A 251,084-nucleotide genomic window follows, 5' to 3' on the forward strand; every position below is an offset into this window, starting at 1 on the left:
ACAGATATACATATGAATGCAAAGACTGATAGCACACATAGGACCTGCTGGGGTTCAAGCCAGAAGAGCCCTAACCAAGAATCTCTTTGCAATGGATACCTGCTGGGAACGAGAACATCAGTTTCTTTCGCGGAGTGTCACTGGTGTCAGCCAAATGCAGGGGCCGACTCCATGTCCAGGAGTAGCTGGCCAATACAAAATTTATTCCATGTTTTTGTGTGCGGCCTTTCAGTTTCATTTTGCATTGTCTTGGCTTTTTATTTATTCAGCATTACTGGTTTCTTGTTTCTTTTTTTTTGAGAGAGAGAAAGAGAACGTGAAGTTCAGTGGATAAGGAGGTCGGACCTGAGAGGAGCTGGGGTAGGGTAAAAACGATAAAATATTGTGCGAAAAATATTTAATAATAAAACAATAATAAAGCCTCTTCCACCCCACTAAATTAGTATCATCTTCTTTTTTTCTTTTGTTTTTTTTTCGACACAGGGTTTCTCTGTGTAACTTTGCGCCTTTCCTGGAACTCACTTTGTAGACCAGGCTGGCCTCGAACTCACAGAGATCCGCCTGCCTCTGCCTCCGCAGTGCTGGGATCAAAGGCGTGCACCACCACCGCTTTCTTAAGCTCCAAAAAGTCTATGCTACATTTACCATCCAAGACGGCATCTAAGGGTCAGCGCTCAGTGCTGCCTGGCGCGTGGCTGACCCAAGCTATAGAATAAAGAACTAAAGAAGTCTTCACTAGCTGTCAGCCAACAGCGCTAAGACCCTCCCTCCACCCTTACTTTCCCTTTCAGTAGCGTCTCCCCAGCCCCGCCCCACTTCCGCTCCGGTGACGTCATTTCCGCGGAGCAATCCCGCCCCGTCGCCCCTGTGGTCACCTTTTCCCTTAAGAGCTGCAGTAAGAGTACCAGAGTTTGGCGCCAACTGGGCTTTTTTTTTTTCCGCCTTTAATGGCGGGAACTGGCTGTGTGCGCCGAGACGTGCTTTGCGTCTTATCCGATTGGTTGTCGGTGCTCGGTCCCGCCCTGGCGTCCTAACTGCGGGCTGGGATTGGTGGAGTCAGCGGAGCGCCTGGCGTCCTGAAAGCGGCCGCTGTGCGGGGCTGGCCGGCCGGGTGAGTTCCTGGGTTCCTGTCGCGGGCCTGCGGGGAGAGGCTGCCGGTCGCCGTTTGGGACGGCTGGGGTTGTGGGCAAAGGGCCGGGCCTCGGGGCACCGGCTGCCGTCCTCGGGGACCGCCCTTCCGAGCGTCCAGGAGGGAGGCTGCTGGGGCGAGCACACGGAGCATCGCCGGGTCTCCGGGCGCTCCTCCCCTCCCCCTCGCGTGTCTCCCTGGTCTCTACTCCCGAGCTTTCGGTGAGTGTGGAGAAAGGGCTGGCCCGAGTGTCAGCCGCTCCCTGACCTGGGCTGTTGTCCAAGCTGGTGCCTTGAGAGAAGTTGTCTATGTTGGTCTCTGCAGCGCCCAGAACCGTCCCTGACATGGTAGCGAGGGTGTGGATGTAGGATTTGCAGGAACCGCAGCATTTATGCTTCAGGGACAATTTGGCTTTGACTCCGACTCTTGGACTTCTCGGTCTGCTCTGCTGTGTTCTCTCCACAGCACCAACATCAAACGTTTTGCCTAAGGCCTTTCCTCCGTGAGCCTCAGCTCCTCTTTGGAAGTGAACAGGCCATTAGGCAAGACCTTTTTTTTTTTTTTCCATAGTATTCCCTGCCGTCTTACAGGAAATGCCCAGAGATTTGTATTGTTAGGAGTGGACTTGATTTTTTTGTCATCTTGAATCCCAGCTCTCCACTTTATAGCTGTTGGTCATGGCAGATTTCCTCATCAGCTGTCAGTTTCCAAATCTATTTACATGGGATAAGGAACAATACAATAATGTAGGAACTTAGGGTGATTGAAAGTCAGTCAATACTTGGGCATTTAGATCAATACATGGCTCATAGTAAAGGTGCAGTATATGTTGCTTTTCATATTTATCTTTCTCATCCTCAGAATCTAGAACTAGACTTACCTCGACTTTAGCTTTTGCATATTTCCCCCCCTTTACAAATATATGGTTTTTTTTTTTTCTCCATTGAAAAAGTTTGAACTTCCTTCAGACTGCTTTTTAAGATATTGACCTTTCAGAAAAGACCAGATGACCTCTGTCTCTATGCCTTTGCTTATGAATCTGTTGGAGCTGTCTCTCCAGATACGTGGGAGTCAGCCTGGAACTTAAAGAAACTTTTTTTGATGCTAAGGACTGGCATATTCAAAGCCTGTGAGTGTGCCAACTGCACACTACTGAGCAACATTCCAGCCCAGCAGCTGTTGCTACTCATTAGCTTCTCATCTACATTTTTCAAAGATGTCCTGTTCCTCTCAGTAGTAACTCACTGTGTATCTTCCAGTGGGAGCTTTCTCCAGGAAGTGGAGAAAGCCCTCTTTTCTTCTACTTCTCCCTCCTTTTTTCCTAAGGAGACTCACTGACTTTTGTTATTTTTTAATATACCTGTCACCATGACTCTGATGAATCCCAAATCATTATACCTATCTTGGTAACTCTGGTTTTTTTTTTTTTTTCTTTGTTTTTTCCGAGACAGGGTTTCTCTGTGTAGCTTTGGAACCTGTCCTGGAACTCGCTTTGTAGCCCAGGCTGGCCTCACAGAGATCCGCCTGCCTCTGCCTCCCCGAGTGCTGGGATTAAAGGTGTGTGTCACTACTCCAGGCTTCTGTCTTTTGAGAAAAGACTGTTAGGTATCTAAGTCTATTTCCAATCCTGTTAGACGTCTTCATCTGATTGCTGCACAAGTGATTCACCGAACCTTTGTTTCTCCATTGCCATTAAAAGCATGGCTTCCTCCTTGACAGGCAGAAACTTGAGAATCATCTTTAACTAATTTGGAATTTCATTAGCTCAACAAGTTATTATTTTATTACTTATCAGTATGCCAGGCTGTGCTAAGAGCTGAGAATGCTGGCGAACAGAACAGAGATGATCCTTATCCACAGGGGACATTTCTTCCAGAATCCCACAGAAATGGAGAGGTGTGGAAAGAAGTCATGTAGGGAAAGGACACAGCAGTAGAAGTATATATAACAGTGTCAGGTGAGGTGGCACATGCCCTTAATACCCGTGCTCAGGAGGCAGAGGCTAGTGGATCTCTGAGTTTGAAGACTGTGTGGTCTATAGATGAAATTCCTGGACCGCCAGGGCTACACAGAAAGACCCTGTCTCAACACCCTTGCCCCTATGCCCCTAAAACAAGAATGTATCAGAGGTCCTGACCTAGTGGAGAGAGAGAGAGACAGTGCCTAGGGGACATTACTTAAACCAAAATATCACATTTAAATGATGGTAGAGTATTGAGCAGACAGCACTTTCCAGAGTCACTGACTGGGAGAGAACAAGAAGCATGTTCATAGAATTGAGGAAAAGCCAGTATAATGAGAGCATGGACTGCTGGGGAATGGAGAAAAGTCACACAAAATAACTCCGAGTCAGTGGTTCAGGCCTGGTCACGCAGGACCTCAGCAGAGTTGTTAGTGAAATGTGTTCATTGTCCTAAGATCAGCAAGAAGCACCCGAAGGTTGTTAAGAGCAAGAGCCTGATCAGATTGGTTTTTGAAGACACCTCAGGGGCAGGTGAGAGCCCAGCCAGTAGAGATGTCTGATGTCACCTGATCACCTGACTGAGGTCAACATACATGGTAGAAGGAGAGAACAAATTCCCACAAGTTTTCCTCTGACCTCCATTTGTGTGCAAACACACACAATCAATAAATACAAATATATATATGTATATATACATATACATTTAGAATATATACATATATATTCTAAAGATAGCTCAGGTTATGGTGTAAAGAAAATTTCAAACAGGAAAGAGTTGGACATTGGAATAGATTGTACATGAAACTGATTTACCCCAGAAATCTCTCAGATTTATACTTTGTCTTTATTTTGTTACGTTCTTGACTCCTCATTTGTTTTGCACACTTTTGTTCTGCTCTTTTTTGAGACAGGCTTTCCCAGAGGTGCCTGTCTCAGCTTTCCAGCTGCTGGACTAGAGGTGTGTGCCACTCTTGCATGCTTTGGATGATCTTTTCTGTCTAGCTCGGGGCCACTAGTATCTGAAATGTGAACTCAATTATGTTAGCCTCTGCTTTAGGATTTCAGTGATACTTCCCTCCGTCCTTATTGGAAAGAGCACAAATATCTTGATCACATAAACTACTTGGTTCTCTAAAACGTCACATTCTAATGTTGTGTTCACACATTTTAAACTGAACTTGCTTGTGAACTCATAGATAGACTTGGTGGTAGAGAATAGATCTGGTGAGATGGTGTCAGGAAATCTGCTTGCAAACAGGATCCTAATATAATCAGACTTCAGAATTTCAGACTTTTGGAAATAGTAAATAATAAAGGTGGCTAGAAAGGTACCAGTGTAAATCAAAGTAAGGAGTTAGGGCAAAATTCCCTAGATGTTAAGTGATGGGAAGGTTTTGAGCAAGAAGTGATACAGGCAGTGCTTCTGTAGAAGTAATCACTATTGTTTGTAGCATGTACTTGCAGGAGCAAAGTAAGGAGCAGCAGTATAGCTAAGGCACTTTGAGATGGCAATGAATACATGGAAATATGTTGCAGAGGTGACATCAGTAGGCTAGTGTTAGTACCTCATAAAAATAAAGATGTCAGATTGTGGTCAGACACTGATATGTTTGTTCTGGATGTGGTGAGTGTACACTTTCAGTGGAATATATTTGTTTTATTTTGCATCTTATTACTGACTTGCTTTATAAAAATACGAGCAATTTACCAATTCTCAAGTGTTCCGGGGAGGTGATAGGGCAGTCTGTTACCCTTACCCACCCTTTTCCTCTGTGTCCTATGCTCCTCATCCCCATCAGTAGTTAATCCAAGGAGATAATTTGTGTTAGTGGAATTAGTTAAAGATAAGATATTAATGTCTAAGTTCATAACCTTTGGAAATTACTCATACAGTTTTGTAAGTACATTTATGATTTTGTTACTGACTTTGTAATAGTCATATTCTATGAAATTCTTTAGATGGGACTTTTTCATGGTAGGTAAGACTAAGTAGGTTTTGAGTGAGACCAATGGAGTCGTCATAAAAGTAAACTATGAACCTAAAATATATTCTGGCTCCTTTAGTCTTTTTTTGTGTGGGGGAAGGACAGTGATTGCCTTGTTTTTTTAGTAAATACTTGCATTCATACGTTATATATTAAGTATATGAAACACAATCCTTACTTTCAGGTCATTTGTGGTCTAACTGGTATCTGCTGGTCACGTTATTTAGATTATTTAAAATGTAAAAACCAGTTCATTAATGGTCCTGAAAGATGGCTGTCTTTATACCTATCTGTAAATATATAAGCATATATGACAAAAGAGACTTTAGAGTTATGATTAAGGATTTTGTTTGCTTTGAGGTAGAGTCTCGTATTCAGGCTGGCCTTGAACTAGCTGAGCCTCTGCCTCTGAGTGCTGGGGTTTTAGGTAGGCTTTGTGCATGATAGGCAAACATTCTACTGACTAGGCTACATCCCCACTCATGACTAGGATTTTGAAGTGGGGAGAATTATCCTACATTCCAAGTGATTGTAGATTCTGCCACACAGGTTCTGATGAGAAGGAGTAGGAATGTCCTTGTGATGACTGGGGCCTAGAGAAAGCACAGGAGGCTAGCATGCAAATGTAGTTCTGGAAGCAGAGGTTGGAGAAGAAAGAAGATGGTAGGCCCATGACTCTGAAGGTGGAGAAAGGAGGCTTCAGTTCAGGAATGCAGGTGCTTTTAGAAAGAGTGAACAGCCTTTCTCAACCCCCATAGAAAATGAAAATGAAGCCCTGACCACACCCGATTTTAGACCAGATTTTTTTTTTTTAACCTCCAGAGCTATAACATAATAATTTGTGTTATCCAAGTTGGGTATAACTTGTAAAAACATCAATAGAGAACTAATATATACAGTCTCATTGTTAATATTTTCATGTATCAATAGCTACATGTGCTTAATAGCTATTCTATTGGAGAATATAAAACATTTTTACTGTCAGGGGAAGCTCGGTTTGACAACACTGGTGTAAAGTATTTTTATTATTTTGAAACTGTGTGTGTGTGTGTGTGTGTGTGTGTGTGTGTGTGTGTGTTGGAGGGAGGTATGCATATGTGAGTGTCCATGCCCAAGGAGTCCAGAAGAGGGTGTCAGATCCCTTGTAACTGGAGTTATAGGTGCTTGTGTGCCACTTGATGTAGGTGCTGGTCCTCTGCAAGAGCAGCAAGTACTCTTAGCCATTGAGTGTCCCAACAACACTGGTTTGAAAATAGTCTAAGCATCCAAAATAAGAATATCAGTTCTAAGCCTCGAATTATTAAATCACCCCCCCCCCCTTTTTTTTGGAGCTGAGGACCAAACCCAGGGCTTTGTGCTTGCTAGGCAAGCATTCTACCACTGAGCTAAGTCCCCAACCCCTAAATCAAACCCTTTGACAAGGGGACATCTATCAGATAGTCTTGTACTTTAGTTCTTCCAGGTGTTTATTATGTAAGCTATCATCTAAGAGAACAAATTAGGTGTCTGGGGGTAGTTTAGTTGATAAATTGTGTGCTGATAAGCATGAGGATGAAAGTTCAGATCCCTAGAACCTGTGTGAACAGCCAGGCAGCACATACCTATGATGTGAGTGTTGGCAAGGCAGAGACAAGTGGATACCTGGAACTTGGTGGCCAAATCAGTGAGCAATACAGAGATCCTGTCTAAAGAAATAGGGTGAAGAGAGATTAAGAAAGACACCCCTCAGGGTGGTGGCACACGCCTTTAATCCCAGCACTTGGGAGGCAGAGGCAGGCTAATCTCTGTGAGTTCGAGGCCAGCCTGATCTACAGAGCAAGATCCAAGACAGGCACCAAAGCTACACAGAGAAACCCTGTCTTGAAAAACCAAAAAGAAAAAAGAAAAAGAAAAAAAAGAAAGACACCCAACATGTGCATACATGCATGTACCATCCACACATGTACACTATAGCAAATTATTGTAGTAGCTGTTGCTGAATACAGTAAGTTCAGTGTGTTGATGGATAAGGGGATGAGGCTTAGCTATCTGTACACCAAGGTCTTTTCTTCTGTGATTGCTCTGTTTGGGAAGACAATCGCTGTTCTGGGAGGAAACAGAATGATCACAGTAAGACACTGTGGATTTAAGTAGTACTTTATTTAGATCATGAGACTGACATGCTGACTACTGCATAAGGGACAGCAGAAAGTACTGTAGAGATTGTGTATACAGCCATTTCTGCTCCAATGTGATGTGTGTAAGTTCTCTTCATTTTTGTTTGGTTTTTGGTGCTAAGAATTGAGACCAAGATGGGCGGTGGTGGCGCACGCCTGTAATCCCAGCACTCGGGAGGCAGAGCCAGGTGGATCTCTGAGTTCGAAGCCAGTCTGGTTTACAGAGCTAGTCTGGGACAGGCTCCAAAGCTACAGAGAAACCCTGTCTTCAAAAATAAAAACAAAACAAAACAAAAGAATTGAGACCAGAACATTGTGTTTGCAGAGTATATATTGTACTAATGAGCCATCTTCTCCATCCCCTGATACACACACACACACACACACACACACACACTCAGTACATATACAACTTTTTTTAAACTTAAATTTGTAGTTAGTTGAATTTCTGGATTCCTATTTAAGGTTTAGAGAAGACAAAGTGTACTTTTGGCGATATTTATTAGGAATTCTAACATGTCTTTAAAATTATTTTTATTATTTTATGTGTATGTCTGTGCACTGCATGCATGTCTTGTGCCCACAGAGGCCAGAAGAAGGTATCAGATCCTCTGAAACTGGAGTTACAGATGGTTGTGAGCCACCATATGGATAGATTTTATCTTGACTGATTTAATGGCTCTGGCTTGTTTTATGTTTGTTTGTTTGTTTGTTTAATTTTTCACAGACTGTGAAGAAAACCAGGCTAAAGCCCTTGTGATACAAAGTCTGACTGTATTGAGATGAGAGGTAGAATAGAGAAAGAAAGATGTACATGCAAGCTCAGATCCATTCTTAGGGTTGCTGCTGTGCTTTGGGCAGTACCATTTTGGTACAGATTATTCTTGTAGTGCTGTTGAACCCAGAACCTTGCTCACACCAGGCGAGTTAGTGCTCTGTCACTGAGCTGTATCTCCAGTGGTGCAGAATTTTAACCTGAGAAGATTTAACTAGACATCAGCATCTGTAAGTTTGACAAAAGCCACTAGACTTTTGTCTCAGGTGAGGAGGGTGAGGAAGAAGCTGGCCATCTTGGAAATTTGCCACCTTTATTACTTAGCTGTGGCCCCATTCTCTGTTTGCCTACCAAGGAGTCTGTTGTCTTAGTTAAGGTTTCTGTGAAGAGACACCATGGCCATAGCAACTTTTATAAAGGAAAACATTTAATTGTGGGTAGCTTACAATTTTAGAGATTTACTTCATTATCATCATGGCTGGACATGGCAGTATGCTGGAATTGCTTACAGTTAATACGTTTTGATCTGCAGGCAACAGGAAGTGGTCTGAGACATTGGACGTGGCTTGAACATACATGAGACCTCAAAACCTATCCCTACAGTGACACTTCCTCCGATAAGGCCACACCTTCTAATAGTGCCACTCCTTATGAGCTTATGGGAGCCAGTTACATTCAGACTACCACATCTATCTAACTCCTGATCTCATTCCCCCTCAGAGATGACCCTGACTGCTGTTAGGGAGTTTGGGGGGCAATGACCGGTCTTAGCTGCTTCACATTGACAAAGGATCTACAGAGCTAGGCAGCTGTCAGAGTGCCTCGGGAGGGTCTGTCTAAGGGACCAGAATAAAGCCTAATCAGTGGCAATGATGCAGAGCTTAAAAGCAGCCATTTGGTGATGCTGTGTATCTTTGGGGCTTGTCATATATGGAAAGTAGCATCTGTAACATATAAAAATGGAGACTGTTAGTAGTACTGTAATTCCTACTGAGAGTGTAGTTAGAAATATAACAGAGGCAGTTTTGCCTTTATTAGAGGAAGAGAACAGGCAAGAAAATGATCCAAAGGCTCCTCAGCAGGCTTTGTTACAGATCTCAGTGAGATTGATGATATCTCTAACACCATTGTCTACCATAAAATATACATTGTTTGAGACTGGTGTTTGGTTCAAGAGTTTAAGGAATCTTTCATCAGCCAATTTAAGCTAAGAAGTTGACCATTGAGTTGCTTTTACTCTAACCTCATAGAGAACATTAAGAAAAAAGGTTGATGAGGAAAATTTGATGTCATGGTTGACCTAAGTTTTAGTTCATAAGGTGAGGCATAATTTTGTCGCTGGTTGGACTGTGTACCAGAAACCTTTTTAACCAGGATCCTATAGAGGCAGTTCCTTACCAGCAAGAGATTCCTCTGCCCATGTATCAGCTGTAATGTCCAATGGAGGTGGGCAGTATGGGCCAAACCTGAATGAAATCAAGGTTTCATTTGTTGAAAGGCACAACTAGTCATCAGCATCTTTTAAGTCGGACAGCAGGGTATCTGGCCATCTCTCCTTTAATCAGGGAACGTGATTGGTTAGGACACAGAATTACATATTATAGCTCTTCCAGATACAGTGTTATCAGGAAAAGAGTTATTAGTGGGAAATGGTTGTCCAAACAATATCTCATGGTTAACTATAACATCTGAGGACTGTTAAAAAGACATGTGTATTGATTATATTCCTGGTTATGCTTTTCCTTTTGGGTGTTTAAGACCATGTACTGGCCAAAATTAGTCACTTTTTGCTGTCAAAGCCAGTTAGATCTGGTCCTCTGCTTGGGCAGAGCCTCTGATTCCTAGTCTGTCTTGTCAGCTAACCCATCTGTGTGAGGATACATTAAAGGCCTTGCTGCACCACTGTTTCATTTGAAAGTGTGGAAGACTTTTTCCTCTTTATTGACCCTTCTCTTTGCAGACTGGACACTGGTTAGAGTTCATTCAGTATCATTTCCACGACCTTCCTGAACAAGAACAGGTGACTTTCCACAGTTACAGGACACTTAGAGCTATCCTACAGTTCCCTGGGACTTAGTTGACCTTGGAGGACAAGGGGGAAAATAGTCTCCCTTTTGATTCCTCTGACTATGTAAGTGTTGACCTCCATATAATGGTTCTTGAACATCCAGAGGGTCAGTTGTACCCGTTTATTATTTTTAATTAGTCTTTAATGTTTAGGTGAAGCATGAGCAAAAATTAAGCACTTTTAAAATAAACTTGATTAGACACATTTTAGTCTACTACACACCTAAGTCTCCTACAGCTAGAGTCTGTGGGTCCATCCTGTAGTTTTTTTTAGTAAGATCTAGATCAGTGGTTCTCATAAAGCTGAGACCCTCCTCATGTTGTGGTGTCCCCAAACCATAGAATTACTTTCATTGCTATTTCATAACTAATCTTCCTACTGTTATGAATAGTAATGTAAATATATGTGCTTTCCAGTGGTCTTAGGTGACCTCTGCCAAAGGGTTGAGACCCGTAGGTTGAGAGCCGCTGATCTAGGTGTTCCTACAGGTAAAACAAGTTAGACACAGGGAATTTTAAAGGACTTTTTTTCTTGTTTATAGAATAACTCTAACTGGAGTATGGTATTATAATTAAGAGTTCCTCCAGGGCTACTTTTTTTTTTTTTTTTTTTCTCTAGAAGATATTTAGGCCATGCATGGATCAGGAAAAAGACTAAGGCTCTCCTCCTAAGCATTTGACTGTCTAGCTCACTCCACTTGTCCAGTACGCAAGCTAATGGGGAAGTTGAAGGAATCTTGAAGGATTTCATCCCTATCTGTAAAGTGAAAAAAAGATCAGAAGAGACTGATGGAGGTTTGCCTAATCTTCCTCCTGTCTTTACCCAGCATCCAGAGAGGACATCTCCTAGCCAGTTGAAGGGGTGATCAGCAGGGCCCAGACACCCTGAGTTCCAGTGTGGGACTGATTAATGCTTCCCATGCCTTCAGTTCCAGTTCTCACCAGTTATTACTTCTACTCCAGGTGTCATTGAGGGACAGACCCTAGCTTCCTCCAATCCTCCTGTAGGACAGACCCAGGTGAAGAACATGCTAGTTGAATTCCACCTCAGCCTTGACAGAATGACTGATATAGGGTCTGGTGAGATGACTCAGGCAGTGGCCTTGCCCCACAATCTTGACAGCCAAGTTTGAATACTCAGAACTCACATGGATACAGAGCTGAGTGGTGGTGGTACACACCTTTAATCCCAGCACTTGGGAGGCAGAGGCAGGCAGAACTCTGAGTTTGAGCTTGATCTACAGAGTTCAAGAACAGCTAGAACTACACAGAGAAATTTCTTGAGGCCCCCCCCCCCCAAAAAAAAAAAACACAAAAAAACAAAAAACCTAGATGCAGTGGTACAAGCATCTATATTTCCAGTACCCACTATGGGAAGTAAAAACAGAAGAACCTCAAGTTTGTGGGTAGTGATCTTGGCTTAACAGCAGCAAAGGAACTATCTAAGGTAGAAAGGTAATGGTAGACATATGGATGTTGTCTTCTGACTGCCACAGGTGTACTGTTGCATATACCCATGTCTGTATACATGAAATGTACACCCATGTGTCACATACAAAATGAAATTTAAAAAAAAGAAAAGTTTGATTGTCAAGGAAGAATAGAATCAGGAACCCTTACACATTGCTGGTAGAAATGTAACTAGTGTAGCTACAATGGAAATCAATGTGGAGAGTCCCCCTCAAACTAAAAACTACCATATGATTCAGCTATGTCATGACTGGGTATAGACCCTGTCTTAGAGTTTTTATTGCTGTGAAGAGACACCATGACCATGGCAACTCTTACAGAGAAAACATTTAATTTGGGTGGCTTACTTACAGTTCAGAGATTCAGTCCGTTACATCATGGTAGGGAGCATGGCAGATGTGGTACTGGAATGGCAGCTGAGAGTTACATATTACAGGCAACAGGAAATGGACTGAGACACTAGGTGGTATCCTGAGCATAGGAAATCTCAAAGCCTGCCCCACAGTGACACACTCCCTCTAACAAGGCCATGCCCACTCCAACAAAGCCATATATCCTAATAGTACCACCCCCTATCAGTTTATAGGGGCCAATTACATTCAAACTACCACAGACCCAAAGGAGTCAAAGTATGTTTGCTGTAGTACTGTTCACAGTAGCCAAGATAGGAAACCAGCTTAGATACCCATCAGTAGGTGAATGGATTAAAAAAATATATAGCTTGGCTAGATATCTTAGTCTTCTAATACCAGCTACTAAAGAGGCTGAGGTAGGAGATCACAAGTTTAAGGCTTCCTTGGGTTACAGAATGAGTTGGGGGTAGTCTAAGTATCAGTAAAGTATGATATACGTGTATGAAAATGTTGTAATGAAACCCTAAGTAAAGAAAAGAGTGAAGCAATGGAGTATTACTTAGCAGTAAAAAACAATGACATCATAAAATTTATAGGCAAATGGATGGAACTAGAAAATATCCTGAGTAAAGTAACTCAGACTCAGAAAGACAAACTGTGTACTCACTTATAAGTGGATACTAGCTGTAAAGCAAAGGGTAATCAGACTACAATCCACAGCTCCAGAGAAGCTAAGAAACAAGAAGGACCCTAAGAGGGACCTACTTTTTATCTGTTCTGCGTGGTAGAAGCCTTCCTGAAACCCTAAGGTGTCCATCTTTCTCCCTCTCTCCCTCCCCTCTCAAGTAGGCTCCCACTGTGTAGCCTTGGCTGGCCTGTAACTGACAAAGAGCCACCTGCCTCTGCCTTCAAGCCTGGCTGCCAGTACTTCCCTAGACACACAGCACCTCTTTAATTCATTTGCTTTTCACCACTGAACTTAAACTTTTAAAAACAATTTCAAAAGTGTATTTATTACTGAGTGGTGGTAGTGCATGCCTTTAATCCTAGCACTCAGGAGGCAGAGGCAGGCTGATGACTGAGGCCAGCCTCGTCTATAGAGTGAGTTCCAGGACAGCCAGGACTACACAGAGAAACCCTGTCTCAGAAAAACAAAACAAAACTACAACAACAAAATATTTATTTATTTATTTTGAGGTAGTCTTGCCGTGTTGCCCAGACTAACCTGAGACTGTCTATGTGCACCAGAATGGCTTCAAAGTTTCAGCCTCCACAGTGCTCAAATTGCAGGTTCATGACACCATGCCTAGCTCTAAACACAGTACATACACATATGTATCGTGGAGTTGATTTTTTCTTTGCACCATGTGGGTCCTGGGGAGTTAAGTGCAGGTCATCAGGATTGGCAGCAAGCATCTTTACTAACTGAGCCAATTCACTAGCCCTCTAAAAGCAATTAAAAAAGAAAAAAGTCTGGGTTTTTATGTTGCCAAACCTAATGACTGGAGTTCACCCTTGTAGGACCCACATGATGGAAAGAGAGAATAGAATAGATAGGCCTGTGAACATTGTCCTCTGACTTCCGTGCACCATGGCACATATGCACAACCCTCTAATTAATAGATAAAGATTTTTTAAAAATGCCTTTTACCGATTTTTCTGATGATTAAAGTTTTTCACATGCATATGTACATGTGCATTTGTGTCTTTTTTATAAAATCATGTATATATACATATATTGTGTGTGTGTGAGAGAGAGAGAGTGTGTGTGTGTGATGTGAGTGCAAGCATGTGTGTGCCATGTTAATTAGAGCACATACAGGGCAGAGAACTTGGTAGAGTTGGTTCTCTTACCTTTACATGGGTTCCTGGGATTGAATTTGAATCAGCAGGCTTGCACAAGTGCTTTGCTTGCTGAGTGTCTATTTATTTGTTTTTGTGTTACTAACATTATAGAGTCTAGGGCTTCATACATGCTTGCAAATGCTCCACTGTTGAGCCATACCTCAGCTTGCATGCTTTTTTATTTTTCAATGTTTTATTTATTATTGTTGCATTTGTATGTATGGTGTTTGTGTGAGGGCAGACATGTGCGCTCATGGAAGTGAGAGGGTAGCTTGCCAAAGTTGGTTCTCTCTTTCCACCATGGGTTCTGAGGATTGATAGTCTCCCCCTCTGTCGTACCCCCCACCCCCCCAGCAACCCAGGGCCTTGTGCTGGCTAGGCAAGCTCTCTACCACTGAGCTAAGTCCCCATCCCCAAGGTTGATCTTAAATTGTCAGGCTTTTCCCCGTGGAGTCAGTGGTGATAGTGTTTGTATTTCTTGTTATGTGTGTATGTATTTGTAGTGCAAAAGTTAATTTGTATTTTGAGATCGTTTCCCCCCCCTATAATGATAGGGATCAATTTCAGGGTCTTATACATACTAGTGTATTTTGGCCTATTACATGGAATTATTATAATTTACTTTGTGCATGGCTTATTTATACTACAAATTTGAGTTTCATTTTAAATTTTTATTTATTTATTTATGTGTTTTTTTTTTTTTTTTTTTTTTTTTAAAGGTAGAGTGCTCTGCATGCATGCCAAAGAAAGCTTCAGTCCCATGTGGTTGCTGGGAATTGAACTCAGGACCTTGGGAAAAGCAGCCATTGCTCTTATCTGCTAAGCCATCTATCAGCCCTGAGTTTCTTTTTTTTTTTTTTCTAGACAGGGTTTCTCTGTGTAGCTTTGCTCCTAGAACTCACTCTGTAGTCCAGGCTGGCCTCGAACTCACAGAGATCCTCCAGGCTCTGCCTCCCAAGTGCTGGGATTAAAGGCGTGCGCCACCAACGCCCAGCCCAAGTTTCATTTTTTAGTTTAGACTTTTGTCCACAATATGTTAAGCGTTGTTTTTTATGTATAGGTTTGTTTTTTAGAGAGAATGAAGTTATTCAGTGTTCAAATTTGAAAGTTGAGCCGGGTGGTGGTGGTGGTGCATGCCTTTAATCCCAGCACTAGGGAGGCAGAGCCAGGCGAATCTCTGTGAGTTTGAGGCCAGCCTGGGCTACCAAGTGAGTTCCAGGAAAGGCGCAAAGCTACACAGGGAAACCCTGTCTCAAAGAAAAAGAAAGTTGCTTTGTAAGTTGAAGCTATTCTAATGTGGGAATCTTTATGCTTAATACCATAGATGGCGCCTATGAAAAGGACATAGGACCATGGCAGCAGATGATGACAGTGGAGATGGAACTGGTTTATTTGATGTCTGCCCTGGTAAGAACTCTTGTTGTCTTTCACAATTTACTTTACTCTTTGTTTCTTTCTAAATTCTGGTACTGGGAGTTTAAGAAACAGGGCCTTTCAGATGCTAGGTACATACTCTGTCACAGTAATAGCCCTAACCTCACTTGATCTCAATTATAAAATCACTTATTCTTAGGGGAAATGGACCAACTTTTTCTCTCTGTATATAAGTGAATTAACGTAGCAAAATACCAGGAACATAGAGAGTACTTAGTAAATAAGAACTTTTTGGGTTTTGTTGTCTTGTTTTTGTAGTGCCAAAAAGCAAACACGGGGCCATATACTTGGCTACACAGCACACTGCTCCTTAGCTATATTTGTGCCGTTTTTTTGTACAGGGACAGGGAGCTCTCACTATGCTTTGAGATTGGACTGGGACTATCGGTGTATATCACTGAACCTGGCTCCCCTCCCCTCCCCTCCCCTCCCCTCCCTTTCTGTTCTCTTCCCTTTTCCTTTCTCTTTCCCTTTTCCTTTCCTTTTCTTTTTCTCTCTCTCTCCCTCACCCCTTTCTCTTTTAAGATATTTTAAATTTATTTTTACTTTATAAGTGTTTTTGCCTGCATGGATGTATATGCGTCATGTGTATGCCTGGTGACCAAGAGACTCAAGGGCGTTGGATCCCCTGGAACTGGAGTTACAGATGTTGTGATCCAACATGTGGGTGTTGTGAACTAAACCTGGATCTTCTGCATGAGCAGCAAGCCCTCTTAACCACTGAGCTGTCTCTCCAGCCCCTGGCTGATATTTCTTAATCTGTGCTTTTAAGTCTCTAAATGCAATCAAGGTAGCAATTGTGCTCATGTGAATGGCCATATTATCTATTGTCATATCCCAAATAGATATTTGTTACTTTTGAAGTAAGTTTTTGTTGATTTTTTTTTTTATTTGTTTTGGTTTGGTTTTGAGACAAGATTTCTCTGCGTAGCCTTGGCTGTCCTGGAACTCGCTCTGTAGACCAGGCTGGCCTCAAACTCAAGAGATCCTCCTGCCTCTGTTTCCTGAGTGCTGGGATTTAAAAGCATGCACTGCTGCCGCCAGCACCACCTCCACCATCTGGCACAAGACATGGTAATAAAATAAGCTCATAAAATATAGTTCTGTTTTGCAGGGGGTTAGGGGTAAGGGGAATCCAGGGCCTCATGCATTCTAGGCAGACACTGCCAAATGAGCTATATCCCCAACCCTAAATAGAAATATCTTACATATATCAAATGTAGTGATGTAGGTTTGTAACCCCTGTGCTGTATTTACATCATTTACACAGACATGCACACACATACCCTGCTAAGTCGGTTTAGTATTGCTCAGATGTGTGTGTTTAGAGCTGACAACTTGGGATTAGATAATCTGTCATAGGCTTTGTCTCTAGAAAAGACTTGATTCTCCTGTTCTCAGCAATCATTGATTTCGTAAAGCTCTCTTCATCTAGGAGTTGGGTCTTGTGAGAGTTCCCCATCCATGTTGGCATGTCAAAGGTGTTGTCAATTTTCGGGTCTTATTTAAGCAACCATATTTTGAGATTTCATGGGTATAGCTTCCTTGCAGTACATGGGAGACAGTTTTAAGCAGCTGTCATGGTTATCCACTCCCTTCTCTACAGTGTCCCCTGAGTCTTGAATGTAAGGGTTGCATTGCAGGTGTACCACTTGGAGTTGAGGATCAGTTTATTTTTACTTAAAATGTGTTTTCAAAAGTTAATGTTGGTAGATATGGAGAGGCTTCTGTCTGACCAGCATCCCAAGGACTCTGGATGGAGTAGTTGTAGTTGTTACTTGTTTTTGCTAGTGTAGTTTCAACTTGTTACATTGCTATTATTGTTGTATTGTAGGTTATATACTTTTAGTCTCAGTATTCAGGAGGCAGAGGTAGGTGAATTTCTGAGTTGGAGGCCAGCCTGGTCTACAGAGTAAGTTCTAGGACAGCCAGGGATACACAGAGAAACCCTATATTGAAAAACCAAGGGGGGGGGGAATTAAATCAACAGAAAAATTCAAAATACCTTCATATTTTTTTAATCTAAATTCACAAATGTCTAAATTTTTGAATAAAACTTTTTAGGTTGTGTGTGTGTGTGTGTGTGTGTGTGTGTGTGTATGTATCTGAGTGTTTTGTTTACATATACCTGTGCATCTTGGACATACCTGGTGCCCTTGAGGCCAGAAGAGGGGGTCAAGTTCCCCTAGAACTGGAATTATGGATGGTTATAAGCCAGATATGGGTCCTGGGACCTGAATCGTAGTCCTATACAAGAGCAAGAAGTATTCTTTTTTTTTTTTTTTTTTTTTTTTTTGGTTTTTCGAGACAGGGTTTCTCTGTGTAGCTTTGTGCCTTTCCTGGATCTTGCTGGGTAGACCAGGCTGGGCTCGAACTCACAGAGATCCGCCTGGCTCTGCCTCCCCAGTGCTGGGATTAAAGGCATGCGCCACCACCGCCTGGCACAAGAAGTATTCTTCACTGCTGAACTGTCTCCAACTCCTCACAAATGTTTATCACACTAATTCTATTAGTTTTAAAGGACAAAAACGGCATTATTCGTTTACTGGGTATAGCTGTCATTTTTTTCCATCACTCTCAAGTCTGTGCACATACCTACCTTTTTCTTACTTTTTATTTTTGTGGTATTGGGAATTGAACTCTGGGTCTTGTACTTGCTGGCAAGTGCTCCACCACTGACCTAGCCCGCTTGTTTAAATATGGAAGACCTGGCATACATTCTTTGCCTGTGCTTTTGAATCCATTTTAATCTTCATTTTATGTGTGCTTTTAGACTACACCTCTTTGCATTATTATTGGTGGTTGTTCAAGGAATTGTAATCTTTCAGGTATGGTTACATTTGTCCTCTGTCTTGGTCTTTGTTATGAGTGTTGTGTATGACAGTCCAAATATGATGTCTATATAATTAACCCAACAATATAATGCTTTAATTTTTACTTTCACAGTCTTTTTTGAGGCAGGGTTTCTCCATGTAGTTTTGGTGCCTGTCCTATATTTCACTCTGTGGACCAGGCTGGCCTCGAAATCTGGCTCTGCCCCCTGAGTGCTGGGATTAAAGGCTACGCCACTGCTGCCCGGCCCTCAACTGTCTTATCTTAAACAAAATAAAAGCATTTAGGAGGATAACTTACCATTGCTAGTCTTCCTTTAGTATTACCATGGTATCATTTTCCCTTTATCTTTTGTTTCTAGACTTCAGTTATATCTTGTATGAGATTTTGAGATTATTCTGTAGAACTCACTAAATATTTTATTAAAATTTAGTCACTTTATTTTATGTGTGTTTTACCTGCATGTGTGTATGTGCACTACATGTGTGTTTGGTGTCTACAGAGGTCAGAAGAGTACTAAAGATCCCCTGGAACTTGTAATACAGATGATTGTGAACCGCTGTGTGGTTTTTGGGAGTTGAACCTAGATTATCTGGAAGAGGAGCCAGTGTTCTTAGCTACTGAGCCATCTCTCCAGTCCTTTATGGGATTTTAAAGGCTTTTCTCCTCCCTCTTTCTCTCTGTTTTACAGATTTGGTTTAAAAAATTTGGGTAATTTATACTAATCAGTAGCACAGAGTCAAGCATATCCAGTGATGATGATGACACTATAATTATTATTTCTATTTTAGAATTTTCAGTTGGTTCTTCTTTGTTTCTGTTGTTGTTTTAGGTCTTATTTGTTTGCATGGTTGGTTTGTTTTTCAAGAGAGGGATTTCCCTATGTATCCCTGGCATTCCTGGAACTCACCTTGTAGACTAGGCTGGCCTTGAACTCACATAGGTTCCCCTGTTTTGTTCCTTAAGATAAGGTCTTTGTAAGCCTGGCTGCTGGGATTAAAGGTGTGCGACACCACCACTTGGCCCCTTGTCTGTTTCTTTGAAGCAGAAATAATGTATTTCTTTCCTTGTCCTTCTAAGTAGGAATGGAAAAACCCTCAGCCCATAAGCCAGTTTTAACTAGTCTTTGCCATTTTTGCAGCCTCTCCTCTTAAAAATAATGATGAAGGCTCATTGGACATTTATGCTGGGTTGGACAGTGCTGCTTCTGGTATGTAAATTTCATAAAACAGTCCCATTTTGTTTGGTTGGTTTACTCTGCTTGTTTTATTGTTATTGGCTCTTAGTAACTTTACAGCTCTGAAATAATACACCCTTTCTTTGAGATGATTACACTGAGGTAATTTCTTTCTGGCCTAAAGCTTGATCAGAACATATTAGCACACAGATTTGTTCCTCTAGGATTCAGGTTTAATTGGTCTTTGCAAAAATATTTCATACCATTGAAATGGCAACTGGTGCTGTTGACTATGCATCCCTGCCTATGCTGTGACAGAGGATACTGTTGCTGTGAGTGCTTCAAATGCATCAGAAGAACGGTAATGGAGTGTCTGGCCACCTGTCCAATTAGAACTTTTCCACAGTCAGATCTTTCAGTGTTTGTTCGGTTTTTTGTTGTTGTTATTGGGTTTTTTGTTTTTGTTTTTGATTTTTCGAGATAAGGTTTCTTTGTGAGACAGTTCTGGCTGTCCTAGAACTCACCCTGTACACCAGGCTGGCCTTGAACTCACAGAGATCCGCCTGCCTCTGCCTCCCAAGTGCTGGGATTAAAGGCGTGCGCCACCACCGCCCATCTTCTTTCAGTGTTTTATAATAGAGATAATTACAACACTGGATTCTTTGAAACAGCCATTTTTATATAATGTGGCATTCCTGCCATCATCTATGAAATCAGTATAGGTTGTATGAAATACAGGTGAGGAGAAATGTAACCCTTTGAAGTAGGTGCAACATTAAGAATCATAACACAAAAAATAATGGTATACATGTATAAAATATAAAACAATAAACCATTCTTTATGTTCACCAAAATGTTTTGATAAAACTAATTCACAAAAGAACCCTAACAAATATTTTAATAGAAGTTTTGTTTGTTTTCAGACAGTACTGCTAGATCCTGTGTGTCATTCAGAAACTGTTTAGATTTGTATGAAGAGATCCTGACTGAAGAAGGAACCGCAAAGGAAGCAACATACAATGACGTATGAGTAGTCACTGTTATTAAGAAGTTAGTTGTATAGCCCCTAAAGAGAAGGCTGTAACTTACCATTGAACAAATATTCTGGGTGTAGAGATTAGTTTTTTTTTTTTTTTTTCAATTTTTAGTGATTTATCTTTATTTTATGTACATTAGTGTTTCTCCTGTGTTTGTGTCGGGGGGGGGGGGGGTCAGATCCCCTGAAACTGGAGTTACAGACAGTTGTGACTGCTAGGAATTGAACCTAGGTCCTCTAGAAGAGCAGCCAGTGCTCTTAACCATTGAGCGTTCTCTTCTCCAGCCCCAGAAAGTAGTTCTTAAATTAACAGTATTTAAGGTAGTTTCTGCCTCTGACTTGTTTTTCCAAGAAATGCTATCTGAATATGTAAACTTTAGTAAACCATTACTGTAATAGAACAATTTATTTTTTCATTATTTATATTAAAGTTGTGTTACATAATTTGTCCTGAGGCTTATATGAAACAAATTTCTTTTAACTGTATACTTGAATATTAAGGTTCAAAAGTATAATATGAAGCTTATGTACTATCAATGGGCTGAACTTAAAAAACTGACAATCTAGGCAGGCATGGTGGCACTTGCCTATAATCTAAGTGCTTGGGTGGCTGAGGCAGGAGGATCAAGAGTGAAGCAACCTGGCCTACGTCTAGAACCTGAGAAACAACTAATGACAACCCAAATAAAAGCATATGTAATCTGTCTAAATAGCCTAGAAATACATCATAGCTAAGGAAGTACAATAATCCTTTTGTGTTTTACAGTTGCAGACAGAATATGGAAAATGTCAGCAGCAAATGAAAGAGTTGATGAAAAGGTTTAAGGAAATACAGACACAGGTATCATGGTTATTTCTTCCTGGTTAACATTTATGTTTGAGTGTGTGTGTGCACATGAGTGAATGGGTGTGAGTGCACTTGTTTGCACATGCACGTGGAAGCCAGAGATCATCCTTGGGTGTTGTTCCTCAGGCACCGTCTGCCTTGTCTTTTGAGACAGGGTTTCTCACTGGCCTGCATCTCACCTGGTAGCTAGGCTGCCTGCCTGCCCCAGGGATCCAACTCTTTCCACCTTTCCGGTGCTGAGATTATAAGCATATACAACTCAAAATAACTTTATGTGAGTTCTGAGGAATCAAATTTACACCCTCATGCCAGTATGCCTAGCTCTTTACTAACTGAGCTTTCTTCCCAGGCAGCCTTTTGTTAATGTTTTATTGAAGAACGTAGAAACCTGGGATTGATCCCCAGGACAAACAGACATACAGTCATACATGCATGATTGAATGTAGTCCTAGCTGCTTAGACTGGAGTGGGAGGACCGTTTAACCTTGGGGTTGAGGGCCAGCCTGGGCAACATAGTGAGACTGTCTCCTTTTAAAAGAACTAAAGTTAAGTAAGGGGTTGGGGATTTAGCCAAGTGCAAGGCCCTGGGTTCAGTCCTCAGCTCTGTCCCCCCCCCCCCCAAAAAAAAAACCCTAAAGTTAAAATGTTGTCAGTTCATAAAAAGCTTCTTAAAAGCTTAATACCAAGGCTGGATATATGGCTCAGAGGTTAAGAGCACAGGCTACTCTTCTGTAGGACCCTAGTTTAATTCCCAGCAACCACATGGCAGCTCTCAATTGTCTGTAACTCCAATTCCAGGGGATCTAGCATGCTCACACAGACATACATGCAAGCAAAACATCAATACATATAAAAAATAAAAAGGGAAAAAAAAGATTAATACCCAGGTTTTGTGTATGTGAGGCAAGTGCTCTACCACTGAAGCTTGCTCCCAGCCCTATTTTCTTGGACATTAGCAATTAAGGTAATAAAGTATTGGCAGCTTATAAAGTTTTTTCTTTCTATTTGTTAGAGATTGAACCCAAGGCCTGGATCTCTATCATGTGAGCTAAATATTCAGCATCTGACATTATTTCTTTGTGTGTGTGTGTGTGTGTGTGTGTGTGTGTGTGTGTGTGTGTGTGTGTTTATGTGTTAAAAATTACATTTATTCTTTGACAATTTCATACATGTATACAATATACCTTGATCATATCCATCCCTCTCCACTTCGAAAAATATTTTTTATGGATTTGCTATTTAATTATTTGATTAATGAAAGAGTTATAGGAAAACTTACTCAAAGTTAAATGACATTGACATACATGCTCTGGATGAATTAATAATTGAGTGGTAATTTTAGAAGTGCCTGGATTAAAAGAGGATAGTTCTCTTTTGTTTGAGATGGTCTTACTGTGTAGCCCTGGTTGACCTGGAACTTCCTATGCAGATCAGTCTGTCCCTGAATTCAGAAATCTGCCTGCTTTTGCCTCCCAAGTGCTTGCACTAAAAGTATGTAACACCATACTCAGCTAAAAGAGAATAGTTTTGAGGAACAAAGGAACAAAGATTAGAATTTTTTTTTTTTTTTTTTTTTTTTTTGGTAGAAAAAAATGGGGATTCACTGTTGTCAGATAGTCCGTTTTGTGATTGTCCTGCAAAAATAAAGAATGTGACAGTGGTCTGTCTACTTTTTTGTAAACTTGTTTGTCTTGATTCTCCTTTCCCTGAAAGAACCAGCTCTAGATTCTCTTTTCATTTATTTGAAAACTAACACATCTTTGCATGTTTAGCTTGTTAAATAGGGTAATTCTTAGCATTTCTTAGTGGGTTTTTGTTTGTTTGTTTGTTTGTTTTAAGACATGGTCTCACAATGTACCCTGGCTGGCCTGGAGCTTGCTATGTGGACCAGGCTGGCTTTCAACTTGCAGAGAATCTTCTTGCCTCTGCCTTCTGAGTGCTGGAAGTAAAGGTGTGCACCACCACACCTAGCATGTTTTAGTTATAAAAACTAAGTAGTTACTAAAACTAAACTTCAATCTAATTGTCCATGCAGAACTTGCTGTCCTGTGTTAACTGCTTTTACAGTCTGATGCTTGTCTGAAGTATTTCCTATCAGGTGGGCCTTTTCTGGTGTTGATTATCATCTCAGAATCTCAGCTTCTGCATCCAAGCAATAGGAAACCTGAGATAAAATGTATAATGCCTAACATTAGTTAGTATTCAACAATTAGTAGAAAGCCAAACACCATGACATATACCAGTAATCTACCCCCACACATTGGAGGCTGAGGCAGGAGGATCACGAGAGTTCAAGGTTATCATGATCTGTACAGGCAAGCTTTATCTTTAAAAACCCCACCCCAACTAGTGATTATAAGTAGCACTATTGACAATTCTATATATTTTTGTCTGTTAATAGATCTTATTAATCTGTGTCTTAGAACTTGAACTTAAAAAATGAAAACCAGTCTCTTAAGAAGAATATCTCCGCACTGATCAAAACTGCCAGAGTGGAGATAAACCGTAAGGATGAAGAGATAAATCATCTTCACCAAAGGTACCACCATGGGTGTCATCTGTCACCTTTCACATGAAGTAGAGTTTTATTTTCAGTCAAAGGAGGAAATATGTATTTCATTAAATAGTTACAGTTCTAATGTAAATGGCAACTACTCTGCTAATTGTTTATAATGATAACTATGGTTACTGATGGAACATTGCCACACACTTCCAAATACATAGGTTTCTAAATCACTGGGATCTTGCTCTAGTACTGCTTAGCACAGAAAGTCACTGTGTGTTTCCTGAATTCTGCTGGTCACACCTGATAACTGAGACATCAGGAGAGCAGGGCTCTATGCTTCAGAACACCTAGGAGGAAGAGCTGAGCAAGTGAAGGCACTTAGGTCCAAGGCACTTGAGCCGAGCCTTGGACCTAAGACCAACCCGTAAATGCAGATGCTAGGAGAGAACCAATCCCGAAAGTGTACTGTGACCTTCACACGTGTGCTATGTCAAGCTTGGGCCCCCCTCTTCCCCAAATAAGTAAACAAATTAATGCAAATTTTAAAATGACAAAAAAGAGGAGAAATATACATTTAACCTTTTGTTAGTAAATAATTCCTCTTAATTGGTTTGTTAATTTTTCTTACTCTCTATGTGCCTACCCCATTTCCCCATAGACAGAATTGAAAGAATTGCTTAACTTGCTGCTGCCATTTCTTCCCTTTCTGTTGTGTTTTGTTTTGTATTTAAGGATAGGGTGTTACCACATAATTAAGGCTGGCTTTGAATTTGTTGTTCATCCCCCTGTCTCATCCTCCTGAGGCATGAATTACCACACCATGCTTCAAATTCTGCTTCTGTAATATGGGTTTGCTGTTGTTGCTTTGATTTTGGGTGGTGTGGAAAGTTGAACCCAGGGTATTGTGGACTATGCAAGTTTTGGCTTTACCACTTTTTTAAAAAAATCTCGTGTGTGTGTGTGTGTGTGTGTGTGTGTGTGTGTGTGTGTGTGTGTACACAAAAGCTTTCCTTCTATCATGTTGGGTTCCAAACATTAAATTCAGGTTAACAAGTACCATTACCCACCGAGCCATCTTGCCAGCCCTTTGTATTTATTGAGCCCAGTCCTATTTTGCTTCCACTGGTCTACCAAAGCAGTTGTCATTTTGATCATCAGTCACTTCCACTAAGTCCATCAAACAGTTTCTGACTGTTGATTTAACTGTCTTCATGTGTGTTGTTTAACTCTGTTACCCTCCTGCTTTGCAGCAGCAGTTTCTCCCTATAATTACATTAGTAATGTGATGATTTTTAATTACCTCCCTGGGTTCATTTTTCTGTCTTGGCTGTTAGTTTGGGCCTCTCAAATATCAAGCCTTTGTCCTTTTTTTCTCTCTTTTTAAAATTTATTTTATTTGTATGTGTGCTTGCTGGTGTCTGGAAGGAACATTAGATCCCCTTGGAGCTGGAGTTTCAGACGTTTGTGAGCTACCCAGTCTTGGTACTAAGATTTGAACTTGAGCAGTAATGTGTTCTTAACAAATGAGCTATCTCTCCTGTCTACCTGCTGTGTTCTTTTCTTTTTCAATTTCTTCATAAGAACAATCTCATGCATCCTAGGCCAATTTAATTTGTGTGTGTATACTTTATATCTACATGAGTCTTTAAAGGGCTTTCAAAATTTATCCAAAAAGTTTGTTACGAAGCTTATTCTGTTATTTTCTAGCTTAGTAGAAAACAATGTCATTTATTCAGTTAGTGTAAGCCAGACTTGTAGGAAGTGGGTGGCATTTAACTTACTACTGACATTAGTGTCCTTGAGAGAGGTTGCTGTTAACACCAGACTGGCCAACTAGAACACATCATCACTCTGCCTATGATGCTTCACTCTCAGCCACTCCTCAAAGCCACCACTTGATGCTTATGTTCCGTGGTCTGGCATTGTGTTTATTTCCCTTCATTTATTCAGATGCTGTAGCCTACCCACTCCCATGCAAACCAGTAGTACTATCAGTGGCTTTTGACTGTCCTTGGGATAAAAGGTCAAATATCTTAACTTGACCTCCAGTCCCTCACAGTATAGGCCCAACTACTTCTCAGGCCTGCTTTGCTTACCTCTGCATGAGTACCACGGCTCTAGTATTCTTTCAGGTCCATCAGGTACCCCAAGGTCTGCCTTTGTGTGTGTCCTTTGTCTGCTGTGTGGAATGGCTTGTCCCTTTGTCCTCTGGTTTTGGCATATCCATCTTGTTTTTATTGTTTGTTTGTTTTTAATTTTATGTGTATGGGTGTTTTGTCTGTCTGTATATATGTATACCATGTGCGTGCCTGGCGCCTGTAGAGGCGAGAAGAGAGTGTCAGATCACTGGGACAGGAGTTACAGATGGTTGTGATCACTGTCCTCAATCTAGAGGAATTGAGCCCAGATCCTCTGGAAGAGTAGCTAGTGCTCTTAACCACTAAGCCCCCTCTCCAGCCTCTAATTAACCATCTTTCTGGCTGAATTGTCTTAGTCAGATTTCCTTTGTAGGTTTATTTATACCTGCAGTTCTTCAAATTATGAGTGAGATTCCTTGGCTTCTATTTTCCCAGTTACTCTCATGGTATCTGGCATAAAGACTGCCATTGTTTGGACCATTTTGCCTTATTTAGGTCCTTAGAAAGTAAAGGCAGATGTTTATGTATTTATTGACCTAAGTCATTCCCAGTGTACCTTATATTGACATTGGTTCCTGAATTGTTGAAGTTGTTTGGGTTTTTGTTGTTGTTGTTGTTGTTGGTGGTTTGCTTGTATTTAGCATTGATTTGGAACTCTGTTACAGACCAGGTCATCCTAGAATTCATAAGAGACCCTTCTGCCTCTAACTCTCAAGGGCTGGGATTAAAGAAAGATGTGTGCCACCACACCCAGCTTGAAAAGGTGTGTGTGTGTGTAAAACCTTAATAATTGTTTTTTGTGGCTATGTATTATTTAATAAACATTCTACCAATTATTTGCACTGTGAGCTAACTAGTATTATAATAGTAACTAGTTAGTATGTAGTAGAAATTTAACATTTACTGAAGCAAAATTGAAATATTAACATGGCTAAAATAAACAGAAAAATTAAACATGTGAATACTGAAACATGTACAATGTTAAAGTATATTTAAAGGTAAAACTTTGAGGGCTTTTAAAATGACTCATCTGATAAAGGTGCTGTCAGCCAAGCCAGATGTCATGAAGTTCATCCCTGAAATCTTCATGGTGCAGAGAACCAACACGAACCTGTTTTACCTTTGACTTATGTGTATGTGTGTGTGTGTACGTGCGCACGCACACTCGTGCATACATACATACACCCAGGAATAAACACACAAAAACAAGTAAATGTGATAAATTAAATTTTTTTTTTTTTTTCTGGAGCTGAGGACCAAACCCAGGGCCTTGCGCTTGCCAGGCAAGCACTTTACCACTGAGCTAAGTTCCCAACCCCAAATTAAAACTTTGAATGGTAGTACTCTACAGTCTGTACCAGAAGTTGGGACCTGGCACTGTCTTTTAGGAGTTTGTGGTTTGATAAGTGGTGGGGTACATTACACATATACAGCATGTGTTGTATTGGAAAAGTCTCCAGTTCTGTGACTTGTCTATTGCTCTTTTACTTGTATCTTTTGCGAAACAGAAGTTCTATCTCTTAGCAAAATTGAGTTCTAAAGTTTTTCCCTTTCATGGTTGCTGCTTATTATCACACTTCCCCAGTTGTCTCAGGTATCTTCTAGTAATTGATTATTTTTCTGATGCCAGGGATTGAACCAGGGTCTCTCACATGTTAGGCAGAAGCTGTACCATCAAGTTACTCCTGTTTTGACTGTCAACCCCTAATTGACTGAGTTGAGATCTGATTGGTTTTCTAATTTATTGTGTCCAAGTAAGGTTATATTCTTCGATGCTGTGCATCAAGACCTCAGCATGTAAACTTCCTGAAGGTAAATAGTACAATTCCAAGATAACAGCATTCTATAAGGTGTACATATTGCTGAGGGTTGTGGGTCTCCTAAGACTTTTTCCTTAGGACACGCTCCTTTTATTTCTGAGGCTCTATTGTGGGTTTTTCTATACAGTGAGTACTGATTAGGAACAGCATTTTGAAAAGTCAGTGATGTTGAAGTTCATTAAGGTGAACTTATTACATAAAGATAATATAAGATACCTCCGTTTTAAAGTTTTAAGAATTCTTGACAGTTTCATATGTGTATATAATGAATTTCATTCTCATTCCCATTACCCCATCTCTTTCCTCTGCCTCTCCTGCGAAAACTCTTCTTCCAAGAAGTCTTCCTACTTTTATGTCCTGTTCTGTGTGTGAGCAACTCGAGTTAAATTAAGGTTGCCTGCACGAGCATGGCTGGGAGGCTAAGCATAGGCAACTTCTCAGTAGCTATACTACTGGATAAAGTAACATTTTCTCCCCAAACAGCACTGTCCATGGTCCCTCAGAGAGGGACTACAGATGATGAAAAATGTTGATGAGCTAAATCGGTGCAGACCTTTCTGCTGGTAACCACAGTTGAAAATAAAATCTATATTTTATTTTATTTTTTAAAAATTTAAATTCCACGTGTGGGCAGGCCAACTTGTGGCTTTTGGCCCTCTCCCTCCAATTAGGTGGAGCTTGGGATTGGAGTCCTTGGTTACCAATCCCCAAGGCAAGCTCTTCTACCAACTGTCATGCTGGCTCATATATTTTATCACTAAGAAAAACACCAATCCAAGCCATAACAATTGGCCTTTTGTCACCCTACTAAGGAAAGAACTATAGTTCCGTATGTCCTCTGCCACCTGATAATGATCTGCCTTACTGTGGAGTTTTATATAAAACAGAAAAGTACAATTGGGAATTCTGTCGAGTTTAATCATGTTTCATCTAGGAAGACTTTGTCTTTATTCAGTCAGGTTATTGAAGGGAAGAAAGTAAGCTCATTTGTCCTCAACGAAGTGTGCTATGCTGACTTGGGAGTTGTGCACCTGTGCCGAGTCCAAAGAGAACTGGCAGTGATGGGATAGAGTTTCTTTAAGCAAAAGCAAACGAGAGAGTTCCTTGTATTGAGAATGGACCCACTTAGTTGGAAACTGATAAATTCTTTGTTTTTAATCCAATGTTTTCTTGCATGCAAATGCTTTGTCACTGAGGTACGCCCCCAGCCCAAATTGCTTGCTCATACTAGTTTTGCCAGTATATAGGCCCTTAAATTTGTCATATGTGACTAAAATCTAGAATCCTATTAAGTATCATTTAACTTTGCTTTTTTGTTAATTCCTGTTTCTTAATAGATTGTCTGAGTTTCCACATTTTCGGAATAACCATAAAACTGCAAGAACAAAAGATTCAAGATCCAGATCTCCCCATTTGGATGATTGTTCAAAGACTGACCCCAGAGTTAAAAGTGATGTTCATAAAGATGTGCATCCTAACACTTCACAGCCAAACCTGGAAGAAGGAGGGAAATCACATTCTGAAGCACAGAATCCTTTGCACTTGCCTACGGGTATTGAGAAACATTGTGCCAACAATGTCTGGTCACGTTCTCATTACCAGGTGGGTGAAGGTAACTCAAATGAGGACAGTAGAAGAGGAAAGAATGGCATTAGACGTGGCCAATGTAGCAGAGGAACTGACAGACCACAGAAAGACTTGACCAGCAGCTGTACTGATGGAGAGCCAAGAGACAAAGAGGCTAATGCCAGACTCCAAGGGAACCCCGAGAGGCGTGGAAGCGGTGAGACAAAGCCTGAGGGCAAAGGCGCAGAGAGCAAGAGCAGCACTGGTTTGGGACATAAGAGTGAGCGCAGCGCCTCCTCTTGGGAGAAAGAGACCTCGAGAGAACGGCCACACACTCGAGTGGAGCCTCAAAATGACAAAAATCCAGAGAGACAAAATGAAAGATTACAAAATCTGCACAGGAAAGAGCTTCATCCTCAGGACAAAGCAGAAAGAAAAGGCGACGTGAAGTTTAAACCAGCAGGAGAGGACCAGGGCCACCGGGGAAGAGTGGATCGGGTGTTGCCTCCTCATTCCAAGAGTGACATGAAATACGGCTTCAGTAAATACCACCCGGAAGAGAGGAGGGGACGGGAAGATGGCAGAAGAGACAGAGGGGTGAGCAGTCACGGCTTTCAAGACAGAAGACGATCATCTTCTCTTTCGAGCAGCAGAAACAGCAAGTACTCACACTCCAAGGATGTCAGTGTTGCACACCAGTGGGAAAATACACCTTTCAAATCAGAAAGACACAGGACTGAGGACAGGAGGAAAAGAGAGCGAGAAAACAAAGAAGAAAGTAGACACGTGAAAAGTGACAAAAAATCGCCTACTCAGTATTTGCAAAGGACGAATAAAGAAGCTAAGAAAAGCACTACTGATGTAAAGAGACAGACTGAGCCCAAAAATGGGAAATGTGAAGTCTCTAATGATGCGGTTTCTAGAGGAACAGGTAATAAAGAATGTGCAATGAAAGTTGAGAATGGACCAAATGAAGGAAAAAGCAAAGACTTAAAGTTAAGCTTCATGGAAAAATTGAACTTAACTCTTTCTCCTGCTAAAAAGCAGCCTGTTTGTCAAGATAACCAGCATCAAATGACGGGTGTGCCCAAGCCCAGTGGCAAGTGTAACTCACAGTCCTTGGAGAAGACTGAAACAGTGGCGTGTCTTCCTTCTGTCAGTGAACCTAGTACAGAGGAAACCAAGTCAGGGTTACCAGAGCCAAAGGAGGCTCTTCCAGCAGCATCTCAACTCAGGATCAGCAGTGCAGAAAACAAAACCAAGGAAGAAAATGGATTGTTAGTTAAATCTGTTGAGAATCCTATGCCTTGTGAAATACTTGTTTGTGGCACAGAAATTCCCTTGCCAGCACATGCAGAGTTAGAGCAGACAAGACCCTTGCTTCCTTCAGTGGAAGTGGAAGAGACGTGTGGTGGTAGGAGGGCCACAGCTTCTGTGGTTATGGATGTTGTACCAGGACATGCTTCTGAAGACTTGGACCGAGAATTGGACACCAAAGGACATGATTTGAATTGTGGTGATATTTCTGAAGGTGTAAAAATGAAGGTGGCTCTTTCACCAAAAGCAGCTGTGGCCAGTGAGAGCCTTCTGCAGCCTTTGGTTGAAGAGCCTGGCATTTCACTATTAAACAGTTTGGGAGACAATAATCCTAAACTTGAATCTTCTCTTGAAGATATACCTGTGGTTGAGAATAAATCGTGTCCTTTGGATCCTTATTTACCTAAAGAGACTTTTGTACCTTCACCACAGAAGACTGAGTTGATTGACCACAAAATAGAAACTGGAGACTCAAACTCTGTATATCAAGATGATGATAACTCAGTTTTGAGCATTGACTTTAGTCATCTGAGACCTATTCCAGAAGCCATCAGCCCTTTAAATAGTCCGGTGAGACCTGTAGCAAAAGTTCTTAGCATGGAGAGCCCTTGTGTAATTCCCCAGTATGAAAACCGTCATAAAGGTAATAGTTTATATTATCTTATGTAAGTTGTCCTTTTGTCACAGTGTAGACTAAATATGGGGATTTACAAAAACTATTCATTTCTATTGTGTGATTGTGTGTATGTGTAAGAGGTTTGTATGTGCCAAGGAATGCTTGTGGAGATCAGAGGACAATCATGGAGTTGGTACTCTAGTGCACCTTTACATGGGGTCTAGGGATTGAACTAAGACCACTAAGGTTGTGTGGCAAGCACCTTTATTCTAGTCTCCTCCAATTTTTAGATTTTGTGTATGTATAAATGCCTGCATGTGTGTATGTACACCAACCAAGTATGTGCCTGGAGCCTGTGGAGGCCAGAAGAGGGCACTGGATCTCCTGGAACTGGAGTTAGAGGCAGCTGCGAGTTGCCATATAGGGGCTAAGAAGTAAATCCTGGTCCTCTTCAAGAGCATTAAGTTCCCTTAACTACTGAGCCACTTCTCCAGCTCCTGAGCCATCTTTTCTGATTATTCAAATATTAATTAGAAGTGCACACTGAGGGGCTGGAAAGATGGCTCTGCTGTTAAGAGTATTGGTTGTTCTTGCAGAGGACCTAGGTTCAATTCCCAGCACCCACATGATGGCACCTCACAAGTGTCTGTAACTCCAGTTCCAGGAGATCCAAGATTCACACAGACAAAACACCAATACAGGCAAAACACCAATGCACATAAAATAAAAATAAGTTTTTTAATTGTTATTATTAATTAATTAATCTATTTATTTATTTTAAGCATAAATATTGATTTGTAACAAAGGAGTTTGTGTACAGTGCTGAAAATCTACAACTTCTTGTTAAATTCACATTTGCACTTCACCTTTTTTAACAAACATTTATAATCATTTTTTGTACAGATATAATTATGTAAATACAACATCAAGTTCAGTGGTCCTTTAGTAAAAAATAAGTAAGTTTAAGTGAATAAATTAAAAATAGAAGTGTACACTGAGCCTTTAATATAAATTTAAACAACTTAATTTTTGTTGTTGTTGTTGAGACAAGGTTTCTATGTGTAGTTTTGGCTGTCCTGAAACTTACTTTGTAGACCAATCTGGCCTCAAACGCACAGTTTGCCTCTGCTTCCTAAGTGCTGGGATTAAAGGTGTGTGCCACCACCATCAGCCAAAACAACCTAATTTTTTTTTTTTTTTAATTTAATTTTATTTTTTTTTTGAGCTGAGGATCGAACCCAGGGCCTTGTGCTTGCTAGGCAAGTGCTCCACCACTGAGCTTAATCCCCAACTTCAACCTAAATTTTTTATGCACTGTATTTTGGTCCTGTTTTCCCTGCCCCAACTCCTCAGATCTTTCTCACTTCACCCATCCAACTTTATATTTTTCTGTTTCAAAAAAATTTCACAAAATTGCAAAAACACAAATTAAAACAAAACAGTAAGTTAAAAAAACAAGCCGGGCAGTGGTGGCACACGCCTGTAATCTCAGCACTCGGGAGGCAGAGGCAGGCAGATCTCTGTGAGTTTGAGGCCAGCCTGGGCTACCAAGTAAGTTCCAGGAAAGGTGCAGAGCTACACAGAGAAACCCTATTTCGGGGAAACACACACACACACACACACACACACACACACACACACACACACACACAACAAAAAAACCCAAAATGAACCATAAAGCACCCCCACACACAAAAGAAACCAAAGACCAAATAGTTTGTTTTGTGTAGGCCAACTACTCCTGGGGGTGGTCCCTGTCCTGGAGTATGGTTGATAAACCAGTAGCACTTCGTTAAAGAAACTGGTTTTCCCTTTGCCCATGGGTCAATTACAAATGGCTTGATGGATGACTCCATCTTTCAGATAGAATTTAGACAACTCTTAATTCTTCTTTCTCCCTCTGCTGCTGGGAATTGAGCCCAGGGCCTCTTGTGTTAGACATGCACTCCTGCCAAGCTCTACCCCAGCTCTGCAGTGCTTGAAGGTTTTAGTGTGTGTGTGTGGTGTGTGGTGTGTGGTGTGTGTGTGTGGTGTGTGGTGTGTGTGTGTGTGTGTGTGTGTGTGTGTGTGTGTGTGTGTGTAGTGTCCAAGTGTATACATGGTATACATGTTCATGTGTGTATACACTAGTGTGGAGGCCAGAGGTTGATGTGGGATGTCTTTTTCAATCACTCTCTCCTTTAATGTATCTCCTTGAACCCAGAGCTCACTAATTTGACTAGTCTAGCTAAGTGAATTGCCAGAGGTCAATCTCTGCCTCCCAGACCCTGGGGTTGCAGGTGGGCTACCACACCTGTGAAGCTTTGATGTGGGTGCTGGGGAGCCAAACTCCAGTCCTCACATTTGAGTGATAAGCACTTTAGTCACTAAGCCGTTTCTCTACCGTCATCTTTTTTTTTTTTTTTTTTTTTTGAGGCAAGTTCTTCCTATATAGCCCAGACTGGTCTTGAACTGGTGATCCTCCCACCTTATTTTCCTAGGTGTTAAAATTGTAGTTGTATACGGCAATGCTCAGTTTTAACTTTTTATTAAAAAGGGGAATGACTGGACGAATTGTTTCAATTGTCTTCACACATACATCCATACATAATCCTGTTATTTTGTAGTGGATTATTAGGCCTAGGGCCTTGACTATTCAAAGCCTGTGCTCCACTGCTACTGAGGTATAGTCTTAGATTTCAGGTATACTTCTGTTGTTCAGAAGCCATCATCACATAACACAGAGGAAGTAATGCTGATCACTTGGAACACAAAGTGTCCAGGTGACACACTTGTTAGTTAACTGACCTTCTGGGACTTTTCCCCAGTGCTAGAAATCAAATCCAGGACTTCAGTGCATGCTGGGCAAATGCTGTACCACTAAGTCACAACCCTAGCACTTTTTGAGTTCAATGGAAATGATTATTGAGCATTAACATTTTGCCTTAAAGGGGAAAATTTTATTAAAATAATACTTTGTTATGTTTAAGATGCAAATGTCAAATGACTAAGACTTAGTGGTCATGTGATTTTAATATATTTTTCTCCACAGATGAATTTCCACCCAATTCAATTCATTCTGCCTTCAAGAATCAGTCTGGTCTAAATAAAGAAAATAAAAAACCAGTTCCCAGATTTGACAAATGTTCAGAAGCAGACTCTTGTAAGAATTTGTCTCTAGATGACTTAGAAGAAGGAGAAATTAGAAGTGATGATGAAAAGTCTGTAGCACAGAAACACCTGGAAAAGAGTGCAAGACCCAGAGCTGCTGCTGACATGCAGACGGGTAAAAGCAGCCCAGGGAACAGGAGGAGTACTGCGCATGTGCATAAGGACCACAAGCAGACTGTTACAAAACCCCCTCAGGACAGCATCACATCTAGTAAAAGACCAAATGAATCTAGGTCCTCAGGCCCTGAAAGGAAAAGTCAAACAATGAGCATCTCCTGCTTGGAGAAAATCCTTCCACTTACTCTTGCACCCTCTTCTGTAGTGGAGGTTATGCACATGTTACGGACGCTAGGACAACATGTAAGGAAAAATTACATGAAATTCAAGATGAAATTTTCATTGATACAATTTCATAGAATTATTGAATCGGCAATTTTGAGTTTCACGTCACTAATTAAATACCTTGACTTGTCTAAGATCTGTAAGTCAGTCAGTAGTTTACAGAAGAGCCTTTGTGAAGTTATAGAATCTAACCTTAAACAAGTGAAGAAGAATGGCATAGTTGACCGCCTATTTGAACAACAACAACCAGATATGAAAAGAAAATTGTGGAAGTTTGTAGACGAACAACTTGATTATTTGTTTGAAAAGCTTAAAAAAATCTTAGTAAAGTTTTGTGGTTCTGTAAACTTTGGAAGTGATAACGGTGAAGGAAAACTTGAAAAACAATGTAAGGAGAGAACCCAACATTCAAATTGTCAGAAGGGGAATATGAACAATGACAAAGAGACACAAAGAGAAAAAGTGCTAAAATCAGAAAATACTGTGAATTTTAAATCTTCACTGGGTTTTGAAAATTTTGAAAAAAAACATCAAAACCAAAATAACAGCAGTAGTAGCACAGTAAAGCATGATGTAAAAAGAAATTTTAGCACTTGTCCTGATAATACAAAGAACTCTGAATGTAAAGAACAGTTTCTGGACATGAACTGCCCAAGCACCCCTAAGCCAGGAAAGAATGAAGGAAATGCCATGGAAGAGGCACATGTGTTGCAGCATGCAGGTGCTAAGCCAGAGCGGAGCTTTGAGATCCTTACTGAGCAGCAGGCATCCAGCCTTACTTTTAACTTAGTGAGTGATGCACAGATGGGTGAAATATTTAAAAGTTTGCTGCAGGGTTCTGATCTGTTGGACACCGGTGTTAATGGTACTGAAAAGACAGAGTGGGAATTAAAGACTCCAGAGAAACAGCTGATAGAGAGTCTCAAGTGTGACTCTGCACCGGCTTGCACAACAGAAGAGCTAGCTTCAGAGGGGGCTTCTCCATGCCCCAAAGTGATCAGTGATGATAACTGGTCTTTATTATCATCTGAAAAGGGTCCATCTCTATCTTCAGGGCTTTCACTGCCAGTTCATCCCGATGTATTAGATGAAAATTGTATGTTTGAAGTATCTTCTAACCTTGCTTTAAGTAAAGATAATGTATACAGCTCAGAAAAGAGTAAACCTTGCATCTCTTCCATACTCTTAGAAGATCTTGCAGTCTCTTTAACAGTACCATCACCTCTGAAGTCAGATGGCCATTTGAGTTTCTTAAAGCCTGAAGTTCTGTCAACTTCAACTCCTGAAGAAGTTATTAGTGCACATTTTAGTGAAGATGCTTTGCTTGAGGAAGAGGATGCCTCTGAACAGGACATTCATCTAGCTCTGGAGTCTGATAACTCAAGCAGTAAGTCAAGCTGTTCATCATGGACAAGCCGATCTGTTGCTCCAGGCTTTCAGTACCACCCTAATCTGCCTATGCATGCTGTCATAATGGAGAAATCCAATGATCATTTTATTGTGAAAATACGGCGTGCAGCACCATCTACCTCACCTAGCCTTAAACATGGTATGTTAGCTGAGGAGTCATTGACATCTTTGCCTAGAGCTGGAAAAGAAGCTGATGTGACAGCAGAGAAAGAACCTACTCCATTTCAGAGTACAGTTTTTAAGTCTGCCGAAGACTTGGAGAATTCTGACAAAAATGTTGATAATAGCAAAATAATTCATGAAGAACAGAACTCTATAGTACAAACACAGGTTCCAGATATATATGAATTTCTTAAAGATGCCTCAAGTAAGGTAGAGCATTGTGATCAAGTGGTTGATGATTGTTTCAAGTTGCATCAAGTATGGGAACCAAAAGTTTCTGAGAACCTTCAAGAATTGCCTTCAACAGAAAAAATCCCACACTCTGTCGGTGATCATCTTCCTAATACACACATAGACCTAACAAAAGATCCAGCCCCTGAGACTAAAAACCTGGGAGAACTCATGGAAGTAACAGTTTTAAATATTGACCACTTGGAATGTTCTGGAACCAACTTAGATCAAGATGCACAGATAATTGGTAGTTCTTTACAGCCTGATACTATAGATGCTTTTATTGATTTGACACATGATACTTCAAATGAGGGTAAAAATGAAGGTAGTGAACCTGTGTTAGCTGTTGAAGGCTTGGAATGCCAGGTAATATGTATTGATGAGGATAACAAAGAAGCAAAGATGGGAAAGGCAGGCAGTCCTTTAGAATGCTTTGTTGAAGAAACTTGTATTGATTTGACCCCAGAGTCTCCTGGCTCATGTGAAATAAAGAGACATGCTTTAAAATCAGAACCACCATCAAACTTGGATTGTTTAGAGTTGCCTGGGACTCTGAGTAATGTTCACAAGAAGAGAAAAACCAGTCCTGGTCTAACTCATTCTTCTCAGAAAAAACAAAGAAAGGAAATGGACTTAAGTAATGAAAAGACCAAGAGGCTTACTCAGAATTCTGATAGAAATGGTGATGCTCACAGAAAGCAAGCCAGCAAGAAAAGGGAACCTGCAGTGAATGACAGTGCGTCCTTGTCATCAGAGGCTAGCCCCGGGGTGAAGGGTTCAGCAACAGCACTTGCTACTTTTCCAACAAGCCTTTCTGCAAAGAATGTTATCAAAAAGAAGGGAGAAGTGATAGTTTCATGGACAAGGTAAGACTTTCCTGAAATGTTTGAAATCATTAGGAGATTTTGAGAGGCTGGCAGTCTAATCTGTCATTTCCTCAGAATTCTATTGCATCCTCAATAGGGACATGATGGGTTAATTACTTTAGAAGGGGCTGGAGGGATGGCTCACTGGTTAAGAACTCTTGCTCTTGCATAGGACTTGACTTTGGTTCCCAGAACCCACATTAATTAGGTGGCTCACAACTCCAGTTCCAGTCGAACCAATGTCTCTGGCTTCTGAGAACATCTGAACTTGCATGCAGACACACACACACACACACACACACACACACACACACACACACACATAATTTTAAAAAAAGAATAGCTGGCCAAAATTAGTTGACAGTGTATTTTGGTACAATCTAGCTATGGTGTAAAACAATCTAAATAACAGTTTTTATCCAGAGGTGTAAATGACCCCTCTTAATAGAGCTATTTATTGTGGGATTTGTTTGTTTTGTTTGGGAGGTGGGTTGTTTTGGTTTTGAGATATAAACTCACTCTGTAACCCTGAGTGATCTGGCACTCATATCCACCTGCCTCTTTTTCTAAGTGCTGTGATTAAAGGTATGAGCTACCACATGCTGGCTGGTTTGCTTTTGGATTAGGCCTCACTATAACACATGCTGGCCTTAAACTTAGGATCTTCTAAGTATCCACACTGGGTTTCATTGCATTTGTTTGTTTGTTTGTTTGGTTGGTTGGTTGGTTTTTCGAGACAGGGTTTTTCTGTGTAGTTTTGATGCCTGTCCTGGATCTCACTCTGTAGACCAGGCTGGCCTTGAACTCACAGAGATCCACCTGCCTCTGCCCTCTGAGTGCTGGGATTAAAGGCGTGTACCACCACCGCCTGGGCTTTTTTTTTTTTAAACTAATTTTATTTATTTATTACATTTTTTATTTTATATAAGAGATTTTCTAGTCATGTTATGTATCAGCCACAGAATCCTCCATCCTCCCTCCTCCTCCCACCTCCCAGCCTCTCCCAACCCACCCCCTATTCCCACCTCCTCTAAGGCAATGTCTCCCCTGGGGAGTCAGCAGAGTGCACCAGTATTTTGCCTGCATATATGTCTGTATATGATCCTTTGAACTGGAGTTACAGTTATAAACTGCCCTGTAGTTGCTAGGAATTAACCTGGGTCCTCTGGAAGAGCAACCACACTTAACCACTAAGTGATCGATCTCTCCAACACTGGTTTCATTACTTTCAACTTCCCTTTTTCTATTAAAAGATTTTCCTTCGTTTGGAAGGAAATTCTTTTTTTTTTTTTTTTTTTCAAATTAAGAGAATTTATTTAAAATGAAGCACCCCAAAATTAAAAAAACAAAGAAACAAAAATATTAGAATTCAAACCCTGGTTTAGGTCTTGAAATGATTTTAGATTAATGGAACAGTTTTAATCTTAGTACAGAAAACTCCTCTATGTCTTTAACGTAGCTTCCATTAAGACTAGAGAAATTAACCAGATCTGTAGCAGATCTAAACTGTTCAGGAGTGCCTTGCCCTAGTTATTAGAATACTATACTTAGAAAGACTGTGTGGTACCAGATTTCACTTTTACTACTGAGCTATAGCTGGTTTTAGGACTTGGTCGCACACCTAGAAGATAAATGCATGTGTGCTAAAGCATGCATACACACCACCATATTCATTTAGCTCATGTACTGAGAATGTCTATATACGTTTGCTGAGAGAATAGCTCATTCTGATACCTGGGGAAGAGCCTGGAAGGAAATTCTTACAAACGCAGTTTAGAAAGGAGTGACAGATCATCGAAAGCTGTGAAACAAAGTAGGGTTGTACATGATTGATGTTTCTACGCTGTTTCATAGGTAGAATGTGCTTTGAGTTTTATGTGAACTCTTGGGTTTTGGCATACATACACTTTTTACTATAGAGTTTACTGAAAGTGATGTTCCTGTTGAAAGCTCTGAAGGCAGTGGAACTTATGACCTTTCTGTGTCAACATAAAAAGCTAAATAACAACTTTTCCTCCTCAGAAATGATGACCGAGAAATTTTACTGGAGTGTCAGAAAAGAATGCCGTCCCTGAAAACATTTACACATTTAGCTGTTAAGCTGAATAAAAATCCAAACCAGGTAATCACTCAGTGTCTATATCTTTATTAGATCAGAGATGTTGCTCTTGGACTTACTTAGATTTATTAATTTACTTAACTTTCTTAGTTTTGTGCTGGGGATTGAACCCAGCCACATGCATGGTGGGCAAGAACTCTACTGTTGATCTATATTCCCAGCTCCAAATTTAATTTTTAACCTATCAAAACACAAAGATATTTATTGGCTAACTTGCTTAAAAATATTGCTTCCTGTAGTACTGTTAAGTTTGGTGATTGTATAAGAAATGGCAGATATGACCTGGATCCTCCCTTCATCTACATATATTTTTTTTCAAGGAAATAGATAGTAATGTTTGAGAATAATTGAGAATTAAAGCAAAAGGTGTGTGAGTGAGTGAGTGAGAGACAGAGACAGAGACAGAGACAGAGACTGACTCTGACTGGGAGCCTTGACTAGCCCAGGCTTGTCTTAAATTTACTGTGGAGCCAAGGATGACCCTGAATTTTAGATCCTCCTGCCTCCACCTCAAGATTCCAGGGATTATAGGCATGTGCCACCATGCCTAGTCTGTGTAGTGCTGAGGATTGAACTCCAGTCTTGTACATGCTAGGCAGCATTCTCTGTCCTCAGGCCTGAAGATGTTCTATTTTTCTAAACATTATTTATCTATTTATGATAATTTCACTGTTTGTATATGTTTTATGAAAGTATTCATTAGAGCTTTAAAAAGTGAATATATTTGAAATTATTTTTAATTTTTCAGGTTTTAGAGAGGTTCCAGCAGCTGAAGAAGCTCTTTGAGAAGTCAAAATGCAGGTAGTAGTAGGTCCATCACGGGAAGTTAACGCTGTAAGTGCTGGATCTTGTCCTTGTGCATGTCACAGCCTTAGTCACTGGAGATCTGAGTAGTGGGTGTGGAAACGATTAATGTCTCCTCACTTGCAGGCTCTTGTAGTATCACCAGTGAAGGCCAGAGCAGTATGGCTGGTTCCTTAGCTTAGTGGTTGCGGATAAGTCATTAATTGCTGAAATCCATTAACAAAATTGTTTTAATTAATAAGTTATCAGTATTGCTGGGAATGAAACTCAATGCCTTGTGCTTACCAGGCAACTATTCTACCACTAAGCTACACCCCAGCCTAAAACATTTTCCTGTAGATGAAGAATAAGAAACATACAGCAGTGTTTCATAACCACTGAATGTATTATGTAATCTGGTTTCTTCCTCTCTGTCTGTCTGTCTAAGACAGGGTCTTGACTATGTAGGGCCATCTACCCTGGGTCTAGATGTGCAGATCAGTCTGGCCTTGAGCACAAAGATCTGCCTGCCTGCCTGCCTCTGCCCCTGAGTTGGGGATTAAAGGTGTATGCCACTATGCCTGGCCTCACTTTTTTCTTTTTAATGTATTTGGGTATTTTGCCTGCATGTATGTATGTGTATCAAGTGTGTGCCTGGTGCCTCAGGAGGCCAGAAGAGAGTGTTAGGTCCTCTGGAGTTGTGGGCTACCATCTGGAAAATGTGTTCATACATATAAATCTGTTGTCATCTAAATACATGACAAGATTGACTTTAGTAAATATTTTACTGTTTGAAGTCATGTTTCCTCAATTTCTTCTTCTTTTTTTTTTTTTTTTTTTTTGTTTTGTTTTGTTTTGTTTTTTCGAGACAGGGTTTCTCTATGTAGCTTTGCGCCTTTCCTGGAACTCACTTGGTAGCCCAGGCTGGCCTCGAGCTCACAAAGATCCACCTGGCTCTTCCTCCTAAGTGCTGGGATTAAAGGCGTACACCATCACCGCCTGGCCCCTCAGTTTCTTTAGTTTAAGCAATGTTATATGGGTTGATAAAAGCAATATTTAAATTATCCACAAATTTTTTTCTGCAACACCTTAGCCAATTAAGTATTTTGTGTTTTATCTTTAATTATGTGTATGCTTGTGTGTCTGTGTTTGTGTTTGTATATGAGTGCCAATGTCCTTGGAGGCCAGAAGTGTCATAATCCCCTGGAGTTGGAGTTATAGGTGGTTGGTTGTAAGCCACCCAGTGTGTGCTAGGAAATAAACCTGAGTCCTCTGTAAGAGCAGTAAATACTCTTAACTGGTGAGCCATCTCTAGTTCCTGTATTTTGGATTTTTATGAAAGGAAAAAATATTATGGTATTTAATGTATCTTTTTTTTTTCAGTTTGCTTCTCATCAAAATTAATTGAATGCAAACATCAAATTTTAAAGCTAGACATGGTGGTACATCCCTGTGATTCTAGCACTTGGGAAGCTGAGATAGGAAGATAGTTCAAGTTTGAGGCCACCTAGCTACATAGTAAGTTCAAGGGCAGCTTGGGCTACAGTGTAAGACGGTCTCAAAAGCACCGCAAACAAAATCCAATTTTGAATTAAGCTTGAATTAAATCTAAATGGAAATCATATTGGGTGCTGTTAAGAGGTCTCATTAGGTAAAGGCCCTTGCTGCCAAGCCTGATGACCAGAGCTTGATATGTGTGCTATGGAACACATGCCCCACCTCCTCCTCCTGCACAATAAAAAATGTAAACATTTTAAGAAAGAAGCCGTATTTGAATACAGATCTTATGTGAAGGGCTTAAATATTTTTGAGTTATCAGTCTATTTCTAGCCCATTATTTTTGAGTTTGAATCCTTAGTTTCTAGTCCCTACTGTGCCTCATCTTCTAATATTCATGTTCTTGGAAAGCAGTTGATCTGCTAGTGAGATCTTCTAAAGAAACTTAATAGTTTATTATGAAATTAAATTTCTGTTTGTATAGTTTAGAATACAGGACTTAATAACAGACAATTTGGAGGACTAACTTATTCTAAAGAACTTTTAAACTGTAGTATAAGGTATGCAATGGCATTGCTGTCTTTAAGAAATTAACCTCAGCTGGGCATGTAACACACATCTTTAATGACAGCACTCAGGATCTTTTGAGTTCCAGGCCAGCCAGAATTGCATGAGACACTATCTAAAAAATTAATTAATTTTAAAAAAGGAGAAAAGAATCTCATCTGGTAGCACATGCCTGCAGTCCCAACACTTAGGGAAGTAAGATACAGGAAGATTAGGGGTTCAAGGATAGATATACCAAGTTTGAGGCCAACCTGTCTCCAAAAAAGTTAAAAAAAAAAAAAAAGAGCCTGTTTAATATTCTTTGAAAATATGATTCCAGTTCTCTGTGGAGAGAATGTAAATTTGTGGAATGATTAGCTTCAGGGGACAGGCAGGCAGGTCTAATACTCCAGCACTCAGAAGTTAGAGGCAGCAGGATTGCTACAAGTTTGAGCCCAGCCTAGTTTATGTGGTGAGTTCCAGGCCAGAATCTGTCTCAAAAAGGAAAAAATTTAGTTCCTCCCTGACCAGCATAACAGCACAGGTTGTGGGTCATTTCATTTTATTTTAGCTGTCTTAACTGATTTCCCTCTGCACTCTACTCTTACAACCCGTTAGATTCTTGGGAGCAAAAATCACTATATTAGTAATTAGCAAATTGACTATGTATAAACTTTTTTTTTTTTCCTCAACATTTATTATGAAAATGGGCATATCAGGGCTAGAGAGAAGGCTCAGCAGTTAAGAGCGCTGGCTGCCCTTCCAGAGGACCCAGGTTCAATTCCCAGCACACACATGACAGCTCACAACTATCTACAACAGCAGTTTCCAGGGATCTGACACCTTCACACACCAATGCATATAAAATAACGTTAAAATAAATTATTTAAGAAAATGGGCATATCAGAAACCCCCTGTGCATAGTGATGCATTCCTTTAATCCCAGCAATTGAAGGCAGAGGCAGGTATATATCTCTGTGAGTGTGAAGCCAGTCTGGTCTACAGAGCGAGTTCCAGGACAGCCAGGGCTACACAGAGAAAACCAGTTTTGCAAAACAAAATAACCCAATTATAATGTCAGTATTTTCTTCCATTACAGATGAGTTGCTGGATTTCACGGCGTTTCATTGATATTTCTTCTACACAGAAGCTTTGATTCCTTGTGTTTTAAATGAGGAACTAGGTGAAGGTTTTGTCTCAATTTTGATGACTAGATGATCATCTACATTTTTTTACTTACCTGGTCATCGTGATTGGGCTTATTCAGATCAGCAGTCTGATTCACTTACCTATTACTGGTCAAAATATTTATTTTTAATCATTTAAAGTTGTTATCCAAATGAAAGAATAAAAGCAACAGGGATATAATACTGAAACCTTAATTTTGATATTGGATGAAATAACTCCTTCAGATTTTAAAACATAATTTTGTAGCATTTTAAATGTAATGACTATTCACCTTTCTATTCATTTTTGTTTTTATAATTGCCTCTTATTTTGGAAAATTGTGAAATAATTTATATAGTATATTTGTATATATGTATAATTATTATGTTGTAAAATAATACTATGAGTGTATGTGTCTGTGTGTATGTATGCACATAAATGGCTTTGCTAGCCAAGGATTTTTTTATCTGTATAAAACACTTTGTATAAACTTTGCTTTCAGTAACAGTCATATATAATAAAAACATGTAAAGTCTTGTTTTATTTTTTATTAGAATGCTTCTTTTATTGTGTTTAGATAATTCCTAAATAGATAATACTCCAAGGGAGATGGGGAACTATATGAAGTGTTTTAGGAAGAGTGTAGCAGGCTCATTAAATTTTGTTGCCATTGCCTGCCTTCTGGAATTATGTATTGATGCAGTTAACCGTGCCTCTCCTGCAGATGTCTTCACAAATACAATTCAGTCAACACAAAAAGTGTCGATTTAGAAAAACTGTTGTAAGGATTGTTTCATCCTGGATGCCTCCTTCTATTCTCATCAAAGTGGTGGGTAATAGTCCCTAGACTCCAAATTGGTGCCTTTCCCATTGCTCTTCCTGCTAAAATGTCCAAAGGGGGGAGTCCTAACTTAAAAGATTGCTTGGTAGATAAGAAACTTGAGGAATGACTGGTTTTTGTAGCATGAGAGCTTGGCCCCTTCTCTGACTATCCAACATAAATTAGAGGTGGTTGCAGGTCATCCTCCAATGCTTGCCATCCCCTACCACCAGCCAGGGAAATGAACTCAAAGGAAAATGATGACAAACAGATGGTACTGGTTCAAAAGGAAGTAACAAAGCAGACTGAAGACCTTTGGAATTTAAATGGCTAATAAATATTAAAAGAAGAGACTTTGAGGTAAGAAGGATAAACAGGATAATGCTACATTTAAAATATTTTTAAAAATGGGGGCTGGAGAGATGATTTGAGGGTTAAACGCATGTACTTACTTGTCTTAGGGTTACTATTATATTGATCAAACACTATGACCAGAGCAAATTGGGGAGGAAAGGGTTATTTCAATAACTTCCATGGAACTGCTCATCATCAAAAGCAGTTAGGGCAGGAATTCAAACTGTAGGCAGGAGCTGATGCAGGGCCATGAAGGCTATTTACTGGCTTGCTCATGTCTCGCTCAGTCTGCTTTGGGCTGGGACTACCATAATAGGCAGGGCCCTCCAATATCAATCACTCACTAAAAAATGCACTACAGGTTTACTGACAGCTGATCATAATAGAGGTAAGGTCACAATTGAGATCCCTTCCTCTCAGATACTTTATCATATTTCAAATCAGGACACTGTTCTAGTAGAGGACACAGTTATGGGTTCTAGCACTTATATAGCTGCTCATGAGCTGGGTGGTGGTGCATATTTTTAATCCCAGAACTCAGGAGGCAGAGGCAGACAGGTCTCTGAGTTCAAGGCCAGTCTGGTCCACAGAGCTAGTTTCAGGACAACCAAGGCTAGACAAACTCTTATCTTGAAGAAAACAAAATGATATGGCTGCTCAAGACTACCTGTAATTTCAGTTCCAGGGGACTCAGGCCCTTTTCTGGCCCCTACGGGCTTCTGTGTACATGTGGTACACCTAAACTCAGGCAGGTTCATACACTTACATTGTGGTGATGGACACCTTTAATACTAGCATTTGGGAGGCAGAGGTAGGTGGATCTCTAAATTTGAGCCCAGTCTGGTGTATATATCAAGTGCCAGGATACCTAGGGATATATACTAAGTTCCTGTCTCGGAAAAACAAAAAAGAACAAAGGGGTTCCAGGCATGGTTCAGTGGTCAAAAGTACTTTGTGATCCCTGTGTGCTGAAAGGAACTTGGATCCTCTGAAATAGCAGCAAATGCTTTTTACCATTGATTAGTTTCTCAGCCCCCAAAATAAATTTTAAAAAAAGTAAAAATAGATTTCTAAAGAATGAGTATGTGAGCCGGGCTGTGGTGGTGCATACCTTTAATCCCAGCACTCAGGAGACAGAAGCAGGCGGATCTCTGTGAGTTTGAGGCCAGGACAGGCTCCAAAGCTACACAGAGAAACCCTGTTTCGAAAAACAAAACAAAAAAACAAACTCCCTCAAGAAAGCCAAATGAAAAAGAAAAGCATATTTAACTATTACAGAGGACAGAAGTAGACAGGCTGATACTGAAATAGACAAAAACGCTTAAATAGAAATAGACTTATGCCGGGCAGTGGTGGTGCATGTCTTTGATCCCAGCACTTGGGAGGCAGAGGCAGGCAGATCTCTGTGAGTTTGAGGCCAGCCAGAGCTGCAGAGTGAGTTCCAGGAAAGGCTCCAAAGCCACACAAAGAAACTGTCTCAAAAAAAAAAAAAAGAAAGAAAGAAATAGACTTACATGCTACCAAATGAGAGATAGAATATATCTAGACAGATGCTGAAACTTGTGAATATCAAGACTGTAGGAAATATCTATTTTTCAAGACAAGGTTTCTCTGTGTAACAGCCCTGGCTACCCTGGAACTAGCTTTGTAGACCAGACTGCCCTTGAATTCATAAAAATCCACCTGCCTCTGCTTGGAGAGTGCTGGAATTAAAGGCATGTGCCACCACTACCCTGCTAAAAAAATTTTAAAGTACTAGAAAAATTTGCATCTATTTAAGTTCTTTGTGTGGGTTTCAGAAATTGAAATTAGGTTGTCAGAATTGGGGAAAAGCACCTTTTATCTGCTGAGCCATCCTAAAAGTTCTACCTGCCTTTAAAAAAAAAAAAAAAAGCCAGGCATTGGTGGTCCACACCTTTAATCCTACCATTCAGGCAGAAATAAGGCATTGGTGGTCCACGCCTTTAATCCCACCATTAAGGCAGAGACAGGGGAGACTCAATGCCAGCCTGTTCTAAAGAGTGAGTTCCAAGACAGCCAGGGATACACAGAGAAACTGTCTCGAAAACTCTGTGTGTGTGTGTGTGTGTGTGTGTGTGTGTGTGCGCGTGCGTGCGCGCGTGTGCGCGCGCGCCATATGTGTATATGTGGCCAGAAGAGGTCATTGGATTCCCTGGAGGAGTTACAGATGGCTGTAAGCAAACCAATGTTGGGGCTGGGCTTCTTTACTTTTAAAAATGCTTTCTTGAGATGACATTTTGTTTGACATCATTATTTGTTTAGCTTGTTCATGACATTAATATTAATAGTTAAATTCTGTGTACTCTACATGATTTGTTCCTGAATCATCATTACTATGGTGTGAAGGCCCACATATGCCATGGCACACAAGTGGAAGTCACATTTCAACTCTGTGGAGTTGGTTCTTCCACTGTGACTTGGGTTCGGTAGATCAATCAAACACAGTCATCAGTCACAAGAGCTGTTGCCCACTAAAGCCATCCCTCTGGCTCTCTTCCTCGCCCCCCACCCCCCCCCCCCCCCCCCGGCCGCCCTTGATTTTTTTCGAGACAGGGTTTCTCTATGTAACAGCCCTGGCTGTCCTAGAATTCACTGTAGACCAGGCTGACCTCGAACTTAGAGATCCGCCTGCTTCTGCTTCCCGAGTGCTGCGATCAAAGGCATGCAACACAACGGCCAGCTATTTCCAGTATTTGTAAGAATGCAGCTGAGCGGGGGTGGTGCACTCCTTTAATTTCAGCATTTAGGAGAAGGAGACGGGCAGATTTCTGTGGGTTCGAGGCAGCCTGACCTACAGAGCGGATTCCAGGACACAGAGAAACCCTGTCTCGAAAAATAAAAAACAACAAAAAAGGACTGCATCACGGGCTGTTCTCTCACAATAAGGCAATTTTCTGTGGGCGACAATCTTGGACAACGAATCTGCTTATCGTTCACATCTGATCTGTGCTGATACAGAGTAAGTCACCGTGCGCTTAGGTCTCACGCACCTGCAGCTCCTCCCTTGGTAAAATCTGTTTCGGTCGGGTCACGCACTGAAAAATCACGTCTATCCGTTATCCTGCCAGCCTAAAAGCAACTTCCGCCTCCCTCCCTACTAGCCGTGGCGCGGCAGTGACGCATTTCCGCCGAGGTGGGCGTGGCCGTAGTAGCGCCGCCGCAGTGGCCGCCGCTGGTTGATGACGTTAGTGGAGTCCTTCACCACGTGTGCGTCCGCTACCCGGCTTTAAGTGGATTTCCTTGCCTTGGTACATATTCGGCGGCGACCCCGCGGCCCCGTGGACGCGGCCAGAGACCATGGAGCACCTCTCCGTGGAGCTGGTGGCCGGGCCGCTGAGGCTAATCGCCAACAAGAACGAGAAGAGCCGCGGAGAGCTGAGCAGGTTCCTCACCAAACCGGTGAGCATGGGTGAAGGGAGGCGGGCCCGGGCCGGTGAGCTCTGAGTCCCGAGAAAGGGCCTTTGTTTTTCGGGGTCAGCTTCCATTCCCTCGCCCCCTGCCCGGCGCTCAGACTGTGATGGAGAGCTTGCCCTTCCGAAAGGAGATAGTTAGTTTTTCTGCGAGGCTGCTTCTGTGGCCCCCAGACATGTGCATCGCCTAAGCCGCCCCTTACCTTTCCCCATCCCTGGTTTGCTTGCAGGCATGTTTTTCTTTTTGACTTGTCCCTTCTGTTTGGTACCTTGTCGGGCATCGGTAGCCTTTCTTCGGGGCACAAGTCTCTGTAGTGTCGAGACAGATAAATCTGGTCTCAGCATCAAGGGAGTTTGCATCTGCTTCGGAGACAGTTCATAAGCACACAAACAACTGAAGGTCAAAACAGAACAGCTAACTTTGGGAAGTGGAAGGTGAAAAGAATTCCCCAAATGGGTCTTGGGTTTCCGCCTTGCCTTCTTGACTACTGCCTGAGTTGAGCATCCTTACCAGGCAACTCTTCACTTGTTATGTTACCCTAGCTGCTCTGTGTGTAAGCTTGAGGCTAGAAAAATGCTTTTGATTTTGTAAAACTCATTCGGTTGCGATTGCATTAGGTACAACATACACACTCCGCTGTTTAGTAATCAGCAGCACTAGATCGGATCCAGTGCTTCTCTCCTGTGGGTCTCGACCCCTGTCACAGGGTCATTTGAATTTCATTTCACAGGCCATTGGATAACACAGATATTTACATTACGATTCATAATAATAGCAAAATTACAGTTATGAAGTAGCAATGAAAATAATTTTATGGTTGAGGGTCACCACAACGTGAGAAATTGTATTAAAGGGTTGCAGCATTAGGAAGGTTGAGAAGGTTGAGAACCACTGGCTTAAGACTAAAGAACCTGAATCATTCAGAGCAGAATAGAATTCCCCTGAGGAAATTCTGAGCATTTTTCTGGAGAGGTTGAATCAATGTTCTACTACTGAATTATACCCTTAACTAAAAGGCATTTTGTTTGTTTTATTTTTTCTTTAGAGACAGGGTCTCTTATGTAGCTCTGGCTGTCCTGGCACTCTGTGTGTAAACCAGACTGGCCTTGAAACTCACTCCATAGAGTGCTGGGATTCCAGACATGCACCATCAGCCAGTATCAAAAGGCATTTCTGATAATGGGTGTGAAAAACCCAACTTAGTGGCATCTGTCTCTGGGTTTCTGGCCTGTGGTTTTCCTAGCAGAATTGCTGCTGGAGGACTCAGCGTGAGTAGGCGGTCTAGAGGAAAATGTAGTTTTGGGTGGGTTGAGTAAAAAGAGAAAATTGGTTTAGATGAGCTGACCTTGTAGAAGGCTCTAGTGTTATGTCTTGTATTTGGAGTGTACATTCTGGATCTAGAGGTCTTACAGTGGGAGAGCATTTGCTTAGCATCCTGGAGACCCTGGAGTCAGTTCTTCGCACCTAAGGGGATTCATGCTTATGTTTCGGGAGTGAGGTTGGAAATAATTTGTATTCTTTTTTTGGCTAAGATTTTTGGTAAGACAATATATATAATATATAAGAATCACTCAAAGTAAATTCTGAAAATAATACAGTAATACCACAAAAGTTCCCTGGATTTAAGTAAGGAGTTTGGGATAAAATTGCTGATCTCTTCTCTCTGATTTATCTTTTGAATTCTAGCCAGTCTCAGGAATCTTTCAGATTTGTTCCTTTCTGTTTTGGATAATGGCTTAAATATTTTCATTGAGGGTTGGTTCTATTCCTATTTCAATTCTTTTTGTTTTAAATTTGAGGCTGAATCTTCCTATGTAGGTTTGATAGCCTCAATGCTGACAATACAAGTGCATACTATCATGTTCATATATACCCCTAGTTTGGAAACAAAAACACTTCATTAGACAGTAATAAAGATGTGAAAATTCTGATTCACAATGGAATTTGAGAACTGAACAAATTATTAAAAGATTGTTTTCTTTTTTAAAATCCCTCTTAGCTGGGCAATGGTGGCGTACGCCTTTAATCCCGGCACTTGGGAGGCAGAGCAGGCAGAGGCAAGCAGATCTCTGTGAGTTCGAGGCCAGCCTGGTCTACAGATAGCCTGGTCTACAGAGTGAGATCCAGGAAAGGTGCAAAGCTACACAGAGAAACCCTGTCTTGAAAAACCAAAAAAACAAAAACTAAAACCAAAAAACAACATCATCAAAAAAAAAATCCCTCTTAACTGGTGAATGTATCCTAATTCCAAGAACTAGGTGCCAACTGTTGGTGGGTGGGGTCATTCTGGGGACTGAATACAGGGCCTCACACTGTACCACTGAGTCCACCTCCCACCCTCACCCTCATTTTTTTTTTTTTTTTTTTTTGTTGTTGTTGTTGTTGTTTTGAGATAAGGTTTCTCTGTGTAGCTTTGCGCCTTTCCTGGAACTCACTTGGTAGCCCAGGCTGGCCTCGAACTCACAAAGATCCGCCTGCCTCTGCCTCCCGAGTGCTGGGATTAAAGGTGTGCGCCACCACCCCAGCATCCACCCTCATTCTATATATATGCGAATATCTGTTTTGTTTGTCTTTTGAGACAGCATCTCATGCTGGGCCTATAACTTTGTATATAGACTACCCTAGTCTGGATCTCACAGATATAACTGTCTCTGGCTACTTAGTCCTAGGATTACAGGTATGTGCCACCCTGCCTGGCCTTGGTATTATTTTTGAGACAAGTTTCAGAAACTTAGAAGTCTAGGCTGGCCTCCAGCTTGCTACGTATCTGATGATGGCCTTGAGTTCCTTGTTCTTCTGCCTCCTGTCGCCAAACACTGATCACAGGTGTGTGTTGTTATGGCTGGCTTATTTTCAGGCTCTGTACTTGTTTTTCCACTGCAACTGTGACTCCTCCTCCACTTTGACCTCTGTCTGTATAGACATTCATGGAGAGCAGAGTGTTTAACACCAAGCATGGGCACTCACTGGGCATAGCATAGCTGAAGGTTTATTTGTTTATTCATTCACTTACTCATCAATCTGATTATTTATTTGTTTGTTTTAGGGGGGCAGAGTTACTCTGTGTAACATCCCAGGCTGACTTTGAACTCACAGAAATCTGCTTCTGCCTCCTTTAATCCCTGAGTGCTGGAATTAAAATTAATGTGGGCCACCACCAGCTGGCTTTGCCTGGCTATTTTTATTAATTTTTAAAAGTGTGGGTGTGTGTGTGTGTGAGACCATGCATGTGTGTATCTGCCTGCCTGATAATTGCAGGTAAACATGGAGGTAAGAAGAGGGAGGGCATCTGGGCCAGGCGGTGGTGGCGCACACCTGTAATCCCAGCACTCGAGAGGCAGAGGCAGGTGGATCTCTGTGAGTTCGAGGCCGGCCTGGTCTACAGAGCTAGTCCAGGACAGACTCCAAAGCTACAGAGAAACCCTATCTCCAAAAACAAAAAAAAAAAAAAAAAGCAAGAAAAGAAAGAAAGCACAGGTATTTACTCTGTGATTCATAACAGTAGCAAAATAACAGTTACGAATTAGCAACAAAAATAATTTTATGGTTGGGGGTCACCACAACATGAAGAACTGTATTAACGGGTGGAAGCATTAGGAAGGTTGAGAACCACTGCTCTAGAGCCCTTATTACAGGTAGGTGATTGTGAGCTGCCTGATGTGGGAACTGGGGCCCAAACCTTGGTCCTCTGGAAGGGCAGTGTATGACTTAACTGCTGAACCAGCTCTCCACATTATTTCTCTCTCTCTCTCTCTCTCTCTCTCTCTCTCTCTCTCTCTCTCTGTGTGTGTGTGTGTGTGTGTGTGTGTGTGTGTGTGTGTGTGTGTAATGTGTCTTATTTTATGCTCGTTAGTGCATGTGTGTACATCATGTGCTTGCCTGGTGCCTGCAGATCTCAAAGAGGGCATTGGATCCCCTGGAAATGGAGTTAGAGGTGGTTGAGAGCTGCCCTGTGGGTGCTAGGAATGGAAGCTGGGTCCTCTGCAAGAACAAGTGCTCTTAACTGCTGAGCTAGCTCTCTAGCCCTCTCCATTTTCTTTAATTGCATTTGTACTCCTCTGCAAGTTACTTAACGTCAATCTCTATTTCTTGATGAAATATGTATGGTGGCTTTAAAATAGAATAGTTGTAGGCAGTAATTGTAGAGCGAGGACTCTGGACTGGTGATGTAGGTGAGTGAGTCTGTCCCTGCCTCGTAGGTATCAGGGTTGATCTCCAGTACTTAGCGCCACAGCAAAACACCACCACCTTCAGCAGTGTCAGTAACCCCTCAGGCCCGTGCTCAGTGATGGCACTTTTCTCAGCTTCTGCCACCTTTGTCAGCCTTAGCTTTTGTTTATTTTTGGAGACTTGGTCTCAACTTTGTAGTCTAGACTGGCCTCAAACTTTTTCTTTTCTTCAGTTTCTAATCTGTAAAATGGGGATGATAGTCTGCAGTTTATGGGCTGCTATGAGGAAAATACCGGAGAATTATAAATGCCATGGATAATGTTTGTTGTGGTAACTGCTATACATAAGGCTGCTCTGATGACTAGAAAATACAGGTGAGGAATTTTACCCGAAGTGCCTGGCACTGAGTGCTGAACAAACAACTGTAATAATAATTATTTTAATATTTAATTTAACATTTATATTAAATTATTAATATAAATTATTTAAGATTTTGGGCAACCTCTCTGCCATTGAACTACTCTAGCCCTAATTTATTACTATCCTTATTTGCAGTAATAATAGTTTTTAGACATCCTGCTGTGTTTTCCAGACTAGAGTGGACACTAACCACACCCACCCCGGTCCTCAGATTCCGTAGTACCTGTGGCTACAAACTCATTTCACCGAATTTGTCTATATTTTTCATTTTATTGTTTGTTCACTTAATTTTTTTTGATGCCGCAGTAGAATACAGAATGTTGCACATGTTGGGCAGTTTGCTGTATGATCACAGGTTGACAGACTCCAGTCCCCTGGTGCTATCACTGTATCATCCCTTCTTGCATTTATTGTAGAATGCTTGTCTTTCCTCTATTTTGCTGTGGTTAGTGTGGCAAAAGCTAAAACTTGGAGCTTATGGAAGAGAAGAGAAATGCACACAGAGATACACAGACTGGGTTCTAGAGCTTTAGAGGTCATAAGGGCTCAGAGCCACCTAATGAACGTACTTTCCCAGAAGACACACCTGAAGGTGGTTTTCCTTCTGGCTGTCAGGTTGCCCTGCTTGTGAGCATGTGGAATGTGAATGCCAAGGGAAGAAGTAACCAAGTCACTGGCCTGCCTCTGAAAACTTACAGGCCTGAATGGCTACACTCTTTCAGTTGACTTCTGTTTATTCTGGAAGACTGTTTTTTTGCAGTTGTCTTCACTAGGAGCTCTAGGAAGGGTTGTTTCCTTTTGATCACTTCCTCTTTGAGAACATCTTTAGAAGGACCAGCTTGTAGATGGAGTGGGCAAGGAGCACCAGCACGCAAAAAACAACATGGAGACTTACTGTTAATTATGAAAGCTCAGCCTTTCATAATTATGAAAAGCTTAGGCTTATCTCACTAGCTCTTAGAACTTCAATTAACCCATTTATATTAATCTATGTTGTGCTTCATTTCGTTTTACATCTCTTCCATCTTTTTTTAAAATTATTTCTTTATTTCCATGTAGATTGATGTGACTGCATGTGTGTCTATGTGAAGGTGTCAGAACCCCTGGATCTGGAGTTACAGATAGTTATGAACTATCATATGGGTGCTGGGAATTGAACTTGGGTCCTCTGGAAGAGCAACCAGTGCTCCCAACCTTGAGCCATCTCTCCAGCCCCTCTTCTCTTCCATCTTGCACCTCCTGTTTCCTCTCTGTCCTCTGGTATTAGGATAATGATCAAGTCCTGGCTAGAATGGTCTGTAAGGCTGGACCATCTCACCTAGCAGCCTTGAAGCTGTTCTGGATGCAGAACTCTGAGGAAACTGCAGCAGACACTCTGAGAGTCTGAGTTACCCGGGCCACCTGTTTTTATTGGTGTCTGGTCCCCTTGCTCTGAAAACATAGAAACTTTCAAAGGTAACATACATATCTGAATTAACACATGTGTGGACTGTATGTTGTACACAAGCCAGCCAAAGATGATTTTTGTTTTATGTTTGAGCAGGTAAAATATTTGTCACTTGGGCCTGGCGTTGGTGGCACACGCCTTTAATCCCAGCACTCAGGAGGCAGAGGCAGGCGGATATCTGTGAGTTCGAGGCCAGCCTGGTCTACAGAGCGAGATCCAGGAAAGGCACAAAGCTACACAGAGAAACCTTGTCTTGAAAAAAAAATATATATATACTACCTGTCTTGTAGTTTTTCTAGGTTTATTTTCTTTATGTCTGTAGCCAGGATTTTCAGGAGGTCTATTCTGATCAAACCTGATCTCTATCAACCTTGAATGAATCCACAGCCTTTCATTTTCTATGGAAACAAAAGAGTAACCTCTTCTCCAGAGCAATCAATTTTTTTACTTCCATTTTAAAGTTAAGGCATTCCTAAAGTATCTAGGCTGATTTAATTCCCCAGTTCCTCTTACAATCACGTCTCTCAGCAGCTGTTATTTGCTCATCAGCATTCAAAAAATTCAAAGCCAACAAGACACCATACAAGATCCAGACTCCCTGTGTATTTTCCATATTTACATGGTTTATGCTGTTTATTTTATTCTCCCTTTAAAGACTATTATTTATAAACTTTTTTTCTATGACTGTCTATACCCATTTTCTTACCTTTTTTTTCTAAGCCTACACACATTTTATTAAACACATTGTAACCTGTTTAGAAATTTTTTGTTTTTTGTTTTCCCTGTCTGGATCTGCCTTTATTGAGCACCTGCAGCATTCAATCTGCATGTCAGCCGCTGCTGTTCAGCTTAGCACATGGCACTGGTGGCTGGCTCTAACTGCCTGTGCCTTTGTATGTCACCTCTGTACACCAAACACCGGTCCTCCTGAGAGACTTCGGGACTGGAAAGCCACATCCAGCTCCTTGTCCCGACTTTTCTTAGCTTTCTCAGGCCCTGGGCTTGGAGACTCAAGCCCCGCATTGGATGCCATATGTAAATGGCAGAGACTTACTAATTATGAAAGCTCAGCTTATAGCTTAGGATTGTCCCACTAGCTCTTATAACTTAAATTAACCCATTTATATTAATCTATGTTTTGCCTCGTTCCTTTTTACCTCTGCTGTCTTGTACCTTCTGTTTCCTCTCTGCCCTCCAGCATCTCTCCCACACCTAGATTAATCTCCTCCTCTCCTCTCTTGCTCAGAAGTCCTACCTAACTTCTTCCTGCTTAGCTGTTGGCCATTCAGCTCTTTATTAAACCCATCAGAACGCATCTTGGCAAAGATACATTTTCATAGTGTACAAAAAGATTATTCCACAGCAGTAGCTCTTGTGTTCAGTACCATGTCTTGCATGAGGCATGTGATAACTACAGAGTGAGCAGATTAAATTGTGATATTCAAACAGTTTCTTTGTAGAACACAGTTTTGAAAAACTTTCTGTGCTTCAAGCATAGGATGATACTTTCAGGCTGTTTCTAATTCAGCTTCTTTGTAATAGTAACAGTTTCTAGTGTACATGTGGAAAGAGAATTTTTTTTTAAAAAGGCAAGGTAGCCCTGACTGGCCTGGAACCAACTATGTAGACCAGGCTGACCTTGAACTCAGAGATCTGCCTGCCTCTGCTGCTCAAGTGCCTCTTGAATATTTCACCATGTTCAGCTTTTTTTCCCCCTTAATACTTCAGGTTTATAGGGTATGTTAGAGTTCTTTTGCTCAACATACTTATTTGATAAATGAAATTATAAGTAATTTAATTGGGATAAAAAAAATCACAAAGGAAGTTTACACACTTAACTCAGCTTTGAGAAGAGGTGAGTTCAAACAGTGTACTAGTTTCATTTTTATCTCAGTTCAATAAATAGGCAAACCCACAAATATGAAAAATGTTTCCCCTTTTTCCTGGGCTCCTTTTGGGAACTTGGATAAATCTGAATAATTGTGTTAATTGAATGGAAAAAAAGTATGGAGAGCATTTTTATTGTAGAGATAAGGGGGAAAGCAGGCAGAGGGAAGAGTCCCAGCTCAATGTGGCCGGCAGACTAAACTGGACCATGAGAAGAGAGGGGAGGGAGAGCAAGAGAGGTGGCCCGGGTGAGCCGACTGCATGCCGGCAGACTAGCATGGCACAAATAGCCGAGTTATATAGATAGGGTCCGGCTGGGGAAGAGAAGGGTAGGGCAGGTGCTGGGAGGAGCCCAGGAACTAAGTGAGACTTGTCCTAGGTTTGAGACTTAACACTAGTCCTTATAGCAAAGGAACTGAATTGGTTGCTAGATTTTGCTTTTTTTCTTTGTTTTTTCAAGACAGGGTTTCTCTGTTTGGCCCTGACAGGCCTAGAACTTACCCTGTAGACCCAGCTAGCCTTGAATTCAGAGATTTACCTGCCTCTGCCTCCAGTGCTGGGATTACAGTGTGCCACCACGACCAACTGGTTACTAAATTTTGGTAAGAGAGCATCTGAACCACCTTAAAAATGCCTTTTCTTCTATTTGATTATTTAATCTTACATTTAATGTGCGTGGACAATCTGTAGGGTGTTCTCTTCTCTTCCCATGTGGGTTTTAGAGACTGAACTCAAGTTGGCCACCTTAGTGGCCATCACCTTTACCTGATGAACCATCTCACTGGCCCAGTATTTGGAAGTTAACCAGCGTCTTGAGCATCCCTCAGACTAGTGTGTCTCTGAACCATTTAAGTAAAGCCCACTTAGGCTTTGTAACAGAAAAGTAAGAAAGCAGGAAGAGGTAGCCATGAGGCTGCCCCAGGGGCTCTCACTTACAGAGACAGTTTCCCAAGAATGCACTTACCTGGGTGTTGTGGTAGACTTGGGTTTGGAGAGTAAAACCTTGAACATTCACTGCTTCATTGTCCCAGCAGCCAGGAACAGGCTGGTGCAGAAAAAGAGAAAGTTCGTTATATGATTGTCCCGTGTTCCTACCCGTACACACTTGCACTTACTCTAGCTGTCCCCTCTTTTCAGTTCTTGCATTTACACATTCATAGGTTTTAATAAAAACATTTTATTTTAGAAATCTATTTATTGATTGAATGTTGTGTAACCTAGAATGATCTTGAACTTTTGATCTTCCTGGCTTGCCTCCCAAATGCCAGAGTTACAGACGTGAACCATCTTCCCTTATTAGATGAGCGAATACCCCAGGGCTTCATGAATGCTAGATCAGTACTCTATCGGCCAAGCTAGTCGCCAGTCCTCAGTTTTGTTGTTTTGAGACTTACTATGTTGTCCATTCTGGCCTAGAGCTTCTGGGCTCAGGCCATCCTCCCACCTTAGTCTTGTGAGCAGCAGTAACTGTAAGCATGTTGCTTAGCTTTCCATTTCCTTCTAGTGTTCCTACTCTAACCCCCAACTCCACACACCCTACTATGTAGCCCAGGAAGATTTGAACCTGCAGCCCTCACGCCACAGCTCCCCAGCTGTTGGGGATTACATGCATGAACCATTATGCTTGCCTTCATTACTTGAAATCTCATTAAGTAGTTTTATTTGTGGTAGGGAATCGAGAAAACTGAGGACAGCACCGGTTTAATGTTTCAGTGTGTCTACCAAAGCTGGGGATGTGGCTCTGTAGTCAGGCTTTGATTCACAGCACTGTAAAACAAAACTTGAATCCACCAAAAATAATGGGGAAGTCCTGACCTCTCATTCATCCTTGTGATGTCATTTGGAAATGGAGCCTTGGTGCCGTAATGAAATCATCCTACTTCCTTTCCTGTTGCTGTGATGCCCTGACAAAAGTGACAAGCACAATGGGGCAACAACCCCGGCTCACAGTGAAAGTGCACAGTGCGTTGTGACTAGTGACTCAAGGCAGCAGGAGCGTGAAGCTGCTGGTCAGTGTCCACAGTCGGGGCCGGAGGAGGGATGCTGCTGCTTGGTCGCTCCATTTCCACAGTCCACATCTGCCCAGGGGTGATCCCTCCCCACTTAGTGACTCTTCCCACACCAGCTAACATAACCGGGGACCCCTCGCTGACACTGAGAGGCTAACCTTATAGAGGATCCCTCACAGATGTGTCCAAGGATGGTTCTAGGTGTTCTTAGGTGAGTCTAGATTTGGTCAGTTTGACCATACTAACCATCCAGCCATGCATCACAAAAGTGAAAATAGATCCAAGGGCAGAGAGATGACCTTGGTGATTCTGACAGAGGCTGAGAGTGGAGTGATGTAGCTGAAGCTAACAGAAGGATTGATAGCCACTGCCAGAAGCCACGGAGTGTCAAGGAAGGCTGATGCTCCTGTAAATGTTTCAGAGGGAACGTGTCTCTGCCAACACCTTGACTTCAGACTCCAGAAATAATTGCAGCAGTACTGTTTGTTACTTTAAGCCAACCGTTTATAATAGTGTTTTGGTAGTGCTAGAAGATTGGTTTAAATTTTTTATTTATGAAAGTCTTTCTAAGGGGCTAGAGAGATGGTTCAGTGATTAATAAGTACATTTATTTCTGCAAAGACCCACATGTCAGCCAAGAACTGTCTATAACTCTAGTTCCAGAGAATCTGACCCTCTACTGGCCTTGGTGGGTACCAGGCACATACAAGGTGTGCATATATATGTTCAGGCAGAGTACTCATATACTTTAAATAAATATAAATAAATAAATATGAAATTATTAGTGTTTTCTTTTTTAAGTCCCTCCAAGATCACCAGCACACACTCCTTGGCTTACAATGGGATATATCTGAAAATAGTCAAAATAAAATTATATACCTAACCTGCTAGATATCCTAGTTTACCCTAAACATGCTCGAAGCATTTATGTGTGTTGGTGTTTTTAATCTATATATCTGTGTGAGGGTGTTGGATCCCCTGGAACTGGGTTTACAGGTAGTTGTGAGTTGCCATATGGGTGCTGGGAATTGAACTCAGGTCATCTGGAAGAGCAACAGGTGCTCCTAACCACTAAGCCATCTCTCCAGAGCATTTATTAGCTTATAGTTGGGCGAAATTATCCAGTATAAATCCTGTTTTATAATGGACTGGAAACTTGTTAGTCACACATTGCAACTTTTTTTTTTTTTTTTTTTTTTTTTTGGTTTTTCGAGATAGGGTTTCTCTGTAGCTTTGGAGCCTGCTCTGTAGACTAGGCTGACCTCGAACTCACAGAGATCCACCTTCCTCTGCCTCCCGAGTGCTGGGATTACAGGCGTGCGCTGCTGCCACCACCACCCGGCTCCATTGCAACTTTTATATCCTTTTTTATACTCCTTGTACCTAGGATGAAAATAAATATGATTTGTTTGTTTCTGGTACTGGGTATTAAGCCCACCCTTGTACATGATAGGCCAAGTGTCTACTGCCGCTGAGTATACTGTAGGTCTCTAAATATATAGCCTTTTAATGCTGTAAGATAAGAAAATTACATATCTATCTTATTTAGAAAACTGTAACCTCAGTGGACTGGGTAACAAACTCTAATTTCTTACTGTAACAGACCCATAATTTTATTATGAACTCACTTAAGAAATTTGGAAATTAGTGTTTTGATTCTAACTAGATCTCTGATCCTTCCAGTACTAAAGAATATTGTTTACATAGACATTTGTCTTGCTTTTCACTCAGGTGTGGACACCTCAAGATCGCCAGTGTATCCTGAATTCCTTGGCACAGTTGCTCCTGGATAAGGACTATACCCTTTTGCTTGGTCGTCAGTTGCGCCCTATCCTTTTAGATTTGCTGGAAAGAAATGCTGAAGCCATTAAAACTGGAGGCCAAGTTAACCATGATCTACATGAACGCCTCAGTGTGTCAATGAGCAGACTCATTGGTAACCATCCTGACGTTCTTCCGTGAGTAGCAGTTTGATTCACATTTCTCTGTGAGGTGATTACCTTCTCTCCAGTCTGGTGGGATGGCCTTGCTGTAACCAAAGCACTTGGGAGGTTGAGGTAAGAGGCTTGTGAGTTTGGGGCCAGCCTCCACTATAGAGCAATACCCCTGTGGGTTTGGTTCGTTTTTTAATCCTGTAGAGGGTGGCACTGAGGACAGATTAGGGTCAGTTCTCTCCTGCCATGTGTTTCCTAGGAGTTGAATTCATGTGTTCAGGCTTGGTGGCATCAGCCATCTTCTCAGGAGTCTTTACTGAGCATCCCAGCCTAGCCTCAATCCTGGGGTCCTCTCTCAGTCTGCCAAGTGCTGAGAGTACAGGTGTGCATCCATACTTCTGGCTTAGCTGTCATTACAAGTGGAGGAAACCGCCATGATGTCCCCAGTTATCTCAGACTTTGGCAAGATGTACTTATGAGGTAGATGTGAAGTTGTATGAGAATTTTTTCTTGATTCATTAAAAGGAGAATTGGCTTTCTGGGGGCTGGAGCAGTGATTCGGGGATTAAGAGTTCTTGCTGCTCTTTCAGAGGACTAGAGTGGTTCCCAGCACCAACATCAGCTGTTGACACTTCAGGGGATCTGACAAACTCTCTGGCCTCCACGGGCACCCAAATTCACATGCATACAGACACACACAGACACATACATAATAAAATCTCATAGGGGAAAGCAGCTTCAGACCAGGAGTGTCCCTCAACTTGACACCATCATGTAAAGCCTGGTGTTCAGTCCCCAGTACCACTCCCACCACCCCAAAATAATCAGACTAACAGCTGTGTTAGAACTGGATTCTAATGTGTTTATTGATTGCATTTGTAGTAAGTTGTGCTTCATGTGGATTTTTAAGTTGAGAAGACTAAGGGCTTTCCTTCTAAACAGTATATTGCTTGACATGGTTTTCATTTGGTCCTCACATAAGAAAAAATGAAGGGCTGGCCAGTGGTGGCACACAAGTTTAATTCCAGCACTTGGGAGGCAGAGGCAGGCAGATATCTGAGTTTGAGGCCAGCCTGGTCTACAAAGTGAGTTCCAGGACAGCCAGAAGAAGAAGAAGAAGGAGAAGGAGAAGGAGAAGGAAGGAGAAGGAAGAAGAAGAAGAAGAAATGAAGGGGCTGTGTTTCTTGGAGAAGCAGAGAGAAGTAGCTTTAGAATTGAACTGTGTGGTAGAAGTGCCATTTCTAGTGAGCTTTCATGGTAGAGTGTGTCAGGACTACGTTAGAGATTCCTTAAGCTTATGAATTAGCCGCCCGTTTCTCCACTGGTATCCAATTTTATGTTCTTTTGTTGTTTGGTTTTGGCCTAAACCTCACAGAGATCCACCTGCCCCTGCTTTGTGAGTGTTGGAATTAAAAGTGTGTGATACCACGCCCAGCTAAATTTTATGTTCTGAAATGAATGTTAGACAAATGCTTGCCTTTTCATTTTTCCAAGGCAGTATATTTCATTTTTGTTTCTGCCATGTTCCAAAAATAATACAGCTTATAAAAGGCACTGTGCTACAGTAAATTTAAAATGTACAGAGAGTTTTAAGAATGTGACTCAGTGATAGGTTACTAATCTAGCATGTGCAAGGCCCTGGGCTTGATTCCCAGCACTGTAATAAAAGAAAACATAAAAAACATTGTGTGTAAATGACGGTTCCATGTATGGTTAAAATGAACTATATGAGATTTTGATTTTTAGGGTGTATGTGTTTATTTTGATAGGGTCTTACTACGTATCCCTGTCTGACCTGGGACTCAGACATCTACCAGCCTCTACCTCCCTAGTGGTAGTACTAAAGGCTAAAGGCATGTGCCACCCAACTCTCTTCAGACACCCCCACCCCAACCCCATCCCCTGCCAGCATATCCCTCTCTGCTTTATGTCCTTTTTTTGTGTTTGTAATCCATTGAGTTCAGTTAGTGCAGCCTGTTGGAATGCTGACTGATCTTTTGGCTTGGTGCTGCACAGGTGAATTCATGACTGCAGTGACCAGAAGACAGCATTTCACAGCTCCCCTCCCTGTCCTCTGGGTCAAAGAAGAGGGTCTATTGGAGGGGGGTTCAAGACAGGGTTTCTCTGTGTAACAGCCCTGGCTATCTTAGAACTCACCCTGTAGACCAGGCTGGCCTCAAACTGAGAGATCCACCAGCCTCTGCCTCCCGAGTGCTGGGAGTAAAGGTGTGCACCACCACCACCCAGCAAGCAAAGGTTCCTAAGCATGATTATCTGACATGTGAAAATTTCTGCCATGGGTGCTTACTTGTATTAATGCTTATTGCTTTTCTTTCAGTCACAGGAATAGTTCAGCAATTTCTGTATCAGTCCAGCATTAGAGAGCACATAGCATCCCAAATCCTTCAAGATTCTAGAATGGGCAAAAAGAGCATGTTGTAACAGTATAGTAGGGACTTGGGGTTCATGGGGGGAATGGCCTGAGTCCCTTTGCCAAAGGAGGAAGTGTCTTCAGAACTAAGATTCTGTAAATTATGGTGCTGCTTCAGCCAAGAAGCGAAGATGAGCAAATACCCCGTCATCACCACTCTGGCCTCTGACTCAAACTGTAAATTAATTCATTTGATCTTACCAATCTCTGTCTCAGGTTTTTGATGAACAACAAACCTCAAACCTCTGGTAACATTTTCTCACGTGTTTATCTTGTGCACATATTGGAGATTGTACAATTTAAAAATGACTGCATAGCTCATACACAGGAAAGAGCAACTCATTGTCTCTTTTTGTATATTCATGTTATGTGCAACCATCAACCCAGTCATTTTTAGAATATTTATGTAGTTTTCCCCCTTGCTTTTTGTTGCCCTGTGCATGCTAGGTACATGTTCTACCATGCAGCTACAACTCTAGTCCTTTATACATATCTATAAAATAAAATTTTTTTTTTTGTTTTTCAAGACAGAGTTTCTCTGTGTAGCCCTGGCTGTCCTGGATCTCATTCTGTAGACCAGGCTGGCCTTGAACACACAGAGATCTGCCTGGCTCTGCCTCCCAAGTGCTAGGATTAAAGGCATGTGTCACCACCGCCCAGCTAAAATAAAACTCTTAATTTCATTAAGAACCTATTAATAATATAGTTGTTATTTATATTTTTAAGACAAGTTTTTTAGGCCTTTTTTTTTTTTTTTTTTTCTTGAGACAGGGTTTCTTTGTAGCTTTGGAGGCTGTCCTGGAACTCGCTTTGTAGACCAGGCTGGCCTCGAACTCAGAGGTTCACCTGCCTCTGTCTCCCGAGTGCTGGGATTACAGGCGTGTGCCACTGCTGCCCGGCTGGGCTGTTTTATGTTCATACATAATTGAGAAGAAGTTAAAGAACTTCTCCACCTGTCACATACTGTTTCTCTTGGTGATGTGTTCTTGAACTTTGTGTTTCATCTGCAGTTAATGATTATTATTATTTGAGTGTGTTCTCATAAAGATCTCTGAATGCCCTTTTTTGTTTGTTTTTTGTTTTCGAGACTCTGAAACAGTCCTGGCTGTTCTGGAACTAACTCTGTAGACCAGGCTGACTTGAACTTATAGAGAGTCACCTGCTCTGCCTCCTGAGTACTGGGATTAAAGGCGTGCGCCACCACTGCCCAACTTTTCCTCTGTATGCTTTAAGATGTATCCTAAGCACTTGGTTTTGCCTCCCTAATGCAGTTGAACATTTCTGTTTTCATTCCTCCTCTGTTTCTGTAAGTGGCTCTTCCTTACTCAGCAGCATGTGAAGAAGAGTTAGAGCATGGATTTTCCTATCTCTAGATAGTAACAGAGTAGTGAGAATTCAGTAAGTGTTCTATGAGTGCAGTCAGTAATTATCACTCAGGATGGCTCTGCTTTTGTGGGTAAAGTCTTGGTGATTGCTGCTTCCGATCTGGTGTCTCATGCCAGGGCCTGTTCCTGAACCTGAATGGTTCCAGTCTTTAGGACTGTGTGGCTTCAGCATGATTCTCCCCACCATTCTGAGGTACCAAGAGTTCTGTCAAGATCCGCAGTTCTGTCTGTCAGTATGGATGGGCACTTGGCTGCTTCTCTAGGGAATGAAGATAGTCATTTCCCCAGTCCTGTCCCTGAGGACAGATGGGCACTTGGCTGCTTGTACCAGTGAATGACCATACCTACCATCTTCCCTCCTGAAGGTTTGCCCTGCGCTATTTCAAGGACACCTACCCAGTGTTTCAGAGACTCTTCCTTGAGACTTCCGATGCTAACCCCGTACGCTATGGACGCAGGCGGATGAAGCTCCGGGACCTAATGGAAGCTGCCCACACCTTTCTGCAGCAGAAGCAGCTTGTTTTCCGGGAGCTCTGGGACTGGAGTGTGTGTGTGCCTCTCCTCAGGAGTCATGATGCTTTGGTGCGCTGGTATGTGGTTTAGTCTATGCTTCTGACTTGGGTGGCGGTGGAGAAGGACAAAGAAAAACCCTTTAGATGTGCTTTTCCTTTTTATTTTTTGTCTCTGTGTAGCCTTGGCTGTCCTGGAACTCACTCTATAGACCAGGCTGACCTTGAGTTCACAGCGATTTCCTGTTTCTGCCTCCCAAATGCTGGGATAAAAGGCGTGTGCCATCATCACCTGGCTAGATGTGGTTTTCTTAAATTATTTATTTTATGTGTATAGGTGTTGTCTATAGGTTTGTTCTTGTAATTGCTGATTCATTTCTCCAGCCCCTGATCATTTTGTTACTGTGAATTTTTAGTTCTTACTCCCTTCCTAATCACCCAGTGTTGCTTCAGAAAAAGATGATATACATGGAGTTTCACCCTTTTTCCTGTGCTACCAAATGAATTCATAATGTTTACTTTGTGTTTTACTCATAAGTGTATGTTGTGATAGGTAAGATTTCACTTTCTAGTGCTGAGCAGACAGGCACTTTTCTTAATCAACTGTAGGTCAGCAGAATTGATATGCTTCTTTTTCTCAGGCATACAGCTAACTGTCTTGCTTTGGTGACCTGCATGAATGAAGAGCACAAGTTAACCTTCCTAAGGAAGATTTTCAGTAGTGATGAATTGGTGCATTTCAGGTTGAGGTAAGCATGGACTTACTGGAGGTCTTCTGTGTCTTTCCTGTGTGGATTTCACGGAACTATTTTTTTCTTTTAGGTTATTAGAAGAGGCCCAGCTGCAGGACTTGGAGAAGGCCTTGGTTTTGGCTAACCCAAAAACCTCTCTTTGGCATAAGGGAAAGGAACCCCAGTACATTCAGGGACATCTTGTTTCAGCTGACCTCTCTTCCAGTGTGACGGCTGTCTGTGGTGTAGTACTGCCCAAACAACCATCCGGTCCTGGAGAACAGGTATTATAGCTTCAGTAGGCGCTTTGCTCTGTAAACCCTGAATATGCAGTTTCCTTCCTTGGTCAGGGTATATGAATCATGTGTGATCCACATTGAGTTTGCTTAAGTGCTCTTCCATTTTAGAAGTTATGGAGAAATAAAGATACATTCACCTTGAGTTTCTTCTGAGTATTCCCTTCATCTTTTTTAAATCTGAAATTAGAAATATAATGCCACCTGTGTTATGCCTTGAACTTTAGCAGAATTTGAAGCTGGGCATAGTTACACAAGCCTGTGGTTCCAGCTATTCAGTAGGCTGAGGCAGGAGGACTCTTGAGGCCAGATTAAATAACACAGTGAGACTGTCTCAACAATAGAAAAGAACAAAACAATGGACCAAGGCTGATGCTGAAACAGACTGAAGGAGTGAGGATATAACTTGGTGGAAAAGCACTTGATTGGTTAGGCCAGGATGACTAGACAAAGCAGGAGACTGAAGTGCTTAGTATACCTGAAAAAATCAGATGCATTGAAACATAATGCACTCTCTCAGTGCCCAGATTTTCTGTTATTCCACAGACTGGGCACTCTTAATATGTGTGTTTCTGCATCTGTGCAAGAGATGCAGCTTATCGTGTACTTAACATTAGCTAGATTGCTAGTTCATGCATTATTGATCTTACAAAGTTTTTACTATTTTTTTGTGTAGATGTGTGTGCCTGAGTGTATGTTTTGTGCAACACGTGAGTGCAGAAGCCCTTGGGGGTCAGAGTTTGTGTTGAATACCCTGTAGTTAAAGCATTGCTAATCTTAAGTATGAAATTATAGAATGTTGAAAGAGTAATAAAAAGTAATAAAACAGAAGCTACTGGTGATTGATTGATGAGGCTCTTAAGTTGATTTAGAAATTATCCTGGTGTTGCATGAATTCTCAAATGGTCTTATTAATAAAAACCCGGAGCCAGATACTGGGGTAAATACTGAAAGATCAGAGAGACAAAGGAACAAGCCAGTCACTTTTCACCTCACCAACTCCACAAATCCCCTAACTGAATGTCTCTGAGTCCTCAGTTGAAAGGGTCTCTAGTTCCTTTCTCCTCATTCTTTATATACCTTTCTCCACCCAGCCATTTTACTTCCTATCTCAACCTTCCTAGTGCTGGGATTGATGGAGTGTGTGCTTCCTAAATACTGAGGTTAAAGGTGTGTGCCACCACTGCCTGGCTCTGTTTCTCTCTTAGACTGGCTCAATCTCATGTAGCCCAGTGTGGCCTTGAACTCACAGAGATCTAGACAGATCTCTGCCTCCTGAGTGCTAGTATTAAAGGTGTGTGCCACCACCACCTGAACTCTTAACGTTTTAACTCTATAGCTGGCTCTGTCCTCTGATCCTCAGGCAAGTTTTATTAGAGTACAACAAAATATCACCATCTCCTGGGGCTGAAGAGATAGCTTCAATGTTAATAGCAGTTACTGGGCCAGGTGTGGTGGTGCATGCCTTTAATCCTTGCACTCAGGAAGCAGAGGCAGCCTTTTAGTTTGAGGTCAGCCAGAGCTAGAGTAAGACCCTGTCACAAACAAACAAAAGAGTAATTACTCCTCTTACAGACCCCACAGTTCAGTGTTCAGCCTCCTCAGCAGTCACAGCTCACAGCTGCATGTGACTAGCTCCAGAGGACCTGAAGCCCTCTTCTGGACTCCATAGGCAGCAAGTACACATGTGGTGCTCAGACATACAAAATACCCATACACATCATATAATAAAGACAGCACTTCTTTATACCTTTGCTCTACACAAACAATAATATGAAGAAATAATCCTGAATTTGGTTAACACACTTGTTTTTATAATGTAGTCAGAGGAAGCATTATTGTAGACTTGTGTCATCTGGGGGAAGGTCTCTTATTAAATAGTCTTTTTCTTTCTCACTTTTCTCCTTAGGCAAGTGACAGGAGTTCTTCACGGGACCAGGAGCTGGCTCTGAAATCCTTTGTGTTGGTTGAGTCTGTGTGTAAAAATCTTCAGACCCTTGCTGTTGCAGTGGCTTCTCAGAATGCTGTGTTGCTGGAAGGGCCAATAGGAAGTGGCAAAACTTCCTTAGTTGAGTATTTAGCTGCAATGACAGGTAGAAGGAAACCTCCTCAACTTCTCAAAGTCCAGCTGGGAGATCAGACCGACAGTAAGGTAATTGAGTGGCAAGGATTGCTGGGTTGGAGTGTTTGCAGATATCACCATTCTAATATTTTTGCTAAGGGAATGTGGGAATGGATATTGCCCGCCCTTTTGGCTCTTGGGGTAAGCTTTGTAAACCTCACGTGCCTCCTTTCCTTGTTGAAATTTCACAGGACTCGTCAAAGCCTTGTTATCTCAGGTGTATGATTTCTCAATTAACCCCTTTCCACAGATGCTACTGGGCATGTATCGTTGTACTGATGTCCCTGGAGAGTTTGTATGGCAGCCTGGCACCCTGACACAGGCAGCCACTAAAGGCCATTGGATCCTTCTGGAGGATATTGACTATGCTCCCTTAGACGTGGTATGTTTTGCTAAACCCTTTGTCCTACACATCTTGTTTTTGAAGAACATTTTGTCCCCAGTACCTGGGGATGGTTTACTGTTCACTGTTTCACATGGAATGCTGTAGGAAGCTCTTTCATAGTTACCTGCCTAGTCTGACTTTAGAGATTGGGTTTCTTTGACTGTTTCCTGTTTCATAGAGTATTTATTAAATTTTGTGCCATTTCTTGTAATGATTGAGTACAGTGAGCAGTCTTACGACCTGTTGGGAACTTGTGAGATCCTGCTTCCCAGATGTGGCAGCTGTAAACTAGGAGGATGAAGACAAATGAAGGAGGAAATAATGTGCATGTGTCTGCTTAAGAAATAAATATTGATTGTGGGGTTTGGTTTGGTTTCTTTCTTTTCTTTTCTTTTCTTTTCTTTTCTTTTCTTTTCTTCTCTCTCTCCCCCTCCCCTCCCCCTCCCCTCCCCTCCCCTCCCCTCACCTCACCTCACCTCCCCTCTCCTTCCCTCCCTTCCCTTCCTCTTCTTTTCAGACAGAGTTTCTCTGTGTAGCCCTGACTGTCTTAGCTCTGTAGACCAGGCTGGCCTCGAACTCAGAGATCCACCTGCCTCTGCCTCCTGAGTGCTGGGATTAAAGGTGTGTGCCACTGCCGCCTGGCATGTTTTGTTTTTTTTTTTTTTGTTTTGTTTTGAGATCCTTTTCATTGCTTGTCTGTGAAATTTGCTGTGTAGCCCATGCTGACCTTGGGTTGGCATTGCTTTTCCTCTGAAATCCTTAAACGGTGACCAAAAAGATGTACTAAGGATGAAGGTGTTTTTCTTTAGATAGATAGGGGTCCCCCCCCCTTTTTTTTTTTTGAGATTGATTTTAAATTTTTTATAAAAATGAATCTTCAAGTTGAGTGAATATTGAATTTTGTATCCTAGAGAAGACAAAAAATGGTTATGTGTTGTGCATTACTGTTCCACCAAATTTGGCTTGTTCTGGCTCATTCTTTAAGATTTAGTGAATGTTTTTAGTTTTGGAGCAGATTCAGTGAATTCTTGTGAATTAAGCTTATCATGCTATGTGGTCATATGTATTTCTCTCATCTCTTGTAAGACCTTTGACCTCAAGTCCTGTTTGCAGCCTACTATCTTGCTTGGTTCTGGGCCATCGTGAGCACTCTGTGAATATTGAGTAAATAAGGTGTTGTGCTGGAGTGCAGATAACTCAAAAAATCCACTTGCATGTGATTCCAATTTGAATTGTGAAAACTGGATGGAGTTTCATTTAAGGATATGTCCATCATTTGGAGACAGATAATTTTTGTTTGTTGGTAACTTCTGTCTCACTAGTTCTATCAATGGGGTTTTGTGATTTAGGTTTCTGTGTTGATTCCTCTGCTGGAGAATGGAGAGCTTTTGATTCCTGGCCAAGGTGACTGTCTGAAAGTAGCTCCTACATTTCAGTTATTTGCAACCAGGAGGTATGTGCAACTGACTGTTCCCATTCTGAAGTCTCTTCTTGCTGCTGCATATTGGAGCCTCTATGAATCCCCCAAGTCCTGGGACATCAGGGAATGCCACACAACTTAGAAACACTTGAACTCAATTTTCAGCTCTGCCACTTGTAGTCATAGTTGATTGAGAAAAGGACATTACCTGGCTTTTCTTTATACATTAGATGAAAATAATGACATGTTTTTGGGGCAGTGTGGTTAATGTGTAAGCATGTAGTTTGTCTAGAATAAACATTTAATATATATCTCCCTCATTCTGGAAATCTGTAATAATTTCCAAGTGTAGTTTTTGGTAACAAGCAGTCAACTTATTGTTAAGCATGCTAATGCCTTCAAGTATGTTTTGTTGAAGTCATTTATGCTTTATGGAAGAGTCTTATCATTGAGATCTGAACACCCCTTGGCATTATTTGCAGTGATTTAAAAATAATTTGGTAAAAATTCTATCATTCCTTTTTTTTTTTTTAAAGACTCATGGGTCAAATGGCATTTTAAAGACTCATGGGTCAAATGGCAGCCTGTAATTTTTCATCTGCCATAATTCACCTATTAGTATCTAGCATTAAAATGGCAGCTTTTATTTATGAGTAAGGAATTGTATAGTAGTCACCCCATTTATCTATGGTTTCACTTACCATAGTGAAATCATATATTGGTAGGATTTAAAAATACTAAATGGAAAATTATGGAAATAAAAATCCATAACTTTTTATAATATTGTTCTAATTGATTATTTTAGAGTTGTGTAGTAGAGACTTGCATAATGCAGGCTGGCCTCATACTCAGTTAACAGGCTTCAGTCTCTCTCAGGTATGAGGATAATATGTATCGACACCATATCTGGCTTTATTTTTGTTTATCATCTCTTGCTTTGCCTAGTTAATAAGACTTGACCATTGGGGTCTGTGTTTAGGTTTTGAACTGTCTGGTTGTAGCCATCCTTCATAGGTCATGAGGTGTGTGGCACACACAGATGAAGTAGGTTGACTATAACTAGGAACGTTTTATGTGTCACTATTCATATTTTTTTCCTTTAAAATGCAGACTCTTGAGCTGTGGAGGAAGTTGGTATCGACCACTGAATAGTCATGCTACTATGCTAGACAAATACTGGACCAAAATTCACCTGGATAATCTGGACAAGAAAGACCTGAATGAGGTATGCGGTTTTGGAGAATAAGAGTGCTTTTCATTTTTATTTTTCATTATGAAAAATTCCCGAAGCTCCTCTTAGGTAGAAACAGAGGAAGTGGTACACAGGAGCACCCCTAATTGAAATATCTCAAATCTAGAATTCAAGTTTTTTTTTTTTTTTTGAGTACAGGAAAAGATATCCATTATCCTGGAACTAGAGATACTGCGTTTTTATAACAGCTATTACAAAATGTTAATCTCGGCACACACATAACATATTCTCAGACTCTTTTGGGGGGTGCGGTGGGAGTTTCCTCTGTGTAGTCCTGGCTGTTTTTAAGGTTTATTTGTTTATTGTATGCATGTGAGTGCTCTACTTGCATGTGTACCTCTGTGATAGCAGAGGGCGTCAGACCCCATATCAGATGGCTGTGAGCCACCATGAGGGTGCTGGGAACTGAACTCAGGACCTCTGGACGAGCAGCCAGTGCATCCTGGCTGTTCTTAACCACTCAGATCCACTTGCCTCTGCCTCCCAAGTGCTAGGATTAAAGGCGTGCACCACCGTGACCCTGCTATTTTCTCAAACTCTATGTCCCCATTTTGTCTTGAACATGGCCTGTATTTTCTGTGGCGGTGCCTGCTCAGGCGCTTGTTCCTGACAGGCTTCTTTTCCACTCCCAGGCACCCGACCGCATGGTTCCCAGACAGGACAGGTGAACTCAGGGTTCCTTCCTTGTTTTAGTCCTCCTGTCAGACAGATGAGTCAGCAGCACATCAGCGTTTTCTAAAGCCTTGGCACCGCGCGTACAGACGCTCAGCTCGTTGTGCTACAGTGTTCAGCAGCTGTTGAAATGACGAGGACTAGACTGCTTTCAATGTCTACTTTCTACCCTTTAAAACCGAACTACTTTTTATCACTCTTCGTTTGTGATCTGCTTCAAATTCTTTTTTATAACTTGCATATATTTTTATTTCTTATATAAGGTTACATAAAGAAGCTGATAGAATTATATTCAGGACTACACAAAGTGGTACCTGAGGAATTCTTTAATTTAGATACTTGAGTACCTATGGTTTAGTTATTTGGGTATCTGGCTTTTGTTCTCTAAACTAGTTTAGATGGCTAGATTGTCATAATTTAGTAAAAGTCGTGGGTGGGGGAAGTCACGGAATTTAAGTATGGTGAGTGGGCGGAAGCAAATAGGTTGACTAATCTCAGCAGTTGTTGTGTGCTCCCCATCCCTATGCTCGGGCTGGGCAACACTCTGCTGCGGAATTGCATGTCCAGTGTGATAGGTCCTTTTAAGAGTCTCTCCTGGCTGTTAAAGTTTCTTTCTTTTTCCCCCGGAATTAGGTTCTTCGGAGCAGATATCCAAGCCTTTTGGCCGAAACTGATTACTTACTAGACATTTACATTGAGCTTACTGGAGAAAAACATTGCTGTCCAAGTGATAGTTCTGTTGGCTATGAACAGGCACCACAGGAAGTTTCAAGAGAAAACAGAAGAATGGTCCTTGAGGGAAGAGAATTATCTTTAAGGTACCAGACTACATATTACTTTCAGTTGATATGTTAAAAACAGCTTTGCTGGAAACTTCTTCCAGTTAGAAGTAGATGATCTTGACAAGTCAAGTTTACAGATTAAACCTATGGGTTGTATCATGAGATCAGATCCCCTTTGAGCTGGGTAGGGCACATGCATGTAATTCTGGCATCCTAAGTGCCTGAGGCAGGAAGATCTTCCAGGCCAGGCTATATAGTCAAACTGGGATACAGAGCTCACGAAGCTCAGAAACACAGGTTTAAAAATGAACTTGAATGGTTGCCATTATCATTCTCTCAGTAGAAGTCTTTTCTTAATAGGTCTTGGGGGGGGGGATGGGACACTTGAGACCGAGTCTCTCTGTAGCACTGGCTGTCCTGGAATGCACTTTGTAAACCATGCTAGCCTTGAACTCCCAGAGATCCACCTGCCTTCTGAGTGAGAAAAAGGTGTGTGTCACCACACCTGGCCTTTCTTAACAGGTCTGAAGTAAGCTTTCTGGATTTGCTCCATATAATGAGTTCTGTGCCTTAGCTATCCATTCTTAGTGGGGATTAGGAGTAGGTTCCCTGAATTTGGTAGTATTTAGTCTATTTCCTTTCTTGTTATGAGTATGGAAGAAATGGGTATGGTTAAGCACTTAACCTCTGTTACTTTCTCCTTCACATTGGTAGAATAATAGGGACATTTCAGTCAACAGGTAACCTGAAATGTAAGAAGGCTAAATAACTTGTTATCTCTTTAGCCTATGTTTTTTTGTTTGCTTGCTTTTTAGGGATCTCCTGAATTGGTGTAATAGAGTTGCTTATGGGTTTGACAGTACATCTTCATCAGCATCGTTACATGTTTTCCAGGAGGTAAGATGTTGTTGGTTGGCTCCTCTGTGGCCGCCAGCTTCTCTAGCTACAGTTTACTTCCCTTAGCCACTTAGTTCGAGCTGCTTCAGGTTAATCAGATTTAACGAATTACTTACTAAACAGGGTGTTGCTCTAGATAGAAGAGGTAAGGTTTTACAGTCAAACAGTGAGGGGAAAGCTTGACTAAATGGGTTGGTGTGGGACAGCACAGTGCCTCTAGAGCTGTGGTCTTTGTATCTGTAGCGTCTCTTCAAATCTGCATTGTGGGGAGCTACAAAATGGGATGTAAAAAAGGAAAATTGGGGTGTGTGTGTGTGTGTGTGTGTCCCTCTTTAGGAGTAGGGATTTGTTAATTCCCTGGGAACAAAGTAGGCTTCCTGAAGATAATGGACTCCTAAAACACTGACCAACTCTGACTATAAGGTGTTGTGGTTTCTTTTTTGAGGTTGAAAAGAGGACTACAACTCGGTTTAGTTTGCATTCTGTTATGTATGTGCTAAAGTTACTTTGAGTAGAAAGCAGCCTCCTTTGGAGTATGTACTTTATACTTTATGAACCTTGAAATGCTGTGTGGCTTCTTTTTTCTTTTGGTTTCTTTTTTTTTTTTTTTTTTTTTTGGTGGGGGAGAGTGTTGGAGACAGAATTTCTTTGTGTGGCCCTGGCTGTCTTGGAACTTGCTTTGTAGACCAGGCTGGCTGGCTCAGATCCTTCTGCCTCCTGAGTGCTGAGATTAAAGGCATGCATCACTACCACCTGGCAATGCCATTTTAAATTTTATCCATCATTTTCCAACAAAAATTCTTTCTTATTCTCCAAAACTTCTCATTTCTTACATGTAAATTCATTTTTGTCCCTTTCTGGTTAAAATTGAGATGGACAGCAGGACAGCAAAATCGTATCTTTTTTTCTTTATTTTATTTTAGTTTTTGTGAGGGCTGGGTGGAAGTCAGAGAACAACTTTCATTCTAGAGATCAAATTTAAGTTTATACCCTATGAGCCCATCTCACTGGCTCTAAATGGGTAAATGAACTGAACATATAGTTGTTTGTTTGTTTGTTTTTAATCATTGCATCCCAAACTGTTCTGAAATTCATTGTATAGCACAGGATGACCTGGCTCTTCATTGCCTCCACCTCCTGAGTGCTAGTTTTTCAGGCATGCGCCACTACACTCAGTGTTATGTTGCTAGAAATGGAAAGTGTGCTTCTTGTATGTCTAGAAATCACTCTCCCAGCTGAACCTTGTCTCAAACTTACTTTCTGTTTTTGCTGTTAAAGATTTATTTATTATGTATACAGTGTCCTGCCTGCATGTATGCCTGAATGCCAGAAGAGGGCACCAGATCTCGTACATGGTTGTAAGCCACAGTGTGGTTGTTGGGAATTGAACCTTGTTCCTCTGGAAGAACAGCCAGTGATCTTAACTGCTGAGCCATCTCTCCAGTCCCAGTTACTTTCTATTCTTTATATGTGTTTTTTTGTTGTGTAGCCTGGGCTGTTTTCAACTTGCCACTTTCCTGCCTCAGTCTCCCCAAAGATGAGATTACGTGTGTGTGTGTGTGTGTGTGTGTGTGTGTGTGTGTGTGTGTGTGTGTTTAAATCCCCTCTCTCTTTTTAAAGCTAGGCATAGTAGCATATGCATGTAGTCTCAGTTTGTGAGGTTCAGGCAAGAATATGACTTGTTCCCAGGAATTTGGCATAATTTTTTTTGCCACATTTTTGAGAGCCTATCTGGTTTGTTTTGTTGTTGTTGTTGTTGTTGTTTTTGTTTGTTTGAAGTTAAATAATTTTGAAGATTTATTGTTATTTCAAGAGTGGATATTTTCATTGTGTGTGTGTGTGTGTGTGTGTGTGTGTGTGTGTGAGAGAGAGAGAGAGAGAGAGAGAGAGAGAGAGAGAGCGTGTGTGAGCGAGCGAGCACCATGCCTGGTGACTAGAAGTCAAAATAGGGCTTCGATCCCCTTGGAAGTGGAATTAGAGTCGATTGTGGGCTACTGTATGGGTGCTGGGCTCTCTGCAAGAGCAGTAAGTGTGCCAGTCTGTGCGAGTTCATGGATATGAATGCAACTGCCCACAAAGGTCAGAAAAATGTCATTAGATCCTATGGTGCTGGAGTTACAGGCAGTTGTGAGGTGTCCAACATTAGTGCTGGCACCTGAATTCTGGTCTTCTGCTACAGCAGGACCACTGAGCCATCTCCCTATCCCTAGCCCAATGTATTACTCAAATCAGTTGACATTTTTCTTATTTCTTCTAATAGGCTCTGGACTGTTTCACTGCCATGCTTTCTGAGCAGACAAAAAAACTGAAAATGGCAGAAATTATTGGAAGCAAACTGAACATTTCCAAGAAAAAGGTATGTGCTGCCCTTTACCCTGCATGCTGGAAGAAGGCTGGGCTGCTTGGCTGGGTTCCTTGCCAGAGGTGGTCTTTGCAGTGTTGATTCCTGCATTCAGACATTAATGGTCCATTACTGCCTGTCAGGGATGGAAACTTCCAGTGTAACTCTCTGGTGTTGTACATTCTCAGAGTGAGTTTACCCCTGTCGCTGATATCACAGATGCCTTGTTCTCTGGTGTCTTAGTGATCAGTTTGTTTTCAGGCCACGAATGGTCTCAGTAACACCTTAGTCTATGCCTCATTGTACAGATTTTTCTTTCTTACTATTTTAGTATTTATTTATGTTTTTAGACAGTGCCTCACTATGTAGCTCTTTTTGGCCTGGAGCGCACAGATCTGTCTTCCTTTGCCTCCAGAGTGCCAGGAAGAAAGATGTGTGCCACCATCCCCAGCCTTTTGTTTTTCCTTAAAAATGAAAAGAAAATAGTTCCAATGAATGTTACTAACTAGGTTCATAAGGTTCAACACGAGATTGATATTTTGCCTTTTACTTTTTAGATCAAGATGTGTGATTTTTTGAGTGGCTGAGATTATAACCCAGTGGTAGTATGTGTGTTCAGCATTCATGAGATCCTGGATTTGGTGTACAAAGGGGAGATCTATGTAGTTTTTAAAAGGGATAAGCCTTTGAGCAGTGGTATTGATATAGTTGAAACCTGCAGAAATGTCTGAGTTAACCAAGGCGTTCTTACTTGAAACCTCATGTCAGTGATAATAATAGTAAAGAAGTTTGTTGAGCTTTTGCAGTAGTAGGTGTGGTTTAGACTCAGAATGTGGAGTGCCCTCCTGAAAAGAACTTATCTGGTAAGTGTGTTCATCATAGGAAGGGACATGAAACCACCATGGTTGGGTTAGATGGATCAATGTTTCCTCTACTGATTGGTGCAGGCAGGGGGCTCTCTTAAGCATTTTGCCTATTTATTCTTGGCCCAAACCTGAGCTTTATCCTGGGTTCTTTAAGTGATGAGGTAAGAGATGAATGACTGTTCTGCAGACTTTCAGGATTCTCTGCTGAAGCTGTTCTTTCTCTCAGACAGACCTTGGATTCCTACTGTACGTTAGAAATGTAAAGCTGACAAGAGCATAGTGAAAACAATGTACGCTTTGTTGGGGCGGGTTTTTCTACAGCTCTTGGTGATGTCAGTGTGTTCACTTTATCTAGGCAGAGGCCAAAGGCTTGCTGGAGTGAGTGAAAGGTTCTGTTACCGTTCTTTCCCTGGTGCTGATACAGTCATAGCAGCTTCAGAGAGAAAGGGTTTATTTTGGTCACAGTTCCAGGTGAGAGCCCGTCAAGGCAGGAAAAGGACAGGGACAGGGGCTTGGGAGAGCTGGTCAGAGGTGCATCTACAGTCAAGAGACAGAGCAAGGAGTACTGTAATGTTGATGCTCAGCTTGCCTTCATTCATGCACTCCAGGGCACCTACCCAGACAATAGTCTTGCCCAGAGTCAAGATGGATCTTCTCACCTCAATTAACATCTTCAGGATAATCCTTCTCTTCCCAGGCGTGGCCAGAGACTTTGTCTTCTGGGTAATGCTAAATTCAGTCAGGTTGGCAATTAACACTAGCTGTCTTTGGTACCACTTGGATGTGTGGTCAAGGTTTAAATAAGCATTTGAAAAACTTGGAACGTAAAAGAAAACCTTGATAGACCGCTAACTTGGGTTTCTTGGAAGTAGACACTGCTTTCATGTTGGAGGGCTGGTGAGAAGGGTGCATTTAAGGTACTTTGCTAAGGAAATGTTTTAAAATCAAACAGGTTTTTAACTTAGTTGAAATCTTTCTCTCCCACAGGCTGAATTTTTCTGTAAGCTTTATAAACCAGAAATTGTCATTAATGAGTTAGATGTTCAAGTAGGTCGGGTGCGGCTTTTGCGGAAACAGAGTGAAGCTGTTCACATACAGAAGTAAGTAGAGTTCACACGTCTGCGCATTGTGTCTGAACAGCGCTTGCCTGGGCCACGTCCCTCTAATAGGTGCACACTGAGGAATAATCACTTCCCCAAATAGGTTCTGGGGGCTGGATGTTGAGAGCTGTTAGCAGCTTGGCACTAATAGGGGTCCTTGGTCTGCTTTACTACAGTTTATTTCAGGAAGTAAAGTTCAAGCGGGTATCAGGCTGTCCTGGTGTGTAAATTCCTCGATGGCTAGTGTTCTATGCAGTTCTAAGTGATGTGCATTGGAATTGTGATTTGGACATTGTGCTATTTGCATTGTACTCAATCACACCAGCCATTGAAGTGAAGGTCTACCACAATGTGATATGACCTTGTCTAATTAAATCATCAGTGTTCCAGCTCAAGTCACATTCACAGATTCTGTAGACTCAACTTTGGGGAAGACAGTTTTGACACATTATAATTACATGGTACGACTTGACTACTTCCAAGATAATTTATTATGTTGTATATCTGTATGATGTGTGTATGTGGTTTTGTGTGCTGTGGCATGCAATGTAAAGGTCACAGGACCACTTTGGGGAGCCATTTCTTCTTCTTCCACCTCTTTGTGGTTTCAAGGGATCAAACTCTGGTTGTCAGGCTTTACCCCTGAGCCATTCTCCAGCCCCTGTGTAGGTGAGGAACTGAGGCTAATGTGGACAGTGACTTGTTCAAGAATGTGCTATGCAGGTTATGTCTTAGGTTTAGGTGTCCAGAACCTAGCATCTTAACCACAGCTGTTACCTTGTTATATGCGACCTGTACCAGCTGAACGAATGTTTAGTGTTTGCAGAGCAGAGTAAATTTGTAGTTTGCATGTTCTAAGAATGTGGTATATTATGAAAACAATTATTCTGGGATATTTTCTCATCTTCCATTGGGTTGGTTTTTATATCCCACACTAAGTAAAGCTTGAAGCCCACATGTTTGTTTTTCCCTTTTATTTCCTTTATTTCAATGCTGGGACTTGCACAAGCTAGGCAAGCATTGTACCACCAAGCTACATTCCTGGTTATTCCATGTGAAGTAGGGTATTTTTAGATTGCCTGGCTGCCCTGAAACTTGTTATCATTCTGCCGCGTGGCCATGCCTGGCCCGGCTAGCCTGTCACTCCCTTTCCTTTTCCTAGGAAGAAGTACACTTTTGCTGCCACTCGCCCATCCTCTGTTCTCCTTGAGCAGCTTGCAGTGTGTGTCAGTCAAGGGGAGCCTGTATTGTTAGTGGGAGAGACCGGAACTGGCAAAACGTCTGCTGTCCAGCACTTGGCTCGTGCCACAGGTACCTGAGAGGCTTGGGGGGCCAAGAGGGGGCATAGACCCTGACTTGTAGGACTGGCCTCAGACTTGGGCTCTTCTTGCCTTAGCTGTCTGTGTGCTTGGATTGTATGCACGCATTGCCATGCCTCGTGTGTGTTTTTTCTTCTAAATAGTAACTCTAAGGATATTGAAGTTTAAAGTGGACTTGCTCTACATACAGTTGGTTTTCTTGGCAATAACCACTATTAACAGAGATTGGCATTATCTTGATTATTTTATTATCTCTATATACACACAAGTACAGGCATGCATATATGTATATATTGTTTCAAAATAAATCAAATTATACTCAGATGTATGTATGCCATATATATTGCTTTTCTTTTCTTGTGGTGTAACCCAGGTTGACCTCCTACTTATGAGCCTGGTGATCCTTCTGCCTCTGCCTTCTTGGATAACATTATAGGTAGGTGGCAAGACATGCTTATGTTTGTGTTGTTTGTTAATTAATTTAGTTAATAATTTAACTTAATTTAGTTTATTAGATAGGCTTTTAAAATGTCTTACTCCTTTTAATGGTCAAGCATTTTACACTCTGGATATTGATTTAGTCCTAATTTATAGGCATCAATTTATTGAAGGATCTTTTTGTTTGTTTGTTTGCTTTTTTTGTGTGTGTTTTCAAGAGAGATTCTCACTGTGTAGCTCTGATTGTCCTGGAACTCATTATGTTGACCAGGCTGGCCTCAAACTCAACAGAGATTCACCTGCCTCTAGCATTCTGGGATTAAAGATGTGTGCCACCACTACCCAGTTGGAGGATCTTTTTGTTGGTTACAAAGTTTAGATATTAAATTCTAAGACTTCTGAAATTAATTGAGAAGGTCAAAGAAAACGCATTTGTGAAAACTTGCTCTGCCCTCTTAAGGAATGCCTTGTGACTTTTAATTAAGCTTTTTTTTTCTTCCTGTTGTTTTGTTTTGTTTTGTTTTTGTTTTTGTTTTTCGAGGCAGGGTTTCTCTGTGTAGCTTTGCGCCTTTCCTGGAATTCACTTGGTAGTCCAGGCTGGCCTCGAACTCACAGAGATCCGCCTGGCTCTGCCTCCTGAGTGCTGGGATTAAAGGCGTGTGCTACCACCACCCGGCAAACAAATCTTTTTTTTTTTTTTTTTTTTTTTTTGCCAGAGCTGAGGACTGAACCCAGGGCCTTGTGCTTGCCACTGAGCTAAATCTGCAACTCCTTCTTCCTGTTTTTTGAAAGAATTTGTCACTATGTAACCACGACTGGTGTGGAGCTCACCTTGTAGACCAGGCTGGCCTGGAACTCACAGTTGTCTGCCTGGGATTAAAGGCATGCACTATCATGGTCTGGCTCCTTTAAATGTCTGAAGTAATTCTTTGCCTTTGTTTCTTAAAGGTCACCATTTGAGAGTTGTCAATATGAATCAACAAAGCGACACCGCAGACTTGCTTGGAGGGTAAGTGTGGTTCAAAAACTATGAAATACTACATTGTGTTTACTGCTAGAGTTGGAGAATACTGTTTTCTTACAAAAGTCAATTCTGTCCTGCTTGGAGGTTATGCAAAGACCATCATATATAGTTTGTTTTGAAGACAGGGTGTCAGTGTATAGGGAACTAACCATATAGACCAAGATGGACTCTAACTCATTGGCCTGCCTCGGCTTCTCTAGACTAAAGATACAAAAGACATGTGCCACTAGGCCAGGTGTACAACACAGCATTGGACTAATTTGTTGGTGTGTGAGCTTGAGGGTGCATGTTTGCCATTGTACACATATGGAAGGCAGAAAACAAGTTGCATTGCATAGTATTAGATTAATTTTATTTGTGTGTGCTTGGAGGTGTATATCCGCCACAGCAGGAAGGCAATTTACCTGAGTTCACTTTCTCTCACACCCTCTAAATGCTGAAATCGTCACTGAGCCATCTCATTGGCCCCTCTTAAATTAAATGACACTTGAAGTCCTTGTGTTCAATGGAATGTTTCAATTATTAAATAAATACTTGTTATTTATTGTTCTTTTGTTTAGGGGGACAGGGTCTCTCTGTAGTCTTGGCTAGCCTAGAACTAATTATGTAGACCAGACTGGCTTTGAACTCAGAGAGCCACCAGCCCCTGCCAAGATTAAAGACCTATGCTACCAGGCCTGGCTCAAAATTAATGCTCTTAATGGAGAAAGTTTAAAAAAAGCAGAAGGTATATGTCACCCAATGCTTGTGTTGATCCAAGGAGGCAGTTTTAGAGTCTTGATCCCTGGCCTACATAAATGTTTTTGCAGGTCTGCTTTTTAACTTGGTGTGTCTATAATACTATCTACTTTTATCTAAATATGTCTAAATATGTTTTTGTTTAAATATGTCTTCAGCAATTTGCAGTTTATGAGTATTCTTAATACAAATGACATTAGTCTTGCATCATTGAATGTGGCCTGAGTCCTTCTCTTCTAAGAATTGGTAGTATTATGCCAGCCATTGTAAGGAGGATGGTTTTGTTCTGTCTTTTTCCTATTGTTCTGAGGGTTTAACCCTGTAGTTCCTTGCATATACAAGGTAAGTACACCAATATATCAAGCATATAGAAGTCTGACTATACCCTGATGGCAGTGAAGAGTTTGAACCAGTGCATCTTAAACTACAGTTTTTTTTAATAGATTTATTAATTAATTATTATTATGTATGCAGAAGAGAGCACCAGATCTCATTACAGATGGTTGTGAGCCACCATGTGGTTGCTGGGAATTGAACTCAGGACCTCTGGAAGAGCAGTCAGTGCTCTTAACCTCTGAGCCATCTCTCAGCCCCTTAAACTACAGTTTTGTCTAGTTCCGACTTGGTGAATAGAAGATACCTTTTTTTCCCCTCTGTTTAACGCACTACCCTATTACCAAAGGAAAACATTTCATTTTTGTCTAGGTGGAAACATGCCTTATTTTCTGTAATCAGATCTTTTAATTTATGTGACTACCTTATTTAAGAATCATTGTGTATAAAATGAGAAGGCTAAAAGTAATTTTGAAAACAAATACAGAAATGAAAAACAAAATTTAGTAGTAGTTAATGAGATATGGTTAATATCCTAGGCTGGATAGATGGCTCAGAAATTAAGGGCACTGGCTGTTCTTCCTGAGGTCCTGACTTCAGTTCCCAACAACTACGTGGTGGCTCACAACCATCAACAATGAGCTCTGATGCCCTCTAGCGTGCAGGCATACATGCAGGCAGAATACTGTATACATAATAAATAAATCTTTAACAGAAAAAAGATGATGATGCCCTATTCCTAGGATGTATTAGTTTGATGTTTTATAGCCACGCTGAATACATTTAAATATAACAAATACTATATTAAATATGTAAAATTTCTATAGGCCTGAGTGGTTTACAAATCTGTCCTTGTAAAAGAAATTTATTACATGTAAAGGTACTTTACAGTGAAGAGCTTTAAAGCATTTCAAGTTATTTATACTGAGATTGCCTTCTGATGATCAGTCTTTGTATTTATTACCCCAATGCTCTTTGGGTTTTTCCCCCCTTTAAACAATCTTTTTCATTCCGTGAGAATTTTGTACAGTGTGTTTTGAGCATAGTAGCCTTCTAACCCCCCTCATAACCAGTCTGTCTAACTACCATACCTTCCTTCCCAAGTCTGAGACTGTTTTCTTTGTTTCTTTTTTTCATTATCTTAAATATTCTTTTCTTTACTCTTGGAGTGCAATTTGTGTTTCCCAGCTCTTAGTTGCTCTGATTCTTTTGTTTGTTTGGTTCTTGGTTGTTGTTTAGAGATGGTTTCACTATGTAGCCCAGGCTAACCCTGGGCTGGCCTTAAACTTAGGATTCTCCTCCTTCTACTTTCCAAATACTGGGATTAAAGGCCTGTGCCACCATATCCTATCTAGACCTTTGTTTTTTGTTTTTTGTTTTTTGTTTTTTTTATTAATTTTAAATGAAAATGTCATTGACCCTCATTCTGAAAAATGAAACTCTGGGGCTGGAGAGATTGCTCAGAGGTTAAAAGCACTGACTGCTCTTCCAGAGGTCCTGAGTTCAGTTTCCAGCAACTACATGGTGGCTCACAACCATCTGTAATGAGATCTGGTGCCCTCTTCTAGCCTGCAGTCATACATGCTGTATACAAAATAAACAAACAAACAAACAAACAAATAAATCTTCAAAAAAAATGAAACTGTTTTCTTGGTGTTAGACAAGCACTTCACTCTGCAGAGCTGTAAATATCCTCCCACCCTCTCATTTAATTTTCATCTTATTTTTGTTTTATTTAAATTGGGCTTCTGGTAGGCAACACACACACACACACACACACACACACACACACACACCTTTATATTACTTGTGGGAAGAGAAAATCAAATTCCACGAGGGTGGGGATGAGAGAGCTTAAAAACTGTGTAGAGGAAGGATAGGAGGTATAGCTGGAACAGAAGAAGTCTCCCAGGAGGAAAGTGTCAGGCATAAAGTAGTAAAATGTGGAGCACATGACCATATCACTAAGACTTGGGGAGGGGCTTGAGAGACATCGGAGGAAGAACCCAGGAAGTAAAGCAGGGCGGTTTCTCTTTGGAGGAATTGAGACTGAAGGGAAGAAAAAAGATGGAAGAAAATTAAAGATAAATAAAATGACCAACCCTTAACTTCCTTGCCATGCTCAGGCCATTCTTAAATAACATTGGAAAGGGACGAATGAATGTGTGAACTCACTCAGGCATCAGTTAGTTTCATATCTTAGCACAGACTGTTTTCTGTTCTTTCATATATCAGTGTGGAGAGTCCTATTTCTTTGTTGTAGCCATTTTAAGATGAATTCCCAAATGTTGACTCAGTATATCATACATAACTATTTATTCTTTTTTTGTTTTTTTAAGACAAGGTTTCTCTGTGTAGCCCTGGATGTCCTGGAACTCGCTTTGTAGACCTGGCTGGCTTTGAACTCCCAGAGATCAGCCTGCCTCTGCCTCCCGAGTGCTGGGATCAAAGGCGTGCACCACTGTTGCCCAGCTGTCTGCGTTCTTACCAGTTTTGGCGCACAGACTCTTCCTGAGCACTTAGAGAACTGTGAGGGCTAGGGTGATGTCACTTGTTGAAGCTAGTAGCTGGTCCCGACTGTACAGCCAGCCTTGTCTTGATGGTCTGTGTTCCTGGTCAGTATAGTGCTGTCTTAGTTGGGTCTGGTCCAGTCCATAGAGTCTGTAAGACAGTAGTTTTCTTTAGATGACACGTGTGGTGTTTGTGTCTTTGACCTGGGCCCGTGCTGTGGTCTTGTTGTTTTGCTTCTCTTCACTGCAGTCTTTCCATCTCAGTTACAGTCATCCCTTCCAGGCAGTGCTCCTCAACCTTCCTGACGCTGTGACCCTTTAATACAGTACCTCATGTCGTGCTGACCCCAACCATAAGAGTATTTCATTGCTACTTCCTAACTGTCATTTTGTCACTGTTCTGAATCGCAATGTAAATATCGGATATGTGACCCCCACAGTCTGACCCACAGGTTGAGAACTGCTGCCTTCAGTCATAGCAGTTCCTATCATTGTCTTCTCAAATTCTCTGTTGTCTTCTCAGAACATTTAGAACACATCAGAAGGTGTATTTTGGCCAGCAAGGTATTCATAACACTCTGGCACCTCTCCAAGACGTGTTCACTCTCTTTGTTGGTGGAGCTGAGTGAAATTCAGCCAGAGTTTCCTCTTCCTTTTTCAATCACTTGAAACCTGTGTTGACTTAACTGTTTTTAGGTACTAGGTTCAGCCATGTATTAATTATACACTATTCTGGAGTGGCATCTTCTGCCTCTCACAGATTCCTGCTTAGTTCTCTTCCTTGTTTGATTTAATCCTCTTTCAAATGTCTCCTTTTCGGGAGAGCATTTATCACTGCTGTATACATTGCCGGGACCCTTCTTGCTTACTCCTTTGCCGTAGTTAGTATAAACCATAGTACCCAAGCCACTGTCTGATGGTTTATAGGAATGTTTTCTGTGCTAGCACTCTGATTAAGTTATAAGCTACATAAGACAAGACCTTGTGGGTGGTGCTGATTCAGAGCCTAGCAAATGAAAGATACTCAGTGCATCTTACTGAATAAATGAAGTAAAAGAATGCCTAGCAATGTGTTAGTGAAAAAAGTTTGATATTCTCTTTTTTATCCACCATTCTCTGCAAAATGTTTCTCTGCTCAAAGCTGAGAGTAGCACTTGTCCCTGGCCACCAGGGCTTGTATCTGCAACCCATAAAAACTTCTTGAACCATGGTTTGTCACCAGGTTCCATACATGTTCATTTAATTGTGATCATTTATTTTGCTAAATAAATAACATGTCTTTTGTTGTCCAGTTAGGAATTTCAAACTTTTCACAGTACTTTTCATCTAAAATATTTAATTATTATGAATCTGTCAAACACTTGAAAATAAATCACAGCTGAAAACTTAAGAGATTCTCATTGGTGTTAGTGATATTTCTGATTTTGATTAGTTGTATTGTGTTTCCTAGTTTCTGCTTCTATAATTTGTGAATCACTTTTGCTTTTTTTTGAAGGTTCAAGCCAGTAGACCATAAGCTTATTTGGCTGCCCTTACGAGAGGCATTTGAGGAACTGTTTGTCCAGACATTTTCCAAAAAACAAAATTTTACCTTTTTGGGACACATTCAGACGTGCTACAGGCAGAAGCGATGGCATGATCTCCTCAGACTAATGCAGCACGTGCAAAAGTCAGCTATTGCCAAGGAAGGAAGGGAGAGCCAGCCAGGTGAGAATGTGCAAGGCGTGACACTGGGCTCACTTGGCAGGTGTACAGAAGAACTCAGTAAAAAAGAGAGAAGAGGGACTTTGTGGGTCTACAGGCAAAGATGACTAGTGTTGAAGTGTTCCTGCTGCCGTGCTTGTAGACACGGTTCTATTGAGGTAGCCGGATGGTGCTGGTGTACAGCACTGCCTAGTAATCAGGATGACATTTGATCTGAGAAAAGCTGGTTTCCATGGTAAGCAAGCTTTTGGTAGCTTAGTGGTCTTCACTTTGCTTCCTCACCTATGAAATGGTAATAACATCGGCTGCTTCTAAGGGGAAATGCATTACAGAGTACATGTACCCGTGAGCTAGTGGTGACTGGCATGTGGTTAGCATTTGTAAGTATTTGGATTTTGTCCCTTATACTTTGTCTAAGATGCTCAACACTCTTGTGTTTCACAAATTTTATTATTTTGTGTTTGAAAGTCATACTTTATCTGTATACAGCATGTTTATTTACTTTTGTATTACTTAGTCAAAATACGTGACAACTTTAAGGGAGGGAAGATTATTTTGGCTTGTGATTTAAAATTAATTCCAGTCCATTGGGATGAGGAGGTATGGCAGCAAGCAAGGACAGTCCCATCTGTGGCAATAGGAGAATAAGGTGATAGTTGGTCACATCAGAGTGACTCTCACAGCAGAGAGCAGATGGAAATTGGTTCTTCTTCCCTCCACATGGGTTCCTGGGTTGGAACTCAGATTGTGAGGCTTGGTGACAAGAGCCTTTCTTCACTGAGCCATCTTGCCAACTCTGGAGAGCAGCTGTAACTCAGTGCCAGGGTGTTGTTTTTTAAAGGGTTGTCCTAAGAGGCCTATTTTGTTCTAGCTAGCCCTCACTGTTTAAAAGGTTCCTTGGCCCTCTAAAAGAGATGGCTCAGTGGTGAAGAGTCTTATGGCTCTGGAAAAGGATGTGACCTCAATTCTCAGTACCCCTGTCTGCTGGCTCACAGCCATCTGAAACTCCAGCTGCAGGAGATTCTGACACTCTGGTCACTGTGGGCACCTACACTGACACACACACACACACACATACACACACACACACACACTCTTAAAAATAACAAATATAAATCTCAGTTTTAAAAAGTAGTTTTAGATAAGGAGCATGCATTAAAAAACACGCATTTGGGGGACATTTTAGACTCAAACCATAACACTTCAAAATTTAAGGAAGTCTTGTCTGTATTCCTTCCTAGGGCTACTTCTGAAGGAGAAATGGGAAGCATTTGGCCTCAGACTCAACCATGCCCAGCAACAAATGAAAATGACGGAAAATGCCCTTTTGTTTGCATTTGTGGAGGTATTTTTATTTATTATTAGGTTGATAGATGTTGGTCTGAAGGAGAATCAAGTCTGTGGAGGGTTATTTTTGTCCTGTCTTTGTTGTGCCTGCTGTGAATAGACAATATAAAGTGAAACAGTGTTCTTCCCACTATTTAGGGATTTAATGAGCACAGGGAATATTTAGTTGAGGATAGTGTACTCTGTTACTTCACCTGTGTATGATGGGACAGAGTACAAGCTCCAGCTTAGCTGTCTGTGTGAATATCTGCATTGGAGAAAGTGGTGTGGTTTGATCAGTGCCTAGTTTTGGTTTCAGACCATGGTCATCTCCTATTTGCTATGGGTAAGTACCATCTTGATTAAAATAAGCATCAGTGATATAGAGCTGAATAAACATTTTGATAGTCTTTGATATATTTTGTGATAGGCTGTGAATTATAAACTGTATACACTCTTGATTTGGAAACTTAGGGGTCTTGGTATGATTTTTTTGGGGTGCTTTTTTGTTTGTCTCTTTTTGACAGGGTCTCACTGTGTAGCCTTGGCTGGCCTGAAACTCAGATCTTGGATCAAAGGCATGTGGTACCACCCCTGGATTGGGTGCTTTTAATATCTAATTGGATGTTTTCCATCATCTGAATTTGTTGTATGTTTACTTGTTCATCCATATAACTCTTGTAGGCTTAAAGATAGTTGACCATTTTGGACATTTATAGAGTTTACTTGGCCTGACACTGCCAATTGCCTGCCTTTGTCATTTAAAGAATAGGTTCATTTGTGGGAAAAATATGCCATTGCCTCTGTTCTTGACCTTATTTGTGTAACTGCTTTGCTAACTGTGCCTTTATGTGAAATACGTTATCTTCCAGGGTACCTTGGCTCAGGCTATAAAGAAAGGAGAGTGGATCTTACTGGATGAGATTAATCTGGCTGCTCCTGAGACACTGGAGTGTCTGAGCGGTTTACTTGAAGGAGCTTCTGGCTCTCTGGTTTTGCTTGATCGAGGAGACACAGGTAGCATTTAATCCCCTTGGGGTTTGACTTGGCACCGAGTATTGGTCAGTTAAAAGTGAGATTCTTTTGGCTAGACATAGTTCATTGGTCCTCCAGTGAGATTTATTTAGGTAAAGAGTTCCTGTGGAAGTATATTGAGCTATTATTAGGTGCTCTGGGGAATGCAAAGAAATAATGTAATTTGTGAAGGTGTTTTAGTTGTAGATATGCAGACACTGTCCAAATAAATACACACATGGGTCTTAGGTAATTAAAAAAATAATAATAATTAGAAGTAAACAAACACACCAGAGAGAGAGAGGGAGTGTGTGTGTGTGGGGGGGGGGGGGCACCTGCCTGCCTATGCTATCTGTCTGCCTGAGAAGTGATCTTACTTCAGAAATTGCATGGGTGGTGGAACAGCCAGCATCATCTGGTCTCTGCATTGACCCTGGGTCCGGTGGCAGAACTTTGGAATGCTGAAAGTTATAATTTTCTAATTTTCTCTTTAACAGAGCCACTGGTTCGGCACCCTGATTTTCGTTTATTTGCATGCATGAATCCAGCTACTGATGTGGGCAAAAGAAATCTCCCACCAGGAATAAGAAACAGGTATGGATTTTGGTTTCTTTTCTTTACTGGTAGTATTGCCATAACCAAATTTCAAACAGTGGTTGAAATTCATTGGTCTCTTGATAGAGGAATCTTGGTTTCCTTATTTGTTACTTCTCTTTTCTATGGCTTGTAGCAGCGCATTGGAGAATCCTTCTCTATTATTGTTTATTATTTATGTGGCTTCTGCGGGTTGATTCTAGGCTGTGTACCTAGTTCATTGGTTGTTATGTTAGTATGATACTTAATGTTCTCAGTGGTATTTTGTTTTTAATACTGACAGTAGCTTCATGTTTCTTTTCACAGTCTCTGTCTGCTATGCTCCTACCTCTCATCAGCCCAAAATCCTGCTTCCTGTATTTTCTTTGGGTTTAGTTTTTTGAATGTTGTAAGGGTTTTGTTTTGTTTTAGTGGTTTGGTTTTTCTTTGGATTTTGTTTTTAGAGATGAGGTTTCTCTCTTAACAGCCCTGGCTATTAGAAACTCACTCTGTAGACCAGGCTGGCCTTGACTGCACAGATCTGCATGTCTCAGCCTCCTGGGTGTTGGGATTAAAGGCGTGTGCCACCACTGCCTGACAGATGTAAGGTTTGTTTTAGGCTGTTTGTATCATATAATGTTTTTCTTTCTCCTCCAATCACAGTAGGTAGTTGTGCTGGGTATATTACTCTAGACTAGCTGTCATATCATCTTTTAGGACTTGGAATGCATTGCTCCTGGCTCATCTGTCTTTCAAAATTTTCATTGAAAAATCATTTCAAAATCAATTGATGGGTTTTTCTCTGTAAATAACTTGACTTTCTTTTTTTTCCCATGCTGTTTCTTTGTTACATTTGTTCAGTGTTTTAACTATGATATGCCTTGGGGATTTTCTTTTCTAGTCTTGTCTGTTTGGTGTTCTATGTGCTTCTTCTCTGCGTATAGGTAGATCTTAAGTTTAGGTGCATTTTCTTTCATTGTCTTCCTGAAAATCTGGGCTCTGTCATTGATTGTGATTCGTCTCCCTCATCTGCGCTTATAATTCCAATGTTGTTTTTCATGGTGTTCCTCATTTCCTGTTTGTTCCTTTTCCTGCGTTCTTAAAAATGTTTTATATTTTGGTTCCAGGTCGTCTACTTCATCTTCCAGTCCTGGTGATAGATCATCTGCTTGATTCAGTGTACTTGTCACACTTTTCTTTGAGTTTTCTAGGTGACCATTAGTTCTTCAGTTCTTTAGTGTTTCTGTCTCCTGATTGAATTTCATTCTCAAGTCTCATATTGTGTTCACCATTTCTGTCAGCTCTATGTCTCTGTGTTAGTAGGCATCACTTAGGACTTTCTTCTCCATTACTTCATGGAACAGTTTCTTTCTTCTTCAAACTCTTTGAATTCTTTTTTTGTTTGTTTGTTTTTGTTTTTTTGTTTTTTGTTTTTCAAGACAGGGTTTCTCTGTGTAGCTTTGTGCACCTTTTCTGGAACTCACTCTGTAGACCAGGCTGGCCTCGAACTTACAGAGGCTCTGCCTCCCGAGTGCTGGGATTACAGGAGTGTGCCACCACCACCCGGCATACTCTTTGAATTCTTTGATGAAGTTCATGATTGTTCTTTTGAGTTCTGTCTCCTGGGTTTCATCTCTACAAGACTGGTATGTTTTGAAGATAACATACTTACTGTCCTAATCCCGCATATTGTTTAGTATTTTTGTGATGAGATTTAGGCATGTGTATTTGATATGGACAGAAGAGAGAATGTTCCTAGAGCTCTCAAATGGCTTCAGAAGAGTGAAGTCAGGTGGACATGGGACTAGGCTGGTGTAGAAGGTGTGGTGCTTCCTGGTCCAATCCTGTGCTGTGGGGGTGGGTCTGGCTGGGTGGATAAGTTGCATATGACATGGGAGGGGCCTGGTGGAAGTCTAGAAGTTGACTGCAAAGGACCAGGCTACACCCTAGAGCAGTGGTTCTCAACCTTCCTAACATTGTGATCCTTTAATATACTTCCTCATGTTGTGGTGACTCCCAACCATAAAATTGTTTTTGTTGCTACTTCATAATTATAATTTTGCTACTGTTATGAATTGTAATGTAAATATCTGCGTGTTTTCTGATGGCCTTAGACTACCCCTGAGAAAAGTTCATTCAACCCCAAAAGGGGTTATGACACAAAGGTTGAGAAACACTGTCCTAGAGAATGATGTGGGACATTCTAATTTCTTACTAACGATTAATAATTTTCTTCCAGGTTCACAGAACTTTATGTAGAAGAATTAGAGAGTAGAGAAGACTTACAGATTCTTATTGTGGATTATCTTAAAGGACTGAGTGTGAGCAAGAGCACTGTGCAAGGAATTGTAAAGTAGGTTCTCCTTTGCTTGTCTTTTCATGATTTCTTCCAAGCATAAAAAGTCTATTCCATGCAGGCACACACATTCATAATTTGCTTCTGTGTAGAGAAAACTGGTAGAAGGATTTGCTTTGAAATTGAAACTTTGAATTTGAATTTGAAATACAAATTCCTTTAGGTTTTCCTAAAGAAACTACTTATACCACCTGTGAAAATAAACAGGTGCTGTTCTCTTGATTACGTCTATATATTAACAGCTTAGTATTTAAATTCCTAAGTATTAAATTGCTTGTCTTTTATCTTTCTGTGTCTCTTTCTTATTTAAAATTTGCATAGTAGCTAGATGGAAGCCAGAAGTAAGTTTGCTGCTGTAAATTGAATTAGGTTTAGCATTAAGAGACTTCCACATGTAGACTATAGAAGTGTGGTGTGGGTTGGTGCTTTGAGTATCTTTCTCATGTCTTGAGGCCATGTGGAAAGAACCATAGTGTTTTGTGCAGACAGCCTAAGGTATAGTGTTGTATCCAGAAGCTCTGAGAAAATCCCTTCTGAAGGGAATATAATATGAAAAGGGGTTGATATAGGATATGATCTAGTCACTTAATATTTTACAGCTATTATTCTTGTTTCTTCTTTTTTATTTTCCAACATAATATTTTTATTGTTTCTTTGGGGGTTTCATATCATACACCCCTATCACATTTGCTTCACGATCCTTCCCTGTCCAATCCTCTACCCTTTTGACCTCCCCATAGCAAAGAAAAAAAAAAGTTCATTTTGTGTGTGCAGTATACTCACTGGAGTGTGGCCACACTCTCAGTGCCATGCCTGTTCAATTGAACTGAGTCCTTCCCCTTCCGAGTCCCTGCTGGAAGACATTTCTTTGTGGGACACTGCAGCATCCTATCAGAGTTCTTTGAAGGCTCCCTGTTTCAGCTATTACTATTTTGGGTGGGGACGGGGGATAGGGTGGAGGTAGGGTTGTCACAGAAGTCTCCCATGCCCCTTCTTTCTCAGCTGTGTGTCTGCAGTCATCAGTATCACTACCAACACAGTGCAATTGCTCTTTACTGTCTGAGGGAGCATAGATATGGGCTTCCACATTGTTTATGGTGTCAGCACAAACTGTGATCAGGGCTCCAGGTTGCAGAAGGGCCAGGGACCCAGTCCAGGCCCTCTGATTCAGATGGGATCATGGCCAACAAGACTTCAGCCCCAGCATCCCCTTACATCCACCCAGCCACAGTGAGACCACAAATCCAGACATAGCCCTCTGTGGCAGCACTGAATGGGACATCACCATGGCCTTAGATGGCAGCACAGGCCACTCCGATCTGTGTGATCCCCAGCGGCAGCATGGCCCATTATCATCCACATGGCTTCAGGCTGCAGCACAGACCATGATCATCCAAGTGGCCACAGATATCAACACAGACCTGGCCACAGTAAGACCATAGATGCAGATATGGCCCTCAGTGGCAGCATGGGCCTGGACACTACCACTGCCCTAGGTGATAGGGCAGGCTATTCATGTCTATGTGGCCCTCCGCAGAGGCAGCATTACCCAAGGCATCAGTGTGGAATCAGGCTGTAGCATGAGCCACAGACATCAACACAGACCTGGCTGCAATAAGACCATGTACTCAGACATGGCCCTCAGTGGCTACAGGGACTGGGACATCACCATGGTCTCAGGTGGCAGCATGGCTTTAGGCAGCAGCCCAGGTGAGGGACCTCCAGTTGGCCTTTGTTGGTAACACAGGCCACAGATATCAACTCAGATCTCTAGTGTAGCAGAACTTGGGTCCCAGACATGGCCCTGGATGCCAGCCCAGACCCGGGCACTACCATGGTCTCAGGTGGCATTGCAGGCCACTCACATCAGTATGGTCCCCTGCGCAGCAAGACCTAAAGACATCAACATGTCGTTAGGTGATAACACAGCCTTCAGACGTCAACCCAGATCCTGGCCACATTAGAGCCACTGACCCACTCATGGCCCTCAGTGGCATCATGGGACACAGTGGTTCAATCTAGAAAGTGAACTGTTCCTCATTTCAGGCCTCTGTTGTTGCCTTGAGCTAGGGTGATGCCGCAGCCAGGCAGCTTGTTCAGAGGCTGAGCTGGAATCTGCTTAAGCTCCAGGCTGCTGCACCATCCTATTGACCTCACTGGGCAATGACATTGATCCACCTTCGACCTCAGCCCTCTCTCACGCCCATCACTGCTGTCACCTCACCAGTTCCACCTCTCCACAGCACATGCACAGCTCTGCTCCTCCCCTCCATCACTCCCATGTCTCCATCATCTGTTCCCACAGTGGTGTCTGCAAGAGCCTACCGAGAGAGAGAGAGAGAGAGAGAGAGAGAGAGAGAGAGAGAGAGAGAGAGGTGTGTGTGTGTGTGTGTGTGTGTGTGTGTGTATAATAGGGTGTCTGTACTTGTTTCTTTTATACATACAACTATTTATTCTTTTGTTTTGTTTTTTGTTTTTCGAGACAGGGTTTCTCTGTGTAGTTTCCTGGATCTCACTTGGTAGCCCAGGCTGGCCTCGAACTCACAGAGATCCACCTGGCTCTGCTTCCCAAGTGCTGGGATTAAAAGCGTGCACCACCACCGCCTCACCATATTTATTCTTTTATATATATATATATATATCGGTGCTAGGGATGTGCAAAAAAACGTAAGAGCCAGCTTTAGTTGCACATGCTTGTAATTCTAACACTTGAGAAAGCTGACTCTTGGGGATTGCTATGAGTTCAAGGTCACCCTGGGCTACTGAGACCCTCATTTTTTTTTTTTTAAACAAACAAAGGAAAAGAATCCTGAGTCTTTTTATGGAATTTCTGCAGTTGCAAATAGTAATTAGGGAGCTACAATGAATAAAGCAAAAGAGACATAAAAGTGAGACAGACTTATCAAATGAAGCACTAGAGTTATGTTAAATGTGTCAGTCATAGGGAGTATTTAAAGACAATTGCCCTGCACATTCCTTGGGCAGGGGCTTGGATTTCATCTGATTTTTTGTGTGATTTCTTTTGTGCATGCAGTGGATCACCAGTCACAAAACTGCAATGTGGAGTTCATATTTCAGCCTTCTCTCTTGGGAAGGATAACAGTGTTAACAATATATACCAGGGGTTCTCATGTCTCCCTGCTTTGTAACAGTTTCTCATTACTAAAATAGACAGAGCTGTGTTCTTTGAAATCTCAGGAATTCTGTTTATGGTGTGTAGGTCTTCCTTTGCCTCTTGGGAAGAGCCTGCTCTGGATCACTGCATATGCATCAGTCTTCCTTACTGTGTCTCTCACATGTTACTCTCCTTACAAGACACAAGTTTATCGCTTATTAGCACCTTGCATTTCCTGATTTTGCAAAAATACTCATTACAGTGTTTGAAAGAGAAACTTCAGATTATGTGAAAAATAGATTTGTATAGGCTTAGATGTTTTGATGCATGCTGTAGGGTGTTAAATGTAAGCTCAACCATTTCTATTGTGTGAAAATAGCCTTTGGATGCTGGGCAGTGGTGGTATATTCCTTTAATCCCAGCAGAGACAGAAACAGGCAAAGCTTTGAGTTCAAGGGCAGCCTGATCTACAGAGTGAGTTACAGGTCTAGACAGTGAAACCTTGTCTAACTAAAAAAAACTAAACTAAACGAAAATAAAATAGCCTTTGCAGTTTCAGCAGAGAGAAATAATTACTGTTTAATAAAACTGCCTGAACTTCATCCTCTTTGTAGCTTCTACACTGCTTTGCGGAAAGAGTCTGGGACCAAATTGGTGGATGGCACTGGCCACAGACCTCACTACAGCCTTCGGACCCTCTGCAGGGCTTTACGGTTTGCAGCCTCCAACCCATGTGGCAACATCCAGCGCTCACTCTATGAGGTGTTTCTACTGTCTGACTGAGGAGCTGGGTGGATGGGTTCACCATGAATGGGAGGGAGGAGGGTTGCAAATGCCGTCTCTGCTAGTGCTTCTCAGTCAGTTTGTCTGTGACATTCTGGACAAGAGCTACCCTGCTCTTCTACCACCTTATCATTTAAAAGTTGTTCTGGGCAAGGTAGTGTTGGCACACACCTTTAATCCCACAGAGACAGGCGAGTCTCTTGAGTTCAAGGCCAACCTGAGTCTACAGAGCTGGTTCCAGAGTAGTTGAGGAGGTTAAATTTTATTCCCCAAATAAGGCCAGCTTGTATTTATCTGTATTTGTTTTCTCTCTAGGGCTTTTGTTTGGGTTTCCTAACACAGCTCGACAGGGCATCACACCCAGTAGTTCAGAAGCTCATCTGTCAATACATTATTTCTGGCAATGTCAAAAGTCTGCTGAAACAGGTGTGTTCTTTGGCCTTCAGCTTGTTTAATATAGAAGCAAGGCAGAATTATCACATGTTAGCTATTTGAAGAATATTTAGCTACTTGAGGAATATTTCTTTTCTTTCTTTTTTTTCACTCCATGTGTTAAGAGTATTTGCTTGCATGTATGACTATGGACCACTTGTTTTTCTGGTATGTGGAGACCAGAAGAGGGCATTGAATCCCCTAGAACTGGAGTTAGTGATGATTCTGAGCCACCACGTAGGTGTTAAGAATTGAACCTGGGTCCTGGAAGAGAAACCAGTGCTCTTAATCTCTGAGCAATCTCTCCAGCTCCTTGTAGCAAAATATTTAAAGAGACTATAGATGTGTATTTGTGTGTTATCACTACTCCACACACAGAGGCAGTGTGACCTGGGAGAATGGAGCCTAACAATGAAGTGCACTAAATCTCATGCAATAGCCAGTTTCATTCAGAGCCTCGGGCAGTTTATACTCCGGGTTAAGAGGAGTCACCTGAGTGAAGTGTGCAATCACAAGGACAAGTCACATGGTTTTCTGATATGTGGTTTTCCCCAGAGGCATATACACAAATAGCCAGTAATGAATAATCCTAAGTAAACTCTCTCCTCTCCACTACACCTGGGAAGAGCATGAAAATACATTCTAAGAACAATTCTATGTTTTGAAAAAACTGAGGTCACAAGATTTGTTTTCTGGGAGTTTTCTCACAAGCACTTAGATAGAATTCTCTGCACACAGCTCCATTATTGGATTATGTTCCAACAATGTATGTCTTAGATGGTGGAAATTTCACTTTTATTTCAGATTTAAATTCTATAAATAGCCCTTTTCAAGCAAAGTGTAAATGTATGTATGTTTTATTATGTTTAAATTCTAGTGTGAGCTTATTGATTCATTGAGGTAAATTCTGATATATTTGTATAAGTTAGGCCATTGTACAAGGATATTACTATGTTGCTTTCCTGGTTGTGGTAGGAAACTGCTGGGATCAAACTTAGGATCTCATTTATGGTAGTCAGAAACTTTACCCCTGAGCTGTATTCCTATCCCCAGCTTTCCTTAGAACAAAAACTAATGAATTTTATGTGTGAATGTGGGCACTCAAGAGCCATAGAGTGCATGTACAGTTCAGAGGATAACTTTTAGCACTTGGCCTTCTCCTTCTGAACTGAGTCAGGGTGGCTCTAATTCTCTAATTCTGCTTCTGTGTTGAATGCTCCAGGCTAGTTGGCTTGTGAACTGCTGCCAGATTGTCCTGTCTTGCCCTCCTCATCTCTCAGGGATCTAGCATTACTGATGATCATCACCACATCCAGCTTTTCACATAGGTTTTGGAGACTGAGCTCCAGTTGTGAGGCTTATGTGTCATGTCTCTAACCTGCCTATCTATTTAGGCTACCCATATCTGGAATATTTCTTTTAATTGCCAGTCAGTCATTGGGGTTTGTCCTAGTTACTGCTCTGTTTCTGTGAAAAGACACTATGACCAAGGCAACTCTTTTATTATTATTTTTTTTAATTTATTTATTATGTATACAGTGTTTTGCCTGCATGTATCCCTGCAGGCCAGAAGAGGGTACCAGATCTCACTATAGATGGTTGTGAGCCACTATGTGGGTGCTGGGAATTGAACTCAGGACCTCTGGAAGGGCAAGCACTGCTCTTAACCCCTGAGCCATCTCTCCAGCCCAAGGCAACTCTTAAGAAAGAAAACATTTTCTTGGAGTCTTGCTTACAGTTTTAGAGAGTTAGCCCATAATAATCATTGTGGGAAGCAGACAGGCACAGTGCTGGAGGAATAACTGAGAGCCTTACATCCTGAGCCACAGGCAGTAGTCAGAGACCTGCATCTGACATGGGCTTCCTAGTGGCACACCTCCTCCAACAAGACCACACCTCCAAATCTTCTCAAACAGTTCCATTAATTGGGGTCCAGACATTCAGACATGAGCCTACGGGGCCATTCTCATTGAAAACCACCACAGGTGTTAGAGGGGGTGGGGATACTGTTAAAAGCAACAACCATTTGAGTTTGATAGGAAATTACAAAATAACATCAGGCTTAAAGAAGTTCACTAACTTGTTTTTATTCCTTGCTCATTAGGATGAGAAAGGAATTTGAAGTTAATTTGGATTCAGCATTTTAAAAATAATACATGCTTAACTATTAGAGGCTATAAAAACATGAGAAGATGGAACCTCTCAAGTTTACTTTGTGTAATTTAACCTACAGACATCTTGGAATGGCTGTACCATTGCCCATATTACCTGTTGTCTTAGGGTTTCTATTCCTGTGATAAAATAAACACTGGCCAAAAGCAAATTGGGGGAGAAAAGGTTACGCTTTATAGCTGAAGCAGACAGAGACCATGGAGGAGTGCTGTTTACTGGCTTGTTCCTCATGGCTTGGTCAACCTGCTTTCTTATGCCATCCAGGACCACCAGCCTATGGATGTCATCATTCACAATGGGCTGGGCCCTCCCACATCAGTCATTAAATAAAATGTACCGTAGTCTGAATTAAAATACCATCCTCTCAGATGTCTCTAGCCTGTGTCACATTAACCAAAAAAGAGCCAGCGTACCCATAAAGGATCAGTTTCTATGGAGGGTAGTTTTGTGTCCTCTGGGTGATCCAGAATGTAGTAATGTAAAACCTCTTCTCTCTTCTCTCATTAAAGTACTGGCCCATTTTTGAAGAAAATGTTAGATATTTTTTATTTTAAAAAAATTGAACTTTTTATTGGGTCAGGGAGTGGAACCACATATGTGAAAAAATACTTTGATTCTGTATTTTATTTTTAATTAAACCTTCGTACTCTTACCTCATTTTAAAACCAATTAAAAAAAAAAACTTTGTTCTCATTCTTGAAAGTAATTTTGTGGTTTATATTTAGCTCACAGGTTTTCTGTTGGAAGTACCCAGAGCAAAATGTGTTCTCAATAAGGACTTTAATCCCCTCTGAAAGAATGCCAGAGTTGACATAGGACTGTGTCATTTCTCAGAGTCTTTTGTCTTTTTAGCCTATTCCAGAACCCAAAGGTGGCCGCCTTATCCAGGTTGAAGGCTACTGGATTTCAGTTGGAGACAAGGAGCCTACAATAGATGAAACATATGTTCTGACGTCTTCTGTTAAGCTGAACTTGAGAGATATCGTCCGCGTGGTCTCTGCAGGGTATGTGTGGGTTTTCACTCCTGCTACTGTGACGTTCCTACCAGAGGCACAGTGTTTACTTAGCCTGCTTTCTTACACTTTGACAGAGCTTTGCTGGGACTCTTGGCTAACTGAATTACTGCTTTCGAAAAATCATTGTCCTATGTTGTGTTGTGCTTGTGTGATTGGTGGGAAAGACTTAAAAAACATGATTTTGACCGTCACTGTAGGTATTTTTGTGTTTCTGGAGAGGTGGTTAAGTGGTTGTGAGTGCCTGCTGCCTGCTGTTTTTTGAGAGGACCTGCGTCTGGTTCCCAGCACCCTTGTCTGGTAGACTTGCATACATATACACACTTACACACACACTTACACACACACACACACACACACACACACACACACACACACACACACACACACACACACTTGCAGACAAAAACATCCAAAAATAGAAATTGAAAGTAAAGTTGCTTTGTTATTTTGTTGATTAACACTTCTTACTTATTGTTAGGTAAGTGACTAACAATTCTACTTTTCTTACAAATACTGCCAGAGAGGTTGGAATTGCTCACCTTAAGTGACTAACAATTAATTCCACTTTTCTTACAAATACTGCCAGAGAGGTTGGAGTTGTTCACCTTAGTATTTTTTGAGAAACAATTGTTCTATAGTCCCATCATCTCAAGACTGGGCATGGTCTGTAAGCCTTTAATCCTACTCCAACCCCAGCTTCCCCCTTGCTTTGACAGGAGATTCTCAACCAGTTTAATCAGAATTCAAGTTGCCTCCAGTAACTTTGGAGATTTGCATTGTAGTTGACAAATTTTATATATATACACATACACATACACACACACATATGTATATACACACGTTCAGCCAGGCATGGTGGTACACTCCTTTAATCCCAGCACACTGAGGCAGAAACAGACAGATCTTTGTGAGTGCAAGGCCAGCCTGGTGTACATAGCAAGTTCCAGGCCAGCCAGAGCTACGTAGTGAGACCCTATCTCCAAACAACAACAACAACAACAACAACAACAAAACATAGAACCTTCTCAATGCATGAGTATCTAAAGGTGTTCGTTAGCTTTTCTCCTCTTCTCGTCTCTTTTTCTAATTGCTTTGTTGACTAATGTTTTACAGCACTTATCCAGTGCTCATACAGGGTGAGACATCAGTTGGTAAAACAAGTCTGATACGGTGGCTGGCTGCAGCTACTGGCAACCACTGTGTGCGAATCAACAATCACGAGCACACAGATATTCAAGAATACATTGGTTGTTATACGTCTGACACCTCTGGGAAGCTTGTCTTCAATGAAGGTAGTGTTGTTACTACATTGCTTGGATGTAGATTTTCATGCTTTTAGACCCAGTTCTTATCTTTATAGTCTTTTTTAATTGAGGTACAAGAACTAAAATAATAGAAGATAGTTAAGGCTGTTCATGGGGCAGTGGAATTCCTGCATTGGGCCAAATTTTGAACAAGACAAGGAATAGAGATTCAGTGAATAGGGTAAAGAGGGAGGTTTGGAATAGATATTGAGAATTTGGTGCTTTGATGAAACTAGATGTGAGAGAGAAAATTTAACAGGTTGAATGAGAGATGTTTGTCAGCCCTGGCTCCTCTTGTGGGTAGGAAAAAACCCTGTCAATTGCAAGTCTTATTTCTTGGATCAATAGTATTACAGATTGTTTGAGGATCACGACTAGCTGTAGAGAGTAATTTGCTTAGAGTTGTAATGATTGTGTAGGACTTTTGGTTGTACATGTACATTTTAATCCTTGTCATTTCCCCCTAGGGGTTCTTATTGATGCTATGAGAAAAGGCTATTGGATTGTCTTGGATGAATTAAATTTGGCACCTACTGATGTGTTAGAGGCGCTCAACAGACTGTTGGATGATAACCGTGAACTGCTCATAACAGAAACACAGGAAGTTGTTAGGGCACACCCTCGCTTCATGCTTTTTGCCACCCAGAATCCCCCAGGGCTTTATGGAGGCAGAAAGGTATGTAACATTTGCCTCCAAAATCTGTTTATTATTATGTGGGATGGTAAATTCCTTGTTAGTAATGGGACATTCTGGTCTCTCTTTGCATTTTTGTGGTGAATAGCAGGGCTGCTGTTTTTGTAAATCAAATGAATAGGTGCTTTTTAAAAATAAGACATTAATTAAAATGTGATTACATCATTCCCTTTCCTCTTTCCAACTACTTCCATTATCTCTTCTTCCATCCTTTTCCATGTTCCTCCCAAGTCCCTGTCAAACTGATGGCCTCTTTTTCTTTGTTATTGTTACATGTATAGATAGATATATTATGGCTAGATTGGTAGGTAGACAGAAGTACAAATACAGAAATAAAACCTGCTGAGTCTCTTTTGTTTATGTCTATATGACTTTAGGGCCGATCACTTTGTATTGGATATCTAGTCATGGGCTCATTGTTAATTGGCCTTTCGTGCACACACATGTTATTTTTGTACATTGCCTAGGTGCTGTCTAGAGCCTTCAGGAACCGGTTTGTGGAGTTACACTTTGATGAGTTGCCCAGTTCTGAGTTGGAAACAATCTTGCACAAGCGATGTAGATTGCCACCATCTTATTGCAGTAAATTGGTTAAAGTCATGTTGGACCTTCAGGTATTTCATATCCTCATCTGAACTTAAATTTAGATGGAATACATTAATTAGCATTGGCATCACAATTTGATAGTTCTCTCAAGCAGGAGCATGTCTGTCCATTTAGTTTTAGAGAATAAGGCTTTTGCTTGGTTGGTGGGTTTGTTTTGTTTTTGGGAGATCTTGTTCTAAAATATACCTGTTAATATCCATTTCTGTATGTATTCCAGGGGTTGGGGGAATTGACCCCAGATCTGTGTGTGCTGTGCAAACTCTTTTATTACTGAGCTATAGCTCCAGCTCCTGTGTTTGTACTTTTGTAAAGCAACATTTTTATCATTATAAATTTTTATGATATTTATATGATAATAGTTCCCTAGTTGTATATATTATTTGCAATTTTTGGCAAACTATTTTTTCAAGACTGTTTTCTTATGTTGCCTGGAGTAGCCTAGAGCTTGTGACTTTTGTTTTGTTTTGTTTTAATAAAAATATGAACCAAGGAGATGGTTCAGTGGGTCACAACACTTGTGCAAACCTGAGTTAGATCCCCAGAACACACTGCAGCAAGGGGAGAACCAACTTTTGAAAACTAATCTCCAACCCATGCTTACAGAGAAAATAAAATCTAGAGATGATGTTGGTTAAATCTGTGGTTGTAACACTTGAGCGGCGGACATGATTACCTTTCTTCATGCTTCTCTTTTGTTAACTATAAAACCTCAGTTGGTTCCCTCCACCCCAAGCCTGGTGATAGATTCAGGGCATTGCACTCACTAGTGAAACATTCTACCAGCCCCTAAGGTTTCTCAACTTGGGAGGCAGAGGCAGGTGCCTAATGTTCAAGGCCAGCCTGGTCTACAGAGTAATAAGTTCCAGGACAGCCAGGCCTACACAGAGAAACCCTGAGGGGATGTTGTTTTTCAGAAATTAATTAAATTGGGTTCTAGAAAGGTATTAATATTCTTGGTCACAACTTCATGTGTCTTTTGGGTTTTTGTTTGTGTTTTACAACTCATTGGGTCCGTTAATGCTGTCTGCAAGAGCACAGGCAGCTTAACAGCATCCTTACTCCTCAGAAGAAATGATTCCTCCTTCCTCAGGACTCAGCAGTTGCCAATAAGTGCATCAGCTTCATTCAGGTGGGGCCTGTGAGCCCCTCCTTCATCCATGTTGGAATTTTGACTTGTTTGGTCTTGTTATGCAGGTAGCCCATAGCTGCTCTGAATTCATGAATGCAATCATGTCAGATGTTAGCATTTCCCAGTCCTCTTCCCCATCTTCCAGCTCTTGCATTCTTTCTCCATCTTTTTCCATGATGTTTCCTAAGCCTTTCTGAAGTTGATATAAATGTTCCATTTAGGGCTGAACATTTATAGTCATTTAAACTGTTATTAACTCTTTACATTGACTGTTGCTCACTGTTAAAAGACTTTCTCTGACCAAGGCTAAAAAGGGCACTAATTTATAAACAAACGTAGAAGGCAGATAACAAGATGTCTCTTTAGTAAAGTATCTATAGTAGATCACTCCCTAGGACCTATGTCTTCACTAACCATGGGCTTTTGATTAGGTTTACATTACGAGGTATGAATTCCCTCCTATGGAGCAGGCCTCAAATACTATCAGAATACAGTTAGTTAACTGCATAATCATGGCACTGTTGCATTAGTTGGTACAGTTTGCCTGGCAGATCAGTGCTGTGGCTTTCTGTTCACTACTGGGTTTTATTACTCACTTTTTCTCCCCCAGCAAACTGTATAGTTCCCTTTTATACTCTGAAAGCTAGTTGGCAGGGAGGAAGATTCCAGATCAGTCCCAACATAATTTCTTTGTCCTGTAACCAAAGTATGTTGGGTCTTCTGTAGTAGGATTTTACCATCTAGTTATTTATAGCAGGCAACCAAAAACAGTGGCATGTGTTGTTTTGGGGGCTTCCTGAACCTCCTTGACCAACAACTCATAGGCAGGTATCTCATATCTGGCACAGATCTTTTTTTATAACTCTTGTCTTCTGAGAGGAGTATTGTTCACCCATGCAGGTGCCTCTGCTCAAATTCCTTCTAATTGTTAGAGTTTTATTTTGTAACTAATTTAGAAAGTAGTTGGTTTCCCTAAGGGACTTTTCTGCATCTCTAGTTTCAGTTAATCCACCCTCTGCCATCTCTTTTCCCCATGCCTCCTGCTCTCATTCCCACTTTATCCCTAGTGTCCTTCTCTTTCATATCACACATGTTCAGCTGTCTCCTAGCCCCAACTGTCTTTTCTCTTTCATACTATTTATTCTCTTTTCTGTTCGGGAGATGGAATTTCTTTATTTATTGTTATTGCATATTAGTTTGAACATTTTTTCCAGATAATTGTAGGTCATTTGCATTTTTGAGAAGTTAAATCTAGTAAAATGAATGTGTTAAGAAATTTATGTAAGATATAACTTATGCTTTCTATAGTATAGTAAGAATCAGTTATTTGTTTTTATACTTTAATAGTCCTACCGTAGATGGTCCTCGGTGTTTGCTGGAAAGCAGGGGTTTATTGCCCTTCGAGATCTGTTCCGATGGGCTGAAAGATACAGATTGGCTGAGCAGACTGAGAAGGACTATGATTGGCTACAACATTTAGCCAATGATGGTATGTTTTAAATCATAAAATGATGCTTTCTTACTTGTGTGTGGTGCATTCATTTTCTGATTTGTTCCGGAAGCAGCCTTTCTCCTCAGCCTCCCTTGCTCTTGTGGAGAGTCATAGTTCTGGCAGGCCTCTGCTTCCTTGTCGTTTCTTAGTTTAGGCTGGGTCTTGCTTTTCAGCTTTGAATTGTCTGAAGTTCATGATACTCTTGCCACCTCCTGTGAGTGCTTGGATTATAGACAAGAACCACTATGCCCGGCTTCTGTGGGTTTTCTAACCCTATTTTAGTGGCTGTGTGTGGAAGGTGGGCTCTAACGTGGCCCCTTTTAGAAAGTACACAGGAGATCGGCAGCTTGTTACCTGTGGTGTGGTGACCAAAGATAGTCCAATCACTGACCTGGTTATTTCAGTTTAATGCATGGAAAGAGTTTATGTTATTTGCCATGAATCAATGCATTTTATACTCTTTTGGTTTGGAAAGTCATTAATATGGACCTTTTAAAATAAGGAGTATAAATAAAATTGGGCTGTGAGAGTTTTTTATTTCCCCCTCTGGTACTAAAATGGTGACTTGCTGGGGATTAGTTCTGTTATTACAGAGTCATGGATGGGACAGGATCCCAACTCTGGGAGGATGGTCCTTTAGAAGGTAAGTTCTGGCCACTTACCTTCATACACCCTAATGGAAAAAATGGTGAAGTAGGAAAGGAGTTTATTCAGTATGGCTATGCTAGGAAGACCTGACTGGGGTCGGCTGCTGGGGCATGGGACAGACGCACACAGTCTAATGTCTTCAGTCCTGTCATAGGAGCTAATGAGCTTTTGGAGGACAAGAAGTGGGTGTAGTTAAGCAGTATATGGTTGGTCATTTCTTAGGGTTGATTACACAGTGCCCTGTCAGCAGTGAGAAAGTTTCTGCTGCTTGAGAGTGGGTTTAAAACTTGTCAAAGAATGTTTATCCATCACAGCCGGGTTTTGTTGCTGTTGTTGTTTGTTTTTGTAATAAAAGGCAGAATGTAGGAGAGGACTACTTGGAGAACGACAAGACTAGGTGGGCAAGATGCTCTTAGGCCTTCAAGGTTAGCACAATGGCTGCACACTTCTAGGAGCTGTCATGGTTAAAGGTGGCAGTTGACACTCTGTTGATTATGATGCCCTGTGGACCTTGGTGATGATACCAGTGTTCTGTAATCCTAGCAGTTAGACTGAGGCTAGCCTGGGTGACGTAATGAGACTGTTGTTGGAGATAGATAACACATTTTTATGCTTTTCTTTTAAAGTAGTAACACATGATGAAGCATTTTTATCTGTATGTGCCCATGTAAGTTACTACTTATACTGAGATTTAGAGTTTTCCCAAATCTCAGAAGCTTCCTTCATTTGTTCGTTTGAGGAAGGGACTCATTATGTAGTCCATAGGCCTAAGACTTGCTATAGCCCAGGCTGGCCTTAACTCATCTGACTCGCCTTTCAAAAGATCACAGGCTTGTGCTACCATGCCTGACTTCTTTCTCTTGTAAGTGGAGGTAATCATTTCTGATTTTCCCATGAGCTTCGCCTACATGGGATCCTACAGTGTATACACTTTAGGTTCTGACTTTGTGTAGAGAGGGACCAAATCCTCCTTTTTTCCTTAAAATTGTATGGCAACCCATCATAAGGCGATAAACTCTGACTATAGACATTTGGATCATTTATTTGGACTGTTGTGAAGATAGCTGCTCTAAACATCTGTGTACATCTTTTGGTATACACACTTGCTCATTTGTGTTTGAAGTACTTGATAATCACATTATTGGGGGTTAGCTCTAGTGCATGGTTGGTATAATGGGCTCTTCTCATTTCTCAAGGTGGTTTTTAGATCCCTGCTCCAGCAGCAGCGGGTGAAAGTTACTCTTACTTCATGTTCTCAGCACTCTTCACTATTATTACCAGGTTCTTAATTGTCCCTTTATTTTAAACTTCAGGTTTCATGCTTCTGGCAGGCAGAGTCAGGAAGCAGGAGGAAGCTGATGTAATTCAAGAAGTCCTTGAAAAACATTTCAAGAAAAAATTGTGTCCTCAGTCTCTTTTCTCCAAAGAAAATGTTCTCAAGTTACTGGGTAAGTAGACCCAGACCCTATAGGAACATGAATAAAATTGTGCTCCTTAGAGCCTACAGTTTTACTCTTCTTTGACAGGAAAATCGTCTACCCAGTCAAGTCTGTTGGAATCTCAGTTCAGCCATGTGGTGTGGACCGAAGGCATGAGGAGACTGGCAGTGCTGGTGGGCAGGGCACTGGAATTTGGTGAACCTGTGTTGCTGGTTGGAGACACTGGGTAAAGCTCTGAAGCCATAGCTCGTTGAGAAGTCTCAGTTGACTGCCCTGCGATGGGGTTTCTTTCCCTTTCCTTCTCGCTGGTGTCTTCTTCCCTTTCCCTCCCTCCCTCCCTTTTCCTTCAAAGAAAGGTCTGTTATTTCTTTACCTTCGCATCGCACTAAATCCTTGCTTATGGAAACAAGTGTTTCCTCCTATTTTTATCCATTAATTCTTTTAAATTAGTTCAGTAGGTGTGGAGAGTAGTTACTAGTGTTTCTTGGAGAGTCTCTAAGGATTGTGTTTCTTCCTCTCCCGTGATTATGTTGGTAGAACTAAAAGAATGAAGTATGTGTAGTTGATGGCCTTCTGTACAAAGGATTCGGGAGGGCACTGGTGTTCTACAGAGGGACAGCATGAGCCTGGGTTGCAGGGATCCTCAGTTGAATTAGGCTTGTAATGAGATCTCATCGGCTCACCTCTTGCTGATAAAATGCCTGTGGCTATGTAGTTGGAACAGATGCTGCTTATTAGTTTGGTGTATATTTTTAATAGGTGTGGGAAAACTACCATCTGCCAAATGTTTGCATCCTTGGCAAATCGGAAACTACACTCAGTCAACTGCCACTTAAACATGGAGACGTCAGACTTCCTGGGGGGCTTAAGGCCAGTGAGACAGAAGCCAAATGACAAGGTTTGTCTAGTAGCAAGTGTTGATATGTTTATTTAAAGAACTGTGGTTTGGGAAGTTCATGTAATTGGATTTGTAGGGGAAGCTCTAGTTCAGATTTATTTATGTGTGTGTACTTCACTGGTCGTCTGTAGGGTATCTTCACAAATTTTTGTCCCTTTCTTAGACCCTTTCTTATTGAAGAATGTGTGTTTTGCCTCAGACATGAAGCTGTGTGTGTATTAATTCCTCCTGCTTCTTTCCCAAACCCTAGGAAGAATCGGACACAAGACTCTTTGAGTGGCATGATGGACCACTGGTTCTGGCCATGAAGGAGGACAGCTTTTTCCTCTTAGATGAGATCTCATTGGCTGATGACTCTGTCCTGGAAAGACTGAACAGGTGACAGAAGTGTGGGGCTTGTCTTTACTGATGAAGTTGTTGACCTGGTTTTGGTCTCCTGCATTTATGAATTCTCCACTCTTGATGCATAGGAAATGATGGGATGTGCAGGACTTGCTGTACTTTTGGCTTCAAGGATCAGATGGTTGTTTAGTTTGTTGTTTTATTTTTACCCTCAATAGTCAGAAACAATCAGTGTGCAATGATAGAGCTAAAACCAAATGAGCTGGAGTTAAATGATTTTTTTAAGCAGATTGTAAATGAAGCTAGTATTAGAATCCTAACTTTGATAACTAACCATCAGGCATTTCCACAACCGTAGACCAATATTACTGCTTGTATAGTGATACCCATTTTTCTCTCTTATTGAGGTATTGTATATCATAAAATGTACTTTGTTTATATTATAATTGCAGTTCAGTGTTTAGTGAACTTAACTGAGCTTTTCAGTCACCACGGTCCAGTTTACATTAATACCATGTAGTTGGATCTCTCCTGAACAGTTACTTCCGGATTTTACCCCCATTCCAGGCAGGCACTAATTAACTTTTTCTCTACAGCTTTGTCTTTATTCTCATATATTCTGTGTAAATACTTATTTCATATGTTATGTTCCTGCATGTGAACATGAGTATGTATGGAAGCAGTCAACATTTGGGTGTCTTCCTCTTGTTGTCCACGTTATTTTTTTAGACAGTCTTTCACTGATCCTGGAGCTCATCAGTTTGACTATACTCTTGACAGCAAGTCCCATGAATCCAAACTCAGGTCCTCATGTTTGTGCATCAAGCCCAATATCAACTGAGCTCTCTCCCTAGCCTGTTGAAGTGAAAACTGGAAGTCTGGAAGTCACGTTGTAGCCTAGACTGGCATCAATCTGGCACCAATCTGTTGTTAGTTGTTTTTGCTCTTTGGGGGGCCCACCACCCAGCTTCCAAATAAATCACACAGAGGCTTATTCTTAATTATAATTGTTCAGTCTTTCCTTGTCTTGTCTCTAGGCAGCTTTTCTTAACTTTAAATTATCCTGCTTAACTTTTGCCTCTGGGCTTTTCTATTCCTTTTTTTGTTTGTTTGTTTCTCTGTTGCTGGTTGTGTGGCTAGGTGGCTGGCCCCTTATATTCTCCTCTTTTTCTGGCTCCACCTTTTCTCTTTCTCCTCCCAGGTTTCTCCTTCCTATATGTTCTCTCTGCCTGCCAGCCCCACCTATCCTTTTTCCTGCCTAGCCATTGGCTGTTCAGCTCTTTATTAGACCATCACGTGTTTTAAGACAGGCACAGTTACACAGCTTCACAGAGTTCAACAAATGCAACGTGAACAGAAGTAACACAGCTTAAAATAATACTCTACAACACCAATCCTCTTGCCTCAGTTCCCCAAGTTCTGGGATTCCCAGTACAAGCCACCATACCCGTGCACCTCTGTATTAGTGTTTTGAAATTCATCTGTAGCACAGTGTATGTTATCTGTGGGTTTCTTTTTGTTACTAATAGCATTGGATGTACAGCATCTTGTTCACCACTTCCTTGTTTGTTGGTACTTTGTTATTTCCACTTTGGGGGTATTATAAATGGTGTAACAGTAAACCATTGCATTTAAGACACCCATTGTCAAGATAGTGCATTAGTAGGGCAATGTAGAAAAAGAAATTGGTTTGTTTTTATCAAAACTATGTTTCTAGGCTAGTGAAATGGCTCTGGGTAAATGGTTTAGTTTGTTGTCTCATTTGGTGAAAAGAGAGACCAGTGCCCAGAAGTTGTCTTCTGACCTCCACCTCTGTGCTATGGAACTCAAAGGCATACACACCCAAAATAAATAAGAAACTTAAAACAGAGAAATAGGTTACTCATCTTTATGAAGGTGCATACCTGTAATCCCAACATTCGAGCAGAGGATGGAGAGTTCTTGACCAGAATAGGCTATGTAATGGACTCCGTTACACAGACACCACTAAACAGTTACCTCCACAGAGGACTTAGGTTTGTTTCTTAAAAGAATGTTAACATCCACAGAATACAGTACAAAAGCCTTTTCTAATATTTTTTCCCAATTTTTCTTTTAGTGTCCTTGAAGTGGAAAAGTCTCTGGTATTGGCTGAGAAGGGCAGCCCAGAAGATAAGGACAATGAAGTAGAACTCTTGACTGCTGGGAAACATTTCCGGATCTTAGCAACCATGAACCCTGGGGGCGACTTTGGGAAAAAAGAGGTAAAAAGTTTCCTGGAACAGAATTTTGGTTTAGTTTTTTTACTTCAGCTTATGGACACCCACAAATGTAGTATGTTGTGGTACATCTGTATAGTGGTTAACAATTCAGTGATGGATTATAAACTCATAAAAATGTATGTATAATTATCATTGTTGATTATATATTCTGTATTTGCCATTTCATTCTATGTGCTCAAGATGTCATGAATTTCTCTTTTCACTGACTTTGTCCCTGTGAGTTGCTCTCACTCTGCCCGACTATTCTGGGTTATACCTTGCTTAGAGACTCTTCTTTCAGTCTCCATGTGTATTCGTGTTGGAAACAGAGTCTGCATAACCAAACTCCTGAACTCGCTGACTCAGCCTTCTAGGAATGCACGCACAGATTGAACTTGGCTTTCTTGAATATCAGAGTGGTTAGGAATGATTGCTAAGTGTCAAAGAGGCGTCACAGCAGTTTTAGCCACTGTGGTGCACACCTAGAGTCTCAGCATTTTGGAGATAAAGGTCTACAACAGTCTTGAAGTTATACTCTTACAGGTTATGTAAATCACCAACATTGTAAGTACAGTTTCTTCTTTTCAGAAGGTTGTGCTTAGAATCAGGCAAGAACTACCAATCCTGTGGTTTTAAAAGCCCAGGGAGCTATTTGGTGAGAAGTGCAGAATTACGTAACTGGTCAAGTATAAGAAGAAAAATGAATTGATCTTCAATGAAGCATTATGACTCTTTAATAACTTGTTGGGCGCCTAAAATATGAACGTTATTTTTTTAGTAGTATAATAGAAAAAGAATGTTGCTGTGCTTTTAAGATCTGGTTTCAGGATTGTTTACATTCACTCCCACACATAATGAACACACAAACACTTGAAATGAAAACAATGTTGCATAGTTGAGTACACTTAGAACAGTCTTAATAAGTGCGGAGTGCCCTATTAAGAACCATAAGACCCATCTGGTTGGCACTGCCAGGGCTAGACCCACATCATTCCTTTCCTGCAGGAAGTATATTGTATCATATATGTTGAGCTCAGGTTCTTAAACTGTGGCTTGTCACCACATAAAGAATTGTGTCAGTGAATGTGGGGGGTTATGAAAAAATTGGCAACAGTAAAGGGTTTCTGAATATATAAAGACCAAAACCTAATTCAAAATCAATACATAATGATCCGAAGTATTCCAAGCAACTATACCGTCTTGCACCACGCCACTTCGCTGAAGTCTTTGCTCTGACACATGACATACATGCTTTGTCCTGTGAGTGCCACTTGTTTCTGCACATAATGTGGATGGCAGTGAACACTGCCTGATACACCTCTCCTCAGATTTAAGACCCTTGTGTGCTGTGCACTATCCTGTCATGCTTTTACTGGGTGTGCACATACGGCAGTCTTACAGAAACAACTGACTTAATTATAAAATAAGGAACTGTAATATTTTATAATAATCCCTCTCCCCTAAAACATCAACAGCAAAAAGATTGTTAATTTGCCTGCTGCCTGCCAGGTTAGCTTACACTTCGCATAACACAAAGTGGCTACCTTTTACCTAAGGTAGAGTGAGGTAAGCTCTTAATAGAGCTTGTATTAAAGACATTGGTCATCTAGAAGGCCAGTGTGAATGTGCGAACATGAACCTGGCTGAGCTTTTCCTTGGTACAGACATTGTTCTTGACCTCTGATTACTAAGAAGTTGATGATGATAACTATGCCCCTGTAACACTGCAGACTTCTGTCACTAGCCGTTCTGAGTTTGGAAAGGAAAGTAGAATGTAGCTAGTAACAGAAGCTGTCCAACTGCAAGAGCAAAACAGATTGTTGTGTGAGAGGTGAGCTGCACACCTCTTTGTGTTTTCTCTCGCTTTGAGCCTCAGGGCAGCTCTTGTCTATGGGAAGAGAGTTGTTTGTGTAACTGAATAGAAAGTAAAGGGATTGACTGGTACTGGAATCCTGCCATTGCTACCACTTGCTCCTTGAGGCCCTGAAGGCTCCACAACACCAGTAAACAGGTGATAATGCCAGCGTGAGCGGTATCCTAGAGATGAATGTGGTAACATCTGTGAGGATCCACTATCTGCTGGAGTCACCTCTTTTCAAAGGACTAGTTCTTCAAAAGCTTTTAATTCTCATTAGCCATTGTGTTTCTTGTAGCTGTCTCCTGCCTTAAGAAACCGATTTACAGAAATATGGTGCCCTCAAAGCACAAGGCGTGAAGACTTAATTCAAATAATAAATCATAATCTTCGTCCAGGATTGTCTCTGGGCAGGATAGGTCATAAAGGTGAGTTTGCGGGTAGTGTTGGTGATGGGTTGGAGGGGAGTGACGAGTGTTGTGTGAAAATTATTTGTATATTTAATCATCATGTTATAAAAATGAAGAAGGCAGGAACAGGAGCACGACAGGTCTTGGGGAAATACAGCATTCGACTCTTATCATCTCTGGAAGTCTTTTCCCAATGTTTTTCTCTTTCTGTTTTCATAGGCTATTTGTATATGTATGTATGCATAGTTTACATGTGTGTGGACTGTCTGCCATTGCTCTACCTTACTCACTGAGGCAGGTCTTTCAGTCACCTTCATAATGCACCAATGGCTCTGGGGATCTCCTTTATCTCCTGAGATTGGAATTAGAGCAGGACACCATGCCTACCCAGCATTCACGTGGGCACCAGGGATCTGAGCATGGGTCCTTAGGTTTGGGTGGCAATCACTTTAACCTCTGAGCCTTATCTCTAGCCCTTTTAATCATTACTACCTTGGAGAATTTTTATTTGAATATTCATTTTTATGTGTTACAAATGAATCTTTCACTCTATTCTGCTTTCAAGTATTCATCTTACTATAAACACCTAAAAATAAAAGGAAATCAGAATAATATTTAAAAACTCATATACAAGTGTACTGGAGTTGGTGAGTCCTAAAACATCAAGTCTGAATAGGTTTTTAAAGCTTACATTGGTTTAATGTATGTTTTCTTTGTAGACACCAATTGGACTAACTTAGAAACCTAGCTTTGGTTCTGAGACTAAACACACAGTACTTTGTAGATCCCTTTTTCTGCTTCCTTAATAACACAGAAAAGACACATGGTTCTCTGGGATTTTTTGTTGTTGTTGACATGCTTTTGAAACATATCCTAAAAGCTGGTTCTGAAAACTGGACAGTTGTGAGATTCACTTCCATATTACCTGCTGTCGCCCTGCCGTTTGAGGAGAAATTGGCACTGAAGTCACCCAGCATAGGCATCCTTTTTTAAAGACTAGAGACATGGAGCATGGTGCATGAGGCAGATATGGCATAATAATTTTCAGTTTTTCATCTGGTGGTTGATCAGTGATACAGTGTAAAGTCTTTTTGTTTTATTTTGATAGAGGGTCTTGGCTAGGTTGCCTAGGCTAGCTTCACACTTAGGATCCTTTTGCCTCAGCCTTCCAAACACTAGCATAACAAGCATGTTCACCACAACTGGCTTGTTCCCTACCTCCAAATGTTTACTATTCTTTTCAGAAGTTTTATATAGAGTTCTTTACGCTTCATTGACGATGCTTTGAATCTTTATGTGCTACTTAAGGATGTCCTTTATTTTCAATTGTTTTATGATAGAGATCTTTATAAGAACAGCCATTCAATTTGAATCATGAGACAAATTTGTGTGAAGCCTCACTCCATTCTCTAATTGGATGAATGCCGAAATTAGAAAACCACACATGAATGAAAGAACCAAACTAATGCCACTGAAAAGGTGGCAGTACCCATTCCAGTAGAAGAAATACCAACAGGTGCACGTTCACAAAATGTCTCATAGAAGCCAAGAAGCATAGCCCTTGCCTCCCCTCTGTTCTGGGATGTCTCAGAAAACAGCTACTTTTGCTTCATTTCAAGGGGCTGACATAGCTGAGGTGATGCTGGATTTCATTGACTGGCTGACTCACCAGGAGTTTGGACAAAAGTGTGTGGTCAGTATCAGAGATATTCTGTCTTGGGTTAACTTCATGAACTCAATGGCGGAGGAAGCTGCTGTGAAAAGGCTAGAGGCCGTCTCTACTGTGACGTCTTTTGTCCACGCTGCATGCCTGGTGTATGTAGATGGAATAGGTTCAGGTATGTTCTCTCCTGGGGACAGTGGGCTGCCAAAAAGGAGGGGAGTGGGAAAGGGAACAAAACCAGATCATAGATTTTTAGAATCACTTCAATTGGATATTTCTAATACTCAGCCCCTTTTCCTCTTCATATTCTTTGAAAAAGTTGGCACTTTTCAGAGGTAGACTAGGTCCTTTAGGAAAAAAAAAAAGTGGTTAGCCAGGGAGAAAGCTCAGTGCATTTGTCACCAAGAATAATGACCTGTTTGATCCCTCAAACCCTTATTGTAGAAGGAAAGAGCAGACTCCCACAAGCTGTCCTCTGACCTCTCTATTCATGTGCTGTGATACATGTGTATATCCCCACCCCCACCCCCCCACCCCCACACACAGTAAGTAAATTGAGGAACCAAATGACGAACAGCGCTATATATTGTCTCCAGATGAGTTTGTGATTGGGTGACATCAGTTCATCCCTGAAAACACTGCTTTATAGATTGAGGAGAATGTTGGATGTGCATTCTTCCTTTTTCCTTAGGGCTGCTGCTTTACAGTGGAAGCTGTATTTAGCCTGTAGTTCTGCTGAGGCCCTTTTCCTCACAACAGCTCTGAGCTGTCACTGGTCACAGTGGGTTTGATGGTGCTGCTCCCTCATGTCCTGATCTCTCTTATAGGAGTAACCTCCTCTGGGTTTGGGACAGCCCTCTTGGCTCGAGAGGAATGTCTGAAATTCCTCACGAAGAAACTTTCCCAGGTAGTCCGACTGACAGAATTTCAGAAAGATGAGTTGAAGATTTATGATAGACTGAAACCCAAAGAATTCACTGGTGTGGATGACCTTTGGGGAGTTCACCCATTCTTTATACCAAGAGGTAAGGGTGGTTTTAAATAAGTGGTTACTCCCCTCCTGTAGCTTATAAAAATACTTCATTAGGGCTTAGTTTTGAGTGTGTGACTCAAGATTGTTTTTCACATGGTGAAGTTCTAAACCCCACTAGAGCTAGCAAGCCCGGAAGTGAACTACTTAGCCCTCTGTCTTATAATGCATCTTAACTGTAAAGTCTGTTCTCTTTTACAAAACCAGGTTTGTGAATCCTTAAAAGCTGGTAGTTTTCCTCAGTCTCCCTCTCTGGGCTATATCCTGGCTGTTGTGCAGAGACTTAGAAAATGTCTGTTCATGGAGTTGCGTAGATGAATTAATGGTTAAATGAGAAATGAGGTGTAAGAGACAATCGATTTCACTTCTGATCCTGGCTCTCCTGCTCATTAAGTTTTCTTTGCCAAATATTTGTTCATTAATTTTGTGGTGCTAGGATTGAACCCAGGGTTTCTGGCATGATGACACATCTCCTACAGCAGCACTCTTAATATTTATGACTGTTACTTCATGCCAGCGTCATCTGCTGTCCAGTCCCTTCCTCTGTGAGTGATCATTATCGAGCAGATGAAATGTACAGAGGCACAGTCATAGTTAGGGAAGTACCTCCTCAAAGTGATGGAGTGTACTAATGATGTGTAGTACTTGAAGTGAAGTTTGTGAAAGAGATGTTGGCTGCTAGACCTATCTCTATATGTATAGTAAGTAAGTGGAAAGATGGTTTGTACTAGGCACAGTTGAGAAAAGTATGTTAGGGGCTTCAGAATTCCTGTAAGGCATTTTATAGATCCAGAACTGGGAGAATCTTGAAACGGGATAAACATGTTCACTCTAGTAGTACTCACTGATGGTAACCTGTCTGATGGATAGATATCCTTGGGTTGAGAGGTGTATTTGGTTATACTCAGCTTGTGTCTCATTGTGCTTTTCTTTACTTAAGGACCTGTCCTGAATGGGCACAATATTGCTGACTATGCACTCAGTGCAGGTACCACAGCTATGAATGCCCAAAGGCTCTTAAGAGCTGCTAAACTGAACAAACCTATTCTCCTGGAGGGCTCACCTGGTGTTGGCAAGACAAGTTTGGTGGCTGCATTAGCAAAGGCTTCAGGAAATACCCTGGTTCGAATCAACTTGTCAGAGCAGACGGTAAGCTTCAGCAGCCTAAATTGCAAATGGGATAAAGAGAAGTAGGATTGTCTGTCTACTTATAAGGATTTCTGATGAAAAATCATGACTCTTAGCACAAAAACTATGTCATGCGGTGATAAGTATCACAGAAGTATCCAAACTAAGTCTTCTGCATTCTTCATAGCCAGCACCTGCAATGTTCTTCTCTTATTTAGATGTTTTCATTCCAGTTTTCTTTTGTCAAAGGACTACTCATTTCTGTATGTAACGTACCATTTACATCTTTTTCCCCTTTCTCAAAAATCTTAGAAGTAAAGTAACTTTTTATAAGTCTTATGAAAATATGAGACAGAGATGAAAAATTGATCAGGATCTGGGAGCAAGGCCCTGGCATTGTTACTGCTAATGTTTGTGCTAAAGCTCACCAATTAATCTCCAAGAAGAACTAATGATCTGGACATCTGTTCAAGGAGATTGATACTTGGTACATTTTGATCAGAAAATTCTTAGGTCATGCTTGGTCTCCTGGTAAGAGTGTCTACAGTAGTTGGGACAATACATGAAAAAGAGAAAAGGAGAGTCAGGGAATATTGTATGAGGTCCACCCAAGCATTTATCATTTGAGAGTTACGGTTTTATATTCTAGTAGATTTATTTTCCTTTCTTGTATGTCTGTTTTCTATTTGGTAATAATGTGACCTTTTGTTACAGGACATAACTGATCTGTTTGGAGCAGATCTACCTGTGGAAGGTGGTAAAGGTGGAGAGTTTGCCTGGTGTGATGGCCCCTTGCTGGCAGCTTTGAAAGCAGGCCATTGGGTTGTGTTGGATGAGGTAAGCATCAGGACCAAGATGGGATCACAGATGGATGGAAAGTAGTCAGAAGATGCAAAACCAGGTGTTTTAGTGGAGGAGTTCATGGCAAGGACAGACCACAATAGTAAAACGGTCCTTTAATTTCATTTCTAGTCAGAAATGTCCCTTGGCAGAGTGCAGAGGGGGTAATTCATTTTGTTTTCCTCGGTTCACTGGCATTCCTTTACCAAGATGTACTTCATATTGAATCTTCACCAGAGAAAAACCTCATCTTTCTTTATTCTCATGTCTCTGGCAAGCCTGCTGTATTCACATTTATTTCAGAAGTGCTTTACAAATTGTGTCAACCACTTGAGGTTTTGGTAATGCTCCAGGGTAGCTGGGAATATGTATATACACATACAATGATATACAAAAGTATAAAAATCAGTAAATGATCCAAGTTAGATATATATTTAGTGAATTACTCATCTGAATTGAAATCCTATCATGAGACATGCTAAAGTACTGAATTTTGGGGGGATATTCAGTCTTAATTCAGAAAGTGGCTGGATGGGGATGGCAGTTTCACTGGATGTACACTTCTCCCCTGGTCCTAGATGACAAGGGGAGGGTTCTATGAGAACCAGTCAGCTGATTTGCTGTCTGCTGCTCAGGGCAGATACCAAGGAGAGACAGACAGATACCCGTGGTTCTAGAGGGGAGCAAGGTGGGAATATTTATTAATCAGCAAAAGAGAAAGCTTAGATTTAAGCTAAAGGCCACACTGGCTGTATTCAAACTTGCATCCAGGAATTGCAGAACATTCTGGAGTTGGATACCCACTTAGAGGAACATTCTATTGGGAATATTCAGAAGACCACTGTGCTTATAAGACATGATGAGGTTCTGGTAGAAATAACTCAAGTTGATTGTGATTTGCATTCTTCCACTTAGTTTTTCAGTGTTACCTAAAGACCACTCATGTCTCGTATCTGTGAGCTCTGACTCAGAATCTGCAGGCCTATATTTAGTTAGTTCTTTTCATTCTTTATGTCCTCAATCACAAAACTATTGGTGAAAATTAACTCTAGTGTAGTTGGGTGTTTTTTGTCCCAACTCTTTGTTCCCAAATACCTAGCATCCGCTTCACAAATAACCACACAGAAGCTTATATTAATTATAAATGCTTGGCTGATAGTTCAGGCTTGCTACTAGCTAACTCTTATACTTAAATTGACCCATAATTCTTATCAGTGTTTAGCCACATGACTTGGTACCTTTTCTCAGTACGGCATTCTCATCTTGCTTGTCTGCCCTTGCTTGCTGGTGACTCCTGACTCTGTCCTTCCTCTTCCCAGGATTTTCCTAGTCTGGCTCTCGCTCAGTCTCTTCCTGTACAGCTATGGGGTAATCAGCTTTTTATTAGCCAATGAGAGTAATACATAGTCATAGTGTACAAAAAGATTGTTCTATAGCACTGTAGACCCACTTTGTGTTGTTATATCACAAATTTGAAACCCACTTGAGGATTTTGCTCAGTATTTGAGGGTGTTATTACAGAGACCAGTGTAAGTTCATTATAATTGACATAATTAAATGTGTCCAGAAGATTTTAAAAGTTGTTTTGTTATGTTTGTTTGTTTTTTTAAGTTTATTTCCTTATCTTAAAAAAACTTATATGTGGGTAGGATCAATGGTTTTCTGGCTAAGAGCACTTGTTGCTCTTTCAGAGAATGGCTGTTCAGTTTCACTGGAAACTTACATTAGTGGTTCACGACCATTTATAACTCTAGTTCCAAGGGATCCAAGAGCTTCTTCTGACTTCAGCAAGCACCAGGAACACATGTGGTGCACATACATACATGCTAGTACAGTACTAATGCACATAAAATAAAATAGATAAATCTAAAAAAAATTAAAGTCAGATACAGGCTTTGTATTCATACATACTTATACAATTATATATATTTAAATTTATATATAATAAAGTTTATACCTACGCCAAATCTCTTACAATATATGAGAAATAAAATTTGAGTTTTCTCTGACTTCAATCAAGAAAACCTATTTTACTTTACTACCCATAATTACTGCCTTGTCTTTTGTTCTAGTTATACACTGAAATAATGAAACAAATATTTGCACTTTCTCTCCCAAACAGCTTAATCTGGCTTCTCAGTCCGTACTAGAAGGACTCAATGCTTGCTTTGATCATCGAGGAGAAATCTATGTACCAGAGCTAGGCATGAGCTTTCCAGTTCAGCATGAAAAGACCAGGATTTTTGGTTGTCAAAATCCGTTTAGACAAGGAGGTGGGAGAAAGGGCTTGCCCAAGTCTTTCCTTAACAGATTCACTCAGGTAAGATTCCCTGCTGCCCTGGAAATCAGTTGATGCTAGCATGTTCACTATGTATATAATAGAGGACTTGCTGAATGTCCTCCTTCCCTGTCTTTATCCTGTGTATACTGTGACCTGGAGACTTTGGTGTGTTATCATTTAGAAGACAGTGAGGTTACCTGCCCTTATAAGGACTTCATAAATATGCTGTGGCATAGAGGCTGGTCATTAATGATTTCAAGTGATGATCTTTTACAGGTTTTGTAATGAAAGTAATGTATTTCAGGATTAAAACTGAGAATAGAAAAGTGCCATGAGCTGGGGCATGGTGTCACATGCATTTAATTCAGCACTCATAAAGCAGAGGCACGTGGGTCTCTGTGAGTTCAAGGCTAACCAGGGCTATACAGTGAGACCCTGTCTCAAAAAAAAAAAAAAAACCTCCACGAATAAAATCCAATATCCCTCCTTCTATCATTAGCAAAATCTAAAATGTTATATCTTTATTCATTTTTGCAAAGGAATGTGTTTATACACATGCTTATTTTAGTTGGTATTTTTCACAGTTTGATTAATTTAGAATTTTAAAAGTGCCTCTAGATGTTAGCTCTAATATCCTGTTCATTGATAATTAAGAATTTTTTGAGTATCATTTAATGTTTATTGTACTGGAGAGGTGGCTCAGCAGTTAAGAGCACTGGTTGTTCTTAGAGAGGACCCTGGTTAATTCCCAACATGTCTGTTCACAACCATCTGTAACTCCGGTCCCAGGGAATCTGACCACACTCTCTTCTGACCTCAGCAGGCACCAGGCACAAGGCACAAATGTGATAAACATACATGCAAGCAGCCAAAACAACTAACACACATAATAAAATTAACTTTAAAAAAAAAAAATGTTCATTATGAAAATTGTCAAATACAAAAAAGTTGGGTGAATTTTAAAGCAATCATGTTCATACTAACAGTCTGAATCTGAAAGTATTTAAGAATACTTGTAGGAAATTGTTGAAAACAAATGTAATCTAAAAGTGAATTGCACTAGTCTCTTTTCTCTAATTTACTAGATAAAGCTTAAAAGCCAAGCCTGTTGTCTATATTTCGAAACTAGTTCTTCATTGTAAGAAATTTCTAAAACTCAATTATTGCTCTTTTATATTAAGTAGAACTAGCACATAACATTGCAGGGTTGTCGTTTTCTAGAGAAAAGCATTGATATTGTGTGATGTTTGGGTTTTGTAGGTCTTTGTGGATCCCCTTACGGTAGTTGACATGGAGTTCATTGCCAGTACTTTGTTCCCAGCCATTGACAAAAATATTGTTAAGAAAATGGTAGCTTTCAATAACCATGTAAGTACCAACTTGTATTTTCCTTGCTCTTTCAAACCAGCATTTCCTCAGAATAAGACTAACAAATTCCTGGTCTAGTGAAAGAAAATTAGAGTATTCTGCACGTTTGTAGTGGGATGTGTGCTACCTCTTGATGCCTATGTCCTTTCTGCATTGTGGGCATAGCAGTGATGCTTGCACAGTATTCTTGGCCTTGGGAAGTTTAGGTTAGGAGGAGTCATTTGAATCAAAACTATTAATTTCCATTTTTGATCCCATATGTATATGTAACATAATGTTAGTACATAGTGCAGTGCTGATAGGATACCATTTTCCATAAGAATGTCTTATTTCTAGATTGATCATGAAGTGACTGTTGAGAAGAAATGGGGACAAAAAGGGGGTCCCTGGGAATTCAACCTCCGAGACCTCTTCCGCTGGTGTCAGCTGATGCTGGTCGACCAGTCTCCTGGCTGCCATGACCCCAGTCAGCATGTGTTCCTAGTTTATGGAGAAAGGATGAGAACCAGGGAGGACAAAGAGAAAGTGAGTCTCCTGCATCTTCATTTACCTTTCCTGCTGAAAACTGATTCCTTCTGAAGATCAAAGAGTCTCAGAAAAACACCAGAGCACTCGGAATTCAGACCTTGCTAGAGCATATGAAGCATTCCCCTGTCCTAGCACAGCTCTGAATCTAGACAGTTTGCTTCTGTGTCTGTAATGCCCCATAGTCACGAACCTTAGACCAGAACTGTCAGGACTTGCCTGCTTTCTATTTTTAGCATGATTCAAATAGAAACAGCATGGTCTTCCAATAATAAAGAGCTTGATCTCACCTGCTTTCTGGGTACAAACAAGAATATTGCTGTAACCCAGCAGAACAGAAGGATTTGCTGGGAGTTTTATTGTTAGGTTCGTAATTAACTGTCAGATTGTAACGTATTTTATTTTATCTAGAAAGCGTAGGTAGATATAAAGAGAAGATAATTTTTTTCCTTTTTTTCTGTTTTGTTTTTCGCCCAACAAGAGAAGTTAGTTTGTGTCTAAATGAGCTGTAAATACACCTTTGTAAAGAGAATGTGACAGTCATCTGTGCCTCTGTCCTCTGACTGAGAGTTTAATATGTCGCCCAGGCTGGTCACAAGTGTCTGGACTCAAGTGATCTTCAGGCTTCAGTCTCCCCTGCCAAGACCACAGGCATGCTTCACCATACCCTGTTCTCGTGCATTTGGGTTTGTGCTAGAGTCTTACAATGAAGTCTCCCAACAGGTGTGGCAGGAAGTGCTGTCAGTCATAGAGTCTCAGAGGAAGCAGAGGCAGTTGATAGGGTGGACCAGTTTAGGTGTTCTATGCTTTGCCCGCTGTTATTTTCTACTAAATCTCACCATTTCAAATGGAATTAGCTGGAGAAGAGAAAGATGGCTCAGGGCTAAGAGTGCTGGCTGTATGAGCATGAAGACCAGAGTTCAGATTCCAGCACCCACCATAAGAAAGCCAGGCACGGATCCCCGCCCTCCCAGCCCACACCTATAACCCCAGCACTGAGTGGGGTGGAGATGGGACTGCTGGCTGCAAGCTTAGCTACCAAACAGGAGCTCGAGGTTCATTTGGAATGTGATAGGGAAGACAGTGACACCCTCCTGGCCTCTGCAGGTGTACACAACTCCCTCCTCACCATTTCCCGTTTTCCCCAGTCTGTCTGTCTGTCCTCTCTCTCTCTCAGAGGGAGTGAATTGATGTACATACCAGTCCATGTGTTAGAAGCAGTCATTCTTTCGGACAAATGTTAGTGTGTGACAATCATGTGAATGTCATGCCCTCTACTGAACTGCCCACATTCACTTACATACAGTATTCAGAACTACTCGGCTCATTTCCTACAAAATAGCTTCCAGGCATCAGATCAGGGAAATGCTCAGCTAATATATCGACTTTCTTATTATTGCATAATTCACATAGCATTAGCTAGTCGTTTAATTTGTTGGTTTCACAATATAAGCATCTCTGAAAATATGAAGTCAATGAAATGCAGTTGAAAACTGCAATACTGTAAGTGGAAGATTCCACACCTGACCTTACATGGAAAGTCAGTCAGAACAAAGACATACTAGCTGCATGGTGCTGGCAACACACACCTTTAGTCTCAACACTCGGGGCAGAAGCAGGCCAGTCTTAAGTTTGAAGCCTGGTCTACATAGTGAGTTCTAGGACTACACAGAGAAACCCTGGAAGAGGCAAGCATAGCTATTGATTCAAGCTAGCCTGGTCTACACTGAGAGCTCCAGGCCATTCAGGGCTACATGGTGAGACACTATCTCAAAAAGAAACCATGGAACCTGGTGGTGGCACACGCCTTTAATCCCAGCACTGCGGAGGCAGAGGCAGGTGAATCCAGAGTAAGTTCCAGGAGAGCCAGGACTATTTCACAGAGAAACCTGGCTCAAACCAAGGGCATACTGAAAACATCAAATTACCTTCATGCTAAATATTTAGGGTGTTGTTGAAACCTGAATGTTTAGACTTGTCTCATATAAGCCAGATGTCTTCTGTCTATGCAAAATAAAGAACTGGACATTTGGACTATTTCTGGTCACAAGTACTTCAGATGAACACTCAGCCTGCAGTACATTGATTAGCACTAAAATATTCACCAGTTTTCAAGTGGCTTCCTGTGGCCTGAGGAGAGTTTCCACACTCCTCCATTTCAGAATTGCTCTAATTGGCCAAATTAGGGGCTTTGAATAAAAGATGATGAAAAGTAAAAATAGTGAACATTGAGGTCTGAAAGACCCAGATAAATTGAATCTGGTTTTTAAAAAAATCAAATAAAGCAGCTAGCGAGTTTATCCTGATGACTCTATCAGAACATTAGGGAAGGAGGTAGCTTTAGTGTGAGCTAGAGACGTGTGACAGCAAGGTTTTGTTCCTGCCACTTAGGATTTCACCTGCACTGCTCCACAGTGATCATGAGCGCTCCTTGTTTTCATTTCCTGACTTTCCTATATGATTGTAAGAATATTGATGCTTGTCAACTTGGAAGAATTTTGGGGGTGATTCTAATATTTCTTCTCCCTTTATGCTTGCTAGAATTTTAATTTCCTCTACCCATCTCTCACCGACTCTTTAGGCTTTCAAAAGAAATCTGCAGATGAGTAGTTGATAGAAAGTGTCTAAAAGCAGGGTTGCAGGGAGTCTGTATTCTTGATTAGATGAATAGTTTATGAGGTGGAAATAAAAACTTCTGCAATGTAGTGCTCTAGCTAGTACGTTTTTCCTCAGAATCTTCAAGTTAGTGCTGATGGGTTTTTTGTTTATGCCCCACCCCCCAATCCAGGGTTTCTCTGTGAAACAGCCCTGGCTGTCCTGGAACTCACTTTATAGCCCAGGCCAGCCTCAAACTCACAGAGATCCACCTGCTTCTGCCTTGTCGTACTGAGATTAAAGGTGTGTGCCACCACCACCCAGCTGTGCTGATGTTTTTATGAAGTGAAAGCAAGTGTTTTATCTCAAGATTTGCCATACTCCCCTGTGGCTTCATTTTAATTTATACTATAAATTTTACTGAAATCTCAAGTAGTTTGAGATCGTGTAACTATTTAATTTTAATTTTATGTGTGTGAATGCTTTGCCTGCATGTATGTCTACATGTATGACTGGTACCCACAGAGGCTAGAAGGTTGGATTCCCTGGAACTGAAGGTACAGGCAATTGTGAACTGCCATATGGATGCTGGGGATCAAACTGGGGTTTCTTAAAGAGCAGCCAGTGTTTTTAACCACTGAGCCACCTCTCTGGCCTCATTACTCTGTTCTTGAGCTCAAGTTACTTCTGTTGTTAGTGCACTTTATGCTTTTTGTTTTGGTTTTTAACTCTGGGTCTTGATGTGTCCGAGGCTGAACTAGCACTGACTATGTAGCCCGGGATTGTTTTTCCTGCCTTAGCCTCCTGATGCTGGGATTATGGGATGTGCTACAGTCCCAGCCTTATCTTGTGGTGTTTGTAAGAGAACACTCAAAGGGAAAGGAAAGCTTTTGCTGCTGTTGTCCAAGTGCAGTGACTTGTCACTGTGCTTGTTCTCTGAGGATCCAGTTCAGCATCAGGTAAGACTTTATAATGGTTTATATTCTCACTGCATTATCTTCCCTTAGGTCATCACAGTGTTTAAGGATGTGTTTGCTTCCAGTTCCAAGCCATACATGGGGACTAGACTATTTCATATCACTCCCTATGATGTTCAGGTAAAGAAACTGGAATAACCCTTTTCCCTGTGACAGTTTTCTATGGCTTCTGTCTCACATATCACTACCATGTTTTCTTCAGATCGGCTACTCAGTCCTTTCTCGCAGCAGCTATGTTCCTCACCCATCCCGCCGGCCCCTGTCTCTCCTACACCAGTCATTCCAGTCTCTGGAACCCATCATGAAGTGTGTACAGATGAGCTGGATGGTCATCCTTGTGGGGCCAGCCTCTGTGGGCAAGACCAGCCTGGTCCAGCTTCTGGCACACCTTACTGGGCACACCTTAAAGATAATGGCTATGAATAGTGCAATGGATACTACTGAGCTTCTAGGCGGATTTGAGCAGGTACCTAGTATACTTTTACATTGCCAGGCATAACATAATACACTTGTGGCCCGTTGTGGGGATTTTTGTATTAGTGGTGACTACATATATATAACAGCATCCTCTCTCTCTGGCCAATGGCTTTTCATGTGATCTGGAAATTGCAGGTTGATATTATCCGACCTTGGAGGCTACTACTTGAGAAGGTAGAGCACACAGTCAGGGTACTGCTAAGGGACAGTCTTCTTAACAGTGCTGATGACACAGAAGTAGTGTTGCGAGCCTGGAGCCATTTCCTTCTGACATACAAACCCAAGTGTCTTGGTGAAGATGGTAAAGGTGTCACCACAGAGATTGTCAACAAACTGGAAGCAGTATTGCTGCTTATGCAGCGACTCAATAATAAAATCAACTCATATTCCAAAGCAGGTATGTGCTTATGATTATCATACGCTTAGCATTTCCCATCTTGTGTCTGTTTATAGGAATGTATTTGTTATTGTCATGTCATATTTAATACATGTAATGATTACTGCTGAAGACGTGAATGTTAACTTTGGAAGTAAAATGCTGAAAGAAAGGATTTCAGATTGATGATACTGAAAGGGAATACAAAAACTGATTACCAAGCTCTGTTCTTCATTTCATGCTTATTCAGCTATAGATCAATCTATACTATCCATCACTAACAAGTATTTTTTGTTTAGTTTTGTTTTTACTTACTAGTACTTCCTCACAAAATGAGCATTTTCATTTTTCCCCCCTGTCTAAATCTGACTAGATGTTAGACACTGGTTTTAAACTATGAGGAACTGCATTATATTTTTTATTGAAGTCTATTGGACTTTTCTTGGCAGGTAATAAATTGCCTATGGATCACTTTAATCGCTTTAAGATAGCTTTTGCACTTTTCAAGGGTGGGAGCCGTAGCATTTCCTCCTGTGACATGACCCTGAAGCACCTGCGTTCACTTGCTGAGTGCTCTGTGTGTTTGCTGAGGTCACTCCTTGGGCTAGTGGGCACTGAAAAGAGACAGACTCAGTTTTCTTCCAGCCCGGTCTTCATACAGGTGACTTTCATTTGGATGTGCAGGTTATTTAACCGAAGGCACAAGGTCATCTTCCAGGGACTTTGGATCCTTCTCTGAGAAGCCCCTCCTTTAAAGGAGGCTGCTACTCTTTCCAGTTGCTCCACCTGGCCTCAGTTCAGTGAGACCACTGGCATCTTTGGTTCCCCCCAGGCCCCCTTTGTAACTTTCTACAAAAGCAGTTATAGGACTTCATCTTAGTGGTACACCAAGTTGTGCTACCTCTTATTCTGTCACATTTTCTCCCCAGTTCTCAAGTTAAAAATGGGAACTTAAGTCTGTTCTCATGGCTGAGAGCAAGAATCCAATATAACATAACTCTAACAAGAATGACCATTTGAGGGCCGGGCTGTGGTGGCGCACGCCTTTAATCCCAGCACTCAGGAGGCAGAGCCAGGCGGATCTCTGTGAGTTCTAGGCTAGCCTGGGCTACCAAATGATGTTCCAGGAAAGGCTCAAAGCTACACAGAGAAACCCTGTCTCGAGAAACCAAAAAAAAAAAGACCATTTGAAAAATTCTAGACAAGAGCTGTTGGTGTTGAACTATAAAGTATTTGTGAGCTATGTCTATAGATAGATGGGTGGATAAATATATAATCTCGTCACTATAAAGGAAATCTGGTGGTATTAATTATACTTTTGTCAGCTCTTAATATAGAATTATAATGTAGTGGATGAGAGACCTTTCCTGAGACATTTTTAAAATTTAAGCACACTACAATTATTCACCAGAGTCAACCCTGAGAATGCAGTTGTTAATTTGTAAAGTTATTGAAAGTTTTTGTCTGTCCTAAACATAATTTTATTATCTCTGTTTAAACAAGTGTTGAGATTTGTTTGGGGGTTATCCTGGGTAGGAGGCTGAAGTGCCATGCTTTAACATTGATTACTGTGGTGCTTATTCTTGTCTGCAATATTACAGACTTTGCCAAACTTGTCGAGGAGTTCCGGGGTTTCGGGGTGAAACTTCTGCAGTCAGCCAGTGGCCGGAGTCATGGCAGCTTTGAATGGGTTGACAGCATGTTAGTTCAGGCCCTGAAGTCTGGAGATTGGCTTTTGATGGACAATGTTAACTTCTGCAAGTAAGAACCCAGTCATGCCCAGTTAATGCCCACACATGAGTGGGTCTGCCTGAATGAACTTGGTGTGTGTTTGGTAACTGTAAACACACACACTGAGGCTCTCTGTATTGTTGTATTGGCTTTCTCACCTAGCAGTACATCTTCAGCCGTTCTTAGACTACCTACCATGTGGTGATCAGTCTGGCTTGGTCATTAGATAACTAAAGTAAAGGCTGAGAAACTTAGATTGCTTTTCCATACAGCACTAGGCCTTTTTATATTAGAGATTACTTGTTAGGGTTATTTTAAATACTGATTCTCTGAAATACAGGATATGATATACACAAATGTTAGTAAGTATTACTAATGATCACAATTCGTATGTGATCATAGTTTTTATTCTAGATTGAGAAAAAGGGCAAGTAGAAAGTTGCCATAATAGAAGCTATTTTTAAGTGGTTCAAGTTGAAATCCAGTTATCTTCAAGTGTGTTTGATCATTTTAAGGGAGGAGGGGAAAGCGAGCTATGTGGTGCTTTTTCCGTGTTTTATTTATTCAGCAAATGTGTGTACTTTTATAAAGCTATGTGACTTCTGGAATAGGAAAAAGGAGTTGGCCCTTGGAAGAGATTACAGTGCTGTATGGAGTAGTCTCTGGAAGGGAGATGTGGGTCCAAATGGAAGTGCAAGCTTGTGCTGTAAGAGTAGTAGAGTCATGGCAAGATGCCAGCATGAAATCATTTCAATTCTGTTTGTGCAGTCCCTCGGTGCTGGATCGTCTGAATGCTCTGCTTGAGCCTGGTGGTGTCCTCACCATTAACGAAAGAGGAATGGTCGATGGAGCCACTTCCACAGTCACACCACACCCCAGTTTCAGGTACTTCCATTTCTTATGTGTCTAATGAAGAATTTGGTGTCTTCGGGCACAAAGGCAGACATTGAATAGAACCTCTTTGTAAACTGCACCATGTTCCAAGAAGGCGACCTGATCATTTTGTTAAAACGTATATATTAAGGCCCTCTTGTTTACCATTACTTGTAGGCTTTGAGGACAGCATAATACAGAAAGAGGTGAGGTCCTTCTCTAGGGTTAGCAGTAAGGCGTAGAAGGTGAGAGGTTAGTCACAGTCCTTTGCTGATAGCCTAGGAAGAAGAAAGTGTGTCCCGTGTTTTGGGGTCACATGGGTGGGTTTTGGGAGTTGAAGAGAAACAAGGATAGCATCTGTGGTTTGTCTAGAGTAACTGGGCAAATGAGAAGCTGTTTTCTCAAGAAGGGGAATACTAGCAGAAGAGTAGTTTGGTGGAGGACAGCCAGCCAGGAATCCGTTCTTCTGTTCTCACCTAAGTTGAGATGTCAGATAGCTACATGAGGGTGTGGAGGGACACTGATGAAGAGACACAGACTGTTAGAGAAGAGTTGTGCTAGCTAGATTTGTGTCACTTGATGCAAACTAGAGGTGGCAGCCTTAACTGAAAAAATGCTGCCACCAGCTTGTCCTATGGGTAAATTTGTAGTCCATTTTCTTGACTGATTGCTGTGGGAGGGCCCAGCTCACTGAGCATTGCTCCTCCTGGTAACTGTTGCTGCTCCTGCACTCCCCCATGGCCTCTGCATCAGCTTCTGCCTATAGCTTCCTGCCCTGCTTCAGTTCTGCCCTGACTTTTTTGTTTTGTTTTGTTTTTCGAGACAGGGTTTCTCTGTAGCTTTGGAGCCTGTCCTGGACTAGCTCTATAGACCAGGCTGGCCTCGAACTCACAGAGATCCACCTGCCTCTGCCTCCCGAGTGCTGGGATTACAGGCGTGTGCCACCACCGCCCGGCTCTGCCCTGACTTCTTTAGATGATGGATTGTGATGTGAAACTGTAAGCTGACATAAACTCTTAGGGTGCTTTATCACAGAAGTAGAAAACCTAACTAAGGCCAGAGTTCACTACTCCCTTTTCTGCTCTATTTTCGAGTGTTTGAAAGCAAAACTTTCTAAGTTCTCAGCATAGTTCCTTAAGAAAGCAGGTATATGAGGATGGAGAAAGGGCTCAGTGGTTGCAGCTCTTATGGAGGTCTCCCGAGTTTGGTTACCAACACCTACATTGGGCACATCATAACTATCAAAACTCTAGCTTCAGGGGATCTGACACCCTCTTTAGGACTGCAAGCACCCACACATAGGTACGCAAACCGACTCAAATGAATACATATAGATAAAAATAAATATTTAGAAACAAAAATAGGTATAGAGAAATTGCTGCAAGGGTGTTGACACGTGTTAAAGAAGAGGTGTGGGTAATAGTATCACACAGTGATGTGGTATTATCTTCTTTGATGGATTTCCTGTAGGTGAGCCACATACAATTTGCCCTTAACAGTTGGTGCTAGAGGCCAACACTGTTAGGTTTCAGATTTGATTTTTCTCTCTCCTTCTCAATTTCCTTTTTATTATTTCCTCTTTATTAGGCTTTTTCTCTCCATGGATCCTGTTCATGGAGAAATTTCCAGAGCTATGAGGAATCGTGGACTTGAAATCTATATTTCAGGAGAAGGGGATGAAAGCATCCCAGATAACCTGGATTTGAAAGTTCTACTTCACAGCCTTGGGTTGGTGGGGGACAGTGTGTGTAACATCCTCTTGGCTCTACACACAGAGGTCCAGAGCACTGTGAGAGGTGAGCTATTTGACTCCTAGGCCTTTGCAGCTGTAGTCCTGTAGTAATTCATGTTGCTCCATTGGGTCTGTAGTCTAGGAGTTCTTACAGTTGATGTACACTGAAATAAAAGTGATCAAGAACGCATGTTTAAAATGTAATGTCCAAATACCTCAAGAAACAGAGTTCTGCTCATCTGGAGGAAGTGTGGCCATCAGTGTGGTAAGCGCCATAAGGAGTTACAGAGATGGCTCAATGGTTACAAGCCCTTGCTTTTCCAAAAGACTGGCATTTTGTCAGAATTGGTTGTATGGACAGTTGGACAGTTGGGATTTATACTTCCTATTGTCCTTGGTATGGTCACAGTACTTTGCCATCTTGAGGCTAAAGACACATGTGACACCTGTCAAAGAGTTCTCAGATGCATCGCTGTAGCCAGGGAATAGAGGGAAGGCAGATGGCGGGGAGATAGGGTGTTAGTACACATCTGTTGTGCCCTCAGGAGACCCTAGATATAAGACAGATACATGGTTAGGAGTCAGTGTACAGAGGGTTAAGAGCATATTTATTAGTTTTTATCAAAGGTTTTAGAAGACTATTGGTCACATATGGCAATGTTTTATTTCTATAGGTTCTCCGACATCATCTGTTTCTACTCTCAGTCAGGCAGCCATACTCATTGTTCAGTACTTACAGCGAGGTCTGAATTTGGACAAAGCGTTTTTTGAAGCATGCTGGGATGTGTATGTCTGCTCTCAGCACTCAGCAGCAAACCGGAAGGTACTGTGAATGTTCTATACCAGCATCTAAGTTATAACACTGAGGTAGAGGAGATCACCTTTGTGCATAGCAACTTTTAAGAGAGTTGACTGCTGTTTTGTTCCAGTTAAAGATCTGTGTCCAGGTTCTTTTCTGAAAATTCATTTAAATGTAAACATTCCTTTTCTGAAACATTGGCAAAACAATTTAACTAATGTTGTCCATTAAGGAATGTGTCTAAGAGTTGTTCATTGATGGCTGGATGAGCCTTGGAGTCTTTCACACATTGTTGGTGATTTTGCTAACATCACTTGTGTCAGTACTCTTGACTATGTGTTTCACATTCTGAAGCTTGTGCAGGCTTTGCTGGAGAGTCATACCTCATCTCTGCAAGTTCAGGAAACCTGGGGACACTCCATTCTTGCCACAGGGCTGTGGCCCGATTCTGTGCCTTCAGCTCTCTTTGCAACAGAAGATTCTTGCCTCTCTGTTGTCCGAAGTGATGGGCAGATCCTGGCATACTGCCTCAACAGGATGAGCCTGAAAACTAGCAGCTGGACAAGGTCAGCAGATCCTTCAGTATGTTCTCTTGGATAGATTTGGCTTTTGCGGAGATTGGAGAGCCCAGCATTTGTGTCCACTTACTATCACATGTAATATTATTATTATTATTATTATTATTATTACCAGTCCCATTTATTTAGAAGTCTTTCACAGAAGAACTAGATACTTACTAGATTGATGAGCCCAATGTTCTGGTTATGGCTGTGATATGCTCATAGAGAGCAACCAGTCAGAATGTATATGCACATACTAGGGATAGAATCCAGTCAGGGCTTTTGTCATACTGAGCATATTTCTGCCACTCAGCTATACCCCATCCTTAACTACATGTTTCAGTTGTCTTTTCCTCTTCATCTCTTTGATATGGTATTTGCAAAGTCATTATCTTTGGTGTTTTGAAATGCCATGTGGAAGACTGTTCTAATTCTAACTTTTCTCATTCTGTGAGTTCCAGGAGTCAGCCTCTTACTTTGCAAGACTTAGAGAACATTATGCAGACTTGTAGCCCTGAGAACCTGACATTCAGTGCGGTGAACGTGGATACTTACTGGGTCGATGAACCAGAAGTTTTAGCCATGGCTGTTAAATTGCTCATAGAAAGAGCAACCAATCAGGATTGGATGCTCAGAGTTAAATGGCTTTGTCACTTAGCCAAGAACATACCACAGGGGCTTGGTGAGTAGCAAAGCTTGAATTGTCCATGTTTACATATGCTTCCCTTGTCCCAGTGCCTCAGCATACATGTTTGTCTGTGACTACACTGTTGTAATTATAGCTGGGAAACAGCAGAAAATTGTATTGTTTATAAAGCTGTTAAATCAGGGAGATGTCTGCCCCTTATGTATCAAGAAAAATGCCTCAGTGTTTCAGTCTGTCCTTCTTTTCAGTTCAAAAGGAAAACATACTTATTGTATGTAGCGTGTGTGTTTCAGTCTGTCCTTCTTTTCAGTTCAAAAGGAAAACATACTTATTGTATGTAGCGTGTTACTTTTTGTTTGTTTGTTTTGTTTTTAGAGACAGGGTTTCTTCGTGAAGCCTTTGCTTTCCTGTTCTGGAACTCGTTTTGTAGACCAGGCTGGCCTCATTCACTGAGATCCACCTGCCTCTGCCTCCCGAGGGCTGGAATTAAAGGCATACACCATCACACCCAGCTGCATCATGATACTTTTTAGCTTAAATGTTTTTTGTTTTTTCGTGTACAAACATTTTCTCTGGGAACAGTGTTGTTTTAATAATTGATTTCCCCTTAAGAATACTAATCTTGTTTTGTGATTGTTTGAGACAGGGTCTCACTATGTAGCTCTGGCTAGCCTAGAACTCAAAAAGGTCTACCAGTCTCTGCCTCCCAAGTGCTGGAACTAAAAGCATTTGAGGCCCCAATCCTGTTTTCATGTTGGTGCTGCTAGACTTGCTTAATTTGTCATCCATTCCAAGCAGGAAAAAGACAGTAACAGTTAACCACCTCCACCGTTAGAGTGCAGGACATAGAATTTCTTGGTAATGGGTCATTCACATGGCTCCAGAGTTGCTTTCACTGCCAGCACCAAGGAGACAGGAGGGTGCCTGGGCCTTGTTGGCCCAGCTGTGTAACCTAGTTGCTGAACTACAGGTAAATAAGAGACCCCTCTCAGAGGAGGTCCATGGTTCTGAGCACTCGAAATTGTCCTATAGCTTTCCTATGCACATGGACCTGCACACACTTCCATTACAAAATGTCAGCTTTAGTAACTGAATGTGTATGAACCCTCTGCTTCCTGAGAACTTGTTGATAAGCCAGTGAAGACGCCTCTCTTGTTTAGTGACATTGGTAATATAAGTATTTGTAAAGGAATTTGTGATCTTTTTATTTACATTGTTTTATATAATTGTCACAGAGAAGAACACAAATGAACAGAACACCAAGTCACTTCTAAACTCTAGTGCTTTGTGTGTCGTAGGCGCAGTTCAGTCTCTTGTGTATAGCCACTCTGTGGCCGTTGTCACCACTGCAGAAAGTTCGTTTGGGCAATGTGGTTTGGGCCTTAACAATGCCTCTCCTTCCACAGAGTCAGTGCAGAGTCATCTGGAAGGCAGTGCCACTGCTCTTAGAAATTTTTACTCCAATTCCCTCTCAGCTGGAGTCAGGAATGTCTTGAAAATGTTACAGACGAACATGACAGGTATGTACCTGCTTTTAGTTTCTGTCTCTAAAAACCTAAGGGAAAGACCTTCAGAGCTCCCACAGTCACCACGGGTTTTCAGAAGACTTCATCTGTGCAGATGCAAACTGTCTTCCGAACTTGATTGTCCATCATGAGAATAATGGTACACTAGAAAGAACCTGGGAGTGTAAAGGTGAAGTCAGCTGTGGGAAAGAGTGACTGGTAGAAAATGAGAAAGTTGAAGATTTTTATTTCTCTGTGGTCTCTTCCACTTTGAAGATTTAGCGTACTATTACATTAACCAGAAGAGTTTGCAGCGTAAAATATTTGACTTGAAGGGAAAGCTACATAGGATCATTTGCTTCAGACAATACAAAGCCTTGATGATAAGAGTTAGCTTCCAGCATTTCCTCTTTGAAAGCTGGGCTCACATGTCCACACCGACATGCCTGGCTAGTTCTGGTTCTGAGATGGGAGTCTTCACATGTTCCTCAGGTGGGTGCTTTAAGCCTGGACACACACAGTTCTGCCTTGGCCTCGTCAGTAACTGGGCTGGATTATTATTACCAGGCCTGGTCAGGGAAACGTTTTCATAAGCGAAGCAACTGGAATGGTTTGGTTTTGTTTTTGAAAGCAGAAAGTGTTATATGCTGAGGTAGGAGGAGGTTGGGAGTCATGGGTATTGGAGTTTGGAAAGGAAGCAGTCGAGAAGCTGCTGGATTGACACTGCAGTGCCCTAGACGGCTGTGGTAGTTGATTCTTCTCAGGCGCACTCATGTGGTCGACATGAAACAGTGAAACTAGTCAGCTAAAGCTTGCTAAGCCAGGCACGCTAACTGCACAATTCTTTCCTTTTTCTTTAAACTAGATGACTTTGTGATTCCTCTGGATCCCCGGTGGAATATGCAGGCTTTGGACATCATTAGAAATTCGCTGGACTTTGATCCACAAACAGACCAGTCTGAACAACTCTTTGCCCTTTTAGAATCAGTTGCAAACAAGTAGGTGACGCCTGCAGCTTGAGACACTTGATCTCCTGGCCTTACCCATTATATATCAAATACGGGTTGTGTGGGCTTTCATTTTATGAAACAAACAGTAGGTGTTAGATGCCATTACATCCACTCAGCATTAGTGGTGGGCAGTATTTTACAGCTCGTCTCTGGTCTCAGGACAGTTGGTTTCTTCCGCTAAGAGGCCCCAGTAACTTCCTGTTACCCACTCATTCTCACAGATGTCTGTCTGCTGCAGTTTCATCCTCCAGTACAGCAAACAGGAATGACTCCTGCAACCTAAGTAGACACACATGTCAATTTACATAGTTTAATACGTTGTTCCTGTTTTTACTGCAATTTGTTTTCTTTTGTTTTACCCCCAAATTAGCCATTAATGTAATATTTTTAAAAATATATGTATAATTGAAATGTAGTATGTATTTCATATAGGTATGCTAATAATAAACGTGATTTTGATGGATTTTCATAGAGTGAGCCCATGAGTGTGATTATGTCACTGATGCAATGAGAGTGACTATACAGAGTTCAGGTTAATGTCAGATCAGGGTAGGACAATAGAGTGGGATCCAGTAGTCTTCTTAATACCTTTTCAGTCCAGAAGTTGCTGAGACAGATGAGGAATGGGCTAGATGAAGGGACTGATGCTGCTCCAAGGTTTGGAGTATTTCTGGACTGTGGTTATGGGTCAGTGGTAGAATATTTACCTAGTATGCTCCCTGCCCTAAGTTTAGTCCCAGTACTACATGCTCCACCCCACCCCCCACCCCCAAAATTTGGTTAATTCAAAAGAAGTTCTGTTAACCAGTAAGCAATTATTTCATTCCAGGACAATTATCTATCTTGACCGGGAAAAGAGGATTTTCACTGAAGCAAATTTGGTGTCTGTTGGTAGTAAAAAATTAAGAAATAGTGTTTTGAGGATGTCTTTTGAATTCCATAAAGGTAAAACCATTTTCCCTTTTGTGTTTCTGTTGCTGGAGTTAGGAGACATTCTCAGTAGCTGCTGCTTTCAGATTTATTTTGATATGTTGACTTGATATGAACTGTATCCCCTTAAGCAGTGCTGATGATTGGCATTTACTGAACACTACTTATCCCAGGTGTTCAGCTAAATGCTGTTTTCATGTCCTCACAGTCACTCTCCAAAGCTCAGTAGCTTCTCCTAAACTAGGAACATGAGACACAGAAGTTGAAGGTCACATACTTAGCAAGTTGAAGAACTAGCACTTCAAAAGCAGGTTTCTTGGCTCAGAATATCTATTCAGAAGCAATTGATTGTATGGAAGTCAGCAATTCTCTGTTCCTTGGTTATTGTAAACCAAAAAGACGGCTATGTGATTTAGAAAAGAATCAAAACTATGTGAAAGTATAAATATTTTAAGTATAAATATTTTAAAAGCTCATTTTCGTCAACACAAACTAGAGTATTTGAGGGGAACCTAAATTAAGAAAATACCCCCACAGACGGTCCCAAGGGCAAGGCTGTGGACCCTTTTTGAGAGGGGATGTGAGCTGAAAGTTGTAATCCACATAAACGTTGCTTTGCTCCAGATGTCTTATCACAGCAATAAACCCCTAAGAAACTATCCAAATCCATGTGCACTGGGTTCAGTGTTTTGTGATCGGTTAATTTTTAAAAATTATATATACATGGAAGCATTTGGGTTGCATATATGTATGTGTCTCACATGCATCCCTGGTGTCCTTGGAGGTCAGAAGACAGCATCAGATCCTATGGAAATGGAGTTCCAACAAGGTAACAGCTGTCTTGTGGCTGCTGGAACCATATGTAGGTCCCCCGAAAAAGCAGCAAGTGGTGTTAACTGCTGAGCCATCTCTCTTGCCCAGTATTTTTGTGTTTAACTACAGATGTAAAATATGTAATTTTACTGTGTAGCATGCATTTTCCACTAGGATATTATTTATTTGTATCTGTAGGTATCATGTGCCTTATCTGAAAATTTGATAATACATATAAAATATGCTTTTGATTTCGAGCTTTCTAATAGACCTTTGTACTGGAGATAACATTAAAATCTAGACTATAATTTATTTTGAAAATGTCTGAAGATTAATAGAATGTTCTTATTTTATTTCTAACAACTCTTAAGATCCAGAAAGCTATCACAACCTGCCCCATGAAATTGTGGCCAATCTTGCTGCATTTTTTGAACTTTGTGATGCACTGATCCTGCTCTGGATACAGTCTCCCCAAGCGATAGTTCCTGATACCCATGTCAATAAGGTGAGGCAATGCTTTTATCTTCAATGTTTTTAAAGAGTACATTTTGACATGTATATTCTTGTAAAACCATACAACAAACAAGATAGTAAGATACTTCTATTCATCCCTAAAAGCTTCCTTGTGTCCTTTTGCATTACTTTCCTCTCTTTACCCATACCTGTAATCGTGTAGCCATTGAATGGCACTGTACAGTGTAAATCTGTGGTCTGGTTAGTTACTGTCCTGTTACTATGACAGACAGCATGACCAAAGCCACTTTTAAAAGAAAGCGTTTAGTTGGGGGCTTGCCTACAGTTTCAGAAGATTGGTCCATGACCATCATGATGGGGAACATGGCATCAGGCAGCCAGCCATGGCACTGTAGCAGTAACTGAGAGCTTATACCTTATCCATAAGTAGGAGGCAGACAGAGAGTGAGACTGAGCCTGGCTTGGGCTTGTGAAACCTCAAAGCCCACCCCAGTGACACACCTCCTAATCCTTCCTAAAGAGTCCACCAGCTGATACCAAACATTCGATTATATGATCCTTGGGGACCATTCTCATTTGAACCACCACAAGAGGCATCCATGTAGATTCATTTATCAGTAGGTTAATCATTTTTATTTTTTTAAAGCATTTCTTTCGATTTATTTATTTATTATGTGTACAGTGTTCTGCCTGCATGTATGCCTGTATACCAGAAGAGGGCACCAGATCTCATTACAGGTGGTTGTGAGCCACCATGTGGTACTGGGAATTGAACTCAGGACCTCTGGAAGAGCAGCCAGTGCTCTTAACCCCTGAGCTCTCTCTCCAGCCCAGTTGTTCATTTTTATTGCTGAGTAATAATCTTTTCTAGAAATGTTCTGTAGTTTATCCCTTTGCCTATTGGTGTGCATTTGGGTTTTACACTTAGATTCTAATTTAACTAAGCTTTCTTATTTATTATTGTCACAAGTGGATTAAATACCATTTTAATTCCAATTTATTCTTGTAAATCTAGTAAAATTTTTTAGTTACATACCCCCTTTCCCCTAAAGGTTATCAAAACCCCCAGGAAGGTCTTGTTTGTATGGTCAATATTAAGGACCATTTAGGAACTGACATGTAGAATATCAAATAATTTCTTAACATAAATGATGTATTTTAATAAAAGTAGCCATTTTTCCGGGTGGGAATTGGGGAGAAGAGTGAAGCCTCTGTAACTACCTCTTTTGAAGAAGAAAGCTGGGTTTCCCGTCTGCTTCTGCAGACAGTCTCATAGTGGTGCGTCCATTCAGAGCTGTGAAGTACAGCTGTACAGCTGGCCTCCGACAGTTCGGAGGTTGAAAAGGAATTACTTAGGACAGGGCTGTTCTTTGGTGGCACTTCATGACCCTGACAGGTCTGGATAGACTGAACTGACCAGTGTGGAACTTTTATGCAGTGCATTACTGGTCTAGTTTTACGTGTATGTTTGTATTGATAATTTGAGAATGTTGCTCATTGAATTGATGTACCTCTCCTTAGAATATAAAGTCACATATTTAATCAAAAAAATTTAACCATTGAGAAATTGTTGACCTCTTGGTTTTGCTTGAAAGCTCCAGTTTTGTTGTTGAAAACAAACATCCTGATTCCATATCCACAGATTACTAACTAACTTTATGGGTGCACTATTATTACGTTTTTTTCCTTTCTGCCTTGGCTATTTAGTGAGTTGGGCTGATGTCGGCTTTGTGAAACCCTGTCTTACTCCTCAAAAAGAAGAAGTGTCTGTACAGAATGTGTACAGACCTTTTCATGTTTTGTGTTGTCAGTCTTTTCTTCTTTTTAAGGTTTTTATTTTTATTTTATATGTGTGGATGTTTTGCTTGCATGTATATGTATACACTGTCCGCCTGATGCCCGTGGAGGCCAGAAGAAGGCCCCAGATCCTCTACAATTGTAGCTACTGTGTGGGTGCTGGAAAGTGAATCCAGGTCCTCTGCAAGAGCAAGTGCTCTTATCCACTGAGCCATCACCTCTCCAGCCCGTTGTCACTATTTGTGAATACAGCATAATGAGTTTTACATAGCATTTGTATTGGACTGTGTCTTTTGGTTTTTCGAGACAGGGTTTCTCTGTGTAGTTTTAGAGCCTGTTCTGGAGCTCACTCTGTAGCCCAGCCTGGCCTGGAACTCACAGAGATCCGCCTGCCTCTGCCTCCAGAGTGCTGGGATTAAAGGCATGCGCCACCACCGCCCGGCTGTACTATGTCTTATAAGTAATCTAGAGATGATTTAGCATATACTTAAGTAAGTGAAGGTTATAGGCAAATATGCTATTTTATATGAGAGACTTAACCATACTTCAGAGTCCAGAAGGAATTCTTGGAACCAGTCCCCTGCATTCAGTGAGGAGCAATTGTATTTCAAATGTTCGTTGCTGTGCTTTTCTTTGATGGGGCCCCCCTCCCGCCCCTAGCTTGAATCTTTGGGACTGAATCCAGAACCTGATGCATGGTAGGCAAGTGCTCTACCACTGAGCTAAATCCCTAGCCTCCACATACTTTTCTCAAAGGGAAAGGTTCACTTGGTGTATGTTCAATGTGATTTTTGCCACCTAATCAGTTTGTCAGTCTTTTTTTCCTTTTAATTTGATTTTTAATTTATATTTCAATTAAATAAACACAGTAAATAACATGTCATGAAAATAGCGTTAACCTCATGAAACTTTCTAAATGTAACTGCTGCAGGCAAAAACATCTTAGTGAAATCATTTGTAAGATGGATAAATTATCGCTAGTTAGTTATAACAGTTGAATTTTGAAAATTAACAAGATAATAGACTAGCTGAGGCTGTATGGACATGTAGAGACCAGAAGAGCGGGAAGATACAACACCATGACCCCCAGCAGAGAACTCCATGTACATGGTAGTTTCTAAGAAAACGGCATCTGTACTTCAGAGAAAACTGCTTCTATGGTACATTAAAGTACAAAGAGAAGACCTTTGCTTTGTCTGCCAGTTTAGCCTTATACTACTCATGTTAGGCTCTCTTGGATTTTATTTCAGGTCAAACTGGTAAAGAGTTGCCTTTGGTTTTTGAGATAAGGCCTCACTTTGTAGCCCAGGCTGGCCTTGAACTCACAATCCTGCTTTCCCAAGTGCCAGGATTACTGTTTGTACCACCATTCACAACATGTATGTCTTTTACTGACTGATTGCCATGGTTTATTCTGTCTTTAGATCTTAGGTTCTGTGCGGTGGCGGGACCGGTTTTGGACTGTGGCTGATATGGTGACAGTAGATGGCCCAGGTCTGGCTTTGCTTGCCCTCCACTGGCACTGGGTTTTGAAACATTTAATCCATCAGATCCCCCAACTCCTGGTGAATCAGGAAGACAAGTAAGATTTCTATTTCAAGTAGTAATGTTAATATCTGTGATGTTAAAAGATAAGTGAGGATTTGAATTGAAAACCATTTCCTCTTGCTTTGGTGTATTTCCTTGGCATATTAGTAAATACACTAAAATATAAAAATGCAGAAGACTTCTCGTAGTGTCCAGCATTTTCCCCTTTTTTCTTTGAAGATATTATAAAGAGCTACAGACTGTCTCCGAGCACATCACCAGTTGTCTGGGCACCCCAGCTGGCAGCTTTGCTGGCGTAAAGAAGCTGCAAGCGTTCCTGGGACGGCCATTTCCTTTTAAGGTACACCTGGAAGCGTGGTCAGTGAAGCCTGGGGCTCTCTCCCGGTCCTGGCAGCTTGAGCAGACTTGCTTTTGCTCCAAGGCTGCCCCTTCATTTCCTGAGACAGCGCTGCCTTCTGTCACTCCTGAGGCCGGGTTGAACTCTGTCTCCTTCCAGTCTGCCAGGGCAATGGGAGTACACTACTGTAGACGATAGACAGCTCCTGAGTCGGCTCGCTTGGCTTTTATTACAGGACAAGCTGGTAGTGGACTGCTTTTCACAGCTGCAAGTCCTTAGCAGAGCCCTTGCCATCAGAGAACAGCTGCCTGTCTTTGGGGAGTGTGGGTGGCAAGAAGACATTCATCGTCTCCAAGTGGTTGCTTCAGAATGGAATTTGAAGAAAAGTCTCCTACAGGCCTGGGGATTGATTCTCAGAGCTAACATTCTGGATGGTGTCAATCTAGGTAATATTTTCTGGTGTTTGGTTTGCTGACAGTATCTTCTTCCCTGTTGCTCTTAAAAGTTTTCCCCTCAGACTTTAGTCATTGGACTAAACTTCACAGATATCATTCAGTTATAGCATTAGATGTATAGAAGTTAGTATGATTTGAATAGGAGAAACTTAAAATCCATGTTGACCAGCCAGCTGATGTACTTGGGTTAATTATGGGTACAGCTCCAAGGTGTTGGGCAACTAGCCTTGGACTCAAGCTGACCAGCTGGCTGATGAACTTGAGTACAGATTTGCACTCAGAGTACTTTGTTCTAATGCTTGTTTTTCTGATTGGAATTGAAGATGAATTGAAGACTCTTGTGAACAATCAGTGTTTAGAACTAAAATCCAGAGGACTTTCACATGGCTTTCTGGAAAAAGCACATGAGACTTCTTCCGCATCCCAGCCAGACTTCAGCTCTTTAGTCCACCTCACCAGGGGTGTTCAGCTGTGGCCTGCAACGGAGTACCTGGCTATGCTGTGGCAGTACAGAGTGACAGCTGATTTTGTAACCCAGGCTTGTCTGAGATGGTAAGTCATCTTATGTGTGTGTCTTGAGTGATTGCTGAGGCACAGAGAAGTCGTTGCCATTTTACCAGACAAATCTTCCAGAAAGTGCTTTGCTTGCTTTGCCTTCATTCCTAAAGCCCATGAAGTGTCCCCCAATACCATAGGCTCTGTGTGTCCCACCTTCCCTTATAAGGTAGCTCTCTGGTAGTTCCTTGATGGTTAGCACCCCATCCTCTCCCTGTTCATTTCTGGAATAGGTCAAGCAAACACCAGCAGATGAATGAGGAGATCAGTCATCACATCACATTTTGTCTCAAGCACACACCAGTTGCACCTCAAAAGCTTTGGAACCTTTGGTCTTTGCTGCATTATCCGAAGGTAAAAACTAAAATCAAGAGGGAAATAAGCCTCCTTCTGTCTTGGTTGATTAGATTCCTGTGGCTGGTGCTTGCTGGGCATGGTATTGGCTTTCAGTTTTTCATGTTGTAAACTTGGATTTTCAACTTCTGCATTTAATAAAGGTATTATACAACTCTATTGGGGGTGAGGGGGTTGCCTTGGCTATCCCGGAACTCCCTCTGTTACCAAACCAGCCTCTAACTCAGTCATCAGCCTACTTCTGCCTCCTGAGAGCTGGAATTAAAGGTATGTGCCACCACACCCACTGGCCTACAACTCTTAATACAGAAATATCCATTTGATTTCTAATAAATGATGTAATAGTATTAACTGCTTAAAAATTCCTATTTGGCCAAAAAAAAAAAAAGTCTTAGTGTTTTCTTGCCTCCCATGTTGAATGTGAAATGTGTTAAAATGTGGTTAATATAATTAAGTTAGAACATGCTTAAATTTTTAAGTCATGTTTTATGTTTTTCCTTTGCTGATGTTACAATTGTGTGAATTATTTTACTTTCTGTACAAGTTTGTAAAGCACCTCATCTTAGTTTATAAAACTACAAGCAACTTACATAACTTCACCAAGATAACTGAGGATCATTGAGGTCCGGAAATTTAGGATTAGTACATTTTACCGGGTGTTAATGGATGTTAAATGGCAGACTTCATAACTGGACTGATGGAAGCTTTTTCAAATATTCTTCTACCTCTAGCTGTCTGCTGAAGAAGTTTCTTGTTTGTGGTCCGAGTTATTTAACTCTACATTTGGGTCTTTCTGGAGCAGTACAGTTACCACAAATCTAGAGTATTGGCTGACATGGAGCCCTCTGCCTAATACACAGCAGCAGGAGGTGCCCAAGTCCCGATTGGACTCTACATTGAAGGTTTGTTGGCGTAAAAATCCTAAAAATGCCTGTTCTTTCTGGGAAGCAATTGACTACAGAGGTGATTGTGATGTTCTCTTTCCTGGGGAATGTTAAGCATCCTGTCCAAATCATGAATGATATGTAATTCTGAGTTAAAGTCACAACGATTTTCTTTTAAAAGTCATTTAGTTTTGCAGTGTGTGGTAGTACATACCTATAGTCTCAACATTCAGGAGAACAAAGCAAGACAATCACACATTCAAAGCTAGCCTGTGCAACATGTGCCCTAAGACACCAAGTCTCTAATTTATCCCTAATCATAAAGTAAAGTATCCTTGCATTTACTTACATTTCTAAGAATGCTTTCTTTGTTCATAAGTATGTCATGAAAATGTGTCCAGCTTACTCTTACTTTTATTTAAGCAGGCTAGAATTTATTTACTTTTTTAAGTTTTTGGTTTTTGGAGACAGGGTCTCACTAATATCCTTGGCTGGCCTGGAGCTCACTATGCAGACCAGCGTGCCTTGAACTCAAAGAGATCCAAATGCCTCTGCTTCCGGTGTGCTGGGATAAAGGCATGTGCCAATACACCTGGCCAAAAAAAAAAAGTTTTAATCTTTGTGTTTGGGAGGGGGTGGGGCGTGGTATGTGCATGTGAGTACAAGTATCCAAAAAGGTTATTAGATCCCCTGGAGTGGAGTTACAGTGAGCTACCATGTGGGTGCTGGGAACTGAACTAGGGTATTCTGGAAGAGTAGTGTACACTCTGAACTGCCGAGCTTTCTCTCCAGCCCTATTTACTTACTTTCTAGTTAAAATTTTGGCTTTTATTACTCCCCCTGAATCCTTTCTTTTAAAAAGAAAAGTTGCATTGATTCTGTGTAAATTAGTCTTTTTCTGGGTATTACTATAAGTAAGTTACTAGAATTAGTATTTTAACCCTTAATCAGAATAGCTGCATGTTATAAAAATAAATACATATGCACATAAAATTAAGATTTTATATATATGGTGCGTTTCTTTTTACTAGTTCTTACCAGATTGCCTAAAGACTTGCGTCTTACTTTTTTAAGTATGCAAAGAATGAATGAAGACAGGAACGAAGTCCTGGGTCACCTGTTTTAGTTTCTTTTCTGCTGCTCTGAGGACAAAAGCAACCTAAGGAAGAAAACTTTCCTTTAGCTCACAGCTCCAGGGGACAGTCCATGGCAGAGAAGTCACAGGGATAAGAACTGAGGAAGCTCTTCACATTCAGGGGCAGAGATGGAAGAATGCATGTATGCATGGTCATGCTCAGCCTCCTTCCTCCATTTTACACAGTGTGGGATCCTCCACCCACAGTCAAGATAGTCCATGAACACAGTCAGCATAATTTCCCACAGGCATGCCCAGAGGCCATTCTCCACAGCTGACATTTAACAGGACTGACATCACTGCAGCACAGAAAGGTTCAAGACTGAACCTGTCCCCATACCCTTACTATGTAGGTGTTACAACCGTGTCTGATGATTACTGGTACTTGACTGTCACCTGCATTGTCTTCGGTAGGTCTTAGGGTCATACATCTTCTCATGTGTTATCTATTGCACCCTACCGACCATGGTCCTGGGAATCAAACTCCTGGCCTTGTATGTGCTGGGGACTACTGAGTAGTACCTCCTGCCCTCAGCTGATCATTTCACTCTGTGGACTTTTCAGTCTTCCTCATTTTCTTTTTTTAAAATTTTTATCGAAAATAATTTTTTCCCATACAATATATTCTGATCAGTTTCCTTATCTCCCAGGTCCTCTACCTCCCAACTCTTACAACTCCATGTTTCCTTTCTTCTTCTTTAGAAAACAAACAAGTAAATAAAAGAGCAAACAAACCAGAATAGAACAAACAGAAAAAAAAAAGAAAAGAAAAAGCACCAGAAACACACACATATGCAGACATACAACGAAACTTAATTTTCCAATTAGAAAACATGCTGGCTTATTAAATATCATTTTGTTATTGAAGATCTTTTCATGGTTATCAATATTAATATTTTCCCAGTATGGCCAGAAGTATGTTTCTGATTTTATATTATCTTTAAGGTTTGATTATTTCGTGACACTCAATGTTATGATTTCAAGGTATACTAGTCTCTTCTGTTTTTCGGACTTTTGTATTAAACACTTAGAAATGACTTCTTTCATCAGTTGTAGGATAAAATGATTGCCATTTTCTCCTGTATCTTTGTTTTACACTTAAGGTAATTTTATCTGCATATCTTTTTATTTGTTTGTTTATTCTGTGCATGTGTATTTGCCTGAGTGAGTTTACATGCACCATGTGCGGAGGTCAGAGGGTGTCTTGTCCCCCTGGGACTGGAGTTCCAAGCATTTGGGAGCTGCCTGGTGTGGCTTCTAAGAAAGGAATGTGCTCTCAACTGCTTGGCCATCTCTTCAGCCACCGTATCTGTGTATCTTGTTTGTTTTGTGAGTTGGGAAGCAGTTTTTTCTCTTAGTCTATAAATGATGGATCCTGCCCATTCGTGCTTGGAGTGCCACCTTACTCAAACTTCTCTGAAAGCCTTCTGATGATAAACCTTGTGGATTCCCAAGCGTTGTGTAGCATGTACTGTTTTCTCTATCAAGTATTGACTACCTGACCCTTGCTGTGCGTGGCTCTTTCTGTGTCCTACATCAACAGTCCAAGGACAGTTTGACAGGCTTTGTGTCTCCTCTCTTTGTCTCCCGTCTCCTTTGTCTGCTTCCAGCTCTGAGTTACTCGGTTCTCCTCTCGTTGCTCAGGGCCCTGGCAGCCTCTGCAGAGCTGTGTTCTCCAAGTGCTGCTTCAGTGTATTAACAAGCAGCAGCAGAGCAAGCCACTGGGACGTAAGCGGCCTACCGCTCCTGTCTTCCTCACATGTCACCCTGGGAGAGTGGGTTGAGAGATCCCAGCAGCTCCAGGATATCAGCTCTTTGCTGTGGACCAATATGATTGTGCCTTCAGTAGCTGAATTCAGGTATTTCTTCCCCTGGAAGTAGTCTGTAATGCTGTTGTCTGCTTTCCACCACGTAGCACGGGCTTATTCAGAACTTTCTTCTGAGGCATAGATACCTGATTCTGGTAAGTGAAGGTCAGGGTAGTTTTTGTATAGATGAGCTTGCTTGCAATTCATAGCAGGCTACTGTGAGTTTGAGTCCTGTATTTTAAGAATATTTGAGCCAACAGGTTATAAGTAGAAAGTCATACAAGATTATATGAGAAATTCACCTCTAAATATCAACAGTTAATATTTCCTGAAATGAAAGTGTGTATTCAAGGAGGTTGTTTGACTCATGGGGCTCCGTAAGTGCTGTGTTGTGTCCCCACAGACGCACGGACTCTCGGCTCCAGGGGCTGGTCCTGTGCTGGCACCTGCTTGGCCTCACAGAGCTGCTTCCAGTGCACCAGCGGCAGAAGTATGTGCAGAACTGTGAACATCTGCTGCTTGGGGATAGCCAGGCCTTCCAGCACGTGGACCAGACTCTGGGGAACCTGGGCAGTCAGGAGGCACTTCCCAGAGAGCTGCTCTGTCTCTTGCTCACCTCCCTGCACTACTTTTTGGGTGAAGGGGAGAGTAAGCGGAACCTCCCTGAAGCAGCTCGGCGCGGGAGACTCTGGGTGAGCCTTGGCTTACTCCAGATTCAGACTTGGCTTCCCCAGGCACGTTTCGACCCTGCAGTGAAGAAGGCATACAAGCTCAAGTATGCCCAGGAGGAGGTAAGGGGCAGGTGACAGCCTGAGCTCCTGCCCTGGCTCGCTGAATTTGCTCGTAACTTACTCCCTTATTCCCTGTAAGGCTGCTGAGAGGGTGAGAACTCTCATGAGTCTTGTAAAAACTGCATTTTCTTCTAAGATTTTTGACTTGGCTTAGCAGGGGGAATGTAGGCATTGTCAGAAAAATAATGGAATAGTGTCCCTAGATTCTAGAGACTGTGAGTGTGATTCATATAATATGACATTCTTTCCTACTTGAACATCCAAATAAACTGAAGAAATTAATATATTAAGATAGTGATACATGTACTGTATTTTGAAGAGGAGCTGATATAGGATGAAAGTTACTCTGTTGTAGGTAGACAATAGTTTAGTGGTATGAGTAATATAGTTTCTTTCACCTAACAGCTTTGAGGTGAGTGGTCCAGGACTTTGGGTCTTTCAGATCCCCATCCATCTCATTGTAACCACACTCAGAACATTGTCCTCAAGTGCATGGTCACAGCTGTGGCCACAGAAGACTGTTTGTTGTTCGCTTCTCCATTAGTTATGCCAGCTGCAGTGTGAGTGGAAGACCCGGAACCTGTTGTCCCACCTACAAACTGGAAGAGACCTGGAAGACGAAACAGTTATCAGCCACTCTCATCCACACATCAGGTAAGGCAGCAGAGTTTGTGTTGGGGATGAGAGGATACTGACCTCTTGTTTTTAGAAAAGATAGTATGAGATTGACTATTGTATTATAGTTATGTTAGATAGTGATGTATATTTCAGCTATATGACCAGTTAGATCCCAGGTCCTTCTTTGTGGTCAGGAAAAAGGTATATTTGAAAGGAGGGAAAAGATACTGAAGGTTGGACTGAAGAGATGACTCGGTGATAAAGAGTATGTACTGCTCTGGCAGAGGACCCAAGTTGGATTCCCATAACTCACATTGAGAGGCTCACAGCCATCTGTAACTAGCTCCAGGGTATCTTGATGCCTCATGCCTCTGGCCTAAACAGGTACCCTCACTTAAGTGAACATACCCACATATAGACACACACATGCACAATATACATACACACAATTAAAAATAAATCTTTTTTAAAAAATGCTATTGAAGGCCCCGTGGTGGTGCCTTTAATCCCAGGACTAGGGAGGCAGGGGCAGGCAGATCTCTGTGTTCGATGCCAGCCTGGTCTATGGAGTGAGTTCCAGGACAACCAGGGCTACTCAGAAAAATCCTGCTTAATGCCATCCAGCCTCAGTGTCCATAATAGCAAAGGTGGACTGTGTCAGTGAGCTGTGATGAGGCTTTGATGAGATGTATTTAAAGTATTTGTCAAGCAAGTGTGCTACTCTATGAATGCTTAAAGATGTTACCCAGTTTCATTATCATTGCAAATATTACCCTCACAGTTCTTAGCAGCTAATGTCTTCATTCTCTTCCTATTTGAGGGCCCAGTCCAGATTTGCTGCTTTTCTAACAGCATTTATGTGTTATGTTGATTTGCCTTCAGGTTACTTCCCCAAAGGATCAGTGAGCTGGAGAATGTAGTCCACAACCTGTCAAAAAAACAGGCCTTCAGACCTCACCTTCCCAGTTATGAGTCCTTGGTGCAAGAGATCCACCACTATGTCACTAGTGTTGCCAAGGTCACTGCTGTTCAGGACCTGCTCATGCGACTCCTTCAGGCTCTTCATGCAGACGGATCAAGGTCTGCTCAAGTGCTCCAGAACCTTCTAAAGGAGGAGGCCTCTTGGCAGCAGTCACATCACCAGTTTAGGAAGCGATTGGTAGAAGAGTATGCTTTGTATCCAGACACTGTTACCCCACTACAGGCATCCATCTTGCAGTTACAGCATGGCATGAGGCTAGTGGCATCTGAAGTCCATGCCTCCCTGCACAGCAGTGTGATCTGTGCAGAAAATCTGGGGGCCCTGGCCATGGCTGTGCTAGCTTTCCCCTCTGTGAGCCCCACTTTCCCTACCTACCATGCTCATGCAGATGCTTTGTGCTCCGTGAACTCAGTGGAAGCTCTGCAAGGTCTTGGGAAACTGATGGTCAAGCGTTCGGGAGGAAAGGAAAGAGAAGGCAAGAGCCAGCAACCTTACCCTACCCGGGAGCAGTTACTGATGAATGCTCTCCTTTACCTGCGATCCCATGTGCTGTACAAAGGCGAGCTGGACCAGAGGGCCCTGCTGCTCTTCAGACATCTGTGCCAAGTAAGCCTGTTTCTAAGAGGCCTACCTGCTATGGTAGAGAGAATGGTTGGGAAATAGGTTTTCATCTGTCTGATGCTTTCCCTTTCTTCTTTGACACAAAGTGTGTATGGGAGGTGGGGGCGGAGGGTATGCTTTTTTTCTCGCTGTTTTGTTGGGTTTTTTTTGAGGGTTTGTTATGTATCTCTGGCTGCCCTGGCACTCATTATATAGCCCAGGCTGGCCTCGGAGTTTGATATTTATTCTGCCTTATCATCCTGAATAGTTAGATTATAGATATGTACCAGCATAGCATGCTTGCCCAGCTTCCTTCGATCTTTAAAAGATTAACTAGGCCCTCCTTTGTGGGGTATATTTACAAACATTTTTCTTTTAAAATAGTATGCCTCGGGTTTACAGATTTTTATTTGTAGCAACAGCTTGCTAAAGAAATTCATATTCTAGCATAGTGACCCAGTACTCAGCAACTAAAAGAATATGCGGGTCAGGGTCAATTCTGGGCTGTTCCTGGAGTCTGATACTTACCCTTGGATTCTGGGCTGTTCCTGGAGTCTGATACTTACCCTTGGATTGCTAGAGCCATAAGACTTACAGCAAGTCACTCGTGAGTCCATCTACTTAGTATTCAAACCTAACAGCATTTGGTGGTCATTCCTGCTCACTGTTATTTATCAGTCATAGATTTCATTGCTAACATTCTCAATGTGTGCATGCCATTAAGTTACTTAGCATATTTAATATTGTATTTACTATTTTAGAGGGGAAAACAGTAAATCTCAAAGTAAATAGTCTTACATCTTTGGTTAACCTAGAGACCGGGATTATAGGACAAAGATTAAACCTGTTCTAGAGGGCTAGCTCAGTGAGTAGAGTGCTGGCCCGGCACACCATAGGACCTAAGTTTGATTCCTTAGCACCTCCTAAACCAAAGTGCTTATATACAGGCCTGTTATTCCAGCAGGAAGATCAAACGTTATCCTGATCTCAGCCAGCGCCTGACTCACCTGTCTCAAATCCCATTAGCTCTTTATTTTTAAAAAAATAAATAAATATGGGACTGGGGATATGGCTTAGCTGTTCTTCCAGAAGACCCTTGGTTTGGTTCCCAGTACCCACATGGCCTCTAACTGCTTGTAATGCTAGTTTCAGGGGATCCAATGCCCTCTCCTGCCCTCCTAAAGACATAAGGCATGCACATGGTGCACATACATGCATATAGGCAAAACATTCAAACACATAAAAATTGAGTCTTTAGAAATATATTTAAACCTACTTCTTAGGCTTTTAATTTAATTATCTTTCTTTAATGATAAACCCTCACAAATATTTGGGCACACACCCATTAGTTCGAGCATTTACAGAGTAGAGGCAGGAGGATCAGGAGGAGTTCAAGTCCAGCTGCACTACATAGGAATTTGAGGATAGCCTGAGATACCTGAGAGTATTTTTGAAAAAAAGAAGAGGTTGGAGAGGTGGCTCAGAAGTTAAGAGTACTGGCTGTTCTTTCCAAGGCCAGCACCCATGTGACATCTCATAACCATCCTTGACTCCAATTCCAGGGAATCCTTCTCCCTCTTTTGGGCCTCATTGGTCACCAGGTACACCCAGTGCAAAGGCATGCAGGCAAGAAAAACATCCATATATGTTTAATTAAATTGTAATTTTTAAAGACTTGCATAAAAAAGAAAACCAAACCAAAAAAACCCACATTTGATTGTCTGTTGGTTTCCTTCATTTAATACATTTTTGTTGTTGGAGACGAGATTTCATTGTAGCTCTAGCTGGCCTGGAACTCACTATTTAGTCTGTGCCTCTGCCTTTCATCATGTATAGTTTTTGCCAATTTAAGGACCTACATCTGAGAGAGCAGGGCATTCATGAAGTGTCTAGCATAATGTGACATTGAACCCTAGGCCAGCTTGCTGAAGTGCCCACTAGGTGCCCTCTTTCTCAACTCCCTCAACCCCTTGAACAAAAAGGGCATGAGGATTAGCTGCACTGTAGCAGATTTGCACACCTTTGAAATTGTAACGGGAAATGATGAAATTGCCAGGAAAATGATGAAGACCTTCACACAGCTTGAAAGGAAGCTCATTTGCTCTCCGCTGATGGGATTTTATTTCTTAGCTGTTGACTTGTGTTTGGAGGCCCATGGTACTTTCATACTTGTGAGAAGCTAAGATTGATGAGTCTTGCCTATGTCTTGTGAATGCTTCCTTTTTTCTGCCCATGTAACTTTTCAGGAGATCATCAATGAGTGGGATGAGCAGGAACGCATAGCCCAAGAGAAGGCAGAGCAAGAGAATAGCCTGTACAGATACCGGAGCAGGAGCTGCAGGACAGCCCTGAGTGAGGAGGAGGAGGAAGAACTTGAGCTCAGGAAACTGTTCCCACTGCATGAAAAGGTAGCAGGATATGTTCTGTAGTTGTCTTAGCATTCAGTGTTTCATCGTAATGGCACTGTTGTCTATGGGTCACACTCCTCCTTCACATTCACAGAGTGTAATCAAATGAATCGTTCTATTGCTGTTTAGGACTTTGCAGATATTTTGATAGAACACACACTAGAGAAGAACGAAGGAGCTTTGGATGGGCAAGAGGAAGAAGAAGCTGCAGACCCAGCTCTCCTGTCCCAGAGCTCAATGCAGGCAGTGATGCTGATCCATCAGCAGCTGTGCCTCAGCTTTGCACGGTCCCTTTGGTACCAACAGACTGTGCCACCACATGAAGCAAAACACTACCTCAGCCTGTTTCTGTCCTGCTATCAGACTGGAGCCTCTCTGGTGACGCACTTCTACCCTCTGATGGGTATGGAAGTTCTCCTTAATACTCCTGGGAAATCAAAATGAGTAGATAATCTTGCTACTCTTGGAACAGTTAAGATAATGAAATCCCCATTTTCATTTAGTTCCTTGCTCCTAGTTCCCAAAGCTTAAAAATTTGAGAAATTGATTTAAAAGTCTGTAGTAATACAGATTTTCACTAGTGTCCTATGAGAAAAGCTATGGACTTGATTTGTGAGATGTTTTTCCTTGAATTGTTTCCACTTTTCTTCTCTTAATCTTCATGCTTTTCTGACAGATCTGTGGGGATTGTTGCTGAGGTTTTGTTTATTTTTTATGATGCTAGGAGTACAACCTCAGCACCTCACATGGAGATGCATTCCCTGTCTCTAACCTCATATATTTTTAAAACAATCTGAGACTCACAGAATCTGGTTTGCTATCAGTTGGTTGCATGAGGTTTCTGACATGGTCTCTTCAATGAACTCCATTAGAAAAAGGCTTGAGTCACAATTAGTTCATGGTTTCTGACATGTTCATAACTTATTAATTATTAAACTGGCTTGTTGAGTTCACTGACTTTTCCACGATCTTGTCACTTCACAGGAGTTGAGCTGAATGACCAGCTCTTGGGCAGTCAGCTCTTGGCCTGCACTCTCTCCTATAATACCCTCTGTGGGGAGGCCACCTCAGACCTGACGATGAAGCCTGACGGGCCCTATGACTTCTACCAGCACCCCAATGTCGCAGAAGCACGGCAGTGCCAACCTGTGCTTCAAGGTTTTTCAGAAGCTGTCCGTCAGTTGCTGGAGGAGTGGCCAGAGCACCCTGTACTTCAGCAGGTAGTGCAGCCAGCTAGGAAGGATGAATTGCCCAAGGACCCAAATTCACCCAGAGAATGTAGCCTCAGACTGTCTTCAGGGATGTTGACTTGCATGTCTGTACATAGAAACTAAGGTTTACCTCTAACCCAGTAAGATGTTCCTCAAATAGCTGCAGGAAGAACATGCCAGTTTTAGCAAATTTTATAGTAACTCCTAATATAAGGAATAATAAAGTTAGAATCAGTCTTATTTCCAGAATAATTACAAAAGATTTCCTCCCGTGGGGTTCCACAGCCCTGAACGTTTGCTTCCACAGTTTTTAATAGGTATCTGTGAAACAGACTGAAACTTCCTGTCTGCACTTTCACTGTTGGTCACTGAGTCTACTGAGTTAGCTGGGTCTTGGTGTCTTTTTTTTTAAGCTTCTGGTCGTAATGGACAGAATCCGTGGTTTCCCGCTCTCCAGTCCCATCTCAAAGCTCCTGAACGGCTTAGAGATCCTTCTGGCAAAGGCGCAAGTAAGATCATTTCTTCTTCCTTGTTTTAGTTTTTGGTATTTTGACAAGATTTCTCTTTTGACACTCAAGTTAGAACAGAAAGGTAAAATTTGGTTTAGAGAAAGATGAAGATTTGGGGTCTTTCTGAGTTGGGGTGAGGTTGGTGCCAGTGAGCAGCTGTTTGGAAACCAGGGCTCTAGGAGCTCACTGTGCTGGGACCACAGCCCCACACAGCCTCCACATCGTGACCGAAAGGACTCAGATGAGTTTGTTCAAGGAGAAAAGCCAGCAGCAGGAATTCTGGTACAGGCCAGACTGGTTTTTGTCTGCCTCTAACTTTGGTTCTGTGGTGTTGTATCGCATGACTGTTTGTGATACAGTGGAGAGTTGTATCACAATGTGAATTTGTACCTGTGATTAGTAAAAGTTGTTAGGGGCTCAGTAGTCTTCTCTTAAGGAAAATCCAAGATGTTACTGAGGGGGAGGAAGTAACTAAGAGGTTGAATAATGGCAACAAAAGGTGTTTGTTTCCTTAGGATTGGGAGGAGAATGCAAGTCGAGCATTGTCTCTCCGGAAACATCTTGATTTAGTCAGTCAGATGATCATTCGGTGGCGTAAACTGGAGCTGAAGTAAGTGACCTTTCCTTGCCTGCCCCAGGGGGGTTATGTGTATAATATGGCAGTTGTAGATGTGCTTTAATCACAGAGTTTAAAGCCAAGCATTGATCAGGCCATACATTCTGAAGCAGCAAACTAAATAGCTTCTCTATGACCATTTGTAAAAATGATGAATATTTAGCCAGGCGTGGTGGCTCATGCCTTTAATCCCAGCACTCGGGAGTTTGTGATCGAAAATGGATTTACCTAAATGTCTCTATTGCCTTTTCCTCCACTCCTTGCTGGTCAGCTGCTGGTCAATGAGTTTGGATAATACCATGAGACGCCATACTGAGAAATCCACCAAGCACTGGTTCTCCATCTATCAGATGCTGGAGAAGCACATGCAGGAACGCACAGAGGAACAGGAAGGTAAGGCTGGTGACTTGCAAGCTCTAGAGAAGCAGTCATCATAAAGTTATACCATCCTGTATGTCCAGGAACTAACTCAGTGTAGGTAGAGATTAACATGCTTGAATTAAAGCTGCTTCATACTAATCTTTTATAATTTTGTTGTGAGTGCATTTAATACATAACTTACGTACAGGTTTTATGTGGAAGTCAGTCACTGTAACCATAATCTTGGCTTCAATTTGATGTGGTACCTACCTAATGGCCTTCCTCCTTTGATGGATGCTGCACAGCATGCATTTTAGGGATGGGAGGGATGGTTGAAGGCAATGTATGTTTTGCTCTTTGGCTCTCTAAAGATGACAAGCAGATGACCCTGATGTTGCTGGTGAGCACATTACAAGCATTTATTGAAGGATCTTCGCTGGGAGAGTTCCATGTACGACTCCAAATGTTACTGGTTTTCCATTGTCATGTCTTACTGATGCCACAAATCGAAGGGAAAGGTAAGGGTTTTTTCCTCACTTACCATGTACTGCTTGTTTATTTTGAGACATGGTCTCACTATGAAGCCGTGACTTGCCTGGAGCTTGCTGCAGAATAAGCCCCATGTAAAAACTGCTGACGTCGGTTACTATCCCAGCAGGTTTGGAATTAAGTTGTCACTATAAACTGAGTATAGCTTGACATGAATGAGAGTTGGGGCAGACATTTTTATATGCCATTTTAATATAAGCATAGTATCTATTGATTTTATGAGTTTTAGACTCATAAAAGATTTTGAAGGATTGGTTTAAAGATATTCTCAGCATATCATCTGTTTTAAAAAATGGCAGTAAATCTGTTAGAAGTTAAAATGAAAGACAACCTGCAGTTTTGAGGAGTGCTAAGCTCAGACAAGTTTTTCACAAACCTGACTGTGGAATGTGCTATAATTTTATGGCATGGGGAATGAGGAAGACACAGGCTGGCACCAGAAGCCCTACAGTGAGTAATGGTTTTTCCCTTTTCATTTCTTCCAGATTCACTTTGCAGTGTTTTATGGAATTTGTACCATTTTTACAAGCAATTTCTTGACCCGGTCCAAGCTAAAATTGTGGAACTTCGTTCCCCCATAGAAAAAGAACTTAAAGTAAGATGAGTAGCTGTCATAATCATCCTTGAAAGGACAGAATCAGCCCATCCCTTTTCTTGTAAGCGGGAGGCAGGAGACAAGGGGAGGAGGCTGTAGAAGTTTATTAGGGAACCACTACAGGAAAGTCTGTGCTCTGCTGTCTACCTCAGGAGTGTGCCATATTACATGGGATGTGGGCCACAAAGTGCCTTGGGGCAGGGAGAGTCCTCTGTTTTTAATACTTCAGAGAAAGCAGGGTTGGAGAGCCTATGCTGATAGGAGGAACCTTGTTGATTTTTAAGCTGGAGTGCCTATCAAATAAGTTACTGGTGGGAACATCACCATTGATGATCATTTTTTGATTGATTTGAGGCAAATACGTGGTTCCCCTTTAGTCTTTTACATATTCCCTGATATACAGTCCTGTGTTTGGGATGGGATGGCCTCTGACCTTTGACAAGTAGATAATGTAGGGGAGAAAAGGGGAATACAAGCTTTTCTGACAAATACTTCCTTTGTCTTTCAGGAATTTGTGAAGATATCAAAGTGGAATGATGTCAGCTTCTGGTCCATTAAACAATCTGTGGAAAAGACACATAGGTAATCTGTCTTTTAAAACTGGGAGTAACCTTTCAAAAGCACAGTCCTGTATGGTAGGCTGCAAGACTACAGTGTTTTCTTGGCCTGACCTGTACTACCCTCAGGCTACCACAAACAAAATCTACTTACAAGAAGAATGTGTTCCTTGGGCAAAGCAGGCTGTGTGCCCAGTGGGCTGGTCTTCTGCCACCCACCAGCTATTTCTCTCTCTCTCTCTCTCTTTTTTTTTTTTTTTTTTTTTTTTGTTTTGTTTGGTTTGGTTTGGTTTGGTTTTGGTTTTGGTTTTTTGAGACAGAGTTTCTCTGTGTAGCTTTGCACCTTTCCTGGAACTCACTCTGTAGCCCAGGCTGGTCTCGAACTCACAGTGATCCACCTGGCTCTGCCTCCCGAGTGCTGGGATCAAAGGTGTGTGCCACCACCTCCCGGCCCAGCTATTTCTCTTGAGCAAAGCAACCCCAATGTGGCTGGCTTCAGTGTCCTCTGGTTGAAAAGGTGGGGGTAAAAGTATTTGGTATATTTTTTTCCCTAAAAATCCCAAATGATTATGAATACCTAAGGAGATCAGCATAACTATAAAAGATAAAAGCTGGGGTGTGTGTGTGTGTGTGTGTGTGTGTGTGTGTGTGTGTGTGTGTGTGTGTGTGTATGCGCACATTTAATTCTTTGCTTTTAAATTCTCTTAAAACGATGTGTTTTTGTTTTTAACCTTAATTTGTTACTACATGAGACCAGGACCCTCTTTAAATTCATGAAGAAATTTGAAGCTGTCCTGAATGAACCCTGTCAGTCATGTCTGGTGGAGAGCAACAAGGAAGAACGTCCTGACTGTTTGCCAAAGCCAACAGAGGAAGCTGCAATGGCAATGTCACCCATTCAGTGTCTGAACAGGGCACTGAGGGAGACCCTGTTAGCACAGCCAACAGCATGGCAGGTACTAGTTTGTGGCATGCTGCATGTTTAATCCCAAGGCAGTTAAACAGGATCTTTCAGGGTAAGGGATGAACTGGGAACTAGACACAGAATGCCTTTGGGATTTTCTTCTTTGGATCTGTATAGCATTTGATTGTTTGCCTGGCTATGTTACAGAACTATGATCTCAGGTTAGTCAGTTGGCTCAGCAGGTAAACTGATTGCTATATAATCCTGATGACCTGAGTTTGATCTCTGGAACCCACATTAAGGTTAGAAGGAGAGAATCAACTCCAAAAGTTTCCTGTGACACCCACAAAAATTCTGTGACCTGATCGCATCTATACACATGTCTTCAGACAATAAAATGTGCTATTGTAGCTGAACAGCTAGATGAGGATGCTGCTGTGTGTGCCCAGAGCAGTGCTGCTCAGAGCCTGCTCAGGTCAGAGTGTAAATGATTGCTTGTGGTTCCTCTCCAGCACCATGTTTGAGATGGTGTGCAAAATTCCTGAAAATGTAAGGGACAGAGCTCTGGAGTGCATGCTGACAGGTGGCTGCTCCTGCCATTTATTTTTGGGTCTAAAGAGCATTCCTCCAGAGAATACTCATTTTGAATCTTACTGGACTTCCCATCTGGGGTTCACAGAGTCAGTAATTAGGTCTCTGAGCTTTTTTAAGAATCATTCAAAAGGCATAGTAACTACTGCTTGTGTCTCCAGATGCTGGCAAATTTCAATGGACTGTTTGTCAACTCACTGCTGTCATACTGATCACAATGTTTTGTGTGCTGATGATGACAGCACAGGGATTTCAGGCGTGGGGGTGCTGGTGAGAAAATGTGCCACAGTGGGTGAAGTTCTTCCTTTAATTGATACCGGCCTTAATACCTGTGAAGTGTCCTTGGGACAAGGAGGATAGAGATAAACAGTAGTACAAGTGGGATTTGCTGAGCCCATTTGCCTTGGTTTAGTACCATGATGACTGCAGTCTTACTGTTCATCCTATGTTGATAGGTTAAAAGCTCATGACTTGCTAGTTCAGTCACATACAAAAGAGTAATTCAGGTTTTTAAACATCCATCTATATGTACTTATGTCTATTCCTGAGATGATGTTGTATTTGCTGAGTGAGGAAGGAGGAAGGTGCAGGGAGAAGTTGATTCAATAAATTTAGTGTCCATCAAGTTAAAACTTATTCTGGCCGGGCAGCAGTGGTGGTGGTGGTGGTGGTGGTGGTGGTGGCAGCGGCGGCGGCGGCGGCGGCGGCGGCGGCGGCGGCACACGCCTTTAAACCCAGCACTTGGGAGTCAGAGGCAGGCGGATCTCTGTGAGTTTGAAGCCAGCCTGGACTACAGAGTGAGTTCCAGGACAGCCAGGGCTACACAGAGAAACCCTGTCTTGGGGGGAAAAAAAAACAGGGAGAAGGGAGCAAATATTACTCTGGTTCTTGGTAGTGACACCACCCTGTACTGTCTCCAAGGCTTCAGTTCCAGAGCAATGTCAGGATGCTGGTCCTCTGTCTGTGGAAGGAGAGCTTCTGCGTCGCTTGCCAAGACTCTCAAAGCGAATGAGGAAAATGTGCCTGATGTTTATGAAGGAGAGCCCCCTACCTTGCCTGGTGGAAAGCCTTGACCAGTTCACTGGTGAGTGCCAATAGCCAGGGCAAAAGGGAAACTTGCTCTGATGGCTGGAATGTGGGACCTGTGTCATTTTTGACATCTCACACATTTTTAAAACAAGTGCTAAAAATCCAAGTCCAAAGGCTGAGGCCTGCCAGTAATCTAGGGGATCTTTAACCCCTCTGTCCTCACATGAAAACAGGAATTGTAGGCTGCCTTGATCTTGGTTGGTTGTTTGTGTCTTTCTGTATTGTCCAGGTGGGTCTCAAACTCCAGGATGCTAGTGACTTCCTGCCTCAGCATCTCCATGGCAGTTTTAGAGGATCCAACACCTTTCTCTGGCCTCTAGGCACCAGACACAAATGGTTCATAGACATATGTGCAGGCAAACACTTAACACACATAAAATTAAAAGACAAATCTTTTTTTTTTTTTTTTTTTTCTCCTCTGAGACAGGGTTTCTCTATGTAGCCCTGGCTGTTCTGGAACTCACTCTGTAGACCAGACTGGCCTCAAACTCAGAGATCCACTTGCCTCAACCTCCAGAGTACTGGGATTAAAGGTGTTCCCCATCACCACCTGTCAGTAAATCTTTAAAAACAAAAATTAGTCAAGTGGAAGCCAGGTGTGATAAGGCACATTCAAGAATCAGACCCAGGTGGATATTTGGGTTCAAGGGTAGCTACATAATGAGACTCTGTCTCACCAAAAGGAAAAAGAAAGGCTTTTAAAGACAGGACTGGAGAGCTGGCTCAGCAGTTAAGAGCATTGATGGCTCTTCCAGAGGACTCATTCATGTTCAATCCCCAGCACCCACATGGCAGCTCACAACTGTCTGTAACTCCAATTCCAGGGAGTCTGACACCCTCACAGACATACATGCAGGCAATACACCGATGCACAGAAAGGGAAAATAAAGTATTAAAAAAATAATTTGGCCTGGTTGTGGTGGTGCACATCTTTAGTCCCATCACTCAGGAGGCAGAGGCAAATGGATCTCTATGAGTTCGAGGCCAGTTTTGTCTACAAAGTGAGATCCAAGACAGCCAGAGCTGTTACACAGAGAAAGAAACCCTGTCTCAAAAAAAAGCTAAATAAATAAAAGAATTAGTGCTACAGATAAGTGCTCATGAACTTGTATAGATTAAAAAAGCACTTAGCTTATACTAGCTATAGGGAAGGGATGAAATACAATTATCAGATATTCCTTTTGGGTGATTAAAATTCATGGTATAATAAACTACACTGTTGGTACTCAATACATAGGTTTTCTTTGGTTTGGTTTATTTTAAAGAGATAACAAAGCTAAGAGTTATATCATTTTCCCATTTATCTTTACAAGTGTAGTTCATACAGTTCATTGACCATTTATTTACCAAATGCTAGGGACTATTGAAAGTGCAGCTGAAAGATGAACAGGACTTATGGCCTCCATGCCACAGGAGGTCCTAGAAACAGAGCAAACGTGCCCGCATTAACAAAGCCTTGGGATTTTATGTTTTCCCTACAGGTGACGTGATTTCCTCTGTAAGTGAGTTGCAGAACTTAAACGTGAACCCCTCTGCTGAGAAAGAAAAGCAGCAATCAGAAGCCAAGCACATTCTCATGCAGAAGCATCGAGCTTTGTCGGATCTCTTTAAACACCTTGCAAAAATTGGTAAGGGTAGCTCCTGAAATACTAGGAAGTATAATTACCACCTTTTGCTTTTATTTTAAAGTTTTAGTATGTACACATGTGATGTGTGAGGCTGCTCATGGAGACCAGAAGAGAGAATCTCTTCCCCTAGAGCTGGAATTACAGACAGTTGTGAGCTACTTAGTACAGGTGTTAGGAACTGAACTCAGGGTCATCATGAAGAGCAGCAAGCACTCTTAACCACTCTTAACTACCCACCCCTGTAATTAGCCTCGGGGTAGTGGTGACATGGGGGGGAAATTCCTGAAACCATATAAAACAGAATACTAGACAAAGGTGTGGAATGTCATTCTCAGAGTTCTGGTCATACAAAGGAAAATGCTACAATGAACTGCTGGTTCCCACACATTTTCAAATTTTGTGGTGAGGTATCTCAGAACTGATATTCTGCTTTCAGCAGTATCTCTCTCCTATCATAGGTAGAGAATAGTGCTTTTCAGCATCTGAGTCACTTAGGGAATCGTGTTAAAATGTTAGGATTGAGCCTGTTTTAGTTGGTGCATTTCTTTACTGCTGCATAGTCCAAGCTGGCCTCACACTCATGATCTTTCTTCCTGGACCCTCCCAGGGGCTGAGATTATAGGCTTGGGCTATCACCCCTGGCTACCTGAAGCCATATTTCTGACAGGTTTCTGGTGATACATGTCCCAGACTTCACTTTGATGAGAGGGCCATTAGAGGACACAGCCTTTTCTCACTGAGTTACTGTGCATTAATGAGTGCTGTTGATTTCCTAGGTCTGTCATATCGAAAAGGTCTTGCCTGGGCCCGTTCAAAAAGTCCTCAAGAGTTGCTTCATCTTCACCCCTTAGATCTCCAGAGCGCCTTGTCTATAGTCAGCAGCAGTCAGGAGGCCGAGTCTCGGTTGGTTTGTTTTTAAATTGTACATTGCGGAAGTCACTCAGCTTCCAAAAGGACCTGCGCCTATACATGAAATGTTCATTTCTTCTGCCTTTCCTTGTGTGTGCCGCCCTGCTCTGTTGGTGTGTGTGCTGTGTCCTTCACTGCTGACCTGCAGCCTCACCCCGTGGCCTCTTGCTCTGCTCCTTTGCTTCCCTGAGGCCTGCTTACCTGACCTCTTTGACAGCTGGGAATGTCCCCATAGTTTTGCTATCTCCGGTGTGTGTGAGTTTTAAAATACTCAGTTTGAGAACTGATCACCTTGAGAAAAACCTGTCCGTGTTTTCATCTACCTAGAGTCCCTAAGTGATCTGCATGTGTTTTAGTGCTCAGTGTCTCTGTGGGACTTTAAATTTGAGTCAGAACAGCATTGTAAAGGGGGAAATTATAGACCAGCTTTCAAGAGTTACAGTTTTTCAAGATAGCTGGCCAAATGGGCTTGCATTCTTAATTGGTGCCCATGTAGCTGTGACTGAGCTGTCCCTCTCCATTTGACAGGACACGTGTTTTTCAGTTTATTTTATTCTCTAGCACCTGTGTAGGCCCATGTTAAGCTGTCCCTACCTTGTTAGCATTTTGTGTATGTCTGTCCCTGGTTCTTTGTTACCTGACTAGCCCCTGTTGACGTCGGGGTTTATAAGACATACTTTCCATCATCAAGTCAGTTTATGAAGGTTTCACGGGGAAAGCAGCCCACTGCTGTTTCTTGTTTGCCGTAACGCATCCAGGACTAAGTGTCCTCCTCACAGACACAGCGATGTCAACTGGTGACTCTGGGTCACTCCTGAATGTGCTCAGAAGTCTTGAGTCCTTGGGATCTTCAGTGCACATTTGTGGTGGCTTTACTTATTTTTTTTTTAATTTCTTACTGATACAGTGTTTATCTTCTCTTTGTCAAACCCTAAGCCAAGCACTTTCCCCAGACTTGCTGGGGTGATACAGGAAAAGGAACACACAGGGCAGACGGGACATGACAGAGCTATGGGAGGTGGAAGTGGAGACGGCTACTTCATGTGGCGAAGAGGAGGAGAAAGGCCACCATTAGGCAGAAGAGCCCCAGGGCCTCTGAGAGGGCAAAGCCCAGAATTACGTAGGAGAAGAGCTGTTGCTTCAGAGAAGGGTTCCTGGCATAACCAATGATTGCGGCTCCCCAGAATAGTCCCAATCCCGGCCCCAGAGCCAGCCATCCCAGCTGTGGCAGCCCCAGCCCCAGTGAACTTGGCGGCTGTGTTGATGTCCCTGGAAATGATGCTGGTTTGGAAGCTGGGGCTAGGGATGAGTGAGGTCAGAGGACAAGGGACTGCCCAACTGCTGAGGCCCTCATCTGTCCATGTCTGTGGTCGGTTCAACTGCACTGCAGACAGTGGAAGACTCCTCAGTTGAGAGGTGCTCCTGATCAGGGAGGGGGTGCAGATGAACTTGGAGCAGGCATACATTTTCAGGGGTGAGGGGCCAAGGCGGGAGAGCTGCTCCCAGGGTTAGAGAAGACAGAAAGGGCAGTTGTTGTGGTTTTAATACAATAAGTTGCTTGGTTTGGTTTCTTTTCTAGGCTCCTCACAGAAATCTCGTCTTTGTGGGATGGGTGCCAGAAGTATTTTTATCGCTCTCTTGCACGGCACACCAGGCTTACTGCAGCCCTTGCAACTCCTGTCAAGGTAGACTGACGTGGGCTGGGGAAAGCATCTGCCATGTTCATCCATGTCACCGTCTTTATCAGGCAATAACAAGCTTGTTAAATTTAAATCAGTGTAATAGTGTAGATCCTAGAACAGCTTAGAGTAAGTACCATTCATTGCATTTGCCAAGAGGACCATCTTTACTCTTGTGAGTTGAGAACAGACCACATCTGCCCATAGTTGGTGTTACACCTCATTCTTCCCCTGGATGTCAGTGATCTCTAGAAGCTAGTCTGAAAGCCACTGCTGGAAGACAGCGTGTACTGCTGCTCACACCCCACTGTATGTGCATAAGTTCACCTAAGTTTCACGGAATAGCTTGGGGGATTGAAAGATGGCTCAGTGGTTAGGAGCAAAAGACCCAGGTTCAGTACCCAGCCCTCACATAGTGCCTCGTTACTGTCTAAAATCCAGTTCCAGGGCATCAGACGTCCTCTTTTGACCTCCAGACATGTACATGGCGCACATACATGCAGGCAAAACAAACTCATAATTGTTGTTGTTGTTGTTTTGTTTTGTTTTTTGAGGAAGAATTAGTTTGGTGCATGTGTGGGGAGGGCAGGGATTATCAGCAATGCCTTCAGCATGCTTTTTCTCTTCCCTCTGCCAGGAGATTGGCATGGGTAATGTTGACAGATGTAAAGGGTTCTCAGCACACTTGATGAAGCTGCTCATCCGACAGCGCCGCTCCCTGACCACACTGACTGAGCAGTGGATCATCCTCAGGTATGTTCTGGTGGAAAGGGTTGCTGCAAATAGGAGGATCTGTGCAGATCAGCTGAGAGGAATACCCTCCACTCTCTGAAGTGGGTTGAGCCCGCCCAAAGAGGTAGGTAGTGTCTTTTGGTCCTACTGCTTCATTTGATGCCAGGCCAGGGCACTACCCATGGTCTGGAGAAAAGTGGTCTGTGGAGTGAGGACAGGGCCTAGCCAAACAGTAAAAAGAGTATTGTGAGCTGGATCTGGAATGACGCCCTTCACTGGGATAAGCTGAAAGTCAGTGTTGTATTTTTGGTCGTGGGGCTTCCTGATCTTTGGGACTGGGGATAAGTCTGCCTCTGTCAGGATTTTAGATTTCCCCAGGTGGCAGTTTGTTCCCCAAATAGAAACAGATAATTAAAAGATGAGGACATTAGGAAAGCTGCCATCCTGTTGAGTGGATTCTTGGCTGAGAGACAATATTTCTAAACTATATTCAGTTTGGCTTCTGTTTTTTCCTCAGTTCATTGGGGCTTATTTAGCAAAACAGAGTACATTTGCAAGGTAGTAAGAGTTGAAATCACTGCAGTGCTGTGACTGTTAGCTGGCTGGCAGATTAGCTTCAGCTGGTAATGGCATGAGTTTTGATGCCATTCCTGAAATACTGAAGAATGTGTTTAATTTGGGGAGGCATTTTAATAGACTTTTTCCTGTTTTCCCATACCTAGATGACCCCCACTCCCACCCCGTGTGTGTGTCTGTCTGTCTGTCCATCTGTCTGTCTGTCTGTCTGTCTGTGTGTTTAAATGTAGTCCTGGCCTCTGCTGTTGAACTGGTCTTCTACTGAGCTCTATCCCTAGCCCTTCGAAATTACATGAAAAAGCCATATTTGTTCAGAAGTATACAGGCATATTTACTCTTTATAAACAACCTGAAGATGCCATTGTCCTTTCCCCACATTCTTCTGCCCAGGAACCTCCTCAGCTGTGTCCAGGAGATTCACAGCAGGCTGACTGGGCCTCCCGTCTATCCTGTGGCCTTCCCGCCTCAGGACAGCGTGCAACAGTGGACAGAACGACTGCAGCACCTGGCCATGCAGAGCCAGATCCTGCTGGAGCAGCTCTCCTGGCTCTTCCAGTGCTGTCCCAGTGCAGGGCCGACTGCAGGCCGCAGTGATGCTCCAGTGCAGGAACAGCCTTCTGTGCCCCACCTGGGAAGAACAGATACCAAGGGGCCAGTATCAGAGGCAATGCCAGACTTACTTCCCTCTGATCTGAGCTACCCATCCCCAGTACCTAGAAGTCAGCTGCCATCTGGTTGCCAGATGCGGAGACAAGATCGACTTTGGCAGCAGTCAACTGCAGGGTTGACAGAGCTGCTGAAAACCATTAAAACTGTGAAAGCTGGTGTTGACAGAATCAGACAGCAGTCTTGTGAGACCCTCTTTCATACATGGTAAGTGTGTCTGTCTTGCTTATGGAGACTTCAGCCTTGGGCTAAAAATCATGAAAAGAATTGTGTTTGAGTCCTGTTACTCAGCAAACCTACATGGCACTTTGTGCCAGCTGACTGTAAGCTTTGAGACACAGCCTGTTTGCTGTGGTTAGAGGGAGAGGGGAGGAGGTGTTGGCTGTAGCCCCTTCGTTCCTTTCAACATGTGATATTTCTGTTGCAGGGAAGATTTTGAAGTTTGTTCTTCTGGGCTGAATTGCCTGTCTCAAGTGTCCACTCATTTGCAAGGCCTAGAGTCCTTGTTCATTCTTCCAGAGATAGAGGCTGAGCAGACAGATGCACGAATGGCATTAGTTGAAAGCCTGCAATATCTAAGAGGTGAAGTTAGTAAAGCCATACATGACTTCACTGCCTGGAAAGCACGTCTGTTCATCTCACACAAGCAAGGAGGTGAGAACTTAGAAGTGAGGTGATGACTTGTTCTGTCCTGTTAGGTTGTGCCCCAGAGGAGCACAGGCTGTTACAGCTTCCCTTAGGCTGAAATGCCTGAGGCCAATATGTAAGATAAACTCAGAGTTTGTATACACCACATGACTATTGTTCCTCCTCCTCTCCCTCCTCCTCCTTTGTATTCTTTTTGTATCGTTGATACGAAATGATGGCTTCATAGTTTAACAGGCAAGGAATCTGCCTTTCTAGCCTTGGATCCATCACCACGTCACATAGCGACTAGCCAATAATAGAGAACTTTACTTAGCTATTTAACAGTGCGTATTACTCGAGATTCAGCTTTGCTGTATATCATGTTGCTTACTAGGAAACCAGATGTTGGAGGAAAGCTTTGTTGAAGACTTTTCAGAGCAAATGGAAACTGCCATCCGGGCCATCCTCTGCACCATCCAGAACTTATCAGAAAGGAACAGTAAGAAAGCAGAAGACAGCCCCGCTGAAAAGAGACCACAAGGAGAGGATGGTATGGCTGAAGTTGTGTGAAAATTAACTTTAGATTAATCTGATTCATTTCGTTAATGCTTTGTTACTTTGGCTAACTAAAGACAGATATTAGACAAAGGCTTCATGAGTAGAGATGTGAAAAGGTTTGTTTTGCTGCTTGTATTGTTAGAAATGAAAGAAGAGGCAGGCTTTGAGAGACTGCAGCCAGGACATCTAACCAAACTCTTAGAGGACGACTTCTGGGCCAGTGTGAGCACTTTACATGTCCAGAAAATCATTTCTTCTGTCTCGGAGCTGCTGGAGAGGTTAAAGTCCTGCAGTGAGGATGGCAACACGACCAAGCACAAGGTACCCTACATTCGGAGCAGACCAGTGCTCCTCAGAGTAGATGAGGAGAGTGGCCTTCATCATTCCACAGGGAGGGTTCAGAGTAGACCCCGGTGCCCAGATCACTGAGGACTTGGTCACTGATGAGCTCTAAAAAGACTGAGCATTTGCTCTGATAGGTGCAAAGCTGCTGCCATCCAGAATACCCCTTGTGTCACATCCCCATCACATGCTGTATCAGGCATAAGCTATATCAGTAAAAAGCAACTTATTTTGTAGGACATTGTTACTCTGTTTTATTACATCAAGTGCCAACTCTGATCTGTTAGTAAAATTCATTGGTAAATCCTTCTTTAAAAAAATAAAGTGCTGGGCTAAAGAGCCGCCTAGGTGGTTAAGAATGTATACAGCTCTGTTCGAGGACCTGGGTTTGATTCCCAGCACCCATGTTAGGAGGCAGTAATAATAATGCTGTATGCTGTGTTCATGGCTCAGACTTGTAACCCCAGCACTTGGGAGGCTGAAGCAAGAGAATCACCATTTATCTAAGGCCAGCCAGGGCTACTTGGTGTGTTCTAGGACAGCCTAGGCTACAGGGTAAGAAGATCCTGTCTCAAAAACAATAATAGTAGTAGCAATAGTAATAGAAATGATGGTACGGATGCTGATAACTAAATAAATGACTGGCTGGGAATATCCAGTGAATGTTTATGAATATGTATAAGGAAAAGGTCTCTGGGCTAGGAGATGAGGCTAAAACACATGCAGCTTACCATGAACGACTTGGAGCACCTTCCTGCATTGTGGGGCACACTGTCTAGTTGTAGAACATCTCATCTCTCCAGAGGGGATGCCTCTTCAGCAGTGTGACTGGGTGTTTGTCTGTCTCAGGTCTTCAGCCAGTCCTGCTGCCTGCTAGTGCGCCTGGTCCCCATGCTCTGCAGCTTCTCAGACCTTATCCTCTTCTTCCTGACCCTGTCTCTGGCAACTCACCGGAGCACTGCCAAGCTGCTCTCTGTGCTTGCCCAGACCTTCACAGAGCTCGCCCAGAAGGTAAGGACTGTCAGTGTGAAATGCCATGGAACACACAGGCATTTCACGTCGTTGCAGGGCTTGCTGGGCATTTATGGTGGGCTGTCAGAAATACCAGGGGGTGGTCTATCTCTTTGGGGTTCAAGGCTTTGTCTGAAAACTGATTGCTAAGCAGGTTTCCACTAAGGTCTTAAAACTTGACCAAAGGGGCTATCTAAAGACTGCTGCCTTCTCTTAGGTCAGCCTTCCCTCCCTGTTGATTTGAAGTCTTCAGATATCTCTTGAGCAAGATAGATCCTTAAGGCTGTTTGATTATGATTAAATGATAAAGGGGGCTCTTCATGTTAAAGAAAAGAAAGTTATTCTTTCATTAAGACATATGTACTACGGTGAAAAGCAGCAAAATTGTAAAGAGTGTAGACCTGCCCTTGATTCAGGGGCAGTGAAGTCCAAGTGGATCTGACTACACTCGTATTTTTGTGAGCACCGCCTTCAAATGACTTTTAAAAGTTTTCTTTCATTTCTTCCTTAGTATCCTGAGTTTTCTTCAACTAAATACAATATAAATGAGGTAGGAGATTACAAATAGAATAGGTGTCTAGACTTCTGAACACTTAAAAATTCTTATTCTCTAAAATCCTGGAGTTAAAAAGTGTGAAGTCATCCTGAGGCCTCATATCCAGAGGAGTAAGTATGTGTATATAGAGTTATAGGTCTTCATGTTTTCCCATCTGTCTTCTTTCTCATTACTTCTTGAAGAAAACTATACAAAAGATAATGGAAGGATAATGTGCACTGTAGAAGATGCCTTGATGTCTGTCTCTGTCTGTGTGCTCCAGGCCTTGGCTTGAGCTCCATAGCAGCACGGCCTGGTGGCTGTCCAGACTAGAGCTTACTGTAGTGGTATGCTCTGCCTAGAGTATCTGAATCTCCTTCCTGTGTGGACTCATTCATCTGCCTGTATCTGAACACACCTCTCTTAAAGTAATTTAGCACAGAAGCAGGTGAGATGGATGGGTCAGCCAGTGAGGGACTTGCCACTAAGCCTAGCAGCCTAACTTCAAACCCCTGTGGTGGAAAGGGAGACCATTTGCTGCAGGTTTGACCTTCACACGTGCATCGTGGATGTACAAAACTTCCACACACAGAAGCAAATGAGTGTTAGAAAATGTAAAGCAAGCAGTGGTGGTGCAGGCCTTTAATCTCAGCACTCAGGAACAGAGGAAGGCAGACCTCTGGGTTCGAGGCCAGCCAGGGCTACACAGAGAAATCTTGTGGATATGTCATATATATAATATGTCATGTATATAATATTATATATATCTTACAAGTCAAGCTCAAGAGATATCTGAAGACTTCAAATTGACAGGGAGGGAAGCCTGATGTATGGGAAGGCAGCAGTCTTTAGATAGCCCCTTTGGACAAGGGGGATTTGCAAATTTTAAGACCTTATGTCATATATATATATTATGGTAATGTAGTTCAGTAGGAAAATGCTTGACCATTTTCAGACAGCTTTCTGAAAATAAATGTACACACCTTGAAATTGAGTGTGCTTAAGTGTCCAAATCATACAGCCTTTCTGAGTGGTGCTGAGTGAACTTTAATGTAGATAAGGCCCAGGGCTTCAGTGATACATTTAGGTTGTAATTAAAACATGTGAGTCCACAGAAAGCTGCTTCATTGTAGCAAAGTTGGTGTTGTTCATCTTGGATCTCTTGATAACTGGCAGCTTCATTTTTTTTTTAGTGCATTTGCATCCTTGGATTGACCAATATCGTGGTTTTCTGTTACATAAAATTTCTGATTACAGCCATTACTTTTAGTGCTTTCTTTACAAGCTTCTTTCCAAATCAGTCAGTTTTGTTACTCGTAATGGAGCCTGTCTCCTCTCCTATCTGCTCTGGTTCGGTGGCTTGCTTCTAAGGAACCACCCTAACTATCCTAGTATATTTAGTTCATGTTTTTGTCTTGGTAACTTAACATTACTGTGTGCTAGAGACCTCTACAAAGCTAAACTCTTACAATGTCAAGCTGTGAAACTGCATGATGCCTGCCAGTTCCAAGAGGGAAAAGAATGTCAAAAGTCTACTGCTTTTCCAGCAGGATTATAACAGCATTTGCTGAATCTTTCCCCTTCAGGGGTTTTGCTTACCTAAAGAATTGATGGGAGAGTCGGCAGGAGAGGGAGCAACACAATTCCATGACTACGAGGGAGGTGGTATCGGAGATGGCGAGGGCGTGAAGGATGTGAGTGACCGGATAGAAAATGAGGAACAGGTAGGTTCACACTGTTTGCGTAAGCTGACTCTCCTCTTCAGTGTCTAGTAAACTTGTTACTAGGCCAATAGCCTCAAACTGGTCTGTGTAGTCCTAGAGGTACTCAAACTTGAGTGAGTCTTTAAAATAAAAACCTAAAAGCCAAAGGACCTTTGCAACTCAGCCATTGGTTATGATTATAGTTTTGGAAGGAATGATCTTTATAGTTTGTTTTTAAATGTGGATTTGCTGATGAATTCTGCAGAGTATTTTCGGGGCTGGTGGTAATTGGTTTTGTTTTGTTTAATTTTTAAATTACATTTTATTTATTTTGTGAAGGGGTGGCGTGAGGCATACACATTTAAGAGGTCAGGGGACAAGTTGTAGAGTTGGTTCTCTCTGTCATGTGGGTCCCAGGGGTCAAACCCCCACCAGTTCTGGTAGTAGTAATTTTAAGATTAAAAAGATTTGGTTATTACAAGTGATGATTAAATTAAACAGTATTGGCAGTGTTGGCCAATAGTATATTTTGTCTTTTACATTGGAAAGTAGGTGTGATGGCGTATGCCTTTAATCCTAGCATTTGTGAGGTGGAGGCAGGAGGATCAAGAGTTCAAGGTTCATCCTTACCATCATATAGTGTGTTTCAGGCCACACTAGACTATGAGATTTTGTCTTTTAAAAAAAAAAAAAAACTATATATATATAAAATACCAAAACTTGTTGAAATTTTAAACTTTGTTGGGTTTTTTGGGGTTTTTGTTGTTTTGTTTTTTTTTAATTGGATCAGGAATACTTTTTGAATGTTCATATTCTTGAACTGTGTTACAATGCTCTTTAATATATCTCATTTGGGAGAACATAAATGTGTGTATGTTTCTCCTGCTATTGATCATTTAAAGTAGTCATCTGTGACTTGAAAGCATATAAAGTTATTTCTTTTTTTGCCACTATTCTAATCTCAATCAAACCATAAATTCGTATCTAAGATAAAATTACAGCTATTTTGAGGCAAGGTCTTTGTGTACAGCCTTAATTGGTCTGAACTCAGAAACCCACCAGCCTCAGCCTCCCAAGAGATGGGATGAAGGGCATGTGCTACCACTGCCTGGCAACTTTTTTTTTTTTTTAAGTTAATCCATATTCTTTTTCTTGGCAGAAAAAACTGAAAAGAAATTTTAAAAATAAACTTAGCCTGGTGTTTATGTGATGGCATTCTATTTTTTATTGTTATTTCAATTTTTCTGTATTTCTCTAGTATAATTCAATAATATAGTACTTCTCTAAATGAAGATAATTTAAGATTTAAAATGATGGGAAACTAATAAAGTACAATCCATTGCAAACATTAAGTAGGATAAAATGTTACTAAAAACTGTTGAATTTCAATTTACATGAATATTCTTAAGACATTTTTTTCTTCGTGTATAAGGAGGTTTTGCCTCATGTATGTCTGTCTGTGTTCACAGTCCCCTCAGGGACCAAAACAGGCATTGAATACCCAGGAATTCAAGTTACGGGGCAGTTGTGAGCTGCCATGTGGGAGCTGGGAATCAAACCCAAGTCCTGGGAAAGCAGCTAGTTCTCTTACCTGCTGAGCCCTCTCTACCCCAAGTGCACTCTTGTGCACTGTTCTTTTAAAGATCAAAGTGACAAAAACAAAGAGAAAAGCTTAGGATAATAAGACTGGTATGTGGGGGCGTGCTGAGTCTTGATGTTATTAGGTAGTCTGGGCTAACCTCAGACTTGATCCTCCCAAGTTCTGTGATAGCAGGTGCATACTACTACACCGCTGGATTTTTTTCTTTTCTTTCTGTGACAAAGTCCCTGAATAGAGATTTGGCTGGAACTCTTGCTGTATAGACTAGGCTATCCTCAAACTCAATAGAGATCTCCCTGTAACTTTGTGTTGGAGAGTGCTGAGATTCAACACTTAACAACCACTCCTGGGAAGAATTCATATTCTTAAAAAATGTCTCTGGAATACTGATTTGGGAGTGTTCTATGTTTGTTATTGTTACTGTGGTTTTTTTGTTTTGTGTGTGTGTGGTAATGATACTGTTTTTACAATTCTCATGAAGAAAGCCTAAATAAAATTCTGTTTTTTCTGATCAGAAAAGCAATAAAATAAAGATTTGCTCCGGAAATGTAAAGCAAGCCTCCATACATTACTACATGTGACTGTCTTGATCAGATTCCCTGTTGTGTGGTTTTTCTGTCCTGGTGCAGAGAGCTTTCACGCTGTTAACCTGGGCACTTACAGTCTTGAATTGAAGGGTCCAGGAAGCACAGCATTCACCAATGCTCTTACGCTTTTTTCTAAAGGTAGAAGATACATTTCAGAAGGGTCAAGAGGACAAGGAGGACCTTAACTCAAAACCTGATACTAAAGGCGAGGATAATGCCATTGAGATGTCAGAAGACTTCGATGGGAAAATGCATGATGGCGAGCTTGAAGAAGGTCTGAGATGTGTCATTTTCTGCTTTTTGGATACAAAATATTTTCTGCAGGAACTTGTAGAATCTCAATAAGGAGGCTTTTTTTTTTTTTTTTCTTTTCTTTTTTTGCAACAAGCTGGTTGCTTAGTTTAGCTGCAGATCACATTATTGTAGCAGGAATCTTAAAAGCTCTTATTAGGGGCTGGAGAGATGGCTCAGAGGGTAAGAGGTTAAGGCTGCTCTTCTAGAGGTCCTGAGTTCAATTCCCAGTAACCACACGGTGGCTCGCAACCATCTGTAATGAGATCTGGCATCCTCTTCTGGCCTGCAGGGACACCTGCAGAGAACACTGTATACATAATAAATAAATCTTAAAAAAAAAAAAAAAAAAAAAAGTTCTTATTAATAAAATCAAACCTGAAGCCAGTTATTGGGGTGAATGCTGGAAGATCAGAGAAGCAGAACAAGCCTTACCTCAACAGTCCTTAGCTGATCCTGTTTCCTCAGACTAGAAGCCTCTGAGTCCTCAATTCAGAATGGATCTCAGCTGAACTGTGCTGCTCAAAAGCCTAAAAGCTTAGCCAGCCAAATACTGCTAGTTCCTGCTCCTCACGCCTTTATATACCTTTCTGCTTTCTGCCATCACTTCCTGGGATTAAAGGCATGTGTCACAATGCCTGGCTATTTCCAGTGTGGCCTTGAACTCACAGAGATCCAGAGGGATTTCTGCCTCTGGAATGCTTAGGATTAAATGTGTGAGTGCCACCATTATTTTCTAGCCTCTGTATCTAGTGGCTGTTCTGTGCCCTGACCCCAAATAAGTTTGTTAGAGTGCACAATATTTTGGGGAACACCACCACATTTCCCCTTTTTGGACGACAGCAGCAGCGAAGGGTAAGAAAGGTGGTTTTAAGTTTCAGCTCTCAGCTACTGCTCTGACCTCTTGGGCTTTTAACTCTGCATTTGGCTCTGTTTTTCTTATTTAATAAGACCCTTACACTTACACATTAGCACCTGTGTATACCCTGACTATCTCCCATAAGGCAGAGATTTACAGGTTTGGAGGTTCTCCTTTGAGCTACAACCTTGATTTTGTTGGATGAAGTGGCTCAGGGTCTTCAGAGAAATCCAGAATAGCAAGATGAACTGTGACAGCCTGGATCTGAATTTATTTGAAGAGGTTTTTTGCTGTTGGTTAATTTTTTAGTGACTTTTTCCTTAATTATTAGAAAAATATTAGAGAACTAAGGGAAATGGCTCAGTGAGTAAAAGCACTTGCCTTAGAAGCATGGGGACCAGGGTTCAGACCCAGCACCCAGCATAGGCATCTGTAATCCCAGCATTCCTAGGGGCAGATGGGAGACAGTGACAGGAAAAATTCTAGAAGCTGGCAGGCAAACTAGCCTTATTCAGTAGAAGAATAGTCCCTGTCTCATAAAGTAGAAAACAAGGTCCGACAGCTGTGGTTTTCCTGACCTCCGCACACCTCACTCATGAGTGTGCGCACATACACACAGTAGTAACAGAAAAATATAGTAGATGTCTTGTTACTAACCTGTAAGGAGTAAAATAAACACTGGTAAGCCCACCACAGGAGCCACTTAATACTAGTGTGGTTTTTCCCATTTGTGACATAGAGGCACACACATAGATCATACTGCATTCTGTAATCGGCTTTTGTTTTGTTAACATCTTATTAGTATTCCTCTTAGCATTATAACATGACAATATAATTCTAATAGCACATCATCAATTGCTCTTCTTTTGCCGTAATCCAGTACTTACTCTAATTACTGGCAAAAGCAATTTGTAACGTGAACTACAGTGTCTTATTCTAAGCAAAGGTTTTACAGAAATGAACACTAATTTACAGTAGAGGAAATGTAGAATGATTGCCAGTGATGCATGAGAATGTACCCATCGGCAAAGGAGGCAGGATGAGCAAAGGTGAAGGTAAGAGATTCTCAGTAGTTGATCTACATTGGTTGCATAGTGAAGTATTTGAACAGTAAAGGGTTCAAAGAAAAGATCAGGGACTAGAACTTGTCTATCACTTCATAGATACAAATTGTAACTAAACCTAAGTGTGGCCACTGGATCCTGTAAAGTCCTCCCCAGCATCAAAACCAGGCATCCCAACAGTTCTTCCCCTGTTTACTCACACATGAAAGTCCTTTTCCAAAGGATTTGCAAAACGTGGTAGAAATACTTGGCATCTTCCCATAGTGTTCTGGAGATCCTAATGACACTTTGGCCCGAGGTGTCTTTGCCTTTTTACACATGCAGACCTGGATTGGTTGAGGGATCTACCTAACTAAGCTTAACATGTTCCCTTTCAGAGGAGGAGGATGAGAAATCTGATAGTGAAGATGGAGACCTGGATAAACAGATGGGCAGTCTCAATGGAGAGGAAGCGGACAAAGTAGATGAGAGGCTTTGGGGAGATGATGAGGAAGAAGATGAGGAAGATGGCGGTAAAGCTGAAGAAACAGGACCGGGAATGGATGAGGTAATTAAGAGTCCCCATCCCAGAGTGCAGGCCCCAACTGAGGAGCTGCTCCTCCCACGCCCTGCTGTCTGCTGCTTTTCCTTCTCTTTGTTTTTCTTCTCTTTCTTCCATCTCTTCTGCTTCTCTTGCTTGCACTGAGAGCCTGCAGCAGCCTGACCTCAGTCCTCCGGTGTGGTGTGGTGTTGTGGAGGAGGGAACTTTAAGAACGCCCATGCTATGCCAGTGCTCCCCATGCAGCTGCACCCCAGCTCTGCTGAGAATGGCAGGGTGGGTGGCTGTGCAGAAGCAGAGTACGGTGTGTCGACCAGACCCACTCTCCACCCTGTTGTTGCTGCTGCTGAGGCAGACCTAGTGCCCTGTGTGCCAGTTATCTGTGTCGGGTGGGTCCAGCAGTCATCTGTACCGGAGGACTAGCCCATACAAGAGCAGTTTCTTGATGTGTGACAGTTTTCTTCCTTCATGTAGGAAGATTCTGAACTAGTTGCTAAAGATGACAATTTGGATGCTGGGAATTCGAACAAACATAAAAAGCATCAAGATGAGAATGAAGAGTTAGAATCTGAAGATGTTGAGCAAGGCCAAGAGAAAATTAATGAGCAGATTGATGAGGTAATGAATATTTGGAAGTGTTTTGCTCTCCTGCAGTTCTTTGAGTGTTTTATGACATTTTTTTCTTACTGTGCTTAAGAAGAGTGTGCATCAGAGCCAAGCATGGTAGCATGCACTCTTGTAATCTTAGCATTCATGAGGCTGAGGCAGGAGGATTATGAGTTCCCATCCAGCCTGGGCTGTGTAGTCGGGGAGGGAGATTGAAACATTTTGGGAACGTATCTTAACTTCTGGTTTGTGCTGATGCAAGGTTTGGGGTTTTAACATGAAGTAACAGAGGACATATTACTCTTAGAGAGTCTATACAGAACATGAAATTTGAAATTCTAACATGAAAGACTGAAAATACTCTTAAATGACTAAAGTGTGCTGGTAATAGTAAGGAAGAAATCGTGGCCTTTGCTTTTGTGAAACAATGTTTGCTCTCCTGTTCTCTTTTCTGTTGTCACAAAGAGGGAATATGATGAGAATGAGGTAGACCCTTACCATGGCAATCAGGAAAAGCTGCCAGAACCTGATGCCTTGGATCTTCCAGATGACTTGAAACTTGACAGTGAGGACAAAAATGATGGTGAGGATACAGACAATGAGGAAGCAGAAGGTACGTCCTTCAAGGTGCCCATAGCTCGAAGTCTTTGGCAATGGGCAGCACTGATTTCTTTTTGGCCAGTGGCATGACAAGGTCAGAAATACTGTTTTGCTAGCTCCGTTCCAGTTTGAGTACGCCTACCACACATGGACCAACACCCCTCTCTCTTGCGGTGTCACATCCCATCTGCGTTGTGAGTTGCCATTGACAGATGATGCTGTATCCCACGCTCCTCTTTCTCCAGAGCCATCCCTGTCCCCACCTTGTAGGCCAGTGTGCACACCATGCAGTCGTGGTCTGCCAGGGCTCTTACGTGGCTCTTCTAGAGAAACGATGGCGTCGGCTGTTGACGTCTATATCGCTATGTCGTGATAATAGAGAATGAGGGCAAATGATCCCCAGAAAGTCACACACACTGTGACAGTGATTAGAGCCTCTGCTACCCAGTTCATTGCTCGAGATCCCTCTAAGAGTTAATAGGTGGAAACTCACTCATGCTGATCAACCTCACAGAAAGATGCTAGGTAGCTGATTTAACTGGGTTACATACTTAGGAAAGCTAAGTTTAATTTTGTATAATTTTTAGTTGTATGGTGAGACAAAAAATAAGTTACAAGGAATAATTAAGACCATTTATATAAAAACTTAATTTTAGAATCTGACTTTAATTCTAATACCAGCAACCAAGCACACATAAAATTAAGATTAAAACTACTGAGACTATAGTATGCTATCCTCCTTAAAATACACATTTTATTTAGGCTCTTTTAGACTTGTATATATGAACCAAATAACAATTACATTAGATAGTTACTGGCTAATAGCTTTCTGAAATATCTAAGTATAGGGAAACACTTTAGTAAGTAAAATTTTGGGGCCTCAGGGAGATAGCTCAGTTGGTGAAATGCTTTCTTTGCATGAGTGAGAACCTAGGTTAAACCTCAACACCCGTTGTATTTGCCCACATATGTCCCTGCACCACATGCAGGCCTGCTACCAGTAGAGGGCATTAGGTCATCTGGAACTGCAGTTAAAGCAGGTTATAAGGCTGGCGGTGGTAACACACGCCTTTAATCCCAGCACCCAGGAGACAGAGGCAGACAGATCCCTGTGAGTTCAAGGCCAGCCTGCTCTACCCAGTGAGTTCCAGGATAGCTAGAACTGTTAGATTACACAGAGAAACCCTGCCTCAAAAAAATTGAAAAAGAAAGAAGGAAAAAAAAGAAGGTTGTAAACTGCCATGTGTGTGCTGGAAATTTACCTGGGTCCTCTGGAAGAGTAGCCAGTGGTTTTCACAGCTGAGCCATGTCTCTGGTCCCTCTTCAAAAAATATTTTAAGCTTTGTTATCCATAAATTCTCAATTGTAGATACTTAGCTCTGTGGTTACAGAGTAGCAACTGTTGTAGGCAGTGAACAATAGATGGAGTAAACATAAACAGAATGTATTTGGCTGTGTTCCCAGAAAACTTCACTGACAGAAATGTAGAAAACTATTATTTGGCCTGTGGGCTGTAGCTTGCCAATGCTTGGCTTAAAAAATAAGACTAAGATATGTTTATATTTGTACTGTATGTGTATTAGTGTTTTGTGTGTGTGTGTGTGTGTGTGTGTGTGTACACCAGAAGATGGCATTTCATCCTGTGGGACTACAGTTATAGACAGTTGTGAGTCATCATGTGGGTGCTGGGCTTGAACCCAGGATATCTAGAAATGTGGGCACTGCTCTCTCTTAACCACCACTGAGCCAACTCTCTTGTCCTGAATAAAACATTTGAGGAACCATCTCCCAAGTTAAGAAAGCATGAGTTTTAAAAACTGTTGTTTCTATCAGAAGAGAATCCTTTGGAGATCAAAGGAAAAACAGAAGATGTGGAAGAAACAGACCGTGAAACTGAAGAGGCCGAGGCTGATCCCCATGAAGGTGACAGTCCACATGAGCCTGAGGAAGGCCCTGGTGAAGATGAGGAGAGTATGGACACAGGAGCTGATGACCAAGACAAAGATACAGCCAACCATGCAGACGAGCACTCTGGGGAGGAGGAGGCAGCAGAGGAAGAGGAGGATGACCACAGGGCTGCCACTGATGGAGGTGGAGAGAGTGGAGCCAGCCCTGCTGACCAAGGTCTCCAGCCCCAGGTACTATGAGATATGGAGCTTTTCTTGTATTAAACGTAATAGGAAAAACACTTCATTTCCAGCAGCATCTTTCCTAAGATATTTCTTCATTACTACAGTCTCTTAACCAGTCTCCTCCATACAGCACCTCCCCTGCTTTAGTAAGGAGTAGGGCACCTGCTTCCTGGTGGGCACCATGTGTTCATCCCCCAGAGCTTATTTGTTTTTCCTGTGCAGGAAGAGGAAGAGGAAGAGGAAGGGGAGAAGTCTGACGCTGAAGAAGAAGTGCCGGAGGCCACAGAGAGAAAGGAACATGCCTCCTGTGGGCAGACTGGGGTGGACAGTGTGCAGAGTGCACAGGCTGTGGAACTAGCTGGAGCTGCACCCGAGAAGGAGCAGGGGAAAGAGGTGGTGCCCCCACCCCTAGTGTCTCTGTCTGTCCAAAATCACATTCTCTTCAGCAAGTTGGTTTATGTGTGATTTCTGTTGTATCCTTTTGTTACTGTTGATGTCTGAAGGATCATCCTCCGTTCTCGCCACTTTGTATGTGCTTCTCAGGACACACTTATTAGGTGTGCTGCAGACTGTATTTGAGTGATGTGCTTACTTAAAGAAAGTCACTAGACTGTAGGTTTTGAGAACTTGGAGGAAGGTCAAATTGGGCTTCATGCCCCTGTACCTCTAACAGTATTTGAGTTTCCCCTATTGTTCAGTAGGCTTCAGTGTTCTGATTTTACAAGAAAACGATTCAGTCTTGGCCTAGTGGTAATGGCAGCACTTCAGCTCACTCAGTGGTATGCTGTGGGAAGGAGGAGGAAATCACCAACTTGTTCCTTCTATGCTCCAGGGCCAGTTCCTCAGCAGCAGTAGCTGTATTTCTTACATCATTTCACCACTGTTCATTGAGCACCCATTAGGTGCTAAACCTTTTCATTTGCTCAACAAGTTTTCATAATAGCTCAATAGATGAAACTGTCTGTTTTCTACATTTTATATTTGAGGAAAATAAGCCTCAGGAAAAATGCAGTGACAACCTTGGGTGCATAACTGGTTGACAGTTGAGCCTGGTCTGCTTGCCTTCAGTATAGGACCTTATGTTCCCCTAGACAAGGAACAATCAGCAAGGCCAGTGCTGGTTCAGTTTTGTGCTGCTGTCCACAAGCCGGGCTTTTGTTAGGGGTGGAATTAGCCTCCTAAGATCAGTGGAACACTGAGAGAAGTTGAACCCAGTGCAGCACAGCAGCCATTGCATTAATAGTGTCTTCTTCCTCTCCTCCTCCTCCTGCTCCTCCTCCTCCTCCTCCTGCTCCTCCTCCTCCTCCTCCTCCTCCTCCTCCTCCTCCTCCTCCTCTGCTTTGGATCTCTTAGGAACATGGCAGTGGAGCTGCAGATGCAAACCAGGCGGAAGGACACGAATCCAACTTGATTGCACGCTTGGCCTCCCAGCAGCACACCAACAAAAATACCCAGGTTTCTATCATTCTTTGTTAGATTTGGATAAAGGCAGGTAGGAAAAGATGCTCTAAATGAGGTGCTTTAAATATCCAGTGATGGGGCTAGAGAGTTGTCTCAGCAGTTGAGCACTTACTGCCCTGGCAAAGGACCCAGGTTCTGTCTGTAATTCCAGTTCCAGGGGACCTTAATACCTCTTCTGACTCCCATGAGCTCTGCATACACATGAACACACACACATAACTATTGAAAAAACAACAGTAACACATGGCCACATTTCTAGCTTGGCTGCCTTACCAGACCTAGTCTTGGAGAGAAGACCTGGATCAGAGTTTTCCTGTTCCTGCTCTAGAGCTCAAGATCTGTGTGCCGCTATCCAGCACCAACTAATCAGGCTTACTCTTTTATTGCCCATTGCTTTTCAAACTTAGCAGTTTTTAAAACAGATATATTCGTGCCCATGAAATTACTATACTCAAAACCAAACCAAATGGTCTCCTACAAGCCTACATGCTGTTCTGTCCCCAAGCCACCAAAGGAACCTTTCACAGAGCAAGCCAGTGCTACCACTTTCACATGTCCATATGTGTGTGTCTTTGCTCTCTTGACTTCGTGAGTTATGTAGAGCCAGTCATGGTGGCATATTCCTTGTATCCCAGCATTTGGAAGGCAGAAGCCTGAGGATCAGGAGTTTAAAGGTTATCTTAGCTACATGGTAAATCCAAGGCCAGTCTGAGTTCCAAGAGAGGGAAAAAAAATCTTTAATAGGCTGTATTGAATTCCACTGTTGTGTGCCTGTCCCTAACTAACCTACTCCCTGTGGATGAGCGTTGGTTGTTTGAAGGTTTTGCCATTGCAGACAAGGCTCTGATGGTCTCATTAATTCCTGCAGAGTTTTAAGAGGAAACCTGGACAGGCTGACAACGAACGCTCCATGGGTGACCATAATGAGCACGTGCATAAGAGGCTGAGGACCGTGGATGCAGACCAAAACCCTGAGCAAGGGCCAGCCCAGCCTCAGGCTCGAGTGGAAGATTCAGACATGTTTGAACACATTCAGCAAGGCAGTGATGCATACGACGCACAAACCTATGGTATGGTGCCGGGAATACTACTTCTGCTCACAAAGCATTCTCTGACTATGCATGCCAGGCAAAGTAGAGGGGAAAGAAATAGCTTTTTAAACTAGTCTCTCAATATGATATTTGTGTAAGGCAGAAATACAACTTGTTTCTAAGATAACTGTCTCCAAGTATAAATGGTCAGGGTTCTCCGGTAAGCCTTCTGTCCTCACAGATAGCTGGCCATATGCTATAAATCTGGTGCTGACCTTTCATTTCTTGGTATTGAACATTCTTGAATGTCCTTGAACAGTGAGCAGCGGTAGTAGAACTGGAAAGGGAAAGTCAGTGGCCAGCCATCCCAGTTCCTTTGTCTTTCATTCCTTTCTTCCCAGAGTGAACTGGTATGGGTGATGTGTACCTCTGAGCACAGGACAGAAATGATGATAATGCTGTTTCTCTTACCATGTTAGGAACAGCAAAGAGAAAGTTGATCATGGTATATATAATTGGTCCAGATCATCCCTCAGGCTGGAGCATGGTCTTGTTCCTTGCTCACATTAGGGTGGTGTGTCATAGCCTCTAATAAGGCAAGACCCCACTGTGGACCCCGGTGTAACACTGGATCCCCAGTGTTAGAAACACTTAATGACTTGAAGGTGATGGGCAGTGAATAGTGAATGGATCCTGAATTCTAGTTTTTAGTTCAGTTGATGCTTACCTAGCATGCACAACGCCCTGGATTTGATTCCCAGCACTACACAAAGCTACGTGGGATGCCTGTGTCCCCAGCACTCCAGAGCATTAGAAGTTCAAAGTCATCCTTGGCTACATAGCAGGCTTGTGGCCAGCCTGTGCTATGTGAAATCCTATGTAACAGGAGAGAAAGACACACAGAGAGACTGAATCACGCCTGGTCTAGTCATAGCCTTGGCAAGAATGTATTCAGCTTTTACTTTATGTCAGAGACATTGGAATGCATGGTTATAGAATTTCTCAAATCTCTGAGAGCTATGAGGTCTTCAAGTTGAGCTTGTTCAAGATTTAAATGCTTAGACTCTTTCTGTCCCCTGTTTTATATCTAGTTTTGTCTACTTACAAGTTACCTCAAGCATGGTTCCCAGTAGCTGCTCCAAGTCACATGCCCATACTCCACACTGTCCTTTCTGTTTACCTCAGTAAAAACCCACATAAATGCTTGTTTCTCTGGTTATGTGTGTATAAACATACTATCTTTATAACTTCTCTAGGAGGTAGACAGTGGCAGCTGTGTCAATAGGACAAGTGTCTGGGCCCCATGGTTGCTCGATGGCAGGACAGCGTTGTAGAATCTTGAAAAGTGATAGAGACAGTAATTCATTCAGCGTCATTTTGTTCTGCAGAAAAATTAAGTTTTCTCCCTCTGCTCTGTTGGCAGATGTGGCCAGTAATGAGCAACAGCAGACTGCAAAGAACTCTGGACAGGATCCGGAGGAGGAGACGGGAGATATCCTCATGAATACAGAGGAGGAGCTGCTCAGAGCAGAAGACACAGAACAGCTGAAGCCAGAGGCAGTCAAGTCAGATACTGCTGTGGCCTCTGGTGAGTCCTTGGGAAGGAAGAGCCTAGAAAGTCCAGAGGCGACTGTAGTCAAGTCTATCCTTTGCTTTCCTGTTCTAATCTTTGGCTTTGGTGAATAATTCACCAACCACAATCTATTTGAGGCACAAAAGATGGTCTTGCAGAATATCAGTCATCAAGGTGAAACAATTTCTGACAGATTCATGGGGTTTTTTTAAACATATACGGAAGAACAGAATAATGTGTTTACTGTAATTGTATAAGATGTTCTTGGTCATTATAGAGATTGTGTTTTAATTACATTAAAGTATAATCATAGAGGAAAGAATATTAATAATAGTAGAAGAAATGTATGTGAAAAGATAATGAGTTCCCATTTCATGGCTAACCAAATTCTGTTCCAAGGCAGGTTGTTAGTTCAGTCTTTGATTCCATGATATAACCAGGCCGGCCTAGTACTCACAGTCTTCCTGGGCATTCCAAGTGCTGACAGTACAGGCATGCACCACCCACATGCACAGTTGATGTGCTGGATGTGTGCACTCTTTAAAAATAAATAACTTCCACCAGTATAACAAATCCTATGAAAACCCTAAGGATTGTGGTAAATGTGAGGTTTTCTTCTGCCTTGTTCCTGTCAGTAACTATTCCTCAGCAACAGGGAAAGAGAGGCCAGAGAGGTAAGGAGGCGGGGCTAGAGGTGCTTGCTGTGTAAGCCTAGACCTGGCTTTGAAACTTGGAGACGCCTTTCTCTCCAATGACCCAGAAAGTGGATGTAGAGAACCAGCTCCACCAAGTTGTCCTCTGACCTCTGTCCTCTGACCTCCACCACTGTGACCCACATGAAAATCATTTTTAAAAACAGCTGCCAAAGAAGTGTGTGACTAGATTTGCCTGAATTCAAACCCAAATGCATTGTTATAGAACAGTGTTTTAAGTGTTTTATTATGGGTTATTTTGTTTGGTGGTGCTGGGGACTAAACCCACGACCTCATACACGCTGGCCTCACAGTAGAATTGGTCATACAAGTATTTTAAGGAGTCACATCTTTGTAATGCTTGAGGTAAGTTGCTCTTTCCTGTTTCCCTTCCGGGATGGCAGGAGGGGAATTAGTAAGAATTGGCAGTGATAACAGAGACCAAAGGATGTTAGGAAGCAAAGCAACATGGAGCAGAGAGAAACATGGAAATTGTTGAGTGAGCTGAGAGGTTTGATTCAGTGTTAGGACAGGCAGTAGTGAAGGGTCAGTCTTAATCTAAATAATGTGATAAATGAAACTGTCTTCCTATGAAAACAGGCTCTAATGAGATGGATATGGATACTCAAACAGTTCAAGTGAAAGAAGACCAAGACCCAAGAACAACTACGTCTCACCAGGAGATAGAGAAGCCAGAAAGAAGCCGAGACTCGACCATTCATACACTTCGTCAGTTGCTTGTGGATACAGTTTTCCAAGTACTGAACTCGCAGCTGTGGTCATTTTTAGTTTTAAGTTATTTTAGAACTTTATGGAATACCAGCTCTTACAAAAATTTTAAGAGGACTTTCGGTGTGACAGATACTCTTTTAGCAAGTGGTACATCCTTTGTTGACTATGAAGTCATGCCCAGACTTAGCCATTGTGATGGCACTGGTTCTTGGCATTGGCTGTTAGGAGCCACGAAGACAATTAATGTTATGTAACAAGAATTTTTTACTTAATGTTTATGTGTGGGAAGACACTTTTCTGGGGAAGGTGCAGGGGTGGTCAGCGGGGTCTGTGTGTTTGAGTACACGTGGAAGCCAGAGGACAACCTTAGGTTTTTTGAGACTGAGGTCTCTGACTGGCTTGGAATTTTCTAAGGAAGCTAAGTAGCCAGATCCAGGTGTCCATCTATCTCTACCTCTTGGTGTTGATACTAAAAGTGTGTATCAGCATGCCTGGCTTTTTGTGCGTGGGTTCTGAGGCTAGAATTCAGGTCATGCTTGCAAGACATGCACATACTAACTTAGCCATCTCTCCAGCCACATGAAGAGCCTTTTGACTGATCTTTGGCCCATAGTAATTGGACTTCATGGAGACAGAGGTTTATCAGAAAATAGGTGGCTCTGGAGAGAAAACCCTGAGGTTGTCTGATATCCTCTGGTCTCCACATGTACACATGCATCTCTAGACACACAGAAAAAAGAGGGCTTGGTTTATTTTCATTTGACTCGACTGTATTTATAAATGATGAAATTTTTACTCATCCATGTGGTCTTGCACACAGGAAGTGGAATCATTTGATCTCACCCTTAAATTTGCTTAAGTTACGAGTTCAGACATATAACTGCAACAAGGTCACACCACAGGAAGACAGCCAGTGATAAGTTGTTGACAACAACCTGACCACCACTTACCTGTAGCTTTTCCTTCGTAGCCCCTCTTAAAAGATGTCAGTGAGCTGAGGCAGGAGATGGAGCGGCAGCTGGAGGCATGGCAGGCCCACACCTCTGGGAGTGCAGAAGAAGTAAGTCAGAGCTGCTGGGTGTTGTTTTCTTCCCACAAAATAGTTTGCCTGCCTTTTAAGGACACTGCTCAGTAGGTTCTTGGCTCCAGTTACATTTGTAAAAGGGAGAGGCGAGAGAGTACAGTCTGCCTCTTGTCACTAGATCTGTAGTCTCATTAAACACACGGATGTACTGTGTTCCTTTAACCTGGGTGGCTGGCTTCGGAAGGGAGGAAGCGAGGCAGAGGTTCATGCTTTGTGGTCTTGCAGTCTTCTAGGTCTTGGCTGCCTGTGGAGTGTATTTCATTTTAATGGTTTAACCTCTAAATATAGTGGTGTGTGTGCAAATGTATATTCTGTGTCTATTGTCCTCCTTCCTCCCTCCTGTGATCAAGTGTTCTGCCTTATGTCTGGAGCCATGCTGTTGAGAGGGGTCTGTACTCACTGCCACTTTGCTTCTGAAAACTGATGGGGGCTCAGAGTGGCCCCGTCAGCCCACCAGAGTTCCTCATCCGCGTGTGCCGCTGTGCAAGGCATGCAGGTCCTGTTCTTTGGGTGACAGGAGCACATCGTTGATTTGTTTGTGAGTGCCCATTGTTAACTGGCCTGTCTCACTTCCTTGAAACTGTAGGTCGTGGGTTTGGGGGCAAAAGGAGGCCTTTTTACTGATTGAGTTGAGTTGCTGCTTGCTGAGAAGAGCTTTGAAGTGCTTTTGCTGCAAAGGTTCATGCAAGTTCTTCCCCTCAACACTGTAGAGATGATGTCTGTTTTGCTCTCCTAGGAGAAGGCTGCGGCTGAGATGTGGCAGAATTACCTAGTCTTAACGGCACCTCTTTCACAGCAGCTGTGTGAGCAGCTTCGTCTGCTGCTAGAACCCACACAGGCAGCCAAGCTGAGGTAAGTCTTCCTCTTGAGGCCCTTAGAGGTTGCTGTTAACCGGCTCAGTTGCACTCAGCACTGGACATGTATGGTGTTGGCTTCTGCTGTCTGGGCACCAATAGGGTGTTCGATCCTGCTACTGTCCCCTATTAGCTGTACATAGTAACTGTGTGTACATGCATTTCTGTGGTGAAGAAATATATACATGGCCAGGCGGTGATGGCACATGCCTTTAATCCGAGTGCTCAGAAGGCAGAGCCAGGCAGATCTCTGTGAGTTCAAGGCCAGCTTGGTCTACAGAGCAAGATCCAGGACAGGCACTAAAACTGCACGGAGAGACCCTGTCTTGAAAAAAAGAAAGAAAGAAATATATGCATGAAGGCAGTTTACATTGCTTCTGTGTGGGCAACAGCCTTAGATGTGGTGAGGTTCACTGTGTTGTGTTACTCAGCTAGGATCAGGGCCACAGAGATGTGGCCACAGTCGTGGTTTAGAACAGAAAAGCAAAGCTTACAGGGCTTCGTGTTTAATACAGACAAATTAGTTTCAAAGGAGTCTTAGCTTTTCTGAAAAAACTTAGTTATTACAGTCAGATCTGAGGCCAGGGCTCTAGCTGGCAGTTAGAAGACTCTAACCTTCAGTCTTCAGTGAATGTTAACCTCCTTTTGCCTGGGGACTAGTTACTAGACACTAGTTTTGTTATTACTGATGTGATCTTTGTCTTGAACTTCTGAGGCGTGAGCCTGTGTTACACCATCTTTGCCCCCACTGGGTTCCTGTAACAGGGGAGACTATCGCACGGGCAAGCGACTAAACATGCGGAAGATCATTCCATACATTGCCAGTCAGTTTCGAAAGGACAGGATTTGGCTTCGAAGGACCAAGCCCAGTAAACGGCAGTATCAGATTTGTCTGGCCATTGATGACTCTTCCAGCATGGTAGATAACCACACCAAACAGGTGAGGAGGAGCGTGAAAACCAAGCTGTGGTCTCTCAGGCTGGCCAGGTTGACACAGTATGGCTGGGCAGAAAGGATGTGGTTGGCCATGCCTAGGAAGGTGTGTGTTCCTAGGACATAAGGGCAATTCCATGATGGTGCAGATACTTTGACCCCTTGTTGTTTTAATACTGGACACATCTAACAGTGTTTGTTTTCTATAAAATGCAAAAGTATATTAAGCTGTTTTAAAATTGCATATCACACGGCTTCTGAAACTATTGTCTATTTGGTTTTGAGGGGATGTTATTTTTTTTGCAGTGGTGTTATTGTCTGGCATAAGCCACCAACTGACCTACAATACGAATGTTCCAACAAATCTCAGAGTCTGAGTCTGGCTCACATCCCACCTCCCCATAACTTGGGCAACTTGGCAGCTTTACTTTCTGGAAAAAAGTGAGGATTGGGCTGGAGAGATGGCTCAGCAGTTAAGAGCACTGGTTGCTCTTCCAAAGGTCCTGAGTTCAATTCCCAGCAACCACATGGTGGCTCACAACCATCTATAATGAGATCTGATGCCCTCTTCTAGCATGCAGGCATACATGCAGACAGAACACTGTATACATAATAAATAAATATATCTTAAAAAAAAAAAAGAGTTGGCCAAGCGGTGGTGGCGCACTACCTCTCGGGAGGTAGAGCCAGGTGGATCTCTGTGAGTTCGAGGCCAGCCTGGTCTACAGAGTGAGCTCCCAAGACAGGCACCAAAGCTACACAGAGAAACCCGGTCTCAAAAAAAAAAAAAGTTAAAAAATTTTTTTTTAATGAGGATTATAACAGTACCTACCTCAGCAGTGAAGATTAAATTAAATACTACATATTTAAAATGCTTAGTTTAATGTGTGTTTAACTAATTTGTTCTGCACTGTGCTGTCACTTATGTGAGTGTTACAATAAGAGTCTTTGTTTTTGTTTTTTAATTTTCTCACAGTTCTGCGTGTTCCTTATCTCTAAGGGTTTGTTTGTTTGTTTGTTTGTTTGTTTGTTTGTTGTTTTTCTTTTTGGAGCTGAGGATCGAACCCAGGGCCTTGTACTTGCTAGGCAAGTGCTCTACCACTGAGCTAAAACCCCAGCCCCATATCTAAGTTCTGTGTTGGGTTGATTTGGGGATATAGAAGATAGAAGAGTCCTGTAAAGCAGTTCTGGCCCAGAAATTGATAATCAAGAAATGAAGGAGGGTTTGTTTTTAACACTGAGTCTGTGTCATCCCCTTCATTCCTTCTCTTCACACAGACAACCTGTGTCCTCACAGCCTTGTTTAGAGATGGATAGTTGATCAGAGGAATGAAGAAACATAAGACAGTCATTTCATTTACAAAGGCTCAGTAGCTATCCGGTCCAGCTCTCCATTTGCCACATCTTTTAAAAGTTTTATTTGTTGTTGTATAAACTTTGTAATAGAGATTTGTATTTGCTGCAGCAAAGACAAGGAGCTGTTAAATGTGAAAATTGGGCAGTACCCAAAGAAGGCAGTGGGTTAGCCATCCTTAGCTATTCCACACCTCAGAGTCTGAGATGCGAGGCGTCAGTGTTGCACTGACGTGGAAATGTGGCCATTGTGTGCTCTCCACACCAGGCATGCAGACTGCACTCAGGGTTCAACTCTTGTGTGTGGGAGTGCAGAAGGGAATGAGTTGGAAATCACAGAAATGCCCCCTGCTTTATAATTTTCAGTGGCTGCCTAAGAAGACTATTCTTTTTAGCTTATGCACTAACCTCAAATTTAGAACCCACAAATAGGCAACCTTAAAACATTTCCTTAAACAATTATGCATGCCTAGTAATTGCTTCCCCCACACACACATACCCCACCTCCACCCCAACAGGGTTTCTCTGCGTAACAGCTCTGGCTGTCCTGGAACTCTCTCTGTAGACCAGGCTGGACTCAAACTCATAGAGATTCACCTGCCTCTGCCTCCCAAGTGCAGGGAAAGGCATGCACCACCACCACCCAGCTTTAGTAACCATTTTTAAATGAATGAAAATTTTCTTATTACAATTTATTTCATGGTGAGCTAGAGCTAAATTTTTACTTTTTTTTATATAGATGGGAATATTATTTCCAAATATGAATTGTTTCATTTCAGGAGATTACCTGGCTGACTTGATACTTACAGTTTCTTTGGGCCTTTCTTTAAACTGCAAAGGGTCTTGGAGCAGTGAAGCACAAAGAAAAACAACAAGCACATTTTTTCCCCTTCCACTTGGGGGAAAACAAAAAAAAAATAGGAAATTTGGGGGTCTTCAGATCACTTAGGAAAATACAAGATGCCTCCTTCCTTTTCAGTTTTCTAGTGGATCTCTGTGAGTATGAAGCCAGTCTGGTCTGCAGAGCAAGTTCCAGGACAGACTCCAAAGCTACACAGAGAAACCCTGTCTTGTGAAGGGGTCGGAGAGCAACAAGCAGAAAAAGATTTTATTAGGCTCTGCCATGGAAAGAAAGAAAATTTGCATTTATGAAACATACTTCTCAATAGTGTCCAGAACAGACCATTCCTATCAGTGTGATGCATTTGAGTTGAAGCAGCTACATTACAGAGGAGGGTCTGAGGGGCACTCCAGCCTGAGTTGGTTGTATGACATTTCAATACTATTGTTCACCTGTTTGCCATACAAAAAGTAATGTTTTATGAAATCTTGAAGCAAACTGGTTCAGAGGAGTTTCAATGCCTTAAACTCTCCTTTCTTCTTCATAGCTTGCATTTGAGTCTTTGGCTGTGATTGGTAATGCTCTAACCCTCCTGGAAGTGGGTCAGATTGCAGTGTGCAGGTAATGTTGCCTTTTAAAGCTTTTTAAAAATTTTATTTTATGTATAGATGGGTATTTTGTCTTTGTGTATGTTTGTGCACTGCATGTTTGCAATGCCCTTAGAAGCCAGAAGAGGCATTGGGTCCCCTGAACTAGAATTAGACATTGTGAGCCACCACGTGGTATAGGTGGTAGGAGCCAAACCTGGCTCCTCTGGAAGGAGTGCTCTTAAACCTCTTGGCTTAACCACTGAGCCATCCCTTCATCCCGTGATGTTACCTTTGGTATTTGGGGGTTTGGGGTTTGTTGTTGTTGTTGTTTTGAGACAAGGTTTCTCTGTATAGCCCTGGCTATCCTTGAACTCACTTTGTAGTCCAGGCTGATCTTAAACTTGAAATCTGCCAAGTGCTGGGATTACAGATATGTGCCAGCACCGCCCAGCTCTAATGTTTCCTTTTAATCCCAGTGGTGAAATCCTGTGCCCAACCTTTATTGTTTTGATCACATGACTGGGAAAAAAAAGTCATGTTGTATGTGGTTTTTCATTCCAAGTTTTGGAGAATCAGTGAAGCTGTTGCATCCATTCCACGAGCAGTTCGGTGATTCTTCTGGGTCTCAGATTCTACGACTCTGCAAATTCCAACAAAGGAAGACTAAGATTGCTCAGGTATTCTGATGAGTCAAGATTTGTTTGCACAGATTCTAAAGCCTGGAGAGATGGCTCAGCAGTGAAGAGGACTGGCTGCTCTTCCAGAGGTCCTGGGTTCAGTTCCTGTGGGAGACCAGCTCCCCCCTTTTAAAGGGTTCCTATGAGGAGGAGAGAAAGATAGTGGAGAGGAGACAGACAGAAACACAGGACAGCTTTGGGAGGGCCTGGGTCAAAATCCACTGCCCCTTCTGTCTCTTCAAAAGGACTTTTTATAACAATGCCAAGGGGCAAGGCAAAAGACCTCCCCCTTGCTAGATCAAAGCATATCATACAGCCCAAGTGCAGACCCTTCCAAACACCTGGTAATCGTGTCCATGGTCCAATCATCTCCTTTTATAGCCCTGCTGGATAAAGCAAGCTCAGAATCTTGGACCCTGAATAAGGTCTCACTAGGAAACCTCTTTGAGTCTCTACAAATTCCCAGCAACTACATGGTGGCTCACAACCATCTTTAGTGAGATCTGATGCCCTCTCCTGGCATAAATATGTGTATGCCGATAGAGCACTCTTACACGTTTAAAAAAAATTTCTAAAGCTGATGTTAAGAGACATTAATTTTTAGAAACCTCCGTCTCCATTCTGGAATTAGGAGAGGCAACATGAGAATACACAGTAGTAACCTCAACCTATGTGCTTCTAGAACGGTTACGTTGGCATCCTTTAACCAAGGTGTGGCTCTTTTTCTCAGTCCTCAAAGATCACTGATGTTAGTACAGTTGAGCAATTTGAAATATTTGAAAAACAAAGTTGCTCCCTAGTACCCTGTCCGTCTGGTGCGTTTGGGCCTAGGCTCTCTCCCATCAAGCCTAGAGGCAAAATGCTGGGAAGTAAAGTTAGGGATTTCCTGAGGAAGATGAACAGCAGCCTTCCTCTCTTCTCAGTTCTTGCTCTCCATCTGCCTTCTCCTTTGCTCACCAGCTTTATTTTCTTGAAGGAAGGAAACTTTTGTTCATGGCTGTCCATGTTATCGTTGTCTTTCTTCCTTTGGTGCCCTGTAGGGCACTGAGAGAGCAACTGGCCAGTGACAGTCTTGTCTGTACTCGAGCAGCCAGTGCTTGGTGGTAAATGCAGCGTAGTACAAAGACAGGCCTATGTCAGAAGCCGTGGGATCTCTAAGCAGGAAAGGGGGAGTATTGATCTGTGCTGCTTCTGTCTAGTTTCTAGAGTCTGCAGCCAGAATGTTTGCAGCTGCCCAGAAACTGTCACAGAACGTCAGCCCAGGTGAGCCCCCTTCTTCCTCTTTGCTGACGGATTGCTTCTGTCTGTCTGCACCGTTTCTTTCCTCGCTCTCTGCCCATCACCATCTTTTCGTTTTTAGTTAGTGTGTGAGTGTGTTCGTGCCTGTGTATAAATGCGTATGTGTGTACAAGCCCGAGGTCGACACTGGGAATCTTCCTTGATCACTTCATTTGTTTGTTCATTTATTAATTAATTTGGGGGGGTGTTTTGTTTTGGGGTTTTTGGGATTTTCGAAACAGGGTTTGTCTGTGTAGTTTTGGTGCCTGTCCTGGATCTTGCTCTGTAGACCAGGCTGGCCTTGAACTCGCAGAGATCTGCCTGGCTCTGCCTCCCCAGTGCTGGGATTAAAGGCGAGCGCCACCGCCGCCTGGCTGATTATTAATTTATTTCTTGGGAAAGGGTTTTTCACTGAACCTGGAACTCACAGCTAGACTGGCCATCAAACCCCAGGTTTCCTCCTGTCTCCCACTCTCCCACATTGGGATTGCAGGCATGCATTATCACACCTGACTTTTGTGCTGAGAATCCTAAATTAGGTCCATGCTTTCATGACAAGCATTTTATCAGCTGAGCCATCTCCTGAGTCCCTCCAACCCCATCACCTTTTTATAAAATATATTCTCTATAGGAAAAGCATAAAAGATGGAGTCAGTGATAGAATTATTTATTCTGAAGTTGATGCTGAACTCATTTTCAATGCTTATAAGTGATAAAGGCACTAGATACAAATTAGTAGATATTTATATGGTGATTAAGTGCAGAGTTAAAAGGAAAGGAGTAAGATTTATGGAACTGAGTTCATGTAACTGTGATTGCTTTCAGGCTTCAAATACCCCAGTTGTTTAGCCCTGGTTCTGACACAGGTGAGGAAAGGGAAGGAAATCAGAAACATGAAATTGGCAAAAATCCAGGAAGTGATATGTATGAAATTTGGAGGGCATAACTCTAGGTTGCTGATTTGATCACTTCTGGTGGCCTGCTCATCTCTGTCATCATTGGAGTCCATAAGGCTTGTAGATGACAACGCCTGTGGGAGTCGACTCTGTTTGCTTGTTTGTTTTTCGAGACAAGGTTTCTCTGTGTAGCTTTGTGCCTGTCCTGGAACTTACTATGTAGACCAGGCTGGCCTCGAACTCACAGAGATCTGCCTGCCTCTGCCTCCCGAGTGCTAGGATTAAAGGCGTGCCCCACCATTGCCCAGCCTCATCTCTCTTCAGTCATCTGAGTCCCAGGGAATGAATAGCTTGGGTTGTCAGTCAGATAGCAGGTGCCTTTATCTGCTGAGCCTCCTGTGGCCCACACTTGCTGTACTTTAAAGTCAGTTGCAGGGTTGGAGAGATGGCTCAGTGATTAAGAGTACTCGCTACTCTTGCAGGGAACAGGAGTTCGGTTCCCAGCACCCACATGGCACTTCATAGCTGCTTATGACTCCAGTTCTAGGAGAATGGATACCCTCTTCTGGCCTCTGTAGATGGTGCATGGGTGTGGTGCGCTTACATGTGGCAAAGCACTCATATACATAAAGCAAAAGCAAAATCTTTGGCCAAGCAGTGGTGGCATGACCTTTAATCCCAGTATTCAAGATTCAGAGGCAGGGGGATCTCTGAGTTCGAGGCCAGAGTCAGCTACTTCACAATTGGAGTAGACCTGAAGTTGACCTTCCCTGACATACTGATCATTGAGTGTCTTAAGTCTCCTGAGTCTGACGGGCTCAGGTCTGATGACGGGCCTCTCTTGTGTGTGCAGGTTGGGGCGGTTCCTGGGTCTGTTTGGCTTTAGAGGCCCACAGATGGTTTCAGTTGTTCATGGGTTCTGCTTTCTCCCCTCCTCCTCTAATGTATGGCCTCTACAGAGACTGCGCAGCTACTCCTCATAGTTTCTGATGGACGAGGCCTTTTCCTTGAAGGCAAAGACAGAGTCCTGGCGGCAGTCCAGGCTGCCCAGAATGCCAGCATCTTCGTCATTTTTGTTGTGTTGGATAATCCCAACTCACGGGTGAGTGATGGTCAAAAGCCACGATTCTGCAGATAAAGGGGCCCCTTGATCTTGCTCCGAAGTCTGTCTCAGCTGTCATCTAAGGTGCTGGTGCTTTGTACATCTTCTTCATTAAGCTTCCCACACGTGAAGAACATCCTTCCCAACACAGAAAGAACGTAGGTCATGAGTAGGAGAGCACGGAGTCCCAGACTTCACAAGCCCTCCTCTGGAGTCTAGGCTCCCTCTAGATGACAAGTATGGCAGTTGTCCCAGTGGGCCCTGAGCACCGGCCTCCCTCCCACCCAGCCTCGGGCCAGCTTGAGGAGCAGTAGCTGCGGATTGCACCAATGCTGGCAGGGCTAAGTGGGGACTCCTCCACACAGCACAGACACTGCTGCGAGGAAAGCAGCTTCATCTTTGTCCCTCTTCCTTGAACTGCCCCTTGTCCTAGAAGGGGAACTCAGAAGGAGCTGCTTTCTTCGTGAACGTTTTCGAAATTCCCCTTATGTAGGAATAAAAGATTTGTGAACTGACAAGATCACCAATGAGCTCGTGAAGAGTCTCATTTATTTTTCCTGTTTCTTTCCAAATGTCTTTTGTTAACAGGACTCTATCTTGGACATTAAAGTACCAATATTTAAAGGACCAGGAGAGATGCCCGAAATCCGATCTTACATGGAAGAGTTCCCATTTCCGTTTTACATCATTCTCCGAGATGTGAACGCACTTCCTGAGACCCTCAGTGATGCCCTGAGGCAGTGGTTTGAGCTGGTGACGGCATCTGACCACTCATAGAGCAGAAGCAGCCTGTGGTGAGGCTGTGTGAGCTCCCTTAGACAACTGTTTATGAACTCAGTGCTCTGATACTGCTTCATCTTGGTTCTGGTTTGTTTGTTTTTTAATGTATCCAGCAGTTATTTTTAAAAATGATTGCACTATACGTTTGTATTACAACCTAGCAGAGCTTAGCACGAGCTCCTGAACTCCCGCAGTACTGAGCACTGAAGACTCACAAGCAGTGCCGGGCTCATGACTAGGGACAAGGTAGAGTCACACCGCCCCTCTCTGGAGTCCAGCCACCTACTTCCTCGGGCAGTGGCCTCAACACTTTCATGAGGAAATGCTTCCTGGACCATGGGGCTGCATCTGCCGGTCCTTTGGAGATCCTTTTGGTCCTCGCCTTACACTCTACATGTAGTGTTCCTTGGTGGGTGCTACTTACCCTGCTTAGAAAGCAGGGAAGGTAGCGAGAATGTTCTCATAACGTAACCAGCAGTATCTCAGCAAAGATGATCATAGAGCTGTGCAAAATGAAGCAGCTTTTTGTGCCCTTCACAGTGGCTGCTCGGGAGACTATGCAATAATGGAAGGGACCCCTTCCCCATTCTGACTGCCATAGCCCTGCTGTAAGTTATTCTTTAGCCGCCCTTCCCTCCTCACACTGCTCTCAGGCTGCCCTGAGCCAGTCTCCCTGCAGACAGGCATAAGGCTGTATCCACAAGAGCTGAACAGCTCATCTTCCTCGCTCACACCCAACATGGTAGTGGTGGGTTTTGTTTGCTAGGAGGTGGGGGCGTGTTTCCTTGGCCAGAAAGCAGTGTTTGAATACTTGAAATCACGTGCTGTGTTCTATTTAAATGTTGTTTGTGGACAGTGTCTGTGCCTCTGTCTCCATGTCTGTTTGCAGCTTACACTGATGTGTGGCACCCTTACGTGATGGTCATCAAAGACAGGCTGCTTATTGTTTAACAGTGTCCGAAGCATGGACTTAAAGTTATATTATTTTTATTCAGAAACGCTATGCAGCTTATATTCTGAAAGCTATTAAATAATTGTTGAGTTAATCTTTGATCGTTCTTTTATTGATTCTTTGAAGATTTCACATTATGCATCCTGCTCTCACCCACCTCCCCACCCCCATCCTTTCTCTGCCCTTGCAACCCCCCCCCCAAAAAAAATTTTTTTAAAAGAAAAGCCAAGCAAAAAAAGGTGGGAGGGCAGGGAGAATCTCATCGTGGAAGCTGTCGTGTGGCCCAGTGAGTCACACAGTTCACCCTTCAGTCCTTTTTATCTTCCCTTGCAAATGTTCGCTGGTCTCCCTCGAGGCCTCTGACATCTGCTTCACCATGGATAATGGGCTCTCCCTGGGGCTCCTTTTGGATGTCGTGTTATCCCATGTCCTGGAGATCCTTCTGTTTCGGAGCTGTGCGTTTGTCCCCTTCACGTGCTCCAGCAGCTCACAGATGAGGTGGATGTTAGGGTGGGCCTACTCCTGGCCCTGAGGAGGGGCCTCCCAAATCGTGCCTACAGAGAATAGTGTTTGACTAGTCAGATATCTACTAGAGCTGCGCTTGGGTGACAGACTTTAAATATACTACTATATTCAATTATAGTGTATATACCGTGTTTAATATACTATATTCAAATATACTAAAATATACTATATTTGAATGGTATGTTCACACATACTTTTTTGGTTTTTTGAGATGGTTTCTCTGTGTAACAGTCCTGACTGTCCTGGAACTCGCTTTGTAGATCAGGCTGGTCTTAAACTCACTGAGATCTGCTTGCCTCTGCCTCCCAAGTGCTAGGATTAAAGCCATGTGCCATCACCACCTGGCACATATACCATTCTTACTCAGCATTGTCTGTCTGTCTGCTTACCATTGCATAGCCCAACTTGGTGAAGTTCCACCTGTGCATCTCTGTAAAAGAGGCAGAGCACTCTGTCCTGTCCACCCGACCCAAATACCCAGCAACCACTTCCCAAATTACCACACAGGGGCATATATTAATTATATTATATTAATTATAAATGGCTCAGGCTTATTACTAACTAGCCCTTACATTTAAATTAACCCATTTCTATTAATCTATTTATTGCCACGTGGTCCATGTCTTATCCTCTGGCATCTTGTTCCTTGGGCAGCTGGCTTGAGGCTCAACTGCCCTTCTTCATCCCAGTCCTCAGTTTGATTGTATTGTCTAACTTTATCCTGCCTTGCCATAGGCCAAAACAGCTTTATTATCAACCAATGATACCAACACACACACATTCACAGTGTAGAGAAGGATCATCCCATAGCACGTCTTTATACTCCATCCAATCCCAACTAGTTGTCCATTGAGTGTAACTTCTGGACATCCAGCTCCCCTTTGCCTCTGACTGTACTGCAGCTTCCAGCCTGACATTCCAACCAATTGTTTGTCTTTGCTTATTCCACTTCTTGCTACTTGTGACATCCAAGTAGCTCTTCTCCAGGTGAAAACCCCCTTCAGAAGCAAGGTGGAGTGGTGTATGCCTTTAATCCCAGCACTTGGGGGCAGAGGCAGGTGCATCTCTGAGTTCCTGGACAGCCAGATCTACGTAGTGAGCTGCTGTCTCAAAAAAAAGAAAACCCCTTCAGAGCTCTGTGAGAAGGCTAGGCAAGCTTCTTACCTTGCCTGGCTCTCCCGTCCCTTCCCTCCCCACCACTGGTGACAGCTAACCGGAGTTGCTGCAGTGTGCCAGTGTTCCTGTGTTGCCTGGAATCCTTCCTGAAGTGACTCAAGTAGTGCCGTCTTGCCCACTAAACGGTCACATCCACCTTGGCAGCACACTGAGGAATTTCCTCTGATCAGATGAATAAACAAAATACCTGCTAAATGTATAGCCAAAACAAATGTTACCTGGTTCCCTTGACTGACAATAATGTCATGGATTTTGTCTTTAGAAATGCTGTACCCCTGAGCTTCCGTGCTCAGAGCCTCTTTGGGGCAAGGGCCTGTCCTTGGTCATTGGCTAATGAAGGATTCCAAATTTGGCCTTATTATGTGTGGTAGTCTGTAACTTTCTCATCTGAACTATGAGAAGGCCCAGGGAAATTGCCCCCTCCCCACAGGACTTAGCCTCACTCCAGACCTTCCCAGCTAGGGAGAGAGGATGTGGGTGGGAGTTGGGGGCTGAAGACATTCTGTGCCTCGTACTGAGTCCAGAGATGGCTGTGGTGTCTGCTCTACTCCCGGACAAAATAGATTGAGTCCTTCTGGTTCTGAATGAAGTTCTGGTTGAGAAGGCCAGGCTTCCGAAGGAGCCTTAAGGGCTAAGAAGGCCAGGCCTCCTGAGGAGCCCTCTTAAGGTCTAGGTAGGAAATCCCTGACAAGAAGCTGTCCCTTGCCCTCTCATACTATATTGGGACACCAGTAGAGGACCTGGGATTCTGATTCTGCCTTCCATGAGTGTTTGGGAGATCTGGGTTTTGAATGGCTGGCTGGCCAAATTGTGTAAGTGACTGGATGTGTTCTGGACAGGTTTCTGCCCAGAGGGTAGGTAGCGTTCTTGTTATTAGTGTTTCTGTCTTGTATCCTCTGGTTCTGTCACAGGGAGAGAGCTGCTCTGTTCTCCAGGCTCGCTTTGACTTAGTGGTGACCAGAACTTGGGGTATGCTTCACCTTTTAGGTAGTGATCTGTTGCCCTTGTCTCCTTTGGTCCAGGAGTTGTGCTAATTCCTTCCCAGGATTATATTGATGCTTCCAGGTAGATCTCTGAATTTGAGGCCAGCCTGGTCTAACAGAGAGAGTTTCAGGACAGCCAGGGCTACACAGAGATACCCTGTCTTCCAAAACCAAAAACTCAAAGAAAAACAACAAACTTGTAACAGAAAAGATTAATAGTTAAAAGTCTATGTACAGCCAGGCGGTGGTGGCGCACGCCTTTAATCCTAGCACTTGGGAGGCAGAGCCAGGCGGATCTCTGTGAGTTCGAGGCCAGCCTGGGCTACCAAGTGAGTTCCAGGAAAGGTGCAAAGCTACACAGAGAAACCCTGTCTCAAAAAACAAAAACAAAAAACAAAACAAACAACAACAACAACAACAAAAACAAAGTCTATGTACAGGTAATCCTAATTTGTGACAGTATGCCATGTTCTTGTCACTGTTCTGCTGTGAAGAGACACATGACCAAGGCCAAGCATTTAATTGGGGGTTTGCTCACAGCCCCAGAAGCTTGGTCCATGGTCACCTTGGCAGGGAGCATAGTGGTTCACAGGTAGGCCTGGTGCTGGAGAAATAGCAGAGAGAACTGGATCTAGCGTGAGCTTTTGAAACCTCTGTGCCACCCCAAGTGACTAAGCAGTGAAATATATGAGCTTATGGGGTCATTTTTTGCTCTTGATTTTTGAGACATGGTTTCTCTGTGTAGCCTCAGCTGTCCTGGAACTAGTTCTGTAGATGTAGATCAGGCTAGCTTCAGCTCAGAGATCGCCCCCTGCTTCCCAAGTGTGAGGGATTACAGGCGTGCGACACCACCGCCGCCCTTCTTATGGGGCTATTCCTACGCAAACCACCACTTACGTCATTTGGGTTCAACTTAAAGGAAATGAAATTTCAAAAAAACAAAAAAAGAAAAACAAAAAAATAAACATCCAGGCATGGTGGCGCATGCTTTTAATCCCAGCACTCTGGAGGCAGAGGCAGGTGGATCTCTGTGAATTCAAGGCCAGCCTGGGCTACCAAGTGAGTTCCAGGACAGTCAGGGCTACACAGTGAAACCCTGTCTTGAAAAACAAAACAAAACAAAAACAACAAAACAACAGGATGGTAAGAGAAAAATGTTAATGAGGGTGATAAAATGTGAGGTGATATTTTCAGTCTAGTGGTGGGAAAAGAACTTAGATCCATATTACGCCATAAATAAAACAACTTTTAGACGGAGTAAAAATATTTAGAGCGAACTGATCAGTACAATACAATTTTACAACACCTGTGAGTCAAAGATGAAACTGTAAAGTCTCATAAGAAACAAACACGTTAATGTAGAGCATAATGTATAAAGAAATTACCCACGGGCCACTGAAAGGGCTCAGTCAATAAAGGTACTTCCCACCAACCCTGATTGCTTGAGTTTGATCCTCAAGCTCCCACAATAGAGAAAAATTGAGAAAAGCACACGGCGTTAAGCATTACTCATGATGCTGTGAAAGTAAACACTGAGAATTAGTTACAGGCATCTGGAGCTGTTCTGAGCAGTTACATACGACACACTGCGAGGTGTGTGGTGTGGGGGGGACAAGACAAAAAAGCCAGCGGCCCCATGAGTAGGGAAAGAGCACGGAACCACAGCGATCGCGGCGACTCCCGGCTGGAGGGGAAAGCTCAGAGAAAAAGCAGCTTGCCGGATGCAAGGTGAAATGGCTAGTTTAAAGGTCAGTCTTTTCAGTTACACATCAGGGGTGCTCAAAAGGCGCGCAATTTCTCCCCTCCGGTGAAAAGCCTAAGTTCCTCGCGGCGCTGGAGGTGGGTAAGCAAGCCCCCAGCACAAACTCAAGACTCAGGCGTCGGGCTCCTAGGGACCGGGCTCGCCCGCCTCCTACTTCCGCTTCCGTGGTCCAGTCGGCCCAGGCTCCACTTCCGCTCTTGCGCACGCACCAGGCGGCTGCCTCGGGAGGCGGCATGGCGTCCTCTCGCTTGCCTCCCACGGCGCTGACGCTGAAGCAGGTACCGGGGTTCTCCCAGCCCCGCGGCCCCCGGCCCGCCTCGAGCGGTAGTAGCTCGGCTCGCAGCCTCAGCCTCCCGAGGGCGGGGGGTGGCTGGTGTGCACTACCCAGGCAGACCGCCGGGATGGACTTTGGCTTTGGTCTTGCGCTGTTTGAGGACCCAAGGGACGTTTGTGGTTACAGTTTGTTTGCTGAGGTGGAGCCGGCGGGGATTCAGTTGTAATTTGCATTTCTCCTTCCCCGAGCAGTTCATGAGAAGGCAACAAGTCCTCCTCCTCTACAGAAAGATTTTGCGAGCGATTAGGCAAGTTCCAGGTGATGCTGACCGAAAGTACCTTCAGGACTGGGCCAGGGAAGAATTCAAAAGAAACAAAAGTGCCACAGAAGAGGTGAGAGCGAGACCCTCCTGAGGCCGCCTCCTTTGTCCTGTTGTGTTGTTGACCTTGTGAAGTTTAGCGAACATCTTGGAATCTGCCACTAAGGTGGCTCGTTTTTAAACACTGCTGACACCCCCCCCCCCCCCGGTATTTTAAATGTGTTATGCATGTTATGCAGCATCAGCATCTGGCTTTGCACGTGTAGCCTAGCTTCTGGCATGCACTTCCCACTGTTGGTTTCTTGTTGGGGGTGCCTTTGTGTGTAGGGATTGAATGTAGAGCCTTGGGCATGGAAAGCCACCACCTGTCACCAGCCATTGTTGGTTCTTGAATGTAGCAGATGAAATGCTAGAACTGTGCCCTGGTTAACCTGGTGAAAGCAGTGACTGGATTCCCCTTTCTTCTACAGGATACAATCCGTATGATGATTACTCAAGGCAATATGCAGCTAAAGGAATTAGAAAGGACATTGGCTTTAGCAAAATCTTAACTGAAAGGTTTTCAGATTGCCATGCCTTTTGCACAGGCTCACAGCTACTGTCACGAAGCACCAGTAGCACATGGAAAGATGATCACACTAATCACAGATGCTCATCAAGGCGTTAACATTTCCACTGCAGTGGCTGCGATTACAAAGTGAACTGACGTGAAGATGGGAGCTTGGAACCTACATTGCTCAGGTGAAGGTAGACTATCAGCAGCCACTTTGGAAAACAGACTACTAGTTCTTGAAAAGGTAACAAGATGGGGTTGTAACAAAGGGTCTACGGTGAAGGATCTTGAGGCCAAGAACCTGAGTCTGACCCCTGGAACCCACATGTGGAAAGGAGAAACCACCACAGAAAGTTGCCCTCTGACCTCCACACAGGCACTGTGGCACATAAAGTAAAACCAAAAAAAGGCGACACAGAGTTCTTCAAACTTCAGCAGGTCTTGGCTTTAACCAAGAGAAAACTGAAGCCACGCCTATAAAAGGGTATGCAGAGTTCAGCATTTCTTGTTTGTTTGGTTTTGAGATAGGTTTTCCCTTTGTAGGCTAGGCTGGCTTCAAACCCAGAGGTCCACCTGCCTCTGCCTCTTGAATGCTTGGATTAAAGGTGTATGCCACCACCACCATCTGAGTTTAGCATTCTTCATGATAACCAGATACTGGATTCAGAATATCCATTAACTGGTACTTGGGTATATCAAATGTAGTGTGTTGTACAATAAAATGTTATTTTGCAATAAAAATGAGTGAAGAACTGCCTCATGCTCCCCATGGGTGACCTTGATAACACCATTAAGTTAGAGACGCTAACTATAAAGCCTCTGCTTCTGCTTGTAGTGGGTACTGCCTTAGGCTGTGCACAGGACAGGGCTGCTTGGAGGGACTCAGAGGATAACAGAGTTAGAGTGTGTCAGCTTTACAACGCTGATCTGAACATTTTAAGAATATACTGAGGTCCATTTGAGTGAGAGGATGTGATTAAGCTCACAGACACCCTTAGTATAAAACAGGGGATGCCTTGCCATTCACAGTGTACATTTCTCCATTTGCTGCACGAAACACTCTAATGAAAATGTTTACAACAAACACAATCGTGTCCAAATTTTAAATCAGCTAGAGTTAGATCTGCAGTTCTCCTGCTGTGAAGGTAAGGTTCACAGTCCAGGGGAGATAAATGTTTTTTGGTTAGAAACAGGAGAGCTTTATGCCTTTTTCAATAAACAGTTTTTAATGACAAGATACAGAGTATGTGTGGATTTTACTGTACCACCTTTAGATTGTGAAAGTGTGGTGTGTTGTGACCACTCTATCTCAAGCTGCTAAAGAGATGAGATCATTGAAACACCAACAAGAGGAGGGAAGACTGGGCATTCTTCAGCTCCTGCACCCAACATCCTTGTGGAACACTGAATCATCAAGGAAGATTCTCGATACACTGCACTTTCTTCAAAAGTTGGTAAAAAGGAATACATCACAAAGTTGGCATCAGGACACTTGGGATAAAGTTTTCACACCATTTAGTGAAATACATGAAAGTGGAAGCTTGTTGAAGAGTCTGAAGTTATCCTGGAAGTCCATGTCCCATCAACAGAATACAGATGCCCATTGGGAACCTGACTGGTGTCCTGTACTGGATGCCTGGAAAGGTGGTACAAACTGCTTGACCTGTGTTGCCCAAGCACAGCACCACCTCCTGGAGCCTTAGGGTGCACAGTTCTGCTTGAGAATGATCTAATTCAGAATGTTTTCATGAGCCAATTTTGTTTGGTTTTCAAATATACAGCGCCTACAAAAACACCTAACAAGCAGTTGTGAGCAAGTTTTGACTTTTTGTTTTTGAAACCAAGCCTCGTGTCCTGATCCCCCATCCTCCACCTTCCAAGTGCCAGAGTTGTAGGTGTGAGCCACCATGCTTTCCGTGAAGTCTTGAAGGGAGAGGACTTTAAATCGTTCCCTTGTATTGCTGTGGGATGTCTTTCTGAATGCTGTGAATATGTGTGGCTCCCGTTGGATAATAAATAAAACTGTTTTGGCCTATGGCAAGAAAGCTTACATCCAGGTGGCAAATCCAACCAACGGTACAGAGAGAAGGGCAAGAGTTGAGATGTGGGAGCCAACGCCCAAGGAGCAACAAGATGCTAGCAGACTGGTAACGCCATGGCAACGTGGCAACATATAGATGAATAGGAATGGGTTATATTTTAGATGAAAGAGCTAGTGAGCAAGAAGCTGAAGCCATAGGCCATACAGTTTGTAAGTAATTTAAGCTTCTGAGTGATTATCTTATAAGTAGCTGTGGGACCTAGAAACTTCCGGCTACATCGTGTAGTCTGGTTGACATTCAGATTCAGTTATTCTTGGAACTAACCAACAATCATGAGATGTAGATGAAGATGGTTTGATGATGGTTAGCTAGTATGTAGAGGATTCTTTAAAAGCACACACAGCTGTTAAGAGCCCTAAGACAAGCTGGGGTTTGATTTTGTGTTTTTGAGCTTACTATGTAGCTCTGGCTGTCCACGAACTCAAGAGATCCTCCTGCCTCTGCTAAGTGTCAGATGTGTGCGACCACACTCTGCCTAATTATTTTTACAGAAGGTAAAACACTTTGATGGGATTGCTTTCAAAGGGAAAAGTTAATGCAACACCCAGCTTTTCCCTTCACCCCTGAGACAGCTCCACTTTTCTCACTTAGGTGCTTTGAGAGTTTAGAGGCCAAGTCTTGTTTGGCAGGGTTGTTTTGTTGGTTTGTTTTTGTTTTTTGTCTTTTTAATGATTTATTTTGTGTGCATTTCTTGTCTATTAGAGGGACCAGCCTTAATATTATACGTCCCAGGGGCTCAGGAGAGAAACTACAAACCGTGAGGACTATTGGGGGAAATTGAATCTCAGCACACCGAGCTCTTTAGTCCATTCTCTTTAATTCTCTCTTCAGTTTCTAGCTTTACAGTCACCTACCCAAACAGTCACAATCCTCCCCTCCAGCCAGGTCACCAGGCCTGAATTCCTGCAAGATCCTAAAGGCAGGAAAGAGTTTCCTCAGGCACTGATTGACCTGAAAATGGAGTGGTTAAGGAAGTCAGCTGAGAGCTAATATCAGTATATCAAAAAGGAAATTTATATGCTCAATCTATATTCCTGGGAGTGGTTAGGTAAGAAGTTAGGGGTCTAAAAAGTAAGGCTGTAAGAAAGGAGGGTCCGAGCTAAATTGTGTAAAGCTATTACTTAACGTCCACCTGGCCTAGGCGGTGTCTCCTTGTGGAATTTACCTTAAATCAGGAGACTTGCATGTGGACTGTTTGTTATTACTGTTAGTCCTTGAAAGTGGCTAAGGGAGATAACTGATTCCAGAAAAAGCCTTTCCTGAGGCTGTTCTCCAAATGCCTGGAATGTGTATGTCCAGAGAGTGATCAGTCCACACTGTTAGCCCTTCTTAGGGAAAAATCAATTGGGAAAACTATGAAGGCACACATGATTTTCTTAACAGAAAATAGCTAATAATATAACAAGCCAAGTAACACCGAAAGTGCCTTGGAATTTGGCTTCCTCTGAAGGAATTCCTTGATCCCTTCAGGTAGTGACTTTGCCATAACCAGCTAAGTTCTAATAATATTTTCCTGTGGCCCATTGCCCGCATTGGTATTTTGCCTGCATGCATGTCTGTGTGAGGGTGTGGATCTCTGGAGCCGTAGTTATAGATAGTTGTGAGCTGCCATGTGGGTGCTGGGAATTGAACCTTGGTCATGAGGAGGTTCGTTCAGCAATGTTTTCCTTGGGTACAGGACCACAGTGATCTTGTTGGCCAGCTGGAACTGCTGGTGAAGTTCTACTCATCATGAATCCAGTTTATCTGGACTCAGGATTGTACAACCTATTACTGTTCTGAGTGTATCCTGCAAAGTGATGTTTGAATGTCAAACTCAAACTTGTCCTAGAATTTAAGATGTTTTGATAACTGACTTCATGCATGTGAACCAACAACAATCCTGTTGTAAAGGCACACCTTTGATCCCAGCACTCAGGATGCAGAGGCAGACAGGCCTTTGAGTTCTAGGCCAGCCAGATCTGCATAGTTGAAACCCTGTCTCAAAAGAGAGATTAACAAATGGAAGAAGGATTTTACACAAAAGCTTTGTAACAGATAAGTGGCTAACACCGGTCTAGGTGCCATCAGGCTGCACATTAACTCACGACACAGCATTGCTGGGGATATGCCGGACAGTCCGCTGCGGGGGCCTGAGGAAAGCAGAAGCTACCACTGCACTTCCACCCAGTACTCCAGGGAGACACAAACCAGATTAACTAAGGAAGTAGCCCACATCTGCCTTCGAAAAGGAAAGGATTATATAGAATCAGACCCAAAGAGTTAAAAAAAAAAAAAAAAAAAAAAACAGTCACCCTAACATCAGAAATCACAGGATTTTAAGAAATTATATTCACATTAAATTTAGATTTTTAGGGAGTTGGAGAGATGACTCAATAGTTAAGAACATACTACTCTTGAAGAGGACCAGAGTTGAGGTCCCAGTACCCACCTGGGGCAGCTTACAACTGCCTGTTACTCCAGCTCCGGGGGATCCAGAGCCAAAGAGGCACTGTGCTCATGTTCATTCTCCATTCTCTCTCTCTCTCTCTCTCTCTCTCTCTCTCTCTCTCTCACACACACACACACACACACACACACACACACACACACACACACACACAAATTAAAATAAGCTTTTTTTTTTTTCATTATTTTCCATTTGTGTTTCCTGAAAATCACGTGATTCCTGTATTTTTTTCAAGGTGTTATCCTGTCCCGTACCTTGTGGAGTTAATATGCTTGCATTAATGACATGAAAGGGTTTCCCATGGAAACAGATTGCACCCACTTAGTGTTGACGCAAGACACCTGATGTTGACCTTCAGCTAGCTGCATTTGCTCTAAAGCTGAAGTGGCTGATGCAGGCTCTCTTTCAGGAGTTCCTGAATGCAGACAGCAGAACAAGAGGTTATAACTAAGGAGGAGAGTGCCAGCAGAACTGGACACAATGTTTAATGCTTACAGGGAACACAAGTTCAAGGTGACAAAAGCATTAGACAACATGCCTTTCACACACACACAAAAAGTCCACATATGAAAACCTTGTGTTTTGGACTCTCCAAAGCAAAGTGATGCTAGAACTAACACATTCATCATCGCAGATATCTAGTGTACATATAATGGATGTGCTAACAGCTACTGTCTTTCTAAAGGACATTAATGGACTTTACTGTTCATAACGTTTTCCCACAGCTGTTGACACTTTTTAGGCCTCACTTTGAAACATGACCTACACGAGTATGTGGTATAAACAGTTACTTGTGAAAGTGTGGCTGCAATACTGCTTGTTTTAGCACATGGCACAAGGAGAAAATACACACCTGATCTGCAGTGTTCCCAATGCGAAGGAACAGCCACAACAAACCTAACAACAAAACAGGGTTGGCCATGTGCTCACTCCTTTAACCCCAGAATTTAGGAGGCTTCGACCGGAAGATCGTGAGTTCAAGGCCAGTCTAAGGTACGCAGCAAAGCCCCAACAACAAACCAACCACCACTTAGGAAGCCAATCCTGTGTGTAAGGGGCTGGCTGGCCTTATTCAATAGACTGGTCTGTATGCTTAATGCCTTGACAAAAATGTCCAATTCACAGTGATAAGCTGCCTGCTTCTGATGGGTAGGAGGTATATCATGGTCTAGACTTGATGTTCAATTACAGTTGATCTCTGCATTTCTCAACAAGGATATCTTGAGGTAATAAGGATTCTAATAGTGAAAACAACTGCTTGGAGCATAACTCACTGAGCTCAGGATTCCATCTCTTACTCAGTATTAGGCTGTTCCTAATAATTTGGTGTATAACAGGGATGATCCCAGAGGAGTGAGTGACATCTTGTCAGTCATGTCACAGCAGGGCTCAGGGGCAAGTGAGCCGAAGACAGGACCCCAGTGAAGGAGACTAGGAAAGGGTTGTACCTCCCAAGATGCTGAGGACAGAGACAGGTCAGTCACAAGAAATAACAACTCACTGGATTCTGTTCTCAAAATATCTGCCCTGTTACTTTTACAGAAATGTCTGTATGCTTGGATTGTCATTATAAGGAAAAACAAAACCTTGGCTTGACAAAGGGCTAACCGCATACTATTACTGAACGACCATCACTTCTCTGGGGCTCAATGAACAGCATTTAAGTCACAATTCATGGACAGCAGTTACTAGGTTTTTAGGCTTAGAGAAATAGACTGAATTTCTGTGCATATGTGGAGCGTGTGGAGACTGATAAAATCCATGATGCAAAGGACTGCAAGAGAAATCCAAGGTCTTGACTACAATGTCTTCACCACCTCAGTCTGGTACATTATATTCAGTATTCTGATGTCAAGTTAGTCAATTATTTACCTTGATGGTCTTCGGTGAGAGAAGTCTATTCAAAATTAAACTTCCATGAAATTGCCTTAATTCTTTACAAAATACAGGGGAAAAAAACTTGAATCCAGAAAGGTAGTCTAAGGTAACTGGCTGGAGTTGTTTCATGAATGTTTTCCAGTAATCAGCTCAGTTGTTTTGGCTAAAAACACAGTAACTGACCAGTGGTTTACACTTTTCTCATTTGACAAACATTTCCAGTCAGCACTATTACTCCTTATATACATGACCTTTAAAATTATTTTAAGACATTCTGGACACTGAGGTCCTTAAAATGTATTTCCTCTCAAAATCGGATTTCCCCCAGTTAAAAGATGAGCATTTTGAGAGTTACAAGGGAGAAAAAGGGCTTCCTGCAGCTGAGTCCTGGCTTGCTAGGACCATCTAGGCACAGCAGGTGTGTTGATGTGGATATGGATGACCACCTGTAGAGTTCCCAGAGAGTAATCTTTGCTTCGGACATACTTCAGATCACCGATTCATAGACTTCGGCACATACCTTCTCTTCTTGGTGTGGCTTGCCTTTTATGAACCTGGCCTAAAGTTTAGACTTAGGAGTGAGGCCCGCACCTCCTCAAGCTTCCGGGATTCAGTGTGACTAGTGAAGTCCTTGTAACTTCAGAGCACAGAAGTGTGTGTCCATAACAGATTAATGACTTTTTCAAAGGCAGTTCCACTTTGTACATGATCACCAGCTCCTGGGACACAGGGACTTTGCTGTCCCCAAGCAGAAACCCCACTGGTTCACCTCGGGGTCCGGGTGTTACTTCTGCACCTTGGTCCGCAGCTTGGCAAGCTCCTCCTCCAGACTTCTGATGTGCTCCTTCAGTGTGGCCTCATCTTGCTGGGCTTTCTGACTGGCCTGGCTTCGTGCTTCTTCAATTTTCCGTTCATACCATTTTTCCATCTGGGTGGAAACAGCCTCAAAGAAATACTGGGTTAGCTCCAGGGCTTGCGAGGCATCCCGAACATCACTGCCTGCTGCCAACGGCTGCTGCCCACAGGGGCTGCTGGCTGCTGGCTGCTGGCCCCGATGCCTGGTCTGCCCGCTTCTCCCAGACTTCCTGGTCTGAGTGCCTTTGTTGGCACAGGAACCAGTCTGTGGATCACACTTGGGAGCCCCATTCAAGGCACAGGAGGCTGCCTGGGCCTTACCCTTCCTTACCCGGGAGCCTGTGCAGTCGGAGGGAAACTGCTCGTGCTGTTGTCTCTGGGCAGCAGTGGCACTGAGTGCCTTGTCCTTGGGCCTCACAACCTGACAGGAGCTGTTGGCAGCTACCGCTGGCCCGGAAGCTACCGCTGGTTGGTCTACAGCTGTTTTTAAAGGGGAAACAAATGTCAGAGCCTGTCCATATTTAGCCATAGGACTGGGGTCTCATTCACTTAAGGGTCCTGGAGCCCTCAGAACCTCAGCATTTCTAGGCACCACCTACTCACCCACTGTTCTACCTTTCCGGGCACCACTCACCCACTTCTCTGAGTTTTCCTTCACCTTTTTTCCCTCCCTCCCTCCTCCCATCTCTCCTCTCCCCCCCTCCCCCTTATCTCCAGGATTCTCATCTTAGTTCATCAGGGCTCTCTTAAATTCTATGTTAGCCACAGAAATAGCATACAGGTTAGATTTCTGGCCTTTCCTTAAGCCTGTCCTGTCTGTCCTAGACGTCTCTGGATCCTAAGGATGCCAAAACTTCAAAGCGTCTCAACACTGCTGATCTATGAGGAGGTATACACCCACACTCTTAATTTCTGGGACGTAAGCCTGTATACCAATTTGTTTCTTGGACATTTTCTTTGCTTGTCTGAGACAGGGTCTCATTCTGTAGTCTTGAACTCATGGAGATCTACCTGCCTCTGCCTCCTAAATGCTGAGATTAAAGGCATCTGCTACCACACCCCACCAGCAACTCTTTTGAGAGGGGGGTGATTTTAGGGTTACAGCAGAGTTGAGAGCAAGGTATGCAGCATTACTCGACCCACATTCCATTCACTACAGCAGCTTCATAGCTAGTCCTAGCATGAAATGTTGGCTCAAGATGTTTCTCAACATTGCTGGTACAAAGATAAAGCCATGGAGACAGATAGGGCTATATTAAGCACTTGACCTATCAAAGTTCCCCAGTAGGACCCAATTACCAAGCTCTAATGTCTTTACAAGGTGTGTGTGTGTGTGTGTGTGTGTGTGTGTGTGTGTGTGTGTGTGTGTAGTTCCGACTGTCTTGGAACTCAAAATGTAGACCAGCCTGCCTTGAACTCACAGAGATCTACCTGCCTCTGCCTCCTGAGTGCTGGGATTAAAGGCATGCGCCAGCATGTCCAACTAGAATCTAGACTTAAAAGTCATAACATAGAAGAGGGGCTGTTGGGAAAGAGGAAATTAATTAGCAGAAGTGGAGGTACTGGGGGGCATTTGGGATGATGGGTGTGTGTGGAAATATAATGGAACCATCATTTTGCACAATGAACATATGCTAGTTTTAAAAATTATCAAGTGTACTTATTGAAGCTTAAAAGTCTTCATTTAAGTCATGGCTTACACCTAGGGCAAGCTCTGGACACAGGCCACTGCTTCAGAAAGGTTGCAGGTTTAGGTAGGTAAAGGCAAAGGGCTCCTTGAGAAGGAGCAAAGGGGAAAGGCCTGCCCAGAAGAAAGTTGGTCCTTCATCACCCTCATCCTCAGGCTCCACTGACCCCCATTGTGCTCGTTGCTTTGTGACTTTGACATAAGCTAGGGTCATCTGGGAAGAGGACCTCAACTAAGAAAATGCCTCCGTCAGGTCCCTATAGGCAAGTCTGTGGAGCATCTTCTTCATCAATGGTTGATGTGTGAGCGCTCAGCCCACTGCGGGTCCTCTTACCCCTGGGCAGGTGGTCCTGGGCTGTATAAAAAAGCAAGCTGGGCATCTTTTCCTTCATGGTCTCTGCCTCCAGGTTCCTGCCTTGAGTTCCTGCCCTGACTTCCCTCAGTGATGGATGTGACCTGGGATGTTTAAGCCGAAAAGTCTTTTCTCCCCAGGCTGCTTTTGGTCACACACCAGGACACATGTCAGTGTGCCTGTCTTCTCCTCACTCTCACATGTCTGGAAACGTCCTAACATTTGAACCTCACTGTGTTTGCTGCAGCTCTGGCGCATGCGCAGTGTTCAGGTCAGGAAGGACAGGGAGTGGGTCTGTCTGACACTCTCTTTGTGTGGGTCACCTGGAGAGGAGTCACAAGGAGATGGGGTGGATTTAGCTCTACAGGTCCGAGACTCTCCAGAAAGCCTCAGCTCCAGATTCTGGATCTTCAACATACACCAGGCTTTTAATTCGTCCACCAAGGACATCTAAAATAACAAATAATACACAAAAGATTGAATTTGGTAAGGCTTCTGAATTCAAGCTTCAAGAATGAACTTTGTGGGGGCTGGAGAGATGGCTCAGCAGTTAGGAGCAGACTGCTCTTCTAGAGAACCTGAGTTCTGTTCCCAGCACCCACATGTCAGCTCACAACTAATTTACAGTCTTTCACTTCAGTCCCAGGGGATCCCAGGGCACCAGGCACCCACATGGTGCATAGACACACATGCAGACAAAACACCCACACACATAAATAAATAAAATAACCTTTAAAAAATTTATTTTAAAAGATGTATTTTACGAGCTGATAAGATGGCTCAGTGAAGACACTTGCTGCCAAGTCTGAAGATCTCAGTTCAACACCCCCCCCCCCCCACGTACCCACATGGTAGGAGGAGAGACCTCACTTTCTCACGTCGTCCTGAGCTCCACACATGTGCCTTGTCATGCACATCTTCTCTCTGCCCCCACCCCTTGATAAAAATGTGTGTGTGGTATGGGAATGTATGCCACACATGTGCATGTACCGCTGGAGAGGAGGGGAGTGAGGTACCCTGGAGCTGGAATTACAGGCAGTTGTGAGCAAGCCAACGTGGGTGCTGGGTGCTCTAGAGAGCAGGACGCACTTAACCACTAAGCCAACAACTCTCTGATCCCTAAGAATGAACTTTTAAATCATGATACTTGAGGTTCCAAGTGGCACAGCTGAAGGTTAGCCATTATTCATCCCCCCATTGGCTATACGGACCACCACACCAAGGTTGTAAGTCATCCAGAACTCAGATGCCTACCCGCCCTGCACATCTTCCAAACCAGCTGGGTTCGGCTGCTCCCACAAACCCACAGGTACTCATCCCATTCCTGCTGACCTGGAAAGGCCGTAGACTCCTGAAAAGGAAACTGATGACCAGCCAAATCACAGAACTGACTCTGGCAAAGATGGCCTTTCCAGCAGACTCGGCAAGAGGCTCCAGCAGGACTGCCTGCTCTTTGCCACTAACTTTACTGGGGCTACAAAACCACAGGCTATGGAATGCAAACGGTCTTCAGACCTGGACCCGCGGTAGACAGGCATGACTCAGCAGCGAAGGCCTGGCTGGCTTTACCTGCCGGTTCTCTCCCTCCTGCTTCTCAGCGGCTGCATGCTGCTGCAGGCGATTCAGGCACTCTGTTCTCTCCGCCGACAGGCGCTCCCCCATCAGTTTGTCCAAAACACACATCTAGGGTTCAAGGAGACAGAGCGCCTGCTGAAATAAATGGTCTAAGAATGGACGCTGGCTTCTACTCACGAGGAGCGTCCACACAACAGGCTCCCTCCACCCTAGTTTCACAGTATGAAACTCTAGCTTTCCAGAATTCCTGCACACACTTCCTGTAATGTCACTGTTGTCCCTTTTCCTCATAGACCATGAGTTCACAGAAATACACAACATAAGGAAATGTAGGCGGGGTGTAGTGGGTAGCCATCCCAGCCTTGGCCTGGAAGCTCCAACCCCCATTGAGGCTTCAGGAATGGTCACGCCCACAAGGCAGGGCGGAGGAGGAAGCGGAAGACCCAGGATCAAGAGGAGAGGTCTCTCTTGGTTCGGGGACCCTGGACAATGGAGGTAGACCCAGCAGAGTTCTCCAGAGAACACCTGATAGGCCCTAGAACGTAAGAACCAAAGCTATCATAAGCACAACTATCTAAAAACTCCAGTGGATGTGTTTACCATTGCTTCATTAAGGGCAGTCAAAGCATGCACAGAAAAGGAACAGAAACTATTTCAAAGACTGCTTAAGAGAACAAGTGACTGCCATCATTTAGTCAAAGACCTTTCTGGGGCCTTGTAACATTTCCTGTAGGGCCCCAACTCCTATGCTAGACCAAGCTCATTGATCTGACAAGGTCCAATACAGAGGACAAAGCTAGTGTTAGAAGGAGCCACCCACAAGGACTCATGGTGAGCCATCCCGTGTTGGTGATACACACAGACTTTCACAGTGAGGTTGTACCAGTCCCAGAAGGGGTAGGTGAGCCCCTCTCTTGTGTCTCTTGGGTTCCCAGGGGGTTTTGGGAACTGCTCACTCTCCCTGTTTCCAGGATGCCTTCTCCTCGTCTGCTAGAGACATCCACACCCAAGGTGTGCAGGGCTTCTTGGAAAGTGATGGCATTGGCCCAGCCACCCAACTTAACACTGCTCGGCTCATGTCCTATCCTTGACACTTGGGAAGAGGACTGACCCTACCTACCAATCTGCCACCCTCCCCACGTTACCCGGAGGCCCTAAGCACCTAGCTTTCTATCTGGCACAGTCCTCTGAGGGTACATCATGACCGGAAGAGTTTTTGAATATTCTTTCCGCAAAATGCAAGAGATAAGTAAATCAGAAAAAATGTTCAGCCTCAGTGGGTGGGTGGTGCACCCTTTATCCAGCATGCTGGAGGCAGAGACAGGAGGGCCTCTATGAGGTCCAGGCTATCCTTGTCTACATAGCAAGTTCTAGGCCAACAGAGTTACACCGTGAGATATTGTCTGAAAGAGGGAGAGAGAGAATGTGTGTTAGTTCAGCTTTACCAGAAAGACAGAGTTAGTTCAGCAATGTCCATTTAACACAAACTTGAAAAAATAAAATATTAAATGATGGCAAAAATTTGAGACAGAAAAAAAAAACCAAAAAAAAACAAACAAAAAAAAAATGTGAGACAGAAACTCAGATACTGGTGGAATATAAATAGGTAGCACCTCTTTAGGAGGTAACCTGCCAGATTCATCAAGAGCCTCGAGCATTAATGTTGGACCAAATTATCCTAACACTAAGCCCAAGTCTGAGAATGGGCCAGCAAGATGCCTCCGTAGGTAAAGACATCTGCCACCAAGACTGAGAACCAGAACCTGAATTCAGTCCCTGGGACTCACAGGGAAGGAGAGAACAAACTCCAACTAGTCACCCTCTGACCTACACACACACACACACACACACACACACACACACACTAAATTAAATGTAAAAACATTTTCAAATCTGAGAAGTAGCCAAAAAACACATATGCAAACTTTTATCTTAATATTATTCATGAGCGTAGGAGAAAAAAATTCAGTAATAAGTGCTTAAGTAAATTATGTTGCATTACTAGACAAATGTTATGCAGCTAACGAAAGTGCTGTGACGTACAGAACTGAGGGAAAGGATATGCAAATATCCTCCCACACAGCGCTGCACCGTGAGGCACACTGCGGGATGGGAAAGAAAGCTGCCCGAAGGGTCCATGGGGATCCGGAGATCATATGGCGGGTCTGTGCGCTCAAGAAAGCCTGCCAGGAGAAGGGAGCAAGCCGAGGGAGTGCCACTAGGGATCGCGTTCCTTCAGTGGGGGGCCTTCCCCCAAACATATTGTTCTCTATGTTTCCTTAAAGTGTATCTTAGTGAAAAATCCTACTCACTGCACACTTCCTGTTAGTGACAGGAAAGTGTACTTCCACAGAGGAAGAGAACAAGGGCCCACCTTAGCATCAGTGACCGTGAAGCACCCTGACCCTGCCTCCACACAGAGGGCAGTCTGGAGTTCACACTGCAAGCCATCACTATGCCTGCAGAAGTATTTATTGGATCCTAACTAACTGCTGAACCCTGTTCACAGACTTTAGCAGCAGCACTTGGAGGGTTTGCTCCTCACAAGCTTGTGGGATCCACTCAGAATTCCAGTCATGGTGATTAAACTCAACTCGGTAAGTCAGGAATAGGCCCAAGAATTCACCTCGCCAGCCTCCGCGGCTGCTGCCTAGGGACCACACTCTCAGAACCGTGAACCATGGCCTCAGACCTTTCTGTGGGCGGAAGTGCAGGGCTGAAGACACAAACACCCCCGAAGAAACTAGGGAACAGATCCAGAAGGCAGCAGGCCCTGAGAGACAACCGGCATGGATGCTCCGAAGAGACAGAAAGCTGGGAGGGACTGGGTGCTCAGAGCGAGCACAGAACCAGCAGTCAGGCGCACAAAGGACCCTAAGCTAAGATTAACCCAACAGCTGGGTGTGACAGCATGCACCACCCAGCCAAGCTACCTAATAAGTCTGAGGACAGCCTGGGCTACTGGAGACTTTGTCTCAAAAGGTTAAATGAATAAATAACCTGTGAAAAACAACTAAACAAAATACTTAGGGACAACTGAGAAAGTCTGAACATGGGCCAGATATTGTGCAATTACTGTTGATTCTCTTAGATGTGATGAGTTTTGTGCTTATCCCTAGTGGGGCACACTGAGCTACTTGAGAGGTAATATGGCCGGACATGGTGACTCAGTCTCCCCCAGTGTGAGAAGAGGGACCAGTGAGCAGTAAGAGGGACTCAACGCAGCAGACTAAGAACTGAAGCTGGACGTGGGGCCCATGCTCCCAACCCCAGCACTTGGGTGGGGATCAGAGTTCAAGACCAACCTGGGCCACAGAGTGACACTTTGTCTTAAAACCAAACCGGAAAGTCCATTGACTCTCAGGACGAGGATGAGAGCATGAGCTCGTTCATTATCTTCTTCTCTCCACTTTCCTGAGAAAAGCTGAACAAAGGAGCTGGTGGTGCGCCTCACTCCATAAGTGCTTAACACGCACGAAGCCCTGGGTTCAGAACCCAGCACGTGAGACCAGATGTGCAGCCCTGCAACCCCAGCCTTCGGGCAGGGGAGGTGGAAGGTCAGAAGTCTGAGGCCGCCTTAGCTACAAAGGGAGTCCGAGGCAAGCCTGACTCCATGAAACCCAGTCTCAGAAGAACATAGATGAAGAAGATAAATTTGAGTATCAATAGTTTTTCTTTTTTAATCACTACAGGCTTGTGGGTAATTTGCTTTTCTTGCTAATGTTTGTTTTTCTTTTCTCTTTCTTAAAAAAAAGTTCTGGGGCTGGAGAGATAGCTCAGCGGTTAAGAGCACTGCTTGTTCTTCCAAAAGTCCTGAGTTCAATTCTCAGCACCCACATGGTGGCTCACAACCATCTGTAATGAGATCTGGCTCCCTCTTCTGGCCTGCAGGGATATGTGCAGACAGAACACTGTACACATAATAAATAAATAAATCTTAAAAAAAAAAAAAAAGTTCTGTAATGGGAATGTATTGCCTGCCAGCCTTCCTTGCTTCCTTTTTTCTTTTTCTTTTTTTGTCTTGTTTGTTTGTTTTTATTGTTGTTTTTGTTTTTTGTTTTTAGAGACAGGCTTTCTCTTTGTGCCCTGGCTGTCCTGAAACTCACTCTGTAGACCAGCCTGGCCTGGAACTCAGAGGTGCACTTGCCTTTGCCTCCTGAGTGCTGGGATTAAAGGTGTGCGCCACCACTGCCCAGATTCTGTCTCTCTCTGTCTGTCTTTCTCTCTTCCCTCCTTCCCTCTCTCTGTCTCTTTCAGTCTGTCTATCTGTATCTCTTTCCTTCCTTCCTTCCTCTCTTCCTCTCTCTCTTTCTTCCTGGAGACAAAGTCTCACTATTGTCCAGACTGTCCTTGAATTTGTGATGCCCTGACTCAGCCTCCTGTGTGCTGGCATTAGAGGCATGTACCACTATGCCTGGCAGGAATACATGGCTCTTACAACCGAAACTTTCTTTATATGCCCAAGGCTGAGCCACACCACAAGCCCTAACATCTCAGAATCATCTTCTGCTGTCACCCCTGTCGTCAGGAGGCTGAGCACTGGCTTACTTGGTGCTGCGTCTTGCTCTCCATCTGTCCCAGCTTTGTGTTCACTTTATCCTGCACTGATCCCAGCTCGGCTTTTATCTCCTCCACAGTCGCCTCCAACTGGTTCTCCAGCTTGTGGATTAGAGGTTCACAGCGACAACCCTTTATTGGTGCCTGGGGGGAATAAAAACAGAATCAGAGGCTGGAAAGATGGTTCAGTGGGCAAGAGCACTCGCTGTGCTGGGATTAAAGGTGTGCCTGGGACCTGAGTTCAGGTCCTAGCTCCCATGGAAAAATCCAGGCATATACATCTGTAATCCCAGAGCTGTGGGGGCAGAGACAGGAGGATCACTGGGACTTGCTGGCCTCCAGCTTCAGTGGAAGACCCTGTCTCAAAGGATAAGATGTAAAGTGATAGAGCAGGGAACCCAGCACCCTCCTCTGGCTTCTGCAAGTACACACACAGGAGTGTGTACTCAAATACATATGCACACTACTGTATCACACACAAATATTCTTTCTCTCCCTTACACACACACACACACACACACAAAACGGGGGGAGACAGAGAAACAGAGAGAGGGGGGGGGCAGACATTAGCATATCAGGCTTTCTTTATCCGAAAATCGTCTTGGGTGACCACCACGCCACACAGGGTGCCAGGGGGAGACAAAAGAGACCAGGAGGACAGAACCCATCCCCAAGCTAGCTTTGGAATATCCCTGACTGAGCTTTGGGTCCAAAGGCACGAAGATTCAGAGGGTAGGGCATAGATAGAACCTATCTTAAGAGGCTTGAACCCACCCACTCTGGGGCCTCAAGACGGAAGTGCCCTAAGGATGGCACAGAATGCTGGGGCCTACATGGCATGGTACATCTGTCTGGATGGGGGGGGGCTTGTGGCTCCCGTCAGACTGAGTCAAGCCCTGAGTGGCCACCACCTCCAGGCACAGGCTTCAGCAGCCCTGGCATCTGCGGCCCGTGGGGCTTGTGATACCTGCATCACTTTCCCATCCTCGTCTCGGTACAGTGTGTAGAGCTGGTACGCCCTGAAGCCATGGGGCGGAGGTGGGGACCAACATCGATGTCTGCTCTTCCTTTTGGGGTGGTGATGACTGTGTGGGTTCCTTTGGTGTCCAGGCTGTTGGTCTGCTGCTGGGGTGGGGTCAGATAGTGCTGACACCTGTGGGAAGGAGGAGCCGCCACCCCTAAGTCCCCGCAACACCCACTGGAGTGACACCTGCCAGCATTTCCCATCTCCATGCTACATGGTATAAACCTGTCTCAAAAACAAAAACTAAAGAACCCCACCTGGCTTCTGAGCTCAGAGCAGCACACCCAGGAACACGTGAGCAACCCTCTCCAGGGTCTAAAGCCGGTGGATTTTATACTTATGTTCATATTCCCAAACACCCAACCAGAGACATGGCGTCCCGCCTGGGCAAGTCACCACAGACCCTCCTCCAAGGCAACCCCAAATGTGCTTCCCCCCCCAACCCGGCCCCTGCTTGCTCCTCACCTCTGGCCTTGACTTTCTCCTCCTGTCATCCTTTCTGGGCTCCTGGGAAGCTGATGGGCAATCTCTTCTAGCTTCTTCTTTTTGGGGGACAGCTTGCTCACTGCTGGGGGTGTCTCCTGCTGAGACGCTTCCCTACAAAAGAAAAGCCCCATATTGTTCCACTTGAACCTTTGGCCTCTGACCCCCGCTGGGTAAACTTGTGCTTACAAGACTCCATCCAATAGTGAAGTCACATCAGCCAATGACAGAAGCTTTCTGCATGGTGGCCAGGCTCAGTGAGAACCTCTGGCTGGCTGGCTGGATGGATGGATGGATGGATGGCTGGCTGGGCTTTTATCTGGATGAAACGAAGTGGGCTCTTGTCTGCATACTTCGGGGCTTGGATCAAAGGTGTGAGGCACCACACCCAGATTAGTAACAACATCTTGTGTGTCCAAAAAGGTCTCTACATCATAGTCCCCGCCAAGAACTCTCAAAGAGCCGGGCACCTCACACATGTCTTTAATCTCAGCAGAGGCAGACGGATCAGCTCTCTGGGAGTTCAAGGCCAGCTTAGTCTAGCTAGCAAATTCCAGACCAGCCAGGGCTACACAGTGAGACCTTGTCCCCTCAAAAAACATTGACAAGGAATACCATATTGCTCATGGCACAATGGCACCTGCTGAGGGGGTGAATCTGCAAGTCAAGCTTGAATTCCATGTACTATGCAATCCCGGTGTGCCCCGTGCCATCCTTTTCTGACTTACACACAGAAGCCAGGAGAGTAGCCTTGCTCCACTCTCTAGTTAGAACCCAAGGAAGCAGCTTGCCCAGTGGGGCTTGTTTAAATAGACAACGTTGCCCCCACCCACAGCTCTAGTCCAGCAGGTTCAAGCTGAGCCCTGGGAATCCACATTACTAACAAGGCCCCAGTTCACAACATGGGCACCCCAGCTGCAGAACCAAAGCTCTGCACAATTCAGGGCATAGTACAGTGTGTCCACTATGGGATGAAGGCCACAGGCACCCAGGCACCCAGGGAGGCTGGAGGCCATGCTCACCCACACGTACACCCTGCACCCAGTGGGAAGGGCCGGCCAAGGAAGGCAGCAGCGGGCTAGGCAAGCGGGCAGCTGAGGTCTGCGGGAGGCCCCCATACCTTGCTCTGTGCCACTTCATCTCTGGGCACAGACTGCGCCCTCCTCTCTTCCTTGAGTCTCTCTCTCTTTTTCCTCAGGCTTCGCCCACGACTAAAACGCAAGATCTGAAAGAGACAAACATCATCGTTACAGGGCTGAAGGGACGCGGCATCGACACGTGGCAGAGGGCCCTGGGCGTGGCTCTCTGTCCTCAAAAGGACACACAGCCTGGTGGGAAACACTAGCAGCCACAGAAAACTCTGGACTTCCTATACCCCTGTAGTCTTGTGCTGAGCACAAAAGGGACCCAGGAATGGGTGGTACATTGTCTCTGATCACAAGAGACTTAATAATAACAGGCATTTATGTGCTAGGCTGGCATGGTCAGATAGGGGTGCATAGCCTAACTCCAGAGAAAGCCACTTATGTAAAAACCAGGATAGGAATGAATGGCATGTCAGGAGGCGGCCCTGCTCCAGACAGTCTGGTTTTCTGCCTTCCAGTTCCCTTGACCAAAGTGTGTGCAAAAAACCCGTCAGTTTAATTCTGACATCACTGAGGTGTATCTGTCGGCCATCAGACTAACTGTGGCTCCCCAAGGAGGCCTGGTACCTTCCCCTAACAATGCGTAAAGAGGAACCAACAAGGGCATGGAACAGTGATGTGGGGGGCCCAGCAGCAACTGGACAAGGAGTTCTAGCACATGGTTTTGGATGCTCGGGACTCCTCAACAAATGGAAAGATGGGGAGCTGCTAGGGTCAGCTGGGAGCAGGAGATGGCTGTACCTGCCGTCACTGCCTGTCCTTAGCCACTGCACACAGATCGGAGGCACCAAGAACCTTCAACTTCTGGCCCACAGTATGTAAGAATATGAAAGTCTCAGGGTCACTGCTGCAAACGCCAGCTGGCCACAGTTCAGAGGTGAGTCTGAGAAAGTGACCCGTGCTGACTGCTCACCTTGCGTGGGATCTTACATCGGCACAGCTGACCTCAAGCCTGAAATTCTTCACATTTGTGAACCACAGCTGTCATATCTGACAAGTGACACAAAGCAGTGGCAGCAAGTGTCCTCACTGACTGGAAAGAACTGCAAGGCCCACAGCCTTTGTCAGTGTGATGTGGGCCAAAAAGAGCATCGGCAGCGCTGTCCAGACTACAGGAATCTTGGGGAAAGGCCTCTTCTCAGTACTGCTGTGGCCACCATACTTAACTAAAGGCTTCGACAAAAGGATTTTTCTTTACAGACAAACCGGGTTATGTGTGAAACTACAAGCAACAAACCATTATGCAGTCGGGCGGTGGTGGCGGACGCCTATAATCCCAGCACTCGGGAGGCAGAGGCAGGCGGATCTCTGTGAGTTCGAGGCCAGCCTGGTCTACCAAGTGAGTTCCAGGACAGCCTCCAAAGCTACAGAGAAACCCTGTCTCAAAAGAAAAAAAAAACAACCCATTATGCAAAGAACGTATTATATTATGTATGAGCCCACATGCATGCCATGCCCACAGGGGCCAGAAGAGGGCACTGGATCCTGGGACGGGAGTTACAGATGGCTGTGAGCTCCTGGGTGGGTGCTGGGAACTGGACCAGGACTTCTGCCGCTGTTCTCGCTCCCAACCCATCTCTCCAGCCCCCTAGGCCATGTTTCAACAGAAAGCCAAAGGAGACCAGTTCAGGAAGATAGTGAAGGTGAAGATCCTTGAGCTCTGCAAGACAGCGGACAGGTGGACTAAAAACACAACGCTCTCAGTGTGCCTGGTGAAATCTGCACCCCACAAGACCTGCTGCCCAGTGTGTGACTGGGGACAGGGCTGAGTGGGTATCAACTGCCAAATGTTGAAACTGAAACTCCTGACAGTCTCTACTTTCTGACTGTGACAGACCAGCATTTTTCTATATTTCACAAAGCTGGAATGGGGTCCTAGGACCCTGACTAGGGGCAACAAAGGAATGAAGAACATACAGACACACAGACACATGGACACACAGACATAGCAAAGCTGAGATTGGCTTGGCTGTGCTCACTCTGATGGAGTGGCTGCAACACTAGAAGCTCAGGCTGTTTATTATCTACACTTGAACAGGGAGGTGGCAGGGTGCATGCTATCCAACTGACAAGATAGCAGGTTCAGCTAATCTGAGTATGCGCAGTCTCTGTGACGACAGTCTTCAGATCGTAAATATCTGGGGGAAAAGCTTTGGTGGGCAGTTTTTGCATACACTTTCAGCATCCACTCCTGGACCAGGAGGGTTTTGAGTCCTTCCATTCTCAGCTTTGGGGGCTCATTGGCTTTGCCATCCCTCCAACATCACCTGGGGAAGGCTCTGCTGCTTCCGGGTCTGAGTCATTGGGGTCCTTGACATGGCCCTTCAAGTGTCAACAACACACATTCCCTCAGGATTTCACATGCTCCCTACAGTGGGGCATTACATTTCCAGCAGCTTCTCACACCTGCTGCCCACATCAGCGTGCATGGATGTCCAGACACCACTGAGTAGCACCTGCTCCAAGTGCAAGAGGGTGGTCCCTCTGACAAAAGAGAAGAATTGTCAACAGTCTGGAAACTGCTGCCAGGCACAGGAGCGTGTCTTTAAAATTAATTGAAACGAGGGTCTTGTGATATGCTAGGCCCAAGTCCTAGCAGCATGGTACTCAGGGGATCATGTGACACGTAGGGTCTGGGAACTAGCAGCATGGTACTCAGAAGATTCTTTGCACTCTCTGAGCCTCAATAAGCTGGACAAATCAGCGTTCTCAGCCTTGCTCTGGACTAGCCTGCCTTCCCAACACTAAGGAAGCAATTGCTTCCATTAGAATGAGTAATGGTGATGGCTACAGAACGTCGTCCTGTCTTAGCTATGGCACGAGGCAGAATGGGAAAGGTAGGCCCGATTACAGAGAAACTGTCTGTGGAGGATGTAAGTATAAAGGAAAAAAAGTTGTGATTTCAGGATGCCAGAATTACAAATTCCTATGGTTACCTAATGTCAACCTCAGTTAACCATCATCTCAGAGCAAAGACAAAGGTACCCAGATTCAATTAAAAAGAGGGGAGAACCTATCTCACTTCACTGCCTCTGGTGGCTATTACTGTTCTGTCTGGACAGGATGGTCCCCTGACCTACATTTCTATTTACTGTTCTGTCTGGTCAGGATGGTCCCCTGACCTACATTTCTATTTACTGTTCTGTCTGGTCAGGATGGTCCCCTGACCTACATTTCTGTTTACTGTTCTGTCTGGACAGGATGGTCCCCTGACCTACATTTCTGGGAAATGCCCCGTCACTTCTCCAAGGCCTTTGTCCCATGTGTTGCATGAGGCACCAGCCCCACCTCCAGCACAGCCTTCTCCTACAGTGTTCTAAACTGGAACTTCTTCCCTCGCTGGGCAGCTGAGAAGGCAGAGTCCAGGAAGCTCGCAGTAGCAAGATCACACCACAGCGCGAGAATGGAACCCTGGGTAAGGAGCGGGGCTTGGCGCCACACAGACACACTGCCCTGACTCTCTTCTTAGCCCACCCATTCTTATCTATTTTCACCTGGCTTCGACAGATCACAGCCAGAGGCACCCCAGCTACCGTGCAGCCCCACATGATCAGGAAGATGCTGCAACACCTACCTGGGGAGCCTTGGTGAGTAGCAGAGCAACTTCAGGATTATTGTGGTAGCGGGCAGTCTCCAGAGGGGTCTGGCCTGCCTGAGGAAAGACGCAGGGAAGACAGGTGAGAAAGGGACCCCAGGAGTGGGCAGTTCCACTCTCCATCACGCTCGGCCTCAGCTCCGCAGTGGCGTATATCGGCAATGCTCGCTAGCCTCAGAGGGCAGGACATTTCTGTTGAGCGACACAGAGGATCAGAAAATCCACCTATCGGCACCAATTCTCCCACAGGTGCAGTCCTAGCACAGAGCTACAGCCGTGATGTAGGTTGTGAAAATTAAACACCAGCAGTGGCTGGCAGTGGGATTCCAAAGGAGTGTGTGTCCTGGTCACCACGCACAGGTGAGTAACTACAGCACCAGGCCAGTTCAGAGCAATAACGGAGGAGGAGGGTGGTGTGGGGGCAGGGTGAGCTAGCCACAGAGATAATACTAGCTTCAGTGCCCCAGAGCCTTGGAGGAAGAAGGGTGCCAGCCAGGGGACCTACAGAAATGATCAGGCATCCTGAGAAAGGGGAGGATGGAAGTGCAGAGTCCTGGAGAGAAAGACAGTGAGTTCTTAGCTGGGTTCACACTGGCCAGGAGGCCATCATGCCAGATGATGAGGCCAGCACGCCAGCTTGTTGAGAACCCCTCAGAACTCTCTTCTTGCCAGGCTTTGCTCACCCCAGCCCAGTGTCTCAGAGTGTTAAGTCCCAGGGCTGCTCAGAGCTGGCCCAATCCGGATGAGGGTCCCAGCACCTGTGGAGGGTGACGCTCACTGCATCTCCAGGGGCTGGGGGTCTGTGAAACTCTCCGCTGCGCTTCAACTTACGTTGTTCACAATGGTCGTGTCAGCGCCAGCTTCCAGGAGGATTTTAACTACCTTCTTGTGATTTAGGGCAGCAGCCACGTGCAGGGCTGTGTCTCCAGCCTGAAAGCAACCAGATGACAGCTTGCTAAACTCGCATATTTGTTCCTGGCTAGCTATGCATCTCTGCCTAGGGCACTAACCAGGATTTACCCTACAAACATGAAGCTCACTGTGAAAGCCTTGAAGAGACCCCAAAAGCTGTGTGGTCAATGCATTCATTCATAACATGGAGTCCAGAAGCTACAGACCAGGGTCACACATGTAGAGGTGAAGAGGACCAATTGGGTTGCTGAGAATGGAGGGCCTTCGAGCCTCTGGGAGGCAGGCTGAGGGGCTAAGAGCATGTTACCCTGGACCGTGTATCAGCCCAGGGAGGTTAGAGTTAGCACTTAGCTTCTGAGCTGGGACTGAGGGAAAGCTGAGAGAGGACTATGCCTGGCCTTCAGCCAGCTGCATGGACCAGGGAGCCTGGGACTGTTCATCTGCAGGCTCAGGTGGGGATACAAAGGCCTGGGCTTTGGTTAAGGCTGACTGTTTTCTACACTCCCTTTCCAGCCTCTAAGTTTTCATATTCTCTTTATACAAAGTATTCTCGGATGATGAGCCCTGAAATGAAGCCAGTTCCCAAAGGCGGGCTGTCATTTCCACAGAGAATGACAGATGTGGGCCACACAGACCCAAGAGAATGAGATTCATCCTCCCCTGCCAGAGCAGACAGAGCCTCAGTCTGCATTTGTAGGCAGTGTGAAAATGCAGCCATCTCTGAGCAGAGCCAAAGGCCTATTTCACCCACAGCACTAGTCACGTGTGTTGCGGAAATGACTCCGCATCTTAAGAAGTGCCGAGGCCAGGGTCCCACTCCTGGACTGGACTTCACTCAGGTACAGTGTGGGTTGGATGTGGGGATTTCTGAGGGTGGGGTTGAGACGGGAGGTTTTTTTTTTCCCCCTCTGTTTTTTTTAAGTTCCAGGGTGACTATCACATGCTGCTAAGGCTGGTGGGTGGAGACTGAAAGGTGGGTAGCCTCTGACCTGGAAGCTATTGGGGAATAGCTTTTGACCAGTTAATGGATCTTGACCTGGCACACCTTCAGGAGAGAGATTTGCAAAAGTATTCTGTTGAACCTAAAGCAAAGAACCTGGGCTCCTTAACATGGGGTGGGGCCCAGGGCGGCATCATAATGTCCCTGACGGCTCTCATAAGCCGCCAGAGAGGGCCAAAGCCACAGTTATAGCTATGTCTAATCTAGCTTTCATTCCAGGTTTATGCACCCAGGCCCCGTCAAAGGCCAACAGAAACAGGAGCCTCAGCAGCTCGCACAGAAGGGGCAGTGCAGGTAATGGAAGAGCCGGACTCATGAGACACTCAGTTCCCTCGCTGCCTTCTACATCACATTCCTCTTTGTAGGTTTTTTTCTTGATAACATCACAGTATAAGCACAAGTCGCAGCCTGATCTCCCAGAAATGCTCAGTATGTAACTGTGGTGACCCGCACAGGAATGGATGGATACATGTCCAAGGATGGAGGTGGCCAGGCAAGCCAGGGCCACTGCAACAGTGAGATCCCCATACCGAAAAGTGCTGGTGGAGTCCCAGACAAGCCAGAGGGCAGCACCTCCCAGCAGCCTCCACCCGTCTGTACCCCGTGGCCACGAAGAGGGCACGTGCACTGACCTGGTTCTTTTCATGAACAGAGCAGAAAGCACTGAGGAGGAGTTTAATGATGGACAAGTGATTATACCGCGCAGCCACGTGCAAACAGGTGTCCCCTGCCTGTGGACAGAAACCGAAGTCTCAGCAGAGTCGGCAGTTACAAAACCTAACACAACAGGAAAGGTCATCTCTTAGAGCCTATGCAGTAGGGAGTCTCCGCCTGAACCATAAACCACCCCTTCAACACAGCTGCTCCAATCCCAAGAGCCTTTGCTTTGCTTTTGTGTATATAAACTAGAAACCTGCTCCCATGAGCACTTTGGAAAAGCTAATGTGGGTGATAGGCTCCAGGGACCCTGGCCTCCCTACAGCAAATAAATGAAGTTAGACCAACAGTGTTGCTTTGGAATGTTTCCCAGCAGAGACCTCACACGGCCGGAAGGATGCTAACATCCTCTATGAGCAAGACAGCCTAGGAACTGATAAATCAGAAAATCTCAGACTCCTTCTCTGTGGGCAAGGCCAGCCCCCACTGGCTGTGACAACTCAGAGACAGACTGCCACAGTGTTCTGTAGGCTCCTGCTGCTGTTTTCCGTCTGTCTAGATGATCATGGCCACTCAGCACAGTGAATTCTAGAACTATATTATACAAGTCTGCTCCAAACAGGGAGATATTGGCAGTTTCTGAGAAAAGCTTAAACCACAGGCTCTCCCCAGAAAACATAGGACGTATGATGTTCTCAAGTCCTTTTAGTGACATTTGTCTACAACCACTGCCCTGCCTGCTCATGGGAAGGACACTGCAGTTAGCAACAGCTGCCCTTGGAAGAGGCTAGCTCCTGAGTGTCACAGGACAGCCCTGCCTGGCACTGTCCCAGACAGCAGCCGTGCAAAGCTCTATGTGGGGAGATGTTCTGAAACAGTTACAGCACTGGGTCTCAACTTTCCCAATGCTGTGACACTTTAATGCAGTTCCTCATGTTGTGGGGACCCCCCCACACACACCATAAAATCATTTCATTGCTACTTTAGAACTGTAATTTTGCTACTGTTATGAATCGTAATGTAATATGTTTGGAGATAGAGGTTTGTCAAATGGGTCGCAGCCCGCAGGTTGAAGACTACTGATATGCAAGCCTTCTAGTCCTGACAGACACATGGCAAAGAAATGATAAAGTAAACTTGAGACACAAATGGAGGAAGCAGCATTTTCCCCTAAATGGTCCCTTAGAAAATTAGCAAAAAAAAATTCATTTAAAGATTAGGCCCCAAGCACATGGTGTCTAGATATTAACACTGACTCTGCTTAGGGTTCTTTCCCAAGGTAATACAACAGAGAGCACCCGTGAAGATCTGGTACTTTCACCCACGTTATTTTTGAGGTCAGCCCGGGAGCCACCCAGCAGGAGGACGCGCGTGCTCTGGGAGCGACTGTTCTGGCAGGCCAGGTGCAGAGCTGTGTTCCCTGCCTGAGAGAGAGGAGGAGAGGAGGGATGAGTTAGCAGCAGATACCCGCACAGCCCTGCCCTGCACACGGAGACTCTCACTCAGGGAGAATCCAGCCATGGTCACAGTCCGCATCATGACAGAGACCCCAGCTGGTGTTTCAGACACAAGAACTGTGAATGTAGAGTCCAAACAGGCTGCAGAGCCCCTCTGTCCCTAAACGTTGGCTCTGATCCTTGCCTCTGCCTGTCATGAGTTAAAGCCATGCATAAAAGCACTTCGCGTGCTTAGGTTGACTGCTTGACCAGAGATGGAGCTTAAGCCCTCCTTCCTGAGGCCCTGAGCATGAGTATTCATTGGTCCTTGTATTTCTTGAGTATGTGTGCAGCTCTGAACCCCAGTTCAGAGATAACTCTGTCAAATGCGCAGTAGCTGGGAGGGAAGGGGCAGGACGGGCGGGACTAACATGTGACTTGTATGCCTGTTTTGAGATGCCTATTCTTCGACTTTTTAAAACATAAACACTTGAACTATGGAAAAATGTTGACCTAAGAGGCAATACCACTGCTTACCATATTTAAACACCACCTCAGAAAAATGTCCACAACAATTTTGCAAATGCCACAGTGTGAACAGAACTCTTTGATTCTAGGGAAACAGAGGTTCTAATAGCTGCTGATTAACCCTAGGAAAGCATTTTCTCATTACTTCATGGGAAAAGCAGGTACGGTATTCTGAGCACACGTTGGTCAAACACAGGCTGGGAGCTTTGTCCCACTGACCTTGCAAGCTGTGGTCTCACCTGCCCACAGCTTGGGGCATCCCTCCCCTCGCCTCCCCTCCTCCAAACCTCGTGTCTACAGAAACTCCAGGTAGTATACTTTCTGAAAAAAAAGACTACAGCATTGAAGTAAACAAGAAGGAAATAAATCAGAACTGTTTCAACAGCACTTAACTACTCACAACCACGGCTCTAGGCAGCCTTGGGCATCATCACTAGGCTGGGGAAGTCGAACCAGTGGCCTGACGAGAGAGGCTGTCTCTACCCTCCCTGTTGCCCTACTCCACACCACAAGCACCGGGATGGGGATGCTTTCAAGGTCCTGGGTGCAGGGCTGTGGCTGTTCTGGACTCTGATTTCCTCAGCCTGAGGGGTGAAGCCTGACCCAGCAGCTGAGGTCTCACATTCTGAGAAATCTCTCGGATAATCAAGCCTGGCTTAGAGTTGGCTTTGTTTTTGTTTTGTTTTGTTTGTTTGTTTTGGCTTTTTTTTTTTTTTTGAGGTTTTAATTTCCAGGCTGAGACCATGGCAAACTTAGCTATCCAGAGCAAAGCATCTACTTATGTCTTAAATACTCTTGATCTCTGACTTCAAGGCAGTGGTTAAATATAAGCTGAAAACAAGGAGTGAAATAAAAAGAAATCCAATGGTTCTAAAAATATAGCACACCGAAGTTTACTTTGTCACTAAGAACTATCAATTATGTAGGAAGTTACTTTGATCTAGAAAAGTAAACATTGGGCTAGAGAGATGGCCCACAAATTAAGAGCACTCGCTGCCCTTACAGAGGACCCAGGTTCAATTCCCAGCACCCACAGGCAGCTCACAACCATCAATAAATCTAGTCAGTTCCAGGGGATCCAATGCTCTGCAGGTACCCGGCACACATGTGGTGCTCATATACACATGCGGTGCTCATATACACATGCAGGTAAAATACTCATACTCATAAAATAAAATGAATACAGGGAGGGAGGGAGGGAGGGAGGGAGGGAGGGAGGGAGGACACCGAAGTCTGGGTTAATAACATGCACTACATACACAGAGTACAGTGCTATTCAGCCATAGAAAGGACTGAACTAGCAGCAAGTATAACAACATGGGGGAGTCTCAAGCACTCAGGGAAACAAGGCTTATTTTTGAAAAGGCGACACAGAAGCGTGGTTGCTAGCAGCCTGGAGGGGTTGACTTTGGGACTGCCACCAAAGGGTACAAAAGAACTTTTCTGAAGTGACGAACATTCTATGTTGGTGTTGGCAGTTACACACCACATACACTTGTCTGAACTCATGAGACATGATTCATTCCTAAAAAACACATTTTATGAAAACCTCACCTTCAAACCTGCCATTAACATGTGGCCTACAGTAGATGCATGATCAGCACCCCAAATGATGGGTACTGTCTCTCCGATGTGATGCTGTTTTAGCTAAATAAGAAGCACTTTCTAGAAGATCCCTCAGAAGATGTCTGCAGAATGTAAACATCCCTTGTTGGGAGGACACGAATCTTTTTCCACTTTGTCCTAAGAAAGAACTAGTGACTTTCCTCATTCCTCTTGGAGCCCTATATGGAAAGGAGGCAGTGTGGTACAACAGACAGACCTGGGCTGGTTTGTGGCCCCAAAGGTGCCCCAAACACAGGTGTCTAAATCAAGGACTCTACTAGTTCTACTAGCTCCTGGCTCAAACTTACCTGTTCATAAACCAAAACAACCTACTTCTCAGCCGGCACAAAAAGAGAATCCAGACTATATACCATCTAGAAGGAATGGAACAGCCCACCCGAGAGGACACAAGGCTTCAAGCATTGTTGATTACATGCTGCCTGCAGGGGGCGTCCCACAGGCTTCTCTGCCCACGAAGGAACCACAAGAAATGTGATCACAGCCAAGCACTTGGCCAGGATCCTCGAGTTCGGTTGAAGAGAGGGAGGAAGGATTATAAGCAAGGGCGGTCAGAATCATGATGGGAAAAACCACAGAAATAGCTGACCCAAGCTAATGGGAGCTCATGGACTCTGGACTGACAGCTGGGGAGAATGCATGGGACCGAACTAGGCCTCTGACTATGGGTGACAGTTGTGTGGCTTGATGTGTTTGTGGGTCCCCTGGCAATGAGACCAGGACTTACCCCAGGTACACAAACTGGCTTTTTATTTTATTTTTTATTTTTACTATTTTTATTTTTTCAAGACAGGGTTTCTCTGTGTAGCTTGGTGCCTTTCCTGAAACTCACTCTGTAGCCCAGGCTGGCCTCGAACTCACAGAGATCTACCTGGCTCTGCCTCCCGAGTGCTGGGATTAAAGGTGTGCGCCACTGCTGTCAGGCCACAAATTGGCTTTTTATACCCCATTCCCTGTGGTGCAATGCCTTACTCAGCCTTGATGCAGGAGGGAGGGGCTAGGTCCATCCCCAACATGGAATAGCAGTCTGTGTGGACTACCCAAGGGAGGCCTTACTCTATGAGGAGCGGGTGGGGGTGGGATGGGGATAGGTGGGGGGAGGGGAGACAGGTTGGTATGTAAAAGGAAAGAAAATCTTTTTTTTTTTTGAGCTGAGCATTGAACCCAGGGCCTTGTGCTTAGGCAAGTGCTCTACCACTGAGCTAAATTCCCAACCCTTTTTTTTTTTAAATAAGAAATTATATTTTTAAAAAGAAAGAAAGAAAGAAATGTGACCACAGACTGCCAGCAGAGGGCTGTGGAGCAGCCCAGTGGGCCGCTTGGAAGGCCTGGCTTAGGTGGCTGGAGGCAGAGGTAAGGAAGAGCTGTATCTAAAAGGGAGGCACCAGGACGTCTCTCAAGACCCACTAAAGGCTGGGGAGCATGTGCTAGAGAGACAGCAGAGCGGAGCAGGCTAGTCACTGAAATGTTTCTGGCCAGCGGAACAGCAGGATGGGAAGGCAGCAAGCTCATGCTAGTCACTCAATGTGAGGCTGCTGGGATAGTCAGGGACAGTTATGATGAGCAGGGACAGAGGAAGGAGAGGTAAGACCTAGAGAAGAGGTCAGAGAGGAGACACATAGGAAAATGAGGGAGATGGAGCAACGGTTCTGCCTGTGCCTATATGAGGCTAGAGCATCCCGCTTCACCATACTCCAGAAAGCCAATGCAAGAGCCGAGAGATGTCAAAGGTCAAAGCAGCTGAAGCAGGTTCTCTGGGACCCCACATTACTACCTCCCCTGCTGAGCTCGTTAGAGTGTCTCCAGTTCTCATTTAAGGCACCCCAGCAGGTGAGGTCAGAGAAATCACAGCATTGATGGAGACTATTTCTGATTGGCTGGTTAGTATCAGCCCTTGCACCTGAAGACCTTGTGTGATGATGTGTGTGCGGGGTCTTGGGTTACAGACACTTGGTTTTCCGGTCCTACTGTGCCATACTCTGTGTGTGTGTGTGTGTGTGTGTGTGTGTGTGTGTGTGTGTGTACATACACTCGCGCTCTCAAGTGTGCACACGCACATGCCGATCTGTGTAATACTGAGCATGGATCTCTTGCTGTTCCTCCCCAGGCACAGACTCAGGACTCCTCCACTTCTCTGTGTGAGACCACCAGACAGGGTCACCAACCTTGCAAGTGCATTGTGGGAAACCCTCAGGCTCCTTACACACTAACCACAGACCCACCTGGCCATCCAAGGACAGAAAAGACAACCCCTTCTCAATGCTGCTGCAAATGTTCTAAGAGGAACGACAGTGCTTCCTTTGCTTTTAAAATAACATGTGTCTCTGCTCCTAATGGCTGGAGAAATAATCAGCTCAGTTTTGAAATTTTGGGAAAGGGACAAAAATAAAAACACCCACAATTAGTAAGTCTAAATTCAAGTATGTTAATATCCAGGCTCGGTTTTATCCGCATTAGCATTGAGGCATGTAACTGTGACCATGCACTCCTCTGTCCTGTTCTTGCACAACTCATTACACTCATAACACACTAGCGGGGTCTCAGGACTGTGCTGCTTACCCTGCCTGGAGCACCAGCCCTCCTACCTCTGCATGGAGCCTTCTAGGTGAGCCTGCCTTACCGGGTTCTCCACGCCCCAGTGAGCTCTGCCTGATGGTTCTCATGGACAGGAGACAAACCAGGGCAAAGATTCCCATGACCCTCCTCACCCATGAAGGAGGAGGTCACTGTTGGGCCTCACCTTGTTCCTGGCAAGCACGTTGGCTCCTGCTTTAATGAGCAGCTTGGCTGACTGGCTGAACCCATGCCAGGCGGCTTCATGGAGGGCTGTATTCCCGTCCTGAGGAAACACATTGGAAGACAGCACATTACCCAGTGTCTGGCTCTTCTCACTAAAACAACATATTATGGTGGCTACAGGGCCTTCCTCCACGGGGCCCATCAGAACCACAGAGCACAGAAAAATATCTGACTGACCAGTCTCTCCTTCTCCTAGTGACAGCAGAGGGCAAGAGCTATTCAGAGCACAGAGGAGAAACAACCTCCTGAGGTGCAGCAGGTGGGTGCCTGGGCCAGGACCTAAGGCTCCTTGGAAGCAGGCCACCCAGAAAGGCTCCAGGCCTCCCACAGTTTGTCAATAACAAACACCACACTTGAGATGGCACACTGTCACTCCTTCCACCTCCACTGCCCCCTAGGCACCACCATGTTCCTGATCCCTGAAAAAAAAAAAAAAAAAAAAAAAAACCCTGCCCATGGGCCTTAATAAGGCCCAGGAGCCCAGTGGGTAATGATCCACCAACCCCATTTCTTCACCAAAAACTGTATTATGTATTTAAGAGAGGGCCTTTCTATTTAGCCCTGACTGGCCTAGAACTCTATACATAGACTAGGCTGGCCTCAAGTCTAGAGAGCAAATGAGAGCTAAGATTAAGTGCACATAGCCAGGCGGTGGTGGCACACGTCTTTAATCCCAGCACTCGGGAGGCAGAAGCAGGTGGATCTCTGTGAGTTCAAGGCCAGCCTGGTCTACAGAGTGAGATCCAGGATAGTCAATGTTACACAGAGAAACCCTGTCTCCCAAAACCAAAAACTAAAAACAAACAAACAAACAAACAAAAAGAGTAAAGGCGTATAACACCATACCCATCTCTTTATCAAAATTCAATTGTCCCTAGTTTAGTATAAAATTCCCAGGATTCTAAATGACCAGTCATGGAAGAAACAGTGATTGTGAATAAGCTAAACAAGATTTCTAGATTCAATGGCTTTTAAATATAAGCTAAAAAAAAAAAAAAAAAAAAATGGCGAAAGAGAAAGAAAGACAGGCAGGTAGGAACACACATGTTCCTATCCGGGGCAGGAGTGCATTCTCCAGTTATGCCCATCCAGAGATGTGCCCAAAAGAGCTAAGGCCCAATGCACCTGGTATCCAAGAAGAGAGCCAGGGTTCCCAAGACAAGGCTGGGAAGGGCGAGGGGCCACAAGGCCCGGCTGGGACCACTAAAGGAGCAGCAGCCGCAGCAAGAGACAGGGAAACGGAGGAGGGCTCTGGGCTGCAGAGGGACCACTCCTGACGCGGAGCCCTCGGATGTGCTGAGGAACTCTGGGCACATTTACTGTCTGTGAGCTTTTCTGCACATATATCATACTTTAATGAAAAGCCGATGGGGGAAGAAGACACAGAGGCCGCACTGCACTTAAATACAAAAATCCCACATTTTACGATTTGACAACTTAAAAACATCGGGTTAGTATACATGCGTCATTGTGATTCTTTGAAGAAAGAAATCATCCGGTTCACTCTTTTTCTTCAAAGTAAAACATTCAACTTACTTGTGCATCTAAGAAACAGCCTCTGAGGATGCTCTTCCCCACCTTTAGTAGACTTTCACAGGTCCTGACTTCTACACTGACCTGGACTAGAGCTGCTGGCGCGGAGCCTCAGACCAGCGGGAAGGGTTGTAAACAAAGGTAACTGCTGAGACCCCATCTTCCAGAGAGATCTAGGTTGACCTCTCTCCTGTGTGGCAGGAGAATGCTAACACCTTGAGCATACCACAGTGAGGCAGGCTGGCTCCTCGGCTCCCCAGGGCCCTTCAGCCCTTACCATCCCTCTTACCTTGTCCTGTCTGTCCAGGGCACATCCCTCACGGATAAGCGCGGTGATGATCTCCGTGTTTCCCACCACGGTGGCCCGGTGCAAGGCTGTCTGGTCCCCCTAGGAAGTGACCCAGAGAGAAGAATAACAGATTTCTCTAGCGGCCCCCACACCACTCCTTCCGTAAGCCAGACACCAGGGCATCTCCTGTCCCCTCAAGGAGGAGACTGGTACTTGCAGAAGGACTTGGTCACCACAGGCAAGGCAAGCTTTGAGGTCCCATTAGTAGAGAATGCACACGGGCAGAGCAATTTGGTCCATAAACTAGAAGGAACCTTACATCGATAGCAGAATAGCTGTCAGGCGCCCTCCATCTACCTCCTGGAGACGTGTCTGGGAGCCAGGCTGGGCATGTCATACAGTTCAACCAGCAATTCCTGCAATCCATATCCCCCACTAGGTCCTCAGGCCCGGATTACAGAGGAATCACTCTCCAGTTGGGGCCTCATGCTTTGATGACAGGTGTGTAATTTGTTCACTGATTTGCACTAGCCGAGAGCAATGAAGGGGTGTGAGGCCTCCAGGACGGCAGCCTCTTACTGCATACTTCTGAGATCCCGCTCGCTGATTTATGCTGCATTCTAACCCGTTCTCAGCAAGCAGATTCCTGGGACTGACAGGTTTTCTCCTTCAGGCGCCCAAAGAGAACTTGACTCTTCCCCCTGACTGTGGCAGGGAGGATGTGTAAACACCCCAGAGGTGAGGAGACCACAGTAATGGGAGGGCTCTGAGCTTGGTGCTTCTAGGAACACAGTCCATCTCTGTCCACTCTCAGGCGTCAAATCAAGTCAAGCCTGAGGCCCAGGCTTGAAAGGGGAGATGGGAGAACAGTGCGAATGTTCTCCGGTAGAAATAATGAGTGAAGGGCCAGGGGATCAGGAGTACGGGTTTGGGGACCGTTCTGGTAAAGTGCTATCAGCTTGCTGAGCCCCAGGACCCTTACAGGAAAAGGTAGGGCCAGGGTTCTTTTTCATCTGGGATTCTGGGATTCAGCTGGTAAGATTTATATTAGTACATTTTCCAAACAGAGCACAGAGGGGCAAGGAACACACTCAGGACTCCCCTGGTCCCTAGTCCAAGAGAGGCAGGAGCGACTGTGGACGACAAAGCGGAGAGCACCTTCAGAAGGGCTGCACCACTTCCTACGGTAGCTTGAATGAAACACACTGACCTCACTGAGATTCATCACAGAGACACCTTAAAGACATGTGCTCTGAGAGGAAAGCCCTGGAAACAGACTATGGTGACGGGTATGCAGGGATTTACTCAGCAACTACATTGAAATATGGCCAAGAGGATGTGTTTCATGTTACCATATGCATGTGTGTGTTTTATCACAATAGAAAACCCACTCAGTCAGTCCCAGCCAAAACACACATTTGGCTGAATACACTGGCACACATCTGTAATCCCAACACTCAGGGGGCAAAGGCAGGTGGTGGACCATGAGGTTAAGGCCAGACTGGGCTAAATAGTGAGATTCTATTTCCAAAACAAGACAAAACAAACAAACAAACGAACTCCTCCCAAAACCAAAAAATAAACAAAAAAAAAAAACACCTGCTTTTCTTAATTTTTTTTTTAAAGCCCCTTTAAAAATCCAAAAGAAGGGGGCTGGAGAGATGGCTCAAGATCACTTGTTGCTCTTCCAGAGGACCTGGGTTCAGTTCCCAGCACTCACATGACACAGCTGTCTGCAATTCCAGTTCCAGAGGATCTAATGCCCTCTGCTGGCCTCCATGGGCACCAGGCATGCATGTAGTGCATATACTTACATGTAGGCAAGACATTCATGCACATAAAATATTTTTTAGAAAATTCTAAATCCTAAGAAGTGATTTTGATGTCTTTCTTTCCTTTTGAATCCTCTTGGGTTGCTAGTGTTGAGCCATCCTTAGTGGTTCCACTCAGCTTAGACCCCATGTGCAAGCACACCACGCAGCAAGGCAGGGTGAGCCCACCGTGCAACAGCAGCAACTCTGATGTGGAGGTGTAGTGGTTTAAGTGAGATGTCCATCCCACACACTCCTATGTTTGCATACTTGGTCCTCGGAGGAACTGTTTGGGAACAGCTGAGTGACCTTGTCAGATGAGGTGTCTCACTGGGGGTGACTTTTAAGGTCTCAAAACACTTGAACTATTCCCAGTGTGTTCTCTCTCTGCCCCCTGCTTGAGGATCAAGATGTGAGCTCTTGGTGGTTCCTGCCGCTATGCCACCATGGACTCTCACCCTCTGAAACCATAAGCCCAACTAAACTCTTCCCTTGTAAGTGGCCTTGGTCATGGTGTGTTGTTGTCACAGCATTAGAAAAGTAGCTGAGACGGGGGTGGGGGGGGGGGGGTAACCACCTGCTTGCTGACTAGATTCACATCCAGTAGCATGAACTCTGTCATGGATCTGCAGCTGGGGAGCTCATAGGCCCTACCTGCACAGACATGATGTGCCTCTCAAACTGCCTTCTAAATAATGCTGTTTGTGCCCACAGAATAGTGCTGGTGACCCCTTTAGTTGGAGAAGCTTCTTTTTGCAGTGGTTATTGGTGACTGCACAGACTCAGGACTGGTCAAAGTACTTGGTGACTTTTAAAAAAAATATTTAACACATATAACATCACTTATAAACTACTACCAGTTACAAATTTAAGCAGTAATAAGACACCAGGAACAGGATTCCCATTTAGCAAGTTCTCCTCACAGTTCACCTGATAATCTAAGGGACTTCACAGTGCTGGGGTGAGGACGTCCAGCCTGCGTGACTACAGAGGAACTGGTACCGCTGTCAACACGCTCTCCTTGACACTGTGAGCTATTATCACATCGATGACAAGTCAGATGTGGACTGTTTTTCTTCCTGTTCGCCTTCCCAGGATCCTACTCGGGAAGGACCTTTTTCCATGTGCCTTGTGATCAGAAAAAGAATGTGGCACTCAACAGTGGCTGCAGGGATGAGCTGGGCCAGACATCTGAGACTAAGGCTCCAGGTGGAGTAATGCCCAGTGCCCAACAAGTCAGGTGGGACAGTGCCTGGGCCTCGGATGTTAAAAATCCCGTTAGCATTTCGAAGACATCTTATTTCCCTATCAGATCAGTCATGGGTTTTTCCAAACTGATCAGGGGAAGATTGTTCTCACAAGAAACAGGAGTGCAGTACTGAGTCAAGTTCCCAACAGGAAAGGTCCTTTAACCACCGCACAAATGACAGGCATTCTGCCTAGCATTCCTGGATCAACTGGAGCAACCTTTGTAGAAGAGACTTGCGTTCTGAATTATGCATAACGTGCAAGCAACACGCCTTAAGCATACAGGTCTTGTCCAACGATCACATGAAGGGCTTGGTTCAGGTCAAACATTTCATCTTGTTACATAAGCTGCTCAGGAAATCAAGAACTGGCGCAGCTTTGGGCCGGGGTGGCACCACTGTTGATTAATGACGTCTTTGCTCAGAGCATAGTTGCTTCCACTGAAACAACTTTCCTTTGCCAGACTCCAACTTGATGCAAGCAGCTCAGCCTAACTCTCGGCTCGGTTCTTAGCAGGACATTCTCAAATGGAATGTCAAGCTTCAAGAAGACTTGACACTTGTGTGCAGCTGCAGTGTGAAGCCAGGCTGGCCCGAGCTGGCTGGCCCATCCAGGTGCAGCCTTGTGTGCAGGCAAGTCCCCTCCAGCTTTATTCTCCCGCCGAGAGCTTGGCTCCTTGCTCCCTGTGTCTATTACTGCCGGGCAACGACACTTGGCCCTACTCCTCATGGCAGGGCAAACAGCACTGCTCACAGCGGCCAGACCGGTTTCAGGGACACTTCCTCCAACTCCTATAAGCTAGCCATCTTAGGTTACCAAGATGAGAATGAAAGGTTCTCAGAAAGACAAAACGTGGGGACAAGGCGCTGCCTCCAGCTATCCGTGGGACCACTTCATCTCCAGGACACACAACACAGTTAAATCTAGACCCTCAGCTGAAGGACACTCAGTTACCTGAGAATCAATTCTAAAACTACTATTATATATTATTATTATTATTATTATTATTATTATTATTATTATTATATTATAAATATATTACTAGCTACACATCCTTCTCAAAACATAATACAAAAGATATGCTTGGCTTGGCAGTGGTGGCTCACACCTTTAATCCCAGCACTTGACAGGTAGAGCCAGGTAGATCTCTGTGAGTTCGAGGCCAGCTTGGGCTACAAAATGAGTTCCAGGAAAGGAAAAGCTACACAGAGAAACCCTGTCTCGGAAAAAAAAAAAAAAAAAAAAAGGTATGCTTGACCTACTAGTGGGACCATGTAGTAACTCTGACAAAACCCTGTTTGAATAGGATCTGAATCAAACGGGAAATTCTGAAACTGAGAAGAAAATGTAGAAGAAAACCAAGCTCTCTCAACACATTTTCTCAGTGTTCAGTATTTATTGATCCCTAACTATGTGCCAGGAGTCACGCCATGTAATTCTCTTGTTATATTGCTAAGCCTGACCTAGGATAGCTAGCTAATTCAAACTGCCAAGGCTGCCTTCCTTCACAGCAAGCTGCTTCCAGCTTTTGAAGCCAGACAGCCTCAGCACTGGTCTCCAAAAGGAGCCGGTGTCTTGGTGAGGTGGGGGCTGCCTCACTGTGCAAGCTTAGAGTGCAACACCCAGGCCAGTCTCGAAGGCACCAGGATCTGTTTGCTGAATGGTTAACTGAGAAGATGCCAAGGAAGAAACTAGAGGCCACAGCAACACTGCAATTGGCATTCTGATTTGACATGCTGACCCGTTTGCAAACAACATGAACTGTCCACGCTCCACATTCACAAGACATCAGACATCGGTATTTCTCAGGAGCGCTGGAACCTAAGGTCTAAATCTTTGTTCTGAATTACTTATATCTCCATCTCCTATGTAGTGAAAAGCATTGGGAGTTCCAAAGCCAAGCGCGTGGAAGAAGCCCCCAGTTGTGCAAGGGTGCTGCACACCCACCTTGGGAGGAAGCCCCCCAGGACCCAAGCAAACATGCCGTAAGCAAAGCCCTACACCAGGTAGGCACACAGAGCAGGGTGCTGACCTCTTCTCTCTCAGGTCTTCTAGGATCCTTCCTAGCCTTTCTTCTCTGCTCTCTCTTATTTGTGTCTTCCTTCATGCTTTTTACCGTGGCCACAGGGTCCTGGACTATTTCTGGGGTAGGAGTCATGTGATTACTCATTGACCAATCAGAGATGGCGTTTGAGCTCCACTGAGCGTTGATAGGATTAGTGGGAAACAAGACAGATTTTGCTCCCGGAGATGCGGGTTGAAACTCATAATAATCCCACTCCAGGCCACTGGAGGTCATTCTTCCTCTACTTCTCAGATATTACCATGCCATAAACATCAGTATCTGCAGAATATGAAGTTAGAAGTGAATCTTCATAAAGTCAACATTCTGTTTCTACCCATCTCCCAGATGGGGAACTGCTAAACTAACTCCCCTGTAGTTAAATTCCCCTCTTCTTTAATGATAAGAAAGCAGGTTATTTGCATTTTTGTGCATATCTCAGAGCTGATTGTCAGCGGGCACAGTAAACACACAGGAAACAGCTGAGTATCACATCAATCCTCCTCCTCCAGCTTTCACACTATCTGTTGGTACCCTGTCAAGGGTTGTGTTGTTATTTGGAGAAGCAAGGTATGCACTGTCTGTGTAGAGCAGGAAAAGATGGAAAAGACCCAAGGACTCAAATGAGATAGGTTTTGTTTTACCTAAACACAGGGCTGGCTTTCCTTCTGCCCTGCTTCCTTCCACATCTAAAACATCAGCATAGTGTCTGCTGTATGAGACCACAGTGAGCCTCAGACTCAGGACCTGAGTAGAGGTGTTTGGTCAGGATGGGTTGGCATGCCTGGCACTGTGGCCTTGCACTGTGGCAAGCAAGAACTTTAATAATCAAAGAGAAGACTAGACTATTCCAACATGTTTGTACCAGCAACTGGAGGCCCCACCTTCCCACTGATCGTTTCTTTATGCCATCTCCCTGTATTTTCCTCCTGTCCTCTAAGGGGATGGTATGGGTCAGGAATGTTATACTGGTTATAGTGTAGAAAAATATGACTAAGGTGAGAATGAACAGCTTAAAGCTAAGTCAGCATTTTTGAGGATAACACCCTTGGTGACCCCATTGGCTTCAGATACAACCGGAGATTGCTATAAGATGCTGATGACCCTATGTCCATGACAGGGTCTCATGTATCCAAGGCTAGCCAGGCTACTTGCTATGTAGTCAAGTCATTTATGAATGTGTTTGTCAAATTTTAGGAGACTGTACAGAGTTGCAAGGAAAATTCTAAGTAATGTTATGGGGAGAAGTTATCATAAGGCTAAACTCTGTAAGATGCTGTTACTTACAGGACTTTTATTTCTTAGAATTCTACCATATCATTGAGAGACGAGGTGGGTGGTGCTGGAGAGGGGGCTCAGTGGTTAGAGTAATTGCTGCTCTTTCAAAGGACCCGAGTTTGGTTCCCAGTACCCACATGGTAGTTCACAACCATCTGTACCCCCGTTCCAGGGAATCTGATGCCCTCTTTTTGGTCTCTGCAGGCACCAGGCATGCACAGAAACACATGAAAGCAAAACACCCAAAATAAAATAATTTTTAAAAAGAAAAAAAAAGAGTTGAAACAGTTTCTGAAAATGTTCCCAATCACATTGCCATAGGTTTTTTTTTGTTGTTTTTTTTCCCCTAATAACTCACTGGAGGACAATTTACACCATCACTCCTCAGAAACTCTACCTTCTCCAAAGACCCAAGTGAACAAGGCTCTGTGCTGTGACACAGTCCCACTCAGCCAATGCTCACAGACTAGACAGGTGATGCTGAAGGACCCAGTGGGAGTCCTCACCCAACACTCTGGATGGGACATCTCAGTAAGCTGATAGAAGTCGGACCCAGTGAGTTAATGGGAGTCACATCTCAGTAATAGCATAGAACAGCCAGCAAACTCTTTCAAGAGGCCTTATTCTTGCATTCTGTTCTCAGTCTCTTTCCCCGCTTTTAGATGGAATGGAACTTCTAACTAAATGTACACTAAGAGAAATTAAGATGGGGGAGGGGTTAAGCCTCACCTTTTCTTCAGCAGTAAATTTGGCTGATGACACACACACATCCAATGGGTTTTTCCCACACTCACTGCCAGAGTACAAAGGTACTAAGTAAGACAAGACACAGGTAAACGTCCTCAGATACTCTGCCCTCAAACGCTAATGAGGTGGCAGGGAGATTGAAGAGCCTCCTGCAAGCTAGTTTGCTGCCGAGAGCAGGTCTCCCAGAAGGTATCCCCAAGAACATTTTTGCCAGCACAGGGACCAGGCAAGAGCCAAAAAAACATTCTGGCAAGCATCTGGTACCCTCCCTCCTCATACTGGCAACATCTGCACCGAGGACTGCCACTGTAGACAAGCTCCCCTGCCAACCCTTCTCTGGAGGGAAGGATGCTTATTTATACTTACATCATCCTGCACATCGAGGTCACAGCCAGCCTTCAGCAGAATCTGGACCACAGAGAGATGACCCTTATTGGCAGCGAGGTGCAAGGGGGTCCGGCCATGCTGTCAGTGCAAAGAAAACTGGTTTCAGAACTAGACACACCAAAGGGGCAGGACACTAAAGCAAAGAGGACACACCAGCTTTTAGGAACGCCTCTGCCCCTCACCCCGCTGTCCTTTCGCTCTGGCAGATTCTCAAGGAATTTATTCAGAATTCAAGTTGCCTTGGGTAACTTTGGCCACTGGCATTCTAACTAACCAAAAAAAAATCGTTCAGCTAGGAGTGGTGGGCATGCCTTCATGCCTTTAATCCCAGAAAAGTCAAGTGGATCTCTGAGTTCCAGGCCAGCCAGGGCTACATAGCAAGACCCTGTCTCAAAACAAGAACAACAACAACAATAATAATGTTAAAAAGCAGACATTTTCCTTATGTATAATTTTTATGTCCTACTCTTCAGTGGTAAAATACGGGGCTCCTCGAGCTCCTGTCTCCCCACTAGTGCTAATACTATGAGGTGGTGAAGGCTGTGACGGTGAATCTGACGGGACCGTGGGCAGGACACAAATAAATGTTAAACTCATCGGCTCCGGCAGATCTAGTCAATAACACCATAAGGTTAAAAGCCATAGCCAAGCGGAGGTGGAAAAGGCTCTGCCTCCTTTGAAAAACAGATTTTTGAAAGGATGAAAAAATAGTATATGAAGAGCCACACATCTGCCAACTATTAAAAAATAAACAAACAAACCAACCCAGAGACACTATTGCTGTTCTTGTGATCGCCTCCCAGATCTCTGTGGCCCCCAAGAACTAACCCTTCTTTGGAATTTGACATTTATCTTTTCTTTGTCTTTACACTGTCACCTTCTGTCTATTGCCAGGGGCAACATCCAGATTATTGTTTCCAACTACCTCAGACTCCGTAAGCAACAGAGTATCATTTAGCTTTTCTTTTTGCGATTTTGTTTGTTGGGTTTTAGTGCAACACTCTGTCCTGGTGATGTTGCCATTGTTCAGGTTTCCTACCCGCCACCCAGATGTCCCTGGGGACTGTACCAAGATGGGCTTCTCAGCCCTGTAGCAGCGACACAAAGAGGTTCATTCCCTTCCCTGCAACTGTGCGAAGTTTGTGGGCACCCACAGTGTGTGATACCGGAAAGAAAGCACACTCTGCTGGGTGAACATTAGCCTGTCCAGGGAACTGACCTTGTCAGACTTCTACCTCTCCAGGCTCTCACCTCTGCAGACATCCTGTTTTCCTTGAGGATTCACTATGAAGAAAGTTCAAGTGACTTGGGCATTTGAGGAAAAGGGGCTCAGAGGACCTTGTATCCAGCTTAGCATATCACTAAGAACCCACTGCCTTTTTGATATTCTGGTGGAATACGCTTGTTTATGATCTCAATAAAGCACCGGTCTGCCACGATAACTAACCATGGAGAAAACAACAGACAAATCGAGAATCTTAATTCCTAGCCATGAAATCCAATCAAAACAGTAGAATGAGTCTGGGAAGAAAGAGGCCAGAGCTTGCTTTAAAATTAGAATTCTTAATTAAGGGACAAAGTTACTCCCAAGAATTAGACTATAAAAAAACCTTCACAGAAAAAGGCAAGGTCAGAGATGAGACAAAGGATTGACCTTTCTCGGCTCACCATGTGCTATCCTAACCTGGATCCTTTCAGTGAGATGTCCACAGTGTCCCAGATGGAGGAAAGGGACTGGACTTTAATCACTGGGCCCAGGATCAGGCTCCAACTGTCGTCACATGTCCTTGTGAATGACCTCACATGTCAACACTGATTAAGGGACCTTCATAAAGTTTTCTAAGGCATTCTGAATCTCAGGCAGCTTGTCGTGGGGGTGAGGGGATGTGTGTGCTGTGAGGACAGAGACACTGTAGTCAAAATCAAGTGCCTTAAACAAGAAGACAACAGAGCAGAGCAGGGGATGGGAGTGGGGGACTGCCCGGAAAGAAGCTAGACCCAGGACCACAGCCCAAGGGAGGTGGGGACCTTCCTGCCACCACCCACCCGTTCCTGATGGGTAAGGCAGATAAAAGGTTTGTCCAGGTGAACACAGGCAGAGGACAGAAGGAAACCCTGCTGCAGTTCCTCTGTGGAGCCTAATGTTGGCGGCTGGAGCCTATGTTGGCAGGAATGCCTGGCCCTGTGGTTCCTGTGCTGAAGCCCCAATCCCTGGTGGAAGGGCCTCTGGGCAGTGAGCCAGCAGCGAGATTAGTGCCCTGTAGACGGGGCAGGTGATGATACAGTGCTGCATGGTGCTGGCTCCTTGACTTGGACTCCACTGTATCCAGAACCATGAGAACCACAGGTCTGCTGCTTGGGCAGCCATTCTATAGCATCTTGTTTCAGAAGCTGAATTGGACTAAGATGGTTTCACACCAGATCCCACGCCTGCGCGTACCCAGAAACCACCAAACACAAACATGTGACTGAACTGCAGACATGTCCTAAGCCAAAGTCAGTTGAGAAGTAAAAGGCTAGGGCCATTGGAGCCAGACAGATCTCAGTCAGAGCTAGCAATGCCTCGTGATTTTGTGTAGGACAATGCCCTCAGCCCGCCTGCTCACCTGCCAAGCAGGAATGGACTCCACATACTTGAGATAAAAATGAAGTACAGTCCTCCATCTCGAGCAGTTACCCTGCTGCTGTCTGTCCTCAGCCCCTGAGCTAAGGATACCCCCAACTGCTGCCCCTCCTTGTGAGACACCCCTACACCTTTACCACAGCAAAGTGGTGGGCTAGTTACACTGTCACACGGGTCTGAGGGAAGACGCAGGCCCTAGCTTTCAAGGCTGCCACTCGGCAGTCCCCCCTTTCCCTGAAGTTCCCAGGAACTTCTCCAGGAACGCCTTTCTCCAAACTTCTCCTGCTCTCGTCCCCCAAGACATGACCCCAGCCATCTCCACATTCATGGCATTTGGCGTCCCATGAGAAAACCACAGAACATTCTATGTTGTGTGTCATGCTGGGTCCGGCTGGGGTATGACCTCCTGAGAGAACGGCGCCTTCCATGAAGAAGCAGGTTGACACTGGGTGGTGAGAGGGCCATATGCAAGAGGCCCAGGGCTCCTGGAGCACAGTGGTACTGGAGCTAATTCCATGACACTGGATTGACCTCAGGAAACAAATGGAGATTGTGGGCGGTTGACAAGCTTAGGTTCAAGGATGTCTCTGCCCCTCAAAGGATATGTCAGCCACTTGGGCCATTTTAGCAGATGTGGGCACACGGGCTCCTCTGAGAAGGTGCTGGGTGTCACCTACACTCAGCTCCTTTGCTGGCTTCTGGGAGGGCACAGCACTAGCAAAAGCAGGCCAGTTGTCTTCAGTAGCTGAAGCTGTCCACCTCTGACAAAGGAAGAACGCAAGAAGCGGAAACGGGCTTTGTCTTCCAGAACATTCTGTAGTGAAATCAAGAACAGTGGGGCCTCTCAGAGGGCAGGCTCTCCCCACCCAGTGCACAGCACACCTGCCCTGATTCATGGAAAACACAAGAAAATAGATCCTTAGAGGCCTCTCTGAACAACCTAGGTCAAGATGAAACTACTGCCGTTTCCACGCCCAGGACCGTTGGGGAGGAAAGGCAAGCAGGAGAAAAGCTGTGTAAGACAAGTGCTGTGAAGAAGTGTTGATGCATCCCAGAGTCCATCTCGGCCCTCAGAGAGCAAGGGAGACAAGAGCCGAAGACAGCAGCGGGGGACACTTCCTGCCCTGAAGACGCTGTCTGTCTTAGGGAGCTTGTGTTAGCTCGTTCAGTCCTCCAACCCTATAGACAGACAAGCCCATTTTACAGATGAGGAAGCAAGAGGCTCAAAGAGACTGTCACTTGTTCTAGAAATATAGACTCAGTCGTTGAGCCCTCTGACCCTACCCCAGATTCACCTATACACTGCTCTGGGGCGTGAGTGTGTGTGTGTGTGTGTGTGTGTGTGTGTGTGTGTGTGTGTGCATGTGTGTGTATCTGTGTGTATGTGTGTATGTGTATCAGTGTGTATGTGTGCATGTATATATATGTATGTGTGTGTATCTGTGTGCGTATTAGTTTGCTTTCTATGCTGTTATAAACATCATTACCAAAAGCAACTTTAAAAAAGAAGGGTTTATCTTATACTTCCATGTCAAAGTCCTTCATTAAGGGAAGGCAGGGCAGGAACCTGGAGGCAGGAACCGAAGCAGAGACCATGGAGGAATACTTACTGGCTTGTTCAGCCTGCTGTTTTCCACACCCCAGGAACACCTGCCCAGGGGTACCTCCACCTTCCACATCAATCATTACTCAATGTCCACAGACTTGCCTACACACCAATCTGATACAGGCAGTTTCTGACCCAAGCTTATGGCAAGTTGACCCCAAACTAAAGAGCACAGGGGTTCCTGGAGTGCAGAAAGGAACACTGGGTCTGGCTTTTGGGTTCTTGAATGTTGTGCCCAGACACTGACCCCCTTGGAGCTGTGAGACATCACTTGGTTTCCTCAGATCTGAAAGGACAAGCAGAGACTTTCTACTCCTAAATCTTCTGGGGAGCTTAGTCTGTCTGTGATGGCTGACCCACTCCTTCCTGCGAGGGTTTCCAACCAACTATAGGGCCCCCACTATCAGTTCCCATACAACCTTCCCAGGTGATACTGATCTTCAGCAGCTGTGAACACATGCCGAGAGGAGGAGGGGCCAGGATAAGTCTTCCAAAGAGGGTCCCTCAGGCTAAACATGCCCGGCTGAGCCTGCCCAAGCAAGAGCTATTCCTCTGGCCACACTTTTCTTGGTGGCCTCCTCACTGTCATCAGTGAAGAACACTGAGCCAGGGCATTTCTTCTTCATGCTTTGGTAGTTCTGTTCACAAGCTACAAGAGCCACAGCTCCTTGCAGCGACAGCACAATGCTATGTCCTATGACAGTAATGTCAACTCTCCCGGGCATCAGAATCTCGTGGAGGACCAGCTGCCACATGGACAGCTGGATCTCTTGCCATTGTTCCTGATTCAGAGTTTGGCCGGAACCTACTAATCTGCATTTCTAATAAGTGTCTGAGAGGTGGATACTGAAGGTGGGACCGTCGGCCGAGTACTACTCACTTAACACACTAGTTTTCAGCCCTATCACTGAAACTATACTCTCTATACTCTCTTTAAATATATATTTACTTTAATTTTATGTGTTTGAGTGTTTTGCCTGCATGTGTATAGGTGCCTGGTGCCTGTGACATCCAGAAGGTGCCAGATCCCCTGGAACTAGAGTTGCTGATGGTTGTGGATGCTGGAAACCAAATCTGGTCCTCTGCCAGAGCGTCAAGTGCTTTTAACCACTGAGCCATCTCTCCAGCCCCAAGTTACCTATACTCTTTTAATAAATCCAAAACATTAACCACCAAGGGTTAAATTCTATCTCCTCTCTGTGGGGTCCTGCAAGGGCTTTAGAGTTTCCAGTGATCCCGGTGTGCAGGTGGAGCGATGACCTGTCTAACCCCTCTGAAGCTCCTTGCTGGTTCCCCAGTTGTAGTTTCAGGATGGGCCACTGCAGGCCAGGAGAGTGAGAGGAGGTGAATCTCATTTCTCTTTCATCCAGCCAGGGTGGAGGGAGAGGCTGCTTCCCATGAGCAGCCAAAAGAGTAAACAGCTTGGAGATGCTGTCAAACAGTGGCCACGGGAAGCGACCCCACTGACAACAGTTCTGGGACACTGGCTTGGAACGGCACTGTGTTGGGGCAGGTGTGATGGACAGCTACAGAGCTGACACATGAGAATGTCAGAGGCCCCCCTTCCAGCCGGTAACCCATAAATCACACTCACAGGTGACTGTAATTAGGGGGCCAAACAGTCCTTGCCAGTCCAGTGAGAGAAGCAGGGGGCTGTCGGGACATCCCAGAAGGAGGAGCCACACTAAGCTGGTGACCTCCACCAGTGAGGATGGCAAGAGAACACAGTGACCAAGTTAAACATCGAAGGCAGTGCAGGTGTCTTTTCCACTGTGTGTTCAGACATGGGGCTGAGCCTCCATGATGGGACACTGAGCCCCAATTGAGAAAGGTCCAGGCCTCAAGTCATGGTGACTCAGGGTCATCTGAGAACCACGACCTACAAACAAAGTAAAAGCAGATTCCACACGGAAGGAAACGGCATGGATGGAAGGAAAGGAGCCAATGAAGGTGCACACTTAAAAAACAATGGATGGGCTCAAATTCTCCAGAGCTTTCTCTCCTTCATTTGCTTGGCTAAGTGACATAGCACCTCTTTACCAGGCCACAGGTGACAAAAAGCGGCAGGAATGAAGAAGTACCTAATAACAGGACAAAATGGAACAGAACAGACAGTCATTCCTGACTGGGCAGCAATAGCCATTACTGGGATTGTCCTTCAAAATAACAATAATCACCCAACAGTTTGGAACAATATTTGAATCATATTTTTAGTAACCAATTGTTCCAAATAATTAGATTTCATCAATAAAAACATTACTTTCGTGGTTACACATGAATTTTCAGAGTTAGCCTTCCTTCGAAAATGTTTTCAAAACAAAGATGGCACATGGCTTCAAGTCTCATCTACAGATGAGGAGAATTTATAGTCTCAAACAGATTTTCTATCTATAGTTGGCTGAATCCACAGATGTGGATGCTGAGGATAAGTAGAGACAATGATACAGCTCTTCCCTAGTCTGTTATGAACCAAATGGCTGGGTCTCCCCTAGAATTCAGATACTAAAGCTCTGGCCCTCAGTGCAATAGTGTCTGCAGACGGAGGCTTTGGGAGGTAATTAATATCAGATGAGGTCTTCAGGGGGGGCCTTCTACAATGGTACCCAGCATCCTTTGAAGAAGGGAGTATTAAACTCTCCCCATTCTGCTCAGAGTCTGTGACGACAGAGAAGGTGGTCATCTATACACCAGAAAGAACCCTCACCAGGGACCAAATCCATAGGTACCCTGATCTTGACACTCACCCTCAACTGTGAAAAACAACTGTCATTTGTTTTAACAGTACATGCATGGCCTGAACTAGGACACCCGGGGATCTGCGGTGCATACTGCCACTAACCAGGCCTTGCAAGCTTGAAGTAAATTCCTCTTGATCCCTATATATGATTCTTTTTCTGTACTGCTGCATTCAACAGAGACAAGGGCTGAAAACGAACAGGCTTACCTGGCACCCATTCCACCACATACCCCAAGTCACGGGCTTACAACCACCCCAAACACCACGGCTCACCCTGCTGGAAGCATTGGGTCTGCTGAGGAAGGGATTTCAGCCTCTACACGTGCTCCTTAGTGTAGTTTCTAAATGGGAGTCATTACAGATGAAGACATGAAGACAGGACAAAGAAGGACCCTGAGGACTCAACAGGAGTCTCCCTGTGCTGGTTCTGGCCAGAGGCCCCAGGGCAACTCTCTTCCTTGGTGTCTTCACAGTCTGACACGCACCAACCACTAGCTGGCAGAGGGCTGCTTCGGGAATCTCACAACGTGCCAGTGATGGGCTTGCATTTGTTCACACAGATACAAGCATGAGGGAGGACTCTAAAATGCTGACACTCAACAGGGCCACAACATGTAACACCACATGTAGAGTAGTTATGACCGTTAGTCACGTCCACAAAATGGTTCAGCCGGTAAAGGTACTCGCCACGCAACCTGCAACCCGAGCTGACCCCTGGAGAGGTGGGAGAAGAGGATCAACTCGGTAAAGTTATCTTCTGACCTTCAATCACATGCATGCTGTGACACCCATCCCTGCCCCGCCCCATATCATGCATATACACACGAGAAATAAATAAAGCATTTAAAGTCCTATTACAAAACCTACATGCCTGGGAGCTTAGGCCCTACATGATTTGGGGAACTTTATCTGGGTTACCAAACACTTAGATGTGTAGATAGAGGCTTTCTGTGGAGTCTGCTGGGGCAACAGAATAGCATCAGCACTGACTAAACACAGTGGAGGGTGATGAACAGCTTTCTGCAGAACACCCAGGCAGCAGCTGTTATCTCTACCAGGCCTGCCCAGGGCAGGAGTGCAGACAAGATCACCTCCATCCCGACAGAGTACCGCTTAACTAAGGCCTGTACTGAGGGCAAGAGGCCCAGAAGAGCCAGTGGTCATGCCCACAAATTCCCTATAGCAAGGGAGCAGCAAGGAAGAACAGTGAAGAGACCAGTGACCAAATTCTGGATTCCACTTCCACAGCAGCCTTTGATTCACCTCGGAGGCTGGAGTCCATGCGGAGTCCACCCCTAGGCCCTGAGGCTTGTTCTCCTTGGTCACAGTGCAGCTCCTCAAAGGCCCAGGCAGAGGTGCATGCCAACCTCTTCATGTTAATTTTCCAATAAACCTCCCAATCTGAGTGGTCATCTCTCCTCCCTCCAGAAAGCATCTCCTGAAGGTGTCTATGGACCTTTGCTAGAAGCACAGGTCCACGAGACGTCTGTCTTATCAAGAGCCTCAGAAGAGTAAGTGCTTATGGAGCAGATACTTTTCTGGGCGTTTTCCCATAGGCAAGCCACATAAGAATTCACAGCACATGTTGCATTTCCATAATTGATGCATTTGTTTCCCATTAAACTTGTTTTGAATTAAAGACGTTCAGCAGTATCAGTATTTCATTATATTCATCAAGCTCAATAGACAGCGTAATCCTACCCTCCCCCTCATAAGAGACACTCCTAGAGCAATGTGTACTCTCCTCGAAGACCTGGGAACTCCTCAAGCCCAGGCCATATCCCAGGGCTAGTTTAAATCAAGAGTCTACTGAACCCCACCTGGACATTAGCAGTTTTTTAAGTTGTCCAAATGCTCCTACCTGCAACCAATACTTGAGAACCAGTGACCCAAGGAACCACTGAGGACAAGGAACTCCAGTGGGAACATTGGTTCATCATGCTGATCATAACCATCATCAACTGTAGCTGGAGTTGTCCTGCCTGGCCCACAGTCAGGACAAATCTCTCTCCACCCGCCAGGCCCATAGACGATCAGACCCAACCAAGTAAACACACAGAAACTTACATTGTTTACAAACTGTATGGCTGTGGCTGGCTTCTTGTTATCTATTTCTTCTAGCTTAAATTAACCCATTTCTATTAATCTATACTTTGCCACGTGGCTTCGTGGCTTACCGTACCTTATGTCTTTTCTGTCATGGCGGCAGCTGGGTGGTCTCTCTCCTCTCCACCTTCTACTTCCCAGAATTCTCTTCTCTGCTTGTCCTGCCTATACTTCCTGCCTGGCTACTGGCCAATCGGCATTTTATTTATACAGAGTGTATATCCACAGCAGTCAACTGTTGTCCTGTCCTCCTGGGTCACCCTGTTGTGCAGTACTGTGCATGATTACATCACTCCATCATCCAAAGGAATTGATGGCTACTTCACAAACAGGAAGTGAAGGCTTTGAGAAGGTTAATAGCTGGCCAAGCTTGTGGAGAAGGGGATTGTGATTCCATTCTCTCTACCCTGTAATAGGAATTGGTTGAAAGACTTTAACAAACAGGTAACATAACTTAAAGAGGACATATGAGCCAGAACGGTGGCAGAGCGGGCTCCGGGAAGAGGACAGAGGACGTTAGTCTCCATACATAAGAACCAGAGTTTTCATGTGGAGAGGATGGAATAAGGTCGGACAGATTAGGACTGTGGGGATTAGAACCAAAAGTGAGTGGACTTCACAGCCCTGAGCTGTGTGCCGGGATACGAGTGAGGTGTAAGCTGCACGTTATGTATAGCTTATGTACATACATTATGTACAAATCAATGAGCCCAAGGTGACTCAGGTCCCATCACAAACCGCGGTGTGACTCCAGGTTACTGCCGAGCTCTCCAATGGCTCAAAGTTGTAGACAATGACGGTGATACACTGTGAGGATCCCATGGATGCTGGCCAGTGTCCTAATAGGCAGATTTACTTTCACCTTTCTGATAACCTACATATTTGAAAGTTTTCCACTTACCGTTTGAACCAGTTGTCACATCTTAATGGTTTTGTCATTAATACACTCATTAAACTCTTAACACTTTATTACATTATAATTATTGCTCAGAACTACATCATAAATCAGTTTTCCCTAGTGATTTCTGATGATAATCCATAGAGGCGCAGTTTTTTCCACTGGAGATTTTCTTTCCTTTGGCAATGCTGTTGCCAAGCAGGTGTTGATAGCGGGGGCATACACTAGCAGGCAAGCGCTTGCTGGCTTTGTGAAAGGGCACTGGGGCCAATGGCCAGCACCTCCCCCTGAATCAGGTGTCCTATTTAGCTTGGCTCATGGACGTCTATACCCTCAATGCCTTGTTTTTCCCGCAGTTGGAATACACTGCTCCACAGAGCGCATAGGAATAGGAATAGTCTCGTAGGCCCCAACCTTACCCCATACCGTCTCAGGAGGCACTCCCACTTTCCAGCCTAAACAAAAGGCAACGAACGAGAAAAGAGATGTGGGATCGCCATTCATTCCTCTCCACCCACTCCTCTGCTCCTTCTAGTTCCCAGAGGAGATGCTATGGACCTATTGCTGAAGTGAAGAGAGGCACAAGGTCAGAGGTCAGACTAACTTATACTAGCTCCAGAACAGAACACAGGTTGGGCTGAGTTCAAGTGAGAGCGGGATCAGGAGCCTTCGAAGACGAGCCCAGTGTTTCTGTCTGTCACGGAGCTGTGGATGTCCACTGGCACCACACATTGAACAATTTGCTCCGGCTGCCAAAATTACAAGGGCATGCCAATTCTGACCCAGCAGTACGCTTGGAGTTTTACCCACAAATATAAGCCACTTACAGGCTATGCCTCAAAACAAAGGACAGCATAATCTGTAGAAGCAGAAGATTAGCATAACCTATGCACCCACCAATGCGGGATTAGACACCCCGATTATGGCTTCACCATACATTGTTAAGTAAACCAGGGTAAAGTGAGCACTATGCCAGGCCCGGAGGCACACACCTTTAGTCCCAGCGCTCCGGCGGCAGAGACAGGCGGATCTCTATGAGTTCCAGACCAGCAAAGGCTACGTAGTGAGAATTCAAATCTCAAAAAGACAAAACAAAGAAAAAATAAAAATAAAACAGAAGAGGGAATGTAAAATATCCTATAATTATGTAAGAGGGAAAATGTACAGTGTTGTATCTGCTTGCATGTCTGTGCATGGCATGTCTCAGGAGGGGGGTTGTTAGGAACAAGTCACACAGGGAGGGAAGCCCTGGTGACAGGCAGCACAGGACAGGAGTAGTCAGCTTCGGTGCCCTCTGCATTGGCAAAAGAATAATCCATCTGTTGGTGTGTGGAGGGGGGGGTACTGGGGATTGAATTCAGGGTCACATGCATGTAAACGTTCTCCAATCTCCCAGCCACGTTTTTACTCTGTTTTCGGGTTGTTGCTTTTTTGGTTTTGGTTTTTGTTTTTTTTTTTGAGACGGTTTCTCTGTGTAGCTTTGGAGCTTGTCCTGGAACTCGCTTTGTAGACCAGACTGGCCTCGAACTCACAGAGATCCACCTACCTCTGCCTCCCATGTGCTGGGATTACAGGCGTGCGCCACCACCGCCTGGCCTTTACTTTGTATTTTTAAAAAAGATTTACGTAAGTATGCACTTTATGCATGAGTGCTATCTGCGTGCCAGAAGAGGGCATCAGATCCCATTATAGATAGTTATGAACCACTATGTGGTTGGGTGGATCTGAACACAGAACCTCAGAAAGAGTGTGTTTTCACTTCTGTAAGCATGGTTGGTTGCCCCAAATGCACAGGATGTACTTGATCATACACAGACATAAGAAACACGTAGCCTTGTAGGTTTTGCCTTCATAAGCACCAGACTAACATAATTTGTGGCCATTCTCCAGGAATTCTGGGTATGGACCTGGCCAGTGTCCATTGTCCTGGCCAGTATTTAATAAAGCTTGCTTCAAATTTGGCTCAAAAAAATTATGGTAGTGGTCTTATCCTCACCTGATAGGATTAACACTACTTCATACAGCCACAACCAGAGACCAAATCTTTATAGCATAGTTTTCCGGGGGACCTTAACTAAACTGTAGCAAAGCCCTTCACTCTCAGAGGTATTCCCTGCTTTGGGTGAGAAATACCATGCCACCCATCGACAGCCCCTTGTCCCTGGCAAAGCACAACCAGACTTTCATCCAGACAATGGGGCATACACCCTATGCCTCTCAAAGTCCTGACCCTAAGCACCCCGAGTCACTCCTCTCTTGCCCTCTCCCACCTATCTATCTCTACTCTGACCCCTTTCTGTCATGCCTGCATGATTTTACTTAGCCTTTGCAGATGTAAAATTTGCAATGATGTCATATGGAACAAATGGAGCCTCTAATGCTTAAGTGAGGGTGATATTTGCCCTGGTAGCACAAATCACAGAGAGAAACCCATATGAAGACAGAGGAGGGGATTGGGTGTTACCCCTGTAAGCCCAGGGATAACTAACACCATCTACCAGCAGCGAGAAGCAGGGCTAGTTCACCCCCAGGTTCAGACAACTTGATCTCACACTCCAGCCTCCAAAACTGTAAGGCAGTCATTCTCTCTGTTTGGGTGCCCCTGTCTGTCTTTGGGAGCTTGTTGGAGCAGTTATAGGAAGTCTGTACGGTCTTGTTGTGGAGAATTAGCTTAACTATGTAAAGATGTGTTGCATTTGTTTAACTATGTAAAGATGTGTTACATTTGTTTACCTTTCTTGCATAAGGCACCTGATTGGTCTAATAAAAAGCTAAACGGCCAATAGCTAGGTAGGAGGTATAGGCTATAGGTGGGACTTCTGGACAGACAGCGTAAGTAGGAAGAGGAATCTAGGCTCGAGAGGGAGAGAGGGAGAGAGGAAGAGAGGAAGAGAGGGAGAGAGGGGAGAGAGGGAGAGAGGGAGAGAGGGGAGAGAGGGAGAGAGGGAGAGAGGGAGAGAGGGAGAGAGGGAGAT

General features: G+C 43.4%; 4 protein-coding genes and 1 pseudogene across 8 annotated transcripts in view; 3 read left to right on the forward strand and 2 right to left on the reverse strand.

Moving 5' to 3' along the window:
* The first annotated feature begins 1,033 nt into the window (after positions 1-1,033).
* On the forward strand, positions 1,034-43,858 carry Casp8ap2 (caspase 8 associated protein 2). Of its 5 annotated transcripts, none has more exons than XM_036179089.1 (12): positions 1,092-1,111; positions 4,004-4,050; positions 15,068-15,150; positions 19,151-19,219; positions 20,110-20,210; positions 20,989-21,063; positions 23,493-23,608; positions 28,871-31,059; positions 34,064-37,193; positions 39,216-39,315; positions 40,061-40,146; positions 43,238-43,693. In XM_036179089.1, exons 3-11 carry the CDS (start codon positions 15,096-15,098, stop codon positions 40,115-40,117), a joined length of 5,892 nt encoding a protein of 1,963 aa, XP_036034982.1. In that variant the 5' UTR covers positions 1,092-1,111; positions 4,004-4,050; positions 15,068-15,095; the 3' UTR covers positions 40,118-40,146; positions 43,238-43,693. The 5 variants fall into 5 exon arrangements, with proteins under 5 accessions (XP_036034979.1, XP_036034983.1, XP_036034981.1 ...); XM_036179087.1 differs by lacking the exon at positions 1,092-1,111 and adding an exon at positions 1,126-1,350; XM_036179086.1 differs by lacking the exon at positions 4,004-4,050 and having other exon boundaries at positions 1,034-1,111; positions 43,238-43,858.
* Positions 43,859-47,689: 3,831 nt separating this feature from the next.
* On the forward strand, positions 47,690-192,629 carry Mdn1 (midasin AAA ATPase 1). Its single transcript, XM_036179625.1, has 102 exons — positions 47,690-47,899; positions 59,576-59,802; positions 63,960-64,184; positions 64,745-64,852; positions 64,926-65,118; positions 67,040-67,282; positions 67,503-67,634; positions 68,987-69,090; positions 70,168-70,282; positions 71,615-71,799; positions 72,579-72,660; positions 74,921-75,016; positions 76,855-76,967; positions 78,130-78,278; positions 79,673-79,733; positions 84,825-85,036; positions 86,275-86,378; positions 87,232-87,376; positions 87,871-87,967; positions 90,186-90,299; positions 94,032-94,179; positions 94,516-94,626; positions 97,657-97,808; positions 98,934-99,112; positions 99,592-99,800; positions 100,286-100,432; positions 102,901-103,042; positions 105,007-105,141; positions 105,220-105,358; positions 105,892-106,030; positions 106,281-106,408; positions 108,471-108,615; positions 110,766-110,895; positions 112,497-112,715; positions 113,368-113,565; positions 114,511-114,719; positions 115,413-115,535; positions 117,661-117,858; positions 119,080-119,187; positions 119,524-119,712; positions 123,315-123,404; positions 123,487-123,750; positions 123,897-124,158; positions 125,739-125,898; positions 126,637-126,753; positions 128,329-128,537; positions 129,148-129,296; positions 129,627-129,838; positions 130,294-130,514; positions 131,885-131,998; positions 132,849-132,981; positions 133,823-133,938; positions 135,108-135,241; positions 138,432-138,589; positions 138,775-138,895; positions 139,128-139,338; positions 139,671-139,899; positions 140,136-140,256; positions 140,988-141,158; positions 143,920-144,134; positions 144,487-144,874; positions 145,419-145,528; positions 146,375-147,080; positions 149,321-149,482; positions 149,612-149,885; positions 150,467-150,702; positions 151,107-151,202; positions 151,718-151,812; positions 152,090-152,211; positions 152,550-152,696; positions 153,213-153,322; positions 153,831-153,904; positions 154,637-154,835; positions 156,296-156,458; positions 157,945-158,091; positions 158,868-158,994; positions 160,580-160,685; positions 161,317-161,432; positions 162,378-162,860; positions 163,081-163,307; positions 163,675-163,830; positions 163,981-164,159; positions 165,030-165,191; positions 167,313-167,450; positions 169,755-169,890; positions 172,208-172,377; positions 172,843-172,986; positions 173,440-173,587; positions 175,408-175,712; positions 175,929-176,099; positions 177,060-177,161; positions 178,036-178,237; positions 179,622-179,786; positions 181,064-181,221; positions 182,166-182,255; positions 183,016-183,131; positions 183,899-184,073; positions 186,808-186,881; positions 187,413-187,527; positions 188,727-188,790; positions 190,661-190,803; positions 191,392-192,629. The coding sequence occupies exons 1-102, from the start codon at positions 47,798-47,800 to the stop codon at positions 191,578-191,580; spliced, it is 16,752 nt and encodes a 5,583-aa protein (XP_036035518.1). The 5' UTR covers positions 47,690-47,797; the 3' UTR covers positions 191,581-192,629.
* LOC118577369 lies at positions 160,040-160,466 on the reverse strand (annotated as a pseudogene).
* Positions 192,630-196,325: 3,696 nt separating the features above from the next.
* Positions 196,326-198,675, forward strand: Lyrm2 (LYR motif containing 2). The gene is made up of 3 exons (XM_036179996.1): positions 196,326-197,259; positions 197,507-197,647; positions 198,045-198,675. Exons 1-3 carry the CDS (start codon positions 197,215-197,217, stop codon positions 198,123-198,125), a joined length of 267 nt encoding a protein of 88 aa, XP_036035889.1. The 5' UTR covers positions 196,326-197,214; the 3' UTR covers positions 198,126-198,675.
* A 4,977-nt stretch (positions 198,676-203,652) lies between these two features.
* The window catches only part of Ankrd6 (ankyrin repeat domain 6), a 75,171-nt gene continuing 27,739 nt past the window's right edge, over positions 203,653-251,084 (reverse strand). The window contains exons 4-16 of the mRNA XM_036178919.1: positions 230,607-230,705; positions 228,726-228,824; positions 223,724-223,822; positions 222,374-222,472; positions 220,661-220,759; positions 219,809-219,886; positions 216,210-216,314; positions 215,072-215,203; positions 214,550-214,735; positions 213,574-213,726; positions 209,020-209,133; positions 207,774-207,900; positions 203,653-205,891 (exon numbers count right to left, since the gene is read on the reverse strand). Of these exons, the coding sequence (XP_036034812.1) occupies positions 205,341-205,891; positions 207,774-207,900; positions 209,020-209,133; positions 213,574-213,726; positions 214,550-214,735; positions 215,072-215,203; positions 216,210-216,314; positions 219,809-219,886; positions 220,661-220,759; positions 222,374-222,472; positions 223,724-223,822; positions 228,726-228,824; positions 230,607-230,705 (1,941 nt within the window). The 3' untranslated portion in view covers positions 203,653-205,340. The remainder of the gene's footprint in view (positions 205,892-207,773; positions 207,901-209,019; positions 209,134-213,573; positions 213,727-214,549; positions 214,736-215,071; positions 215,204-216,209; positions 216,315-219,808; positions 219,887-220,660; positions 220,760-222,373; positions 222,473-223,723; positions 223,823-228,725; positions 228,825-230,606; positions 230,706-251,084) is intronic.

Source organism: Onychomys torridus, chromosome 2 (assembly GCF_903995425.1).
Source record: "Onychomys torridus chromosome 2, mOncTor1.1, whole genome shotgun sequence".
Classification (NCBI taxonomy): Eukaryota; Metazoa; Chordata; class Mammalia; order Rodentia; family Cricetidae; genus Onychomys; species Onychomys torridus.

Excerpts from the sequence above, each read along its gene's own strand:
- Casp8ap2 (XM_036179086.1), top strand. The coding sequence starts at position 15,096 with ATGGCAGCAGATGATGACAGTGGAGATGGAACTGGTTTATTTGATGTC. Across the intron at positions 15,151-19,150 it reads TTTATTTGATGTCTGCCCTG|CCTCTCCTCTTAAAAATAAT; the intron begins GTAAGAACTCTT and ends CCATTTTTGCAG. Across the intron at positions 37,194-39,215 it reads GTGATAGTTTCATGGACAAG|AAATGATGACCGAGAAATTT; the intron begins GTAAGACTTTCC and ends TTTCCTCCTCAG.
- Mdn1 (XM_036179625.1), top strand. The coding sequence starts at position 47,798 with ATGGAGCACCTCTCCGTGGAGCTGGTGGCCGGGCCGCTGAGGCTAATC. Across the intron at positions 64,185-64,744 it reads CATGATGCTTTGGTGCGCTG|GCATACAGCTAACTGTCTTG; the intron begins GTATGTGGTTTA and ends TCTTTTTCTCAG. Across the intron at positions 177,162-178,035 it reads ACACCAACAAAAATACCCAG|AGTTTTAAGAGGAAACCTGG; the intron begins GTTTCTATCATT and ends TAATTCCTGCAG.
- Lyrm2 (XM_036179996.1), top strand. The coding sequence starts at position 197,215 with ATGGCGTCCTCTCGCTTGCCTCCCACGGCGCTGACGCTGAAGCAG. Across the intron at positions 197,260-197,506 it reads CGGCGCTGACGCTGAAGCAG|TTCATGAGAAGGCAACAAGT; the intron begins GTACCGGGGTTC and ends TTCCCCGAGCAG. Across the intron at positions 197,648-198,044 it reads ACAAAAGTGCCACAGAAGAG|GATACAATCCGTATGATGAT; the intron begins GTGAGAGCGAGA and ends TTTCTTCTACAG.